The sequence below is a fragment of the Erinaceus europaeus genome, chromosome 2 (assembly GCF_950295315.1).
Source record: "Erinaceus europaeus chromosome 2, mEriEur2.1, whole genome shotgun sequence".
NCBI lineage: Eukaryota > Metazoa > Chordata > Mammalia > Eulipotyphla > Erinaceidae > Erinaceus > Erinaceus europaeus.
Genome location: NC_080163.1, coordinates 136,581,555 through 136,869,912, shown reverse-complemented (window position 1 = coordinate 136,869,912; position 288,358 = coordinate 136,581,555).

Below are 288,358 nucleotides of genomic sequence, written 5' to 3'. Positions count from 1 at the left end.
GCTAAATGAGGCTGGGAAATTGGAAGGACATTCCAAGTGATCATAAATTACTGAACCCTTAAAAGGTCCATCTTATTAGAGCAAGAAAAATCATTAGGAAATAGGTATGTCTCTTGCCTATTAGAAAGAAGAGGAACAGAAGATGAACTGTAATGCTTTCATTGGTTTTCAATTTCTTGTGCCCTGGGCAGTGTAGACTGTATGTGTTGCTTTCAGATCACAAAGACGGAAAGGATAAGTATGAGCCTTGCACAAGGTGGACTCAGATGTCTCAAAATGGGAATTGTGATTCAGAAAAAAGGCAAGGACTAGATGTTGTTTCTGAAAGAACTAATCCAAAAGTAATTCTGGTTTGATTTTCATCATACTGACGTGACAGAGATATTAATTAAATGTTACTGGAGGGTAGGAGTCTGGTATTTTCAATCCATAACATGCAATATTAGGAAACTATGTTATAAGATTTCTAATACAATTTTGTATTTGGCATATTTGTGTTTACAGACTTCTTGAGTATGTCTCACTGGTGTTAATTTTTTAATATATAGATATAAAGAATAGAGAGGGAGGAGAGAGAGAGAGAGAGAAAGAGAGAGAGGGAGGGAGAAAAAGAGAGAATAAAGATCATAGTACCAAAGCTTCCTTCAATGTAGTATGAGTTGAGCTTGAACCTGAGTCACACACATTACAAAGCAGCACACTGTCTAAGTGAGCTATTTTGCCAGTCCTGAATTAGTTACTTTAAAAATTATTTTATTATAATTATTGGCATTATTATTATTGTTATTCTTATTCTTATTATTCATCATTGGGGCTTTACCACTCCAGGCCAACATTTTCAGATAGAAAGACCTAGAGAGAGAGAGAGACAAAGAGAAAGTGACCACAACATCAATGCTTTCTGTGAGGTGGGGGCTAGGCTTGAGCCTGGGTCATGTGTGACAAAGCAAGTATACTATTCAGCTGAGCTATCTTGCCAACTCTGCAGAGGTCAGTTATAGAGAAAGGAATTGCTTAGGATTATACCACTGTAGAATGTTAAGTTTTAAAAGATCTTGAAAATCATCTAGTTCACTAACTCCCTTTTGCATATTAAAGTAATGAAGTTCATATTAGCAAGTAGTTTAGTAAAGATCATGTACCCAGTTAGCAATAGTCTAGATTTGAATCCAGTTCTACATCTTCTTTTATAGCTTGTATTCAAGCTCTTCCATTTATTACTTGAATGACTTTGGCTAAGAGCTTTGAGCTTCCAGGTTTTCTTTTGTGAACAGCACTAATAGTAATAAATACTATAATTCATAGGATTATATGAAGGGTCATATAAGATGATGAATAAGAAAGCATTTTGTAAACACTTTATAAAATTCTATAAATACTTAGGTATCATTATTGTCAGAAGTAATTCAGCCTAATAGTGGTTCTTGACCAATACAATTCAAAGAAAAGAAGTCACTGGACTTCAGAGTTGGTAAGGACCCTTAAAGATTACCTAGGTTAATAACCTAGTAATCAGAGACTTTGCTATATACTTTATTATTAAATCAAAGAATCTTTAAATATGTATTTGTAAATTGACTTTATATACAAATATAAAATTTATGATCCTTTCTGAAAAAAGACTTTTTCATCATGTTCCCAAGTACTCTCAAGACTGATTCATAATCCAATTTATTAAAAATACCATGGGAGGATTTGGTTAAGCTGTCTACCTTCATTTTTGCAAGGTTGTGTATGAGTCATATTTCAATTTCCTTTCAAGGGTAGCAGGCTATCTTCATCGGAGGCTGTGCCTTAGCTTGGAATAACCTGGAAAATTAACACTATGCAACTAAACCTTGAACTAGTATCAAACAGCCATGATATTGTTATACTGCCTCAGTGTTGTATCAGATTTCTCACTCTTTATTTTATTTTATTTTAGTTTAGTTTAGTGTGAGAGAGAGACAGACAGACAAAGACCAGTGCACTGCTCAGCTCTGGCTGATGGTGGTGCTGGAACTGAATCTAGGACCTAGGAGCCTCAGGCCTGAAAGTTTTTTGTATAACCATTATGCTCTCTCCCCCACCTGCTATATCCAATTCGATTTTTCCCAGATTTTTTTGTTTGTTTGTTTTACTTTCTTGCAATAGACAGTATGACAAGCATTGAGATAGATTGTTTGAATTTAGGTCCCTGATCTCTGCCTGCAGAGGGGAAGATTCACAAGAAATGGCACAGTGCTATAGCTGGTTTTCCTCTCTTTGTTTCAGTCTCTCTTGCTTTCCTCTATGTTTCTCCTATCTTTAAGAGAAATAAAAAAAAGAAAACAAATGGCTATCAAAAGCAGTGGATTCACTTAGGCACTGAGCTCTAGCAATAACTCTCGTGGTGGCAAAAAATAATATAGTAGTAAATAGGAAAATAAATTTAATATATACAATGTAAAGTAAATATAATAAATAGGCAATATAATTTCTTTTTTTAACACTTTTACATTACACAGTTACTAAGCAAAGTTACACAAAGTCAAATGAGGTAGAAGGAAGAGCAGGTGGGCAACAAGGAAGTGTGGGTAGAGCTGACATTTTTTCTACACTAAGTAGGATCCTGATGGCCCAGTGATTTTTGAAAACTGTTGGCAAGGTCAGATTGGTAATGAAGATAATTTTTTAATGACCTGTGTCAGAAGAGAGACTGATGTTAAAATCCTCTCTATTGTTCTTGTATATGTTCAGCAACACAGATCTCTGACTGCCAAGGGTGATTGACACAGGAGAGGTAAACCCACATTCACATTCTTCCCATTTTTATTTAAGATCCAATATTCCACCACCTACTGCCCACCCCTCTACCCCCCTGAATGCACTTCCACTGTTAATAATTTAAATGATGTATTAGGCTTGGAGAGAAGCTCAGTGAAACAGCTGTGCAGAGTGAAATTTGTAAATCCTGGACAGTTCCAGGCTGGGTTGGGGAGTATCTGTATGGATGGGGAGCTTGTTCTGGTTCAGGTGACAGAGGGGCTCAGTCTACATGAATGAATCTGCAGGTCAGACTGCCTTTCCTTAACTCCTTGTGCCAGATACATTTTCATTGCAACTTTAGGAAGAGGGCTGTAGTCCTGCATGCTGCATCTTAGCTATAACACAGCTTTGATAACACCTGCCACTGATAAGGTTTCAGTCTCAGAAACAGCCTTAAAGAGGCCTTTAAAGCATCCCACCTCCACCCCCTGGAACTCTACACCTTGGGATTGTGACAGGGTCATCTGAGGACAGCAAGAATTTGCCATTTGGTTCCTCCTTATTTCCTCGCTCCTGCTCTTTAGGAAACATTGTACTCACTGCCTTCCACACATGTATTACAATAACAACCAACTTAGAAAACATATGAGAGAACAAAATCACTCAGAATTTTCTCATCAACCAGCTATTATAAATTCTGTTGCTTTGAGTGGCAGTTTTCTGTGGCCCTTTAACTTGTGAATGTATCTCAATGGACTCAACTCCTTTTTCCAGTAGTTTTTTATGCTTATTTATTTTTATTTAAAAATATTTATTTATTCCCTTTTGTTGCCCTTGTTCTTTTATTGCTATAGTTATTATTGTTGTTGGCATTATTGGATATGACAGAGAGAAATGGAGAGAAGATGGGAAGAACAAGATAGACACCTGCAGACCTGCTTCACCATCTGTGAAGTGACTCCCCTGCAGGTGGGGAGCGGAGGGCTCAAACCGGGATCCTTACACTGGTCCTTGAGCTTTGCGCCACATGCGCTTAACCCACTGTGCTACCGCCCAACTCCCTTTTATGTTTATTTTATACCATCAGACATTTTATTTACTTCTCCCATCCAATCCCTGTTGTGGCAGTCACTAATCTATCCTCATTATCTGTTAACATTTTTTTCTTAGATTTCACATAAGTGAGGTCCTATAATATTTTGTCTTTCTCTGATTTATTTCATCTAGCATAATGCCTGTGAAGTACATCCATGTTGCTACAGCTAGTTTGATTTTTTCTTTTTATGAATGTTTCATTGTATAAATAAGCCACATATTTACTGTCCATTGACTGCTATTTATGTTGTTTCCATGTTTTGTTGTAACTAAAGCTGCATGAGGGTCAGGGTATATTTATTTTTTTAAGTTAATGATTTAATTTCCTTTAGAGGAATACCAGAAGTAGAATTGCTGGATCATGTAGTAGTTCCATAATGATTTAACCAAACTACATTTTTACCAAGAGTGCACAAAGATTGCTTTTTCTCACATCCTTGTCAACACTGGTTTCTTATCTTCTTGAGAATAGCCCTTTTCATAGGTGTGAGTTGATAATATCATTGTGATTAAAATTTTTCTAGCAATTTAATAGTAATTTACAAGATTGTAAATATTATGAGACTATAGTTCTACATTGAAATCACCACCAAAGTTCACTGTGATTTTGATTTTCATTTTCCTGGTGATTAGTGATGCTGTTCACCTGTGCTTTCTTTGGGAGATCTTTTCTAGTGGTAATTCCTAAAATGGCTTAAAATTCTGGGTTATTAAAGGGCTGAGGACTGCTTAATGGTTATTCAAGAAAAGACACTTTCATCCTTGAGGCTCTGAAATCTCAGGTTTAATTCCCAGTGCTACCATAACCAGACCTTCTTTGTATCTCTCAGTAAAATAAAGGAATAAAATATTTATAAAAATAATTCTGGGCTATTGTCCATGTAGTTTATGTACTCTGAGTACTTTATGCTCTTTTTTAGTTTAATTCTTCTTTCTTTTCTAAGATGTTTCTTCACTTTCTGGAGACTCAAAAGTACATACTTTCCCCTCTTAACCAAAATGTTTGTTTATTATGGAGCTTGGGTTCTCATGCATGCATAATCGTACCACTTCCATGCTGACTTTTGTTTAGATATTGCAAAGAGAGATGCCATAGCACCAAAGCTTCTCCCAGTGTGGCTATGACACTATCATGTGACGCTAAGACTTGAACCTGGGCCAAGCACACAGCATGGCACTCACACTAGCTGATGAGATATCTCTCCAGTCCCAAACCAACATGGTTATATGATTATAAGTCATATAATCGAGAACCTCTTTTTCAGGTTCTTCTTATATAACTATACCTCGGCTATTGTCATTAAGGGTGACTACCCTTAGTTTAACTCAAACTCAATCTCATTCAAATGATATTTGCTGAATGTCCACATGTTGTAAAAACCCTAAACTATATCTGGGGTTGTATATCTGTCTCGTCTTCAGTTTCTATCCATTCACTCATCTTCTGTATAGCTAGAACATAAGATATAAGGTGTCCTCCTCACTTAACATAAACTTGAAAACTACTTAACATGACCACACTTTCTTCTGACATTAAAACTACTCAAAACTACAATACTACCACTTTCTCTGTCAAATGGAATGAATGAAATTAAAGATTCCCCTCCAACATTCATTTCTTGATTATTTTCCCAAGGAGAAGTTGTGTCATTTTGATAATGAAAGCTACTTAGAATCTGGAGATAGAGATTTAATCATTTTCCACTTTTTCCAAAGTATTCACATAGATTGTTCTCAGAAAGAATTGGATTGATTTTAGTGTTTATATCCTTTCCTACCTCTTCCTTGCTCCTTATAATAAGGTTAAGACCGAGGGGGAACATGATTGAGTGTGAGTTTACAATCATAGGCATTGAACCTTGACTTTGAGCCTTGGATCTTCTACTACAGGTATGTGATTTAGAGTAAGTTGGTCCTTGAATGTAGCATAGTGGTAATAACAGTATTAGGTTCATGAGTATTGTTGGGATAGTTAAATTCAGTGAAATGATACATGTAATTTAACATAAGGCCTGGCCTAACTCATACTTGAAAAGTGGGTTGGAAAAATGAGATACTAGAATCCTGAGTGGGTAGATGATGTATTTTGCTTTAGAAAATGGATAATTTTAGCATATTACATCAGTACAATTAGCTTGATGGTTACAGATATTTTTGAATCATGTGTCTGTGGTTTTCCTAAATTTAGATAAGTGGAGTTAAATGTTCTTGGGCTGAAAAAAGAAAGAACAGAGGGAAAGAGGGGGAAATCAAAGAATGTCAGTGATCAGATGAATTTAAGTCACACTCAGGCTGGACACAGTTTGCATGTAATAGAAGACTAGGAATGCACATGACTCAGCTTTTGAGACAATGTCTATGATAATGTACCCACATCTTTAGTGTCAGTGGTTCCTGCTACTTCATTTCAAGATGCCCATAACCATATTTCCCTAATTCAGAGATTATTTGAATATTATTTTTATATTTTGGCTATGTTATTTTAAATCACTGTATTGGGGAAACGTTCTTTAAAAGATTATTGTCACAGGAGTACAGTTTTATGTCTTTAATAGTAATTTACAAGATTATAATATTATCGGAATATGATTCTTGAACTGAAAAAAAGAAAGAACAGAGGGAAAGAGGGAGAAATTAAAGGATGTCAGTGATCAGATGAACTTAAGTCACACTCAGGCTGGACACAGGTTTGCATGTAATGATAGATGTCAGCGTAACAACTTGTCATCTTCATCTACCATAGAGCATTGGGCCCCCATCTTCTTTTTTAGCCTCCCCACCACTTCCCTCATTTAGAGTTCTTGTATCTTCTGCAATAAACCATAGTTTCTTTTTTTTTTTTCTTAAGCTCCACCTATAAGTGAGATTATCTGGTATTTATCCTTCTTACTTGACTTACTTTAATTAACATAATTCCTTCAAATTCCATCCAGTGTTTACAGTGTGCACATATGAAGACACAGTAGTCATTTTGTTCTTAGAGGAACAGTCTTAATGGGAAGATAGATGCATGAATAAATATCAAATACATAAATAGTTATTTATGTAACAGTTACATAGGTGTAATGGAGTTGTGGGAAGGATATTATCTCAAGCATAATGTCAGAGAAGCCATGGATAATATGTTGACATTAAATATACTTGCTTGATTAAGAATCAAAGTCACAAATAAACATATATTGATATGTGTATATGTATTTAGAGTTTTCACCATCTAAAATATCGCAGAATATAGAGGGTTCAAAATGATTTTGTAGTGATGTTACAGTGTGTCCAAAAGGTGCAGAATTCCCTCTATCACCCCCCCCACACACACACACACACAATGAAATAGAAACTCTATATTTTTCCATTGTGGGACTAGGTATGGTACAAGGCTCACATATTTTTTAGTAAGGGAATCATATTTGTGGTAATGCTAGAAGCTTCTAATAGGAATTGAAAGTTCTAAATTATATAAAATAACTTTCCAGATACTAACTTTTTTTTTTATTTAAGAAAGGATAAATTAACAAAACCATAGGGTAGGAGGGGTACAATACCACACAATTCCCACCACCCAATATCCATATATTCCACCCCCTCCCCTGATAGCTTTCCTATTCTCCATCCCTCTGGGAGCATGGACTCAGGGTCATTGTGGGTTGCAGAAGGTGGAAGGTCTGGCCAGGGTCATTGTGGGTTGCAGAAGGCAGAAGGTCTGGCTTCTGTAATTGCTTCCCCGCTGAACATGGGCGTTGACTGATCTGTCCATACTCCCAGTCTGCCTCTCTCTTTCCCTAGTAGGGTGGGTCTCTGGGGACGCAGAGCTCCAGGACACACTGGTGGGGTCTTCAGTCCAGGGAAGCCTGGCCAGCATCCTGATGGCATCTGGAATCTGGTGACTGAAAAGAGAGTTAACGTACAAAGCCAAACAAATTGTTGAGCAATCATGGACCCAAAGCTTGGAATAGTGGAGAGAAAGTGTTAGGGAGGTAACACTGCAAACTCTAGTGTACTTCTGCTTTCAGGTATGTATTTTGCAGTAGTTTATGGATACTTGTGAACATATGCTCTCTCTCACTGAAACTAGTGTATAACTAGGTTTTGGGACTTTGTTAGAAAGTGAACCACCTGAGATGGAATTAGAGAATACTATGAAAGGAAAGGTCTCACCTGGGTAATGAAGCTGGAGGGTTGTCATTCCACACGTGAAGTCTCTGGACACAGTCTGAGGTGAAGCATGTTGAGGTGGCAATCGTTGTGTTGATTAGGTTGTGATCGGCAGATGCAATATTATTTGATATGGATTGGGAGAGGCATACAGGAAAGTGGGCCCTATCCAAAGTTTCCAGGACTGGGGGAAGTAGAGGCTCTATAGTGGAGATGTGAGGTTCCTGTTGTCTTAGGGTTCAAACTAACTTTTTTTAAAAAAAATAGAGATAGGAAGGATGAGGTAGAGTTTTTTGAACTGTGAAACCATACTTTTTAACTACATTCACCAAATCTTTTTGACTATTTGATGTTTATTCATTCAACAAACATTTACTGAATATAAGTTAAGTGAGAGGTACCATGCTAGACCATAGAGCCAGCCCTGGTTGGCTTTAAATATTTAGATCCTTAATGAGATTGTTGCTAGAACTTAGTGTTGGTATCTGCTTTAGCTTATCTTTTTTTGTTGTTAATGTTTTGTTACGTACTTCTGGTAGCAAGTCATATAATACAGTTATATATAAATATGACTAAAGAGGGTGTTAGGTGGTAGTGCACCAAGTTAAGCGCACATAATACAAAGGACCTGCACAAGGATCCCGGTTCCAGGCTCCCCACCTGCAGGGCAGTCGCTTAACAAATGATGAAGCAGGTCTGCAGGTGTCTGTTTTTCTCTCCCTCCTCCCTATCTTCCTCTCCTCTCAATTTTCCTCTGTCCTATAAAAAAGAATAAAAAATAGGACAAGAATTGGGTGCCAGGAGCAATGAATTTGTAGTGTAGACACTGAGCCTTCAGTGATAACCCGGGAGGCAAAAAAAAAAAAAAAAGAAAGAAAGAAAGGAAAAGAAAGGAAAGAAAAAATATATATGAGTAAAGGAAGAACTCCATTCCTCCAAATGCCTAAAAATCTTTGTTACTCATTATCTTGATAATTTTTGTGAGGTTTTGTTTTCTTGTGCCATTTCTTTAACATCATCTTGTTATTCACACATACACACTCCCATAAACATAATATTTCCTCTAAAAATGTTTAAGTGTACTTAGAAAACTTGCTAATGTGTAGTGAATATCTTTTTAGGTTTTATTCTTTTTTAAATTCATAATTTTAGTAGAATAAGTGTACCATAACATAGTTCCCCATTCTTCTACTCACATATCTTGAGTGAATCAAGAATCCACACATAAATATGTGTGTACAGTTTCATATTTCCCCATGAAAGGTGTCATCACATCACGTCTTGCAACAACTTGCCATCTTGCTTTAACTAACAAGAAACTGTAGGCAGTAAAATGGAAGCAGAGAGAATTATAAAAGATATGCTTAAATATAAACAGGAATTGAGATACACTAGTATCCTTTTTTGACTTATGACAATCACAGACAGAACAATAACCGTATTTATGTGTGGATTCTGGCAAATAAAAACAGCATCAAATAGGCCTATCAGTGTACATTATCATCATGTCAGTGGGACACTAACCACTTCTAGAACTCTTAAAGATAATTCAAGGCTTCAGCTTAAAGTAAGAAGACCACCTGGACCTCTTTTATCCACTTTGTAGCTGTGGAAGTAGATACAAGAAAAATAAAATGATGTGTCCAAAGTCAATGTAGTATTAACAACAGGGTGAAAACTTGAATCCAGTGGCCTTGATATCCTTTCCTAGCTCTCTCTCTTCATCTCTATATCCTTTCCTGGTTGATGTAGCTTGTTTCAGGAATAATTAATTAATAATAGTAGTAAAAGATTGAAGGATAATTCTTTTGAGAAGTCAGAATCTATTGGGAGGACATTATCTATTGACACATGCACATTTATCTCTATTTCCTTTTTAGTTAAGGAGGATAATGTTATTCTGTTTGTTTATTCAAAAAAACATGTGTTAGTCCTATGTATTCCTTATAGCAGGGGCTTAATAAGTTTTTGTAGAACTGTACTGAATTGATTTGAATAATTATGGTAGCAAAGGTAGGGACATGAGAAAGTAACTACGATTTCATTTACCAATGAGCATAAAAGAAGCAATCACAAAAAATAAATCCCTTTTTAACAATTCCACTAAAAACATATACTATCTAATTGAATATAAGTACAAATAAAAGGCACCTGGTACAGCTTGTTCCAACTTCTCTTTTATTAGAATCTAAGTGGTAACATTCATTTCCAGGCAGTGTCACCGATGTTGGTTTTCTTCATTATTAGGAGATTGTAGTTATAGAACTCTGAAGGGGAAGCACAGGGTTTATAACTGCCAGGGCTGGCAAGTGGCCGGAGAATGAGACACACTAGCTGATTGGCCTTTTATGGAGTCAGTGTGTCAGAAATCATCTTCAGAAAGCAAACTGTCCCTCCCCACTGGCCAACTATCCCAAGGGAGTGAACACTTTGTCCCCCCCTCCTTTAACTGTAGCTGTAGCTTAACTTCATCCAGAAGATACTGCCTGATTCCTGATCAGCTACTTGGGGGCAGCTAGAGGCAGGCAGCGCAAAGGCTGATGTGGTCATGCTCCTGTGAGATGTGAAGCCAGCTGGGAAAGCACCAGGGGCAGCAGTTCTGGAGGAGTCTGATGTTTCATTATTTTGATTTTTCACTGGCATGAATATAATTTGTGGACTGGCTTCAGAATAGGGAGACAGGGGAAGAAGAAGAATAGTGTATCATAAATTACAGTACTAAATTATAAGCCAATGAGGAGCTTGCTTGCACCATGATCACTGCCCCCAATGAATATGTTCATGTGACTTATGAGTCTGAATAAGCCTCCCAGTGATCCTCTCTGGACAAATTATTGTTGTTGTTCCTATTCTTACTGTGCATTTTTGGTAATGAGGAACACAATTCAATATTATATCTTCTGATTTATTTATTTTTGAATAAGGGGGATGAAACTCTGTTCCTTTCCCTCCATCTTTCACACTTTAGCTAAGAAACAGTCTCAGAACCTGAAGATGGGAGATTGCCTTTGAAGTTTATCTTCCATATTTCCTAATCTTCTGGGGGAAATTTCATGACTACTGTAGCCCATATTGAGTGATTTCTGTGTCCCACTTTTCCTGAGAGAGGAATTTTATGGAACTGCTAGAAGTAACAGGTGTATACAGAATATGTGTACAAACTCCATATGCAAAATGATTACCTCTGTTTCCCTTTGCAGATGAGAATGCTTCAACAAAAAGGTTAAATGAATCTGCCACATTCCCAGCCCTGTATCTATGACTATGTCCTAAATATCTAAGATTTGGTTCCAATATATAGGGCTAGATGCAAATTCATGTATGGGCATTTAATATGACATACATAATTTACCTTAATATGGTTGGTATATCATCAGTTTCAAAACTGCTGTTACAGATATTACTCATTTAACCATCATTTCAGTCATTCAAAGTGACTTTAATCACCACTATTTCAATTTTATTTTTATTTGCATAGAAGTTGCAATAGAGACAGAGAGAGAGAGAGAGAGAAGGAGAGGCAGTACAGTACTACTTTATTACTTGTGGAATTTTCCTTGTGCAGGTGCTCTTATATGGTGGCCAAGAGCTTGAACCTGAATCCCCACACAAAGTATATACTGGGTGAGTGATTTCCTGCTCCATTCATCACTATTTTTATCTAGGGAGATTGAAAGTTAGAAGGTATGTTTCTCAAATGATGGATGCAAAATCAAGACTGCTATCAGGAAAGATGAGTGTTTTTCTACCTCACCCTGTTTATTTCTTTTAAGTAGCACAACCATCACCACTTACCTAGTCAGGAGATTTCTTCTGTATTCTATCACAGTTTTAAAAAGAGATTATTCAGATATAGGGGACAGCTTTGAAGGCATTTATTTGGAACATAGGAAGGTTAGAGTAGCTTTCTTTGGAAAGCACAGGGCATTGGAAGAGTTGACTGTTTTCTAGGAGTGTCTTTCTGATAACATAATAGTAGTAGACTGTTTTAACGTCAGAAAGTGAGCAATGTTTTTATGTATTAAGTTCTCTAGATGAGATGGCTAAGGCTTTATCATATTCAAAACTGTTGTCATGAAATTTCCCCCAGAAGATTAGGAAATATGGAAGATAAGCTTCAAAAGCAATCTCCCATCTCCAGGTTCTGATATTTCCAATGGAAATATAATGCTCATTAACAATGCTTCTGCAGGTTTCCAAAGGAAGTAATCATCCTTTTCTTTTAAACCTCTGGTCTCCATGTTCCTGCTCTGCTGGATTAGTTCATCTTGAAAATTATCTTATTCTTAGAAACAGGCTTGGGGTATGGATCAACTTGTCAACACCCATGTTGAGTGGAGAAGCAATTACAGAAGCCAGACTTCCTACCTTTTGCACCCCATAAAGATCTTTGGTCCATATTCCCAGAGGTATAAAGAATAGGGAAGCTTCCAATGAAGGGGAGGGGATACAGAACTCTGATGGTGGGAATTGTATGGAATTGTACCCCTCTTATTCCACAATCTTGTCAGTCATTATTAAATCACTAACAAAAAAAAAGGTTTAACAAGTAATGAAAAAAAAAAAAAGAAAAAAGAAATGTCTTGTGTTGTTGTCACTAGAACTTCGCCATTGATTTTTTTCAGATAGAGGAAAACAGAGGGACAGAAGGAAAGAGGGAAGTACACTACAGCACCAAAGTTTCCTTCAATATTGCTAAGAACTAGGTTCTAGCCTGGATTGTATGCATGACAATGCACACTCTGTCCAAGTGAAAATTATCTTGATGTCTTCTATCATATGTGATGTGTGATACAGGCCAATAATTCAGGCATCTTATTTTATTTCCTTCAGATAAAGCACTCACAAATAAGACTCTCTCTCTCTCTCTCTCTCTCTTCCTCTCTTTGTGTGTGTGTGTGTGTGTGTGTGTGTGATATAGAAGACTAATATCACTTTTATAACATTGGAGCATTTTTATATCACCTGAATCTCCTTGCAACTCTAGTTTTCATTTCCTACCTTTTGTTACATGACTTTCTTCACTCTGTATCTTGTCCCCTTCTCCCAAATTTCTGCCTTTTGAGATTCACTTCTGTTTAGCTACATTTTTTTATTCCCTTCTGATACATGTTCTACAGTTCTCATCTTTCACACAGAACTTCTTAAGGGTATTTTCCTTAGAAAGATAATTCTGAATAATTAAGAGGAATCCTGAATACCAGCTCACAAGAATCCAGTCTTGCATATACGATGGGTCTCAACTATAATAGTAGCAATAGTAATATTAATGCCTTATAATTATTGAAAGTGTTCAAGTTTTCAGAACATATTTCCTATAAAATACTATATTTTATCCAAGTAGTAATCCCATTTTATCTTAATTTTTAGATGAAAAAGCTAAGGGTCATGAAGAGCTACAAATAGAGACATGACGTCCAGATCTTTTTCTCTGTATTACATGACTTCCATGTTTTTTCTTCCTTCTTTCTTTTTTTTCTTTTCTTTTTTGATAGGATATATAGAAATAGGGAGGGGAGAGGAAGACAGAGAGGGAGAAGGAGAGACATCTGCATCTTTGTCTCACTGCTCATGAAGTCTCCCCCCTAGAGGCAGGGACCATGGACTCAAACCCCATCCTTGCCCATGGTGATGTATGCACTTAACTGAGTGAACCATCACTTGGCCCCCCTTCCGTGTTTCTTTGTCATGTAGTCAATTAAACTAAAAAGTATGTTCCATCAATGATTATTCCTTTCCTGCTGCCACCCCCCCCCCTCACCCCACGTCTCTGGGTAGAGTGGATACAGGATGAATATTTCCTACATTACTCTCGACCATGACTCTTGCATTTAGATACCCCTATATGTTCACTCATAAGTCCCAGATGAGCCCCAATATGCCCAGACTTCTATCAGTCTTCTGACATTTCAGACACCCAGTTCAGCAAAGATTGTGGTCTGATAGGAGTAGTAATTTGCTTTGGAAGATGTGTTGACCCTTAAATTTTGGATGGCTCCTTTCCTTCCATGAACTGCTATGACTGGAGTGGGCTGATTTTAGATTTGTTTCTATGTAACAGTCCTTCAGCCTGGAAACCTTTTATCACACAGAATCAAGGGAAAACTACATCCCCAGAAAGTCAGGGGTTAACATAGTTTTACCCCCAGAATTTCATGAATAAGCTGTGAGCTAGTTTTGTTCCCCTTTGCCATCTTTTCGCTCCCAAGTATGCATTATCTGGACCATTATGGAACCCATCAGCAGAGGCACCATGACCTCTGGCTGACCTTGACCTGCTGATGGCCTGCCATACACTCCAATTACTAGGATATGTAGTGGTAACCATAGATTTCAGAGACTCTTGAAAGCTTATAGCTATGCCAGGTCCTTCCCTCCTTTCAATGGTGTTGGGAGACTTCTAGATCCTTGCAATTCTCTTTTCATGTGACATGTGTGGTCATTTTGAAATGAAAACTACAGTCTTGGTTGGTCTCTCTTATTGGAAAAAATGTAATTTTCCACTGCCTGGGCTGGTTTGCTTGGATGATAGGCTGTAAAAAAGAACAGTGAGAATATGGTGGGATTGGTTAATTATTTTGCTACCAGCAACACATTTTTTTTTTCATATTGTGGAGCTCCTAGAGTTGTATCTAAATAATATTTCCAAGTCTCTCTGCTTGCCATTTAGAATACCTCATCTGCATTCTAAATTGATAATTATTGTATAAACGGCTTATGGCTTTGGTAGTATTTTGTAGTCTTTATTAATTTTTTGAGTACAAATAACAAAAAGGTTATTTGAGTTTACATTTTAGAGACAAGAGAAAATTAAACACAGATTATGCAATGTAACCACATTATATAATGGTCTTTATAGCGAAAATAGTGCTCAGAGTTGTCTACTAAACACATTTCTTTACCAAACTCAGAGACACATTAAGTAGAACTTTACAAATTTTCTGACTGTGTAAATTAAAAGCACTCAGATGTGGCTGGCTTTCTTTCATTTTCTCTGTCTGCTATCTTTCTTCCATTGAGCTAGGGTTATTAGTGGGACTCAGAGTCATCACTATGAATCCACAGCTCCCAGGAGCCAGTTCTTTTCCTACTCTCTCTCTCTAATTCATTTTACTTTAATGATAAAGATACAAAGGGAAATATATATATGAAAAGTAGGTTGATAGGTAGGTAGGTGAGGAGGTAGGTAGGTAGGTAGGTAGGTAGGTAGATACCAGAGCATTGCTCAGCACTAGGTTATAGAGTTGCTGGGGATTGAATCTGGGACCTCAGAGCCTCAGGCATGAAAATTTTTTTTTTTAATTTAAGAAAGGAGACATTAACAAAACCATAGAATAAGAGGAGTACAGTTCCATACAATTCCCACCACCCGATCTCCATATCTCATTCTCTCCCCTGGTAGCCTTCCCATTCTCTATCCCTCTGGGAGTATGGATCCAGGGTCGTTGTGGGTTGCAGAGGGTGGAAGGTCTGGCTTCTGTCATTGCTTCCCCGCTGAACATGGGCATTGTCTGGTCAATCCATACTCCCAGTCAGGCATGAAATTCTTGATGTAGTTCCTGCTTAGGGAATTATAAATATCAAAATAAGTAACATTCAGAAGTGCCTGTGATCTCTGCAATTTGTGATTTTACAGGGCACTTTGTATAACATGTAACTTTTTAAACGTATATTTATTTTGGATAGGGACAGAGAGAAATTGAGAGGGAAGGGAGAAGAAAAGAGGGAGGAAGAGAGTGAGACTCCTAGGAGAGAGTGATTCACTGTTTATGAAGCTTTGCCCTGCAGGTAGGGACCACATACCATGTGACTTTTGGTGGGCTTGAATAGGGTGTTTTTGTTTGTTTGTTTGTTTTCATTAGTGATTTAATAGTGGTCAGTAAGATTGTGGCAAATGCTAGAAGAAGAAGAAGAAGTAAGATTGTGGGATAAAAGGAGTACAATTCTCACCATCAGAATGCCATATTCCATTGCCTCCATTGGAAGTTTCCCTATTCTTTATTCCTCTGGGAGAATGGACCCAGGATCATTGTGGGGTGCAGAAGGTGGGAGGTCTGGTTTCTTTAATTGCTTGTCCACCTGACATGGGCATTGACAGGTCGATCCATATTCCCAGCCTGTTTTTGTCTTTTCCTAGTTGGGTAGAGGTCTAGAGAGGTGAGGTTCTAGGACATATTGGTGAGGTCACCTGCCCAGGGAAGTCTGGTTGGTGTCATGGAAGCATCTGTAACTTGGCGGCTGAAAAGCATTAATGACAGAAAGCAGAACAAATTGTTTAATAATAAGGAACCTAAAGGTAAGGATATAGCAGATGAGATTTGGGATCTTCATGCTGGAAGAAGCTAGGAAATCTATTTTAGGTAATATTGAGAAACTTTGTTCCTTTCATCTCTCAACATCCAAATTTGCCTTTCCATGATCATCTAAAACCAGTGGCAACTGGCTCTGATTTGTGACTTTTCTGAGTTTATGTCTTGAATTTTAGCCTTGATCACTATAATATTAGCTATTAAACAGCTTGCTGTGGTTACCCTAGCAGGTGGGTCCTTTAAATAAAGAGAATGGTTTTGTTTTACTCAAGCAATTAGATTTCCAGACAAAGCTGGAGTTATGGGGATAGTCTCTGGCTCTGGGTAGAGTTTTCCCATGTGTATCAAAACCAGATGCACAGAATATATCTGCTCTTCTTCTCAGACTCTGAGCCTATAACCTCTCTCCTTTCTTACTGGCCAGTAACATGTAACTCTCAGAGGAATCAACTTGGGTTATGTGTTCACTTGATCCAGTACCTAGTCCAAATTTTGAGTTTAACCTCTTCAGTATACTAGTTTAGGGACCAGCGAGATAGTTTACCTGGGAGGGCACCTTTTTGTCATGCATGCCACCTTGGTTTGAGTCCCCAATCCCTACCATGTGGAGGGAAACTTCTATCTGTGATCTTCCTTTTTTCTTCTTCTTCTTTCTATCTGAAATCTCCAAAAATGACCAAAAAAAAAAAAAATAGTCTCCATACTGTTGGGATATGTTTATAATACTATGGGAAATTAGGAGCTTTAGATTCTCTCTCTGTGTGTCTCCCTTTCTCTCCCCACCGTGTGTGTGTGTGTGTGTGTGTGTGTGTGTGTGTGTCTGTGTGTGTGTGTGTGTGTGTGTGTGTGTCTGTGTGTGTGCATGTGTGTGTGAGACAAAGATCAAAGAGGCAACCTCTCTTTGTCTAAGGAACTGAATTCAGAACTGTTGTATACGATGACATTGCTTTAGTAGAAAGCCATAAGGCTTGGGCATAGGCAATATGATCACAGAAACTTCTGTGCAGTATTTAAACTCTGTATAAATGATATAAAAGCATCTAATATTGTGCCTGACCCTTCATAGGAATCCACTAAGGTAAAGGGTAATTGGCTAAAGAAGAACTATGAGAGATATTTGGGTCAGAAGGCTAGTTTCAGGCCATATATTGGCCACTTTTACATGTATGATTATAGATACATCACTTTTTGAGAGTTTCATTTCCTTAGTGAGTAGGGTCCCTGCATTTCCCAGAACTATCTTCTGCTTATCAAATGCAGTTTTGACAGCAAAAAGCTTTGAATAGAGGATGATACAGCCTAAAGATACTGGATGTTCTTTACCTTCCAGATCTTATTCTTAGTAGGCGTTAGATGTCTTTGCATGACTGGACAATGGGATGACCTAATGTTTCTTAGAAATAGACATTTCCTAGCGCATGTGGCACAAAACACAAGGACCGGCGTAAGGATCCTGGTTCGAGCCCCCAGCTCCCCACCGGCAGGGGAGTTGCTTCACAGGTGGTGAAGCAGGCCTGCGGGTGTCTATCTTTCTATCCCCCTCTGTCTTCCCCTCCTCTCTCCATTTCTTTCTGTCCTATCCAACAACAATGACATCAATAACTACAACAAGGGCAGCAAAAGAGAAAATAAATAAATATTTAAAAAACAATAAAAAAAGAAATAGACGTTTCTTAAAATTTATGAGCAGTTTGGAGTCCCTTGAAATTTTTTCACCAGCCATTAGGAAGCAGTTGGGACACTGAAGGACTTAAAGGAACACAGGGTAAGTTGGGAGACCTTGTTACAGAGGACACTTCTATCTAACAAATCCTGAGTCCCACTATCTCCTCTTATAGTTTGTTATTACTGAGAGATCTTGGTTCAAGCCTGGTTTTCCAGGGTCTGATGAAATCTGTACCCTACTTAAATCACTTTCCTATGACCTTTAACCTAACTAGATTACATTTCATGCGGGAGGTGGGTTGGTAGCCTGCTGTCAGAGGACAAAATCAAATTTTTTGTGTGATGTTGCTGCTTTAAAAGGGCCAATCTTGTGTCATGTAACATGTGAATAATGACTGTAGCATGTGATGTCAGAAATTTCCACACATCTCATAAATAAATCCAGCCACACCCCTCCCCCAACCACCACCCAAAGGCTATCCAATTTTGAGCCTCAGCTTGCATCCCAAATTAAGAATGCGTTCAGATTCAAGGTTAAAGGTACCATATCCCCTTTCAAAAGGCTTATGCCAGTGTTTCTGCTGAGAATGATAAATAACATTTGAAACAGACTATCAATTGCCACGACTCTTTTTTCTTTTTATTCTTTTCTAACCTAAGTTTGCTGAAGAATAGATACTGTATTGGGCTAAGATTTGATGAGATTAAAGAAAACCACTTGAGTAAGATTCTGGGGTGGGGTGGGGGGGAGGAAGGATCATTCAGTCAAATAGTCCAGTGTCCCTCAAGAGTGGAGAAGTTAGACACAGCATAGCTGCAATTAGTATTAGCAGCATAGCCAAATCAGGTGCTCTTTATTGCATATTTTCACTTGAGACGTGTCTGCTTGTGTGGAGATACCACACACAGATCCTGACATTAATCAGAAAACTCACAATGCTGATGTTTGCTGAGGAGATTCAGCCTTTCAATTATCAATTGTGAGCAACAGAGATTATTTTCAGAAATATGGGTCCAAATGTTTGTGTCCAATGTACTCATAGTCATCCCCTTTCTTTCAGTGTTAAGGCTGGTGAGCAGTAAAGGTACAAGGTGATCTGTCTACAAAATTCAGTCTTGTTGGGAGCTGTTGCTGAAGCAAAGCTGCCTCTTTATTTCTCCTAAAGGACAGAACGCTTTTTTGTTGTTGCTGCTACTGTTTTGTTTTTCCGTTTTATAGAGGAAGAAGGAGACAGCCCAGAATGGCTGAGAACCAGAGCAAAGAACAGGAGAGGGCTTATTTTTCATACATGCTCCAGCCCCTTGTCTGCTTGCTCTGCCCTTCCCTTTTCTTCCCACCTCACAAACAAAGGCAGCATCTTTCTCAGATAATGCCGTGTGTGTCAGAAGCGAACGTTCTGGGAATGTACATGGTGACCTGCTCTGTGTAACAAACGTCAACCCCAAACCGTACAGAAGTCACTACATCTGTTTTGGCTTTGTTCGCAGCACAGTGGGGCGGGGGGTGCACTCCATGGTCAAGGGCCAAACTACATGTCATATTTCATTACCTTCATTAGCTACTACAGAAGACTGCAGTCAAAGAAAAGGTTGGTATTAACTCTTAAGCCACCAGCCTTTTCCAACAGTCGTTTTCACCTTCATGCACTGCTTGTCGTTTTCTGATCATTCATGCTGTGGACTCTGATTTTACTAAACTGTAAATCAGTCCTGAGTTCTGTGATTTCACCTTCTTAACGGAGGCAAGCTACTGTTTTATCCTAGGTAGCTACTTACAGAATGGCTGAACATCTGGAACCTATTAGGGCAAATGCTAGTGTAAACCCAACAGTGAAAGCATATTTAGAATTAATAAAACTTTTCCCTCTTATTTTGTCCACAGTTGTCTTTTCTTTCCCCCCTCACATTATTTCTGTGATTTGAGTGCCAGTGCCTTCCTTGGATGTTATATTGAGATAAGAGAATGCTTACTTATGCCTATGCATTTTGGGGAAACCTGGCTTGTGATAACATTGGACTCACGTGTAGCATTGGGAATAAGAGCTCATCCCTCCATTTTCTTGTTTCCAATTGAATTTCTTTAGGTATACTTTACAATTACTGACACAAAAGTGGGTGGATATACAAAATATATCTGTCTGCCTATAAAAATGATCTGTTTCTATGCAGCATACTGAATGCATCATGAGTCTACTTAACATCGTCTGTAGCTAGCACATGCTGTTACTTAATATCATGAAGAATGGCCAATTGGCCAGCATAGGTCAGAACACACCTGGGCTGTGGAATAGGAGTCTGGAATTTTGATTCTTTCTCCAGGCTCTGCTATTGATTTATCACCTGGCATTAGACAAAGCTCTTGCCCTTAATTCTCCCATCTGTAAACTACAGATCATTATTACCATTACAAGGGTTGCATGAGCTCAAATGACTTCATTTTAAGATAGTTTGAAAAACCCTGGAAAGACAATACTTTAGAGTACCACATCATTTAAGTTACTGTAACAATCATTTATTTTCATTAATCTGTATTTGAAAAATCTAGTGAGTCCCAAGTATGGTCCCCAGATCAGCAGCATAAGAATCACCTTGGAACTTATTAGAAATTCAAATTATTGTCCCTTGGACATACTAAATCTGATACTTTGGTGCTGAAGTGATTCTAATGCATGCTAAATAAAGTTTGAGAGCCACTGATCAATGCATTTGTCTTCAAGTCCAGGAGTGAAACCCACAAAGATGTGTTAGTTCAAACATTGCAGTAAAAGCTCAGTTCAACAAGGATGGAGAGCAGTTACCTAGAAGCCACTCTAGACCTGTAAGAAATGTGGATGCTGAGCCAAGTGGTGGCACAGCTGGTTGAACACACATGTTACTTTGCTCAAGGACCCAGGCTCAAGCCCCCAGTTCCCAACTTCAGGGAGAAAGCTTCACAAGTGGCGAAACAGTGCTGCAGATCTCTCTCTCTCTCTCCCTCTCCCTCTCCCTCTCCCTCTCCCTCTCCCTCTCCCTCTCCCTCTCCCTCTCCCTCTCCCTCTCCCTCTCCCTCTCCCTTTCCCTCTCTCTCTCTCTCTCTCCCTCCCCCTCTATTACCACATTCCTTCTCAATTTCTGGCTGTCTCTATCCAATAAATAAAGATAATAAAAAATTAAGAAATAAAAGAAAAAAAATAAATGTGCATGCTCTCTAGTTTTGATCTGTGGGCAGTGCCAATCTAAAACTGTCTCCTGGTTTTCAGATGAGTGCTATCATTTCTTGTAAGCTCAGAAACCCACTTTTAGGTTAGTGGCTATATAATGATATCTTCTGGTACAGTTTTACCTGATAGACAGATTTTTATAATGAAACCTGATGACTTACCCTGGAATAAGATCGTCAATCTTATATATGGAACTCAAGGGTACACAGAGGCAAACTGACTCTCTAGAAGGCAAATGCCTTCTAGAACTTCTCTGGATGAAGATAGTTAATTTGAAGACTACCTTTGAGAAATGACTAAAAGTGATACATAAGATCAGGAATACTGATTGTCACACAGTTAATCCTTTCACATTTTAAAGGGGTTGTAGAAAAACACAGAATGGACACCCAGATAAATTCAATAGCAGTATATAAATTATGAATGCAAATGTATATGTTTTAAATCGGTTTTTAGTATATATCTATGCCTAATGTAATTTTGTGTGCCTCTAATGACAATCTCCACACAAGAACAAATATTGCGCTCCCTTCCCTATAGCTTTTTGGTGTTTTAACTTTCCATAAAATCTCTGACATATTTTGAATTTGAGAGAAGCATCAACAATTACAGTAATTTTTAACATCAAACCAGCCAACTCAGTTTTTCCCTCCTGTAAATGTGACCCTAAGTTTGGTCCTACAATGAGACCTTTTGCATGGCAAGTTTCAGCCTGGAGCAAATTTTTATGGCTGAATTATAAACCCTTGAAAATAGGGGTTTATAATGGAAACGCTGACACAACCTCAACTCTAGCGGCAAGAGTGCAATGCGATAATAAATGAGGCAGAACAGCAAAGTGCTGCTTTTAATTTATCATTTAGTAGGAGAAAAGGGCCTTGTTTACTCCTTCTTTTTCATCTTCTCTGCTTCCAAGACTTGAAACCATTATTTTGAAATGTATTTTATAATAAAACTTCAGTGGTTATGTTGCCTAGGGCCTGAGTGTCCATTTTAGAAAGAGAAAAAGAGAGAAATTTTTGAGGCTAAAGAAGCATATTCTGTTGACTGATTATGTTTTGACTGCACAGTTGGTGCCTGGCAATGCATTTATTCTGGAATAGATTGACTACTCTGCTGTGACCTCAAAACATCCTGAACATAGGATCCTATTTTGACATGTATATAAGAATAATGATGATGATGATGATGATGATGATTTCAATGTCTTTCAGTCCTTTTATTATAGACATTAGGGTATTTTTGAACACACAGTTCACTGTCTTTGGAGCCTGTGATGTCATGGAGTTTAGGATCTTAACCTATTTCCATTTTGTGGATGGAGAAATTGAGGCTGCTGGTGTGATTCCTAGAGATTCTATTTGCTCCTTACTAGATCTCTATGCTAAGTCTCTAGACTGAGAATGTGAATGACCACACTCCCTGATTTCCAAGAATTTGCAACAAACAAAAATAATGATTTAAAAAATTATCACTGTAGAAGCCTGTTGTGGAATCATTTTATTCCATGGGTATTTGCCTTTCCTTAGCTCTGATTTCATTATTTCTGTTTCTTCAAGGGACCCAAGGATACACAATCTCTTGTGCACACTCATTCTGAATATTTTGCACACTCTTCCTTTCTCTCTCTATGCTATGGAGAGTGGGCTTTCTGATCAGAATATATCTTTTATTTCTCCTGCAACTTCTCCTTTGGTTGTTCAGTAGAGAATGGAAGGTGGGGGTGGGGTGGGGAAGGTGAGATCATGGTATTTATTCTTCTGGTTGCCTCTCTTCTCATCTCAGAATTGTACTTCTCTATTGAAGGCCATTCATTGGTCCTATTTGTAGTCCTGTCCTCTAGTGGTTTATCTTCCAGATTCCGATAACCCCATTCTACCATGTCATCTTCAAGCCTAGGTTGGCAATATTTCCTGAACTGTTACCAACCACAGTGTGCTTCGGTATCCATTCTGGACTTCCCTTGAGTCAGTCCATTTCTCTGTTAGTAGTTCTTCTTAAACTCTTCTCAATTATCCCTTTTGAGTATGTATGAATTACTTCATGCAGGACTCCCTAGCTGATATAAAACTATACAGAGCATATGTACATGTGTGTGTGTGTGACTGTGCATAAATGCACACACACACACATACACACAGACACACTTACTTCAAGAAACCAGTGAGAGCATTTAGGCAGAAGATTTATAGAGTAGGTCTATCCAATGTTGGGATTTGCAGTGAGTACATAATCAAGTCACTTCTCAAGATTCCTAGACCAGATAATGCATCCATCATGCAAGAAGGCAAGCCCCTGAAATTACATCAGATTTACAACATAATAAACTTTCATTAAGATGAAACTACATGAAACATATTCCTCTTCACTCCCAGGTATAAATGAATGCTGCTGGAATACTTAATGAAATCAGCTCTTATCCAAATTGTTAAAAAAAAAAAAAGAAAAATGAAAAAGAAAAAGTACTTCTGGCACGGCAGTGTTAGCAGGGATGCAACCAGGAAACACAGGACATTGCCACTCTGCAGAGCATCCCTCGTAGCTAAGCAGTACCTGTATTGTTGCCATCAATTTTATTCAGTCATCCAAAATGGGACACAGGAGGCCGCTTGCTGAGGTTGATCTGTGCTTGCACCCACCATACGGATTTCTGAGTGCTTTTTAATCATAGCATGTCTTGTGGTTTATTGAAGGTTTTACACTGTTTGGTTGCTTTCCCCTCTGATATTGCGCTGGATAAATCAGTAGTGATCATTTGCTAGCATTTCTGAGAACAAATACCCCAACAATAGAATAGAAATGTTTCACCAGGAGGCATCTCCTGAGATGTAATTCAGAACCATAGCAACTTGAACATATTTTGTTGTTGTTGTTATTGTTTGTTTGTTTGTTAACTTTATTTTATGGGGAAGTTAATGGCTTGCAGTGCAGTTGTTGGTACGTGAATACAATTTCTCATCTCACCATGATAGGTATCTGCAAAACACTGTCACCCTCAGCTTAGGTCCTTTTCCATCATTATGTACCAGGACCTGAAAGCTCCGCCTTCCTCCTACTTGTCCTCCTTCCCCAGAGTCCTTTGCCTTGGTGTAATACACCAAACCAGTCCATGTTTTGTGCTTCCGTTTTCTGTTCTTGTTTCTTAAGTTCTGCCCATGAGTGAGATTATAACCATATTCATCCTTCTATTTCTGGTTTTATCTTACTGAATATGATTCTTTCAAGCTCCATCCAAGATAAAGTGAAGAAGGTGACTTCACCATGTTTAGTGGCTGAGTAATATTTCATTGTGTATATATTCCACAACAGTCTTAGTCACTTATCTGTTATTGGATACATAGGTTGCTTCCAAGTTTGGCCTAATACAAATTGTGTTGCTATGAACATGGCAACATAGATCTCTTCAGATGGGTGTATTTGTGTCCTTAGGATATATTCCCAGAAGAGGAATTGCCAGGTATAGGGTAGGTTCATTTCTAGCCATCTTAACAGCTCTCCAGAGGGATTAGATTGCTAGCAGTATAAAAGGTTTCTTTTACTCCAGAATTTATTGTTACTGTTCTTTCTGATGTATGGCATTCTCACAGAAGTGAAATGGTATCTCATTGTTGTCTTTATTTGCATATCTCTGAGAATCAGAGACTCTGAGCATTTTTTTTATATTTCTGATGGCCCTTGGATCTCTTCTTCCTCTGCTTTTCCAAACCTTATTAAAAGGACAGCTTGTACAAAAGAACATAAAATCATAAGGACAAAAAGTATCTAAGAAGTTATGGCAGATAGATAAAGTCAACAAATTTTTGGAAACTGAAAACCAGTTGAACTGATAGTAACTGATTTGTGGCATATAGAAGAGTGAAAGAATGAAAGTTAGTATCTGGGAAGTTAAAGCTAAGAATTTGAGATGCTAGAAAGTGGAATTCTGGTATTGGCACCACTGATTGTCACCTAGGGTATGGGAGCAGGAAGGGTATGGAAATGATTAGGACTGACAACAAAACTGGTTAAAAGTTGCACAAAATATCATTAATCCTCTAGACCACAAAGTGATGACCTTGTAAGATGAAGACTCCTTTACCCAGCTTTATCAGAAGCCTGGAGATCTCGAGGGGCTCAGTAAGTCAGATTTGTGTATGTGACACAATATAATGAGAATTACTATTACATGCACATGGGGATTATATAAAGTCTATGCTCTGAATAATGAGACCCCTTTTCCCTATGCCACTTGGTTGAGACATTATTAGCAATCAGGCTGAAGACTGGAGGACTCCTTTCTTATAAAATTGACCATGCCAAAAGAAAAGAGATACAAATGCTATTTATTGACTGGGGTTCCAAATAAACTATCCTAAATAGAGGACTCACCAGCCTCACACATAGCATTCAGCAGTTTAAGGGAAAGTGTAATTTTCAATATGAATTAGGAAACAGTTTTCTTCCAGACATTTGAGAACTTTTGCCTTTCTTGGTCATGATTAAGGAAAAAAAATGATGATAACATATTGGTTTTTTTTTTTTTTTGCTTTCTAAGTACTACTTAACAATGCAATTAAATCAAACAGTGATGCACACTTTCTCATTTTATCCTCTCAACAATTGTAAGATGCTTTTATTGTTCTCTCCTTTTACAGATGAAGGGATTGAGTGTCAGAGAAGATAAATAATTTGTTCAAGTCACACAGTCACTATGATTCTAGGGCCTAGGTTCTTATCTATATCCTCCTCTCTAGCTTCCTTCTCTTTAAGACAGTCAAATACCTGCTTCCTATGATCTGCTCTCTGCTCTCCTAATCTCTCTCTCTCTCTCTCTCTCTCTCTCTCTCTTCCTGTATGTGTGTGTGTGTGTGTGTGTGTGATCCATATGTAGAAGATACCCTTTCATGCTTTGCCCATATACCTCTTTACATTGCTTCCTAAACACAGGTCAGCTTTATCAGGAAACTATTTGGGGGAGTAACATTGACTTTGTGGGAATGTTGACAGCTGAATAGGTGGAGTCCAGGATACGTAATGCCTATGACAACCCTTCTATAGTTTTACTTCTTAATAGTTATACAGTCTTAAGCAGGTTATCCATCTTTAGTTTTCTCATCAGGAAAATGTGTCAGTAATAGTAACTGCTTTATCAGGTTTTTGCAAAGATCAAATGAATATTTATATATGCTCCTTATAATTACCAGTGGTATAAATATCAAGTGTAACTTGTTATTTGACATAGATATCGTTAACTTATTTACTGTTGGTTGATAATTGACAGAAAGTTTATGCGTCAGTCAGTCTTCTGGGATAAAATATGAAAGTGCCCCACATGTTGTAGATCACAAACTTTTTCCCTACTGAGTTCCCTCCAAGTGAGTAAAACAATTAATTTTACCGCTGTTCTTTTCCTGTTCTAAGTGTCAGCTCTTGGTTGTATTATGTAGAAACAGAATCTAAGGTATAGATTTATAATATATGAAGGTTAGGATCTACTCTTGGGACAAAACTGCTAAGACTCTTGGTGTGGCCTGCAACTATATATACATTGTAATCTTATGATCTTGTAAGATACTATTAATAACAAATGACTTTTTCAGAATAAAAAACAAGTGTTTTTGGAAGGAAGCAGGACTGGATAGAAGGAGGAATTGAATAGTGATGTGGTTGTAACAAGTCTCCAGTCCTGTGGGACAGTTCTGAGGCCATGTTTGCCACTTAGAGTTGCCCTTTATGGTAAAGTGAAGAGCTCAGACCATATATAATTAACTAGCCATTGGGTGCAAATGGTTTTTGGGGTGGCTCTCCTTGAACAAAGACATAGTTGTGGGTTATTAACAGCTAAGTGCCCTGGCAGCTACAAAAGTGAGTTCTTTGATAAGAGTCAAATTTGCTGTTTGGAAACAGCTGCCAGAACTGCCCCACAGCACTCTGGGCCTCATTCCTGGCTTAAATGAGCCTTTCTTTAGAGATAGAATCCTGCACTGGGTTGGCATACATTTTGTCCAGCATATATTTTGCACTTTTGTAACTTCATAGACAGGTTTCCTCATTAGAGAATCCGTTTAGATCATTCCTTCCAGGGCAATGTTTCTTTGACTTTAGTTATAACATGTACTTGAAACTAGCAAACTCTGATAAAGGACCAAATAGTAAATACTCTTATGTTTGGGGACCACACATACAGTGTCTTTTTTCCCCACTTTATTGGGAGGTTAATTGTTTACAGTACGGTTGTTGACATGTAGGTACAGCCTCTCACATCCCTTCTTTGCCTCCCTCCCTCCTTTCCTTCCTTCCTTCCTTCCTTCCTTCCTTCCTTCCTTCCTTCCTTCCTTCCTTCCTTCCTTTCTTTTACTCTTCCTTTCATTCTTCCTTTACATTCTTCAAATCACCGCATTAGGGGTTTAATGGTTACAGTACAATTGTTGTCATTTGAGTGCAATTTCTCTTCTCCCCATGACAGGTATCTACAAAATACTGCCACCCCCATCTTAGGTCCTTTTTACCACCATTCATCAGTACCTTTCTGATCACATCTCTTATAAGATTTAACCAACTCATCTAGAGTAACAGCCCCTCTTCTTTGAATTGATCACAACTATGATTTTTACCCCTTATTTAAAAATTCTTTTTGTTATCTTTATTTATTTATTGGATAGAGACAGCCAGAAATTGAGAGGGAAGGGGGTGATAGAGAGGGAGAGAGACAGAGAGACACCTACAGCAGTACTTCACCATTAATGAAGCTTTCTCCCTATAGATGGGGAATGAGGGCTTGAACCTGGGGCCTTGTGCACTGTAACATGTGCGCTTAAGGAAGTGCACTACCACCCATCCCCATATTTACCCCTTATTAAGTACTAAATCTTACTTAGGATGAAGTAAATTTTACCTAATCTATACATTGTATTCCTGATTAAACTATAAACTTGAAGGGGAAACCCATTGCTTTCATTTTGCATTCCTGTATGATGAAAAACATACAGTAAGTCCATAATTAATAATTAATATAATGTTTGAAGGATAGGAAAGCAAGAAGAAAGTACAGGAGGAACAAACAATATCTTGTGTAGTTACTCATCATCAAAAGTTTTGTTGGGGAACAAAAGCTTTGTTGGGTAGCTACACTGTACCATATACCATGTTGTGATCTAAGAAGGATAAAAGTGATGGGAAAGTTTTACTTCTAAAACACACAGGATACACACACACACACACACACACACACACACACACACACACACACAGAATACAGGAAAAAATCAACAGTTATAGAGAACAATGTAGTAGAGATCAGTAAGCAAAACAAAAGTCAAACAGACTGAAACAATCCCAACATGGTGCTGATGAGAATAGTATTGTGCAACATAAAATAGAAAAGAATACTTATAAGGATTCCTGTTTAATACCTTTCTTTTTAATAAGATATTTTTGCAACTTGGTTTCTCCCTTTTTCCATATGTGTAACATTAAACATGTACATGTGAATGTGACACAAATATTTTGCAGTGTTCAAAAGCAGAGATCTTCCATATTGTTTGGTAAAGTAATGGCATATTTGAGATGTAGAATAAAATGTAACGTTTTAAATCTTAGTGAATTATTTAATCATAGGTGATCTTTGTTGTAGTACATTAAGACTGTGGCTTTCATTGTGGACATGTGCCTCTTTGCCTTTGATTTTACTGGTGGAACTTTGGTTTAAGGTACTCAGAGACTAGATCTTACTGTTGTTAGAGAACATGAATGTTTTATCTTAATTATGACAGACATGACTGAGTAAATGAGAGAATGAATGAATGAGTGAACATTGTGCAGGATTTTAGGACTCAAGAAAGAAAACCTCATCATTTGAGTTTTCTTCTAAGTCACATTTCAGAATGAAACACCACAGCTGCCTTCTCTTCTCTCTTTTTTTTTCAGATAGATTCAGTGCATTCATAATTTAACAATTAATTTCTGGGAGATGGTTGATGATGCACCTGGCTAAATACACACACATTACCATGTACAAGGACCCAGGTTTGAGTCCCAGCTTCCCACCTGTGGGGGGCTGCTTCACAAGAGGTGAAGCAGGTCTGCAGGTGTTTCTCTTTCTCTCTCCCTATCTTACCTTCCTCTGTTCAGTTTTTCTATGTTCTATCCAATAAAATAAAAAGAAAGAAAAAAAAAGGAAAAATGGTTACTGGGAGCCATGGTAGTACACCTGAACAGAGTCCTAGCAATAAACCTGGTAGCAATTAAAAAATAATTTGAGTTGCCATAATTGAATTTCTTGTGATTATACTATGGCATTTCTGAATTCACTGATTTTATTCTAGTGATCTTTAATTATTGTTTTCATTTATTGGATAGAGACAGACAGTTTTTAAGAAAGAAGAGGGAGATAGGGAGAGAGACAGAGAGACACCTGCAGCACTGCTTTACCACTCGCAAAGCGTTCCCCCAGTAGATTGACACTGGGGGCTTGAACCCGGGTTCTGGTGATCTTTAAATGTTTGAATTTGTACTGAGTCAATAAAGGGGAAAAAAAAAGACATGTCCAGAATTCCCATGATATACTTCTGCAGATGTTGGGGTAGTTATTCAGTCATATGCCAGTATTATCTTCAAAATACAAGACCTATGCTACTATAGTATACTATGTCAAAACATTTCCTGAAAATACCTGGTGAGCCCTCCCTTCCCCCAACACCCAGATACTCAGATTATTCTAGCACATAAGTTTTAGGAGGTCTAGAGAAAAACTTGAGCTCCTGGTTCTTCCCCTAGAGCTTGCTAGGAGCTTTGTTCATTTTTTCACTCCTCTGTGAATTTTCCCTTTAGGGCTATCTTGGTTAATATCTCACAGAATTCTTCCTTTCACAGAATTCCTTACATCTAAATTGTATTTTAATTAACTGATATGAGAATATCCTTCTTTCATTAATCAAGAGTCTATACTTTATTCAAGGTGAAACTCTCTTTCCTATGTGCTCCTCAATATGAAGTGATTTTCATTGCTCAGCACAGGGTCAAATTGTTAATCATTGTTTTGGATTTTATTGGAATGATTTCTTAGTGTTATTCTGAGATATTGATTAAATATTTATTTTTTAAAATTTTGATCAATTATATGAAATGGTAAACTCTTGGAAGGCAAACACAGGTGATTTTTCTGGGGGTGTCTTTCTAATTTCTTTAGAATTTGTAAGGCACAAAGACATACAAGTGGGAAATGGCTATAGATCTCAGTAATGAAAAAATTTATCAGTGATTATTCTCACATATTTTTATTTTGGATGTTTGAAATTATTTAGAGCTCAACTTAAAATAATATGCAGTGTTTCTACCATGTAGGAGATGATCATGGTGTTATTTATTTATTTTTACTAGAGATTTAATATTGATTTATAAAATTATAAAACAACAGGGGTATAATTCCACACTTTTCCCAGCAGCAGAATTGTGCATACCTGTTCCCAGTGGAAACTGCAGTAGTTCTACCAAGATCACAGATCTTGGTTGGCTATTATTTTGGTAAAAATAAATAAATAACTAAATAAATATATGTATGTATGTATATATATATATAAATATATATATATACATTTAAATTTTTAAAAAATATTTATTTTTTATTTATTTATTTATTCCCTTTAGTTGCCCTTGTTTTATTGTTGTAGTTATTATTGATGTTGTTGTTGTTGGGTAGGACAGAGAGAAATGGAGAGAGGAGGGGAAGACAGAGGGGGAGAAAGACACCTGCAGACCTGCTTCACCGCTTGTGAAGCAACTCCCCTGCAGGTGGGGAGCCGGGGCTCGAACCGGGATCCTTAGGCCTTGTGCTTTGTGCCACGTGTGCTTAAACCGCTGCGCTACCGCCCAGCTCCCCACATTTAATTTTTTTTTCTCTTCCTTTCTGAGTCACACTTCTAGTTTCTTTCCTTTTTTCCCTCTTGTTTCTCAGGGTTCTGATGGAATTGGAATTCAGAACCCTCTAATCATCTTCTCAGATTTATCCCCCCTCAGGGAGTATGGACCAAAGTTCTTTTTTGGAGTGCAGAAAGTGTGAGTTATGATACTTCTGTATTTCTCTACTGGAAATGGGCATTGGCAGATTGATTTATACCCCCAGTCTATTTATTTATTTATTTATTTGCCTCCAGGGTTATCGCCCCAGTTGCCCTTGTTGTTGTTATCATTGTCATTGTTTCTGCTGCTGTTGTTGTTGGATAGAGCAGATAGAAATCAAGAGAGGAGGGGAAGACAGAGAGGGAGAAAGAAAGACAGACAGGTACAGACCTGTTTTGCGGCTTGTGAAGCAACTGCCCCCACAGATGGGGAGCTGGGGGCTCAAACAGGGATCCTTATGACATGTGTGCTTAACCTGCTGCCCTATGCCCGGCCCTACTCCCCCCAGCCTATTTCTGTCTTTCCCTGAAGGGGTAGGGTGCTGGAGAGGTGAGGTTTCAGGACACGTTGGTGAGATCATCTACCCAAGGAGTTCAGAATGGAATCATAGTAACATTTGTAAGTTGGTGGCTGTGGCTAGTGAGTTTCTGAAGAAATCCTTGTTGTATTTTGTTGAATTTTCAAGTGATTTTGTTGTTGTTTATTCTAGTTTAACAGGAGAATGATCTGAAATAGCTCCTACTCCATAGCCATGCCTCCGGAAGTCCTGATTAGGATTTTAAACCTGAATTTAAAGAATATTACTTACAAATTATTTTTTTACCATTCACTTAACACACCAACTCTTATAGATAAGAAAGTGAAACTGAAATATCAAACAGTTCTTCCCTTGTCTGTCAAGTTCTGATTCAGTGAATAACTGGACAAGCAGATAAATGATGTCAGAATAGAATTGAGTTAGTGTTGTTTTGTTTGGCACCAACAGGCACTTATTTGTTCATTTACTTATCTATTTGCCCACCATTCCCTTCAACAGGAGGGATAAGCTTGGTAAAGCTGGTAGGAGTATTTAGGGATCTGTTTCTCTTACTATGGGATATGGGTTTTTTATCAAATATTGGTTAATCCAGCTTCTATTTCCTGGTAGTGTATTTCTTAAATCAGTTTTGCGTCTAACCACTGACTGTGCCATTAGTAATATTGTATCTTACTTATCCCCTTTCAGTGTGACTTAGGATGCCTTAAAAAAATTCCAGAGGAGGAGTGGTGGTGGACCCCATAGAGCACACACAGTATCATGTGCAAGAACACAACTTTAAGCCCAGGATTGCACCTGTTAGGGTGAAAATTTCGCAAATGTTGGAACAGTGTTGCAGATGTCTCTCCTCTGTCTCTCTAACCTTCTTTATCTCTGTCTTTAAACCTCTATAAAAAAAGAAAGCAAGAAGAGAAAATAGAAAAGAAAAGAAGAAAGTGGTCCCTGGGAAAATGGTGGTGGAATCCTGCAGGAATTACACCTCAGCAGATACTCTGTTGACAAAACAAATAAATAAACAAATAACTACTAATCAACTAAGTAATTCTATTCTAGTTCTTCTCCTTGTTCTGGTGGCAAGTCAGAAACAACAATCTCTATTTCCTTATCTGCAAAATGGAGCTAAATCTAAATGACACTCAGTCATGTAGGTTTGAGAACTAGATGAGGCGAGATTACATGTTAGTAAGTACTGGTACTTAGTAAGTGCTCACCAAATATTTGCCATTGTTATTGTTATTATTGATAGAATCGAGAGATGCACTAAAAAATAAAGAACTTGTGAACCAAGTGATGGCGCACCAGATTAAGCACACACATTACAGTGTGCAAGGACCCAGGTTCATGCTCGTGGTCCCCACCTATAGGGAGAAAGTTTCATGAGTGGTGAAGGAGAGCTGCAGGTGTCTCTCTGTCTCTTTCTCTCTCTGTCTCCCCCTCCCCTCTCAATTTCTTTCTGGCTCTATCCAAGAATAAAAAATAAAATGAAATTTTAAAAAAGAAAAAAAGAACTTTGTGACAATGCCCTCATGAGGGTGAAAATTAATAAATGTTTTCTTAATAGCATTAAATAAAATTTGACTCAATTTTTTTTTTAAAGAAGCACTTTTATCCAAATTGTAGTGAGGAACTAAGAATCTTTCTCTACACATAGAAAAAGGGGGATCATGGCAGTACTGCAGCAGCTAAGACCAGTGTATGAGGTGGAGTTTTTATCTTCTTAACAAAGGTTGGCAGTGCTGGGTTGTGAAATAAGGAATGCAAGCCTCCCTTTGCATTCATGGGAAAAGATGAAGAGTAATCCTACCTACGGATGCTGTCTTCCTTTTTAGAAGTAGGGGATGGGCTTATTTCAGTTCTCCAATGTGCAAGGATGTAAATCTGATAATGTCATGCCTAAAAAAAAATAAAGAAAGCAAGCCATGCTGATTGCTTATATGGACAGCTGGCACACATTTCACAAGTGAGAACGGTTCAGGTGGGAATGTAATAAGGCCTAGGAAAGTGGCAGCATGAAAGGGATGACCTTTATTTGCAATCATGGCTGAGATTTACAGTTTATTACTGATAGCTTTTATAAAGAGCCATTCAGTTCAGAGGTGAGAGGTTTGTCATCTGGAAATGCAATTAACTTTACCTTATCCCAATCCCCCTGGTCTTAGTGTGAGAGCAGCACTCCAGCACTTCAGCAATATCATGATTTCCCCTCTAATTTCATTTCTGTCTATTGCATCCCCAGGTCCCTGGCATTAACACGGTTGCATATTTTTACTATTATTATTTTTTATTATTGCTACTCCCTGTCATCGGTAGCCAGAAGGTACTCCTGTATTTTTTTTAAATCTAAATTATTTGATTTCTGAATGAGGGAACCTCAAAGAATAAAGCTCCTTTAAGCATTAGCAGTTAGAATAGCTCACAGAACCAAGACCAGCTGTCTTAGGAGCCTGAAATTAATTACGGAAATGGAGCGGTTGTACCAAGGTGGAGTTGTTGTTTTACATAAAGATAGGACCTCATGGCCTCATACACTTCCATGACAGGCACATAGTGCTTAGATAGATGCCTGCTCCCCCATGTCTGCTTACACACACACACACACACACACACACACACACACACACACACACACACACACACACCAAGGAAGCATGACAAGATTGGAAACATGAAAAAAAAAAGTGATTTTTGGCACCCCTGCAGTGTGTGTATGAGAAGTCCCAAAAGGTCTATTTCTGTTTCACAGGTTCAGTTTTATGGCCCTCTCTTGTCTGTTAAGTCAGGTCTGCAGGAATTTAAGAGCCAGACACAAAAGCAAGAATTTAGTACTTTTTGCCAGTTGGTTTGGGTTACTTGAAATATAGCCTAGTATATTTTCCACACTAGGCTGTTGCCAGATAGAAGAGAGGAGGGAAGTGGCTCCAAGAGGCTGCATCCTGGGGATTTTCAACTCTGGATGAATTGAGAGATGGAATGATATGCTACTGTGAGTCCTGTCCTTAATTCTGTGTTGTCTAAGACTGTCTGACAAATGCCCCCACCTCCATATAGCTCCTCTACCTGCTTTATAAACACCCCATGGAGGGGCCTTCTACAAATTCCCAAGGTTCTACCTGAAAACTATTTCCTCTAGGGTAAGGTAGAACAGAATAACTACTACCCCTGCATTTTTCATCCCGATTTTATTGTGGCTATTATTTTCATCAGTGTTAGAGGTTAATATCCCTATTTTTCCCCTCCACTGGCTAAATATAACTGGGGCTCACTACACACCCAAACCAGGTAGTGAAGGAAATAGCACTGCCTCCAAAAGAGGTTTGGATTAGTCTGTCTGAAATGAGGGTTTGGGGCCCTGGGGTAAGAATTACCCTGCTATAGCTGATAGCAGATAGATTTAAACCCATAGAAAGAAATACTTTTCTCAGCTGAGAGAGGTCGGGTTAAAAGATTAAGAAGGTGAATAGAGCATGAAACGATGTGCTTATATAACTATATTGGTGCTACAATAGGATGGCATCACTAAGAATAAAAGCATCCAAGAGCCATTTTTAACAGGAAGAAGGAAAGGCAGACACCTTCATAGAGCATCCTTAAAAACTCTTTGTAGTGAATGCGAGGTTGAAGGTACTTAGCTTAAGGGTCTGTGCTAAACCAGAAAAGGATATATTCAATTGCCCTTTCCCACAGAAGTGCTTTTAAAATTAACTTTTGGAAATCTCATGTTTTAAATCTTGTTTGTCTCCAGGCTGTGTCTATACTCAAAGAATAGAAATGGGGATGGGGGACAAGGATGGAAGTGAAGGATTTAGAAGGTTATTGGAGAGTTCTATTGAGACACTATCTGAGCTTTGACCAAAGAACTGGAAGCATAGATAGAAAGAAATAAATGACTATGAGATAGAATTTGTAGATAGAGACTACAAGATATACTTTTAGGTTGAATGTGATTGGAAGCAATTAATATGAGTTTTAGATCTTGCAGGTAGGCAAGAAAATGATTTCCTGTAGGAAGTACATTCATTCACATGCTGCAGAATCAAAAAGCCATTCCCACTAAGTAAAGTCACTATTGTCCTACACTCATAATATAAGCTTTTATACAATGAACCACAGTCATTGGTGGAGTACTGCTCTTGCAACTAATGTCTTAAGCTATGAAACTCAGTAGGTCACACTCCTTTCACAGATGGTAGTTTTCTTACATGCATGTATAGATCAACATCTTTCTTACTACCAGTTAACATCTGCAATGCATATAATATTTAAAAGAATATCCAGCATAGAGGCAATCTAGGTGTTAACATTTAGAAAAACAAAGCATGTGGGTCTTTCTCTGTAAGCCTACCTCTGGGCCACTAGACTCAGGAATTTTTGTGACACTTGATAATAACTGCTGTACAATCAATGCCTATAGAAGCATCATGGAGATCACCCATAGTTCATAAATGATTTAGTGGGCTTATGGTAGCAAAATTCTGGCCAGAATGAACAAAATATTAGCTACTGTCATTTGTTTTAAAAAATGAATTTGGAAAGTTTTTAGGGTCTTGAAACTTTATGTCCTTTATGTTGTTTAGAGTAGAGAAGTTCTCAGCTATATGTCCTTATGTTTTTGTCCTCTTTCTTCCCCTTCATCTCTTTCTTCCTCTGGTAAACCAATAATGCATATATTAGTTCTTTTGAAGTCATCCCATATGTATTTGTTGTTGTTTTGAGTATCTCTTAATCTCTGTTTTTAGGTCTGTTACTTCTTTCTTAATTTTCTCTAATTTATCTTCGATTGCGCTAATTCTGTTTTCTGCCTCAGTTATTCTGTTCTCACTCCCCTCTACTGTTTTCTGTAGCTTAAATATTTTGTTACCCTGTTCAGATACTATATCAGCTTTTTTAGCTAGTTGTACTCTTAGCTCAGTTATTTCAGCTTTCAGCTATCTAATTACTTCAATTAGTGTTTTCTTTCAGATTTCATTTGTTGTTTCACCATTTCTGATTATATTTCCTTCAAAATTTTTCTTCACTCCTGTAACTATTGCATCAATTAGTGTTTAGATGTTGTCCTCATTCTTATGTGCTTCTACCATATGGGGATTATTTTCTGGCCTTTTGTCCTGGTTCATTTCTCCAATGTTTCTTTTTCAGTTTGACCATTATAGCTGGTGTGTTATGAAATTTACAAATTTCCTGGGTGTTGCTATATATATATATATATATATATATATATATATTTATATTTATATTTTTATATATGGTGTGAGGTGGTTTCTGGCTGGTTGGTTTCTGGGTCCCTGTAGCTGGTTGCTTGTGGCCTTTGGTGTGTTTCAGGAATAGGTGGTGCTATTGGTCTAATGTTGAGACAGCTGCTTTTGATAGGGTCTTGTGTTCAAATTGAAGAGAGAAATGGATGATTGGAACAACAAGATGACATCTTCTTATGATAAGTACAGCTTCTACAGTCTTGAAGAGTCCCTCTGGCAATACTTTTCAATCCATTGTTTGCAGTTGCCTGGATTGACTTGTGCTTAAGTAAGGTACTTAGAGTTCACAGCCGCAAAACTTAACAGTTGTTTCAGTTTTACCTCAACCACTGAGATGAAGCACAGTGGCTGTTAAACCATTCTAATGTTTTTTGTAATTTGTAGATTATTTATATTCCCTGTAGGCTATGGGAGTCTGAGGGCTTTTTAAGTATAGGTAAATTTTTTAGCTTAATCACTCACTCATGACCAAAACATAAAACAGTGTGGAGGATAGATAGCACAGTGGTTATGCAAAGAGACTCCCATGCCCAAAGTCCCAGGCCGAATCTCCCACTCCACCACCAGCCATAGCAGAGCTCTGTGTCCTTGTGAGTTTCTGAATAAATCCTGGCTGTATTTGGTGAGTTCTAAGGGAATTAGTCACTGTTTTCCTAGTATGTCAGGAAAATGATGTGAAAAGCCTCCTACTACATAACCATACCTCCAGACCACTGTACTGGAATGGTAGATTCTTTCCTGAGTCACCTGGCTAGTTCTGTGCCTCCTGATATCAGGATAGGGTTTCCCTGATGCTGTTACAGCCTTTGAGGGGCAGCAGCCATGGAGAATCACAGTTGTAAATTGGTGAGTTTTAGGTGATTTTCTATTTCTTCAACTGTATTTCTGTTGATAAAACTCTGACTGGAGGTGGTATGTCAGCTGGCAAACTATTGGACTGGTACCAGCAACTCCTGAGTACTGCCTTTTAGCTTCAGGAATCTCTCCCTCAGCCCCTCTCTGTCCATGAGCCACATGTGTTTGCATGAACCCATGGCTTTGTGGATTCCTGAATTGATCCTGGTCTTAACTTATTGCATTCTTAGGTGATCCTCTTTGCTTTTTCTAATTGACACAAGGTGTACTCTTTGCACAAGGAGTACAATGTAAATCAGCCTAACTCTTCTCCACCAAAACTCCTTCCTCTGACTTCCCATCCTTACAGTAGACCCCACAGCCCTATAATATCTGGTCCCCATTCATGTCTTTGATATTATATTTCGCCAGAAATGGCTTTAGACTGAAGTGAGTAACATAAGTTTTTTTGGTCTCTTGTTTGCAAACGTCCTCAATATGCCTAGAAGATACCTGAAGTAACTGTATTTGTAATTTCATTTTCATTTTATTTATTTATTTATTTATTCATCATCTCTAGTAATTCACTCTGAACTGACTTTTTCAGACAGGAAGAATGAGTGAGAAAAGGGGAGAGTGGGAAAAAAAGAGAGGGGGAAAGAGGAAGAGATAGAAAGACCACAGCACTGAAGCTTCCTTCAATATGATGGGTGCTGGTCTTGAAGCTGGACTGCACACATGACAGAGCAGCACATTATCCAAGTGAGCTATTTTGCTGACCCTTTATTATTTTCTAAACATTTAAAAGTGTTTATTTTATTATGAGAAAAAGAAAATTAGAGGATGAGAGAGGAAGGGGGAGGAGGAGGTAGAAGGGGGAAGGAAAGGGAGAGGTTGATGGAGAGGGAGAGATCCAGAAAGGGCCTGAGCAATACTCAGTTAGTTCGGAAATAATGTGCCTTTGTACTTTTTCTTTAAGGCATCTCATGATTTATTCTCTCACTCTGTTTGAGTTTTTGCTTAAATGTTTCCTCTGAGATCTTCCCTGATAGTTCTTTCTCTGCATGCCTTGTTCCTTTCCTCAAATTGTATATTTTCACAGACATATTATACATATATCTGTTTATTGTTGTCCCATCCAAGGTACATTTTAGCAGGTGCCTTGCTTTTGGATACAGAACTAGGTCCCAATTCATGCTTATCAATCACTTAGTGTTTGCTATACAGGAAGATAGGGACCAGCTGTTCTTCCATCTTAGGAGTTTGTGAGGCATGAAAATGTAGCACAGGGGAGAGAGAAAAATCAATCCTGAGTGGTAAGAGTCTGAAGAACATAAAGAAGGGGAGGTAGTGAGATCCAGCTACCTCACATTATCTAGAACTTTCTGTGATGATGGACATATCCCATTAATTACACTGCTCAGAATGGTATTTACTCACAATTGTGCCTACTGAGCACTTGAAATACTGATAGTGAACTCCAGGTGCTGAATTTTAAATGTTACTTGATCTAAGGGTGACTATATTTCAACATGTGATTAATTTAATTAACTTTAAATAGCTACATCTAACTAATGACTCTCACATTGATCAGCATACATCCAGGGACTCAAATCCTTTATTTAAGATAGCACGATGTAGTCAAATGCCAGATCTAAGACCCAGGAATATGCTTCTGATTTTAGAAACCAATGCTATGAGATCTCCATAGATAATACTGAATGGAATGTGAGTCAGGTTTTCCAGGATACTTGGAGTTTCTTCAAAAGCAGGAGCTTTCTAAAAGTAGTATCTGGTAGTTGGAAATAATTAGATTTTTTTCTAGGTTCAGTGAAACTAGAGATCGAAGGATCATATATACCTGTCACATTGAGAACCAAAGACAGGTAACCTCCACCCATTAGAAAGTAGAACTTCAGAGGAAAGATGAGATACAGTTGTAAAGTACAACAGAGCTTCAGACTCTGGGGAGCAAATGGCCTAGAACCAAGTAAGAACAACAAGTTAACTATTGGATTGGTGGGTTTGCAAAACACATAAAGCGAATTTTGATAAACATCTAATGTGGATTTGCATGACAATATCAATTCCATTTCAGATGAAAGGTATACATCAAGGGGATCCAAGATGGGGATCACATTGTGTAACCTCACCCAGAATAAGTCTAACCACAACTGGAGAGTTAGCTGTGGTTTACTTCACAGTTTAAGAAGGAAATAAATTGTTGAGGAAACCAAAGGCCACAAAAATGATATGAATTTTGGAAGAGCAGACTTGAAGGGACTGTCTAAAGAAGTAATTTATATCCTTTCCAAAGGAAAGCTTCCATGGGGCAAGTGACCACAGCCTAAAAATATCTTCAAGGTAACCATATAAATGAGAGAAATGGATTAGTCACCTTCTTTTGGGATGCCAGGACCCAGAACTGTGTCCTAAAGCTAAGAAAGAAACAGTATTATAGCCATTAGTGAAAAAAATTCTTTTAGGCAATAAGGACAGGACAGTGGGCAGAGTTCTCAAGGGAAAGAAGCCAAGTCCTGTCACTACACTTAGAAGCTGATCGAATGAGATAGTAATGGAAATAAAAGGAACATCAGGCTAGGGACTTATTATGTCCTGTGAAATAATTGGTCTGATAGGTCCGGAAATTTGCCTTTGGCTGTGGCCCATGCATGAGACCTCAGAGAAAGGTAAAATCTCCACACACTATTTCTCCAGACATGCTGAAGCAAAGCAAATGAGGAAAAAATTCTCTTTTGACAATCACTTTAAATAGATCCCAGTTTGAAGTTTCCTGCAGCCTGACCTCATTTGCCCATACCCTGCTCATCAGGAATCTTAGTTTATTAGACTAGCTTTGCTGTAGATTTGGGCTGAGAAAAGAACATCAGGCCAGTTGCCAGGGCACTGGCCTTGAGGTCTCTTACTTGGGATGGGCACTGGGGCGAGGTAGATCCCTCAGCACTATACGGAGTCTCTAAGGATAAATCCTGGTCTTATTTCATCCACATAGACAAAACAGGGCCATGACTAACTTAGTTCTAATCATCAAAATACTTGAATTTGCCCCTCACCTTTCTTCTGAGGATATCATGAATTGATCCTTTCTTTAGTCTTCCTGTCATGCTGAGTTGTTATTCTCCCTTTCTCTGAGTATCTTAAATATTGGAGTTCCAAAGAGTTTTAAAGGCCATATAATAGTCTTTTTCTTTTCAGTTTGAGAAAACCAAAGCCAGAAATATCATGTGACTTGCTCAAGGTTATATAGCTAGCTTAGGTAACCAGAGTAGACTCCTGATTCCCAGTCCTTTGTCTTCTACTTTAAAGTCTCCAGCTTTGCAAGGGGAGAAAATGGCACATCCACCTACCCGATGATTAGTTGCAATTTCATATGAAAATGTATGGTACATATTATGTTTAGCAAATGTTAATATTATGAGAAGAATTGAAATAGGGGTCATACACACTTTCTAACTTCAAGGATAATCATCTCTAAAACAGAATGTGCCCACCTCAGGTATACATAAAGCAATCCAGTGAGGGTATCAGAGGGAACATTAGAACTTTTGCTTATATTTACTTTATCTTATCATTGAAAAAATGTCTGCTATTTTATCAATAACAACAACAATGACAGAAAAATAGCCTTCAGGAGCAGTGGTGCAGGCACTGAGCCCCAGCAATAACCCTGGAGGCAAAAAAAACAGCCAAACAAACAAAACAAAACCCTGGTGGGAGCAAGGAACAGTCCTCCCACCCCCAAAAAGTGTTGGCTCAGGAGCAGTAAAATACATGCACAAGGTCTTTGATTCTTTAAAAACAAAACAAACAAGAACCAAGTGGAAAGAGAAAGAATAATATAGTAAGGCAAGAGAGGATCAGAGTGTTGCTCAGTTCTGATATAAATTGATACCAAGGAATAAATCCTTCTTTCCATTGTGGCCTTAGAGCACCTGTAAGCTGGTGCTCTAAGAACCTGAGCTATCTCCCTATCCCAGTGGTGGTATTTGTTGACCTATAAGTGTCACAGTGCAAGCCAGTGTCACTACAAGGTAGAAATACTTCTAAGAGGGAGTGCTTTGCTCACTCATTACTCAACACAGTTTCTTTTTCTTTTCTTTCTTTTCTTTTTTTTTTACCAGAGCACTATTCAGCTCTGGCTTATGGTGGTGCGGGGGATTGAACCTGGGACTTTGGAGCCTTAAGCATGAGAGTCTGTTTGCATAACCATTATGCTATCTACTGTCCGACCTCAACACAGTTTCTAATGTTAAATCAAGACCCCATTTGGGACAAGTAATTATGAAGTAGAACTTTTCAGCTTTGATTCTTCTCACCCTTGTTCTCTGAGATGGTGAGTCTCTGATTAGCATGAAAATATACCCAAGTAGTACTCATTGTTTAATTCCACCAAAGTCGACCTCTTAGAGTCTGTGTTCCTGCTTATGTCTTATGTCTAAAGTACAGAAATCATACCAGTTGCCTTTATCAAGGGCCTCCTTACTTGAAGTTACTTTTCAAGTAATTTTTTTTTTTTTGCAAATAAAATGACCTCTAGGATCTGAAGAGCGATTACTGCATCTGTCCTATCCCCATTTTTTTTTCTAATTTAAGTAATATCTGGTTTACAATTCTGTGTAGGAACAGTGGTTAATACCTCTTCAAATCCTATCCAGGGGGGGGTTTCCCAGAAGATGGCGGACTGAGAAGCTGCTAGTGGCTGAGCTCTGACCACATATCCTGGAAACGGTAGGATTTTCTGCCTTTAGCAGGCCAGCCAATTAGGGGTCCTAGCGGTGACACCAAGGAGGTGACTATAACTTAATTTGGGTTAAGAATTAGAGTAGGGAAAAAAGGGGGAAAATTTTTTTTTCTTCCTTTTAATTTTCAAGCATACCTCCTTCCCACCCCCCCCCCCCCACCCATAACCAGTCCCTGGGGACCAGCTCCTAGCAGGGGAGGGGAGCTCCTTTTCTTTACCAAATTCCTGCCCCACCAGGGAGTATCATTAATTCTAAGTCTATACCCTTCTGAAACCTCTGGCCTTTTTTCTTTCTAAGTAGCCAATCCCCCCCACCTCACCCTGCATAGCTAATTAAATAATTAAAAATAAATACAAAAAAAAAACCCTTTCCTTTCACTGCCCTTTTATGACTGTTCTTTTTCTTATCTTTTTCTTTTTTCTCTCTCTCTCTTTCTTTTTTTTTCTTTTTCTCATTCTTATCATCCCTTCTTCCTTAATCCTACAGCTTCCAAAGTCACAGCCCCCAGCCCCCACAAGACAGTGTGCTTTTTTGAACTCACTGATACACATTTGGGAATTACCTTTCACTGCTCTTTAATTACAGCTCTTTTTCTTATCTTTTCCCTTTTCTCTCTCTCGTCTTTCTCTCTCTCTCTCTCTCTCTCTCTTTTTTGTTTTAATCTTGTCATACACTTCTTCCTTCTTCTTTGCCTTTCTGAATTTGTGAATTATTTTGGGGAAGAAATCTGACTCAGAGTGGACTCTCTATGTGTGTATCTCTGCTCTAGTTCCCTTTCCCCTCTTGTTACCCCTAGAATATACAGTGGATAGTAGATTTGCATAACTGTCTATTCTTGCTATCCTTTCTTTTCTCTTTCTTCACTGGGATTTGGTTACTATTTTTTCACGGATTGGAGAAATTGTTTGGCTAACTGGTAATGATTAAACTACTTCAATACTTGCTTCAGTTGCTACTGTAATTCCTGAGGTTGGTGAGTGCAATTGTCATAAAGGTATTTAGTACAGTGTTACTTGTACTCAAGACACAACAACTGAGGAACAACAGAGCATAAAAAAAAAAGAAACACATAAATAAAAAAATGGGTAGATCAAAAACAAATAAAACTGCTATTCCAATGAATGAAGACAAGAGCCCAGAAGAAACTACAAATCAGCCAGAAGTAACCATAGATAAGAAAAGCATGCAAGCAATAATAAACTTATTAATCACAGAAATGGAAACAACATTGGAGGAAAGGAATGGCAGTATTAGGGAAACAACAGTTGAGACCCCCAAGGAAAATACTGATTATCTTGAGGCAATTAGAGAACTGAAAGCTGAAATAGCTGTAATGAAGAAAGAAGCTGAAGCAAGGGAAAGCAAATTATTATGATTTTTGTTGTTAGTAATGATAGCTTTTTAAAAATAATCCAAATAAAGGTGCCATTGAGTGATAATCATATGGTATATTATTAATAGAATGCTAAATACATTAGTAAAATACATAATGTTAAGTACCTTAAATTCCAAAGCATTTAAAAACACAGTTTTCTGTACAGATGTCAAATATGATTCTTTGCTTCAAATAATTTGAAATTGTTATTTTGGGAGTCAGTTAAGTTTCTAAGATGGTAAGTTAATTTTCTTTGATAGTCTTCATTTTTTATACAAAGAATAGTATACCAGATTTATTTTTTATGATTTAGTTTTATTTTATGCTGGCGTTATGTCTAATGATTTTCTTTCTCTTTCTTCCTTCCTTCTTTCTTTATTTCTGTATTTTCTCTTGCCATCAGGATTACTGCAAAATCACAGGGCTCACACAACTTCATTTTTTTTTAAATTTCTTTATTGGCAAATTAATTTTTTACATTCAACAGTAAATACAATAGTTTGTACATGTGTAACATTTCCTAATTTTCCATATAACAGTACAAACCCCACTAAGTCCTCTGTCATCCTTATTGGATCTGTATTCTCCCCACCCATCCACCCTAGAGTCTTTTACTTTGGTGCAATATGCCAATTCCAGTTCAGGTTCTACTTGTGTTTTCTTTTCTGATCTTGTTTTTCAACTTCTGCCTGAGAGTGAGATAATCCCATATTCATCCTTCTGTTTCTGAATTATTTCACTTAACATGAGTTTTTCAAGGTCCATCCAAGATTGGCTAATTAAGTCACCATTTTTTACAGCTGAGTAGTATTCCACTGGATATATATACCACAACATGCTCAGCCACTCATCTGTTGTTGGACACCTGGGTTGCTTCCAGGTTTTGGCTATTACAAATTGTTCTGCCAAGAACATATGTGTACACAGATCTTTTTGGATGGGTGTGTTGGGTTCCTTAGGATATATCCCCAGGAAAGGAATTTCAGGGTCATAGGGTAGGTCCATATCTAGCCTTGTGAGAGTTCTCCAGACTGTTCTCCACAGAGGTTGAACCAATTGACATTCCCACCAGCAGTGTAGGAGGGTTCCTTTGACACCACACCCTCTCCAGCATTTGCTGCTGTTACCTTTTCTGATGTATGACATTCTCACAGGAGTGAAGTGGTATCTCATTGTTTTCTTTATTTGCATTTCTCTGACAATCAGAGACTTGGAGCATTTTTTCATGTGTTTCTCGGCCTTTTGGATCTCTTCTGTGGTGAATATTCTGTCCATGTGCTCCCCTCATTTTCAGATGGGGTTATTTGTTGTCTTGTTGTTGAGATTTGCAAGTTCTTTATATATTCTGGTTATTAGCCTCTTGTCTGATGTATGGTATGTAAAGATCTTCCATTCTGTGAGGGGTCTCTTGGTTTGGGTAGTAGTTTCTTTAGCTGGGCAGAAGCTTTTTAATTTTATGTAGTCCCATAGGTTTATGCTTGTCTTAGTCTTCTTTGTAATTGGATTTGTTTCACTGAAGATGTCTTTAAAATTTATGTGGAAAAGAGTTCTGCCAATATTTTCCTCTAAGTATCTCATAGTTTGTGGTCTAACATCCAAGTCCTTGATCTACTTGGAATTTACTTTTATATTTGGTGAAATTTTCCAACACCATTTGTTGAAGAGACTCTGCTTTCCCCATTTAATAGTCTAGGCACCTTCGTCAAAGATTAGATGTCCATAGGTGTGGGGCTTACTTCTGGGCTCTCAATTCTATTCCACTGGTCAGTATGTCTCTTCATGTTCCAGTACCAAGCAGTTTTGATTACAATGGCCCTATAATACAATTTGAGCACAACTTCATTGTTACCAGTTGCCTTTTTTTTTTTGCTTTTCTCTAGACAGAGGGTGAGAGACAGAGACAGGGAGAGAAGTAGAGAGACAGAGAAAGAAAGCACCAGTCCATTACTCTTGAAACTTCCAAAACCCTGCATGTGCTTGTGAGTGCTATAGCGGATTACCATAAATATGATGACTTAAAGCAATACAAATAAAATATATTACTATAAAGTTATGACAGTCAGAGATAAATGGTCTAAAATCATTCCTTTCTGAGAGTTGTAGTATATAATTCATTTCCGCCACCCCTAGTTTCTACAGTCTACCCTTGTTATTTTACATGGAGAACTCCTATCTTAAAATCAAGCAATGGTTGATTGAGTCCTACTAACATCTCATCACTTTAACACTGATTTTTAGTCTCATTTTTCCACTTTTAAAAGTGATTACAATGAGACCATCGAAATAATCTAAAACATTCATTGCAGCATAAGATAATTTGTTTAGCCACCTTCTGTAACTTTATTTCTCCTTTGTTAGGTAACATGACATATGCATAGGTGATTAAAGAGTGTATATATTTCAGCACAATGACTGTGCTTACCACAGGTAGTAATAAATTATAATATCTAAGGATACTGTTTTCACAAACAATATGATGTAACTATTGATTAATATTCACATATCTAATTGTTTTGCCTTTATAGTTATTATTGTGCACTGGAGAAAGAATTTAGTTAACTGTTGGAGTCAAATGATAAGGATAAATGATTCAGAGAGATCAAGGTCATAGGCATTCTTATATGTTCTGAACCCTGGATTTATTATAAGAAAACTACTATTTTCTAATGTCAGAATTTTTCCAACAAGAGTATCCTTTTATATGAATTTTATCTTTAGAAGAGGTTGCATTAGCCAAAAAGGTAGAAATTGTTATTTCATATTTTTTCCTTTTTATTGCCACTGGGACTGACAGTGCTTGTACTACCAGTCTTCCTCTCTGATAGCCACCCTTTTTTTCTTTGTATTTTATTGGGTAGAATAAAGATAAATTAAGGGAGGAGTGGGAGATAGAAAGATAGACACCTACAGATCTGTTTCAGCACTTGTGAAGTATTCCCCTATTGGTGGGTAGCTGGGGATTGAACCTGGATCCTTGCACATGGCAACTTGTACACTTAACCAGATGCACCACCAACAAGCTTCCTTTATTTAATATTTTAAGTCCTTTTTCTTTTTTTAGCTCTAGTAAGCTTTTGGATTCATTAATGCTCTCTCTTTACAGAAAATCAAATAAATAAAAAAAAAGAAAAACTGACTTATTTGGAATTCTGAAGTAGAATATAGTTGCATGTGCCGATTAAAAATTGAATAAGAATGGAAGTATGGTGCTATTAATTCTGTAAGCATTTGATGAATTTGTACAATATCCTGTACTTTACAAACTAACATAACACTATTATGAAATGTCATTATGACATTTTCTAGGTTATATTTTCAATCAATCTAAAAGAGTTCATTAGGGACCTAGTGGCTTGAGATGGTTTGCTAGGTGACTTACGGATATTCATAATTTCTCATGAAATTTATGATCTAAGACAATAAAGCTCAACATGGAAAGTAGAAAATTTGCTTCTAGTTTTGTTTCTGTTTTTAAAAATATTTATTTATTATTTATTCCCTTTTGTTGTCTTATTGTTGTAGTTATGATTGATGTCATTGTTGTTGGATAGGACAGAGAGAAATGGAGAGAGGAGGGGAAGACAAGGAGGGGGAGAGAAAGATAGACACCCGCAGACCTGCTTCACCACTTATGAAGCGCCTCCCTGCCAGGAGCCAGGGGATTGAACCAGGATCTTTATGCTGGTCCTTGCGCTCTGTGCCACCTGCTCTTAACCCGCTGCGCTATGGCCCGACTCCTGTTTTGTTTCTGTTTTAATCAGCTATGTAATATTGGGATTTTTTTTAATACCTGTGGGTTTCAGACACTTTATCTACCAAGTGACAAGATTAACCAACAATCTCATGCAGGCACAGGGCCAGGATTGCCAGATTTAGCAAAAGATAATACAGAGTATCCAATGTAATTTGAATTTCAAATAAACAATGAATAATATCCTAGCATGTGCCCCAAACATGCACAGGACATTTGTTCTAAAAATTGTGCATTGTTTAAGTTTCACTAGGCAATGTGTGTTCGTATTTGACAAGATAGCGTAGTTCGGGGTATGTATGCTGTCACTTTACTTCTGTCAGCTGCAAGAGACAAGTTTCCTATTGTGTGGGCATCCAGCATTTGATTTCTCTCCATATAATGCTCCAGGCAGCTACTACCAATCAGAATTGGCATGAAAGAAAAAAAAATCAAGCTCAATAAATATTTATGTCATGGAAGAATGGGTGGTTTCCTTAACTTAATCTGTTATCTACATTCTTTTTCTAAAGTTCAATGATTCCAAAAACATTTACATAGTGTAGGTAGGAACAAAGACAAACAACAGGTGTGTATTAATGTAGATAAGCACAAGGCTATGTGCAAACTATAGAGTTGATTTGAATGTGGATTGTGAGGAGGATTAAGAAAGATTCAATTCCTCTGTTTTAATATGGAAAGCTTGAAATGGAAGATATGATTGCAGGTATCATTTCAATTTCAAAGATGATATGTTTATTAGAGCACCATCAGACGGACTGGGATCATTATACTTACAATGTTTTTATGTGATTTTTTTTAAATTTGTCCTTCCATATTTCCCTCCCTCCATTCCTTGTTCTGCTATGTACTCTGAGAGGGTAATATCAATGTGATTTTTTTGTTGTTGTCTTGCTCCCAGGTGGATTTGGCAACTCCAAATAAAAATGTCAGAGAGTAGAAGGAGAGCAACATTGGGGTATCATTCTGCAATTAGCATCCAAAAGTAGGTTATTGTTATCTCCTCCTTATCAAAGATCCTAAATGCTTTCTGGCCTATTCCTCATGCAGCTATGTTTCTTTTTCATGAGAATGACTCCCATGTTGTACCTTTCTGGTTTGCTTAAACACTGCAGTTGCTTTTAGGATTAATATTTTTATTAAACTTTCATCAGTTACTTGTTTGGAGTATGCCATCAGTTTCCTAAGGGGCTTTTACCAGTATGTGTGGGTACAGTTACCAGATGATCATTTGTCAGTGATGTTAAAGTGATGCCACAGATGTTAAAGCCCTTGTCCAAGATCATATAATTCATAAGTAGTAGAAAAGGAATTCAATTCCAGTATCTTCAAGGGAATCTGAAAAAAATAAGAGAGAAGGGATCAGGTGGTGATGCACCTGGTTGAGCACACACGTTCTAATAAATGAAGACCCAGGGTCAAGCCCCCAACCCCACTTGCTGGGAGGAAGCTTCTCGAGTGGTGAAGCAGTGCTGCAGATATCAGTCTCCCTTTCAGTCTCCCTTCCTCTTTCATTTTTTCTCTATATTATCAAATAAATAATAGTTAAATAATTAAAGAAAAATAAATGAGATGGGAGTCGGGCTGTAGCGCAGCGGGTTAAGCGCAGGTGGGGCAAAGCGCAAGGACCGGCATAAGGATCCCGGTTCGAGCCCCCGGCTCCCCACCTGCAGGGGAGTCGCTTCACAGGCGGTGAAGCAGGTCTGCAGGTGTCTATCTTTCTCTCCTCCTCTCTGTCTTCCCCTCCTCTCTTCATTTCTCTCTGTCCTATCCAACAATGATGACAACAACAATAATAACTACAATAATAAAACAACAAGGGCAACAAAAGGGAATAAATAAATAAATATTTTAAAAAATTTAAAAAAAAAGAAAAATAAATGAGAAAAAATATATTCATAAAAATGGGCGTACCTTATGATCCCACAATATCACTCTTAGTCATTTATCCAAAAGACATGAAAACACTAATTTGAAGGCATATACATATGTACTTCCATGTTCACAGCTCCATTATTTACAATAGTCAAAATATGAAAGCAACATAAAAGCCCATCAACAGATAACTAGATAAAGAAGTTTTAGGATGTATACTCAATGGAGAACTGCTCTCCAAGTAAAATAAATGGTGCATATCCATTGGGACAAAATGAGTGGAACTGGAAGTGATTATACTTAATGAAGTAAATGAGGAAATGAAAGATAATTATCAGAGGGGAATATAGAGAATTGTGGATCCACATGGACTTGTTAAAAAAAAAAAAAGTAGGAGGGTAGGGGCAGATAGCATAATGGTTATGCAAAGAGTCTCTCATGCTGGAGGCTCCAAAGTTCCAGGTTTAATCCCCTGCACTACCATAAATCAGAGCTGAGCAGTGCTTTGGGAAAAAAAAAAAAAAAAAGAGTAGCCAACCAGTCTCTAAGACTTTAGGAGAACAATAGTGGTTATCATTGGGCAAGTAGGAGCACAGAACTTAGATGGTAGGTATGACATGTGGAGCTATACCCTGCTATCTTAGAATATTGCAAATCACTATTAAATCAGTAATTTAAAAAGAGGAAGAGAAGACAGATGTTGTAGCCATGTGGGAAAAGGTATATTTGAGAGGTCTGTGGGAAAGCTACTGATAGTGAAATTTTATTTTTATAATGTTTTATTGATTCATTTTCTAATGAGTGAAAGATAAAGAGAAAAAGATGCAGTGATACCAGAGCACTACCCAACTCTGACTTATGTTGGTGCTGGAGATTGAACCTAGGACCTCCGAGCATCAGGCACTAAAGTCCTTTGCAAAACTATTTTACTATCATCCTGCCATGTAGTGCAGTTTTCTAAATTGGTCCAGAAAAGTTGGCATGATAGTTCACCTGGATAGTGCAACTAGTTTGCCATGTGTCAACCTGATCTCAAGCCTAGTACACACCACACTGGGGGATGCTTTAGTGCTGTGGTGTCTTTTACTCTCTCCCTCTGACTTGCTGTCTCTGACTATACCTGCTCAAGTCATCCAGGGATAGTCAAAATATACATAAGCTTTGCTTGTAAAATATTCAAGATAAGGATATTCCACATGGGCTTATCCTTAATCTTAAAAAAAAAAAAAAACACCACATATACACAAAAACAAACAAACAAAAAACTGTGGTCCAGGAGGTATCTCAGTGGATAAAGCATTGGACCCTCAAGCATGAGGTCTTGAGTTCAATCCCTGGCAGCACATGTACCAGAGAGATGTCTGGTTCTCTCTCTCCTCCTATTATTCTCATAAATAAATAAATAAATAAATTTTAAAAATACATAAAACAGGACAGAATGTTTTCTAAAAACTGAGAATCAAATTAATAAAAAGTAGGGCACTATCCAAACTTCATAATCTTTAGACTAGTTGTGTCCACTGTAGAACAAGTTCCTTCTAGCATTTTCTGTCTATCTGTATCACTGGGGAGCTAGAGACGACCCGAACTGCCCCTGCGGCTACAGACAGACTATGACCCACATAGTCAACGACTGCCACCTCTCCAGATTCAAAGGAGGCCTCGAAACTTTACATTAGGCTCAACCTGACGCTGTTGACTGGCTACGGAAGAAGGTTAAATGCTAGAAGAAGAACTGTTCTTGAAACCCACATAACTTCATCTTTTAAGAAGGAGGTCCTGGGGCATGGGAATTGACTCAGTGGATAGAGCTCAGGACTTGCATGCATGAATCTTTAGGTTCATTTTTTTGCTACTAAGTGTACCAGAGTGGTGTTCTGGTGTCTATCTTTCTCTTTCTCTCTCATCAAATAAATGAATGAATCTTTTAAAAGGATATATTTAGAAAGAAGATATAAAAAATGTTGGCCAGGATGCGGTGGGGTTGGGGTGGGGAGGAACTCTTCTACACTGCTAGTTGGAATGCAAATTGATTTGACTCCTATGTAAAACAATCTGGAAATTGAACACTAGAAATGACCTACCTTATGACCTGACAGTTTCTCTCCTCTAAAGATTTGTCAAAGGAAACAAAAGCACCTATCCAAAGAGACACATGTATACCTATGTTGATGGCAGTACAACTAATAAAAGCCCAAACTTGGAAGCAACCTAGATGCTCAGTGATAGATGAGCAGCTAAGAAAGTTGTGGCATATATATATATATACACACACACAATGGAATACTACTCAGCTGTGAAAAAGTCATCTCCTTTGCCTTGTCTTGGATGTCACTTGAAGAAATCATATTAAGAGAGCCAAAAAATGGAGGATAAATAGCTGATGATCCCCCCCCCCATAGTGGGAGAAAAATCTTTATGTTTCATACATTAGACAGAGGACTGGCAAGCAAAATACACAAAGAATTCACCAAACTCAGTAATAAAAAGACAGCCCCAGTAAAAAAAAAATGGGGGAAAGACATAGGGAGAATCATCTCCAAAGAAGAGATTCAAAAGGGCAACAGACATATGAGAAAATTCTCAAAGTCACTGATGATGAGAGAAATGCAAATAAAAACAAACTACTTTACACTTGTGAGAACATTATACAATAGAAAAGACAGGCACAATGGGAGTCCAGCAGTAGTGCATTGGGTTCAAGCCCCTGGCTCCCCACCTGCAGGGGAGTCGCTTCACAGGTGGTGAAGCAGGTCTGCAGGTGTCTATCTTTCTCTTCCCCTTTCTGTCTTCCCTTCCCCTCTCCACTTCTCTCTGTCCTATCCAACAATGATGACATCCATAACAATAACTACAACAACAATAAAAAAACAAGGGCAACCAAAGAGAAAATAAAAAATATACTTAAAGAAAAAGAAAGAAAAGACAGGCACCAACTGTTGAAGAGTCTGTAGGGTAAAGGGAGAGACTTTCCTACATTGCTGTTGGTAATGTAAGTTGGTCCAGCCTCTTTGGAAAACAGTTGGGTTCTTCTTCTTCTAGCGTTTTCCCTTCTTCTGTAGCCAGTCAACAGCGTCAGGTTGAGCCTGATGTAAAGTTTCGAGACCTCCTTTCATCAGAACTCTAGAAATGGCCCTACCTTATGATCCAGCAATCCCTCTCGTTGGGATTTGCCCAGAGAAAACAAAAACACCTATCCAAAAAGACCTATGCACACCAATCTTCATGGTATCACAGTTAGTAATAGCCCAAACTTGGAAGCAATCTAGATGCCCCAAAACAGACTAATGACTAAGGAAGTTGTGGTACATATACACAACGGAGTACTATATAGATGTTAAAAATGATGAGGTGATCTCCTTTGCAGTACTGTGGTCAGAATGTGAAGGCATCATGTTGAGTTAGAAAACCCAGAAAGAGAAAGACAAATACTGAATGATCCCACCTATCTGTGGAATTTAAGAATAAAGAACAGTAAGGGAAAATGTAAGGTGAAACTTATACTGGGTATATCAAACATCTCTTGGGAAGGAGGAAAAGGGATAGGATGAAAGGACACTGAGGTTCTGGTGTGTCTCCTTGACACCAATCAAGTGGAGATGAGAGGTTGTTCCTATGTGTCAAAGACTATACTATAAACCATTAATCTTCCCAAATAAAATAATAAATAGTAAATAAGTAAAGAAAGAAAAGAAAAAGAAAACCTGATTATCTTACCCATAGGTGAAACTTAAGAAGCAATGACAGGGAAAACACAGTAAAACTTGGACTGGGTGTTGGACTCTGAGGGAGGAAGGATACGGAGGGTGGAGAAAGCATTGAAGTCCTTGTGCATGAAGATGGAAAAGGACGTAAGATGAGGTGAGAGCGTTCTGCATATTCCTTTCATGGATAAATGAGATATTCTGTCCATGTATCAACAACTGTATTGTAAACCATTAACCTTTCAATAAAATAAAAGTTGAAAAAAGGAGAGATTTCTTCCAACTGTGAAAGTATTCTTGACAAAGCATCATTATCACCATCATCATTGTGGTCTTTGTCATTAACACAACTATCATGATGCACTTAAAATTATGTGCCTCCTCTGAGATTATTTAAATGACTTTAAATTAAGCCGGCTTTCTCAGATCAAGCCATTTTTTCAGGAGTGTTTTTAATGCTTCCACCTTACTTATTCATAGTGTGGAGAGGCAAGTCCGGTAAACCAATGTCACTCTGACCTGCAGTTTCCTCTTGAGTGGTACATGACTATTCTTTGAGTTTTGTATTCTCTGCACACACTCATCTTGTTCTCTTTTCCCATTAAACACTTATTTCTGTTTTATTTGTCTCATTCTGAAAGGTCTTCTTACATCATGTCAGCTTCTTAGTTCTCACTTTATTCCTGTAGGTATATCCCTGGTTAAGATCCATTGATAATCTCAAGCAGTATGAGTGATACTGACAAAACAGGATGGTAGTAACAGATGCCAGAAGGGGAATGAGACCCTTTTGTAGTTGAAGGACCTTTTGGTATTATCCAAAAGATCCAGCAAATGCAAAATGTTTGCGATAGATGACATATATGTTATCCTTTGATATGTTATGTTGAATCATTTATTTAAGTGGAATTTTTCCACATATTTATTTATTTATTCCCTTTTGTTGCCCTTGTTGTTTTGTTTTTGTTGTTATTGATGTCTTGTTGTTGGATAGGACAGAGAGAAATGGAGAGGGGAGGGGAAGACAGAGGGGGAGAGAAAGATAGACACCTGCAGACCTGCTTCACTACTTGTGAAGCAACTCCCCTGCAGGTGGGGAACTGGAGGCTTGAACTAGGATCCTTATGCCCATCTTTGTGCTTTGTGCCACGTGCGCTTAATCCGCTGCGCTACTGCCCGACTCCCTAAGTGGAAATTTTTGTAAGTTAAAATATCTGAAGATAGTGCACAACAAGCCAAGAGTTTTCTGAGGAGTGTTATGGATTTCATTAATGGAGAAAAAGTTGCCATTGCATGGTTTTAGTTTCATTTATAAAACTGGATTTTATTCATTCTATCCCTGTAAGGAACTAAAGTGACATTGGAAGTGAATGCCTTTTCCAAAGGATTTTCTTTATTATTATTATTATTATTATTATTATTATTATTATTATTATTTATTTATTTATAAAAAGTAAACACTGACAAAACTAGAGGATAAGAGGGGTACAGCTCCTCACAATTCCCACCACTAGATCTCTGTATTCATCCCCATCCCCTGATAGCTTTCCTATTCTTTTTGTTGTTGTTGTTGTTGCCCTTGTTGTTTTATTGTTGTAGTTATTGTTGTTATTGATATCATTATTGTTAGATAGGACAGATTGTTAGATAGGACAGAGAGAAATGGGGAGAGGAGGGGAAGACAGAGAGGGGGAGAGAAAGACAGACACCTGCACACCTGCTTCACTGCCTGTGAAGCGACTCCTCTGCAGGTGGGGAGCTTTCCTATTCTTTATCCCTCTTGGAGTATGGACCCAAGGACCTTGTGGGATGCAGAAGGTGGAAAGTCTGGCTTCTGTAATTGTTTCCCTGCTGAACATGGGCATTGGCAGGTTGATCCATACTCCCAGCATGCCTCTCTCTTTCCCTTGTGAGGCAGGATTTCTTAGGGGATACAGAATAGGAGGAACATTTGCCCAACATTAAATGATGCATCTGCATGGAGAAACAGTGCTCTAGGGATTAGATGGGTTAAGGGTCCTCATTTTTATGGTTCTCTCCATTTTTTGTAAATTCAAATCATGTTGAAATGGAGAATAACCCTAGGGCTTTATTATAGGCATTATCCCCAGGTCTCAACCGTATTTTCCAGTTCTGAGTGAGCCTTTTGGCCAGCATAATGATAGGATGAAGAGATAGACACATGAAGCATTCTGATTATTTGTCCTCACTTGGGAAAACCTGGTACCTTTTGTTGGCATCAAACTTCTTTTACAAGAAGTTATAATAGAGTGGTTAGATGACAGTATGCCTGATAGAGTGCACATATAACCACGTACAGAGACTGGGGTTCAAACCCCAGGTACCCACCTATAGGTGGAGAAGTTTCAGGAACAGTGAAGCAGTGCTCTAGGTGTCTCTCCCTCCCTCTCTGTCTCCCATTTCTCAATTTTCCTGTGGCTCCACCCAGAAAAAGAAAGAAAAAATTTCCTGTGATTGGTAGATTCACTGTGCAGTGACAACCCTGGTGGCCAAAAAAAAAAGTTATAGCATAGGTAAACTTATTATTTCACATGAAGATCAAACCATGCTTGCTGTTTATATTAATCAAATAGATTGAATAGTAACTTTAGACTTGTCATTGGACTTTAACTAAAAATGAATTAAGTGACCATGGTCACAGTTGAAATGATAGCCTTTCTGATATTTGAGTATAAGACTAGATTGAGGCATTTGGCCCACTAACCATCAGTATCTTTCAGCCTTAATCAGTCCCATGACTCTTCCTTTGATTTCTTTTGTGTAAATTAAGTATGTAAAACAGATAAATTTCTCCTTGGGCTGTTACTGTTATAGCAGTGTTATATCACTGTTATAATTGCTAAGTTGTTATTTCTCCATGTAAATAAACTACACACAGAGACACATGAATGCAAACATGTTATGAACAGATTAGTGACTCAATAAAAGTTTCTCATTCAAATCAGACATGTTTGAATTGCAATTGAATTTCCTCTACTCAAAAAGTATAGAGGATCTGTCTTTTTTAACCTTCAGTAATGACTTGGATTGCTTTAGGGACCCCTAAGACAGAGCAAAGAAAGTGGAACAGATATTTTTGTTTGTTTATTAGATAGAGAAAGTGGACAGAAAGGAAGGAGAAGAGGGGGGAAAGTGGGAAAGGCAGAGAGAGAGAAAGAGAGTAAGAATACCAAAGTTTACTTCAATATGGACATTGGACTCCAACCTGGGCCACACACATGGCAAAGCAGCAAACTATCCAAGTGAGATATTTTGCTTGCTCATGGAAGATATTTTTAAAGTGTTTCCTAGAGAACAAGGAAATAATGGAAGTTAGGGGTACCACCATGGAGGATGATAGGAACTGAAAAGTTCTTAGAATCTGTCTCTGTCTCTCTCTCTCTCTCTCTCTCTCTCTCTGTGTGTGTGTGTGTGTGTGTGTGTGTGTGTGTGTGTGTGTGTGTGTGTGTGTGCTATGTGCTTCCTTACCCAAGCATTTAAATTTTCTGAAGAAGCAAGATACTGATTTTCTAGGGGACACAGAACAACATTTCAAAACTAACTACCTAGGAAATCCAGAGATGTAGGTACTAGAGGATTCAAAGCTGAAGATAGAAATTAATTTGGGAAGAAGCAAGGTGATTCAGAGTTCCTGAACATCAGGACATTCAAGCCATGGTAAACATTACTTATTTATTTATTTATGACAGAAATCAACAGGAAAAGGGAGGGAGGGAAGGAGGGAGGGAGAGAGAGAGAGAGAGAGAGAGAGAGAGAGAGAGAGACCTGTAGCACTGCTTCACCTCTCATGAAGCTTTCTCCCTGAAGGTGGAGAGGGGACCTTTAATCCAGGTTCTTGTGCATTATAATATGTTCAGTTTATCAGGTGTGTCACTGCCCAGCCTTGGTGTACACACTTTGATTCTGATTTTAGGTCTGTGCATATGAAAGTTTTCTACCATTTGCATTCAGGTTTTCTTGCTGCTTTTTTTCCCCCAACTATATTTTGGATGCTCTGTTCCTATGCCTTCATATTGGCCAAGCATTCTACATGACCAGACTACTCATGAATGTAGAGGGCTCTCTTTCTTTCTTTTCCTGAGCTGCACATCATTCCCTTTTGTATCAGCTATTTTCCTTGGAAGCGCGAAGCATTAGCTTTAATCAGTTTATAGAGCCCCTGACCTAATTTTACATCTGCAATAAGATCACTATGAATTCTCTGCTTCCCTGTGGAGGCTAGAGCTCTGCCTATCCACCCCTTTCCCCCCAGCCCCCAATCTTTCTTTGTGATGGACTATAGAAAGAAAGCCTGCCAGGTTTTGTTCCACAATGCTTTTCTCCAAGAGGAAATTTATTTATATATTAATTTTATATAGAAAAGATTTCTCATAGGGAGCCAAAAATTGAATCATAAGCATAAACCTTATTTGAGGTTGAAGGCAGGATGGTAGCAAGCAATGTCAAAAAAGCAAAAGGTTTTGGGGGTTGTAGAAAGCAAATAGGGATTTAAAATTTACTTCCAAGGAGCTCTCTATCTTTTTCAGCACTTCCAGCAGGCTGGTACCTGCTAAATACACACTCTACATTTGTGCGTTAATTTTCTGTTGCTGTGTGACAAAGTATTTTACATGTAATAGCTTAAAACAACATCTATTTGTTATCTCGGTGTCTGTGAGCCAATAGTCTGAGCTCTGCTTACCCAGGTTTCCTATTCAAGGTTTCACAAGACTGAGATCAAATTGTTTGGAAGAGTTGTGTGCTCATCTGAGACTCAACTAAGGATGTTTATGCTTTCAAGTTCTCCCAGGCTGCTTGTAGAATTTATTTCCTTATTTCCTTGGAGCTGTGGAATTCATGACAGCTTCCCCCCCCCCCCAATCCAGAAAGAGAGATTCTCTGCTGAAGTCTTTAACCTCTAGACCCTCTTTTAAAGGAATCTTCTAATTAGTTCAGGCCCACCTAGTACAACCTTCCTTTTAATTAACTTAATCAGCTGTGGAGAGATTTTAATTACATCTGTAAAATCCTTTCACTGTTGTCATATTACTTAGAAATAAGCCTTAAATTTCAGAGCCAGTCAAAGAAATGGTTTCATATAAGCATGTGGCTCATTGGGTGTCATCTAAAGATATGTCCTCCTTAGCTAATCAGTCTTCCTAGATGCCCATGATCCCCAAATATCTCATTTTTAAATACTGTTTTATCATTTCATGTAATCAGCTGTGGTCAGAGGAGCAGGAAGAAGAGTCACGGTACTGACTGTGTTTCCTTTTTGTTAAGCAAAATCATTTATGAGTTCATGTGAATAACAAGGAAAGGGGAAGTGATTAATCAGAGTTTACTTATAATTGCACACTTTCTTCAATTTATTCATTTATTTATTTACTTACTTACTTATTTGAGCCAGGGTTATCACTGAGGCTCTGTACCTGCAAGATGAATCTGTGAATTCACTGCTCCTGATAAACTTTTTTTCAGTAAAAAATTATGGTAGAGACAGAGAGAAATAAGATGAGAGATAGAGATTTGCACTCTGTTCTACCACTCATGAAACTTCCCCCTTCTAGCTGGGGACTGGTAGCTTGAACTTAGGTCCTAGTGCACAGTAACTTGTGCACTTTTAACATTCATACTACGATTTGCTCCCAGGCCCATTATTTACACTCCTCACCCTTTAAAATTATTTTTATATTGTGAAAGCCTTGGTATTTTAGGGATTTGATATGGCTTCATATCAGGTTTCTCTGATATGTTAATTTCACATGATACATCTATTTCAAAGATGAGTAAATATTTTTGCAATTAAGAAATTACTATTGACATCATGGTCAATAGTAATTTGCATCTGGAACCTGGTGGCTGAAAAGAGAGTTAACACATAAATCCAAACAGTTCTTGACTAATCATGAACCTATAGACTGGAATAGTGCAGATGAAGAGTTGCGGGGGGGGGGGGGTCTCCGTTTTGTAGATAACTGGTAGGCCTATTTTAGTTATATTCCAAAGGGCCAGTGACTATACTAGTTTTTTTTTTTTCCCCTGAGCCTGAAATCTGATATGCAGGTGGTCTCTCAAGCCCAGGGTAAAGACTTCACTGGATAGATAAGCCCACCAATGTGCCCTGGAGCTCTGCTTCCCCAGAGCCCTGCCCCACTAGGGAAAGAGAGAGGCAGACTGGGGGTATGGCTCGACCTGTCAACGCCCATGTTCAGTGGGAAAGCAATTACAGAAGCCAGACCTTCCACCTTCTGCACCCCATAATGACCCTGGGTCCATATTCCCAGAGGGATAAAGAATATGAAAGCTATCAGGGAAGGGGATGGGATGAGATAAGGAGTTCTGATGGTGGGAATTGTATGGAGTTATACCCCCTTTATCCTATGGTTTTGTCAATGTTTCCTTTTTATAAATAAAAAAAATTAAAAAAAGAAATTACTATTTTTAGGAAAAGGCTTAGTTATCGGTGAGAGCAAAGTCAGAGCATGACTCTGTCACATGTTTGGGATTGAATTTAGGACCTCAAGCTTGCAAGTCCTGTGCACTTCTGCTTTACCACTTCCTATGCTGTAAGAAATTACTTATTAAGATGCTTTACCCTGGGCTTGAGAGACCACATAATGGTTATGTAAAAAGATTTTTCATGCCTAAACCTCCAAAGTCCCAGATTCAATCTCCTTGTGCTACCGTAAGCCAGAGCCGAGCTGTGCTCAGTATCGTTGTGGCAGTATCTTTCTCTCTCTCTCATTAAAATAAAATGTATTAAGAACTGTACATATTGCCCTGTATATTGAAGATTTGCTAAAAATTTGTTTTTAATTTAAAAATATGAATTTTTAGACTTAATGTATGAGTATGTGGCATAAAACTATTGTAAGTGTCATATTTCACTTTTTGATACACTTGGGAGGGGTTATTTAGAGGAATAGAGCCCACCTTGTGAAAACAGTTCAAAGATCATTTATGCTCTTGGTAGTCAAAGATCTCAGATTTATTCCACATGTAGACATTGAATTTCACTCATCTTTCGTAAAATAGGACTAAGAGTAAGTACCTTGTTTTTCATGTTGTGTAAAACTGAGTGATGAACATGCAGTGATCTGCAAATGTAGTATAACCTGTGTTCTCAGAGCACTTGAAGTGCAGAGGTGATATTTAAGTAAGTAAACACATAAGTGATGTCAAACTGTAAGCAGTATTGTGGAGGAGAAAAGGAGGGTAATGTGTGGGGGATACTTTAGACAGTTTGTCGAGAAGTAGACAGCCATGTGGGATGTATCTTAACAACTCTATAGAGCCTGCCCATCTAGCCAACCTAGTAGATCATTTACTTACCTTACTCCCTGGCTCTTAACATAGTGATCATTAAAATATTTGCATTTTGGGTTAGACTGTCCATGCCAACTACACTATATTCCCCGATAGGACAGTGTCCATATTCACCTTGCTTGTTCCGAATATATGATGTGGCCCTGCATTATTAGCTGCGAGAAGCCTAACTAATGGTCAAAATCTGTGTTACACATCTTCTAAAAAGACATTTAGTCATTCTCTAAAACTCTATGTTGAATTGGCTTTATGTAATAACTATTTGCTATGAAATTCTTAGCATTTAGCATAGTGTTTGATTATGAAGAGAGTATTTAATAAATATTTGTTGAATGACTGAATGGATTTTTAGAAACATTTCAGTTCTTATGGCTAGAAATATAAACTTGATGAACATTCTAAAGTGAAATGAACGCTTTTGGGAGATATTGAGCTCCTGTTTTTGGGGGTGCTTGACATTATTTTTCAGGATTTGGGGGAGTATGGTACACTCTGAGCAAAGGACCATGTCTTTTGATTGCCTACTAACCCCTGAGAGAGCATGTTCTTTAAGAACCTGTGTAGTTTGTATATCTGAGGTATTCAAAACTTATTCTCCAGGACATTTAACCATTTTTTATTGGGGAAAAAAAAAAACCCTCTGTGCTCAAAAGCTACTTAAATTTGAACCCTGGTCCTCGAGCATGGTAGCATATGTGCTCAATCTCCTGGCCCCACCCCTTGTTTTTCTGTCTCTAGCACAAGACCTACCAGCACATGTTACCTTCCCTTATCTCCCCTTCCACCATATCCATCTTTTCTTATTATTGGTTTTTCACAAGGCCCTTGTCCCTCCCCATTTTAAATTCCCACAGACATTTTTGGGAAGAGATACTGAAGCATCTGTTAACCAGCATTTGTTCCTGCATTTCCTTATAGTGACTAATGGGCAACACCTGTCTTATGGATTCCCTCTTGCACTCTTATGATTGGATTTATCACAGCAGTAGTTTAACCATAACTAGAAAAATGTAGCTCTCTAAAGTCCCCGTAATGTGGAAGTTCCTAATGTGGTTTAAGTTATTCCTTGCGTCATAAATAATACAGATACCACTATTATGGACCCATATCCTGCAAAGAAAAGGCCCCAAGATCATAAATAATACACACAATAGGGGCTTGAGGAGACTCTGGAAGTGCTGTGCTTCCTGATGAGGGTAGGAGAATGGGTGGTTTTTAGGAAAGTTTGAGATTTGAGGCTCAAATTTGGAGAGCTGTGACTTCATCCTCTCTGTGAAAACCATTCCAATTCAGTCAGTCTAATTAGATAGCCAAGGGGTGCAGCCTGGCTAGACAATGGTTTCCTTCCCAGGGAAGGAGGGGATGAGGATCTGTTTATTCATTTTTTTTTCTGTCATGTGCATTTTTTCCCCATTAATGCCAGGAAAATGGAAGAAAGTAGAAGGTCCATGTTGTATGAATGATCACAGTCACTGCAAGTACTAAAAGATTTATTTTGTAATCACATATCTCTCCGTCTATTTTTTTTTACCATGTCTTTCAAACTGTTAACAGTGGCTGCCATTTTTACCAGATTAGGGCTATCAGATTATACTTTAAAGATGAAGAAAATGCTACCCCTCCAACAAAAAGATTTTCACTTTACCTCAAAGGCCTCTCATTCTCTTTGCTTTGAGGAAAAGAGAGAAAGAGAGGGTGAGAGTGTGTATGTACAGTGCCCTTTATTTGCACTTTTATCTGGGTCTGGGAATACCTGGTCTTCTGTTTTCTTCCTTCTCATGTAACTCTTCATTGATTTTCTTTAAATCAAACAAGCCACCATCACAGACTCTTACAAAAGAAAGTCAGCCATAAAGGAACCCTGGGCTTGGAATAGAAGCCAATCTAATTTTAGTTGCTGGCAAGCCTCTTTAAGCATTGGACAGTCATCAGAAGTTTATCTTGTTGTATGCCATCAGGACCCAACAGCATGAAGTCACTATCACCTAGCCCCCTGGAGGTGGCTCCACTGATAGCTGCCTTCATAGTTTGCTGATGAAGCAATTTGTCAGCTACAAGTAACTCTGTTGTTCTTTACTTTAAAAAAATTAGAAGTCGCTGCTTCCACTTCATGGGTTAATCTCTTGCTGTTACTATGGGTCGGGGTGCTTTGGCTCTTACTCATCACCTAGGTGTCATCTCCTGCTTTGCTTCATGGAAGATTCAATTCTTTGCCTTCAGATTAAATCAAGGGTTTGGACCAACTATGCTACCAGAAGAATCCTGGGACATGGCTGCAAAATCCTCAGTCTTCACAGACCACCTCTCCAAATCTGCTTCTAAGAAGACTTCACTATTAAAAAATTAAATTGTTTGACTTATTCATACTAATAAGTTCCAAAAGTTCTTATACAATTTTAAAGGAAGTAATATAAAGAATTACTTACACATTATGCACATTATGTCTTGAAAATTAGTTCAAGTTCTATCTTATTTTCCCCCCTTTTTTTTTTAAATTTATTTTTTATTTAAGAAAGGATAAATTAACAAAACCATAGGGTAGGAGGGGTACAACTCCACACAATTCCCACCACCCAATATCCATATCCCATCCCCTTCCCTGATAGCTTTCCCATTCTCTATCCCTCTGGGAACATGGACCCAGGGTCATTGTGGGTTGCAGAAGGTGGAAGGTCTGGTTTCTGTAATTGCTTCCCCGCTGAACATGGATGTTGACTGGTCGGTCCATACTCCCAGTCTGCCTCTCTCTTTCCCTAGTAGGGTCGGTCTCTGGGGAAGCAGAGCTCCAGGACACATTGGTGGGGTTTTCAGTCCAGGGAAGCCTGGCTGGCATCCTGATGGCATCTGGAACCTGGTGGCTGAAAAGAGAGTTAACATATAAAGCCAAACAAATTGTTGAGCAATCATGGACCCAAAGCTTGGAATAGTGGAGAGGAAGTGTTAGGGGGGTAACACTGCAAAATCTAGTGTACTTCTGCTTTCAGGTATATATTTTGCACTAGTTTATGGATACGTGTGAACATATGCTTTCTCTCACAGAACCTGGTCTATATCTAGGTTTTGGGACTTTGTTAGAAAGTGAACCACCTGGGATGGAATTAGAGAATACTATGAAAGGAAAGATCTCACCCGAGTAATGAAGCTGAAGGATTGTCATTCCACACGTGAAGTCTCTGGACACAGTCTGAGCTGAAGCATGTTGAGGTGGCAATCGTTGCGTTGATTAGGTGGCGATCGGTTGATGCAGTATTATTTGATATGGATTGGGAGGGGCATGTGGGAAAGTGGGCCCTATCCTGCAGGACTGGGGGAAGTAGGGGCTCTATAGTGGAGATGTGAGGTTTTTCTGTCTTAGGGTTCAAAAAGACAATCGACAGTTAATGTTATCATCACATTTTTGGTAATTGGGTTAACTTTGAAAAGTCCTTTTATTAGAGTTTGCTGTATAGTACCCAGTATCTTGTATGTAGCTGTGCCATTGGTTGCTTCTGATCTGCTTGGTGAGAAAGAAGATCTGAAAGGGAAACTAAAAGCAGGATCTGACTAAATTGAAAGTAGGGCACCAAAGTAAAAACCCTGTGGTGAGGGGTAGACATGTAGCTTCCTGGGACGGTGGGGGGTGGGGCTGGGTGGGTGGGTTGGGACACAGTCTTTTGGTGGTGGGAAGTTCTATCTTCTTATTGATACAATTAAATGTGTTTAGTAGCATGGGTAGCAGAGTTTCTAAGCTCACTGAGAAATTTAAGTTCCAGAATTCTCCTATGCTTTAATCTTTCCTTCAGCTTCTTTTTTATCCTGTTCAACTATATATATAATCATTATATCCAATTTAAATAGGCCAGAGTGTTTTCTTGGAACCCTTGTTGGAAAAAGGGAGACAATTTGAGAAATAACAGAATATATTATAGAGATTATAGAGATCAGGCAGAGATGCATGGTTAAGTGAGTGAAGTAGTTACTTTACTTTTATTCAAACCATGACTTTGTAGCTCTGTTGATGTAGATAAGCTCATCATTCAGCACCCCTGCTGAATGCAGTTTCCTTGCATGTAACCTTGGGTTAATAACAACATTTGTTTTGCAAGGCTAAATTTGAAGTATAAATAAAATTATATATGTAAGGCATACAATAGATACTTAATGTTACCAATTTCATCACTTCTATCATCTCCATTGCTACCCCCACTGTCATCATCGTTATCAGTATCATCATTATCATCATGTTTAAACTTCTGTGTTTTCCTTTTTGTTTGGTCAAGGAGGGAAACTGAGACTCCCAGAAGTCTATGAATTTTTCCCAGGAACTCAGGGCTATAGGTAGAAAGGATCCCAGGTGAACATTACATTATTAGTTTTTTAAAGACTCATTACAGAAATGTGAATTAAAACTACTAAATGTAAATTAAAACTACAAGATTGAGGTTCCACCTCATACTTGGGATAAATGTCTACATAAACAAAACAGGTTTTGGTGAGGTTGTAAAGAAAAAGGGACTCTGTTATACTGCTAGTGGGAATGCAAACTCATCCAGCCCCTTTGAAAAGCTGTGTGGAGAGTCCTTAGACAAATAAAAAATGGAATTATTTTATAGTACAACAGCACGATTTTTAGACATTCATCTAAGGACATCAAAACACTGATTCAAAGAGTCATATGTACCCCTACATTCATAAATGCACTACTCACATTAGCCAACGTGTGCAAGTGGTAACTAGAGATGAGAAGTGGATTGTTTACAACACTGTGGTATGGAAATGGTCTGGGTTTGGATGAGACAGTTTGCCCCAAGTGGTACTATCTGTGCTTAACCAAGTGCATCATTTCCCAGCCCCTGATCTTTGTTCTTTATGCAAATAAGCAATCTTTGAAAAACATAGAAAAATATATTATCATTTCTCTGATAACCCAATATAGTCACTTTTGCTTATTTGAAGACCCTCCATACCGGTTTTCATAGAGACTGTAGCAGTTTGCATTCTTACCAATGCTATACCTAACTTGCTGTTTCTCCACACTTCACCAACATTTGTTTGCAATCATTTTGATGTAGGCCATTCTCACTAGTGTGAAGTATTATTTCATTGTGGCTTTAATTTTAAGTTCTCTAATATTTAGTGATGCAGAGCATTTTTTCATATGTCTGTCATCTATTTGTATATCTTCTATAGAAAACTATCTATTCAGATCTTTTGCCCAATTTCTATTTGTTGTTGTTGAACTATGAATCAATTTATACTTATTCATTATCAATTTCTTATCACTGATATGAATTGCAAACCTCTTGTACCAGTTTCTAGGCTTTTTAAATCTTTGTGGAAGTTTCTTTTGATGTATATTTATTTTTTTATTTGATGTAGCCCCACTCATTTTTTATTGTTTAATTTTTTATTATCAATAGGGTTGAATCTCCAACTATCTCTGATATTTAGGTCCTGAAATGTTGAACATGTATTTTCTTATATGTATTTTATAGTTTCAAGTCTAATATCAAATATTTAATCCATTCTGAATTAGTTTTGGTGTATGGTGCTAAGTCATGGCCTAGTTTCATATATATATGTCAAGTTTTCCCCACATCATTATCTTGAAGAGGTTTTATTTTTTTCACTGAATGATTTTGCATTCTCTTTAATATATTAGATCTCCATATATGTGCAAAATTATTTTTGGACACTTTATTCCATTGTTCTAAGTGACTGACTAAGTACCATATTGTTTTAACTACTATTGCTTTGTACTGTGGTTTAAAGTCAGAGAATCTGATAGCACTTTTTTCATCCTGTTCTCTCAGAATTGAATCAGATATTTGTAGCTATTTTGTAATTTGACACAATTGTTATGCTTGTTTATTCAATTTATTTGAAGTATGCTTTTGTAGTTTTGTTAGAGATTGCATTAAATCTATAAATTGCCTTAGCTGAGATGTCCATTTTAACAATATTAATTCTGCTACTATTCATGCTACTCCTTTGGTTTTTTAGTGCCTTCTAAAAATTTTTTTTTAAAGAATGTCTTAGAGTTGTCATTATGAAATAAATAAAGCTGTTTATTTATAAATAAATAAAGTTGTCATTATGAAATAATAAAGCTACCACAGTAAAAGCAGAGGAAAAGAAAAGGTGAGAGAGAATAGAATGAAACTGGACTTTTTTTTTAAGTTCTAGGTCCAGCTATGCCTGAAGGAAATTTGATCTATAGATTGCATGATCCAATCCATTTTAATTTTTCTCAGAGTTTGAGTTTAAGTTATAGGCAAAAGACAGGTATGATAGGTATCCTATGAAAAGTTTGAGTATTAGACACCTTCTGAAACTAGCTTCAGTCAAAAGGGAAACATCATTTTACAAGGTAGCTTATATTTCTGGCGCAGTTGTAAATGGGATTACTTCCTTCATTTTCTTTTATTCTGACTCATTGTGCTTAAAAATGCTACAGACTTAGATGTATAAAATATTTTGTATCCTGCTACCTTATATAGTTTAGCAACGATTCCTAGAACTTTATGTGGAGTCTTTAAACATATATATGTATATGTGTATGTGTATGTGTATGTATATGTATATATATTATCATGTCTTTTGGAAAATTGATAGCTTAACTTCTTCCCTCCCAGTTTGGATTCCTTTAAAGTCTTTTTCTTGCCTAATTGCTCTGAAAAGGACTTCTTGTTCTACGTTTAACAGTAGTGGTGAGAGTGGATATCCATGTCAAGTTCAAGATCTAAGAGAGTACACTTTTCGTTTTTTCACTATTGTATACCAGGAGCCCAGAACCCCTCCATCCCATAATCTCCCCACCTTCCCCCAAATCCTTTGTTTTGGTATACTACACCATACCCAGTCCAATTTTCACATTGTGCTTTCTGTTACTTCCCTTGCTTCTTAGGTTCAACCTATAAGTGAGATAATTTAATACATGTCATTTTCTTTCTGGGTTATTTCACTCAACATGATAACCTTCAAATTCTATCCTTTGTTTATAAGTTGTGTGCATGGGAAAGGAGAGGTACAGTAAACCATATGGCACATGCAATTACTATAATATGTTTGGGAGATACCTGTTCTAGTAGAAACACTTCACCCTGAACTCAGAGTTTCCCAGACCCCCTGGTACAGTCAGTGAATCACAGTCCTCCTGTACACACTCACTGAGGCAAAGTCTCAATTTCCAAGTCCATTTACTGTTACTTTTTTGTTGTTGTTTGTTTCTGTCTTTTCTATCATTTTATTGGGAGGTTAATGGTTTATAGTCTAATTTTGTTTTTGCTCAAGTGACTCTCCCTTGGGAGAGGGAGAACTGGCCAGACAGCTCAGCTGCAGGTTGCCTGTTGCCTTTCTTTTCTGACTTATAGATGAATCTCTGTTGGAAATTCAAAGCCTTGGCTCCCTCAGGAAATACCAGGAGCCAGAGAGTCATAGCACGCAGTCTTATTCTTGACCCATGTTGCATGGCTTGCAACAATGGCAGCTACCCCACATCTTCCGCCCTGAGATGTCCATCTCACACTCCTCTTCTGTCTACCCATTTACTCAGAGAATGGTGTTTATTCCAGGTAATCCCAGTTGTGCTTTAGTCAAGTCTTCTGTGTTAAGTTTGTTGTATTGTATGTTTGTCTTATGGGAGCATGGTTTGCTGACGACAATTCCACTATGGCCCTACCACTGGGTTCATTTTAAATAGCAAAATTACCAAAACTGGGCAGGTGAAATAGCTCACTTAGTATGCTGCTTTGCCATGTGTGCAACCCAGCTTGGAATCCTGTCTTCACTTGATTGAGCTTGGACTAACACAGTGATTATCAGCATCGCCTAGATCTATTTTAGAAACAGTCTCTTATATTCAATGTATATGGTATGGATGGGAGTGGTAACCTCTAGCCATTTTTAAGGATGCATGTGACCTACAGTAGACTAATTAGGGTGTTTTTCCCCTTGAACATAGTGGTTCAGGGCTTGACATGAGGCTCAGAATCAGCTGATGAGACTATAGCTGGAATTATTTTCCTCCTGGTATTAATAATTGCAGAAAGAAGATCTTACAGTTATTTAGGACACCGAGGGAGAAAATCTCTCTGAAAATAAAGCTACCACAGTAAAAGCAGAGGAAAAGAAAAGGTGAGAGAGAATAGAATGAAACTGGACTTTTTTTTTAAGTTCTAGGTCCAGCTATGCCTGAAGGAAATTTGATCTATAGATTGCATGATCCAATCCATTTTAATTTTTCTCAGAGTTTGAGTTTAAGTTATAGGCAAAAGACAGGTATGATAGGTATCCTATGAAAAGTTTGAGTATTAGACACCTTCTGAAACTAGCTTCAGTCAAAAGGGAAACATCAGTCCCAGGAACATACAGGGAATCCAAGCTCAAGAAATCTATCTGATTAAAAAAAAAAAGATGTTATCTTTATTCTAAACCAATTTGTAGATATCAGGTAGCACTGAATCTTCTGGCAATTCCAAAAAGACATATCTTTTTAAGACCATAGTTTCAGAGCAAACAAATTGAAGTTTGAAGCTAAAAATCATGCCATTAATCTGCACATGAGAATTCATTTTGATCATTAAAATTGAGTCACAAACACAGCCAGTCAAAGGAAGTATTGTAAGGCATAAGAAAAACAAAAACAAAATATTCTCTTTTTTTCTGATTGCAATGATCTTTATTACTTCTATTTATTTATTTATTTATTTAAAAAGGGAGACATTAACAGAACCGTAGGATAGGAGGGGTACAACTCCACACAATTCCCACCACCAGATCTCCACGTCCCATCCCCTCCCCTGATAGCTTTCATATTCGTAATCTGTCCATTCCGAGATCTAATCCAACAGGGAGATGTACCTACAATGTTATGAAAAGAAATAGGATAGCGTATTCAGGAGTTCCTGTCAGCAGGGAGGACAACTTCAGGTTGTAGGAAGTCAAATACCAAGATGCTCACTGGAATGACATTGATCATAAGTATTCAAAACATCTTTGAAACTTGCTTTTGAACTGCCTTACCAGTTTTGAGTCTAAAGTCAATACCCCTTGAGAAAAAGTCATACATTAACAGGTAATTTAAATAGTTTAAGTAAAAATAAAAACTTTTGTGGGTTTTTGTTTAGGGTTTATCAAAACACAGCAGTTTTACTAGGTGCATAAAAACCACAATGGAAAATAGGAGAAAGGGAATACATAGACATATGGCAGGAGCCATTAGTCATTAAACTTAGTTCACTAGTGTTCAGCTACAACATGCTTGAGTTCTGGGATAAACAGCATTGTATGGGTCAATGGAGAAGATCAGACAAGAAGAGCTACAGTTAAAGAAGATGCAAGGGAAATTGGAGAAGTTCTAATAGTGCCTTGCTAAGTAATCTCTTATAGCCACAATCCTTTGTAAATTTACATCCTTTGTTATAGGTCATGATGTCAGTTGTATTCTAATTACATATATAGCCCATAATTCCTTTTGATTAAGATTGGTAAACAATATTTTCCCCAAGATTTTTCAAGCAAAATTTCTCTTTAGTTATTCATTTCATTTAGTTTTTTATTAATTTATTTATTTATAAAATGGAAACACTGACAAGACCATAAGATAAGAGGGGTACAACTCCACACAATTTCCACCCCCAGAACTTAGTATCCCATCACCTCCCCTGATAGCTTTCCTATTCTTTATCCCTCTGGGAGTATGGGCCCAGGGTCATTATGGGGTGCAGAAGGTGGAAGGTCTGGCTTTGGCTTCTGTAATTGCTTTCCCGCTGAACATGGGCATTGACAGGTTGATTCATACTCCCATTTAATTTAGTTTTTATAAAATTGAGTTGGGTTTAATTCAGTGTTCACAGTTGCATCTGTTTGCTACATCTGCCATTATAAAAATATCACAAACTGAGTCACTTAAACAACAGAATTATTTTATAATTTATTTATTCCTTTTTGTTGTCCTTGTTGTTTATTGTTGTAGTTGTTATTGATGCCGTTGTTGCTGGATAGGACAGAGAGAAATAGAGAGAGGAGGGGAAGACAGAGAGGGGGAGAGAAAGACACCTACAGACCTGCTTCACCACCTGTAAAGCTACTCTTCCTGCAGGTAGAGAGCCGGGGCTCGAACCGGGATCCTTCCTCTGGCCCTTGTGCTTTGTGCCACCTGTGCTTAACCCGCTGTGCTACAGCCCGACTCCCAAACAATAGAATTTTTTTCTCTCATAATTCTGGCGGCTAAAAAAATCTAAGAATATGATGTAAACAGGGTTGATTTCTTCTAGGGTTTCCTTTCTTGACTTGTTTCTTATTGTATCTTCAGATTATTTTTGCTCTAGACACATACATACCTGGTCACCACTTTTTTTTTTTTTTTTTTTGATCACCACTTCTATTTGTTCTAGGCCCCTCTTCATAGCAAGACAGTAGTTAAACTGGATTAAGACCAATCCTAAAAGTTTAGTTTTACCTAAATTACCTGTTTAAGGGTCCTATCTCCAAGTAAAGTCATATTCCAATATACTGAATATAAGGGCTTCAATAAATCAATTTTGAAAGACTCAATCCAAATTGTTTACCAAATAATGGGATTTTTTTTTCTGGTTTAGTTCTACACTGACTTATTGTATCCAACAAGTCATTAGTAACACAGAGCCTTAAATATTAAAGATGTACATTGATACATACATGCATGTAATATAAAAGAAATAAAAGTAAAAGTCAGGAGTCGGGGCTGTAGCGCAGCGGGTTAAGCGCAGGTGGCACAAAGCACCAGGACCGGCAAAAGGATCCCGGTTCGAACCCCAGCTCCCCACCTGCAGGGGAGTCGCTTCACAGGCGGTGAAGCAGGTCTGCAGGTGTCTATCTTTCTCTCCTCCTCTCTGTCTTCCCCTCCTCTCTCCATTTCTCTCTGTCCTATCCAACAATGACAACAACAATAATAACTACAACAATAAAACAACAAGGGCAACAAAAGGGAATAAATAAATAAAATTAAATTAAAAAAATGTAAAAGTGATTTTAATTAAAAAAAAACAGCCAAAACAATAGCAGCAACAACAAAAACTCTAAAATTAGAAATTGAGAACTGTGGTCTGGGAGGTGATGCAGTGGATAAGACCTTGGATTTTCAAACATGACGTCCTGAGTTTAATCTCTGGCAGTACATGTGCCAGAGTGGTGTCTGGTTCTTTCTCTATCCTTCTGTCTTCATGAATAAATAAATAAAATCTTAAAAAAAAAAGAAGAGAAATTAACAACTAAGGGATTGGATTATTTTCCTGTCTATTAGAGCCATAATGGGTTTGTTTATCTCTGTTTATTTCTGGATTCCAACTCCATTGTCCTTTTCCTCTTTATCTGCTTATAGAATTTGCACATGGCTTCACATGGTGGTATCGACTTTTAACAGCGCAGTGGGTTAAGCGCAGGTGGCACAAAGCACAAGGACTGGCATAAGGATCCTGGTTCGAGCCCCCAGTTCCCCACTTGCCAGGGAGTTGCTTCACAGGTGGTGAAGCAGGTGTCTATCCTTCTCTCCCCCTCTCTGTCTTCCTCTTCTCTCTCCATTTCTCTCTGTCCTATCTAACAATGAAGACGTCAATAACAGTAACTACAACAACAGTAAAAACCAACAAGGGTAACAAAAGGGAAAATAAATAAATATTAAAAAAAAAAGAAAACTAAAGCACCTCATTTCCAAAAAGAGAAAATTTATGTGAACATTAAAAATGGATTATGACACTGTTACTTCAGTAGTTTTCCACTATACCCAGGACTTTTTTTTATTTATAGATCTCTAATGTAGTGTATAATTATATATTTATGCATTATTTTTCAAAACACCACACTCAGTGCCAAATATGGTGTATATACATGGCACTTTTCAATAAACAAGTGTTAAAGGCACAACTGAGTGATTTTATACCTATGGATTCAGCGACCTTCTTGTAATAGCTCTTGAGTTTCTCCCAAAGGTCCTCTGTCCATAACCTTTGAAAAATGATCATGGGGTATATGTAACTTCTGCCCCAACCTCCCAGTTCTGTTTATTATCTACAGGAGAGTCCCCATGTTTCAGTTAGATGGATGCAAAACCGATGTTTTCTATTGAGTTTTCTAACTGATGGTAATGCAGCTATTTCTCAGAAAAGTGCCCAGACCAGTAGACCTCTAGGCCCCATTTTGGATTCTTATTCTCTGTAGATGTTTATCATAGTCCCCTAGGTTGTTATTTAGTCAAATTATGTTCATTTTATCACCTATGCCTTTCCTCATATTTCACTCCCTTTGATTTGTTTTTCTCTTCTTTTCTAAATTCCCATTGAGGCATCACATTACCCCTAATTGCCTGCAATGTTCCAAGTCTAGTCTCATTGCTGACACACAGAGACAGGCTCTCAGCCCTGGTTTGGGATGCCCCTGTGTGCATGGCTGAGAATTTTACTAGCTCAGAGAATTGCTGAACTGCAGTGCTTATCTAACCTCCTGATGGCTCTTTACCACCAGCTGCTCACTATTTTGTTGTTTTCTCTGTTACTGCTATCCAGGAATCCCCTTCAAGTTAAATTCCATCTTTAAGTTTATTCATCCCCAGATAGATCATCTGCATTTTTTCAACCAGTGCTTCATTGTGTTACGTTTGACATCTATTACTAAGATCCATGTAAAACTTGGCATTGTATGCCAGTCTTCCTCGCTATTAGGAGCACCTCCCAATTTAGTGTCATCTGCAAATGTGATTATCATGATAATAGTAATAAGATCTTTCTCCCTCTTTCTTGATTCTTAATAAAGTTGGTAGAGTAAAGCTCTATATCTTTAGATAATATACTGCAGACTCCTCACAGCTCTGTCAGTTTCCAACCAGTGCTGCCTTGCATTTACTTTTTGTGACAGTCCTAAAGGATCTACCGTATTTCTCTCTAAAAGGGCTCTTCAAATGTAACTTGTCAAACCTTAGAGACCTGCTCAGTCTTGGTTTTTTCCTGTCAAGTTCATTTCTCTCTAGTTCCTTCTTAAAGGTAAGATATACCTCCAACACTCTCCCAAAAGGAGATTATCAATTATTGAATGAGTAAATAGACTCTTAGACACTAGGCTGTTTACTTTCCTTAGCTTAAAAAATGTGGCTTGAAGTCAAAGAGTTGATAGCTTTCCTTTGGCTTGATGAAAACCATAGAACTGGCAGGGGATAGTCTATTTCTGGCATCTTTAAGACTAGATCTTGAATTTCTACTTTTAACTCAGCCCTTTCTTTTACCAGCTGCATGAAAAGTTGAACAGTGTATTTTTTATTAATTAATTTATAAAATGAATATTGACAAGACCACAGGATGAAGTATAATTTTCCACCACCAGAGTTCCACATCTCATCCCCTCCATTGGAAGCTTTCCTATTCTTTATCCCTCTGGGAGCATGGACCCAGGGTCATTATGTGGTGCAGAGGGTGGAAGTTCTGGCTTCTGTAATTGCTTCCCTGCTGAACATGGGTATTGGCAGATTGATCCATACTACCAGCCAATCCCTATCTTTCCGTAGTGGGCAGGGCTCTGGAGAGGTGGGGGTCCAGGGTAAATTGATAAGGTCCTCTGTCTGGGGAAATTAGGATGGCATCATAGTACCATCTGCATCTTGGTAGCTGAAAAAAATCGAGATATAAAGCAGAACAAATTGTTAAATTGTCAGGAACCTAAAGGCAAGAATATAGCAGATGAGTTTAGGGATCTCAATTTTGGAAAAAGCTAGTAGGTCTATTTTCAGTATATTCCAGAGGGTCCGTGACTTTACTAATTTTTGCCTGCCCATGACAGCTAGCATGCAGGTGGACCAGAGGTATTGTCTGGGAATATGGTGTCAGAATTGGAAATAGGACTAGAAAGCTGTATCAGGGCAGAGAGTAGCTCCCAAATATGGGAAAGGTATATAAGTTACATTTTATGGTATCTTTTGTGTGTGTGTGTAGGGGGGGGTTGTCATTCTATTTGCTTGCTGTTTTGGGTCACTGCAAACCATTGTGCACTTTTGCTTTAAGGTGTATATTTTCCCCTAACTTATGGGTACATGTGCACATGTGTTCTGTCTCATAGGCCCTAGTCTATATCTAGGTTCTGTGGCTTTGTTAGGAGGCGCCCCACCTGATATGGAATTGAGGATTCCTATGAGCTAGGAATGTTCACCAGAGTACTTGAGCTGAAGGGTTGACATTCCATGCCTGGTGTCTCTGGACATAATCCAAAGTGAAGTGTGCCAAAGTGGTACTGGTTGCATTGATTTTGTTGAGCTCAGAAGATGCAGTATCAAATGGTATGACTCGAGTGAAGCATGCAGGAAGACAAGCCATCCTTAGAGTTTCTAGCACTGGGGGAAATATAGGTTTTATAGAGAATGAGGAGGGGGTTCCTGCTGTCTTAGAGTTTAAGAAGGCAATATATATTTATTATTGTAATCAAGTTGTTAGGGAATTTGGTTTACTTTGAAAATCCCAATGGTTAGGATTTGCTGTATCATATGCTATTTACATACAGCTATATCTTATGTAGTGACACAAGCAGTTGCTTCTGGTCTCCCTGGTCCAAGACTATAGGTGATTTAACATTTCAATTAAACAGTCATTATTAGGGATGTATTAAAAATTTGAGCCCACTGTTAAAATTCAGTCTGCTTATCAATTTGAAACCTTAAGTGTTTACATTGAAGGAATATATACTCAGAACATGGATCTGTGCATAAAAAGATTGAGAATTTCTATCTTTTTTCCCACATATTGATTAAATAATGATGTATGTGATTATAGGTTATAGGAGTGTATATTAACACCATGCCCATCACCAAAGGTCTATGTCCCCACCCTTAACCCCTATAGTGAAGCTAAAAATCTACCCTCTCAGCCCACCCAGAGTTTTACTTTAGTGAACTACTCCAAACTAAGTCAAATTCTACTTTGTTTTTCCTTATCTGTTCTTTCTCAATTTCTGTTTATGAATGGGATCATCCCATACTCATCTTTCTCTTTCTGACTTAACTTACTTAATATGATTCCTTCTAACTCCATCCAAGATGGGGCAGAAAGGGTGGGTTCATTATTCTTTTTTTTATTCTTTATTTTTTATTTATAAAACTGAAACATTGACAAAACCATAGGATAAGAGGAGTACAACTACAAACCCCAGAACTCCGTATCCCATCTCCTTCCCTGATAGCTTTCACATTCTTTATTCTTCTGGGAGTATGGACTCAGGCCCATTATGGGGTGCAGAAGGTGGAACGTCTGGCTTCTGTAATTGCTTTCCTGCTGAACATGGGTATTGACAGGTCAATCCATACTCCCAGCCTGTCTCTCTATCTTTTGCTAGTGGGGCAGGGCTCTGGGGAAGTGGGATTCCAGGATAAATTGGTGGGGTTGTCTGTCCAGGGAAGTCTGGTTGGCATGATGATAGCATCTGAAACCTGATGGCTGAAAAGAGAGTTAACACATAAAGCCAAACAAATTGTTAACTAATCATGAGCATGAGCCTAAAGGCTGGAATAGTGCAGATGAAGAGTTGGGGGGGAGGTCCTCCATTTTGTAGATAGCTAGTAGGACTATTATAGTTATATTCCAAAGGGGCACTGACTATACTAGTTTTTTTTAATTTTTTTCCCTCTGAGCCTGAAATCTGATATGCAGGTGGATCCTAGTTACTGTCTGTGGAGATGATGCCATGGCTTCAAAAAGGACCAGGAAGCTGGACCAGGGAAGAGAGTAGCTCCCAAATATGGGAAAGATGTATAAATATTGTTGACTATGAAACCCCATCGATTTGATGTGATCTGGGGCCCATATTCAGCTTAGGAGCCTGTGTGACCTCTGCATCCCTGTAAATCTGAGCTCATATTCTGTGGTCATGAGTAGGAACGTTCCAAACTGCCCCAATTTCAGGACCCATCTTCTTCAGGTGTAGCATAGAATATGTTGTCCAGCCTCGCTTTTGGAGAATGTAACATTCTTTACTGTTATTGATCCAAGTTGAGGGCAAGGTCCTATGGGGCCCACAAAGGGATCTATTGTGTTGTTCCTGATAGATGACTGGTAACATTGGGGAGAAGGATTTATTCAAGGTCTAAGCCCATAATGTCTGTTTTGGAATCTCAGGACTCCCCGACTAGAGCCCCAGCTGATGGGGTGGCCTGATAGTGACTAATGAGTCAAAATTAAAGTATGCCAGTCTCTTGCCCTTATTCAGCTTTTGCAGTCCTTACTTTGCTAAGGTTAGCTTTGGAGTGAGTGAGGGAAGTGTAATAGGAAGTACGTGAGGAGGGTATCTAAGTCTAATTAGATGCTAATTTGGTATCCAAGTCTAACTAGGAACTTCATACTGACTCACTGCAGACTATTGTGCACTTTTGCTTTCAGGTATATATTTTGCCCTAATTTATGGATACATATGATCATATGCTCTATCTCATGGGACTTGATATATATCTAGGTTTTGGGACTTTTTTAGGAATTGAATCACCTGAAATGGAATTAGAGAATCCTATGAAAGGAAAGGTCCCACCTGAGTAATGAGGCTGAAGGGTTGACATTCTCCACCTGATGTCTCTGGATGCAGTCTGAAGTGAAGCATGCTGAGGTGGTACTTATTGTCTTCATTATGTTGGGATCATCAGATACAATATCATATGGTATGAATTGAGAGAAATATGCAAGAAAGTGAGCCCCACCATAGAGGTTCCAGGACTGGGATAAATACAGGCTCTATAGAGGAAGCAGGAGGTTCCTGCTGTCTTGGGGTTTATGAAGGCAATAGATAGTTATTGCTATAATCATATTATTTGGAAATTGCGTTAACTTTGAAAAAATCCCTTAGTTAGGATTTGTTGTATCATACACAACATCACCATAATTTATGTCCTTTGACATTATTTGTATATAGCTGTGCCACCTGTTGCTTCTGTTCTCTTTAGTCTAAGTTTTAAGAGAGTCAACATATCAGAGATACAGCCTATGGTCTGTGCATTAAAAAGTTTGAGACATACAATCAATTTTTCCTCTCTAATATTAATTAAATAATGATTCATATTACTACAAGTTAATAGGAATTAATAGGATTGTACATAAACACCATTCCCACCACCAAAAGACTGTGTCCCATCCCAGCCTCCCCCCTCCCCCCCACCTCCGTGTGAAGCCGAATTTTGGCCCTTGCCCTCAACCTGTAGATTTTTACTTTGGTGCCCTACTCCAAATTTAGTCAAATTCTACTTTGAGTTTACCTTTCTGTGTTCTTCTTTCTCAACATCTGTTTATGAGTGGGATCATCCCACACTCGTCTTTGTCTTTCTGCTTTAGCTCACTTAACAAAATTCCTTCAAGCTCAATCCAAGATGGGTCAGAGAAGGTGGGTTTATTGTTCTTCATAGCTGCATAGTATTCATATATATATATACACAACTTTCTCAGCCATTCCTCTGTTATTGGGCACCTAGTATTCCTCCATGCTTTAGATATTATGAACAGTGCTGCTATGAACATAGGTGTATACATACTTTTTGGTTGGGTGTTATGGAGTCCTTGTGGTATATCCCTAGGAAAGCAATTACTGGATCATATGGAATGTCCATGTCTAGCCTTGTGAGAGTTCTCCAGACTGCTCTCCACAGAGGTTGGACCAATTTAGATTTCCACCAGCAGTGCAGAAGGGTTCCTTTGTCCCCACAACCTCTCCAGCATTTGTTGCTGCTGTCCTTTTTGATGTATGCCATTTTCACAGGGGTGAGGTGGTATCTCAATGTTCTTTATTTGCATTTCTCTGACAATCAGTGACCTGAAGCAATTTTTCATGTGTTTGTTAGCCTTTTGGATCTCTTCTGTACTGAATTTTCTGTTCATATCTTCGGCCCATTTTTGTATGGGGTCATTTGCTACTTTGTTGTTATGTTTGCAGAGCTCTTTGTATATTTTGGTGATTAATCTCTTGTCTGATGTATGGCATGTGAAGATCTCCCATTCTGTGAGGAGTTTCTTGGCTTGTGTGATAGTTTCTTTAGCTGTGCAGAAGCTTTTCAAATTGATGTAGTCCCATTGGTTTGTTTCTGCTTTAGTCTTCCTTGCAATTGGGTTTGTATCATCAAAGATGGACTTGAGGTTTAGGTGGGAAAGTGTTTCACCAATGTTTTCCTCTAAGTATTTGATAGTTTCTGATCTACCATCCATGTCCTTGATCCATTTGGAGTTGATTTTTGTTTTTGGTGAGATAAATTGATTCAGTTTCATTCTTCTGCATGTTTCAACCCAGTTTTCCCAGCACCATTTATTGAAAAGAGCATCCTTCCTCCATTTAATACTTTGGACCCATTATCAAAGATTAGATGTTCATAGGTGTGTGGGTTTAGTTCTGGGCTTTCAGTTCTGTTCCACTGGTCTGTGTGCATATTTTTGTCCCAGTATCAGGCTGTTTTGATGATGATGGCCTTATAATATATAGTTTGAGATTTGGGAGTGTGATGCCTCCGTTTCTATTTCTTTTCCTCAAGATGGTTTTGGCAATTCTAGGTGTTCTCTGGTTCCAGATAAATGATTGTAGTTTTGTTCTATTCTCTTAAAGAAGCTTGGTGGAACTTTGATGGGTATCACATTAAATTTGTATATGTCTCTGGGGAGAATATTCATTTTGATGATATTAATTATTCCAATCCATGAGCATGGGATGTCTTTCCATTTCTTGGTATCAGTTTCTATTTCCTTGAACAGTGACTCATAGTTTTCAGTATACAAGTCTTTCATTTCTTTGATCAGCTTTATTTCTAGGTATTTTATTGATTTTTCTGCAACAGTGAATGGGAGTGATTTCTGGATATCCTCTTCTTCAGATTTAGTGTTTGCATAAAGAAATGCCACTGATTTTTGTACATTGATTTTGTAGCCTGACACTTTGCTATATTATATTGCCTAATAACTTTCAGTAGTTTTCTGCTGGATTCTTTAGGTTTTTTTTATGTATACTATCATATCATCTGCAAATAGTGAGAGCTTGACTTCTTCCCTTCCAATCTGTATTCCTTTGATTTCTTTTTCTTGCCTGACTGTTATGGCAAGAACTTCCAATACTATGTTGAAGCCAGATATTCGTCGGGATGCGGCATCATCTAAGTTCATTTCCCACGTCTACGCTCGACCGGACCTGCCAATATACGCGGATATCTTCACCCACCCTGTTCAACGCTTGACGTCTCTTCACCCAATATGGTCCCCTACGCCTACACTGAACTTCTCTGTTCCAGTCTCTTGGAAACAGAGTTGGCAGTCAGCTGAGGTAAAAAACAAACACCTCATCACAGACCCCTGCAAGCGTCAACCCGGCTTTGACCTAGCACGTTATGAATGGGCCCTCCTCAATCGCTATCGAACAGGCCATGGCCGGTGCGCCGCTATGTTCCATCGCTGGGGAGCCAGAGACGACCCGAACTGCCCCTGCGCCTCCAGACAGACTATGACCCACATAGTCAACGACTGCCACCTCTCCAGATTCAAAGGAGGTCTCGAAACTTTACATCAGGCTCAACCTGATGCTGTTGACTGGCTGCGGAAGAAGGGCAAACGCTAGAAGAAGAAGAAGAAGAAGAAGAGTAATGGTGATAGTGGACATTCTGAAGGGTAATGCTTTCAGCTTCTGTCTGTTGAGTATGATGTTGGCTGTAGGTTTGCTATATATGGACTCCACTATCTTGAGGAATTTCCCATTTATTCCCATTTTTTGCAGTGTTTTGAGCATGAATGGGTGTTGGATTTTGTCAAAGGCTTTTTCTGCATCTATTGAGATAATCATGTGGTTTTTCGTTTTGCTTTTGTTGATGTGGTGAATGACATTGATTGACTTACATATGTTGAACCAGCCTTGCATTCCTGGGAAACATCCCACTTGGTCATGATGAACAATCTTTTTGATATATGGCTGTATCCAATTGGCCAGGATCTTTTTCGATATTTAGGTATCTATGTTCATCAGAGATATTGGTCTTTAGTTTTCCTTTTTTGTTGTGTCCCTATCTGCTTTTGGTATCAGGGTGATGATGGCTTCATAGAAAGTAGAAGGGAGTGTTCCGGTTTCTTCATTCTTGTGGAAGAGCTTTAGAAGTATAGGTATTGTTTCCTGAAGGTTTTATAAAATTCATTTGTGTAGCCATCTGGTCCAGGACTTTTGTTTTGGGAAGATTCTTAATAACTGTTTTGATTTCTTTTTCTGTGATTGGTCCATTTAGGTTTTGTAGTTCTTCTTGGTTCAGTTTGGGAAGGGCATATGTTTCTAGGAATTCTTCCATTTCTTCCAGATTCTCTAGCTTGATGGCGTATACTTCTTCATAGACGTTTCACATGATTTTCTGGAATTCTGTAGTGTCAGTTGTGATATCTCCTCTATCATTTATAATTCTATTTATTTGAATCTTCTCCCCCTCTTTTTTTTTAGTGAGTCCGGCTAATGGTTTGTCGATCTTGTTTAATTTTTCAAGGAACCAACATTTGGCTTCATTGATCTTTTGTATGGTTTTGTTATTTTTGATGTTTATTTCTGCTCTAATTTTAGTGATTTCTGTCCTTCTGGTTGCTTTAGGACTCCTTTGTTCCTCTTCCTCTACGTCCTTAAAGTGTGCAGTAAAGTCATGCATTTGAGCTTTTTCTTGTTCTCTAATATGTGATTGTATGGCTATGAGTTTCCCTCTCAGTACTGCTTTAACTGTGTCTCAAATATTTTGATAGCTTTTGTCTTCATTCTCATTTGTTTGAAAGAATATTTGAATTTCTTGCTTGAATGCCTCTCTGACCCAGTGGTTATTAAGCAGCATGTTGTTGAGTTTCCAAATTTTGTGACTTTTAGTTGCTAAGGTTATTTTCTCTAGAATGTTTACTTCCCCTTCCTTTCTTTCTTCCTCTGTTAGGCCAATTATAGGAATGCTACTTCTTTTGTTGTTTTCAGTGTCTCACAGTCTCTTTTAGCTCTTTTTCCTCTTTCTTAATTTTCTCTAGATCATCCTCTGTCTGGCTAATTCTTTTTTTCTGCTTCTTTTAATCTGCTTTCCTTTCCCTCACATTCTTTCTTCAGTTCTGTGATAGTATTAGCTTTTTATGCTAATTGGCCTTTTAGCTCAGCTATTTCAGCTTTCAGTTCTCTAATTACCTTGAGATAGCTAGTATTTTCCTTGCAGGTCTCATCTGTTGTTTCCTTAATTCTGATAGCCCTTTCCTGCAAAGTTGTCTTCATTTCTGTGATTATTAGGTTTACTATTGTCTGCATAATTTTCTTATCTATGGTTACTTCTGACTGATTTGGAGTTTCTTCTGGGCTTCTGTCCTGATTCATTATGGTAGCAGTTTTCTTTGCTCTTGATTTAACCTTTTTTTTTTTAATTGATGTGTTTTGTATTCTTTTGTTCTGTCGTTCTTTAGTTGTGTTTTGAGTACTAGCTATGCTATACTAAAGAATTTTCACAAATGCAGTCACAAACCTCAAATTACAACAATAGCAACTGAAGCAAGGATTGATGCAGTTCAACCAGTTAGCCATACAACATGTCCAATTCAAGAAAAAATAACAAACAAAACGAAAAGAGAAAGGAAAAAAGGGAAAGCATGAGTAGACAATTATGCAGATCTACTATCCACTATAAATTCTAGGGATAGCAAGAGGAGAAAGGAAAGTAGAAAAGAGATAGACTAACACACAGAGCGTTTACTGTGAGTCAGATCTTCCACAAAATAATTCACAAACAAGTGTCAGTGTATTCAGAAAGCAAAAGAAGGAAAAAAAAAAGAAGAAAGAAAGAAAGAAAGAAAACAGTGAAAGGAAAGAGTTTTTTTTTTAATTAGCTTGGAGGAGGGAAAAAAGAGGGTGGAGGCAAGAGGGAGAGCAAAGCCAGTAGGACACCCACTCACCTATATATGTAAAAAGCAATGGCAGTTAATTTTGGTCAACCTGAAGAGGAGGGAAAAGGGATACACATATATAATAATAGCAATAATAAAATAAAATAGAGTAAAAAACCCTAACAGTTAGTCTGCAGCTTGGACCACTCCAGATTGGCTGCACACAGCCTGAGCAAAGACAACCAATTATAAGGAATATCAAAAAAGAAAAACAAGCAAACAAAAAAGACCTCTAGGTAGTGTTTCCCTGGCAGGACTGAGGCTCTGATTGGTCAGGTATTCTGTCACTCAAATAGAACTCCAGCCACCTAAAAGAAAAAGAGAGAGAGAAGAAAAAGAAAAAGAAAAAGGCTTAGAATGAAGTCCCTGCTGAGCCAGGAATCTTAATAAAGAAAATAGCTCTGCAGGAAGTCTGCTAGGAGCAACTGGCAGCCTGTGGTGCTGGTTTGGGGTGGAGGGGAAGAGTGAGTGCAAAAATAGTGAAGCCAAAGATTTTCCTTTCTTTGTTTGGCCTCTGGCAGCCCAAGAGTGGCTTATAGGACTCTTTTTTGGTGTCACCCTTTCCATCCATTATTCACCCTTTCATGGATGCACTACCCTCTCCAGAGAATCCCAGGTTGTAAACTGCTTCTTTTTGGAGCTCAAGCCTGGTGTGGTTTCCAAGTCGCCATCTTGGCTCTGCCCTTGGGTTCATTATTCTTAGTGCCTGAGTAGTATTCCTATCTATCTATCTATCTATCTATCTATCTATCTATCTATCTATCACAACTTTCTCAGCCATTCATCTGTTGTTAGGCACCATGGTTGCTTCCAGGTTTGGGCTATTATAAATTGTGCTACTATGAACATTGGTGTTCATATATTTTTTTGGATGAGTCCTTGGGATATATCCGTAAGAGAAGAATTTGGGGTCATAAGGAAGGTCCTTTTTTTTTTCTTCTCTCTTTTTTTTTGCCTCCGGGGTTATTGCTGGGGCTTGGTGACATCACTACGAATCCAATACTCCTGGAGCCTGTTTTTCCCATTTTGTTGCCCTTGTTGTGGCCGTTATTGTTATTTTGGTTATAGCTTTTGTTGTTGTTGGATAGGACTGAAAGAAATCGAGAGAGGAAGGGAAGACATAGAGGAGGAGAGAAAGATAGACAGCTACAGACCTGCTTCACCACTTGTGAAGCAACCCCCACTGGGGAGCTGGGGGCTTGAGGAAGGTCAATTTCTAACCTTGTGAGGGTTCTCCAGAGTGCTCACCACAGGGACTGGACCAATTTACATTCCCACCAGCAGTACAGGAGGGATCCTTTGTTCCCACAACCTCCCCAACATTTATTGCTACTGTCATTTTTGCTGTATGACATTCTCATAGGGGTGAGGTGGTATCTCATTGTTGTCTTTATTTTCATTTCTCTGACAATCAGTGACCTGGGGTAATTCTTCATATGTCTGTTGGCCTTTTGTAACTCTTCTGTAGTTAATATTCTGTTCATATCCTTTCCCCACTTTTGGATTGGGTCATTTGCTTTTTTGATACCAAATTTGGTGAGCTCAAACAGTGTATTTTGTTATGCATTCTGGTACACACATGGCACTGGTACCCTGTCTTATGATCTTCTCTTTCCAGGGATACTCATACATAGCAGTGTTAGGAAGAATTGCCTTACACACTTCAATTACATTTGATAGTACTTCATTTCATACCATTTGGACTTTTTTTGCATTGTTTTATATGTCATTTGGAGTATTTTAAATACTTTTCCAATAACTTAAACATTTTATTTACTTTTCAGAAACATCATTTATCAAAGAAGGCCTATACAGGAAATTATAACACATTCTGAGCACTAAAAATGAGATTTATCTACAGGACCATGCCTCCAGTCATGCTTGAACAACTTTAACCTAGCTAAAAGTTGTGGTGCTTTTATTAGGGGTTATGGGAAGGAAGTGATATAAACAGAAGAAAGCTCAAAAATTATCCTTAGAATGAGCCTTTAGGGATAAGTAGAATTCTCTAGGCAAAAAAGCAGCAGGGAGGCCAGCTGTTGGTGCATCTATTAAAATGCACATATCCCAATGAATAAGGACCCTGATTCAAAATCCTGGTCCCTGCCTTTAGGGGGAAAGCTTCATGAGTGGTGAAGCAGTGCTGCAGGTTTCTCTCTCTCTTTCCCCTTTACTTCTCAATTTCTTTCTGTTTTTATTCAAAATAAATAAAATTAAAAGAAATAAAAGAAGTAAGACATTTTACTCAAAAGATATGGACATTTTGATTATTAAAATACTATATTTGCATTATATCATGTAATTCCAAGGGTTTTTTCAACAGGAGATGGTGTAATCAGCTTTGCATTTTAGAAGAACTACACATCAACTTGAATGTAGATGGAGATGTTGGGGATAGTATATTAGAGGCAGCAACATGAATATTAGTTTAAAGGAAGAAAATAGTATGAGTTCATAGGAAATAAGTAGAGTATAAGCATTTTCCCACAAAGTTCATATGAATGATCAAAACTGAAGCCTATGAACATAACCTATAAATTCATAGCATCTTTACAATAAAACTTCTATATTTTTCACTACATATTTTAAAAATTTTTACATAAAGCCAGAGAGAGAGAGAGAGAGAGAGGAAGCCCACAGCGCTGAAATTAACTGAAGCTTACTTCAATGTGATGGGATGGGTGCCAAAGTTGACTCTATTTTGATCCCATGGCAAAAAAGCATATGATCCAAGAGAACTATTTTGCCTGCCCTAGAAGAATTTTTTAAGAAATTGTTCCTTTGTGTCATTTTTATGACTTTGTAGTATATATCCTTAGTATAAAGCCTTAGACTTTGATTTTCATCATTAAGATAGTTAACATAGTTATCTACACTAATACGAGTTCAAAATACCCAAAAGTATTGTTGAATACAATGGATGAAAGAGAGTAGTAACAATCTTTTATGCCAAGCCAGGAATTCTAAATTATTTTATGGTACTGAAGATGAATTTAATGTTTTTGAAAGAAGGTATACATAAAATATAACTTAGGAAAGCTTAAATTTATGGTTAATTGAAACAGTCAGAGAACAGAAGCAAAGCTGGATTTGTGCTGGTGTGGTATGTTGTTTGTTTCTGTATTTGGAACATATATATAACAAAATTATCAGTATCTCCATTTTATAAATGTTATTAGTTTTTCCTGTTGTTAGACCAATCTTTATCTCTATTTCATACAATAGAAATTACCTGTGAAATTTCTAAATGTTATTGTGAATTTTTAAGAGATCCCAAAATGAATGAAAATGGTTCATACAACCAAGTTGATAGAATTTTATACCCCTTCTCTTTTACTCGTATGCATGTATTTGTATACAAAGAACAGAAGTCTTTTCAGAAGAGATTTACTAATTTTCCTTTTATTTTTTTAAATTATCTTTATTTAGTTATTGGATAGAGACAGACAGAAACCTAGAGGAAGGATAGGATAGATAGGAGGAGAAACAGAGAGACACCTGTGGCCCTACTTGACCACTTGCAAAGTGTTCCCCCTATGGATGGGGCCTGGGGTCTCGAACCTGGGTCCTTATGCACTGTAACATGTGCACTCAATCAGGTGCATGACCACCTGACCCCAAGATTTACTAATATTTATTTAAGTGTACATTAACAAAATTGATGAGTTCATAAGATATAGATCTTAATTTCTCTTAACTATTAGTAGAGTGATATTTTCATTTAATTAGAAAGAAAAACTAATAGAAAAATGTGTGTGTGTGTGTGTGTGTGTGTGTGTGTGTGTGTGTGTGTGTGTGTGTGTATGCATGTGTGCTTGGTGTATAAATTAGAACTGTGCCATGTTGCAGTGTTCAAGCCCCAGGTCCCCACTTGTGGGGAATAAGCTTCATGAAAGGAGGAATAATGCTTCAGGTATTTATATTTTCTCCCATGAATTTCTTCCCCTTTCAATTTCTCTGTCTATATCCAAAAATAAATAAAATATTTTTAATGGAGAAGACTTTCTTTAAAAAATAGAATTGAAAAAAATAGAATTGAGTCTCTTCGGAAATATAAAATCTTAAAGGAAAAACTCAAATTTGAAATGTGTACTGTAGGGGTTAAGAGACAGCTCACCTAGTAGAGTGCATCCTCTACTATCTGCAAGTACTTAGGTTCAAGCCCTCAGAACTAAATAAGAGGACCTGCAACAGAGAAAGCTTCTTGCATGGTGGAATATTTCTGTGGTGTCTCTCCTCCTCTCTTTCTTTTCTTTCTCACCTCTTGCACTCTTATCTCTCTCATCTTTTCTGTTTCTCCCTTTCTATCTAAAATTTAGAAAGGAAAAAATTAAGAGAGTTTTCCAACAGTGGTGAAATGATGTAAGTGCAAAATGTATGTGTGTGTGTGTGTGTGTGTGTGTGTGTGTGTGTGTGTGTGTGTGTATGTGCATACATTTATCTTAACTATATTTGCATCTATGTACTAGGGATTAGTGTCGTATGCTTTACATTGGTTTGTTCTAGCCCTCCCCCGCCAAGAGAATTGGATCAGTCCTGTTAATTTTGTGGGCCTGCTTGGCCCCGCCCCAAGGAACCCCGAGAGAGGGTTCCTGAGTCGGAGAGTTCCTGAGTTCCTGAGTTCGAGAGTTTGAGGGTTACAGAGTAAGAGAGAGTTCCACAGTGGAAGAGTTTCAGAGGGTTCCCGAGTACGAGAGTTCCAGAGGGCAGAGTTCCTGGGTTCCTGAGTTCCAGAGTAAGAGAGAGAGTGCTTGTGCCGCCGCAAAGAGACAGCAGAGTTCTGTTTGGTGATTAGTTTGTCTTAGTTTATGAATCGTTGTTCCTGAATAAAGAAATACAGTTTCCCTGCCCAGCCATTGTCTCCGCGTCTCTGTTACCCGCCCGTGAAGCAAGCCAGCCCGGCCAGAGCCTCCGAATTTTAACAACAGATTAGGGCATGGATGATATATTTGAGAGTAGTGGACACAGAAATTTCTTTGTTGTTACCCAACTTATTGAACTGACTAGATCACCAAGTTTGTTAGTCAGGCTATGTTGGGCTCTGCTGCAGAACAAATAGAAACTCGACTGAGTCAACACAGTTAGGCTTATTTTTGCCTAGTCCGAGTCATATGCAAGTGTCAGGGACAGGTGGATTTCCTTTTATCAAGATCTCAGGTATCTATGACCCTGCTAGCAGAAAACTTAAACTTTCTTTTAAAAAATTCTTTGAAAGTTAATTACCTAAAGTGCAAGTAAAAAAAGATCATTTTGGCAATTAAAAAAAAAAAAACCCTACTGAATACTAGCTAAGTTTATAGATTCTAGTTAATTAGGTATATGAGATATTTTGTTTAGTATTTAAATAAATGATCAGTTTTGATCATTTGTTGTTTTTCATAAGGAATGACTATTAAAACTTGATGTTGGGGGCATCAAAACAGAGTAATGTCATTATTTAGATATTTGCGATTCCATTTCCTTGATATTGTTGGAAATTTGACTCTCAGAACAGGAAATAGTCTTAGCATTGAAACTCCTTTCAGCATGGGTTTCAGTATGAGATATACATGTCAAGGGACAGGAAATAAATCACATTCTCCTTTATTCTTTTTTCTTTTTAAACTTGCCAAGCCTACTGCCCTTAAAAAAGAACCCTGAGTATTTAGTATTCTGTCAAGAGGTAGTGTATTTATATATCATATAAAAGAATGGTTTAAAACCAAGTACCAGTACACCTGCTTTCTTCTTTATATGCAAACCAAGATTTATAACAAAAATCAGAAACAGGAGAAAAAGGAACTTTGAAGTTTCTTTTTCTTTTGCCTGCCTTTCTCTGTTCAGTGACTGAACAATTTATGAATCTGACAAATCCTCCCCTAGATAATGGTAAGAGTAACATAGTGTTCAGCTGAGCAACTCTGGACCACTAAAGTTTATTAGACTGTGGAGCAACAGCAGCAAGATTGATGCAATAATCAAATGGCATGCTTGATTTGGGTTCTCCTTGTCTCTCTGTTCCCACCCAAACCCCCATTGCCCCTCCCTAGTTCCCTTCCTTATGCCTATACCTAAGAAAACTAAATAGAGGGAATTTGAAATTGAATAGGTTGGCAGGGGCAAACCCCCAATTTCCACAAGCATCACTCACTTAGAAAGTATGAGAAATCTGTGCCAAAAGGTTAAATGGAAATAAGGAACATGGTCATAAACACGTTCTGACTACATTTTTTTGGTTTGAATCACAGTAATCTAAGAGGCAGGAAGAGAAGCCTGTTCTGATTGCCCCACTCTTCAGCCAACCCTGAATTGTTGGGACACCAGACACATCATCAAAGAACATTCATAGCTTGAGGTAAACCAATATTGATGGGTCAGAATTGGCAAAAAAACAGAAATTCAGATACTGGAAACAAACTCTTCTATGTTTTGAAAACTGTGTACTCCATAGGTATATATATTCATTGCAAAAACAAAACTTTTTATTTTTATTTTTATTTTTAATAAATCTTTTTTTCCAGCATTTTTTAAATATTTATTTATTCATTTTCCCTTTGTTTTTACCCTTGTTGTTTTATTGTTGTAGTTATTATTGTTGTTGTTATTGATGTCTTCATTGTAGGATAGGACAGAGAGAAATGGAGAGAGGAGGGGGAGATAGAGAGGGAAGAGAAAGATAGACACCTGCAGACCTGCTTCACCGCTTGTGAAACGACTCCCCTACAGGTGGGGAGCCGGGGGCTTGAACCGGGATCCTCTCACCAGTCATTGTGCTTTGTGCCACCTGCGCTTAACCGCTGTGCCACCGCCCGACTCCCAAAAACAAAACTTTTAAATTATCAATCCAGTGTTTGAAAATGTCAACCAGAGGCTGAAACTGGCTATATGTTTATAATTTGGGCAGTGCTATTCATAAAGTTGAATTTAAAGACCTTCTAGAGAAATGTTCATAGTCTAGTCAGGGAACTTCACCTCTTTCTAATCTCTTCTGCTTATTCTCTAGACGTGTATCTTCATTCTTTGCCATTGGGAACTTTTGTGTTTGACCCATAAATCCACTCTCTACTTCCAGTAGGACTATGAAGTAACTGCTAATCGAAAAGAGGTAGATGTCTTAAATTCAGCCATTTTGTTCTCTACTCTCAAGAAGTTGGAATACAATGGAAAGTCATGATAAATGTCATGATTATTCAGGAGACATTGAAGAAGTTAAGATACTATGAGAAAACCACCAAGACTGATATCCAGCCCAGGAGACCTGCTTTCTCATGACAGTGAAAGAAAAAGGTCTCTCAAATATCAAGAAACATACTTTATAACAAGAATAGTCTGTGATGAATGGACTAATACTATTCTATCCTGCCTATAAAGAGAAGTGGTATGGACATTATTGCTCTTTTGGACACTGGAGCAACTGTATCACTCATTTCTGAGAGGTTGTCAAAAAAATTGAGAGGGTTAACTATATGACCTTTTACAGGAATTACTTCAACCATAGCCTATTCTGCCAAATCCACTAAAGTTGCAGTTGCAACAATGAATTTCCTGTTGTGAGATGCAAATTTTGGGCTAATTGCACGATTTAATCTGATGTTTAGGGCAGCCCTTGAAAAATTGAGTTTTTGACACATTTGTATAGGCCAATACCAAACATTCTGTCACAAATAATAAATTACAGAATGATTTTTTTTCAGAGAAATAGTGATTTTTGGAGTGTAAAAATGCTAGAAATATAGAATAATTTTCAGCAAATGATTTTTGCTTTGTAAATCAAGGTGATGATGAGACAAGGAAACCATCCCTATTGACACAGAAAACCATCAAGAGTACCATAAAACAGGAATTGTATTAGGGCCAAATATATATATATATATATAATAAAAACATAAAAGTGAGTGTGTGTTTGTTTTTTAGCTAGTCACTATGATATACAACACCATATGATTATATCTATTCAGACCATATACAAGATCTAGCCTGAATGCCAGCATTTTAGAAATACCAGGGTGTGAGATAGGAGAGAATGTTTACTGAAATAGATAATTGAAAGCTCCACTTCTAGTCTGTCAATTTTTCAGCTGAATAATTGTGTCTGAAGCCCTGAGTAAACTCTATCTACAGATGAGTTGTTTCAGATTAGATGGTGTCACCTGTAGTCATTTACAGCTCCCTGGATCTTCTCTGTCAAGCACCATATGCTCATACAGAGATGTATCCAAAGGCTACTGGCAAATATCTTTAGATAATGAGTGCAAATTAATAACTACTTTTATATGTCACAGGAGATCATGCCATTTTAATGTTATGCCCTTTGGGTGAACACATGGGACAAAGATCTTTTAGATAGTAATGAACAGTGTCTTGTAAGGATTAATTTGCCCAACTTTTCAAGAGTTGACATAACATGCACCATGGCTTCATTTGTTGGATTTGTGGTTGGGATGGCTATTTGGAATTAAGAAAAAAAAAAAGGGGGGAGTTTAACTACAGGCTTTAAGACTGCTACTTAAAAGAGTTGTCATTCTGAATTTTTAGTGAAGCAGATTCCCAGAATGACACCAGGAATGGTTATGCAGTCTGTGCCCTCATTCATAGGTGGCATAGTCTACATGAACATGAATGATGCACCCTGAAGTTGTGTGTGCACTGGTAATGCCACTGTATGCAATCATCCTGGTGGCTTTTTGTGACTTCCCTTTATTTCTTTCTGGATAATAAGAGTTAATTTAATACTCTATTGGATTAATAAGAATTTGATTACTAAGTATGTGTAGTCATTCTGACTAGAAACGGTATAAATTTTAAAGTCATGTGGTAGTTTTGTTATATACATATATATTTCTAATAAAAATTAATATAATTTTAAGCTATTAAAATTAAATATTTAAAAATATAGGTAATTACCAATACTGGATAGGCAGAAGGGAAGAAGTCATTCTTTTTCACTCTTATTTGGCATCATAATGAATAGAGTATTTTAATTTTAAGGAAAATTGGAAATAGCTATTTTGTGAGATTGGTTATATCCTATGACTTACAGAGCTCTTTTCCTTAATAGAAAATACTTTCATCAGGGACTGAGCAGTGATTCGCCTAGTTGAGTACACACATTACCAAGCACAAAGACACAAGGACCCACTTTTCACTTGCAGGGAGGAAATTTCACAAGCAGTGAAGTAGATCTGTAGGTGTCTATTTTTCCTCTCTACTTCTCTATCTTCCAATCCCCTCTCAATTCCTCTCCGTGCAAGCAAATAGAAAGGAAAATTTGGCAGCCAAGAGTGGTGTCATCATAGTGCAGAACCCCAGCAATATCCCTTGTGGAAATTAAAAAAAAAGAAAAAGAAAAAATATATTCATGAAAGTGCAACACACGTACACACAGAGTCTATTTTAATGTATATTGATATATTGATGAGGATAAAATGATAACATCCTCAAGCAGGAATTTGATTGACTTTGCTGTGGACTACTTTTAAAGGGTAAAAAGTGAAGTAGATTGACTGGCTGTGGTCATACAACATTTGAAAGTTTATGTGGTACCAAGCTACCCTGGATATTTATGTGTCAGAGTGATGCTCTGGTTCTCTCATGTTAATAAGTAAATAAATTTTCTAAGAATAGATGTTTGACAATGACCAAAGAATACTTTAAAATATCTCAAGTAGAAGAAACACAAGCCTGCCAACTTTCTGATTGAGAGAGAATATGAGGTGTTAAATTGGTTGTGTTTACCATCATAGATTCTCATGACAATTTCATATCCTAGGCAAGAAGAGTCTGAGTGCTAAGACCAGTTCAGAGCTAATTTCTGCCTCTATAGTAAGAATAAAACCTGATTCGTCTCTGTAATAATGACAACAATCTCTTAGAGTTGCTACTTGTTCTGTATGTTTGAACCCAAATATGGACAAAGTATGATATATATTCTAATACTGACATATCAAATAACTAGTCATATACCATATTGGTCACATCCATGTCAAAGAAGTTTTTGTGTAACACTGAAGGGTCAAGATAGCATAATATGGGATGTATTTCCTTGGCCTAATATATAACCCTAGTTCATCTAATTGATCAGTGTTTTTGATAGGAAGGTTCTTAATTATTTGAACTTGTTGATGCTTATAAGAATGTTATGGAAGTTTTGGAAACAACCAGTCTACACACATGCCCTCTTCAGATATGATTTTGTAGATTTTGTAGGTAATTCACAATTTATCTCGTAGAAACATCCTACTAAACATACTCTTTATCAGTGTTTAAAATTAGTAAGCTGGATAAAAGGTATATTGGCAAGTGATAGGTGTTTGTATTCAAAGTGCACACTTAAAATTGCTATAAATTAAGCTTAATAAGTCTAGGGAAGATAGTTTTTCTTCTTCAAAGATTTGAATAAGACATCATCATTCTAGGTTGGTGCTTTGGACATTTCAAGTAGGTTTTTTTTTTTTTTTTTTAAGAGGCAGGGCCTCCACATGTGCAATTTACCACTGCCAGGCTCCCTTATTACACTATTAGTATTCAGCTGGCAAGACAGGAGTAGACAAAAGAGGGGAGAGAGACATCACAGTGTAAGAGTTACCCCTGGTGGTGTGGTACTCCCACATGACATCAGGACTCAAACTTGGGCTTTGTACATGGCAAGACCACTATCCTACCTGGTGTACTATTCCTCAAACCTCAGATGCTTATGGGTTGGTGATGAGTATTGGTTATACATATTGGTAAATGTGAGCCCTCTGAATCTCAGTATCAGGAATTGAGTAACTCCTGATTTTCTTTCATTTTGTGAATACTGGGGCCTTTGCTCTTATTTTTTTTTTAATTTATTATTGAGTAGAGATAGAAATTGAGAGGGGTGGGAGAGATCGAGAGGAAAGGAGACCATGAGACACCTGTAGCCTTGCTTCACCACTCATAAAGTTTGCCCCTATAGGTGGGGACTAAGGGCTTGAACCCAGGTTCCTGCACATTGTAATATGCATGCTTAACCAGTTGCACCACCACCTGGCCCCAGTACTGGGAGCTTTGTACTTGATTAGGGTTATCCCTGATCTGGGCTTTCTGTCTTTTTATTTTATTTATTTATTTTTTTATTTAACCAAAGCACTGTTCAATCCTGGTTTATGGAATGCAGGGGACTGAGCCTGGGACTTTGGAGCCTCAGGCATGAGAGTCTCTTTGCATAACCATTATGCTGTCTACCCCCACCCCTTCTGTTTTTGGACTTTTTAAGAAAGCCTTAGAAACAAACCAGTGGCCAACTTAGAATAAACACATATGACTCTGTTAGTTTTCTTTTATCCATTTCTGGGTCTATTTTACACTCCTTGTATTTTCCTTCCTTCTCCCTCCCACTGTCTCAGTTGGGTCACTAGATTTTATTTTGTATAATTGTGAAGTACATGTTAATCTCTCTCATTCAAAGGAAGGCAGCCTTCCCCAGTGCAGGACTGGCAAGTGAGGAGGGAGGCACTAAACTCCCTGGGTACTACATATATCAAATAATGCTCTGGTTCTTTTACTCTTTCATTAATAAGGAAATAAAATTTAAAAAAACAATTAAAGTTATATACATTATGGAAATAAGAAACCTAATGTAATCATCTTAGAAACAGTGGTATTTCAACTTCTATTTCTTAAGGAAAAAAATGCTTGTTTATTTGCTAATGAGTGAGTGAGTGAGTGAGAAATAGAGTGATGGTGCTCAGAGGTTTAGCTTTTCCAGTGCTCACTGGAGAGTCCACGGTTGTTATAACAGACATAGCTGCCTGCTGCCCAAAGCTGCTTGAAGTTGGCTGTGAAACACTTGGTATCATCTAATTGTAAACATGTACCCAGCATGAAAAGGAGGAAGCTAAGGAGACTGTATCTATCTAACTGTGAGGAGAGTTATAGACCTGCTTTGGGAACATGAAAGTAGAAAGCTTTCCAGGATTCAGAACTCAGAAGAGCTCAATTCCTAGTGTTTTTCTACTTGTGAAGTGGATGCTTCTGTAAAAGTGGAATATCTACTTGTAGTCACCTTCAATTTTTTTTTTTCTTCAAATTTTGTGTTCTTTCCTTACTGTGGGGAGGGGCCAGTGGATCGCAGGATAGTTGTTGACACATGGGTATACTTTCTCATCTCCCTGATAGGTGCCTGAAAAATACTCTCATCCCATAAAGAGCCTGATTATATTGTGACTCATTTTTACCCTTTCACAACTTGACTTCAAGAAAAATCTCATAGACTTGTAAAGCAGGCATCCCTTTTAATTCTTATTTTAAAAAGTTGATGTAAAACCCAAGTCACATGGAGACTATGGCTATCTCAAATTCAGCCATGTACATGAGGAGGTAATCTTGGCCATCCTGTGATGGAAAGCGGCTTGAGGAACATGACTAATGCCAGGGAGTTGCTGTCATTAGTAATTCCCTGTGGACTGTGAATCTGAAAACCCACATTCATTCCTTCCTCCTTCTCTTCCTCCCTCCCTTCCTTTCTTCCTTCCTCCCAGCCAACCAGCCAGCCAGCCTGCCTGCCTGCCTAACTTACTTTTTGTCACCAGGGTTATTGCTATGACTTGCTGCCAGTACTATGAATCCACCGCTCCTGGCGGTCATATTTTCTGTTCTTTTCCCCTTTCTTTCTTGTTTTTTATTTGACAGGACAGAGAAATTGAGAGGGAAGGGGAGGTAGAGAGGAAGAGAGAAAGATAGACATTGGCACAGATGCTTCAGGGCTTGTCAAGGACACCCTACAGGCGAGGACTGGGCCTGAACCTGGGTCCTTTCAGTTGGTGTTGTGAGAGACCAACAAACCAACCCCCTGCGGTCCACATTTTTCTCTGTCTCTGTCTCCGTCTCCTTTTAATGATTTCTTTACATATTTTATTGGGGGGATTAATAGTTTACAGTCATCACTAAAATATAGTAGTTTGTACATGTGTAACATTTCCCAGTTTTCCACATAACATTTCAACCCTCTCTAGGTCCTCCTTTGTCATCATGTTCCAGGACCTGAACTCCCCCTACCCAGTCACCCCAGGGTCTTTTACTTTGGTGCAATACACCAAAGCCAGTCCAAGTTCTGCTTTGCATTTTCTTATTTTTCAGCTTCTCTTTATTTTTGTTTTTTAAAGTTTCTATTTTTAAATTATCTTTATTTATTGTATAGAAACATCCAGAAATTTAGAGGGAAGGAGGTGGTAGAGAGATAGAGAGACACTGGCAACACTGCTTGACCACTTGCAGAACTTTCCCCCTGTAGTTGGGAACTGGGGATTTGAACCTGGGTCCTTGCTCATTGTAACATGTGCACTCGACCAGGTATGCCACCACCTGACCTGTGGATCCACATTCTTTATCCATTGACTACTATTTCACTGGGCATGAACCCCAAGAGAAGACCCAACAGAAATATATTATTTAGTCTCTAAGATATAGTAACCTGTAAGAAAATATAGTAAGTAACCTGTAAGGTATTTTACATGTATAGTTAACATTTTTTGGAAAGCACTTAAAATATAGTTAAAATGATTGTCATACTATTATGAATAGCATCTTGTGTAAGGATATGATTGACAATTTGTTTAATGGTTTGGGAAGGGCCAACAGAAGATATAAAAATAATTAGCCAGCAATGGAACTGAATTAGAATATTCAATAATACTCACCCATTGTGAGAAATAACCTCTATATCAGAAGTTCAGTTTAAGGAATATTTATTTTAACAGAGAGATGGTCAACCTTTAGAAACTAGACCTGCCCAGCCTGCCCAGATCACTTTGGTGTATATTTGATGGTAGTTAGCAACACAAAGCCAGTCCAGTACCCTAGGAATGTGTAGAGGAATGTTAATTCTAGGAGAGACCATAACTAGATTTTCTTGATTTCCTTGAGTTTAAAGTCTCAGCCACAATATTACATTACCAAGGTATTTGCATTTGAAATACAATACCTAGGGGGTTGACATTTAATTAAATTACAATACTACCTCCAGGCAGCAAGAAACTGGGCTGGCATGCCTTGTGGATGGTGTCTACAGTACCTTTGTGCCCTTCCTGACTGGCAAAGAACCAGAGAAGGTGATCACCAAAAGCACTGGGGCCAGGAGTACACAGGGGGCTGGTTCATTCTTGAAAATGCAGAGTAGGAAGTGAGGGCTCCTGGACCATGAAGAAAAAGCATTGCTATTTATTTATTTATTTATTTGTCTTTACACCTGGGTGCTCTAGGATATATGTTCTTTCAGTGTTCTTAAAGATGAGACATGATGAGTGAACTAGCCTAAACTGGTATGTGCAACCTTACAGAGACCCATGAGCTTTTCTGAGCACCAGAACCCACAGAATAGTGGTGTCCTCAAACAATTATTTCAGGTGTTTTGCCTGCCAGCTGATAGGTGTTGTTCCACTGTGATATATTAGCTTTCCTTATACCTTGGGACTCTAAGTTTTATTTATTTATTTATTTATTTATTTTATTTATAAAAATGAAACACTGACAAAACCATAGGATAAGAGGGGTACAATTCCCACCACCAGAACTCCATATCCCATCCCCAAGCCTGATAGCTTTCTTATTCTTTATCCCTCTGGAGTATGGACCCAGGGCCATTATGGGGTGCAGAAGGTGGAAGGTCTGGCTTCTATAATTGCTTTCCCAGTGAACTGATCGATCCATACTCCCAGCCTGCTTCTCTCTTTCCCTAGTGGGTGGGGTTCTGGGGAATCAGAGCTCCAGGACACATTGGTGGGATTGTCTGTCCAGGGAAGTCTGGTTGGCATCATGCTAGCATCTGGAACCTGGTGACTGAAAAGAGAGTTAACATATAAAGCCAAACAAGTTGTTGACTAATCATGAACCTAAAGGCTGGAGTAGTGCAGATGAAGAGTTGGGGGGGGGGTGTGAGTCAACATTTTGTAGATAGCTAGTAGGCATATTTTAGTTATTTCCAAAGGGTCTGTGGCTATACTAGTTTTTTGTTTGTCTCTGAACCAGAAATCTGATATGCAGGTGGACCTAAGTTATTGTCTGGGGAGATGATGTCATGCCTGGAAAAACGACCAGAAAGCTGAATAAGGGAAGAGAGTAGCTCCCTAATATTGGAAAGATGTATAAATATTGTTTACTGTAAATCCCATCGATTTGATATGATCTGGGGCCCATATTCAGCTTGGGAGCCTATGTGACCTCTGCATCCCTCTAGATCTGAGCTCACATTCTGTGGTCATGAGTAGTAATGCTCCAAGCTGCCCCAATATTAACCCATCTTCTTCAGGTGTAGCATAGAGTATGTTGTCCATCCTCCCTTCGGAGGATGGTACATTCTCTACTGGTCATTGATCCAAGTTGAGGGGAACATCCTATGGGGCCTACAAAGGGGTCTGTTTTGTTGTTCCTGATAAAGATGATCAGTAACAATTTAGATTAGTAACTAATTAGTAGTACTAATTTAGATTAGTAACAATTTAGAGAGAGGGATTTATTGGAGATCTAGGCCTAGGAACTCTAGGTTTTAAAATGATAATAAATCCCTATAAGAAGGAAAGGAGGGACTGTTTCTCTTTCATTTAGTCTTAGATGTAGCAGACTTTACATGTTGCAAGGCCTCACGGCATGATGGAGAGTTTCATGTATCTGCACCCACAGCAGTGACTTTCGAAGCCATGCTAGTGTGCAGAGCACATACTATGTTCACTGTCTGTGGCCAACTTGGTCTTTCATTGTTGGGCTTCAGCTTATTTTTCTGGCAGTGATCTTCCTTCTTGCTTCACTCAGATGTATCCTTAAATGCTCTCCATGGATCTTGCCCTTCTCTTAGCTGAAATCAAGCTGAAAGGAGGTTGTTGTTGGGGAGAACCTGCTGTGATCGGTTCCAATTTTCTTTACTGTGCAATTTTAAGAATATAGACAAAATAATGGAAATTAATTAATCTGTTTTCTATTTAAACAGCCCAATAGGCCCTAAAACTCACAGTGAGAAAACAGGTAGAATTTTAAGTGTCTTCTTTAAGAAACTTCTATTCATGCTTAGTTTTGCTCCACTTTTGATTATCTTCATTAATGGAGATATAGAGGGCACAAATCAATAAAATCCCTTGATAATTATATATATATATCACTGTTGCCATTAGTTTTGACTTCCTCCCCCACCAACCTTTTATCAGTGCTACTAAAAAGTGCCTCTGCACCCCCTGGCTCTTAATATATTCAACTTGTTGACAGCCTGACTGTTAAAATTGTCTGATTTGAGTTTTATCTCTTTTTCCCTTCTCTTGCCCACTCTCTGGGGAAGGTGCTAATGAGCAGCACAAGAACAAAACCACAGAAAAAAGAGACTGCAGAAAAGCTAGGGTAACACAAAAAAATTATTAAATAGCTTCTGTATCCTGGAAACTTTACAATATAGTGCCAGCTTTGTTGGACTTATTTTTCTCCTAAAGTAAATCAAAATAACTAAAATGGATCATATATATATGAGGTCTTCACAGATCCCTTGTTTTAAAGCTTTGAAGGGTTTTCTGTGATATTCCTTTTCTGGGGAAAGACTTTTTAATTATTGTTAAATATGGAATGGATGTTACTCCTCATGCTGATAATTTTTTTAAACAATTTTAGGGAAACTGAAAAAATTAATGTCTATAGATGACTAAAAGGAATAACTTAGTAGCCAGATTAAATTAGATGCTTTGTTTTGCACTCACATAAACATACTAATCCAAAGTAGAGACACAGATACCATAGATAGTAACCAGAAGGGAGTTGGGTGGTAGTACAGTGGGTTAAGTGCACATGGCGCGAAGAACAAGGGCCGGCATAGATAGGGATCACGGTTCGAGCCCCCGGCTCTCTACCTGCGGGGTGGGGGGGGTCACTTCACAGGTGGTGAAGTAGATCTGCAGGTGTCTATATTTTTCTCCCCCTCTCTGTTTTCCCCTCCTCTCTCCATTTCTCTCTGCCCTACCAACAACAACGACGACATCAAAAACAATGATAATAACTACAATAAAAAACAAGGGCAACAAAAGGGAATAAATAAATATTTAAAATAACAAAAAATAAAATGTTAAAAAAAAGAAAGTCAGTAACCAGAAAAGTACATCCTGCAGAAATCTTAATGTGTCTGCTCACTATTCCCTGTATCCTCATTGTTCGAGGGAACTGGCTGAATTGACAGTGAATAAAAGACATTTTCATACAAATATGAGGTATCTTAGACATTCCAACTTTTATTGCTGTTAAAGATGTATAGAAATATCCTTGTTTGAATATAGTGCCTGATTGGGACAGTCTTCTCACTGTGCTATAATGCACCTCTAAGTGAATGGTGTGGCTGCTGAAGTATGTAAAGGTGAAATGAGGTAAAAGGGTGTCATGAAATGGAATATGAATTGGAATCTGATCTCATTCCTCTGAAGGAGCCAGAGCTTCCTCCCTTTGGTCTTACTCTCTGTGGAGGAATGAAGTTTCCTCTTTCTGAAAGAGAAAAGCAGGACAGTTTCTGGTTTTCCTCTCTGCATTTCTTTCATTCATTTTTTATTTCGGTTTCCCAGATAGCATTTGAAAGCAACTTCATAAACATCAAAGTGGCTACAAAATTTAGTGCTTGTAACTAACTGGCAGGTGGCTTAAAAAATCAAACTCAGAAACCACCTGGATTTAAAGAATTGGGGTGATATGTCAAGGCTCAATCTGAAAATAACTGTCATGAGTGATTAGAATAAGGAATTTGTTGTAGAGTTTTGAGCTCATGCAAGTATGAGAGCTGGTACATTGGTTCATGAAGACTATTGCTTCTGCATCCAATTTGGGAATTAAACTTGCCATTGATCAGTCAGACTAAGAAAAGCTGGGCATGGAGAAAAGTGAAGATAACTAGAAACTCATAAAGATGATTGAATCCATGGACACAAACTGGGATCCCCATCTAACTCTGAACACTTCCAGTCACAAGGCCTTGGGTGACTTGAAAGGGAAGGTGGTGTCTTTTACCAAGGAATGGCATATGCACCTGGTCAAGGACTAAGAAATCTGAGGAACTGGAGGAGCTGTCTGTCCAAGTTCTAATACATATCTCCTGGGTTAACCAGCAATGTAGGTGAACTGTCACAGTGACTCATCCTCAAACAGGAGCTCATAGTATTAAAAAAAAAAAAAAAAGGATCCTGTTGCATTTCTGCCTTCCAAAGCTTCCTCAAATATTACTTATGGACAATGCTAACTTGAAACCATACCCCCGTAGGGTTATGGGGAAGGGGTTGCTAAGAAGAGACTGACAGGAAGTCAGGCGGTAGTGCAGCGGGTTAAGCGCACTTGGCGCAAAGCACAAGGACCGTTAACAATCCTGGTTCAGCCCCAGGCTCCCCAACTGCAGGCGGTGAAGCAGGTCTGCAGGTGTCTATCTTTCTCTCACCTTCCCTGTCTTCCCCATCTCTCTCCATTTCTCTATGTCCTATCCAACAACAACAACAATAACTACAACAATAAAACAACAAGGACAACAAAAGGGAATAAATAAATAAAATAAATAGAACATACAGATATATAATCGAGACTACATATTTTAGAGAAAGGAGCCATTTAAGAATAGTAAGGTCACACTGGTGATAGCACATTGGATATATATAGTTTAAAATTGGATTTTTTGGAGTAAAAAAAGAGCTATATTTGATGTTTATTGATTGACTAAAGTTTTTAAAAAATATTTTATTTATTTATTAATGAGAGGTATAGGAAGAGAGAGAGAAAGAACCAGACATCACTCTGGTACATGTGCTACTGGGGATTAAACTTGGGACCTCAGAGCTTGAGAGTTCAACACTTTACCCACTGCACCATCTCCCAGACCACTGACTAAAAGTTATTATTATTATTTTTTTGTATTGGAACATTCCAATTATATGAGGCACTGGGGCCAGGTGGTGGCATGCCTGATCGAGTGCACATGTTACAATATTCAAGTATCTGGGTTCAAGCTCTTGGCTCCCAAGTCATGAAGCAGTACTGTAGGTGTCATACTTTCTCTCTCCCTCTCCCCCCTTCCTCTGAATTTTGCTGTCTCTATCCAATAAATAAAATATTAAAAAATAAAACACTTAGATGAGGTATATAGAGGATTCATATTCATGGAGAATCTGTAGAGTCATTTTCTACAGAAAGTAAATAGGTGGGTACCAGGAATTTGGCAGTGGAAGATGTAGATAGTGTTTAATAGGTAAAGAATTTCAATTTTGCAGAGTTCTGTGGATGGATAGTGTATCTACACAATAAAACAAGTATGACTAGTGATACTGAACAGTACACTAATGGTAAACTTTATATTGTGTGTATTTTTTTATAATCTAAAAACATAATTTATGAATACGTATTAAAATATATTTTACTGTTTTAGTGGACCTATAAGTGATTCTATTCAAAATAGCTTCAAATATAATTATTTTAAAAATTAATGCTAATCATTTTACACAATAGCAAACTACACTTGTATTAGTGTATGAACCTTATAAAATTGTAAGTGAATGTTGCTAGCACATATTCACATACAAATTTGTTTCTTAGCTATGTTTTTAAAGCTTGAGATTGAACTTTTTGTATTGTTATAATTTTAAATTATTTATAAATTCACTTGATTTTTTTTAAGTTAAAATCACTTTTGGGGGAAAAATGATGATTTACAAGGATGTTGTTATGTATGTATCATTTCTTGCTTCCCTGTGATAGGCATCAGCACACCACACCCTCCACCAACTTTTTGTCTTCCTCTAACATAGAACACTGGGTTTTCCCGTTGGTCCATGCTCCCAGAGGGATAAAGAATAGGAAAGCTATCAGAGGAGGGGATGGGATACAGAGTTCTGGTGGTGGGAATTGTGTAGATTTTTTGTCAGTGTTTCCTTTTGATAAATAAAAATTATTAAAGAAAGAACACTGGGTCTTCAATTACTATCTGGATCCCTCTTGTCATCCACTTTTAGAGTTCTTGGATCTGCTGTAAAAGACCATAGTTAAAGTTCACCCTGTGTTTTCCTTTTCTTTGCTTCTTAAATCACAATTATGAGTAAACTTATGAGGTATCAATCCTTTTTCTTCTGGCATCTTTCAGTCAACATGACTCCTTCCAGTTCAACTATCCAAGTTGTATCAAAAGAAAAGATTTCATTATGGGGGGCAGGCAGTGGTGCACCTGGTTAAGTGTACACATTACAGTGCACAAGGATGTGCCTGCAGGGGGAAGGCTTACTGAGAAGTGAAGCAGGACTGCAGGTGTCTGTCTCTTTCCCTCTCTACCTCCTCTTCCCCTCTCAATTTCTATCTCTATCCAATAATAAATTAATTAATTAATTAAAAAAGAGAGAAAAGATTTTATTAGCTTTTTTTTTTAGAATTTTATTATTTATTCACGAGAAAGATAGGAGAGAGAAAGAACCAGGCATCACTCTGGTACCTGTGCTGCCAGGGACCTAACTCAGGACCTCATGCTTGAGAAGTCCAGTGCTTTACCCACTGTGCCACCTCCCGGACCACTTTATTCATTCTTATAACTGAATAGTATTTCATTGTATGTATATACTACATCTTTCTTTTTTATTACTATACTGGGGGGGTTGGTGATTATAGTAGAGTTATTGATACATGAGTAAAATTTCTCATCTTACCATGATAGATGTCTGTATACTCTCAAATGCAATTTAGGTCCTTTTTCATCATCATCCATTAGGACCCTAATCCCTTCTCCAACCCTTCATCTCCTTCTGCTAGCTCTCTCCCTGCCCTCCTATCCTAGAATCATTTGCCTTGGTGCAGTATGCCAAACCAGCCCATTTTGTTCTGTGTTTTCTCTTTCTGTTCTTAAGTTCCGCCTATGAAAGAAATATCATATTCATCCTTTTCTTTTGCTTATCTCACTTAACAACATTACTTCAAACTATATCAAAATGAGGTAAAGAAGATGATTTCATCATTCTTAGTCATGTATCTGTCTCTTGATATTTGGGTTGTTTCCAGCTTTTAATTCTATGTGATATTGTGCTCTCTAAATAGATACCTGGGAGAAGAATAACTTGCAATTTAAAAATTTTTTTGGTAAAATATGTTAACATACAACTTATTAATTTTTGCAAGCTATCATATTTCTTAGTAAAAAAGTATAGTTTCCACAAATGTATTTTGTAAATTTAGAATAAAATTCTACAAAATGGAGAAAATCCTCACTTTTCCTGTATTGAAGTGTGTAAATGTCTTAGCCAAAACATTTTTATTGGTACTTTATTGTTTTTAATTTTGTATATGTAACTAATAGTTGGTTACAATTTTGTAAAATCACTGTGTAAATTTCTACAATACACCCATTACCAGAGTTCTGTATTCCCACTCTCCTAGTTCCCAAAGATAACCACATAGTTCTTGCAAGCCTTAGAAACAGTTTGCTTGCTTCTGTTTTCTTTTTTTTTTAAAGCTCATGCATATCAGTTCTCTACATCTGAGTGAAACCACCCAATAGCTGTCTTTCTTCTCTTTATTTATTTCACTAAGCATCATCAATGGACATTTTATTATCACTTTAATTCAGAGAAACTTTGTGCAATAAAAATTATTAGACACAAATTCAAATTACCTGTCTCTTTTAACTATTTTGAATATTTTTGTCCAATTAAAATTCTTCCAAACATGGGTAATATTAGTATCACTCTATCCCAGTAAAAATATGGATTTAAGTAATTTTTAAAGAAGAGTGCTGTCAAAATAGTCTTTGTGCAATTCTCGAATTATAAATAATCTTAAAATATTGATAGAATTTCAAAATAAAATCATGTGCATTATTTTTTGACACTACTGTTAAGTCACAGTGTGACTGACAAATAGTGGTCAAATGTTTTATGAGATTTATTTTTCTTTTCTTAAATTTTTACTGAGGACAGTGATTTTCAGTAAATACAGTTGTTGGCACATGTGTACAGTTTCTCGTTTTCTGGAAAACATTCTCACCCTCAGCCTAGATGCTCTTCCACCATCATGCAGCAGGACCTGAGATCCCCCACCCTCCCACCCACCCTAAGGCCTTTATTTTGTGCAATACACCAAACCCAATCCAAGTTCTGCTTTGTGTTTCCCCTTCTTATTTCTCAATTTCTCTCTGTGAGTGGGGTCATCTCATACTCCTCCTTCTCTTTCTGGCTTATCTCACTTCACGTGATTCTTTCAAGCTCCATCCAAGATGAAGTTAAAAAAAAAGTGAATTTATCATTCTTAATAGCTGAGTAGTATTTCATTGTGTATATATACCACAACTTATTCAGCCTTATCTGTTGTTGGACACCTATTAAACTTAATAATCACCTGCAAAGTGTTATTGTGATGAGAACAAAAACCAGAAAGTCATCTTTTTAAAGTAACTATAATGTTTTTAAGCAATCACTGCACATTATAGCAGCTTATACACATACACCAGTTATATTCAGAATATAAAAAAGCCACTCCACACTCCTCAAGGAAAGTTTCTGAAACAAGGAGTGATAGGCTACAATAAGGGCTTATTGAACCAATACCCATCCTGCAAGATACTCTTGCAGTAGGAGAAATAAATTGCCCTAGGAAAAACTTTCAGGGAGAGGTATGGGCTAAGAGAGGTATCTGAAAATTTAACCATGTGCTAATATGAGAATTCTCTTATTATACATGCATCTAATCTGTAAGTAGATAGCACTATAGCAGAATCTACAAGTTCAGAGTGCAGGTCAACTATATCTATCCTGGATTATTTGTTATGTAATTATGACTAATAATGCTTTATTAAAAAAAGAAAAATCCAAAACAATTGCACACAAATGCAACATCAAAACAATTAGAAGTGCTTGGGGTTCTCCTGGGAAACTCCTACTACACAAAGCTAGACTTTGTTAATTATTTCTTTTCTTGTACATTTATTTTGATACTGATTTAAAGACCTTAAAGTCTATTTTATCAACTCTACATTTTCCTTTCTCAGTTCCTTTGTTGGCAAACAGATCAATGCAAGAAATCATAGGGCCTTGCTAAAAACCATCAGGAGGTAGCAAGTCATAATCTTTTCTCAATAGTAAAACCTGGGTGTTACTATGAGTAAGTGTTAAAATTCCAGTCTGTCTTCCTTGTCATTCTTAGAACAGTTGATCCTGTTTGGTTTGATATTGTCAAACTTCAGATTATTCTAATTATTGCTTAATTTAGCAAGCTGTTAAACTGACCTAATTGGCAGAAATTATTATTAAACAGAAAGAGTTCCATTCACAGATAGAATGATTTCTAAAATTACAGCATTTGCTACAAATAAAAACATATCAGATCTTAAAGACTCCAAATAGAGTTCACATTATAAATAAATTGTGGATACTTGAAATAGAAAATACTTTATTCTGATAATCTATTTTGAGTTATTATTCAAACAGAATATTTTCAGTCCTCTCTAGTCCATCATTCCAAAGAACATGTGTGTGTGCGCACACACACACACACACACACAGACACACACACACACACTTAACCCTTAGTTCTCCTGTGAAGAATAGCTTTCCTCTTGCAACTTGAGCCTAAATAAGTCTTGCTTTCTGGCATATGTTTTGGGTGTTGTTTTTTTTTTAATCCTGTTTGGCTTTATTTTGAACATAATGCTTCATTTGCATTTTCTTATTGTAGCCTGTCACTCCTTATTTCAGAAACTTTCCTTGAGGATTTTGGAGTGCCTTTTTTATACTCTGAACATCATTGGTTTATGTGTATAAGCTGCTGTAAAATACAGTGATTGCTTAAAAACACTATAGTTACTTTAAAAAGATGACTTTGATTGTGTGTTTTTTGTTCCCATCACAATAACACTTTGCAGGTGATTATTAAATTAGAGATTTTCTTTGTTTTTCTAACAAAAAAAACCTTTTTATGTCAGCGCCAATTATGAGTGGTAATTTTTCACATTTTACAAAAGATTTTTCTGTCCTACCTCCACGCCCCTCCCCCAGATAAAGAAGGGCTTTGACATTCTATGACAGGGAGGGTTTTTTGCATACACAGTGCTTTTGACTTTTCTTTTAAAAAAATCTGTTGACTCTATTGAAATGTGACAGGACAATATTTAACCTGAATAGAGGCATGTTGACTCCTCTTATTAAAACTGACAGTTAAGGACGTTTCTCTCTTTATTCTTTCTGATACACGCAGACAAGTCTTCACTGCTAACTAGTATACAAAATCAAAAACAAAAAAAAAAATACAGAGCGAAGAGATGACTACCTTATAAACAATATATGAATGACAATCGCAAGTTTAATCTAGCAAAGAAACCTTTTTTTATCCTTTAAGAAAATTAAAGCCCTTTCAAATTAGCTTGATATATGAAGACAGACTGACATCATTAATTTTCAAGTATTCACTCTTCTTTCCTGGCTGCCTTTACTCTGAAAGATATAGAATGTTCCACTAAACCCTGGACAGGACCACAGCGACATCTATGGAAAGAGCCCTGGGTCTCATTTGAGTCTTTGTAGAGCTTAAGCTCTGAATCATTCCTTGTCATTTCTCTCCCTATTCTGCAATCCTGGGATAAAAATGGTGGCCATGGCAGTTGTCTCTGAGCTGCATATTAACTGATGCTTGGTCTCTGTTTGAAAAAAAAAAATGGCTGGAAATATCAAGCTGTTGAGTTCTTTCTGTCTTGTTTGACCAATAAAGAACCTCATTAGCATGAATGAGGCTTAACTTCCTTTAAGTTGTCCATGGAGTGGGCTTCTTGGGAAGAGTACAATGGGAACCTGATGTCAGTGTTCAACGATAGGCAGAAACCAGATGGAAAATGGATGTCTTTAGGTACTTGACCAATGTTTCCAGCTTCTAGGAGTCAGCTCTATTAAAAAGAGCTCTTTTGTTTCTTATGTGTAATATGTGAGCTGTTTATTTGACATAAGAGAATGTCTATTGATACAATTTCTTTTTTGTAAGGGGAGGGTACTATACAAAGATTAATTATGTATTATTTTGTCATCATTGTTGTTGGGAAGGAATTTAAGATACAGTAAAATCATGAATGGAACTATTTGCTACCAGAAGTTACCTTTCATTCTTATTTCTATACTGGTATTTGTCTTCTCTGTATTTATCACCTAATAAGCGTCCTATAAATAGCTATCAAATTTTTCAATATGTTTATTGCAGAGAGGTAGTAAAGTAACAATTTGTCCTGCAGAAGCCGTTCATATTAACTATACAGAAGAGTCAGTTTTCTGTGCTTAACACTTGCTTGTCTGTTTTATCTCTAGAAATTACCCTTTTTTATTTCTCTGGTTACTGTGAAAGGGGTTGGCGTAGTCACTTGGTCAAGACATGAAGTAGATTCACCATCAAAGCAACCTCGTCTCTCTTGGGAACAGGGACCTGAAACCAGTCTGTGGAACCCAAAGTGCCTGTGGTAAAGGAGACAGACCACCCTAGAGTCGTTAGGTCTTAATGTGTCAGAAAATATGGTGTATAGATTCTAGCTAATAGCCTTTGTTTGAGTAATGGTGTCTTAACCTGAGTTTCATCAAAACCAGACATCAGAACAAGTATTTTGTTTTATTTATTTGTTTTGTCTTGTTTTTGCAGCGGGGCCTTCTACATGTGTGATTTCACCACTCCCTGAGCTGATTTTCTTCTTTTTTTTTTTTTTTTTTGAGGGGGGGGACTAAAGCATTGGGGCTTCCCTGGATACCCTAGCACTCTCACATGGTACTGTCCACATGACAAGGCACTTGTTCTACCTGGGAGCTATCTTACTGCCCTCTGGAGAAAATGTGATATAATTAGCTTCTCTGGGAGATAGTCCTAGATATACTGTAAAGGAGCAGGAGCAGAAGACAGTCTGTGAGCCATATGTTAGCATTGGTAGAAAATGCAGTTTTCTCCTGATGTGAATCCTACCAGAAACTATGGAGATTAGCATTCACAATGAGGCTATTAAGGAAAAAGAAAACTATCCACAACAGCTGTCCTTGTTGGTGAAGGCCCTTCTTGAACATCAGTTTCTTAACAGTTTAGGCCTTTCTTCTGCCATGACTAGAGAGAGTCATGACTAGGAAAAGGCTATGTGTACGGGAACATTCTTCTCACTACCTACATAGGATGGCCTGAGGAAATTGGGGGGAGGTACCAATAGTTTCTAGTACACATAATTGACATGTAGTTAGAGAACTAGGTACAATTAAAAGTGAGTGGCTGTCTGAGTGTCCCTCTGTATATGTGAGAAAACCCTCTGATTTTCAAACAGATGTATGGGGCTCTTATTAGATATGGAGGGGAAAATCATCATAAAGATCATTTAAAAACACTGCTATGGATTAAAAGGAACTAGAGATCCTCAAGTCCTCTGCTTGGTTATTTGAGCTCTAACAAGTTGCAAAAATTAAAAAGAAGCAACTAATTCATTGGCCAATATGCCTGCTAATAAATCACAAGAGTTATCATGTATAAGATCAAGTTATGGCTGCAAAAGTTATGTTTTCTCTTTATTTAAGCTACCCTTAGCTTTAGAACAGTGCTGTTCCTTTAGAACTTGTCACTAGTTATGTGTAGGTATTAATATATGTCCATCATGTGTGTATTATTAGTGGTGTTGCCATAAAAAATATTACAGGATGGGAGTGGTGGTGAACCGAAATTTACTCTTTCAGTTACGAGTTTAGAAATTTGAGATAAAGGTGTTGGTGGGGTTGATTTTGTTTCAAAGCTTCTCTCTTTGCTTGCAAATAGTTACCCTTTTCCCATGTGTTTCACACACACTTTCCTGTGTGTGCATGTTGCTGGTGTCTCTCTGTGTCCAACATTCCTTTCATAAGGAAACACCCTTCTTCTAGCGTTTGCCCTTCTTCCGTAGCCAGTCAACAGCGTCAGGTTGAGCCTGATGTAAAGTTTCGAGACCTCCTTTGAATCTGGAGAGGTGGCAGTCGTTGACTATGTGGGTACCTTATAACACAATATACCTATACATCTGGTATACTGATTTAAATTCTATCCTAAAGATATTGCCTTAATTCAGTTACTTCTGTGAAGACTTTGTTTTCAAATGCAGGCACATTCTGACAAAAGAATTTTGCAGGGACATAATTGAGTTCATAACATTAACTAATAAATGGAATTTTTAATTTCCACTTTGTCTAGTTTTAATTAATTTAAATTATCAGTTGGTCATAGTGGTTGGTGACAACTATATTGGACAGTGCAACTCTAGATTTACTCATTAGTTTTGCATCCAGAAAAGCCTTATGGTAATGGAATTCCTCCTTGACTACAAAGGCAATATGGTTCAACACTAGGCAAAGAGCTAGGTCCCGGGGGTTTTCTTTTTCTTTTCTTTTCTTTTTCTTGCCTCCAGGGTTATTGCTAGGGCTCTGTGCCTACACTATGAATCCACTGCTCCTGGAGGTCCCTTTTCTCCATTTTGTTGCCCTTGTTGTTGTCATTATTGTTGCCATTGATATTGTTATTGTTGGAAAGGACAGAGAGAAATGGAGAGAGGAGAGGAGAGAAGGGGAAAGGCATACCTACTTGCATACCTACTTGCATACCTACTTCGCCACTTGTGAAGTGACCCCCTTGCAGGAGGGGAGCTGGAGTTTGAACCAGGATCCTTACACTGGTCCTTGCTATCACCTGACCCCCAGGGGATTTCTACATTGAAGAGTCATAACTCTTTGGGAAACCTTGAAATCCAAGACTGAAAAGCATATCCAGAGGTTGAAGGTCTACAGTAAAGTCACTGGCTTAGGTCAGGAGCAGAAGTTTAGATGATTGGGAGGAGAAAATACCAAATACAGCCAACAAATATTTCACCTGGGAGGGTGCTTGATTTGCCCTGCAGATAACCCAGGAGTTCATTCAAGTTCATTGAAGTCTTTCCCTCTATCTCTCTGTTTCTCTCTATCTGAAGAATTTGGTGAGGGTCCCAAACATTTGCTTTTACTCTAATTATATCTGGCCTCATTCTCAAGGCGTCATCTGACTATATAACAGTCTCTATCTTAGTTCCATATTGTTTAGGATTAGTATTGGACTAATATATGAGTAAAGTATGATTTCAGAGTTTTTTTTTTATTATTTCAATTGTCAGATCCTATCATTTTTTATTTTAGTAGCTCCTTGGTACAAGAAGGAATGTATCTTTCTCAGTGGTGACTGATTAAAAATTGTCTTAGTATGTGGGCTATCTTCATGTCTGTTTTGTGATGTGGGACCCTTGGGAGGTCCCTGGCCCTCAATACTGGTTCTTTCTAATGTGTGGTTGAATCTAGATGATCCTTCTGGACTATGTGTTGACCTGTTTATCTGGGTCCCTTAATGTTTGGTGTCATCTGGTCTACCAGTTACCTCACAAATTCCATTCCTATGCCTCCAATTTATGTGGTCCTCCAGTGATTGCTTAAATTCTGAGACTGAAAATGCTGTCCCTCCCTAGTCACTAGGTTTTCAATGCAGAATGATTTCCCTCCCTCCTTATGGGGTATTTGTGATATTTATAGACATTTTTGGTGACTTCAGATTTTGTAGGGAGGGGAGGAGCTGATGTCTGTTATCATATAGTGGGTAGAGGCCAACAATGCTATTAAATATCCCATACTACATAGGATGTATCCACAACAAAAATGTGACCCAACTGTCACATAGCTGGAATTGAAAACCTCCCTTTAGTTCATCCTTTTAAATACCTCGTTCAGTTATTCACAAACAATGCTTCAACAGTAATATATCCTTTCAGTACAAATCTTGAAGTAGATTTTGAATTAAGAGATTTTCAATATGACAGTGTGAGCATTAAATAATGAGTCCTGCAGTATTATTGGGAGCATTGTACCGTAGGGGGGATTTTGTCCCCTTTGTTCCTCTCTTTCTCTGGAGTTTTGACTCCAAACGGGAATTCAAGAAACTTATATCTGATATGTTTCTCACTTTCTATTCATCATAACCTACCTAGATTTACCTACATTCCATTCCATGACTAATTGTTTAGGATAAATAGCTTAGCTCCATCAAGAGAAGCTTTTACCTACCTATTCTTCCCTCGAAACAGTGAAACTCATTTATTTAATGGATGGGGAGAGGAATCTACTTAAGGGAAAAAATGGTTTGATATTTTCAAACTATTACCCCCATTACACTATGAATAAGGGGGTTACTAGAGAGTTGGTGATAAGCATTAGATATAAGGGTGTGGATATCTGACAAAAAAAATGGAGTCTGAGTGGGTGCCCTATTCTGTTATTTGAGTCACTTGTTTGAAGGGGGAAGCTCCATCTCTACTGCCAGGTGGTCTAAACTATGCTCATAGCCTTACTTCATAACTGCTGATTTGAGAGAATTAGTTTAAGAGGAGTAAAAGAGGAGGCTTATTATCTCCTCAGTGTTTCTCCATCACCATGCCTCATTTTTTTTAACACCTAGGCATATTCTCCCATTGATTAGTGTCTAGAAGACACTCAAGGACCTCAATATTCCTTCATTCTGGCCCTTTCCCTCCTTACCCAGAGTCCTTTGCTTTGGTGTAATATACCACACCCAGTCCAAGTTTCACCTTATGTTTTCCCTTACTATTCTTTATTCTTAAGTTCCACCTAGAAGTGAGATAATACAGTATTGGTCTTTCTTATTCAGGCTTGTCTCACTCACCAAGATAGCATCAAGTTCTAACCATGACATTGCAAGATGACCTTATCATTTTTAACAGTGGCATAGTACTCCATTGTGTACTACAGCTTTTCTTTTTCCTTCCTTCCTTCCTTCCTTCCTTCCTTCCTTCCTTCCTTCCTTCCTTCCTTCCTTTTTTTTTTCTTTTTTGCCTCCAGGGTTATCACTAGGGCTCAGTGCCTACACTATAAATCCATGGCTCCTGGTGGCCATTTTTCATTTCTATTGGATAGGGCAGAGAGAAATTGAGAGAGGGGTGGGAGATATAGAGGGAGAGAAACACCTGCAGACCTGTTTCACCTCTTGTGAAGCGAGGCCCCTGCAGGTGGGGAGCCAGGGGCTCGAACCTTGATCCTTGCGTGAGACCTTGCACTTCGTACTGTGAACACTTAACCACGTGCGCCACTGCCTGACCCCCCACAACTTTCTTATTCATCCATCTGTTGCTGAGCATCTGAATTGCTTCCAAATTTGGGCTGTTACAAACTGCTGCCATGAACACTGGTGTGCTTAGGTGTTTTTATTTTCTCTGGGTAAATCACCTTTTCATCCCTGACTCTAAGTGATCTGTATTAAATCCTATTCCTGGTCTCTTCCTTTCCACCACAACACACACCCCTGACACAGCATCGGAGAATAACAGTAATGATAAAGCTCCCTAGGTCTTTGCACCTGTCTATTATTTGTTGTCTCTTAGGCCTCTGTCCCATTTAGTTTCACAGTCATCTCCAAACGTAATGCCTTGTGAGGCATCCTGAGTACTTTTCTTTTTGGCTGTGTGACACAGAACGGCGGTGGACTTGCATGCCTAAGCAGACATCTCTATTCCTGCTGCATGTAGAAAACAGAACCCTTTACATTCAAGGTGTGGCAAAACCTTGAGTACTATCAGGCCTGGTCAAGAAATGCAGGTCTACTTTTCTTTTTATATATATATGAGCTTTAAAAAAAATCCTTAAATTTGTTCTTCAAGAAGAAATAAATCGTTATTAGACCCTCTGTATTGCTGTAAATTTGATTGACCAGATGTTTGTCAGATTTAATACACACTGTTGAAAAAGTTGCTTTCTGTATTTTGACTGAGGCCCTTCTTGATTAGGAAGGAGCCAGTTTATAGGAAACAATAAAATCAGTTTTTACACCTTACAGATGCTCTAATCCCATTACATACTGGGGTGTTTAAAATTCTTGATGTTTTCTTGCTGTATTTATATGTTATGAGTGATTCTGAAGGAGAAAGCCAAGGCAGGAACTTGCTTCAGTGAGGTATCCCCAGGGAACTGTGGGGGTTGGGGGAGGAGTGAGGGGATTCAAAAATGGCTGAAGGCTGTTCTTTGTATTTGGTTTACTTTTCAGCTCTGGCTACAGCTGAAAGACCACTGCCAGAGCTCTAATCAGGGGTGCCAAGCTCTTAAACCAAAAATCTTTCTGTGAAGTTTCTATGCATAGGAATCAGGGATAGCTTGAAATTCCACTAGACAAAACATAGCTTTCAAAATCCCCTACATTCTATTTCTGAAAACAGGCTTGACTATATTTTCTAAAAACATTGTAGAAATGAAATTTTTGTATTTTTTCTTTTCTTTGTTGTTGTTGTTGTTATTATTATTATTATTGTTATTTACCAGAGCATTGTTCAGCTCTGGCTGATAGTGGTGTGGGGGGATTGAACCTGGGACTTTGGAGCTTCAAGTATGAATGTCACTTTGCATAACCATTATGCTATCTACTTCCCTCCTCAAAACATGATAGACTTAAATGTTTACAAGTATCAAGCAGATAACAGAAAGGACCAATAGCCCACCATGGCAAACTGAGGAACTCCTAACCCTACCAAAGGAATAGTAGGATCTTATCTATTGTATATATTACTCCTGGGGGAATTGAGCCAAGTAAACAGATATTTATGAGAACCCAGTTGGTAGCAAACAAAATCCATCTACAGGATTTATTTTGCCTGATTAGCATAGGTTTATACATCATGTTTAATTATATAAATACAAACACATCATTTATAGATAAATAGGCCCTGCATATGAATTAGAGACTAATGTAAAGATTTTAAGCTTTGGAAGTTAACACTGGAGGTGTCAACCTTTTGTTTTATTATTGGAAGACTGTTAAGAGGCACAATGACTATTTCCTATCACCAATTCATTGTGTTTCACGATAGCAAGATATTTAAAAGATATTTAAATAGTCTTTACCTTCAGTATACAGAAGAGTAGGAAGAAAATCATCTCAGATTTAAGAAGAGACTTTAAGATGAACAACATTAATTTTATAGAAAAATCATCAAAGCATCCATTTTCCTTATTTATTTATTTATTTATTTAATTTTATCAGAGCACTGCTCAGCTCTAGTTTATGGTACTGCTGAAGACTGAACCTGGGGGGGTCCAGGCTGTGGCATACCTGGTTAAGTACACAAGGAACCAGGTCCAAGCCCCTGGGCCCAGGGCTGCAGGTGTCTCTCTCCCTCTCTATTTTCCTCTTCCTTCAATTTCTCTCCGTCTCTATCCAATAATAAATAAATAAATAAATAAATAATTTTTTAAAAGACATTGAACCTGGGAACTCAGAGCCTCAGACATGAAGTCATTAGCATAAATATTATGCTATCTCCCTAACCCCATTTTTCTAATTTCTGGTGAGCATTTTATCACAGGATATTGGTGAACTACAGGCTGCTGCCAAACCTAACCTACTTACTATTAATACTACAATATATTTCTTTTTTTCCGATTACTTAAACTATGAGGATTTTTCTTGTTTCACCATCTTTTTTTTTTTTGTAGTCTATGGCTAAAAGTCATAGTTCATTAAACTTGAAAGAATACCTAATATTATGTAACCCAACTTTTTATCCTAATTTTGAAAAAAAAAGTATTTCTTGAGTTATACAGCTCATTCATTAGCTCAGTTACTGGATAATACAATTAGATAATTAGATAATATATGAGAGAAGTATATTTTCTTTTTAATAGTGGAAATAATGGAAACAGAAAGAAGGAAATAAAGATTTTTGACGTTGTGTCATGTTACTGTAAACATTTTAGTGAATATTCTTGGGAGTCAGGTGGTAGTGCAGTGGGTTATGCACAGGTGGCTTGAAGCTCAGGTGGTGTGAAGCACAAGGACCGGCATAAGGATCCTGATTCGAGCCCCTGGCTCCCCACCTGCAGGGGAGTCGCTTCACAAGCAGTGAAGCAGGTCTACAGTTATCTTTCTCTCCCCTTCTCTGTCTTCCACTCCTTTCTCCATTTCTCTCTGTCCTATTCAACAATGACAACAACAATAAAACAATAAGGGCAACAAAAGGGAATAAATACATAAAAATTAAAAACATTTTAGTGCATATTCTTTTCATACATTTTCTAATTATATGTTTGTCTGGGATGCTACTTTCTGTTGTTTCAATGCTTTCTATTCAACGAATGCTGTAGGACCCTTTGTTAATGTTTATTTATTTCTGAAAGAGAGGGAGCAAGGAAGGACAGAACATTGCTTCCTGTCACATAGTGTTGGGAATCAAACCCAGGGCCTCAGGCAAGCAATAAATGTATTCAACCCACTGAATTAATCCCTAGTTGTGGAACATTTTTCTTTAGTCAGCACTTAAAGAATACTCTTTGATGACTAAGTAGCTTTTCATTTTATGTTACGATTTGATGTTATGGTTACAGATATTTCTCTTTTTATTTTTATTTTTTTATTTATAAAGAGGAAGCATTGACAAAACCATAGGATAAGAGGGGTACAACTCCACACAATTCCCACCACAAGATCTCTGTATCCTATCCCCTCCCTTGATAGCTTTCCTATTTTTTTTTAATTTTTTTAAAATTTATTTAGTTTATTTATTCCCTTTTGTTGCCCTTGTTGTTTTATTGTTGTAGTTATTATTGTTGTTGTCGTTGTTGGATAGGACAGAGAGAAATGGAGAGAGGAGGGGAAGACAGAGAGGAGGAGAGAAAGATAGACACCTGCAGACCTGCTTCACCACTTGTGAAGCGACTCCCCTGCAGGTGGGGAGCCGGGGTTCGAACCGGGATCCTTATGCCCGTCCTTGTGCTTTGCGCCACCTGCGCTTAACCCGCTGCACGACAGCCCGACTCCCGCTTTCCTATTCTTTAACCCTCTGGGAGTATGGACCCAGGGTCATTGTGGGTTGCAGAAGGTTGCAGAAGGTCTGGCTTCTGTAATTGCTTCCCCGCTGAACATGGGCATTGACTGGTTGATCCATACTCCCAGTCTGCCTCTCTCTTTCCCTAGTAGGGCAGGGCTCTGGAGAAGCTGAGCTCCAGGACACATTGGTGGGGTTGTCTGTCCAGTTTAGTCTGGTCGGCATCCTGCTAGCATCTGGAACCTGGTGGCTGAAAAGAGAGTTAACACACAAAGCCAAAAAAATTGTTGAACAATCATGAGCCTAAAGGCTGGAATAGTGCAGATGAAGAGTTGGGGGGCCCCTCTATTTTGTAAATAGCTAGTAGGCATATTTTAGTTATATTCAAAAGGGCCTGTGGCTATACTAGTTTTTTGTTTTTTTTTTTTTTTTTTTTTATCCCTGAGCCTGAAATCTGATATGCAGGCGGATCCTAGTTACTGTCTGGGGAGATGATGTCATGGCTGGAAATGAATTTTCTAAATGGCACTTGCATGGCTGTCACTGTTGTTTTAGAGCCTGCTTTCTAGGTTACCTTAATTTTCTTATTCTGGGCGTCTGGGTGGTGATGCACTCAGTTAAACGCATATAGTCCTAAGCACAGGAGCTGTGCAAGGATTCAGATTCAAGTGCCAGCAAGAGGGACACTTCACAAGCTACAAAGCTGATCTGCAGGTATCAGGCTTTCTCTCTGTTTTTCCCTCTCTTAATCTCTCTCTGTCCTATCTAATAAAATGGAAAAAATGAACACGAGGAGCACTGGACTTGTAGTGCCAGCACCAAGCCCCAGCAATAACCCTGGTGCCATCTTTTTTCTCTTTTTCTTACATTTCCTTTTTTTTTTTTTAACACTCCTTATAAATAGATGTGAGTTTTGTTTATGTGTATATCTAGTCTAAGCCATTTGCAAACTGTCTAAGGAATCAACAGTAAACGATAATTCTGCTACCAGTTGGAACTGTTTCTTCTAGTGAGTTATTAGATAATTAATACAAACCAATATTGAGTTAGTTTGATAAGATGGGTATCAAGTGCTGGTCCCATCAGTAGAAGGGAGAATATTTGCACCATATCACCTGACCTGAGCATTTAGCTTTAAAACCACACATGTTAGGAAGTCGTGTGAATATTGACCAGTTCAATACTGAGACAACTGAAATGCAAGGGTCATAAGAGCCTACCATTCTGCTTGGGAAGAGATGGGAAATATGCAGGTCATTTGTCTCAGTCTTCCCATATTATTGTATAGATTCCAAAAATTATGAAATGTTCCTTTCCAGGGTTCCATTTGCATAGAAACATTGTAAATCTTTTTTTTTTTTTGAGTCCTTTTTATTCAGGTTATTGAAGGCAATGTCACTGAGTGTGTATTATATTTCCTTTCAGAATCTTTAGCCTCATGACTCACTTTTACAGTTTAGGTCTTTATTTGAAAAAATTAAAAAATAAAAAAGCTTTCTGGAGATGTGGGCCCACCTTATTTTCCCCACTTTGTATTTCATGGAGTTCTCATTGTACTGTATTTTGAACTATTTTCTCTATAGTAGAGTAGAGAAAAGAACTTATACATTTGAAATGGGTTTAATTTTGCTGCCTGAAAATCAAGGCAATGTAAGAAGATTGCTTAGTCTATAAAACTCAGGTTAGCTTTAGGAAGAGTGTTGAAGTTCCAGATAGTTTAAAAGGTAGTTCTGTTGTTGTTGGAGTGTGTTTAAATCATTCTACATTTTTCATAAGTTCAAAGCAATCAGTGTTCCAAAGTATTATGAACCACCTGCACAAGACATCATCTTTCTTGGTTTCTTTGAATCATTATCTCTAAACTGAAAGTAAATATAGTTTATTTCTTGTTGCTAAATTAGCGTGTAAATTTCCTCAGGAACAGAACCCTGTTCATTTTTTTTTTCAATTTCACTTAAAAAAAATTTATTTATAAAAAAGGAAACACTGACAAAGCCATAGCATAAGAAGGGTACAACTCCACATAATTCCCACCACCAGAACTCTGTATACCATCCCCTCCCCTGATAGCTTTCCTATTCTTTAACCCTCTGGGAGTATGGACCCAAGGTCATTGTGGGATGCAGAAGGTGGAAGGTCTGGCTTCTGTAATTGCTTCCCCGCTGAACATGGGCTTTGACAGGTCAATCCATACTCCCAGTCCGCCTCTCTCTTTCCCTAGTAGGGTGGGGCTCTGGGGAAGCGGAGCTCCAGGACACATTGGTGGGGTTGTCTGTCCAGGTTAGTCTGGTTGGCATCCTGCTAGCATCTGGAACCTGGTGGCTGAAAAGAGAGTTAACATATAAAGCCAAACAAGTTGGTGACTAATCATGAACCTAAAGGCTGGAGTAGTGCAGATGAAGACTGTGTGTGTGTGTGTGTGTGTGTGTGTGTGTGTGTGTGTGTGTGTGTGTGGTGGTGGGGAATGTCTTGGTTTTGTAAATAGCTAGTAGGCATATTTTAGTTACATTCCAAAGGGCCTGTGGCTATACTAGTGATTTTTTTCTTTTCCCTGAGCCTGAAATCTGATATGCAGGTGGATCCTAGTTATTGTCTGAGGAGATGATGTCATGGCTGAAAAAAGGACCAGAAATCTGGATCAGGGAAGAGAGTAGCTCCCAAATATGGGAAAGGTGTATAAATATTGTTGACTGTCCTTTTCATTTTTTAAGAACTAAAGTATCTAAGTATGTATGAAGTGCTTCATGGTTATTTTATGAGTAAATGAACCATTAAAACTCAATAATATACTCATCACAATTTATATAATAAACACTAATAATTTTTCTTGGTCTTGCACAGTTTCCAAAATCAAGATATAATTCTCATAGTTACTGGGCATATGGTAGGTAAAGCACACAAGATATCTCCCTGTATCTTCAGAACTACTCAAGAAAGAAAACCCTTGAAAGAACAGTAGGGACATCATGTCCAAGTGTGAATTAAAAGGGAACAACATCCCCAGAAGAAAACACTTGTTCTAGGGGGCCAGGAAGTATGGCTTACCTGGTTAAGCACACACTTTACAGTGTGCAAGGTCCCAGGTTCAAGCCCCTGGTTCCCACTTGCAGATGGGAAGCTTCAGGAGTGGTGAAGTAGGTCTGCAGTTCTCCCTCTTGCTCTCTTTCCTTCCCTCTCAATATCTGACTGTCTCTATCAAATAAATAAATAAATATAATTTTAAAAAAGAAAGAAAACACTTGTTCTATTTGTCTGTCTTGGGGATGCTTGTTCTCTGACAGAGTACCCAGAAACACTTATTCAGGCAGCCTTAATACTGGATTAATCTTATTGTCTTTATAATTTCTAGGGTGTCTTTTATCATTAAATATTTCTGTGTTATGTTAGTGGTAAATATTCCTCTTTAATAATTGAGTTTTCTTTTTCACTTTCCTCATATAGTCAGTAGCTGCAAAGGCAAACAGGACAATATATAGAGTCATAGCTTTGTGTTTTTCCCCCTTTGTTTTTATTGCTGTTATTATTGATGTCGTCATTGTTGGATAGGACAAAGAGAAATGGAGAGACGAGGGGAAGACAGAGAGGAGAAGAGAACGATAGATACCTGCAGACCTGCTTCCTTGCCTGTGAAGTGACTCCCCTGCAGGTGGGGAGCTGGGGACTCATACTGGGATCAGTACACTTGTTCTTGTGCTTCATGCCACGTGCGCTTAACCTGCTGCACAACCGCCTGACCGACCCCTAGAGTCATATCTTTGTTTTGACCCTGTTGTACAGACAGGACAGTACATTCTACTTACATCCCTAACCCAATTTCTCTGTCTTCTTAGTACTAGGTTGAACTTCAGAATATTAATTAATTGGGAGTTGGGCGGCTTGCTCAGTTGGTTAAGCGCAGGTGGCACAAAGCGGAAGGACTGGCCTAAGGATCCTGGTTTGAGCCCCCGACTCCCCACCTGCAGGGGAGTTGCTTCACAGGTGGTGAAGCGGGTCTGCAGGTGTCTGTCTTTCTCTCCCCCTCTGTCTTCCCCTCCTCTCTCCATTTCTCTCTGTCCTATCCAACAATGACATCAACAACAACAACAATAACAATAACTACAACAACAAGAGCAACAAAAGGTAAATAAATAATTTTTTAAAAAAGAATATTAACTAATTAAAATAAATTAAAAGTATATTAAGCTATCTCTCGAAGAGGGATATTCTTGTTGGAGAGAAAAGTGACATAAAACAGAGAACCATTTGTGGCAGAAAGCAATGTGGTACAGAGGAAAGAAAAGCAACCTTGATGGACAGTTTACATTGTGACCTAGGCCTGGCAAATATTACTGCTTAGGGTATAATTGTTAATTGCAATTGTTTGATTCTTTTGTGCTTGTTTGGTTATTCATTCAATGGGAACAATCATAACTTTCTAATATTATAACTGTTTATAAATACTTAGATTATTTCCTGGCACATTCTAGGCATTGAGTAGATAACAACAACCATAAGCTGTGTATTCTGAACTACTGAAGCCCAGCCACCCTTCCCACAAAAGTGATGGCTTTAGGAGGTGGGGCTTTCAAAAAGTAATTAAAGTTAGTTGATGTCATGAGAGCAAAACACTCATAAATGGGATTAGTGCCCTAATCATAAGAGAGCTTTTCCCCCTCCTCTATCCTCTGCTATAAAAGGGTATAATACCACCAGGAAGAGGCCCTTCCCTAAATTAAAACATGCTGCAACCTTGATCTTGAACTTTCAGCCTTCAGAGCTATGAGAAATAAATTTCTGTTCTGTATAGTTTACCCAGTCTATCATACTTCACTATTATAGTACAAAATGACTAAGACACTACCTTTACCAGTAGTCTTAATAAATAAAGCATAATAGAGCCTTTCTAATTTTTCTGTAAGGCCATGATTTCAAAGAAACTAATGATAAGGATTATTATAGGTGCTAGGAAATGCCTCAGTTAGTGAGAGGTTCTTGTATCAGTTAGGATTTCCATTTATCACAGCTGGCAATCCTAGTTCATGAAAAAAGATGTGTTTAAGGTCAACAAAACTTGAGAATTAAGGATTCTCACCTGGATCTTTGGGCTGGGTAATGGTGCACTCAGTAGAACACGCAGGTGCAATGATTCAAATCCCTGGTTCTCATCTTTCCATCTGCAGATGGAAAACTTCACAAGTGGTGAAGCAACACTGCATGTATTTCTCTTAATCTCCTGTCTCACCATCCCTCTTAGTTATTCTGTCCCTAGTACCAAACAAAAAAATGCCATCATGCAGTCACTGAGCTTCAGCTATAACTCTGGTGGCCATAAATCTTCATTTACAATATTCCAGCCTTTAGGTTCATGATTACTCAACAATTTGTTCTGCTTTATACCTTAATTCTTTTTCAGCCACCAGGTTCCAGATGCTAGCATGATGCCAATGAGACTTCCTTGGGCAGAAGACCCCACTATATGTCTTAGAGTCCCACCTACCCAGAACCCTGCCCCACTAGGGAAAGAGAGACAGGTTGAGAGTATGGGTTGATCAATCAACACACATGTTCTGTGAAGAAGCAATTACAGAAGCCAGACCTTCCACCTCTGCACCCCATAATGACCCTGAGTCCATGCTCCCAGAGGAATAGGAATAGGAAAACTATCAGGGGAGGGGATGGGATAAGAAGCTCTGGTGCTGGGAGTTCTGTGGAGTTATACCCCTCTTATCCTATGTTTTTTTTGTCAATGTTTCCTTTTTAAAAATTTTTATTTATATAAAGGAAACATTGAAAAAAACCATAGGATAAGAGGGGTACAGCTTCCCATAATTCCCACCACCAGAACTCTGTATCCCATTACCTCCCTTGATAGCTTTCCTATTGTTTAACCCTCTGGGAGTATGGACCCAGGTCATTGTGGGGTGCAAGTTGAAGGTCTGGTTTCTGTAATTGCTTCCCCGCTGAACAGGGGCATTGACAGGTTGATCTATACTCCCAGCCTGTCTCTCTTTTTCCCTAGTGGGGCAGGGATCTGGGTAGGTGGGGCTCTAAGACATATAGTGGGGTCTTCTATCCAGGGAAATCTGGTCAGCATCATGCTAGCATCTGGAACCTGGTGGTTGACAAGAGAGTAAGAATACAAAGCCAAACAAATTGTTGACCAATCATGGACCTAAGGTCTGGAATAGTGCAGATGAAGAGTTGGAGGGTCCTCCATTTTATAGATAGCTAGTAGGTATGTTTTAGTTAAATTCTGAAGGTCCTGTGGCTATAGGTTTTTTTTTTTTTTCTCCTTTTTCTTTTTGTCCCTGAGCCTGAAATCTGATAACCAGTGGATCCAAGTTATTGTCTGGGGAGATGATGTCATGGCTAGGAAAAGGACCAGAAACCTGGATCAGGGAAGAGAGTAGCTCCCTAATATGGGAAAGGGGTATAAAGATTGTTGATTGTAAAACCCATCAATTTGATGTGATCTGGGGTCCATAATTAGCTTAGGAGCCTATGTGACCTCTGCATCCCTCTAGATCTGAGCTCACATTCTGTGGTCATGAGTAGGAACATTGCAAGCTGCCCCAGTATCAGGACCCATCTTCCTCAGGTGTAGCATAGAGTATGTTGTCCATCCTCCCTTTAGAGGATGGAACATTCCTTACTGTTGTTGATCTAAGTTGAGGGCAAGGTTCTATGGGAGCCCACAAAGGGGTCTATTTTTTTTGTTCCTGATAGAAATGACCAGTAACAATGGAGAGAGGGATTTATTCGAGGACTAGGCCCATAATGTCTGTTTGGGAATCTCAGGACTCCCCAATTAGGGCCCCAACTGATGGAATGGCCTGATAGTGACTAAAAAGTCATCATTAAAGTATTCCAGTCTCTTGCCTTTATTCAGCTTTGGAGTGAGTGAGAGAACTGTAATAGGAAGTAGATGAGGAGGGTATCTAAGTCTAAGTAGACACTATTTCATTATGAACTTGATACTGACTCACTACAGACTATTGTGTATTTTTGCTTTCAGGTATCTATTTTGCCTTAGTTTATGGATTACATGTAAGCATATGCTCTATCTTATGGGACCTGGTCTACATCTAGGTTTTGGAACTTTGTTAGGAATTGAACCTCCTGGAATGGAATTAGAGAATACTATGAAAGGAAAGGTCTCACCCCAGTAATGAGGATGAAGAGTTGGCATTCCATGCCTGATGTCTCTGGACATAGTCTGAAGTGAAACATGGTGAGGTGGTACTCATTGAATTGATTGGGTTGGGATCAGCAGATGCAATATCATTTGGTTTGAATTGAGAGAAGCATGCAGGAAAGTGAGCCCCACCCCAGAGGTTCCAGGACTGGGGGAAATATAGGCTCTATAGTGGAAGTGGGAGGTTCCTGCTGTCTTAGGGTTTAAGAAGACAATAGATAGTTATTGCTGCAATCACATTGTTTGGCAATTGGGTTAACTTTGAAAAATCCCTTTGTTAGGATTTGCTCTATCATACACAACATCACTATAATTTGTGTCCTTTGACATTATTTGTATATAGCTATACCACCGGTTGCTCCTGTTCTCCTTGGACTAAGCTTTTAAGAGAGTCAACATATCAAAGACTCAGTCTATGTATTAAAAAACTTAGTCTGTGCTTTAAAAAGTTTGACATCTTAAATCAGTTTTTCCCCTCTCATATTACTTAAATAGTGATTTATATGATTACAGATTAATAGGAGTATACATAAACACCATTCTCACCACCAAAAGACTGTGTCCCATCCCATCCTCACTTTACCTCCCCCTCCCTTCCTCCCTACCCCATGAAGCTGAACATCTACCCTCACCTTCAACCTAGGGTTTTTACTTTGGTACCCTACTACCAGTGTTTCCTTTTTATAAAAATTTAAAAAAAAAAAAACATATTTGGGAGCCACTGTCCTCCCTGATCCAGCTTTCTGATCATCCTTTTTCCAGCCTTCACATCATCTCCATAAACAATAGCTTGGATCCACCAGCATATCAGATGTCGTGCATAAGAAAAGAAAAAAAAAACTAGTATAGTAATGGGCTCTTTGGAATATAAATAAAATAGGCCTACTCACTATCTACAAAATGAAGACACCCCCAACTCTTCATCTGAACCATTCCAGCCTTTAGGTTCATGATTAGTCAACAACTTGTTTGGCTCTATATGTTAACTCTTTTGCAACCACCAGGTTCCAAATGATACCATGATGCCAACTGGACTTCCCTGGGCAGACAATCCCATCAATTTGTCCTGGAACCCCTCTTCCCTAGACCCCTGCCCCACTAGGGAAAGAGAGAGGCAAGCTGGGAGTATGGATCGAACTGTCAATGCCCATGTTCAGCAGGGAAGCAATTACAGAAGCCAGACCTTCCACCTTCTGCATCCCATAATGACACTGGGGATAATGACCCAGAGGGATAAAGAATAGGAAAGCTATCAGGGGAAGGTATGGAATACGGTGTTCTGGTGGTAGGAATTGTGTGGAGTTGTACCCCTCTTATCCTATGGTTTTTGTCAGTGTTTCCTTTTATAAATAAAAATTTAAAAAGATAATAAAATAATTATAAAATGAAAAAAATCTCACTTGTATAGTTTGTTGCTTGAGGGTCGGGCAGTAGTGCAGTGGGTTAAGTGCACATGATGTGAAGCACAAGGACAGGCACAAAGATTCGAGCTCCCTGGCTCCACACCTGCAGGGGGGCTGCTTCACAAGTGGTGAAGCAGGTCTGCAGGTGTCTTTCTCTCCTACTCTCTGTCTTCCCCTCCTCTATTTCTCTCTGTCATATCCAACAACAATGACATCAATAACAACAACAATAATAATAACTACAACAATGATAAAACCACAAGGGTGACAAAAAGGGGAAAAAATAGTCTCCAGGAGCAGTGGGTTTGTGGTGCAGGCCCAGATCCCTAGCAATAACTCTGGAGGCATATATATATATATATATATATATATATATATATATATATATATATATATATATTAAAAGAAAGAATAGTTTGTTGCTTTGCCATGTGCACAACCCAAATTCAAGCCCTGCCCCCACCAAATTGAAGTTTTGCCCCCACTACCTCTCCAGCATTTGGTGTGACTATTGTTTCTGTTGTATGACATTCTTACAGGAGTGAAGTGTTGTTGTCTTTATTTGCATTTGTCAGTGACTTGGAGCATTTTTTCGTGTCTGTTGGCCTATTGTATCTCTTCTTTGGTGAATATTCTGTTCATATCTTCTCTCCATTTTTGGATGGGGTCATTTGTTTTTTTGTTGTTAAGTGTGGTGAGCTCTGTTTATTAACCTTTTCTCTGATGTACGGCATATAAAGGTCTACTCCCACTCCTTTTGTCTGATGTATGGCATGTAAAGATCATCTCCCATTCTGTAAGGAATCTCTTTGGGTGGAGGTCTCTTTTGCTATGCAGAAACTTTTCAATTTGATACAGTCCTGTGGGCTTATACTTGATTTTGTCTTCTTTGCAATTGGGTTTGTATTATTGAAGATATCTATAAGATGTAGCTGGAACAGAGTGCTTCCAATATTTTCCTCCAAGTATTTGCTAGTTTCTGTTCTAAAATTTAATTTTCCTAACACCATTTGTTTAGGGGACTCTTCTTTAATTTGATGTAGTCCCATTGGTGGGACCTTGATGGGAATTTTTAAATTCACATGTGGCCCTGGGTAGAATATTCATCTTGGGGGGCCGGGCGGTAGTGCAGCTGGTTAAGCGCAGTGGTGCAAAACACAAGAACCAGCATAGAGACCCTGTTCGAGCCCCTGGCTCCCCATCTGCAGGGGAGTCCTTCACAGTAGGTGAAGCAGGTCTGCAGGTGTCTCTCTTTCTCTCCCCTCTCTGTCTTCCTCTCCACTCTCTATTTTCTCTGTTCTATCCAGTAATGACGACATCAACAACAACTACTACAACAATAAAAAAAACAAGTGCAACGAAAGGGAAAATAAATAATAAAGAAAAGAATATTCATTTTGATGATGTTAATTCTTCCAATTCGTGAACATAAAACATTTCCACTTCTTTGTATCTATTTTTATTAAAAAGAGAGAATTCAAGAGCTGATAAAGGAAGACATAAATAATATGGGAAAATGAATACTGTGACAAACTGGGAAAAGTAGACTATGGTAAGCATTTATACTCACAGCTTTAAAATCTCATGTAGACAAGCACAACATGTCTGTGGGTTACTTGTAATACTTAGCTGTCACAGTATTATCAAGAACTCGATCCAGTGGTTTATTTTTCTTATGAGAAAATTGAAGTTACTAAGCTGGAAAGCAACCAGCCATTTTACCTATTGTCTGAACAACCAGAATAAAAATTACAGTGAATCCTATTAAAATGAATCACATTTTAAGCAATAAAATTATTAATAAATTACATCAAAAAACTTAATAACTTTTTTAAAGTTGAAAAATGGGAAAGCATGAGGGAAAGTATATATATATATTCATATGTATATATATTCCAATTTTTATGATCAATTTTTAAACAGTGAAATTTGTGGTCAAACAATATTACTTTTTAAAAGAATATTAGGAAATATGGAAGATTATCATTCATAAAGTATGTGTCATTTTTGTGACCATTTCTGCTGCTTATTCCCACAGTAGAAGTTGTCATTAAAGAAAGAAACAAAAGTTTGCCCATATGTTCCATCCCACTGATTAATAGTATCTATTGTCCTATTACATTTTGTCTTTGTGGATCTTGTTTTAATATCATAGCCTATTATTCTATGGGTTATTCATCTGTTTCACAAGATTTATCACACTGTTACTATGTACCAGACAGTATTCTAGGCATTGGGGGAACAGTACACTGAAGGAAATAGTAAACATCTGTTGTTGTAAGAATTAAATGTTAATCATCTTAATATGGTAATGTCTGGTTCATACAAGACTGCATCAAGTTATTATCCACTCATTTTTGGTACAGTTTTAAGAGGCCCTGTGCTAGGAGCATTAACTACAATTTTGAAAGCATGATGTTCTTGGAATTTTTCCTATATTGAGTTGGCTAACAATGACTTAGTTGTTCATGAATGTAGGGGAGGAAAAACTTTTTCTTTCTTTCTTTCTTTCTTTCTTTCTTTCTTTCTTTCTTTCTCTCTTTCTTTTTCTCCTTCTTTCTTTCTAGGTTCACTGACTAGTCTAATAATTAAATTTTAATTATTAACATATTAATAGGAGAATAACAAATTTAATTTTGTGTGTATGAGAGCCTCTAAGATGAAAGACCCAAAGATTATATGCCAATGAAGCTTGTATGGGAATAAGATAGAGTCTTGGGGCTTCAAAGGATTTGAGAAAATTCATAGGGAGATAAATTTAAAAAGGAAAATAAACCAAATGTTTGACAATAAATCATACACCCTTCTATGCATGTATTCGTTACAGGTTAAAAATATTATCTCTAGTAATAACTCTCTTTCTGGTACAAGTTCCTCATTAAAATTATCTTAAGCAGTTAAGGGAGAAATAAAAGTTTTCTTGAGTGTATTAGTTCTTGAATGCCTTCCACTCAAAATAATCTTCATGCCAGAGAGGTACATTTTTGGGGTGGGCATATTCTGTTCTCCTTCATAGACATGGCTGTTAACCTCATATAAATATATTTCTCTAAAGTCAAGTTATTAAATGCAGCCAGATTCCCAAAATACTGATGATTATATATAATCTGATGTGAGGGACAGTGACAAAGATAAAAAGAGTTATTGTTCTTAACTATATTGCCTAGCATATCTACCTTTTGCAAATTTCACAAAAACATAGTTCTCTTAAAAACAAACGAAACATAGCCTCTTCTAAGGGTTCTAATTAATCATTCTCTCTGTGGGATAGGTGCTGGGAGTTTCAAAGCATTTCTCAGACATTATATTCAGTTGGTATTAAAATACAATTAAGGGTGGAGGGTAGATAGCATAATGGTTATGCAAAGAGGCTCTCATGTCTGAGGCTTCAAAGTCCCAGGTTAATCCCCTACACCACCATCAACTGTAGCTGAGCAGTGCTCTGGTAAAATGCATAAATAAATAGATAAATAATAAGTAAATAAATGAAAAAATACAATTAAAAAGGAAGAGTTGACAGGCTGGCAAAATCGCTCACTTGCACACTGTATTTGCCTTATAATGTGCACAATACAAGTTTGAGTCTAGCCCTACTATACTGGAGGAAACTTTGTGCTTTGTGGTATCTTTGTCTGTCTCTTTCTTTCGAAAAACTTAGCTCAGAGCAGTCAAACCCTTATGATGGAAGAGGCAGGAGGAAGAGGAAGAAGGGGAATTAGGTTCAGAATCACTGAGATTTTACCTACATCGGGGATTTTGAATCTACTGCATAATTGCATGTAGTTGAGCATGTGGCATCAGAGGGAACAAAGAATCAGGCAGGCCCAATTACCATTAAGAACTTATAGGAATAGTCGTAGTCTTTACTCTGCTTCCCATGTGTTTTCCATATGGTCTCATATTGGAAGATACTGGTTTTTGTTTTTAGGCAAAAGTCAATTTCTGTTCTATCCAAAGAACTGGTATCCAAGTGCATTCCAGGTCTGACTATTTCACATGGACTTCAGTTTCTCTAAACTTGTCTGTTTGCACATGCTCTTTCCAAACAGAAATAGTGAGGGAGACAAGCAGGGGTCTGTATGCTTTAAAGCGTCAGCTCTTTTGGAAGAGAATGGAGAAGTTGGATACTGGGAGAAATGGAGAAAACATAACATGTTTATATCTCAAATTTATATCAGAAAGAGTGTATCCTTTCAGATAGCATCACTTGGAATAAGATTCACTATATTCATGCCTTTTTACATAAGCAAACCAGCCTCTTTTCATTCTGTAGCTTACTAGCTGCTGAGCTTCTTAGTTCATTGCTAGAGGCTGAGGGCTGTATGCAGAGTTCTGTGTAATTGTGCACTTTTCTGTGGTCCATCTTTGGAATGATGTCTCATAAAAATCTTAAGCAGCTATCACTTTTCATACCTAATGAACTGAAGGACAGGGAATGAGATCCAGAAACAATTCTTGGATTAAATTTCTTGAGTCTCCAATCAGGCTATATTTAGGAACTGGGGGTGGGTAAGACTAGAACCTTCAGAGGAAAAGCAGTATCTCACCTTCCTCACTGAGCAGGAAACCAGCACCAATAACCAATCAAGACCATGGCTAGAATGTCAAAGGGTATATCCACTCCCCCCCACTCCTTCATTTTGCCCCATCCCAATGCCTGCTTATTTTTCTTGTGATTTCTAAGAAGCTCTTTCTTTCTACAAGAAATATTTGAGGTAAGAAGTGTTTACATGTTGGTCAGTGACCTACCTAGAAGTGGTGAGTTCTGGTGAACAGTGGTAGGGGGAAGGGGAGGAAAGGAGCTACTCCAGAAATCTCTGACACAAAAGAATGATCTAGAATGGGAACTGAAGGTCTCTATTAAAGATCTATTGAGGAAGGTGTTTCAAGGTAGCTTCCATCCAGTGATGCACACAGAAAATAAACACAACAAACATAAGTCCACTTTCACTTTATTCCACACTATAGACAGTGTCTGCAGATGCCTTTGCTCCCTGAGGAGGAATGACAGAGAGCTGCAACCTAGTTATAATTGCATTAAAATAGTTTCAAGTAGATGCCCATCAGATCTCCCTGTCTTTCATCTGGTTTTCTTTCTTGGATATTAAAACCCTCCTTTCTTTCCTTTTTTATTTTTCTGCTCATCTAGGGTGCTTACTTACATTCATTTCCAGAGAAGAACATGAGCATTCTTTCATATAGCAAGGTGAAAAAATAATTTTATTTTCATCACTTCCCTCACCTTCCCCCCAACCTTGTGATGGATTTACTTGAAAAAAAAATAATAATGACGGGGCTTCACAAACTGTCTTGACAGTTGTGATGTGGAGAGAGAGCCAGCTGAGTAGGGATGGTGAGGCATCTCTGTACCTATTATGGCAAAAATCGATAATGCTTTCTGTAAATTGCTCCTCCCAAAGGAGCTGAACAAATGCAAGAGACAGGGAAAGCCATCATTCTGTGTGAAGGCTCCACACACTTGGACCAGTGCAATTATGAACAGAAGGGTGGTTTGGTCTGCCTGTGTGTGTTCAGCGTATGAATTCTGGGGGAGGGGAAACTAATTCATCATAAAATTTTAATTGTTCACTTCTCTCCAAAAGGTGCATCCTTTCATCTGTCCTCCATGGTGGGGGAGCCTGGAGTGGAGTTACTTCAGTAAAGCCTTTTGGAAGTTGCAGTGAGTGGATTAAGGAGAATAGCTAGCCCATTTAATTGTTGATTTTCTACCTAGGGACTTACTATGCAGGTGCTTTTCTGGAAGCTCTCTTGCAATGGGCTTTGGAATTCCATACTGGATCTGAGACTATATGCAATCTTTGATGTTGGATCTATTTCAAATTTTTCTTTATGTTCCAAATCTCATATCTTGTTGATCTTTGAAAAAAGATTATTTATCACAAGTTCCATTAGGAACTATGTTTCTCTCTCTGCACCCCCCCCCCAAGATTATGACTCTATGCCATTTCACTGTACCTTGATTCCAAATTGGGAATCCTTTTGATAATGATTGGGAGTTTTAGAACCTTATATTAATAAGTTGTAGAATTTTTAAAAATATTTATCTATTTATTCCCTTTTTGGTGCCCTTATTGTTTTTTATTGTTGTAGTTATTGTTATTGATGTCACTGTTGTTTGATAGGACAGAGAGAAATGGAGAGAGGAGGGAAGACAGAGACGAGGAGAGAAAGATAGATACCTGCAGACCTGCTTCACTGTCTGTGAAGCAACTCCCCTGCAGGTGGGGAGCCAGAGGCTCAAACCTGGATCCTTATGCCGGTCTTTGCGCTTCGCACCACGTGCTCTAAGCCCGCTGCACTACTGCCCAACTCCCAAGTTGTAGAATCTTAGTAAAGATTCTGTGGGTCAAGGCTTTATTTTTTATCTTAGTAGGGGGTACCTAAAAATTAGTTACTTTCATAAAACACAACTTGATGGAAATATGCAGAAGAGGTTAATAGAATAATTTTGCAGCAAATATAATGAATTAAGGAAAATATTTTATGGAGAGTGTTGTTTAAATAACCAAGATCAAGATGAAATTTATCCTAGTAGAAAGACTACTTGACTTAGAACATAGAATGCCTAAGTTTAAGGAGCAGCTATGCTATTTACTTGGTCTTGATGCAATCATCTCTAAAATCAAAGTTATCGATCCCCCTTCAGTTCTTAAAATTTGTTTGAAAATTCATTGTTAATGTTAGGGCAAAATTTGTTATTACCTTTAAAGATATAAATTGTTATTACCTTTAAAGAATTAGATTAATGCATGTTGTACTTGAATGGTAAGGCCAGGTAGATCTGTTTGTCTATATACCTGATTTCAGTTGGACTAGATTCATTTATTAAAGCCAGTTTTCTATGGAACATGAGACTTATAAGGAACCTAAGCTTCAACCCAATCAAGTAGGTATGTGAGAAATTAATGAAACTAGGTTTAAGTAGTTAGCATTTTAACTGACTATGTCAATGACAAAACCACATTTTCCATGGTATCTAGTTTGAGTCAGTCAGGTAGACTAGAGGTTGACTCTATATACCCTCAAAGAAGAGGCTGCAATTTTAGGGGTTTGGAAAGAAAGGGAGGCAGAAGACTCACAAGAGGCATTAGAAGGGAAGAAAAAAAAAGATTACACACAAAATAAAGGTTTAGAAATAAGAATAAGCATAGCCAGGAGAAAGTACACCCAGTATAATGTCAGGTTGCGTCACAGGGGAGAGAACTTGACCGGAGCCAACCTGGGCTGCTTGCTGCTTACTCAGCGACATGGGAGAGGAACCAAGAACTCGAGGCTGAGCGGGAACACAGTGCAATTTTATTTATTGATCAGAGAAAATGCATTTATATCTTTTGAAATAGAAGTGGCAGGTCGGAAAAGGAAATGGCTAGGAGAGGGGGTAGAGAGAGAAAGAGCGTGAAGATAGCAAGCTTCCATCTAACCAGTGGGGATTAAACCATTACCCTGCAGGCAGGGCGGGTCTCAGGCAAAGCAATGATTATGTAAATAGACCACAGCATCAAGCAATGCAGGAGACCTGGTGTAATGACCAACAGTATAGATCATTTCTTGCCATGTGCAAAGTTCCCAGTTCAAATCCTGGCACCAGATAATAGCACCATGGACAGTACTAGAAGTGCTTTTTAAACAGTGAAACGGTGTTGTGGTATCTTTCTCCCTTTTCTCTCTGTTTGCTTTTGCTCTCCAGTTAAAGAAGTGCTTTTTTTTTTTTTCTTTTAATCAACTCTGCAAGACCACTCAGTAGTGGCATTGTATATGCACAAGGCTCTGGGTGGTTCTTTCCCAGGAACCAAAAGCAAAACTATAATAAATAAAATCAAGGGAGTTGGGTGGTACACCTGGTTAAGTGCATACATTACCAAGTGCAAGGACCCAGGTTGGAGCTCCCCCCACTTCCCACCTGCAGGGAGGGGCGCTTCACAATTGGTGAAGCAGGTGAAGGTCTCTCTCTCTCTCTCTCTCTCTCTCTGTTTTTTTACCTTTCTCTACTCTTTCAATTTCTCTCTGCCCAGTGAAATAGAAAAAAAGAAAAGAAAAGAAAAGAAAAAAATGTCTGCAGGGAGCAGTGGATTTGTAGTGCTGGCTCCAAGTCCCAGTGAAAATAACACTGGTGGTAATAAAAAATAATCATAATATAAAAATTAAAAACAAAACAAAAAAGTCACCACAGCCTAAAGAAATAACAGTAACAGTTGGAGACACACTCCAGTTCATAGGGAAGTTAGGAATAGAAGGTAACACACATATTGAAGTGAATTGCGTAGACATTTACATACACTAAAGAATTTTGAACATACCAGAAGAAGGTAAAACTGAATATGGAATGACTTTGATGGCATTTGAATCGATGGGTAGTTGGGGACGTAATTTGAGAAATGGAGTCATAAGTACTCTAGAATGGTGCAAAGTTAATAGAATCCTACTAGAATGAAAGAATTCCAAAACCTAGTCCTTATCTGACAGAAATGAACCCAGAGTGGAGGCACATAGAGACAGCTGATTCATAACAAGCCCAAAGGGAAGTTACACCCTTTTAAAGAAATTGTTGTCTGATGTCTGCCCCCTGCTGGCAGCAGTTGCCTTGCCTTCTAAAGGTGCGGGAGAGGGAACAATTTAAAGAGGAAAATGACCTACTAAAGTCAATAATCACAGGATCCTAATGGATCCAACAGTATCTGAATAGTGTATTAAAATGACCAAAATTATCTTTTAAGCCCTACTGATGTGGGTTACCCAAGCAGCATGCTCCCAGTGGTTAATAATTAATACCAAACATCCTGGGGAGGAATCACTGTGGGTAATTGTAGCCAGTAAGTACAAGTCTGGCAGCCCAGAGCATGAGGGTGGGGAAAGGGCAGTAAAGAAGGTCTCCTACATCAAACTGGTGCCAGCCGCCAGGTATCTGTGGCCTGCTTCCTTTGGCTGTACTTATTCTTCTGATGGGAAAGCCTTCTAAACAAGGCTGTGAATTGGCTTTCATGCTTGCATTGACAGATTGGGAAAGCAGTTTGTTCTACCAAATTTAACAATGATATATCATTATCACAACTTTGGGGGAAATCTATAAAATCAATAAGTTTGTAGCCTGAACAGGATTTGTATCGCTTGCTTGCTGTGCTGGTGTCAAAGCGTGAGCATATGGATTGAGTCACAGCCTGAGATCAATGGAATTTGTGGACAGTGAGCTCAATAACAAGCCCTTCTGAAAAGAAATAGATGTAAAAAGCAAATTTACTAGAGTATAAAAAAAAAAGCTAATATCTTTTCCGCGCCTGGCTGTAAAGTGCTGTTTGGCTGCCTTTGGCTGCGGGTACTTTGAAAGCTGTCTAGGGTATGTGCTTGCAATGCTGAATACTCTTGCACTAGCTTCATGCATTGCATGTACAGTTGGGTGCTTCTATTTGCAGGATTTGTACTAGGAAATTCGCCAAGAATAGGAGGAGGGGGAAAAATAGCCCTTTATATTGTAAACTGAATAAAGAATAAAAACAGTCAGTATGTCTGCTGGGGTAAGACCATGGTGGCTTTATTTACTTTGTGCTGGTAGGACTTGCTAATGGAGAAAAATAAAAAGGCATAATTAAATAGTTTAATGAATTCGCAGCTCTTTTGTTTGAGTGGGACGGGAATGCATGTTCCAGAGAGGCCTCACAAAGAGCTTGGCTGGCAGTGAGTTAAAAGTAGGAAATCAGTTCTTTGAAGGCATTTTTATACTTCATTATCCCAGCATGTGAAATGACTTGTACTAAACGATTGAGGATTTTATTTTTCACTCTCTCTCTTTCTCTCCTTTCTCCTAAACAAAAGAAAGCATGGGGCGGCTGGTGTCTAATTCCCCTCAGGGTCCTGGAGCTGGGAGATCAGCCAGGCTGTCACCAGGCTGGTGGCCGACTGCTGCATAGAAGCAGAGTCTAGGGGTCTGAAGCCTAGGCTGCAACCCAACTATTCACTTCCACAGAGCAAAAGCTCAGTAAAAGGGCACTGGTTGCCCTGATCATCTCTACCATGTGGGAAAACTGTAGCCTAGTGCTGGGCTGCCATTGGGGTGTTCTTATGTCATGTTTTTTTTGAGTCAAGATTACTTCCTTCCCTCTTAGGTGAAAAACAAAGGGGAAGAAATCACTTGGAGAAGATGAAACAAAGTTTGGAGAGCCCCCTTGGGGTACAGAGGATAATTCTCCCACCCCCACTTGGGTTTTTCTGAGGGTAAATATATAAACAGAACAACATCATACAGGTTACTAGTGAAAAGACCAACATTTAATAGTTATGGAGAATTTACATAACTGTAAATTCTAAAGTTAAATGGAACAGAACAGGTAGGTAGGTGTGTGTGTGGGTGTGTGTACACGTACGTGCACATGCACACAAAAATATACATTGCAAAGAGACTCTCATGCCTGAGGCTTCAAAGTCTCAGGTTCAATCCCCTGAACAACCGTAAGCCAGAGCTGAGCAGTGCTCTGGTTAAAATAAATATATATATAGGCTTATGGCATCAAGGAAAGAGAAGACTTCATATGACAAGGAGGGGTGACTTCATATTTTTTTCACTCTGAAAATGAAAAGAGTTTTTTGGTTAGGGAAAAGCATATTCATTGATAAACATACATCTGAATGATATTGCTCCAAACTCAACTCTTAATAGTTCCTAAGAAGGGGAGCAGATTTTGCTTCTTCCATTAGGAAAATGGCAAAGGACTAAGATAATGTTGGTATGCTTCTAAGACCCCTTCTGTTTCATTGGTTTAATCCCCCCTGCTTAACACTGTATTCTATTTACATAAACCACTATTAACTAAGCACCTCCCTGCCTCTAGGGCATTGGTTTAATCCCCACTGGTTCATGATGTCTTTTTGCTCCTCCCCCTCTCATAGTCACCCTGATTTCCACCACTGTCTTTTCACTCCACCCTCTCTAAGTCACATCCTGTTTCCACCCTACTTGGAGAGTATATATATATATATATATATATATATATATATATACTCTCCAAGTATATATATATATATATATATATATATATATATATATATATATATGGACAGGATTGTGAATATAGCTTGGCTTAGATTGTGCTGCGTTCCACATGAATAAAGAGATACTGCATACAGCTCAGCCATGAGTCCCTGGTCGTCTGTCTCCCGCCCATTAAGCTAGCCCTGCAAGATAAAGTCAAGAGCTTTTCTCAGCATCTAAGGTTTTACTGCTCTTAAAATAATCTGTGTTCCTAAGTAACAGTAGCAGAATTCTGAGGCCCATAGAGTCTCATTTGTCATTAATTGCCCCATACGAAGGTGACACTTATTGGAGAAATCCTACTATGGAAATATTGAGAAACTCTTAGCTAACCTTTTTGAGGAATTTGATTTCACAGCAGTCTATATCCAGTCCTGAGTTGCTTTTCCTGGAGAGGAGAGGAGGTACTCCCCTGCCCCCTACCCCTGGGATCTCCTTGGGTTGTCTGAGAAATCCAGTTCACATCACATAGTAGGAGAAAAGAACAAATTTAATCACATACATATGGAGAATCTACTTGAGTCTAAATCCTAGATTAAATAGGACAAACCAAGGTTGTCTTTTTTTCCCCCGAAATTAAAGAAGAGAGTGTAGGCCTAGGACCCCACGAAGAAAAGAAGATAAACTCCTATAATGAGAGTGACTCATGACAAAAAAATCATATTTTCTGTAACTAAATGTTTGTCCTGAAATGTGGAAGGTTTCTCTGGCACAAAGGTTATTTCTGGAGATAACCCTAAATATGGATAATATCCCTATTGTTGTTGTTGTTATTATTATTTTAGTTAAGTTGTAACAATGTCTCCTGAAGTCATATAGGCATTGATAGAACTTAATTTGGAATACTGTGAAGACAGATATTTCTTGGTGGGAAGATATGAACATTTTGGGGAAGCCTACCCTTCACTTTTTTACCATGAGGGAATGTGATTGGGATGGCAGGTCTCGCAGGGGAGCCAGCTGTCTGCCAGTAGTGCCTCACTGGCCAGCAGTAACCCTGGTTGAGTATTGGACTTTGAGAAGCTGGTGAGTGGGGAGGTGTGACCCCAAAAGTTAGGAGTTAAACAGGGCTGTGCTTAAAGGTAGAAAGTGAATCCAATGAAAGATAGCTTCAGATTATAACTTGAGCATGGAGGATAGAGAAGACCCCTCTAGGGCTCTTGGTTTGAGTTGAAACTCTTTCTGACAATCTACTAAGGAGAAAAGTAAAAGAAGGGGCATTAACTGCTGAGGGTGTGTGCAGCTCAGACTTCCCACCTCAAGGCGCAGCTCAGCGGCTAAGAGCAGCCTCCCTCAGCTGCAAGGACTTTGTTTTTAAAAGAATAACTGGCCACTTGAACTCAGGCATAGTCTCATAAACAGGGTGGTAACAACTTTCATGTAAATTGAGGCTCCAGGACTAACCACTCATCAATCTTCAGTGAGCCCTGTGTATAAAGGGTGCACAGAATGATTGTTGTTGTTTTCAATGATTTTGGTTGTTTTAAATGCTTAATAGCTTCTCCTTTTCTTTCTTCACCCCCTTCCCACTCATTTTGAGGAGTTTCCTAGAGGGTGTGGCTCAGGACAGGGCCACAAGGGATGCCCAGGGGACCTGTCACTGCTGGAGAGGCTTTCCATAGATTTGTTACTTCTTCCTTGTAGCAAAGAGCTCTCTCTTGAGCCTTCTGTGGCCATACTTCAAAGGCAATGGAAAACAGCCTGGCTGAGGTGGTTCTAGGTGACACACCTAATCCATCTTCGGAGGAGAAGGGCCCTCTTGGGTCTGAAAATAATTATTGTTTCTTTCCATCAGCTGCTTATTTCCTCTTTCCTCTCTGCTGCTACTCACACTTTAGCCATGCTTCCAAATCCATGTGGTTTTCTGGGCTATGTCTTTCCTCAGTCCCCTTATGTGCCTCAACTATGTATCTTTTTACAAACTCCACTTGAGAATTCCTGATGACCTTTTTGTCCTGTCATCTTCAAAAGGAGGGAGTCAGTGCCTGCAGCAGGGAATTTCCATTCAGCTCTTTTCCAAATTCAGAGATTTGCATTTACAAAGCTTCTAAATGATTCACATTAGCTTGTAAAGGATGCTGACTGTTTTGTTTTGTTCTTGTTAACTTTTACCTCTTAAACTAATATTACTATGTAAATTTCAACCAAAAATTACTTAATCCCAGTTTTTTTTTCATACATAAGATGCATCAACTATAAACCCAAGATTTATGCAGATTTGTTTTTCTGTTTTTTTTTTTTTTTTTTTTTTTACCAGATTACTGCTCAGCTCTCCTTTATAGTGGTACTGGGGACTGAACCTGAGAGTTCAGAGCCTCAGGCATGTGAGACATTTGCATAACCATTATACTATCTCCCCAACTTTACACCCAAGATTTAAACTTTAATAGGATGTTATTACACACACACACACACACACACACACACACACACACACACTTCTCTGAAGGGTGACATTCCAGTTATGTGTAGGTATTTGAAATAACCGGATCTATATACATAAATACCAGATAGAGAATATATCTCGAGAGTGACAGTATTTAAATATCTAATCAGGCCAGCAAATTCAAAATAGGCCAACTCCCATTCTCTCATTACCTTTCGTTCAGGCAAGAAAAAGCATACACAAAATTATTTTCACAATTAGCCTTAACATTTTGAATTACAGCATTTCTTTTGGAATAATGACCAGGCTCTGTGGTAATTTACAGCCAGTCCCTGGCCTTGCTGAGTAGCAGGGAAATGCCGTGAAAGTGACTGTTAATATTGATCAATGAGGGCTAGAGAGAGTTGCAGACCCTCAGCACTGCCACTTAAAGTGGGCAGGAAACCCAAATTGACCAGTAATAAAGTGTTTGAGGTTGTAAGAGGCAGCTCCTGGGGAAACTGCCTGCTCAGAGAGGGGAAGGCTGTGGGAGAGAAGCTGTCAATTACACTTGTTTGATGCCCGGTTACTAAACAGCACTGGAGCTGGCTGGGTTGGTGGTGGCAGAGCACTGGAGACAGCCCAGCCTGCCTGCATCTCTCTGCAAATCCACCTTTGTTTCTCTGGAAGAAGCCAGACATGGACTCTTTTGACACTTTTCTGGGTCTAGAGACCTGACATTCACCCAGTGTTCTTTTATTTTAGAGGGTATAGTAAAACCAAAACTTAGACAACCCTCTCCTACTTCTGTGCTAGGTGCACATGGATGATTGGGCCTTGATTTTTGGCAATTATGGGAGTTATGTGAGTGAAAGATAAAACTAAAAAGGTAGATTTGGTATGGAAATCAGCTTGTGAGTTGAGATAGCAGCCTCACTTAAAGTGATCTTTTAAAATTGCATATGTATTTATTATCTTATTTTATGTATTTATTTGATAGAGAAGAGAGAAATTGAGAGGAAAGGGAGAGACAGAGAAGGAGAGAAATGGAATTAATGTTTTACATTCAAGAGTAAATTATTGTTGTCGTTGTTATTGATGTCGCCGTTGGACAGGACAGAGAGAAATGGAGGGAGGGGGAGAGAAAGACAGACACCTTGGGGGTCGGGCGGTGGCGCAGCGGGTTAAGCGCACGTGGCACAAAGCGCAAGGACGGCATAAGGATCCTGGTTCGAGCCCCTGGCTCCCCACCTGCAGGGGAGTCACTTCACAGGCGGTGAAGCAGGTCTGCAGGTGTCTATCTTTCTCTCCTCCTCTCTGTCTTCCCCTCCTCTCTCCATTTCTCTCTGTCCTATCCAACAATGACAACAACAATAATAACTACAACAATAAAACAACAAGGGCAACAAAGGGAATAAATAAATAAAATAAATATTAAAATAAATAAATTAATTAAATTAAAAAAATTCAGAGTCCATTTGAAGTCTTCTACTTGTTTCTCTTCTTGGTCTCCATTATTTCTTTCCCACAAGTTAAGCATCCTTCTGAATTTGGTATTTATTATTTCTTGCAAGGTTTGGCCTTCTTATTCACATATATTCTACCATAAATGGCAGGTAGTTTTGGTTTTTTTTTTTTTTTTGGCTTGTTTCTAAACATTATACAAATGTTAGCATATTACAGCTTGTTCTTGTATTTATTTACTTATTTTCAGGCTTCATTACATTAAAAAGCATTTCCACATTGGTATATTTAGGGCCTTATCTACACTATGGGGCTTCCCTAGGCCTGTCGTCGAAGTTTACCATCATTCTCTCCATTTTATAGATTGGATGTTTCCATTGGTTCTAAATAAAGGGATCACTCTAGGGGAAGTGACTATCTTAAACAAAAAAGGAAGAGTAAGTGCTGAGCAAGATGGGCAGAAAAAAGTATTATTACTGTTTTTTATTTTCTTTATTATTATACTTACCCTTGTACTGCTCAGCTTTGGCTGAGAAATCTCAGGTATATTTTGATGAGGTGGGTACATGTGCTTGTGGCCAGTGAGTGGAAAAGGGGAGCAGGAAGGAATTCCAGTTCTGAAGAAAGAAAACTGCTGTCTGGTGACAATATCATAATGACTATGCATAGGAGCACAGAGCCACAGTAGTGTTAAGAATTTCTGGACTCTTAGCCCTTGACCTCAGGGGATTCAGGTACCGGGTTACTCAAAAAGATTTAGCAATGTTGAGGCGGTGGTTTATCTGATAGAGCACACATGCTACTGTGGACAAGGGCCCTGGTTTAAGTTCCTGTTCCTCACTTGCATGGGGGTAGGGAGGAGCTTCACAAGTTATCTCTCTTTTTTGTTTTCTATTTTCTTCTTCTTTCTAAATTTCTCTTTGTCTCTATTCAAAAACAAGGAGACCCACCAATGTGGCAAATAATTATTAAGTCCATTGAGTACTAACAGTAAAGTCCTATAGTCTGTCCTTGTGCAAGTAGATTGGTAGAAAATTGTGCCTAGACAATGAAGGTGAAAGGGAACTGTGCTTCTTCAAGTATTTAGGGGGGAAAAAAAAGTTAGCTTCTACATGGCTATTCCACAGATGTCTGGCTGTGTGCTCCCTATATCTCAGGCATCAATACATTCAAATTCCCATACTGGTAATATTTTTGCCTCATAAACTTCAACAACAACAAAACTAACTAAAAGTGGGCAAAAGATTTAAATGAACAGTTATCTAACAAAGATATGCAGATGGTTCACAGAGATATGAAAAATGTTTCACTTTATTTATCATTAGAGAAGTACAAGCAGAAACTACAATGAGAAACCACCTCATGTCTGTGAGAATGGTCCACACCAACAAAGTTAATGACTAGTGTCAGTAAGGACACAAAGAAATAGGAATCTATTACACTGTTAGTAGGGATACAAACTAGGACAACCTCAAGGGAAAATAGTATGGAGAGTCCTTAAGCAACTATAACTGGAATACTTTATGATCCTGTAATACCATTTCTAGGCATATATCCAAAGGACATAAAAACACTAACTCAAAGGAGCATACATTCCTCTATGTTCATAGCTGCTTTGTTTACAATTGCCAAGGAATAAAAGCAGCATAAATGCCCATTGACAGATGACTGGATAAGAAATTATGGGGCATATATTCAATGAAATACTACTCTGCAATTAAAACAATTTTATTATGTCTTTTGGGACAATATGAATGCACCTGTGATTCCACTTGGGAATAGGCCACTGGGGCATAAGCATGTGCTGAAGGTGATTTATTATGCTTAGTGAAGTAAGGAAGTGAAAGATAATTAATGGATGGTTTTGTTCATATGTGGCATATAGAGAATTGAAGCTCGTAACCTAGCAAAAAAAAAAAAAAAAAAAAAAAAGAGTGACCAAACTTTCTCTCATACTTTGTGAGAATTATAGTGAGGTAGGGTGAGGGTATCCCAGAACTTTGCTGGTGGGTGTCATGTGAATCCATACCCCTATAATCTTATAATCTCACAAACTATTATTAAATCACTAATAAAAAAACATTTTTTAAAGTAAAGAAACATATCATCACATTTTATGATTCCCTGTGCTCTTGTTTTATCTAGAAGTGAGCAATGCTAGGTAGAGATGGCTGTTATACTTCTATTCCTAACTGTGTTCAATAAAATCATCTTGAAATCTGCAGTGGTAGAAAATTGTCTGTACCATGGAAACTGGCTACAACTCAAAGGTCCCTCAATCCCCTTCTCAACTCAGCTGGAGAAATGGTTGTTGAAAACTTACCTTCCCATTGTTACACTGGAAAATGATCAAATGTTTACACCTTGGGGTACATTGGTTGGCCCTGGGATACATACCCACATTGGCTAAGGTCACCAACAAGGCTAAGGCCCCGTTCCCTAAAGTGATAACTTACTGACTTGATAAAAAGTCATTTTCTTATTAGTTGTCTCACTGTCCCACTCCCTTCCTCTTAATTCCTAAACCACTTCTAAAATATACTGCTTTAAATAAAATCTTTGTTTCTAGGACAACTAAGACTAAATCAAAGAACAAGAATGGTTCTTCTTTCTAGTAAGAACAAAATAGGACAGCATACACTCTGGCATGTGGACTACTAGCTCTCTGGACCAAAAGGTTTCTTCTGTCTATGTAGTCATAGTAACTTTTAACTGAATGAATTCTAACCTCTTTATTTTTTAAACTTACATTTCCTTTGTTTTGTGTTTGGCAAATGTAATTTCCTGATAATTCCTTGACAAATAATAGTATGATGAACAGATAATTGTTCTTTCTTCAGGAAGTATAAATGCTAATCCTTCTGATATACACTGCTATGGGGAGAAAGACACTGAGTAATTGTATATCCCACCCTGCCTTTTTTTCTTTTAACATTGGGATTCATGTGGTCTAAGTGACCTGAGAATAAAAGTAGTCACTTTTTTTCAGTCTGGATTTACAACATTTGAAATTATATAATTAGCATTTTTTGCAGCTGCTGTTTGGAGACAGATTTGTGCTCAGATCACAGATATTTCCTACTTTGTAGAATGGTGTTAATTCCACTGAGTACTTTCAAATAGAGGTGGGAGTGATGAGAGTTAGTAATGAATGTAGAATTGACTTGTTTGGCATGACCACCCCAATGCTCAATTTCACCATGCTTTTTATTTTCTCTCTTTTAACTCACTCTCTCTGCCTTTTTATGACTGGAGTCCCTTGAAAACTTATTGCAGTGAAGCAGAAAATTTTTAGTGCATCTTAAACCTAAAGATTGCCTGTCTATGCTTTCCTATCCATCTACCTGCGTGTCCACCTTAATGTACTTTTGTTTAGTTATTGGAACATCCAGGCCAGTGTCTGCCTTGAACCTCTCAGGACTCTTAAATCTCTCTTATTTGTGAAATGACTCAAGTAGGCACAGTCTACCAATCTCTGCACACCTCTTTATTACTAGTTCGTTATGGATACTATTTCATGGCTCTCTCTGCTATTGCTATTGGAAATTATAGACTTTCCTACTATAAACTTCCTTCTTCCCCTCTCACATCAATTCTTATGCTTTCTCTTGCATTCTGGATTTTAATTCTTATCTGAACTCATAGAATTGGTTTTATATTATTGACTAATTAATATGTATCCTTTAAAGAATGACTCTTTTTCTCCCCTAAATAGATTGTTATTTCCAATGATTGCATTAATGGTAGTCAAGGATGTCCCCACTTAGGGAGGCTCTTACTTTCTGTCCATAATGAGATATAACTCATTTGCACTGTCCTGAGATTTATGGGGGCATTGTGTGTGTGTGTGTGTGTGTGTGTGTGTGTGTGTGTGTGTGTGTGTGTGTGTGTTTGTGTATGTGTGTGTGTATGGGGGGGAGTATCTTTTCTATTTATTTTATCTTAAATGAACTACTCTCAAAGCGAAAAAGAAGGCAAAACAAAACAAACAAAAGGGTAGTTAAGCCCTGTCTGCTTAGTGTTTAGTTTGATGTTTATTGAACTATATAGAGGTTTGTTAACTAGTTTAAGATTGGTAGTAAAGTTACCATTTCATTGAAATCAGATTTTTTGTTTTTGTTATCTTTAATTCTTTCTCCTTTTCCACTGTCACCACTATCACCAATCCTAACTTCTCTACTGATTAATCTACTTGTTATCTCAGATAATTACATGTATATTGGTAGAAAGTTATGATGGCTAATTTTACCATTACCTGAATTTGAGGGATGGGGAAACCACTTTACTTCATACAGCTTGACAGAGGCATTGAGCTGGGAGTCGGGTGGTAGCACAGAGGGTTAAGTGCAGGTGGTGCAAAGCGCAAGGACCAGAGTAAGAATCTTGGTTCAAGCCCTGACTCCCTACCTGCAGGGGATTGTTTCACAAGTGGTAAAGCAGATCTGCAGGTGTCTTTCTCTCCCTCTCTCTGTCTTGCCCTCCTCTTTCCATTTCTCTGTCCTATCTAACAACAATGACATCAGTAACAATAACGACAACGACAATGAAAACCAACAAGGGCAGCAAAAGGGAAAATAAATAAATATAAAAAAATTAAAGAAGGCATTGAGCTATTAGACATATAATCTCAAGAACTTTTTAATCATTTATTTTTACATATTTTATTTATTGATTAGACACAGACAGAGAAATCCAGAGGGAAGGGGGATAGCAAAGGAGAGGAACAGAGAGAGAGAGAGAGAGAGAGAGATACCTGTAGCACTGCATCACTTCTCATGAAGCTCCTCCTTCCATAGGTGGGGACCAGAGGCCTGAACCTGGGTCCTTGCACATTATAACATGTTCATTCTACCAGGTATGAACATGTGTAATTTAACCTTGTGTCTTTTCCTTTATTGGAACCATAGTAGAAAATCCAGTTTTCCATTAAAATGTCACTTAATTTCGTCTGTGGGATCTACTCCAGCCCGTCTTCTTCGGCCATGTAATGACAAGGAATCTCCACCAACACAACTGACTTTTTCACCTGTGCTGTTGAAGCTCATTGCGAAGAAGCTTGTACCTACACAGGTGGGAGAGTTGACATTTCTGGGCTCCAGCTGAATACATTCTTTATCTTTCTGTCATTAGTGCTGAGAGGGTAGGTTGTTTTTGAGAAAATTTTTATCAAGCACACTGTTATCCATTGCACTTCTTTTACCTATTTGTGAGGTCTGAAGAGAAAAAAGAAAACCACACCAGTTTTGAAACCTGCTGGGAAGGGCAAATTTTTTTGATACACATGCCATCAGGCTTTGCAGATACTGCCAATGACATGTTCCCAAGAAACCCTTTGTCTTTGCTACATCCTAACGTTTCACTTCAGGACTCTTCTGCTTGGCCGCTTTGGTTCATTCTTTTCTGGTTTTAGCGGCCTGTTTGTACCCAAATCCTCCTAGTGCAGCTATGTGCAGAGGGTATGGCTTTTACTCCTCTGGCACTAAAGCAGACTAGAAACGTAAGAGATCAGCTCTCACTGCAACATTGCTTTCTCTGCCTCCTTGATTTTGGAAATAAGGCATTCATTTCTAACCGTGATTTGAAGACTATATAAATGCATTCCATACAATACAAAATACTGGCTGTATGTAGACTTGAATGTTTTTTTATTAAAAGTCTTTTTGCTTCTTTTCTCTTGTATCTCTTGATAGGTGCAGAGATAGAAAGCTCCCACATACCCATGACTCCTCTCTCTCTCTCTCTCTCACTCTTTTTATGTAGATTCAAACTTTAGAATATTTTCAATATCTACAACATTATCTTTTGAATAATAATTACCTCTTATATTAAATTATAAGACAGCAGGATTCAGGATTAGATCTCCCCATATTATGCTAGTGAAGGAAATTATGACAGGGGTCATTTTTTAGAATTATGGAGCAGGGTAAAAGGTCCCAGGCAGCATTAGAAGGCAAAGGCGTTTATAATTAAATTGTAATTTAGGCCAGTGATTTATCGTTTTCCCAATGAAAAATTTGGTGCTGCTGAGAGATCCTAAGAGGAACTTTAGTGAGATACAACTTAATGAAATAATAAAAAGAAAAATTATTCTGGAATAGATTGTATTACAGTGGCAGAACAATTGCAGCCTGCCTTCTGTGGGTATTTTCATTATCAATCCTATTTTTCAAGGATTTCTAATTTAACTATCTTTTTTTTTTTTCAGGATAAAAGATGGCATGGAAATTTTGGATTTTTTTATCTAGGACATTTTCAGAGACTTTCAAAATATAATGAAAGTCGTTTGTGTTTTTTCCAAATGCATTTGGAAACATTTGACAATATGTTCAAACTATTGAAATAATTTTTTAAAAAATTTCTGGTGCTCTAACCTAACAACAAATAAAACATCTGATTTATTTGTTTTCGCATAGTAGATGGTTTCCCTTTGTTTGTTTTTTATGGAGGATCAGCTCCACAAAGGTGGGTATCTAATGTTTATTTATTATTTTCCTTTCTGTCCACAATTCTTTATCTCTTGTGGATTAGAACTGAGGTCTGAGCTATCCTATGGACATGCACATACCATAAGGAGGGCTTTAGAATTTAAATCATTCTTCTGTTGTAAAATAAGAAAGTGGGGAAAGTATACACACACACACACACACACACACACACACACACCAGGAATATCACTAGGATTCCAACCCTGTTCAATTCCACTGTTCCTAGAAGTTATTTTTTTTTATTACAAATGGAAAGAGACAGAGAAATGGAGATGGAGAGAGAGATGGGGAGAGAGAGAGATGGAGAGAGAGAGAGAGAGAGGAGAGAGAGACACCTGCAATATCTCTTGACTCAACCAGGGACTTCAACCTGCTCTGTATTGGCTAAGTCACCAGTTACCATCCATTTCTTGAGCGTGAGTTTAAGAGAGCAGTGTTCTTTGCTTAAAAAGGATGCAAGGAAGGAATGAAGGAAGGAAGGAAAGAAGGGAGGAAGGGCAGGAGGGAGGGAAGAAGGGAGAGAAAGAAGGAAAGAAAGAATAACAGACCTTTCACAACTTTCAATATGAAGTCAGCAATTTTACAGAACTAATTGTGACAAAAGATTTGACTCATTATCATAAAAAAATTCACTTGGTGTTTTGAATCAAGACATTACACAGTTGAGTTAATGCTTTCAAATGCATTTTGCACTTGTGGTATGACACTTGTGTTTATTAAAATTCAAATTGTTTACTAATTGTTATATTAATTGTCTTCAGGAACCTTGATTTTATTAGTGATGTTGATGATTGTTAGTTTGAAAAAAAAATCAAACTAACAAATGTTAAATGAAGTGTTTTAAATAATTGATTAACTGGTCTAAATATCTGTTTATTCAGTAGTCTGTAATATCTTCTTCACTGAACACCTTATCTATTAGTTAAATAATCTGTGCTTCAAGACTTACACTGTGCATTTACATAAAAAACTTGAGGTGCACTGAGAAAACAGCATATATTTTCTAAGTTCTTTAAGTATTTTCTTCAAATCACAAATATTCATTGAGAAAGAATATGCACTTGAATTATCTTAAAGATCACAATTTCTTGCAAGGATCGATTACAATTTACCAACCTATGACCATATAGTAACTTTCATCTTATTTTTCCCTTAAAACCTACCTTGAGTCAACAAGATAATTCACCTGGGAGGGTTCCTGCTTTGTCACACACACAACTCAGGTTCAAACCTGGCTTCCTCTGTACAGGGGGAAGCTTAGTTGCTGTAGTGTCTTCCCTTCTCTGCCTCTCCCTATCTATCTGAAAAAGCTGGCCAGGAGAATCAGTGATGACAAACAAACAAAATAACACCTGATGGACTTTGGGATGAAAATTTGAGGAAGAGCAGAAATCTTGACATAATTTTTCAGAGGGAATGAATATTTTTTTAATTTCATACAAAATGTTTTTCTTTATTTTTGAACAGAGAGAAATCAAAAAGGAAGGAGGGAGGGAGGAGAGAGAGATAGAGAGAAAGGGAGAGACCTGTAACACTGCTTCCTTATTTATGAAGTTTCCTCCCTGTAAGTAGGGACCGGGGCTTAAACCAGGGTCCTTGCACGCTGTAATCTTTGTGCTCAATCAGGTGCGTCACTACCAGGCCCTACTTTTTAAATTTTCAACACAAGTAGTGACACTATTCTGAACACTGCTATTCACTTGGTCTCTTGTGCTTTGATCTTTGTCCTCCAAAGTCAAAGCAAGTTTGAGCTGTTTTGGTGACTCTTACTGCTCTATAGATAAAGCCCACTAGTAATTATTAGCCATGTTGCCTTAGGAAAGTGAATCATTTGTTTCCCCTTTGTAAAAATCGGAATAATCCAGCTGGAGAAATAGCTCAGCCAGTTAGAGCACCAGCTTGCATGCCTAAAACCAGGAAGCCTCAGGTATTATCTCCAGCACTACATTCTGCTAGAGCTGAGTGGTGCTCTGGTCCTGTCTATCCCTTTCTCTCTCATTTCTCTTATAACAGAGTAAAAGAATACTTTTAAAAAATAGAAATAATCATAGATTATGTCTGAAAGGGTTGTTAAGCACATTAAGTGAATATTAACATGAAAAGTACCAACTGTGTTTGGCATGTGGTAAGTATTTAATAAATACTAGCTAGTATGTCTGTTTACTTATAATTATAGAGTCTGACCATCTTTGCTAGACAGATGTTGACATAAATAATCTATTAAAGGGCTGTAATGACAACTTGACAATCTGCATTTTGACCTACATATGAAAAGTTTTTGAAAGTAAAGCCAGTAAAGAACCATTAGCCAATAAGGAAAGAAGTAGCAGACTCAGAAGGCAATCCACAAAACAGAACACTTTTATTCATGTGAAAAACATTACTCTGCCATTTTAGACTCAATTCCCATGTCTTTCATTCTTTGCTTTAATTTTTTCCTTTTGTCTTTTTAATGTGTTTGTTATTTTCCCGATCCTTTCCTGTGCTTCAAGCTGACATTCATCAAACATTTCCCTGAGAAGTTCCTTTACTCTTTTTTTCTGTCTCTCTCTCTCTCCTTTCCTGCCTTCCTATCCCCTTCCTTCATTTATTCCTTCCTTCCTCCTTCCCTTCCTTTTCCCCTCTCTCCTTCTCTCTCTTTCTCTCTCTCTCTCTCTTTCTCCTTCTTCCTTCCTTCCTTCCTCCCTTTCTTTCTTTCTCTCTCTCTTCCTTTCTTTCTTTCTTCTTTCTCTTTTTCTGTTGCTGGAATTTCACTGCTCTAGGCTGAATTTTTAGTTAGAGAGAAGGAGACAGAGAGATACAGAGAGATTTAACACAGCACTTAGGTTTCCTCCAGTGCTTTAGGGGACAGGTTAGAAGCTGGATTGCAAGTGAGACAAACAAATATTGCCTGACCTTTCTAATTTTTTATTTTTTGAGAGAGAAAAGCCAAAGCACCATTTAGTTTTTTTATTTGGTGGGGTTTGAACCTGGAAAAAAATATACACAGTATGGAATATAATTAGTTTATACTGCCTTTAGTTTAGTTTTTTAAAATATTTATTTATTTCCTTTTTGTTGCCCTTGTTATTTTTATTGTTGTTCTAGTTATTAATTGTTGTCGTTATTGATGCCATCCTTGTTAGATAGGACAGAGAGAAATGGGTAGAGGAGGGAGAGAGAGAAAGGGGGAGAGAAAGATAGACACCTGCAGATCTGCTTCACCACCTGTGAATTGACTCCCCTGCAGGTGGGAGCTAGGGGCTCAAACCAGGATCCTCACGCCAGTCACATGTGCTTAACCCGCTGCATTGCCCACCAGACTCCCACTTTTGTTTTGTTTTTCTTTTTCTTTCTTCATCAACTTGTTTCAGTCTTAGTCATTGGGAGATCTTTTAGGTGGGTGTGTGTCTATGTTTTTAATATCCTATATTCAATTTTAGGACTCTCTGGCATGATACATTCAGGGTTATCTTGGGTTAAGGAGTTTTTTGTTTTATTGGATAATGGTATTTAGCATGGTCTGGACTCTAAGGTTATTACTACTATAGTAACTATTTCTTTTTTTTAACATGTAGTTTTTTGGTGTTTTTTTTTTTTGACATTTTTAGATTTTTAAAATTTATTTTAAAAAGGAGACATTAACAAAACCGTAGGATAAGAGGGGTAGAACTCCACATAATTCCCACCACACCACCAGATCTCCATATCCCATCCCCTCCCCTGATAGCTTTCCCATTCTTTATCCCTGTGGGAGTGTGGACCCAAGGTCATTGTGAGTTGCAGAAGGTATAGGGTCTGGCTTCTGTAATTGCTTCCCTGATGAACAGATGAACATGGGCATTGACTGGTTGATCCACACTCCCAGTCTGCCTCTCCCTTTCCCTAGTAGGGTGGGTCTCTGGGGAAGCAGAGCTCCAGGATACATTGGTGGGGTCTCTGTCCAAGGAAGTCTGGTCAGCATCATGCTGGCATCTGGAACCTGGTGGCTGAAAAGAGTTAACATACAAAGCCAAACAAATTATTGAACAATCCCTAATGGCTGGAATAGTGGAGATGAAGTGTTGGGGGGTATTCACTGCAGACTATTGTGTACTTTTGCTTTCAGGTATATATTTTTCCCTAGTTTGTGTATACGTGTGAATATATGCTCTATCTCAGGGAACCTGGTCTATATCTAGGTTTTGGGACTTTGTCAGGAAGTGAACCAACTGGAATGGAATTAGGGAATACTGTGAAAGGAAAGGTCTCACCCGAGTAATGAAGCTGAAGGGTTGTCATTCCACATCTGAAGTCTCTGGACACAGTCTAAAGTGAAGTATGCTGAGGTGGCACTCATTGCGTTGATTAGGTTGTCATCGGGGGATGCAATCTTATTTGATATGAATTGAGAGAATCATGCAGGAAAGTGTGCCCCACCCTAAGGTTCCAGGACTGGGGGAAATATAGGTTCTATAGTGGAAATGTGAGATTCCTCCTGTATTAGGGTTCAAGAAGACAATAGATAGTTATTGTTATAATCACATTATTTGGTAATTGGGTCAACTTTGAAAAGTCCCTTTGTTAGGATTTGTTGTATGATACCCAACATCTTGTATATAGCTGTGTCACTGGTTGCTTCTGTTCTCCCTGGTCTAAGCTTTTGAGAAAGTCAACATATCAAAGACTCAGCCTATGTATTAAAAAGACTCAGTCTGTGCTTTAAAAAGTTTGAGACATACAGTCAGTTTTTCCCATCTCATATTAAATAGTGATTTATATGGCTACAATTTAATAGGAGTGTACAGAAACACTATTCCCACCACCAAAGACTGTTTCATCCCACCCACCCACCTGCCGCACTGGGAGGCCGAATGTTCACCCTCCCCCTCACCACAGGGTTTTTACTTTGGTGCCCTACTTTTTTTTTTTTTTTACATTTTTTAAAAATTTGATAGGACAGAGAGAATTGAGAAGAAAGAGGGAGATAAGAAAGGAGAGAAAGAGAGAGAGAGAGAGATACCTGCAGCACTAATTCATAGCTCGTGAAACTTCACCCCTGTAGGTCAGAAGTGAAGACTTGAACCCGGGCTCCTGTGCAGTATAATGTGTAGCTCAACCAGGTGCACCACTACGTGTGCTACCACCTGCTCCTTATCTTTGTTTCTAAGCAGTCTCAGCTAACAGAGCTTGGTAATACATTTATATATACAAGATATGGACATAGGCATATCTGTATTTATTTGTGAGTTTTTAAGCAACAGAATTCTTGAATTCTGTTGTCATGTGTTTGGTAACTTAAGGGGAAAAATGGATGGAACTGGATGTGATTATGCTTAGTAAAATAAGTAAAGTGATGAAAGACAATTACCAGATAGTTTCACTCATATGTAAGATCTAGAGAAATGATACACGTAAACTGCAAACAAACAAAGCAAGCAAACTATTTCTGAGACTTGTGAAAACTATGATAGTTACCTTTGGAAGGTGGGAGGGTGGGCATACAGAACTTTGGTGATGGGTGTGGTATAAATTATACGCTATAATCTTGTACCCCACTATTGAAAAAATTAAAATAAAAATTAAATCATTTATTCAATGTGAGTATAATAAGTGATAAAATATGACTAATATTTAATAAGACCTTTAATAATTGGGTAATGTTTACTGTTTTTTTGTGCTAATCAAAATATTTTGCCTATGTAGTTTTGAAACTACATTTCTATTCAAATATGCACGATTTTGTGAAAATATCCACATTTTTGAAGTTCACTTATATTTTTAACACCAGTGTGACTCATGGATCTACTTTCCTGATTGTGCCTACGTGTTTAAATAAAGTAAAAATAGGGGGCTGGGCCGAGCTGTAATGTGTTGAGTAGTATGCCAGCTCCCCCCAGCTTAAAGCCTCTGTCTCTAATCCTGCTTAACTAAGCACCGCCCAGCCTCCAGGGCATTGGTCTAATCCCCACTGGTTAATGATGTCTTTTTGCTCCGCCCCCTCTCGTAGTCATCCTAATTTCCACCAGTCTCTTTTCGCTCCACCCTCTCTATGTCACATCCTGTTTCCATCCTACTTGTTGAGTATATATAAAGACAGGATTGTGATTAGAGATAGTTTGGATTGTGCTGTGTTCCACATGAATGAAGACTAAACTGCATACCACTCAGCCTGCAAAGCTAGCCCGGCAGTAATGCAGAGAGTTAAGTGCACATGGTGTGAAGCACACTGATTGGCATTAAGGATCCTGGTTTGAGCCCCCAGCTCCTCACCTGCAGGGGGTCACTTCACAAGCAGTGAAGCAGGTTTACAGGTATCTTTCTCTCCCCTTTTCCACCTTCTCCTCTCTCTATTTCTCTCTGTCCTATCCAACAACAGCAATGGCAGTGATACTAATAATAACAATAAGAGCAACAACAGAGGCAACAAAATGGGAAAAAATGGCCTCCAGGAGCAGTGGATTTGTAGCTCATGCACCTAACCCTAGAGATAACCCTAGAGGCAAAAAAGAAAAAAACACAATAAAGTAAAAATAATCAGAAATAGACACTTCCCTAAATGCATACTATTTTCTGTCTTGAAATGCAAGAAATAAGTGATCTCAGAATTGTACATTTTGTTCAGTTTTTTTTTTTTTTTCATTTTATTGAGGAGTTTAGTGGCCAACAGTATGGGTACATCAATACATCAAGGAACTTTTCACACACTCTCCACCCTTCCCTCCCCAGCCTTTCTCCTTTAATGCAGTACACCTCACCTGGTCCAAGTTTCACTTTGTGTTTTCCTTTTTTGGTCTTGTTTCTGAAGTTCTACTTATAAGTGAGATCACCTGGTATTTGCCCTTCTCTTGTTGACATAGCTAACTTAACATAATGCCTTTAAGTTCCATCCAAGTTGATGAGATAACTTAATCACTTTTAACAGCTGAGTAGTATTCCATTATGTATATATACCACAATTTTTTAGCCACTCATCTGCCATTAGGCATCTGAGTTGCTTCCATTGGACTATTACACATTGTTCTGCTATGAACATAGGTGTACATAGGTCTCTTTGGAAGGGTGTTTTTGTTTTGTTTTATGCCCCCAGGAGAAGAATTACAGGGTCAAAGGGTATGTCCATTTATAGTGTTTTGAGAAGTCTCCAAACTGTTTTCCACAGAGCTTGTATCAATGTGCATTCCCACTAGCTGTATAAAAGGATCCTTTTTTCTCTACATACTTGCCAGTATTTGTTGTTATTGTACTTTCTAATTTATGACACAGAATTGACTTTTTAAAGATTAAAATACTTTTTTTCAGACCTTATTTCCCCAACAAAAGATGGTAATTAGGTTCTCCATCTTCCTTCCTTTTTCTTCTTTCTTTCTTTTTTCTTCCCCACCCTCTCTTTCTTTTTTCTTTCTCTCTCTTTTTTTTAATTTTTATATTTATTTATTTATTCCCTTTTGTTGCCCATGTTGTTTTATTGTTGTTGTTATTGATGTCGTCATTGTTGGATGGAACAGAGAGAAATGGAGAGAGGAGGGGAAGACAGAGAGGGGGAGGGAAATATAGACACCTGCAGACCTGCTTCACTATTTGTGAAGCAACGCCCCTGCAGGTGAGGAACGGGAGGCTTGAACTGGGATCCTTGAGCCAGTCCTTGCGCTTTGCGCCACCTGTGCTTAACCTGCTGTGCTACCACCCTACTCTTTCTTTCTTTCTTTCTTTCTTTCTTTCTTTCTTTCTTCCTTTCTTTCTTTCTTTCTTTCTTTCTTTCTTTCTTTCTTCTTTCCTTTCTTCCTTTCTTTCTTTCTCTTTTGCCTGTATATACTTTAGAAAATTATAAGGGGTATAATTCCACATTGTTCACACTACCAGAGTTCTGTATCTCCATTCCCTTCATAGGAAGCTACAGTAGTTCTCTCAAGATTGTAGATATGGGTTGACTATTATTTATATAATTATCTGTCTATATTTATTATTTTCTATGGTCCTACCTTTTCTTCCTTTCTTTTTCTTTTTTAAATATTTATTTATTTATTCCCTTTTGTTGCCCTCGTTTTATTGTTGTAGTTATTCTTGTTGTCATCATTGTTGGATAGGACAGAGAGAAATGGAGAAAGGAGGGGAAGACAGAGAGGGGAGAGAGAAAGACACCTGCAGACCTGCTTCACCGCCTGTGAAGCGACTCCCCTGCAGGTGGGGAGCCGAGGGCTGGAACCAGCCCTTTTGCTTTGCACTATGTGCGCTTACCCTACTGTGCTACTGCCCGACTCCCACCTTTTCTTCCTTTCTAAGTCACACCTACACTTATTACTAATTTTAAATGTTTTACCTTTTTCCTCTTCTCTCTCTGGGTTCTGATGGCATTGGAGTTCAGAGCCTTCTGGTCATCTTCCTCTGTCATTTCTACCCTTTTGGAAGCATGAACCAAAACTCATTTTGGGGTGCAGAAAATGGGAGTTCTGGCTTCTATAATTGTTTCTCCAATGGACATAGGCATAGGTAGATAATTCCATACCCCTAGTCTGTTTCTTTCTTTCCCAGGTCAGGTAGAGCTTTAGAGAGGTGAGATTCTAGGATACATTGGGAATGTCATCTGCCCAAGGAAGTCAGGATGGAATCATGATAGCATCACCACATGTTGGCTGAAAGGCAGCAAGATATAAACAGGACAAAATGATTAGTTAACAGGAACTAAAACGTAGGAATACAGCAGATAAAAATTGGGATTTTAGTGTGGAAAGAAGCTGGGAAGTCTATTTTACCTATGTTTCTTGGGGCCCATGACTTTTGTAGTTCTTGCTTGAGTTTGATAGCTAACATGGAGGTAGACAAAAATATTGTCTGGAAAGATGGTGTCAGAGTTGAGAACAGAACTATATAGCTGGACTAGGGAAGAGAGTGGATCACAAATTTGAAGAAAATCTATGAATAAAATTAACCCATCAACCTAACACAGGGCCTATATATATTCACATTTAGCACAGGAGCCTCTGTAACCTGAGTCCCTTTTGGTCTGAGCTCTCAGTTTATGGTCACAGTTGGGAACATTCTAGGCTGCACTCATTTCAGGACCAGTTTTTCCTTAAGTGGTAGGGTAGGATGATCCAGTCTTCCTTTGGAGAGTGGGACAGCCTCTACCAGTGCTTCTTTATAGGGAGAGCAAGTTCCTGGAGAAGCCCACAAGAGGGCTTATGCTCACATTCCTGATGGAAGATACCAGTGATAGTAGAGAGAGGGATCTATTAGAGGTCTATGCCTATCATTATTTGTGTGGAAATCCAAGGATTCCCTAACTGAGGCCCCAGATGATAGGATATTCTGATAATGACCAAAAAGGCCATCATTAAGTAATCCAGTCTTTGCCTTTATCCAGGTTTTGTAATCTTTTATCTGATTATCTTAGACTTTCTCCAAGTTGTTAAAACATTGAATGTCATTTGTTGTATCCAAATTGATATTAGGTTTATGTGGTCTGATTTCTTTGGGCCTTTCTACTAGAATGCCAAGCTTAGTTGGTGAAAGTCTAATTGGTTAGAGAATTTATGATGCCTTCATTAGGCCCTTTTACTTGGATCTCCAGTTTATTAGGTCTAAGTATAATCACAGAGGGCTATTAGGAACTTTATTTGATTTGTGTAATTGCCTCTTGCTTATGGATACATGTACACTTGTACTTAGTATCCTAAGGCCTAACCTGTATCTAGTATCTGTAATTTTTTTTTAGCTAAGGTGCCATCTGAAATGAAACTCAGTAGTCCCATGTGTTAGGAAAGATCTCACCAGATTAGAGGAGTTGGAAGGTTGACATCCCGGGCTTGGTGTATCTGGCTTGTTGTATCTTGGTGCAATCTGCAGTAACAAGTCAGTAACAGCATAACATGGCATGGCAGCACTGGTAGTGCTGCTTTAGTTGAGGTCAACAGAAGCAGTATGACAGGGGTCAGAGAGAAGAAACATCAAGAGATATAGGAATAGTCCTAAAGGTCCCTAGACTCAAAGAAATAAGGATCTTAAAGAGAATGGGAAGGGCCTCTTGTAGTCTTAGAGTTTAAGATAGCAATAGTTAATCATTATTAGAAACAAGTTAATTGGGGAGGGGGTGTTTTCCTATGAAAATCTAATGATTAGGATCTACTGCAATATACTTGATCTCACTAAGCTTTGTGCCCTTTGGGGATATCCACTAGTCACTGTATTTTAGGTACTGACAGGATCAAATGGTTTTGATCTATCTGCCCTAAGGCTGTAATTAACATAGGTATTTAAAAGAAATACACACACACACACACACACACACACACACACACACACACACACATTTAGAGCTCTTTGAACAATTTAAGCCCATTGTCAGAATTTATCATTTTACAAATTTGAAACATTAGATACTTAGGCTAAAGAAAATATTTATTCTCTGAGCTATGGTCTAGGCAGTTAGAATACTTGAAGTATTGAATCTATTTCTCCCCCACCCCCCACATGTTAAATTCATAGTAATTTATGAGATTATAAATTAATAGGGTTATAATTTCCCACCTTTCCCAGCACTAAAGGTCTCTGTCCCCTCTTCTACCCTCCAACTGTTACAGGGGAAAGGAAAGGCAATATTTGCCCAACCCCAAATAATAAACATTCATCACACATTTTCTCAACAAAGAATTGAGGAGAGGGCATGAATATTCAGGCACTTTAAACTTTTGTTCAGGAAAAATTGAGAACATTCACTTGTTGGAACGAGAGAGAGGGAGGGAGAGAGAGAGAGAGAAAGAGGGAGGGAGAGGGAGAGAGGAAACATTTACAGGGTGATCACATGGTGGTCTAGTTTCATTTTTCTACATGTGGTTGTCCATTTCTCCCAGAACTATTTGTTAAAGTGAACTTCTTTTCTCCATTGGGAAGTTTTGGTCCATTTTTCACATATATAAGGTATTTATATGTGTGTGAGTTGAATTCTGGGCTCTCTCTATTCCACTGATCAGTATGACCATTTTTGTTCCAATACCACACTGTTTTAACTGCAATTGCTTTGTATATAACCTGAATTCGGACATTGTGATGCCTCCATTTTTCTTCTTTTTCTTCAGGAGTGCTTTTGCTATTCATGTTTTTATATTTCCACTCAAAGTTTTGAATTAGTTGTTCAATTTCCTTGAAAGATGTCATTGGAATTTTAATAGAGATTGCACTGCATCTATAGATTGCTTTTGGCAGAATTGCCTTTTTAATGTTATATATTCTTCTAATACATGAACAAGGGATGCACTTCCATTTCTTTGTGTCATCCCTTATTTCTTTTAACAGTGTCTTATAGTTTTCCTTGAAAAGATTATTTACTTCCTTTGTTAGATTTATTCCCAGGTAATTAATTAATTAATTAATTATAGTTCAATTGTAAATAGGATTCCTTCCTTCAGTTCCCTTTATTCTGGCCCATCTTTCATGTAGTGAAATGTCACAGATTTGTGGATATTGATTTTGTCGCCTGCTACCCTGCTGAATTTATTGGTGATTTCTAGCAGTTTTCTGGCAGAATTTTTGGGGCCCTCTAGGTATATCAGCATATCATCTGCAAGAAATGATAATTTAACTTCATTCTTTCCTATTTGGATTCCTTTGATATCTCTTACTTGTCTGATTGCAATGGCAAGGACTTCTAGAACTGTGTTGAACAGAAGTGGTGAGAGTGAACATTCTTTTCTAGTTCCTTTTTAAGGGTGAAAACTTTCAACTTTTCCCCACTGAGAGTGGTGTGTTAAGATCTCCTACTATTATTGTGTTGATGTCAAAATCTCCCTTACGTTAAAAAAATATTTGTCTTATATATTTGGGTGCACATGAGAGGTTTTATTATATATATGTGTATATTTATAATGGGGTGTCTTCTTGTTGCATTAATCCTTTGACCGTTATGTAGTCCCCCCACCCCTGCTTACTTTATGTACCTGAAAATCTATTTTAACTGAGTACAGAATAGCTGTCCTTGCCCTTTTTTCCCTGAATTATTAGCTTGGAACATCTTGCTACAGCCTCTTACATTACATTATGTTCATTCTTATTTTTGCTTTGAAGTTGTTTTAAATTGTTGATTCTTTGCCCATTTATTTCTATTTGTCATTTTGTGTGGATGAGCTTCTATGATGATTTCCTTACTTTTCTTGTATTTTCTGTAAATCTCTGTACCTAGTTTTGTACTGTGTTTCTGTAAGTATAGTAATTAACATAGTATTTCTAAAAATGTCTTTTTTTTTTGAGTTGGTCTTTACTAACATTGATTAGAACATTTTTCCCAATGATTCCTTCCTTTTTTCTATTTTATTGTTCTTCCCTCTTTTAATTATTATGTTCTCATTTTTAGTCTACTGATGTTCACCTCATTTAGAATATGTATTCCTTTTCTTCCTCTTTTTTTAGAAATATTATTATTTAAAAAATAGATTTTATTTATTTATTAATGAGAAAGATAGGAGGTGAGAGAAAGAACCAGATATTACTCTGGCACATGTGCTACTGGGGATCTAACTCAGGACCTCTTGCTTAAGAGTCCAAAGCCTTATCACTGTGCCACCTCTGGGACCACTGCTTCCTCTTTTTTTGTGGGACTCCTTTCACTAAGGTGGGGTTGATGATGGAAAATTTCATTAGCTTTGAACATTTGAGAAATACTTTATTTTTCTTCTTATTTTTGAGAACATTTTGCAGGATGCAACATCTGTGGCTGGAATTCCTTCTCTTCGAGTACTTTGAATATGTCATTCCTTGCCTCTAGGGTTTGTCCAGAAAAGTCTGATGAAATCCTGATAATTCTACATTTGTATGTTATTTCTTTACTTTCTCTAGTAGCCTGCAGAATTTTTTTCCTTTTCACTTTGTTTTGATAGTTATATAATGATGTACCTTGGTGTTGGTCATTTTTACATTCATGTACCAGGATGTATACTCTGCCTTTTGAATGATATGCCATATGTGTGGAAAATTCTCAGCTAAAATTTTCCTGAATATGGTCTCTGGTCCTTTCACCCTTTCCTCTTCCTCGGGAATTTCCATCACTCTTGCATATGACCCTTTGATGCAGTCTTCAGTTTCACAGAGAGTACATAATTCTTTATAAATCTTTCCATCTTCTTCAAATTGAAAGAGTGGGCAAATTGTATCTTCTAGATTAGTCATTCTTTCTTCTGCATGAATAAGTCTACTTCCTAAGCCTTTGCCGGAGCTTGTACTGCACTCAAAGTATTTTTCACTCACTGCAGTTCTCTTTGAAGTTTTTTCTTTCACGTTTCCTAACTGCTTAGTGAACTCTGATTGGAGTTCTTCTTTCAAGTTTTCTGGTTTCTTTAAGAAGTCAAATTGAAGTTCTTTTTCATGTTTCCTAGTTCCTTAGACAACTTTGAGCTCTTCTTTTGTGTTCCTCAACTCCTTAGTGAAATATTCTTTGAATTCTTGAATATGTTTCTCCGTACTATGCTTAGATTCTTGGAGAGTACTTATAACAAGCTCTCTGTAGTCTTTCTCTGATAGTTTCTCTACATTTTTAATTTCTTGGATTTCTTCTGTTCCATTTCTATCTGTCAGATTTGGCATGTTTGAAAGTTTGTTTCTGCAGAATTTTGTTTACACTTTTACTGTGCTGGTTATAGCTGGCTAGAAGTTGGTGCTATAGTCATCTCTGGCCTTTGCTTTGTTTATATGTTGGATGGTGGAGGGGTGAGCAAATGAGGTTAGATTTCTTGAGGTTCCCTTCAGAATTTTATACTCCTGTGGTGTGTGTATATGAATTCTCTGTATGATTTGCTGCTAGGTGGCAACTGTGTTCAGAAAATCAGAGCTCATTTTATGATTTAGCCACCATCTGCAAATTATCTTTATGTTTTGGCAACAGACAGGTATTCTTTTGGCTACAAATGCTCCCTGCTTTATTGGTGTGTTCATGTCTGTAATTCAGCAAGATAATGCTCCTGAGGTCATGTATTAAAAGTAGAAAGGTTCTTTTTTCTCACCAGCCAGCACTGCTTGTTATTTTGGCTATTACTCTGTGTAGGGGTGAATGCCACAGTCTTTTTCATGAGCTTTTGATACTTTGTTTTTGGTTTCTTTCTCCACACCCCTTCTCACTCCAACCACTGAGTTGAGACTGAGTTGCTTCTGTGGATGTCTTAGTTATAGTTGGTGAGTTTTTTTTTTTAATTCAATAGTTGTAGATAATTTTTGTTTAGGGTGAGATTGGTTCTATTCTGTTACTCTATGACCATCTCTCTTTTTCAACTTCCATCCCTCCTTCCCTCCTTTTTTTTTTTTTCCACGTGGGTTATTTCTAGGTCTTGATACCTCTATGTCAGTACCACTTCTCTGGTGACTTCCCTCCTTTTCTTTCTTTCTTTCTTTCTTTCTTTCTTTCTTTCTTTCTTTTTTTTTTCTGGATAGAGATATGAATAAGGACAAAGCAGCTGGGTGGTGGCATACCTTGTAGAGTTCACACATTACAGTGTGGAAGGACACAGGTTCAAGCTCCCCCCCTCCCACCTGTAGAGGGAACATCACAAGTAATAAATTAGTGATGCAGGTTTCTCTATCTCACTCTCCCCTCTAAATTTTTCTGTCTCTCTCCAATACATAAGTAAATAAATAGGAATAGGGAGAAAGGAAAGGAGAAAGAGAAACACTTGTAGCACTGCTCCACTGTTCCTTAAATGCAGGGATAGGGGCTTGAACCTTGTTCTTTATGCATGATAATATTTATTCTCTACTGGGTGCACAAACACCCAGCCCCATGTCCTCCATTTTTCTCTTTCTTGTTTTCTTTTCTCTTTTTCACACTATTTTGTCCTTTTTTGATGGTCTGTAGGTAGATATAAAGATAATTACTCATTAATGTATAGTTCAAGGTTGTAATTTGCCAGTACCTAAACCCCAACTTATAACAAATTCTTAGGCTTTTCATTATTTCTATAAGTCTCTGGAAAGATTGAAAATATGAAAGTAGTAAGTCAGTGGATAAGTGTAAATCAAGGAAAAAGGACTTTTATGAAGGGTTGACTGGGAGTAGGGAAGTGATTACAGAATAAATTGAAGTTCCACTTATATTCACAAATGATGGCTTTGGTGGAGCTGCAATACACACAAAAGGATACAATGAATTTCGAACAAACTGATGAGCTACCTTCAGTTTCTGTAGGTGTATATTAAAAACTAAATTAGAAGGGGGCTGCTAAGATAGCTCACCTGGATAGTGTGCCTGCTTTGTTATGCACATGACCCAAGTTTAATCCTGACTCCCATTTATTGGAAGAAGGTTGTACTTATGGTATCTTTCCATCTACCCCTATATTGTTCTGTCTCTGTTTCTTTACCCTTATATGACACTGTTTGTTTGAAGCAGTGAATCCCCAGTGACAGAAAAATAAAAATATAGTAGGAGTTTTTCATAGTGAATAGATGATTAAAATTAGAGGGTGTTCAAGGCATCTTTTTTCAGTGACTGTTTTAAATCATTTCATTTTATTTATTTGTTATTAAAAATGGTTTGCAAGATTGTGAGGTTACAGAGTTATAGTTCCACACCACACATATCACCAAACCAAAGATCTATGTCCCTACCCTTCTTTTATTTTTTTCCCTACCCTTCTAAGGATAACCACCATAGCACCATAGTTCTCACAATGTCTTAGGAACAGTTTGTTTACTTTTTTTTCTTGCAAGCTCATGTATTTCAGTTCTCTAGTATTCAGTACATCTGGTATTTGTGTTTTATTCCTTTACTTACTTTTTAAAGCACAATCACCTTCAGTTCCATTTATTTTGTCCCAACAGTCATAATAATCATCTTTTTTAATGCAGCATAATATTTCATGGAGTATATATCCCATAATTTCTTCAGCTAGTCATTTTTAATTGGGAATTTAGGCTGCTTCCACTCTTTGGATATTGTGGATAATGCTTCTATAAACAAAGTGGTGTATATATATCCCTTCAAACTATTGTTTTCAATTCTTTTGGAGAAGTGCCTTAGAGTGGTATTGCTGGATCATAAGGTAATTCAATTTTATTTGTTTAAGAACTATTTATACAGTCTTCCAAAGGAGCTGCACCAGTTTGCATTCCCATCAGCAGTATAGTAGAGTACTTGCCCCTCCACAACCCTGTGAAAACTTCTAATTTACTGTTTTATTGTTTTATGTCATTCTCACAGGTCTGAGGTGGAATCTCCACATAGTTTTAAGTTGCATTTCTCTAATCATAAGTCAACTGTATCATTTCTTCACATGTCTGTGGGTCATGTGCAGTTCTTCTTAAGAAAACTGCCTATTCAGTTCTTTGGCCCATTTTTTTATTGGGCCATTTTTTTCCTTTTTTGGGGCTATATGAGTTTTTTTTTTTTAAATATATGATTGCTATCAATCTCTTGTTGGATGTTGGATGTGTAAATGTGTCAATGAATCTTTGATTTAGTTTTTTTTTTTCTTTTTCAGATAGAGTAATACAGAAGCAGTGGTAGTGGCAGTGTGTGTGCACTAGTGCATACAAGCCCTTGAGAGAACACAGCACTGAAACTTCCTTCAGTGTGCTGGGAGCCAGACTCAAACTTGTGTCACATGCATGAAAAGAAAACATGCTATCCAAGTGGACTACTTTTCTGTTTCCCTAGTCTTTTCTTCCTCTTTTTTTTTTTTTTTAAGATTAACTAGCTCCACTCTGGCATGTGTAGTGCCCAAGATTGAACACAGGTCTCTCATAAGACTTAGCAGGTCTTGTGTTTTTCCTGTTAAGTCACCTCCCTGACCAGAATGTGTTATTTTTTATATCATCCACTTTCTAAGTTGAAAGTCAGATTAGTACTAAAGATATACTTTATCCATATCCTATGGGTATTTTCCTCTGAGTACTGAAGGCTGCTTTTGGAAAACCGTTGGCTGCTTTTTCTGATGCTTGTTTTGCTTGGTCAGCATGTAGAACAAAACAGAATTGCCACATTGATTCTACCAGAAACACTTAGCACTCAATGATAATTGAGGAGTTGGTAGCTATACCTGGTTTCTTCCCTTGATCTGAATAAGTCTGGGGCTTGGGCAGGATAAATAGCATAATGCTTATGCAAAAAGACTCTCATGCCTGAGGTTCCAAATTACCAGGTTCAATCCCCCGCACCACCATAAACCAGAGCTGAGCAGTGCTCTAGTGTTTCTGTCTGTGTCTCTCAAAAATAAAATAAATACAATATTTTTAAAAATTAAGTCTGGAGTGCATAAAAGATGCTAGGGATCACTAGTGGGTTTAAGCTATGGTTGTCTATTTATATGACAATGCATATTTTTTAACCACCTCGCTTTCTATGTCTAATACTGTAGGATCAATAGGCTTTTCCTGGCCAAGTAAACCACTTGCATTTTATTTTATTTATTTATTTATTTATTTTTATTTTTTATTTTTTTAGTTCTTTTTTTAAATTTATTTAAGAAAGGAGACATTAACAAAACCATAGAATAAGAGCGATACAATTCCGCACAATTCCCATAACCCGATCACCACATCCCACCCCCTCCCCTGATAGCCTTCCCATTCTATATCTCTCTGGGAGTATATGGATCCAGGGTCATTGTGGGTTGCAGAAGGTGGAAGGTCTGGCTTCTGTAATTGCTTCCCCGCTGAACATGGGCATTGACTGGTCGATCCATACTCCCAGTCTGCCTCTCTCTTTCCCTAGTAGGGTGGGGCTCTGGGGAAGTGGCGCTCCAGTACACATTGATGGGGTTGTCTGTCCAGGGAAGTCTGGTCAGCATCCGGAACCTGGTGGCTGAAAAGAGAGTTAACATACAAGGCCAAACAAATTGTTGAACAATCATGGACCTAAAGACTGTGATAGTGCAGATGAAGTGTTGGGGGTATTCCCTGCATGCTCTTGTGTACTTCTGCTTTCAGGTATATATTTTTCCCCTAGTTTATGGGCACGGGTGAACTTATGCTCTATCTCAGGGGACCTGGACTATATCTAGGTTTGGGGACTTTATTGGGGAGTGGAACACCTGGAATGGAATTAGAGAATACTATGAAAGGAAAGGTCTCACCTGAGTGATGAAGCTGAAGGGTTGTCATTCCACACCTGAAGTCTCTGGTCACAGTCTGAAGTGAAGCATGCTGGGGTGGCACTTGTTGTGTTGATTAGGTTGCGATCCGCGGATGCAATATTATTTGATTTGAATTGAGAGCAGCATGCAGAAAAGTGGGCCCCACCCTAAGGTTCTAGGACTGGGGGAAATATAGGCTCTATAGTGGAAATCTGAGGTTCCTGTTGTCTTAGGGTTCAAGAAGACAATAGATAGTTATTGTTATCATCACATTATTTGGTGATTGGGTTAACTTTGGAAAGTCCCTTTGATAGGGTTTGGGGTATGTACCCAGCATCTTGTATACAGCTGTGCTGTCGGTTGCTTCTGTTCTCCCTGGTCTAGGATTTTGGGAGAGAACATATCAAAGACAGCCTATGTATTAAAAAGACTCAGTCTGTGTTTTAAGAAGTTCTAGACATATGATCAGTTTTTCGCCTTTCATATTAATTAAATAGTGGTTTATATAATGTTTACACTTTAATAGGATTGTACATAAACACCATTCCCACTACCAAAAGACTGTGTCCCATCCCCACCACCCACCCCCGTCCCCACACCCTCCACCGTGCCGGGAAGCCCAATGGCCACCCTCCTCTTCACCACAGTGTTTTTATATTGGTGCCCTGCTCTCGATTTAATCAGATCCTGCTTTTAATTTCTCTTTCTGTTCTTCTTTCTCAACTTCTGTTGATGAGTGCGGACATCCCATACTCATCTTTATCTTTCTGATTTAGCTGACTTAACATAATTCCTTCTAGCTCTGTCCAAGATGGATCAGATAAGGTGGGCTCATTGTTCTTAATAGCTGCATAGTATTCCATTGTGTATATGTACCACAGCTTTCTCAGCCACTCATCTGCTGTTGGGCACCTGGGTTGCTTCCAGGTTTTAGCTATTATGAATTGTGCTGCTATGAACATAGATGTACACACATCTTTTTGGTTGGGCATTATGGAATCCTTGGGGTATATCCCCAGGAGAGGAATTACTGGGTCATATGGAAGGTCTATGTCTAGCCTTGTAAGAGTTCTCCAGACTGCTGTCCAGAGAGGCTGGACCAATTTACATTCCCACCAGCAGTGCAGAAGGGTTCCTCTGTCCCCATAGCCTCTCCAACATTTGTTGCTGCTGTCCTTTTTGATGTATGCCATTCTCACAGGAGTGAGGTGGTATCGCAGTGAGTGTTGTCTTTATTTGCATCTCTCTGACAATCAGCGACCTGGAACAGTTTTTCATATGTTTGTTAGCCTTTTGGATCTTCTCCGAAGTGAATGTCTTGTTTGTATCCTCTGTCCATTTTTGGATGGGGTCATTTGCTTTTTTGTTGCTAAGTTTGCTGAGTTCTCTGTATATTTTGGTGATTAGTCTCTTGTCTGATGTTTGGCATGTGAAGATCTTCTCCCATTCTGTGAGGGGTCTCTTTGTTTGTGTGATACTTTCTTTGGATGTGCAGAAGCTTTTCAATTTGATGTAGTTCCATTGGTTTGTTTCTGCTTTAGTCTTCCTTGAAACTGGGTTTGTATCATCAAAGATGTCCTTGAGGTTTAGGTGAGAAAGTGTTTCACCAATGTTTTCCTCTAAGTATTTGATAGTTTCCAGTCTGACATCCAGGTCTTTGATCCATTTGGAGTGGATTTTTGTTTCTGGTGAGATAAGGTGGTTCAACTTTATTCTTCTGCATGTTATAACCAAGTTTTCCCAGCACCATTTATTGAAGAGAGCCTCCTTCTTCCATTTAATACTTTGGGCCCCCCTAGCAAAGATTAGATGTCTACCACTTGCATTTTAATCCTCATCTCAAAGGTCTGTTTGGGGGAGAACTTAGACCAAGATGGAGTCTAAGTTGTCTTTTGGCATAAGATAGCTTTCCTGTTCTTTACCTCTTCTCCTTAGTTGTTCCAATCTTTAAAAATTTTGTTTCTCTAACCATTTGTCTAACAGATTCTTTTCCCAAAGACTCTTAATAATAAGGACATGAGCGGGATAGAAGAAAGGGGTTGTCCTGAAACAAATAGATAACATAGAGTTAGGGCAGGAGACAGGAATTGTTGAGTATATTTTGTGAAATAGATACCCAACTATTGCATGTGCTTTCAAGCCCATTTGCTTTCAAGAGTTATCTCAAGACCATATGGTGGCTCATCGAGTAGAGAGCACATTACCATGTGCAAATACCCAGGTTCAGGCCCCCAGTTACCACCAGAAGGAAAGCTTCACTAGTGGTGAAACAGTGCTGCAGGAATCACTATTTCTCCCTCTCATTTTCTCTCTGTCTCTATCTCCCCCCCCTCCAGCCAAAAAAGAAAGAAAGAAAAAAATACTTTTTTTTTGGAGCAGTGGATATCTTGTGCAGGCACTGAGCCTCAGCAATGTCCCTCATGAGACTTTAAAAATATTTCTCTTGATGCTAGGGGAAAGAATGTTAAGTAGACTGCCTGGTTTAGAGATGAAGCAATGTGGTATGTAAGTTTCAGAGATTCAAAAACTACTGACAAGTAGAGTGAAGCTTAGATCATTTTGTACCTTCTGTGTTGATCTTCTAGACAAACACCAGGACCAGCATGTAGGAAGTCTTGATTTATATTCCAAATCTATTCTCTCTCTCTTTCTCTCACCATAATAGTTATTACTGGAGCTTGATTGCTGGTGCCACTTTTTCCATTCTGTTCTTTGACAGGACAGAGAAAAAACTGAGAAGGGAGGGGAAATAGAAAGGATGAGAAAGATAGATACCTACAGACTTGCTACATTGCTTGTGAAACATCCTCACTGTAGTTGGGGAACAGGGGCTTGAACCTGCATCCTTGTGCATGGTGATATGTGTGCTTAACCAGGTGCACCACTGCCTAGTCTCCAACCAAATCTGCTCTCTATAGTTGTGTGGGCTCAGACATGTAGTTTTCTTTCTCTAGACTTGTTTTCTAATCAAATGGGGAATGATTCATAGTGGATAGTTGTTATAATTTATTTCATTTTTATGTAGCTTGTTATGTACATTGAACTCATTTTCAAACTGGGGAAAAACTACTATTGATACATTTGACTGAAAGATTTCAAAGAAACTGTTTATTAGCTAGGATTAATGTATGGGTGGGAGAGGGAGGCTGGGTAGAGAAATGTAGTTGAATCTGAAATGTATGGCTCTTCTGTAATCATTGATGTAAACATCTCTGTAGTAATGAGGTTAAAATTGTGTATCCTCACCCCCAGCTCCGCACCTACAGGGGAGTCGCTTCACAAGCAGTGAAGCAGGCCTACAGGTGTCTATCTTTCTCTCCCCTTCTCTGTCTTCCCCTCCTCTCTCCATTTCTCTCTGTCCTATCCAACAACAACGGCATCAAGAACCACAACAATGTTAAACAACAAGGGCAACAAAATGGAAAATAAATATCTTAAAAAATCTTTTAAAAAATTGTGTATCCTCTTTTAGTGGATACACAAATATGTGGCCCTCTTTAGTGGTCATACCAGGATCTCAACTACCTCAGCTGAGACAAGTACTTGGATTTTGTAGCCATGTCTGTCTGTGTGTGTGTTTCCCCCATTGGTCAGTAAATGGTTCAACAATCATATGACCTGTCACTACATATTTGTCACTGTCAACTTTGTGTTTTGGGAAACTTCCAGTATTCATTAGCATACTGAAAATGGATAGATAAAATTGTAATTGAGGTAATTCTGTTTGAACAAAATTCGTGTTTCCAACACAAAATTTTGGGAAGGGGCCATCCCCACTCAATCCTTCAAGCAAGAGAACTTGCAAGCATATGCCTTAAACCAATATTCATAGTTATTTGAATCTGCCAATCTAGAACTGTAACCTTTCTGTTTGTTTAAGTAGACAATTTGTTTCCTATAGTAGCTGTATATTCAAGAAAGATTTTCTAAGAAAATCTGATAAATATTTGTGAGAACATTTTGCACTGACTTGTGGATCTTTCCTTTATGTGACTCAAAGCACCTGAGTTTGTGCTTAATAGATAGAGAACAGTGAGGTCTTTATGAAGAAGAGTTTGACTTTTATCTCACCCTTCATAATGCCACATGTAGGTTGGTCTGTATTCTCACTTGTCATTTTTTTTGCCTAGTGTGGAGTTGGGAGTTGTCCAGGAACACTTCGTGATACAGCTCAAATGCAACAGTCTTGGAAAGCTCTAATTCAAAGTGAGTTGTCCATAAATAATAAACAGCAAATAGGATCCATTTAGTTATATTAACCCCCAAATAGGTCAAGCATATTGTTTAAAAATGCAACCATCACAATAAAACAGATTCCCTAGATGCTGAATTTGATGTGTATGCGCAGATTTTCTGGACATGGTACAGGAAAAAATAGCCCACACCTATGATTTACTACTTAAAATATTTATATATTATCTCAAAAGTGCTACTTTTGAAATGCTATTTATTATAAGCTGATAGAGCTCAAGGGCTCTCTGTCCTCACAGAATTCCTTCTTATTTTTCTTGATTGCTGAGTGGTTACTGCTAACTTTACTTTCTGAAACCTGTGGAGTCCTCAAGAGAACTGTAGCTCTTGCCAATTTTTTTTTTTTTTTTTTTTTTATGATTCTTCCTGAACAACTTGGCATTCATCTGCAATCCTCTTTAGTTTCTTCAATGGGTATAATTTCACATGTTAAGAATCTTATTGTTTGCCAGCCAAAATAAAATGGCATGGTTCAAAACTATTTATACAATTCAAAGCATTTTTTTTTTCACTTGGAGCTCAGTTGGTTTGCCTTTCTGCCTAGATCATATGTTCACTTCATTTCTTTCATGCCAGGAATAATTAGACAATTAAGTGCTGATGCTCTGGAAATGAAATGGTATTTTTTTTATTGAAATTCTCACCTACAAAAATACCTAGTCTAATTCGCACTCCCCTGAAAATCAGATGGATAAAGTGTTTCACTGAGAACTCTAACATAAAGATTCCAGAGTATTTACACATAGACAACGACATGGTACTGTAACTTAATTGAAAAATGGTGGCAATTTCTTATTCCCAGGGAAGAGTAATTCTTACAGTTAAAAATATAGAGAGGTTGGCTAAGGCATTTCTGTGTTTCAGATTTTCTTATGACTCAGCTATTACCCATTTTAATATGTGATACATTAATTTTAAAATTAAATAAAACTGTGATGTTCTACCTCTCTCTATTGTGTGTATATATGATATATATATATATATATATATATGAACTTTCTTAATATGTTGCTGTCTTCTTATCCTTTGAAACTAGTTGCTTCTTTTACATATTACCTCTGTTTTTTTTTTTTTGCTTCTCCTCTCTACATTTTAGAATTATCATGGAATAGAAGCCCAATTTAGTTGGAATAAATGTATACATCTGGCTGTATTCATCATGTAAAAGGATACAATGCAACTCCTAGGCTAATCCATAGAGTTTCCTCTGTAGCTTTGCATTTATACTAATCTCTTGTAATTTCTTTTGAAAATGAAACTTTTAAGTTTTAGAGAAATTTTCTGTCTAGTCTTCCTCACATCTTCTTCCTTATACACTTTCATTCCCTGCTCATTCTTTTCATCAGAAATAAGTCAGTAAGTCCAAGTCATATACAAAAAGAGATAGTTAAGTCTCATTTTATTTATTTGTTTGTTTATTATATCATTTAAGGTAGAGGGAGAGGGAGAATGAAGAATGGAGAGGGAGAGGAAGAGAGAAGAGAGAGAGAGAGAGACCCACCACAGCACCAAAGTTTTCTTTAATTCAGTGAGGCCTAGGTTCTCAAAATTGAGTCACGTGCATGGCAAAGTAGTACACTAGACATGTGAGCTATTTGCCACCACTGACTTTATTTTTTTTTTACCAAGGCACTCCTTACTCAACTTGGATTTATGTGTTGAGGATTGAATCTAGAACCACTAAGACTCCAGCATGAAAGCCTGCTGCTTAAACTATTGTGCTATCTCTTAGGTGGTGGTGGTGTTTCCATGTTTAATTTTTCTGAAGGAAGAGTAGAGCAATACTTTGTAAAAATACTGTAAAGCCATCAGAATCCTAGAGAAAAGTTTCTGGCGAAGTAGTGTCATGGATCAATAGAAAATCACAGTCCAAAAACGGTGCAGAGTGTAGGAAAATCACACAGTGGATGAAGTACTGAATTGTCAAGTGTGAAGTCACAAATTTGATCACTTGTATGGCATGTGTCTGAGTGGTGCTCTGGTTCTTTTACTTCCTCTCCCCCATAAGTAAGTAAGCAGTTTTTTAAAATACAAAGATAAGTTCAAGTGTGTGCAAGGTGAGATCAAGTTATTTGGTCATAATCTCCTTAACCCACTACACTCTTTTAGGACAGGAGCCACATTGCTCATGACTCAGTCATATAATTTACAAGGTCAGTATGTTAAAATGATAATGAAGAAACATTCTGTAGTATCTGGACAACTGCCTGAGTTCAAAAGGAGCGTCTTGGGAACTTAGTTCCTCTGTTTCAGTATAAAAATGAATATTACGAGGGAGTTGGGCAGTAGTGCAGCAGATTAAGCCCAGGTGGCGCAAAGTGCAAGGGCCAGCATAAGGATACCAGTTCAAGCCCCCATCTCCCCACCTGCAGGGTTGTCGCTTCACAGGAGGTGAAGTTGGTCTGCAGGTATCTATCTCTCTCTCCCCCTCTCTGTCTTCCCCTTCTCTCTCCATTTCTCTCTGTTCTATCCAACAACGACATTGATAATAACTACAACAATAAAACAACAAGAGCAACAAAAGGGAATAAATAAATATTAAAAAAATGAATATTAAGAGACTTATCCCATGAATTACTGTATGAATAACATAACATTGACTATTATATATACTATTTGTCTTAATAAGTGTTATCTATTCTGACATATGAAATATATTCTACATTGTAAATATTTTGATCTTTAGTTTTGCAACTATTAAATGGTAGAGTCAGCATTTGAACCCACACCTGTCTTATTCAGAATCCCACTGTCCAAGATTGTAGATAATACTAATTTTTGTTAAAAGTACAATAATACTTCTTAAAAGCAGTTCTTGGACCTTTATAGTTAATGTGAAAGCACACCTCAAGGCCTCTTAAAACTTATAGATTTAGAAAATGTAGATCTGAGCCCCAGCACCACATGGTACTGGAGGAATCTCTGGTGTTGCAGTGTGTCTTCTTCTCTCACTCTGTCTCTCTATCTAGAAGAGAGTGAAATCAAATGTGTGCAAGTCTCAGTTCCACACACACACACAAAAAAAAAGAGAGAGAGAGAGAAAGAAAATAAGAGGGAGTCCGGTGGTAGCGCAGCAGGTTAAGCACACGTGGTGCAAAGTGCAGGGACAGGCAGAAGGATCCTGGCTCAAACCCCCGGCTCCCCACCTGGAAGGGAGTCGCTTCACATGTGGTGAAGCAGGTCTGCAGGTGTCTATCTTTCTCTCCCCCTCTCTGTATTCCCCTCCTCTCTCCATTTCTCTCTGTCCTATCCAACAAGGATGACATCAAGAACAACAATAATGACTACAACAATAAAACAACAAGAACAAAAAAGGGAAAAAAATAAATAATTTCTTTTTTTAAAAAAAAGAAAGAAAATAAGAGAGAGACTGACTCTAGATTAGTTCCTAGTAAATGGTTTTTTAGTAAACCCACTGATGGTTTTTAGTAAACATTTGTTTTGATTGACTAAGCTACACAATCAGAACAGTAGCAGCAGCAAGCACTCTCCAATTTATATTAGATAACACAGAGACCCCCATGTGATCTGTGTTAATTAATAAGTAAGAAACCTTTAAATGTTTATAAACAACTTTTTTTTCATTGCTTTTCTTTTTACAGTGTTAAATCTTATAGGGTGGGTGGGTTTAATGTGTTGAAAAATAAATCACTTTAGAGTTTTAAAACAACAGCATTCAATTTGTTCACAAATTGTTAAGTCAGCAGTTTGGGCTGGGTCTGCTGAGTTGTGCTGCTAGTGTCACCTGGCACTGGCTGGTCTAAAATGGCCTCACACATGCTTGTTGCAGATGCTGACTGTTGGCTGGATTACAGGGAGTTATTTACAAACTGAATGTCAAAGAGGAACAACAGTCTCAAGTGCTTTTCAAGATTATGTTTATATGACATTTACAAATGTCCCCTCTTTTAAGGCAGTCACAATGTCAAGGAATTCAAGGAATGGGGAAATAAGTACCCCTTCTTGATGGGGGAGTTGCAGAGTCACCTTGGGAAAAGGATGTGTGCCCTAAAAGGAGGGGAAGAATCCTGGTGATTTCACTGCAAATAGTTTTCACCATGTGGAAGATTTGGAAGTTCATATTTGCAAGGTGTGAAGCAAGTTCTTAAAAATATTTTGAAAGGTTTTCAGCTCTCTTAAATTATACCTGGCACAGAATTGATGTGAATGCGACTCTTACATAACTGCTTCAAGCAGTTTACTAGGAGTCCTTAGTGTGTTAGTTGGTGAACGTTAAAACCTTAATGCACATGCCCTGTGTAGGACGCTAAGAGGTAAGCAGCTCAAAAAGTATGCATTTCTAGGTTGCTACTAGTAGCCTTGTTTATGCTTCTTAAATACCATATGTCTCTAGAACTGGGTAAGCTTTCCTAATGAAACTTCATAGTCCTGTTTTCCATGGTTTCTTAAGAAAATTAAAAACCCCAGGAAACTCTCAGAAATTTCATTTATTCCATCTGACTTATAACATAGAACTCCCAACACAGCTTTCTCAGGGAGCTGCCATGCTGGGCCTAACTGGTGTCTGTCAGATTTCCCATCCCCTTAGCTCCACATCTGGTGAGGCAGCTGTTAGAAGTGAGCAAGTGGCAGGAGTCTTGAGGGAGAAGATGGTAACATTTCCTTAATCTCTATCATAGTCAACACAGCATTCACATCATGCCTCACTTGGTTTCTTACTTGCTAGATCAGAAAATATGCTTGATCCTCTCTCTCATCTCCATTTTCTTGACCTGGTAATTCAGTTGTGCTGCAGAATTAGTAACCTTAGGATATCAACTTGAGGAGACTATGAGACTCCTATCCAGGAATGTTTTGAGCAAATTTAGAAATTTGTGCTCTCTTAAAATCTGGTTCTCAAAGCATATTTTACAAAATCTGAATAGTATGCACGGTAGTTGCATAGAACCTTAAAAGTTTTCAGGTAACTAATTCTTTTGATATTTTTAAGAGGAAAATATATAGCATCACCAAGCATCTCCTAAAATCATTTAGGCTTAATTTTTATGTTTTGTAGCAACCAGCAACAATTATTTGGCAAATATTTTTCAGATAATTTTAAATAGGTTGATGTGCACTGAACTCACTAAACTTTGCTATAGGTTTATGTCCTCAGCAAAGTACATGTTCTCTTATTAATTTTGGGCTTTAAATAAAAAAAAAAAAAGAAAACCGGGAGTCGGGCTGTAGCACAGCAGGTTAAGCGCAGGTGGCGCAAAGCACAAAGACCGGCATGAGGATCCCGGTTCGAGCCCTGACTCTCCACCGGCAGGGGAGTCGCTTCACAAGTGAAGTAGGTCTGCAGGTGTCTATCTTTCTCTCCCCCTCTCTGTCTTCCCCACCTCTCTCCATTTCTCTCTGTCCTATCCAACAACTACGACAACAATAATAACTACAACAATAAAAACAACAAGGGCAACAAAAGGGAATAAATAAATAAAATTTTTAAAAAAGCAAAAAAAAAAAGAAAACCTCACTGTCTCAGGTATAAAACTAGTCATTGGGAGCTGGGCAGTAGTACAGAGGGTTAAGCGCACGTGGCATGAAGCACAAGGACGGATATAAGGATCCCAGTTTGACCCCCCCCTCCCGTCCCCCACCTGCAGGGGAGTCGATTCACAGGCAGTGAAGCAGATCTGCAGGTGTTCTCCCTCTCTGTCTTCTCCTCCTCTATTTCTCTCTGTCCTATCCAACAACATCAGCAACAACAATAATAATAACCACAACAATGATAAAACAGTAAGGGCAACAAAAGGGGAAAAAATGGTCTCCAGGAGCAGTGGATTCGTGGTGCAGGCACCAAGCTCCAGCAATAACCTTAGAGGCAAAAAAAAATAATAGTCATATTTTGACATTTATAATCAACACACTGATAATGTTGAATATTAATAGCTATTAAATTGCTAGCGGGTGCTGATAATGCTACATTCCTTTTTGTAACAATTTAATAGGAAACCATGGGACCATTATGTAGTTGAGTTTTCATTTCTCAATATCTAACAAGATAGTACAGGTTTATATTGTAATAAAAAGCTCAGACATTTGGATACCCATTAAAATTAAAAACAATAAACAAAGAAAAAAATTAAAAAGAAATACCATGTCTATTTTAATATCCCTCCCCCCTTTTATTTCTCTAAATGGATATGATAACAGCTAGACTCTCCACTCCTGAGCACTATACAGAGAACGTTGTCCTGGCAAAGGTGTTGAACAGAAGATAAAGCAAAGCCCAGGCTTTGCGAGTGGTGAAGCAATGCTGAAGGTGTCCCTGTATTTGACTCTCTATCTCCCCCTAACTTCTTGATTTCTGGCTATCTCTAGCCAATAAATAAAGATAATTAAAAAAAATTAAAGGATGTGAGGTTTACCCATTGCTATGGGTCAAACTTTTCCAAAATGATTATGCAGGATAATAAGCTCACAACACTCCAGGTAGAAAAAAAGAATTCATAAATAGAAGAGTATAAGGATTTGAATATATTATTATCTTCTTGGAGCTTCACATAAGCATATTAAAGGTTTAGGAAAGTTTGACATGAAGACACGTTTAATCTTGTTTAAGCTATCTTTTCCTATATGTGAACACAGATTTCCTTTTGTCCTGACATGTGATAACATTTCATACTTCAAATATTCTAGCTCTAAATATTCAAAGTTTTATCCTCATGTTAAGGCAGACTTAGAGAAGAACATTCCTGGATCTCTTGGTGCTGGCTTCTTGTAGGATGATATTTTCTATGCTATGATTTGCTTTTGTGCCATCAGCCTATTTAAATGCTATTTTAGGAAAGCAAGACAGGAGGAAAAGAGACTTGTCATGATATTCATTGTGGGAATCTCATTTATTCCATAACCAGATTACTATATCATACACTCATTATAAAGACCCACAAAAATCTTATACTGGATAGTGTTCTGCTCAGCTGTGTGTGTGACCCAAACTAGAGCCTGGCCCCCATCACATTGCAGGAGGCTTCAGGGCTATGGTCTCTTCCACTCACCGACTTCTCTCTCTCTCTCTCTCTCTCCATATATATATATTCTACTTTGTACCATGGATTCATACATTATGTTAATATGGCTGATATGACAAACTACCATAAATTAGCGAATTAAAGCAATATGCAATTGCTGTTTTATAGTTCTGGAGGTCATAATTCTGAGAATGTTGGCAGAGCTGTGTTCCTTTTAGAAACTCTGAGTGAAATTTCATTTCCTTGTTGTTCTCAGTTCTAGAGGCTGCCTTCTTTCTTTGGCTTATAGTTCCCTCCTCCTTCTTCAAAGTCAACATCAGTGTTGAAATTTCAGTTCTCTGATTCTCCCATTTTCCCTTTGTACATTTAAAGAAACATTATTACATGAGACTGGCCCTGATAATATGAAATAATTTCTTAATTTAAGGGTCATCTGCTGCCTTATACTCCCTTCCATGAAACCTAGCACACACATAAATTCTAAGGAGCACAGACTTTGGAGAATTCTTGCCCTGTATCCCATTACTCAGTATCCACAAGATTATTTTTATTTGGTTTTTAGGATACCTAGAGGCATTTAATAACATAGAGACTTTTGTTGTGCTTCTCTGTCTTTAATTTCTTTTGGTTCCTGCATCCTCATTGTCTTCCAAAATTCATGTCTTTATATGTGAACACAAAAGAACTATATCAAAATGTGACAGAAGTAATCACTACTATTAACCGTTAATATAGTAATCAGCAAGTTATAGGCTATGGGTGGAATCAGGTTCATTTTTTTTTAAGAATTTATTTATTTATTCATGAGAAAGATAGGAGGAGAGAAATAACCAGCCATCACTCTGGTACATGTGCTGCCAGGGATTGAACTCAGGACCTCATGCTTGAGAGTCTATGTCTTAGCCACTGCGCCACCTCCCGGAGTACTAGGTTCATTTTATGTTTACTATTATTATCATTCTGTAGTTAATAGGAGTATATGTTAAGACCATTCCAGCCATCAAAGTACTGTGTCCCTACCCCCACTCCATTAGAGTAAAGCTAAAAATCTGCGCTCACTCTCCACCCAGAGTTTTTTTTTTTTTTTTTTTTACTTTGGTGCAACACCCAAACTCAGTCAACTTCTACATTGCATTACCCTTTCTGTTTTTTAAAGTGTTAATTTATTTATTTTAATTAACTAATGAGTTTATGAAAGAGAGATCCATAGGATGATAGAACACACACACACACACACACACACACACACACACACACACACACACGGGGCAGGGGAGAGTTACTAGAGCACTACTCAACTCTAGCTTACAGTGGTGCTGGGAATTGAACTAGGAACCTCAGAGCCTCAAGCATGAAAGTATTTTGCATAACCATTACACTATCTCCTCAGCCCTCACTTTTTATTTTTGTAAAAAGTTTTTTTTTAATTAATTAATTTATTTTCCTTTTTGTTGCCCTTGTTGTGGTTATTAATGTCGTTGTTGTTGGATAGGACAGGGAGAAATGGAGAGAGGAGGGGAAGACAGAGAGGGGGAGAGAAAGACAGACACCTGCAGACCTGCTTCACCGCTTGTGAAGCAATTCCCCTGCAGGTGGGGAGCCGGGGCTTGAACTGGGATCCTTTTGCAGGTCCTTGTGATTTGCGCCACATGCACTTAACCCACTGTGACACCGCCTCCCTTGTAAAAAGTTTTATTAGCACAGGACTGCTGTTTTCCTGAGAGGACAGTGTTGAATAATCTGTTGCACAGACCATGTGATCACAGTGAAGAAAACATTTGCAATGTCATCTTTTCCAGGAACTTTCCTTCCTAGTGTAGCCCTCCTTCCCTCCCCCACCCTTTTCACTCTCTCCCTCCCCCTCCCTTCCTTCCTTCCTCCCTTCCTCCCTCCCTTCTTCTCTTCCTCCCTGCTCTTCTCTCTCTCCTTTTTTCTTTCCCTTCCTCCCTCTCTCCCCCTTTCTTTCCTCCCTCTTTCCTATCTTTCCTTCCCTCCCTTGTTCCTCCTTCCTTCCTTCCTTCCTTCCTTCCTTCCTTCCTTCCTTCCTTCCTTCCTTTCTTCCTTCCTTCTTCCCTCTGCCAAGGAAGATTTTGAGTTATTTTAAATTCTTGAAACATGTTGCATACTTATCTCAATTGTCATTTTTGGCTTTGGACTTCAGGGCTGTAAAAAGACTCAAAGAATTTAGGACAGGGCAAATGTATTATAAGTCAATTAAGCAAATAAAACACTTAATCTGATTTTGTTTATCTGCAATTATATCTTGAACACACACACAAAACACATGCACCACTAGTGTCCCCCATGTTTCTAGTAGTTCTAATTTAAATAAAACAACCCCTCTAAGTTCTTGTTTTACTTTGAAAGTCTACTCTAATTCAGTTACATTTATCTGGGGAGACACTTCCACCTTGGTTTTAAACAATAATTCTTAACTCTTGTTTGTAGATAAGCAGTAACCAGATCAATAATAATTGTTTTCTAAAACAGTACTTACCCTCAACTGAGCTATCTTTCTTCATGCTCTTCTTACTTACATTTTCATATTGGTCTGGAAATAATGGTAAGACGTGATGATATGGAGTCATTTCTCTCATCTTTGACAACTTACACCTTTATTTCTCTGCTTAAATATAAACATACTTTTGGTTACTTTCTTCTGTCTGAAAAACACTGTGAGACAGTCTAATTCTGGTCTAATAGCTAAATAACTAAAACTCTCTGTTTTGTCTATTAACAGTTCATCTTGATATTTTATTTCTACCTTGGCACTCATTCTTTGCATATCTTTTTTTTACCAATACTTTACAACACCCTCTTAACACACTCCAATTTTTATTAGTGATTTAATATTGATATACAAACTTATGAGATAGCAGGGGTATAACTCCACACCATTCTCACCATCAGAGTTCTGTGTCCTTGTTCCTTTCATTGGAAACTGTAGTAGTTTTCCCAAGATCACTGTTATAGGTTGACTACCATTTCTATCATTATCTATATAGATATATATTTGCCCATTTTTCTACGGTCCTGCTTTCTTTTCCTTTTTAACTCACACCTCTACTTACTACGACTTCCAAATGTCCTTCTTTTTTCCCCCTCTTCTCTCTCCAGGTCCTGATGGAATTCAGAACCCTCTGGTTACCTTCCCCTAACACTTCTCCTAGTCTGGGAGTTTGGACCAAAATTTTTATGGGGCACAGAATGTGGGAGTTCTGCCTTCTGTAATTGCTTCTATGTTGGACATGGATGTTGGCAGGTCAATCCATACCCCTAGACTTTTTAAAAAATATATATTTATTTCCCCTTTAGTTGCCCTTGTTGTTTTACCCCTAGACCTTTATCTTTCTCTAGTGTGGTAGGGCTCAGGTGAGGTGAGTTTCCAGGGCACATTGGTGAGGTCGTCTGCCTAGGAAATTCAGGATGAAATCATTATACTGATGACAGTATATGAGCCATGCTAGTATCTGCACATTATCCAAGGCATTCAACCCCACACAGAAACACAAATGAGGTAGAGGGGCATTTAAATTCAGATTCTTTTTTCTCCTTCTCTCTCTCCCTCCTTCTGTCTCCTTTACCCCTTTCTTCCTTTCTTCTTTTTAAAAATTTACTTTGTTGAGTGAGAGATACAGAGAAATGAGAGAGAGAGAGAGAGAGAGAGAGAAAAGGGGAGAGAGACCAGAGTTCTGTTCAGCAATGGTTTATGATGGTGCTGGGGATTGAACATGGGACCTTAGAGCCTCAGGCATGAATTCTTTTGCATAAGCATAATGCTGTCTCCCCAGCCTACCCTTCCTTTCCTTCTCACTCTTTCTCTCTTTCTCTCTCTTGTAAAAGAATATGTAGTTTTAGATCAAACATTTTTTTATATTAAAGTTTTCTGTGATGGCTAAGCAAAAGTATCCAAAGTTGTGCCATTCAGTTTCTCCCTTAACTTAAAACTCTATTTTTGGAACAGAAATTTGCTATTATTTATACTTCACTTTTTCCCGATGGAGACCTGTGAGAAAATTTCAAGATTCTTTTAATCATTTCCTAAATAATGCTTAGCTAGTAATATCTTAAAATGTATTCATCATTAGTAATATGTTATTTAATGTGAAATAAATTTCTATTGCTATCACCTACCTTTTTTCAGAGGAGTGAAGGACAATGAAAAATACACTGCAGATTTTCTTTTCATCTGGAAAGAATATTTTCATTTTGAGAAACTGTGAAACAGTTTTCATCCTGGCTAGCTAAGAACTCCATGGCATACAGATTTTTATCTACTTCCCACTCTGAATGCCTTATTTTTAGCTGAGCGCACACATGACCACCTAATTCTCCTTGTTCTCTCTTTCTCTTCCTCTATTTTCTTGATATTTTCTTAAATAACAGCCTCTTTTTTCAATTTATAGGCTTCTGGCTCTTTTGAAGTTTGAAACCAAAAGAAGAAGTCAAAGAAGAATTCTTGCCTTGGTATGTAGAAACATTCCTATTAGGATGAGCTGAAGTTCCTCTTGGAATCTCCTGTGTATTCTTTTGTTCAAAGTATTTAAACGTCAATTTTAGCAAGGAGGATATTCAGCTGTTGAATTTCATAGACACAATGATTTGGAGTATACATGACATTAAAAAAATCAAGGGACATCTTAATGATTTTTCTTCCCAAACATGTACATTTATTTTCTTTTTCTGATATTCCAGTATGAATTTGACTTTCAGCAGTAGAACTTTGATGTCCTCTGATGTACTCACTAACTCCTTAAATTTTGATCTTGAAAAGGCAAATGCCATGGCAATATGTTCTATTGGAATGTAGACAGGAACAATCAGCAGTTTCTAAGGAAGGTATTCCCATTTTAAGCCATGAGATTTGGTAATTTCTGTGGTTAGTTGTGACTGTTGTCATGAATACCATGTGACTGGCTTACATCTACACTGCTGTTGAGACTGAGCATAAATATATCTCCTCACTGTTCCAGAACTGAAGTGTAGTGATAGGAAAAGTTATAGAGTAGTTAAGTAGGATGTTGTTTGAAGTTCTTTGGATGTTACTTAGGATTCTTTTTTCCATGTCAGTAGCTAGGCCTGAGGATTTGACAAATGTACCACCAGAAGATTGTGGTTTTGAGTTTTCCTAGGGGAAAAAAAATAAAAGGAAGAGAAGAATTAAAGCTTCAAAATAAATTAGCAGTGGAACCAAGTTGACATTTGCTATTCCTAAGCCTCTTTGTTATCTCAGAATGATTCTGATGCTGGAATATGTTTAGCAAGATTTTTCTAAAGTATACAAGACAATATTTTATATTGATTTAGAAGTATACTTTATTTATACTATTATTTGAAATTAGTGATACCACTAAGAGAGAGTGGAGATTTAAGTAAATTAATCATGCGTTCATTTAAGGAAGTTCCAAGTCGACCAGAGGCTTGTATCAAATGCATTGATAAACTATTTTAGAACTCAGAATTGATTTCCATGAAAAAAAATAAGCCTCTTTGGAGGTATTCGCTTATAATGCTCACTGTAATGTGTTTGTTTATTTCAAAGAGTCTTTAGAAATCAAGTTTATCTATGGGCACAAACCAAACTTCAGTTATCGATTTTAAAAGGTGATGAGCTTCAGTCTGAGTGTTTGGCCCTTGTGAGTAATAACTGGCCACTTGGTGCCCTCCTCCTGGTTATGAGAGCAACACTGGCTTAGGCGGAGTGCTGACATTTGTGCACATCGGATCCCAGAACACTTGAGGTTTCCAACACTGAGAACACTGGACGTTCCTCTTTGTGTGTGTGCTGATGGTATGGACTGATTTTGCAGAATCATTGCAGCAACTTGTAAATGATGTATGAAATGAAAAATTCCTGTCCAGTGCACAGAGTGAATATATACAGTTCTATGCAATCACTACAGTGCTGGGCTATTTGTTTTAATATTTCCTTCAGACAAATAGTAATTTTTTTGGGTGAGTCATATTCAGATGCTTGTCATTGGCAGAGAGCACCGATTTCCTTTATATATAGAATTTCAATTATATATGAGTATACTTTAATAGAATTCTGGATCTTAGAGGACTTGACCTTTAAAAATTAATATTTTTATAAAAGCAGTAGAATATATATGTTTTGAGTTTTGGGGAAATCACAAAGAACCTAACTAGAAAAAAAAATAGAAATCACTTAATCTCATTTTGGAAAAAAGAGCCTTTCTTTTTATTTCATATGATTAGATGGTATCTTTAAAATTACTGTCTTACTTGTAAATTTATATCCTGAGCTGTTATTGAGTCTTGAACATCTTTATGCTCTTCTCCTCTCGAAAACCATTGTGTAAGCATCATTTCGCTACTCTAGGATGCTTTTTTCATTCATATAGGGAGACAGAGAGAAAGAGGGGCACAGAAGACCTGTGGGGGAGAGAGGGTGAGAGTGGGAGAGAGAGGCAGAGGGTGAGGGAGAGGAGAGAATGAGGGAGAGAATGAGGGAGAGGGAGAGGGAGACGGAGAAGGAGAGAACGAGGGAGAGGGGGAGGGAGAGGGAGAGAATGAGGGAGAGAATGAGGGAGAGAATGAGGGAGAGGCAGAGGGAGACGGAGACGGAGAGAACGAGGGAGAGGGGGAGGGAGAGGCAGAGGGAGAGAGATAGATCTCAGTACTGAAGCTTTCTGTGGTGCCATAGCACCTTGCATGTGGTATACTAAGACTGGAACCTGAATCACATGTATGGTAAGAAATGTGTCCTAACTAGTGAGCTATCTCTCTTGCCCTTGTGTGCCTTTCACAATGTAACTTTTACCACAGTACCTATTCAACCGCATGAATATAGTACAAAAGAAGGTCTTTTGTTTGTTTGTTTTTTGGGTTTTTGCCTCCAGGATTATTGCTGGGGCCCAGTGCCTGTACCACAAATCCACTGATACTGGAGGCTATTTTTTCCCCTTTTGCTGCCCTTGTTTTTGTCGTTCTTGTGGTGATTATTATTGTTGTTTTTGATGATGTTGTTGTTGGATAGGACAGAGAGAAATGGAGAGAGGAGGGGAAGACAGAGAGGAGGAGAGAAAGATAGACACCTGCAGACCCGCTTCACCACCTGTGAAGTGACTCCCGTGCAGGTGGGGAGCCAGGGGCTTGAACCAGGATCCTTATGCCAGTCCTTCCGCTTTGTGCCACTTGTGCTAAACCCGATGCACTACTGCCTGATCCCCACAATGAAGTTTTTATTCATTCCTACTGGGCAATAGTGATTTCAGTTATTCTAACTTAGATTGTTTCTAATACAGATAATTCAGTATATTGATAATACATTGTTGCTGTGTTTTAGTAATTTGGGTATGTATTAGGTAATTCCAAACTTGCCTCTTTTCTTTCTTTGTTTTTTTTTTTTCTTCTTTTTTGCTTACTTTATTTGTCTATGTTAAGTTCTGATAATGGGATTGTGTTTAGGAATTGGTTAATCTATCATACTCTATCTTCATTTCATTAAAGAATATTGTATGTCTTGCTTTCCTGGTATATTTTATAATGTGAATACATCTTGAAGTGTATCGTTAGTTTCATAGAATTTTATTTAAAGTTTGGGATTATAAGGTGCAACCTTTTTATCTGTGATTCTCTTTTTGTACTACTTTTGTGAATTTTCAAATTGGACTAATTGCAGTCTCTTGGTATGAATTAACACCATCTTTCCAACTCTTTTCTCTATCTGCACTCCACCAACTTGTTCTGGAGAGATTCAGATAGCCAGGAATGACCTCATAGCTCTTCATCCAGTTCTCTGGATGTGATAAAATTCAGGTCTGCTTCTGGCTCATGTGTGAGAGTAAATTCATTGAAACTTTTAATTTCCTTTAAAGGTTATCAACATGTTTAGATTTTACTGAATTGGGCTTTGTAATTTATATCTCTCAATTCTGTAAGTTATACTTGTTATATGAATGCATAAAATATTTTGTTAAGTTTTTTGAAAATAATTCTATTAACTGATAAATCACTTTCAATTTCTTTTCTTTTTTTTAAAATTTATTTGGAGAATAAAAAATATTGACAAGACCATAGGTTAAGAGGGGTACATTTTCACACAGTTCCCACCGCCAGAGTTCCATATCCCATCCTCTCTCTTGAAAACTTTCCTATTCTTTATCTCTCTGGGAGCATGGACCCAAGATCATTATGGGGTGTAGCAGATGGGAAGGTTTGGTTGCTGTTAATTCCTTCTCTGCTGAACATGGGCATTGTCCGGTTGGTCCATACTACCCATCTGTTTCTGTCTTTCCCTATCTTTCTATGTTTCTAGGACAGGGCTTCCAAGAGGTGGGGTTCTAGGGTACATTGGTGAGGTCGTCTGTCCCAGGAAGTCAGATTGGCATCATGGCAGCATCTGCAACTTAGTGTCTAAAAATAGCATTAAGATATAAAGACCAAATTGTTAAATAATCAGGAACCTAACGGCAAGAATATAACAGATGGGGCCTCCGTGTTGGAAAAGGCTAGTAGATCTACTATAGGTATGTTCCAAGGGGCCTGTTACTTTACATTCATTTTCTTATGGAATATTTCCTTTTCTTGATTAGTTTTGTAAGAGATGTAATTTTGGAGAACCCAATATTGGATTTATATACTACTTTCATGTGTGTGTGTGTGTGTGTTTTTTTTTTTTTTTTTTTTGGTGTTTGAAGCCATTTTATTTTCTCATTATACCTATATTTTTATTCTTAACTTTTTTCTTTTTTTGCCTCCAGGGTTATTGCTGATTATTATTTGGTGCCTGCACTACAAATCCACTGTTCCTGTGGCCATTATTTGTATTTTTTTTTATTTTTTGGATAGAACAGAAAGAACTTGAGAGGGGAGGGTAAGATAGAAAGGGAGATAGAAAGATAGATACCTGTAGACCTGCTTCACCACTTGTGAAGCGACCCTTCTACAAGTAGGGAGCTAGGATTGAACCAGGATCCTTGTGCAGGTACTTGAGCTTTGTACTATGTGTGCTTAACCTGGTGTGCCACCGCCCAGCCCCTATTTTTAATTTTTATTTGCTAGGATATAGAGAAATTGAGTGGGGCGAGTAGAGAGGGATAAAGAAAGAGAGACACCTGCAACACTGCTTCACCATTCAAGAAGCTTCCCACTTGCAGGTGGGGACCTGGTACTTGAACTTGGGTCTTTGTGCTTGGTAATGTGTGCTGTCATCCAGGTGCACCATTGCCTGACCCTAAAACCAGCTCCTTTAATTGCGTGTTTGGTTCATTACAAGAGTATTTAAAACTATGAATTATTTTTAAAATGTTTATTAGTGATTAAATATTGATTCATAAGATTGTAAAAAAATAGGAGTTTAATTTCATACAGTTCCCACCACCAGAGTTCTGTCTCCCATCCCCCCATTGGAAACTTCCCTTTTGTTTACCCCTCTGGGAGTATAGACCAAAATTATTATTTTTTAGTTTTTTTTATTAACTTTATTTATTTATAGGACAGAGACAGCCAGGAATTGAGAGGAATTGGAAGATAGAGAGGGAGAGAGACAGAGAAACACTTGCAGCCCTGCTTCATCACTCAAGAAGCTTTTCACCTGCAGGTAGAGACTTGGGGCTTGAACCCTGGTCCTTGCACATTGTAACATATACTTTCAACCAGGACTGCCACCGCCCAGACCCTGGACCAAAATTCTTTTTTGGGTTGCAGAAGGTGGGAGTTCCGACCTCTGTAATTGCTTCTCTGCTGGACATAGACATGGATATTGGAAAGTCAGTCCACACCCCCAGCCTGTTTCTATCTATCCCTAGTTGGGTAGGGCACTGGAGAGGTCAGGAAACATTGGCGAGGTCATCTGCCTCTGGAAGTCAGAATGGAATCATAGTAGCATCCTCAACTTGGTGGCTGAAAGATAGTAAGATGGAAAGCAGAACAAAATATTTAACAAATAGGAACCATAAAGCAGGAATAAAGCAAATGAAAGTAGGGACCTTAGCGTAGAAGGAAGCTCTAAGAACAATTCTTTAATTATTTCTGTTTTAACTATATCAGGTAACTCTGATGTGTTTTATTTTATTCATTGTTTAATAATATGAAATGGTATTCTTTATATTTCTTGTTCACAACCCTTTAAATAAATAAATAAACGAAATTCCCTTCATGCCTTTTTATAAACTAAGACTGTAGGAATAGCAGGGGTGCTGTTGTTATTGCTAGTAGGGTAATCTCTGGGGTATGGTGCTGACACAACTAAACCTTTCCTGGAAGTCATTTTTTTTTTCTTTTAGTGTAGTGTAAGAGTCAGAGAGAGAGAGAAAGATAGGGAAAAAGAAAGAGTAAAGGAGAGATACTGCAGTATCACTCCACTGCTTGTGAAGCTTCCCCACTACAGGTACCCTTATGTGGTGGTCAGGTTTGAAGCCAGGTCCTTGTGTATGAGTTCTACCAGGTGATACATCTATTGACCCCCAAACAGTATTATTTTTTAAAATCCTTATTATTATAATTGCCTTCCTTTTATGAATAGTGTTTATGATTTTTGCTTAGTATTTAGATTTACTGGAGTTATTATATTATTAACTTAGTTCACTATTCCCTGATAGATCATTATACCTTATTTTCAGTTCCTATTTTTTATGTTTATTTGTTTTTTTAAATATTTATTTATTTATTCCCTTTTGTTGCCCTTGTTTTATTGTTGTATTCATTATTGTTGTTGTTACTGATGTTGTTGTTGTTGGATAGGACAGAGAGAAATGGAGAGAGGAGGGGAAGACAGAGAGGGGGAGAGAAAGAAATACCTACAAACCTGCTTCACCGCCTGTGAAGCGACTCCCCTGCAGGTGGGGAGCCGGGGGCTTGAACCGGGATCCTTATGCAGGTCCTGGCACTTGGCATCACGTGCGCTTAACCTGCTGCGCTACCGCAGGACTCCCATGTTTATTTCTTTTAATGAGAGATATACAGAGAGAAAGACAGAGAGAAACCAGAGCACAGCTCAGCTCTAGTTTTTGGTGATTCTGGAGATTTAAACTGGGACCTGAGAGTTTCAGGAATGAAAGCCTTTTATGTAGTCATTGTGCTATCTCCCCAACCCCCCAGTTTCTATCTAATTTCTTCTCCCCTATTCTTTTCCATTTCTCCTTTTCTTCTCCTTCTTTTTCCTTTCTTCTTTTCTTTCTTTCTTTCTTTCTTTCTTTCTTTCTTTCTTTCTTTCTCCCTTCCTTCCTCCCTCTCTTTCTTTCTTTCTTTCTTTCTTTCTTTCTTTCTTTCTCTTTCCTTCTTTCTTTCTCTCTCCCTTTCTTTCTTTCTCTCTCCATTTCTTTCTTTCTTTTACCAGAGCACTGCTCAGCTCACACTTATGGTGATTCAGATTGAACTTGGAATTTTGGAGTCCCAGGCATAAGAGTCTCTTTGCATAACCATTATACCGTCTTTCTTTTTTGCCCCTTGATTTTTTTTTTTTCAGTCTCTCTTTTACTCTTAAGTATTACTTTAGATAATTTTTCAAGGGAAATGCATCATTGCTATATTTTCTGAATTCATATTTTTGTAAAGATACTTTTCTGTACTTTGCTTAGATATACAGTTCTCAAGTTTGCCATGTACCCTCAAAAGTGTATAATTTTGATGTAGTGATTTCTGCATCAAAAGAAAAATCTGTAGTAAGACAGCATTATTGTGTTTCTTTCTGTGTTGTGTTCCATGTCTCAGTGTCTTAAAGACTACTCTTGTAACTCAACAATTTTGATGGATGCATCTAGTTCTGGGTTTGCCTTGAAAATAATCATCCTTTTCATCTGTATTCACTGGTATTTTCTCAGCTGGTGAGTTCTTTAATCTATTATAATTTTGTCCTATTTATTCTGGTCTTTTTAGGAACCCCGTTGATCAATATGTTGAAATAGTACTTTCTTTTGTGCTTTTATTCTCATTTATTTTACTTTTATTTTATTTTATTTGGAAATTGCACTTTCTGTGAAGGCAGGATTCATGCTTGTTCTGTGTATGACTGTATGCTTGAATATATAGGTCTGAAGCCTGACACATTCTAAGTTCTCACTAAGTAATTTTTTAGTGGATAGATGAGTGATACACCTCTTCTAGGACCTCATATTCATTTTTTCCTCTACAGTTTAGGAAAGAGACTTTCTAGAAACCCATAAAACTGAAGGTTATATTTAATTTTATCTGATCAGGTTTACTTCATTATTGAGTTTACTTTTCCTTTCCACCTCTTCTGCTTTCTTATGAGGCTATGGCTTAATAGAGCTGGTTACCGGGGACTGATCCGTCAGTTAGCTTTTGCTGTGTAACAAATTCCCCCCAAATTTACTGGACTGAAATAATTTATTACCTCTTGATTCTGTAGCCAGTTTTTGAGACTGGGATAAACTGAGCAGTTTGTATGTCATGACTATAGTCAAAGGGGATTGGTCCTGATGTGCCTGAAATTGGAAAGATAGGCCTGTGAGTTCCTACAGCAAGTGAGGGCAGTCATTCATTTTCTTTTTCTTTATGCTATTAGTTTTTCATATTATTATTTCCACCAGAGTTTTCACTAGGATTCAGTACTTTCATAATGAATATACCACTACTGGTGGCCGCCCTTTCTTTTCCTTCCTTCCTTCCTTCCTTCCTTCCTTCCTTCCTTCCTTCCTTCCTTCCTTCTTTCTACTTGATAAGACAGAGAGAAATTGAGAGGAGAGATTCCTGTAAGGCTCACCACTCCTGAAGCTTTCTGCTCCTGCCGCCTCCCCCCCTCCCCCCAGCCTCTCTGCAGGTAGGTAGTAGGGGCATTGCACTTGGTAATGTGTGCAGTTTTACAAGGTAGGCCATCACCCAGCCTCTACTTTAATTTATTTTAAGACATTTTATATCTACTTTGTGTCAAGCACCATTTCAATGCTAAAAAAAAAATATTAGTAAACAAAAAATTCAATTAGTTAAGAATTGTGTTTTCTTCAATTATAACATTTTGAGAGACAATGATCTTCCACTGAATTTGTGGTCATTTCCTCCAGTGTTATATTAGAGATGCTTTGTTTTATTGTTTACCAACAGACAAAGGTATTTTGCTGTTAGGACTGTCTTGTGTGATAATTAGATAGCCTTCTTGGGTCTTTATATAGAGGAAATATTAGGAAATATTACTCTGTTCAATTCCCAGTTTAAGGGACCATAATTTACTGAGGTCTAAACTCCAAAATCTAATTCACATGGAGTGCATTAAAAACTCAAATCACTACTATGCACTTGAGTTATCCCTTGTTTGCACTTCTAATTTCAGAATGTTTTCAAGGAAAATGTCATACTGCACCACTCCCTTTCTACCCTTTCTGTATTTAGTGTCTGTGAATGGATAGCAAATAGAGCAGTAGAGAGATTTTTGTGGAAAATATTCCATCCCTCTCCTCAAATAGCTCAGACCTAGTATAGATACAACTACTAACAATCTTTTCTAGGTTTGCAAATACACTCTTACGAAGCCCCAAGGAATGTCTTACTTCTTGGTGACAGTGGCAGAAGAGTCATTTGACAGAAGAAGAAATAAAATTTTTATCTTCTGTTTGCGTTCATGACTTTATGTATGTAACTATTTTGTCATCAATATCTTACACTTATGCAATATAAAATGTAATATAAGGTAAGTTATAAAGCATAATAATGAAATAATTAGCATTAAGACCCATCTTAAGAAAGAGACATTAGCAGCCAGGTGATGGCGCACCTGGTTAAGTATACATGTTGCCATGTACAAGGACTTAGGTTCTAGCCCCCTGTCCCTACCTGCATGGGGAGAGTCTCACACTTGGTAAAGAAATGTTATAGGTCTCTCTCTTTCTCTCTCTCCTTCTCTGTCCCCCTCCTCAATTTCTCTCTGTCCTATCAAATTAAAGTTTTAAAAATAAAATATCTTTTTTAAAAATGAAAGGAGCATGAAAAAGAACATGGGACCTGCATATCTGCACCTGTATCCCTTACTCCTTTTCCTACATCCTACCCACTAAAGATCATTATTTTAAAGATTGACTTTGAAAACAACCCATTTTTTTACATATATATATATATATATATATATATATACACATATATATATATATATTTGGACATATTGATTAAATTTTAAAAAATGAGTGTAACCAAATTCATATCACACTGAAGGGACACTGATCCTAGTGACATTTTTTTAAAAAATTTTTATTTATAAAATGGAAACACTGACAAGACCATAGGATAAGAGGGGTACAGTTCCACACAATTCCCACCACCAGAACTCCATATTCCATCCCCTCCCCTGAGCTTTCACATTCTTTAACCCTCTGGGAGTATGGACTGAGGGTCATTATGGGGTGCAGAAGACAAATGGTCTGACTTTTGTAATTGCTTCCCCTCTGATCATAGGCATTGGTAGGTTGATCCATACTCCCAGCCTGTCTCTCTCATTCCATAGTGGAGCAGAGCTCTGGGGAAGTGGGGCTCTAGGACACATTGGTGGGGTCGTCTGCCCAGGGAAGTCCTGTTGGCATCATGGTAGCATCTGGAATCTGGTGGCTGAGAAAAAGAGTTAAGATATAAAGCCGACCAAATTGTTGACTAATTGTGAACCTAAAGGCTGGAATATTGCAGATGAAGATTTGGGGTCTCTGTTTTGGAATAGCTAGTAGGTCTGTTTTAGATATATTCCAAAGGGCCCATAACTTTGCCAGTTTTTGCCTGAGCCTAATATCTGATATGCAGGTGGATCCTAGTTATTGTCTGGGGAGATGGTGTCATGGCTGGAAAAAGGGCTAGAAAGCTGGTTCAGGGATGATAGTAGCTCCCATAGATGGGAAAAGTGTATAAATATTGTTGACTGTAACCCCCATTGATTTGATGTGACCTGGGGCCCATATTCAGCTTAGGAGCTTATGTAACCTCTGTGTCCCTGAAGGCCCAAACTTGCAATCTGTGGTCATGAGTATGAACGTTCCAAGTTGCACCAATTTCAGGACCCATCTTCCTCATATGGTAGATAGAATATGTTATCCAACCTCCTTTGGAGGATGGAACATTCTCTACCATTGTTGATCCACACTAAGGGCAAGGTCCTATGGGTACCCATAAAGGGGTCCAATATGTTGTTCCTGATGGAGATGACTAGTGACAGTGAAGAGAGGGATCTATTTGAGGTCTAGGCATATCATGTCTGTTGGGTTTGTGTCATGGGAGAGAGAGACGAGGAACTCATGGCTGTGTGGTAATACAATTCTTTATTGATGCTGGGGCCCCAGAGTCAGGTGTGACATAGCTGTTTAGGCTATGTGGACCTAGCAAAATGGCTGCCTCCTGCTATACACACCAGCCCTTCTCCAGGTCTTCTCCAGGTTGGGATGCGGAAGAGAAAGAGATCAAAACCATGAACAGCAACGGGCTTTATATTGGTATGCTTCTAAATTCTGCTTCTAAGACCCCTTCTGTTTCATTAGTTTAGCCCCCCCCCCCCCCCCCCCCCCCGCTTAACACTGTATTCTGTTTACATAAACCACTGTTAACTAAGCACCGCCCTGCCTCCAGGGCATTGGTTTAATCCCAATGGTTCATACTCTCTTTTTGCTCCACCCCCTCTCCTTGTCACACCCTGATTTCCACCAATATCTTTTTGCTCCACCCTCTCTACATCACATCCTGTTTCCACCCTACTTGGCGAGTATATATATATATAGCTGCTCTGTCACCAGAATCATCAGAAGCACTTCACCAGGACTTCCGTCTTTAATAGGCTCTGGAGAGAGCCTATAATCTGATCTGCACTGGCAGCCCCAGGATATATAAGGACAAGATTGTGATTAGAGATAGCTAAGATTGCACTGCGTTCCACATGAATAAAGAGATACTGTTTCCCAGCTCAGCCATGAGTCCCTGGTCGTCTGTCTCCTGCCCTCAAAGCTAGACCGGCAAACGACACCCTGAACAGGGACTGGCAGCTTTATAGGGTAAAAACAGAAGTGGCAAGTGGGAACGGGATTGGTTAAGAAAGGGAGTGGAAAAAATAAGACACTCTGGGAAGGTAGAAAGCTGGCTGGATTAATGTACCCTGCAGGCATGGGTGGGGATGTTTCAGGCAAAACAACGATTATGTAAATAGGCCATAGTATGAAGCAATGCAGGGTAGCAGGCGTAATGCCCAGCACATGTCCTGACAGATTTTTTTTTTATAGATAGACACAGCCAGAATGGAGAGGGAAGTGGGTGACAGAGGGGAGAGAGACAGAGAGACACCTGCAGCCCTGCTTCACCACTCATGAAGTGTTCCCCCTGCAGGTGGGGACTGGGGGCTCAAACTTGGGTCTTTATGCACTGTAGCATGTGCGCTTAACCAGGTGTGCCACCACCTGGCCCCTGTCATGACAGATTTTTTTACTCTTATAATCTCTTTTATAAGATTCATTTATGGTATTGCATATAAATGTGTTTTATTCATTTCTACTTCTTGTTAGATGTGTACAAGTTTAAAGGGTTCTGCAGAATATTAGTATTGATCATATGTAACTTTCTTTTGTATTATTCTTTCTCATGTTTTACTGATATTTTTCTTTTTAGTAATAGCTTTTGATTTTGTTGACCACTTTGTTTTTACTACTCTGAAGTTTATTGCTTGATATTGGTGGCAGGTTTTGAAGGGTAGGTAAAATTTGGCCCAAAGAGTATAAAATGCTAAAATATTTCTCATATGTAAAGTGCTCTTGACAGTATCCATGATACTCTTGTGAATACTATTTTAATGTGTGTTTTTAATGTAATTAGTTCTGTTGGATAACCTCATATTGAGAAATGTTTAAATGTAAGTCTTCAACACTTATGATCATTAGATTTCATTTAAGGATAAATAATTATTTCTGAGACGTTTGTGATTTTATTTCTATTTATCACCTAGGTTTATGATACTAGTTTTGTTCCGGGAATGTTATTCTTTTTTTGTATTTTTGAAACTTTTTTTGTCATCAACATGGCTTCACTTTTCCAGGCTAACTTTTTGAGAGAAAGAGAGAGAGAGAGAGAGATGACTCAGACCTGGCCTGTGTGCATCATCCAGTTAAGCTATTTTGTCATCTCCAAAATTCTTTAAAAGGCCATATTCTTAGATAAAAAGAAATAGGATGCCCAGTGTGTCATATTATAAATTATATAGATTTTTCCCAATTGATTTTATCTGCTACCCAGACCTGTCATGTATCTATGACTTTACCATATATATATGTCATCATTGGGGCTTCACCCTCCAAGCTGCCTTGTTCAGATAGATTAAAAAAATAAGACAGAGAAAGACACTTCAGCACTGAAGCTTTCCTCAATGGGGATTGACAAAGCAAGGGCACTATCCAAGTGCCAACCCATGATCTTCATTTTTATTTACTCTTGTTACCCACTTGACCTATCCTCACTCTCCCTAGCCTATCCACTATTCTTCACGTTGATTTTCTTCATCTAGTATTTCTGACTTTGAAAAAAAAAAAAGGATAGCATTGTTAAATGAGCCATTTAACCGAAGGATGGCATGTCAGATATCCCTTCTCTTGTTGATATAATGATATGATACACATTTATATAAATATATGTTAATGTAGGTATATATAAAGATGAACATTACATTTTATTTACAGGTATTTTATTATATTTAAGACTAAATGCCACAGTTGTATATAGTTTTTTTAGCAAGTCTAAACTCCCCTTAAAGGAAAGCTGAGAAAAGTAGTAATTTGGAACTAGTTGGCTTAACTTAAAAAGCTCCCCTGTGACACCGGAGTGTGTTTCATGCAATTGCTTTCTTAGACTTCCTCATTAAAATATTGACTACTCTTTTTCTTCAGTAAATGCTAATCCTGGCTCCCACGTACATGTATTTACATTTCACTGCAGGCAGCCTGCCAGGTTAGAAATAAAACCAATTTGTTAATATCGCTGTTTCCTTTTCAGCAAAGAAAATATGCATTAAATTAAAGGCTTTCTAAAAATAATAAGAAACAGCTCCTGTTGATACCAACCATTTATTTGTCTCTCTGACTTAGGCTGTGATGGCTCATCTTTATCAACATGTATTTCTCTGCTCCTCTCAAACTCTGGTCATCACTGTAAAAAGTCTGAATTCTAAAAGACCCTGGCACAAACCCTGCCCCCCCTTCTTTCCACCTTTCTCTCTGTTAGACTTGTACAAGTCCATGCCAGCACCTACCTAAGAGTGTAAAATACTATTTTCAAAAGAATGGGAACATACATGGTTAATTCTGGCTGATAGCATGCTGCTTTGCTGGAGCATTCTCCCCAGACATCTTGGAAATCTTTGAACTGCAAGAGGGTTCCCATTTGATTTATGATTCGTAAGTGGATCAGTGTTATTAAAATCCACAGGAGTCCTTTGTTCATTTAGCCATTCTGAGGGCCACCCATCATGCACTTCCACATACTTTTTTGCACAAGAACATCTTCCTGGAGCCCATGGCTGTTTCTTAAATAATCCTGTAGAAAGCAACTAATTATGTCGCTGAGTATCAGATTGTATGAATAACTGCAGAGTGTTTGTGTACATTGGGTTATCAAAACTTGCAAAGTAGAATGAGTTTTTAATAAAATTAGTATACTAACCGTAAATTCCACTCTTTATTTATTAAATACTTTATTTATAAAATATTTGATTGATATTTACTATTATACCTGAGGACTATAAGGAGAGGAAATCATTTAAAATTTGAAATCTACAATAAGGATATATAAGGAGTGTGTATGACTGTGTATATATATTGTTAGTTTCTCTTTATTTCATCATTATTTCTGTTTTTCTTTGACTAGTCAAACACTGACCTTTGCTTTGTCAAAGCCAGAAGGACAAAGTGTTATTGATAATCATCATGTTCCATTCTATTTTGGAAACATAATAAAGATAAGAGTTAGCCCAAACAGTTGATTGGTTATATCCTTTCTCATTTTTAACTGTCTTTAAGACTTGAAGGCTTCATTTCTTTACTACAAAGATTCAATAATTCCCATCAAATTAGGAACTGCATCACCTCTTGAGCTCTTTCATGGTCTGTACTTTATTCCATCTTACTCTGACTCAGTTCAAATGGAGCTGCTGGCCTCCCTCTTGCATCATTGTTTTTGTATTTTAGATTGGTATGGTATTATATTTATTTCCTAAGCCCTGTGTGACCTTGAGCTGGGTGCCTACCAACAGCTTGATGATCTTTCTGCTTAAGTGTTTGGTCCTGAAAGTGGTCAGCATTGAGATATTTCTTGGGAAAGACATATTTAGTTCTGCAGTGTTGTTCCGTGAAGAAAATTTACCTCATCCACCTGTTAAGCCATTTATGCCCCGAAGCATGAAGATTTCATACCTCTCATCATTTTATACTTCCTGGTGTCGCTGCAGGTGCTATTTTTATTCATATAAATATTTAATCTTCTATAAAACTTATTAAACTGTTGGCCTCAATAATATTTTTTTTGGCAGCAGGTTCCATAGGTTAAAGGGACACAGTCAAGTACAACAGCTTAACTCCAGATCACCATTTTAAATAAAGGTATGAGAGGTGATTTTCTCAGATTTAAAGAAAGACTCTAGCAAAGCTATTAGAGTTCGGCTGTGACATTTCCAAGTAATGCTGCCATTGTCTCAATGGCACTGACTTGTCATCTGAGAGACCAGGAAGCAAACTCAGTTGAAATTAATGTCCAAGTACTTAATATGTATGTTTCTTTAGATCAAGTGAAGAATAAAAGTACTGACAGATAAAATCTACAGACAGTACCTTTTGCTTTTTTAGTATTCATACCCTCTTGTTAAGATGATTGAGTAACTTTTAATCCATAGAATTATTTCTTAGTTTTCACTAACCCTTTTAAGTTTTTGGCTGTTTTTAAGGAATATCTATTTTCTTAAAACAAATGAGCTTTCCTGGGTCTCTTGGTTGGTTGGAGTCCAACCAACAATATGTGGGAGGGTCTCCTAATTTCTCTTAGGTGATTATTTGGAGATGAAATGGAGGATTCTCCAACTGGATTCGATTAAGCTAAGTCCATAGTGAAACACCAAGACACTTGCGGCTTGATTTATAAGCGCTGAGTGGCCAGGTGAATATGCATTAACTCTGGAATCACACATTTCTTTGTCTTTTTGGAAATTTATAGTGATGGTACATTTGACCTTGAACATGATGGACAACTGGGCCACAAAATAGTTTTGTACTGTCTTAGAAGCTCGTACAGATGATTCAACTTCTAGCAGTCTCACATAGGAAGATTATGACTTTCAGAGTGTAGAAGTATAATACAATCATTGGGGTATATAATGGAGTTGTATATTATAAGAGTTATTAGACTTCAGAGAAGGAGTTGATTATTGTTAACTGTATTGCTTTAAGAAAAGGTATTATTGAAACATGTTGTTCAGGACATTTAAGATTTGAACTTTTATAGTAGAAATCAGGTGGAGAAGTAACAGTACAAGTAAGGGCAGAGCTACTGTTCAATAATGGCAAGGCTTCAGGGCATGGATTTTGAGATTCCTAAAATATATTCCTACCTAAAAATTATTAGTGAGATTATATGTTGACTTTATTATGTGGAACAAAATTTAGTGCTGATCTTTCTTTTACTGATTCTCATCCTCTATCTTGACATAATTCTTTAGCATATTTTCATAGGTTGGCAAACGCTAGAAGAAGAATAGGTTCAAATTATGGGACCCAATATTTTCATTTATTTATTTATTTATTTATTTATTTATCACCTGGGTTATTGCTGGGGCTCAGTACCTGCACTACGAATCCACCAGTACAGGTGGCTAGTCCCCCCTTCTAATTTTTATTAGATAGGACAGAGAGAAATTGAGAGAAGCGGGAGATATAGAGATGGGGGGATGGAAGATAGATACCTGCAGACCTGCTTTACCACTCATGAAGCATCCCTCCTGCAGTTCTCAAACCTGGGTTCCTGTGCTTAGTAATATGTGTGCTTAACCAGGTGCACCACCACCTCCTCCCCCCAGTATTTATTTAAACATGTTGAACTCATCTTTGTTTAGCTACTATGGAAATTTATCAGCTTATTGCAAAGTTAAATGTTCATTTATCATGTGATTCAGTCACTCCTAGAGGTTTGCCCAAGAGAAATAAAAATGTATGTTCACACAAACACTGCCTGTGAAAGTTTATAGTCAATTTATTCATAAATACTCCAATTTAATAGCTGTCCAATGCCCTTTACCTGGTGAATAAGTAAACCTTGGTATATCCATGCAGTGGAATGTTTTTCAGCAACAAGAAGAAATGAATACTGATCCATACACCAATGTGGATCAATCGCTCTTTCCCTTTCTTCCTTCCTTCCTTCCTTCCTTCCTTCCTTCCTTCCTTCCTTCCTTTCTCCCTCCCTTCCTTTTTCCTCTCCCACCCTTTTGTCTCCGGGGTTATCGCTGGGACTTGGTGCCTGCACTTCGAATCCACTCTTCCTGGAGGCCATTTTTTTCATTTTATTGCCATTTTTGTTATTGTTATTGCTGTTGTTGTTGTTGTTTTTGGATAGGACAGAGAGAAATAGAGAGAGGAGGGGAAGACAGAGGGGGAGAGAAAGATATACATCTGCAGACTTACTTTACCACCTGTAAAGCAACCCCCCCCCTGCATGTGGGTAGCTGAGGGCTCAAACCTGGATACGTGTGTGGATCCTTGTGCTTCACCCTATGTGTACTTAACCCATTGCACTATGGTCTGGCCCCCTTTCTTCATTTTTACCAGAGAACTGCTGACTTATGATGGTGCCAGGGACTGAACCTGCGACCTCAGAGCTACAGGCATGAAAGTTTTTTGCATAATCATTATGCTGTCTCCACTCACTACATATTGATCAATCTCATGAGCTTTTTGTTAAATCGGAAGATCCAGACTAAAAAATCTCTAGGTTGTTGATTCCAATTACTTTGTAGTCTCAAAATTGGCAGAACTATAGGAGCAGATTCATGGCTTTCAAGGACTAAAATTATAGAGTAAAGATGGATTGAATGAAAATACAAGGGAATTTGGGGGTGGGTTGATGAAATTTTTCAGTATTCTGCAGTACTACTCAGCAACTAAAAAAGACGATATGGTATTATTGAAGACAAACAAAGAAGTGAAAGAGAACTGTCAGATGGTTTCATTCATAGGTAGATAACAGAGAATTAAAACACATGAACTTCCCAAACAAACAGAAAAACACTAAAAAAATATAATGTAGCCACCCATCTCTAAAACCTTGGGAAGATTATAGTGGTTATCCTTGTGTGTGTGTGTGTGTGTGTGTGTGTGTGTGTGTGTGTGTGGAGGTAGGGTGGAATCTGCAGGTGGCAGGAGAGAGCACAGAATTTTAGTGGTGACATTAGTGAAGAACTATACTCAGATGTAATCTTGTAAATTTATAGTTTAGGAAAAAAGTGAAGAACTATATTTCTTCAGTAGTTCCCAAATTTCCTGTCCCCTTTCACTGCATTTGCCACACTCTATATTTTAGTTAGTGACTTACTTATTCATCTCCTGTATTAGACTGTAAGCTTTGTGGAACTATTCTCTTAGTCACTGTGATATCTCAGCAGACAAGTTGCATTAGTGAAATACTTGTTGAATAGATGAAGGGCACCAGCTGTCTGAAATGAACTATTTTTCTATTGCCTATATGCTTATATATCAATAATTCATATTAAGTAAAATACATGTAGAAATAGCTATCATCTGCCTGCTAAACAAAATTATTAGTAAGGGAATATAATATTGCCATTACAGTTTTTTTGGGGGGATATCTGAATGCATTGTTAAAATTTTCTCTTTGGTATGTGGTTTATATATTTGTCTATTTCTTTCAACTGGGAAATAACCAGGTGGTAGCTCCAGCAAATGTTTTTTTTTTTTTTTTTTTTTACAGCTTCTGTTTTGTCTAATCTTAGTTATTGCATCAGTATCACAGAGTATGTGGTTGGTGGATAGTCTCTTGATATGTGAATGAATGTGACTGCTGATTAAAACTGAATGTCCAAAAAGGTAAAGATTATGGAATTTCCAACTTCAGTGTAGATCATTAATTATTTGTGGACTGATCAGTTTTAACCACTTGTGATTACTGAATCAGAAAGTATTGTTTTTAAAAGCAGGCTTCTTAAAGAATATAAATACATGACCATTTTATGGACTCTGTATGTGACACAATGCCTTCAACTTTAAAATTAAACCACCATGGATTTCTGTGTTGATGCAATAGTCAGAACCCAGTTCCTCCACTGACTGTGGTTATTTGTTTTTACTGGGAATGTAGGTTAGCACTTAACCATGCTAGGGTATCCCAAGAATTTCCTGCAGAAAACCAGGGTGCCAGAGCTGCAAAAGATGGTCAGTGACACTATTGTCAAAGTTATGTTCCTTTTAAGGTTCTGGTTCAGTTTGGAAAGTAATGATGAACAAAATCACTTTCTTTTTTCTCCTATGTTATTTTCTTTTCCTTTTTCAAAAAAAAAAAAACCACTTTCCCTCTCCACAGTAATAGTATCCTTTTTTTTTATATCCAGTTTTCTGTAAGATAATGTATCTATTTAGAGGAAAATCACTATGCCTTATTATTTACCATCTCACTAGATTCCACAGTTTTTGGGGTCTTTTTAAAGTACAAATGTTAATTATGTAAGGATGTGAAGTTGGGGTGGAAGGTGGTATAGCAAGCAAGGAGAGGTTTCCTCTTATTTTTCCAATAAGAAAGTCAATCCAGTGCTCTCCAACAGATGGCAAATTTGGAGCATTGTACATAATTTATTTCACTTTAGTATCCACTCTCATAGTTTTTTTTTTTTTGTATTTTCTTTTTTTTTTTTTTAATTTTTTATTTAAGAAAGGATTAGTGAACAAAAGCATAAGGTAGGAGGGGTACAACTCCACACAATTCCCAACACCCAATCCCCATAACCCACCCCCTCCCCTGATAGCTTTCCCATTCTCTATCCCTCTGGGAGCATGGACCCAGGGTCGTTGAGGGATGCAGAAGGTAGAAGGTCTGGCTTCTGTAATTGCTTCCCCGCTGAACATGGGCGTTGACTGGTCGGTCCATAACCCCAGTCTGCCTCTCTCTTTCCCTAGTAGGGTGTGACTCTGGGGAAGCTGAGCTCCAGGACACATTGGTGGGGTCTTCAATCCAGGGAAGCCTAGCCAGCATCCTGGTGGCATCTGGAACCTGGTGATTGAAAACAGAGTTAACATATGAAGCCAAACAATTTGTTGAGCAATCATGTATCCCAAGCTTGGAATAGTGGAGAGGAAGTGTTAGGGAGGTACTCACTGCAAACTCTAGTGTAGTCCTGCTTTCAGGTATATATTTTGCAGTAGTTTATGGATACGTGTGCACATAAGCTCTCTCTCACAGAAACTGGTGTATATCTAGGTTATGGGACCACTCTCATAGTTTTATCCTGATTTTCATGGCCTATGTCTTTCCAAACTGTGTTTATTCTTTTGTTGACAAATCCATATTCAGCACCTCCTCTGTCCCAGAGGCTTCCTGGGACATCAGGACACATCAGTATTCAAGATGAGCAAAGTGCTTTCCTCTGTTGCTATCTCTGATCCTTACAACCCCAGGAAAACAGTAGGACTTTTATTTGTTATTCCCACTAAGAAATGAGAGTTTGTGGTTTTGCTCTCTGAAATCACATGTGAAGCTATTGGCAGGATTGGAACTGGAAGCCAGATCTTCCTGTTCCCAGCAAACCAGGCTGTTCCTCATGTCAGATAAGCCCTTCAGGGTGTGACCTGGACATATTCAAGTTTACCCTGGAATCTATTGCATTCGCCCTTTGATTATGACCTTCAAAGGATTGTCAAACAGTTCATCTTTGAGAAATGGTCTGGCATTTGGGGAGAGCATGAATGAGAGTCAGTCAGAGGCCAAGATGGGGAAGCAAAGAATTAAGTTTAAATTTTTCTTTTTGTTTGTTTGGGAAAAGGGGAAATTGCATGATTCAAGCAGTAAGCATAGAGCAAAAACCAGTTTTCTCAAAGTGTTATGTCTGTGGAGACACTACTAATCAGAGTGTTTTTTTTCTCTTCACCCCTTCTTTTATTATTATTATTTTTATTTTTGGAAGGGGAGGGATGGCCCCGCTGAGTTTTGGAGTATGCCTATAGCAGCTTTTAGTAAATCACAATCCCAGCAGTAGGTTCAGCTTTGAAGAAAGATTTACAAATCTCTCACTGCTTTATAAATATCTGCATTTATATCTTAAAGAAGAAGAAGAAAAAGCCCCTCACAGTTGGTCTCAGCCTCCTCACCCTTTCTCCCACCCCCACTTCCCCTTTTCTTGCTTTCCTCTTTCAGAAATTAAAGATTGTGATGTGTGCAGGAAATGAGGGTCTATAAAATTGTGATAAAATGTTCCTGCAAAATTGCCTTTGAATTTTCGCCTTGAATTGCAAGCAAAATGAAATTGTTCGCTTTCAGCACTGCTTTGTTTTTGACCCCTTTTTGTGAATTCTCAAAGGAAAGAAACATATTCCCATCTTTTATAGTAATCAAATTTATCTGGCATCTCTCAGCCTCTTGAATTACTTATGCTAGAGCTGGCTAGCTTCAGCAAGACTGTGGTTGGCTTATTTATTTATTGTTCTAAAGTGAGAGTTTTTGACATGAGGTTTCCTACATCATCCTATGGGAGTATAAGAGAAAAATTGAAAGTGCTTTCTGACATTGCATGTGCATTATAGACACACACACATATGTGTGTATGCATAATTATTGGGGAGGTGAACAATATTAATTTACTGAGAATAGCAGTAATTGTGAACTCTATAATAACAATAGTAATAAAATTGAACTTTGTGATTATAAGTTATAGCTGTTTAATATTGTTATAAATAGGACAAACAATATCACTGACATAAAACTATGAGTAATAAGCAAGACAAAACAAAACAACCTTCTCATTTCCCCCAACCCCAAAAAAGCCAGGGAATGAGGAAAGACTTGTATTTTAACTAAGTGTTAATATATTGGCTGTCAATGTTTAATAATTAGTTGACTTTAACAAATTTTATTTATGTAGCAGGTGGCTATATCAGCTTGTATTATTGAGGGCTTAATATAATTATTTCACAAAGTATGGGATCAAAGAGTGCATCTTGGTCATCACCTGCAACAGCCTCTGTCAAACCCAGCTTTACCTGATAACCCAGAGTTCCCCAGTAATGTGATTCATTCTTTTTATTTCTAGTCTCTCATGTCTTTACTAAAAAAGGGGGAAAATGCAAGGCTACAGGTGCAAACCTGCAGAAATCAGATTTGAGGTTCTAAACCGAATCTCTCTTATGTTGAGAAAGCAAAGTAATATACCACTATCAGGATGAGTACAGACACAGTGTTTTTGTGTGTGTGGCCTTAACTTCCATTGGGTTCAGGGTAAGAAAATTATGCTAAGAAAATTATTATTTTTTTGAAAATAGCTAATAATGCCTGTCCTATTCTTTACTGAGACCTATATTTTAAAATTGTATGTTTCAGACACCCATTGCACTTGTTCTGCTTACATATTTCTGAATTATATTAACATCGAAATTTATATTATGTTAATTCTAAAGAGTCACTTCATTTTTTTCTACAATAGAGGCAATATTTACTTAATGTCAACATATTCTCTATCAGTTCTAACTTTTCAAAGGTTTCCTTCTGTGTTTCTGGTCTATTGCTTAGAACATTCTTGAATATAAACTTATGTAAAAACTAAGGCCCTTCCTTTAAAGTTACACTTATTTAGATTAGGAAAAGATCTGTATACATTTAAGCCAATAAAAATGAAGATCGCTGGGGAAAGGCATGATGTCTACTGTCTGTTACTTATGTATTTATTTATTTATTTTATATCATATTTATATTTATTTATTTATTTATTTATATCATGTATATCATTTATTTATTTTCTTATATCATGTCAGAATCTTTTTTTTTTTTTTTGTCAGAATCTTTTGAATGGAAGTTGGATGTATAGCATTTACTAAGCTTCTATACACATATCAGCTACCAATAGAACTAGTCTGAGGATTAAGCAAAAGTCAGCAAGTGTAGTATAAGAAGAAATGTTTATGAATCAGTATCACTAGGTTTACTTTAGAAGTATTTGTATTAGCAATAACATTATCTATGACCGATCTTCTGACTAATTTATACAATCAAAGGAATCAACTTACTCACCGGCACATTTAGTTTTTTTCTGAAGAAAGAATGAAAAAGACTGTTCAAGAAAATTTTAATTGCAAAGGGGTAAGTTTTCACATAATTTCTCATGGGACTACAGATTTCAAGAGGACAACATCCTTTATTAATCACATATAATAGATAAGCAACTTGCATTTCGGTTTCTCCTTCTCCTTTATAGAAATCCTTAGCATCTATACAAACGTTTCAGTCCATGGAAGAGTGGATTAATATGACTTTTAATTGTGGCAGTCAAGGAAATGGAAGGGTCAGTATCTGTTTGAAATAATTTCAAAAAACATTATCTTTTTCTGCCTGTTCTGAGAAGCAGCGGATACCTGTCTGGTTTGGACACAGTAATTTAAATGTGTCCAGTTTTGCACTTGTGCTTGTGAATCAATTTAGTGTGGGTTTGTTCACATCTAAAGGAAAGTTAAATGCTGACTTTGAAAGTAGAGGAATGTTCTATTCCATAGATATCCCTTTATTTCAAAAGTCACATGTTTGACTGTGATCCTTAAAAACTTTTATTGAAGTATTTTCTTTTTCTGTTTGCAAAATTCACAAAGGGCTGTTCTGTAAGCCCTCTTCATAATTTCCCCAGTTTGTCCTAAATTTTGCCTCAAGGGAATAAACAGAAAGTGTTCAGTTTCCCATCTTGAATGTATACGCCAACAGATAGAGCTTTTATTGCAAAGGAAGAAATCAAATCATTGTCACCTAAAGTGCTAATTATGTCTGATAAATGTATGGCATACACTTAATGCAAAAGGAGCTTAGGAAATGATACACCTTCCATAATTATAGTGACCAGCCCAACTCCATCAATCTAATTTTTTTTTCAATCCATGTTCATTTGGTGGCTTTATTTTTATTAAATGGTTTTCTTAAGCTTCAACAGACCCAGTTGCCTCTAATAAGAAAGCTGGCATTAAGTTCTGTGGAATTGCCTGCAACCAGAAAGCCTGTTAGATGATATGATACACACCCAGATGAGTGGGTACAGATAAACAGGAGCCAAAGACGAATACAGTTACATTCTTCTCACATCAGGCCAGGCACAGTAAAGTATGGGTAAGCTTGCCATTCTTTGTTTGCCTAATGCATCTGTGTATCCAGTTAACCAAGGATACTGTATTTTTGTTTCAGTGAAGTTTGAAATCCTTTCTTGTAGCTGACAACAGGCCCTTTAGCTCCTTCCCCAGGGACATTAATGGCCTTGTGAGTAGGCATGCTGCCCTCAGAACCTCTGGTGATAACATTTAGGAATTACTTCTCTTCCCCTGTTTGTCTTCATGAAAGAAAGGCACCATTCTTCTCAAAGCCAAATTGTATGTGGCTTCTAATCGAACCTGACACCCTTAGACAAATGAAATAAAAGTAGGTTTTAATTAGAATCAAGGATGCTAACTTTCTTTGAAGCTGCAGCGGAATCCCTCCCTTTCCTGAGTTCACCAGTAGATGCGCTCGGCTGTTTCGTACATACATCCATATTTGGTTATAGAAATGCTGCTGAGGAATGTGTGTGAATTCATACTTGTCATGAAGACCAACTGGCTGTGTGATGTCTAGGTTTTTATTTTATTTTATTATTTTTTTAAATCACCATTCTGAATTTTTTGGTGATTAATTGCAGGTGCAGCCAAAATATATACTGTGAAAATCATGCATATTTGGACAGACTTTCTTATTACCAGTGAAATATAATCAGGCCTTCCTTTTGTTATTTTACTTTTTTCCTTTTCCTATACCTTTCTTAACTCTTAATCTCCTTGAGTTTTCTTAACCTCTCTCATTTTTTTTTCATTTTCTAGTTACTATTGTCTTTTCAACTTTGAATTTTTAATAGGTAGCTACTAATTAAAAAAATTATTTGAAGACAGCAGAGACTCAGAGATTTTTCCCATTTCCTTTCTTTTTCTTGTTTATAAAAAGGAAACATTGACAAAACCATAGGATAAGAGGGGTACAGCTTTGCACAATTCCTACCACCATCATATACCAACCTCTCCCCTAATAGCTTTCCTTCTCTTTAAAGATCTGGGAGTATGGGCCCAAGATCATTGAGGGATGCAGAAAGTTGAAGATCTGGCTTCTGTAATTGCTTCCCAGCTGAACATGGACATTGACAGGTTGATCCTGTCTGTCTCTTTCCCTAGTGGGGAAGGGCTCTGGGAAAGCTGAGCTCCAAGGCATATTGGTGGGGTTGTGTGTCCAGGGAAGTCTGGTCCATCCATTTTCTGAAAATCATATACATACTGCATATCTGAATGTCTTTGTACTGAGTTGTCAGAAAATGCATGACATATTTTTTAATGCAAAATGCATCATGGATTTTCTGACAACACAACAGATTTGGAGGAAGATTTAGTACTACTTTATTGAATACATTTATTTACTAACACTAAATTAACCTTGTACTCTGTGTAAAAGCAAATTATTTATTTATTTGCCTGTTGCTAGAGTTGATTAGATACATTTTTAGAACTTTAAAAATCTATGCTTATGAGTGAAACTGAACTATAATTTTCTTCTATTGTATTAATAATTAGTATGAGTTCTTCCAAGGAAAAGTTGGACTCATAAAATTAAGGGAGGATTTTCATGGATTTATTTGTATAAGACTGTTCGATTTCTCAGTTTTAAATATGCGATAAAACTTACTGGTAAGGGGCAAAGCATGCATGGCAAAGCAAGTTGGGTGGTGGCACACCTGGTAGGATGTACATGTTACTATGCACAGGCTTTGGCTTCAAAGTATTGGTTCCCATGTGAGTGGGGCTTCATAAGTGGTAGAATAGTGCTGCAGGTGTCTCATTTTCTCCCCCTCTCCCTCCTTCCTTCCTTCTTTCCCTCTCAAACTCTGTTTGCCTCTGGTCATCTGCCAAAGAAGAACAGGAAAAAAAAAAGGAAAAACAAAAACAAAACAGAAAATGAAAAGCCAGAGGGTACAGTGGAGTCCTCATGCGGATACTGAGCCTTAAGGAAAACCTTGGTGGTAAAAACAAGACACAATAAAACAAGATTCACAGGTGAAGCTACCTGGATCTGAAATTTTCTGTCTGAAAGTTTTTTTAGATAGTATGTTCATCTTCTCAGTATCTATAAATTATCTGAATAACCTTTACAAAATTTTGCATTGTATATTTTTAAGTTTTGCCTACTTATAATTAGAATTTTTAATAACATTATTATTTTAATTACAGCATTGTAGTAGTGAAGTTTTATTTTATTCTTTTCTTCTTCTTCTAGCGTTTGCCCTTCTTCCGTAGCCAGTCAACAGCGTCAGGTTGAGCCTGATGTAAAGTTTCGAGACCTGCTTTGAATCTGGAGAGGTGGCAGTCGTTGACTATGTGGGTCATAGTCTGTCTGTAGCCGCAGGGGCAGTTCGGGTCGTCTCTGGCTCCCCAGCGATGGAACATAGCGGAGCACCGGCCATGGCCTGTTTGATAGCGATTGAGGAGGGCCCAATCATAACGTGCTAGGTCAAAGCCGGGTTGACGCTTGCAGGGGTCTGCGATGAGGTGTTTGTTCTTTACCTCAGCTGACTGCCAACTGTGTTTCCAAGAGTCTGGAACAGAGAAGTTCAGTGTAGGCGTAGGGGACCAGATTGGGTGACGAGACGTCAAGCGTTGGACAGGGTGGGCGAAGATATCCGTGTATATTGGCAGGTCCGGTCGAGCGTAGACGTGGGAAATGAACTTAGATGATGCCGCATCCCGACGAATAGCTGGCGGGGCGATGTTGCTAAGAACTGGCAGCCATGGAACCGGGGTAGAACGGATGGTTCCAGAAATGATCCTCATGGAGGAATATAATTTGGAATCAACCAAGTGGACATGGGGGCTACGGAACCATACTGGGGCACAGTATTCTGCAGTGGAATAGCATAATGCCAGAGATGATGATCGTAGTGTGGAAGCGCTCGCGCCCCATGAGGAGCTGGCCAGTCTTGCAATGATGTTATTCCTCGCGCCCACCTTTGCTGCAGTTTTTATGAGATGTTCGTGCAATGACAGAGTGCGATTGAGAGTAACGCCAAGATAGACTGGCTGGGCTTCATGCCGGATTCTCGTATCGCCAAGCTGCACATTAAGCTCATGCAAGGCCGAGGCATGGTGTAGATGGAAAACAGATGATACCGTTTTTGCAGTGCTAGGGATTAGTCGCCATTTTTCACAGTAATCAGATATCAGAGACATATCTTTTGTGAGTGTTTCCTCAAGGATGTCAAACTGGGATGCCTGAGTTGCACAGCAGATGTCATCGGCGTAGATGAACTTCCTTGAAGAAGTTTCTGGAAGGTCATTGATGTAAATATTAAATAGCGTAGGAGCCAGAACAGACCCCTGGGGGAGACCACTTGAGACAAGTCTCCATCTGCTAGACTTGTCACCCAGATGCACCCGGAATCTTCTGTTTTGGAGAAGAAACGATATAGTGTTGGCCACCCATGGAGGCAGGCATCTTGAGATCTTGACTAGGAGACCATGGTGCCAGACCGTGTCATAGGCTGCTGTGAGATCAACAAAGATAGCACCCATCTTTAAATTCTTCTGGAATCCATTTTCAATGTAAGTTGAGAGGGCCTGGGCTTGCTCACAGGTAGATCTTCCTGGGCGGAAGGCAGCTTGGGCGGGTGATAGGAATTTCTCTGTAAGATGAGAAATACGTGACAGAAGCAGCCTCTCAAGGAGTTTGTAACACACGGAGAGGAGAGAAATTGGTCGATAGCTGGCGGCCGGTGTTGGGTCTTTCTTTGGTTTCAAAACTGCTATTATCTTCGTACGAGCCAAATTTTGGGCATAGATTCGGATTCCAAGATGTGGGACAGGAATGTAGTGAGCCACTTCTTTGCCGTGGGGCCCAAGTTAAGGATGAGTTCTGGGGTGATGTTATCATAGCCAGCAGCCGTTCCCGGTTTAACCCTCTTCAAAGGGTCTTCCAGTTCAGACAGTGTAAAGGGAGAGAGTTTTGGAGATGGACAAGATAAACGGAAGTGGGATGACCACTCATGGGAAATTTCTCTTTTCCAGACTGGGTCTATCTTAGCACGTCCAACTTGAGTTAGGTGACTGGCCACTGAGTTTGGAGATACGGGAGCATGGGAGACGGGAGAGGGTTGGCTACCGGCACCCAGACTATGAAGAAGCTTCCAGACCTTCCTACTTGAGTGGGTGAAGTTCAGACTTTCCATGAGTTGTTGCCAGCGGGCTTGGCGTGCTGCATCCAGGGAGGCAATGAGATGGTCGGCCACATCTGGGTCGCCCGACTCAACATACTGCTTTAGTAGTTGATCGCATTCAGCATCAAGACCAGGCGTATAGTTAGCATGTCTCCCATGAGGAATGGCTTGGGAAGCTGCTTTGAAGATGGCTTGGCGGAAGCGCCTGTAGGAATCTTCAGAGGGGATAGAGTTAATTGGAATTGCAGGAAGAGATTTGTTGGTAACATCACTGAACAGACGCCAGTTTGCTTTCCGAAAGTCCCATCTTAGTTTCTCCGAGCACAAAATCAGTGGGAGCTAGAGACCAATGTGGATGATAGCTGGGCGGTGATGACTGTGCGGGAAGATTTTGAGAACTTGTCTCGTAGCGGGAAAGGCTTGGCTGTTGACTGTGCTAATCCAGCACAGGTCGGGTGACGAGTCTTTATTCCATCTAGCACTGTGAAAAGAGCCTGGCCGTTTGGGATCGTATAATAGGGAGAGGTCATTTGCTGAAGCCCAGTCGGCTAAGATAGAGCCATCAGCACGAGTGGAGGAATATCCCCAGTCTTGGTGATGACTATTATTCTTTTCAAGAAGAATTTATTTATTTATAAGAGACAAAGAGGACAGGGAGTGAGAACCAGAGCTTCACTCTGACACATACAATGCAAGAGATTGAACTTATGACTTGCCAACCCTGCATGCTAGTCACTCTGCCACCCCTTGGTCACTGTTATTATTAATATTACTTTTTAAAAAACATTTTAGAGCTTTCTCAATTTTCTAAACTGTTTTTGTAGCCCTGGAGCTTTTCACATGTACAGTTTCACCACTGCTGGGCTGACTTTTTTTTTTTTCTTTCAATATTCTTTTTATTACAGATAGAGTTATAGAGAAAGAGGGATGGAAACTGCAGTTAGTTATCAGGGGTTCCTCTGCAGTTGTACTCCCACATGGTGCCAGGGCTCCAACTCTGCATGCATGGCAAGGCAAGCACTATACCGGGTGAGCAATCTTCTGGTCCCCTGCCTTTTTCATTTTTATTTAATGTATTAGTAGGTGTTTTGCAATTTTAGTTAAACTTCTTAAAGAGCTAAAGTTTGGTTTTGTGAGCCACATTAAAAAAAAATCTTTATTTACTTAGTGGATAGAGAGAGCCAGATAATGGGAGGAAAGGGGAGATAGAAAGGGAGAGAGGAGAGATACCTGTAGCACTGCTTCACCACTTGCAAAGTTTTCCCTCTGCAGATGGAGTCTGGGAGCTTGTACCGGGATCCTTGCACATTGTAATGTGTGCTCAACCAGCAGTGCAACCACTGGCACCTTGCTTTGTTTTCTTAAATCTAATGTATATATTCACAGTTTTGTCTATTTTTGTTTCTTTGATTTTTTTCTACTTTTGCTTTCTTGCTGTCTCTCTCTATATATGTATATCTACTCATTTTATTTCATAGCTTTCCTGAGTTTTCACATCTGAACTTATACTAACCCATTTATTACAACTTATGGTGTATCTTTTCTTCTTAAGATGTATTGTTAAATTATCTATTTTCACTAAATTTTATACTTGTGCCTGAGATTACTTTGAACTACTTTAAAAAATTAGCTTATAGAAGATTTCTTGGCTTTATTTCTGTTTAATGAGATCTAGTTTAAGTAAAGTCTAATTCAAACATCTTTATAATTTAGCTTATAGAAATGCTTAAGGACTTCTTTAGATGTTGGCATGTGGTGAATCTTTGTAAATGTTTCAAGTGTGCTTGAAAAAAAACATATTATACAGTTGATGGCTATTTAGTTCCATATATGTCAATGGGTTTTATTTCTTAATCATATTCAAGTCATCTATATTCTTTTTTTTTAAATTTTTTTAAATATTTATTTTATTTATTTATTCCCTATTGTTGCCCTTGTTGTTTTATTGTTGTAGTTATTATTGTTGTTGTCGTTGTTGGATAGGACAGAGAGAAATGGAGAGAGGGAGGGGAAGACAGAGAGGAGGAGAGAAAGATAGACACCTGCAGACCTGCTTCACCGCCTGTGAAGCGACTCCCCTGCAGGTGGGGAGCCGGGGTTCGAACCGGGATCCTTATGCCGGTCCTTCTGCTTTGCACCACCTGCGCTTAGCCCGCTGTAGTCATCTATATTCTTATAGATTTTTTCCTGACACTAAATAATTAGCAAGGAAAGTATGTTTTGAAACTTTATCATTATAAAGTAGCATTCTTTATCTTTGTCAATGCCTTTTGCTTTAAAATCAGTAATTTTGTAAATATAGTTGCATCATTTTTCTTTCAGTTGATATGGCTGTATTTTGTCTTTTTCTATATTCCTTGCATCTATCTTTTGTGTCATTAATTTTTAGATATATCTCTTATAAGAATCACATAAATTGATTTTGTTTTTATCTAGTCTGACAGCCTTTGTCTTCAACTGGAACTTTTAGTCCATTTTATATTTACATTTAATATAATCAGCTTTAAATTTGGGTTTAATTTGCCAGTATGTTTTATGTTCTCTGCAATTCAAGTTACATGTTTATTTTTCTCTTTCCTGACAACTTTTGGATTGCTTCTTATCATTACAATTATTTCTTGTACTAACATAGAATATATACATTGTTTTCATTCTTTTATTGATTTTCCTAGAAGTGACAGTATGTTTACTTATCAAAGTTTAAATTTGGACAATAGCTTTGCTCTTTCTCTTGACAAAAGAAAGAAATTCGAACACATTATTTACATTTACTCTTTCAGAAACATAGATATTGGTATTCATGTGTTTTTTTATTCTTTACAAATTTTACTATGTCATGTTAGCATTTGCTTAAATAAAGTCATAAGTTTCTTTGTGAGATTTTTGTATTTAAGATCTTCTTGCTAGTCCCTCTGTCTTCTCTTCAATAATTGTTTCCTTTAGTGAAGGTATTCTGATTAAAAACCTTAATTTTTATTTGGAAAAACATATATTTTTCCTCACTGTAAAAAGAAGACTTGGTGGTTGGGTTGTGGTGCACCTGGTAGAGTACATACATATCTGACAATTCACACTGTAACATGTGTTCTCAACAGGATGTGCCACCACCCTACCCCTATATATTTTCTTTCTCATTTTCTCTAGCCTCTTTTTGAACTCCCTTCATACATCTCAAGCTTACTCACTGATACCATACCTCTATATTCTCTTCTTTGTTTTCCTCTCAGTGCTACACCTAGAATCTTATCTGGGCATTTCCCCATTTACTTATTGTCTCTTCAGCTCATTTACTACTTTTAATTTTCAGTTATTTTATTTTTTTTTTTTGAAGTTTCTAGGTTATATTTTGCCAAACTTGTTGATACATTTTTTTTGTTTCCTAACTCTTGTTTTGAGCTTCACTAATTTTTCTCTAAGCTTAATAATTATGTGTGTTTTATAATAAGTGCCTTACAATTCTATTTTGTAAGTTTTGTTTTGACTTGGTTATTTATGTTTTTCTTGCTGATAATGCCATTTTTATCTCATATATTTTAGTCTTTTTTAAAAATTCTGAAATGCTTTTGTCCTTGAAAATAACCCTTTGTTGGCATTATTTGAAACCTAAGATTAAACAGGTTTCCTCCATGGATAATTTTGATATTATTTAAATCAGGCAACTAGGAGAACTACAGGGTGGACTACCCTAAATTAAATTCTTAGCATTTTTATGTTTGGAACTACTCAGATGATGTGAAATTATTCTGCAGATTCATATGAGGGGAGGGGCTGAGCAGTGATGTACCCAGTTGAGCATACACATTACCCTGCTCAGGGACCTATTTTAAAGTGCCGTGTCCCCGCAGGGGGGAAGCTTCACAAGTGGTAAAGCAGTGCTACAGGTCTCTGTGTTTCTCTATCCCTCTCTGTTTCCTCGCCCCTTCTCAATTTCTCTCTGTCCTATTAAATAAAAGAAAGATAATGAAAAAAAAAAGGAAAAAGGAAAAATTGACCAGCAGGAGCAGTGGATTCATCATGCAGGCATCCAGCTCTTGTGTTAACCCTGATGGCAATTTAAAAATAAAAAAATAAAATAAAATAATTCAAGTAAGGATAACTTTTGGCTTTTTCTCAAACTGTTTTTTTCTTTTACTTCTATTTAGTTCCCACACAGCTTTTGTTTAGTGTCCTGAGAGTAGAAGAGTATTGAGCAGGTATACTTATGATTTACTTTTATTTTGAGGGTTTGAACCTTTGGGAATCCAGTTCAATTTGGAGAAGTTTGCGTGTTTGATAAATGCCTTTAGGACTAATGAAATGTTAGTTCTCTGCTTCCCTCACTGGGCTTCTGCTTTCCTCTGCTATTTAAACTACATTTTTAACAATTATCAGATCTTTGATAATCTTATGAATTTATTTTTTAAGTCTAACATTTTATTATTTTCACTGAGAGAGTTGATCCTATCTGGTCATATTTTCAGAAAGCCAGATTTTTTAAAAAATAAACTTACTTTAACTCCAAAGTCAGTTTATGAATAATAAAGCTTCTCTTTTAATTTTGGGGAAATCTTTCTGAGCCAAAGACAGACTACTATGTATAATCACCAAAACCTGTCATTTTTAACTTCCTGATACCTGCTTGGTAAGTCCTCCCAAAGTATGGATGTCATAATTGTCCTAATTTTAAGACTGAACATACTAAAATGTAGCCTATCATTATGCCATGCTTTTTTTTTTTACCCCGACTTCACCCTTACTTTGTTGAGGAAATATTGATTTACAGATTTGTTATCCATATTTCCCAAAACTAGGTGTCAGTACATCCCTCTCTCTTCCAAACTGAAGTAATGTCCCTTTTCACCATAAGGACTGAGATCCTTAACCTCCTCTTAGGGATCATCCCTTATTCCTCTTATGCCCCTATATCTATTGCCTCAATAAACTATAGCTCACTGGTGTTTCACCTTGTGTTGTCTTCAGGCACTAGAACTGAAATTCAAACTCAGATCTAAACCACAATGTGTATATGTGTATACACACACACACACACACACACACACACACACACACACACACACACACACACTTTTGCTGGATTCAAAATTACTCTAACTTCCCTTGAGACTTCCCACTCAGCTTTCGACCTTTGATCTCCTGTGAATGATTTCTGTGCTTGGTCTCTATGGGCATAGACTAGTATTCCTGGGGTTTTTGCATCTTTTTCCCTATCCCCAGAATAGGGAACAGTATTCATTAGGAAAAGCCATTTGTGTTCTAAAGGTGCTATCAAGAGTCTAACTTCTTCAGCATTAAAACTGATTTATTGAATGAAACTTTCTGTGATAAGTAAAGCCTGTAAGTAGAATAAAAACTAACATTCTTTATTAAAATAAAACTTGTACATAGTCATTATAGAAAATGAGAATATATAGATAAGTAAAACAAACAAGAAAAAGAGATTCTCATATGCAGTTGAAGACAATCACTAGCAAAGTCTTCAAAACTTTCTATGCATATATTCACACTCTATATTTACATTTGTATTCTAGAAAGGAGTTATGCCATGCATACTGTTTTGTAGCTGGATTTTGACTGCATGGTGTCACTTGCCTTAATGATGATTACATGTTGAGCAGGGAACTCTAGATTGAGACCAAAAAAAAACAGTAGGAAATCAGGTCAGAAGCCTTTTCTGATATTGCAAGCATCATTTTGCAGGGGAGAGTATAATATGACTTATTTTCCTAAATATTTTCTAATATTAAGCAACTGATCATTACTTACCTATGAAACAGTGTAAAGAAAGAACACTTTTTCTCTCTGCAGCAGAGATAGTTATGATGGTTAACACAGAAAGTATTGTCCCATGTGGTTTAAGACTGTGTAACATTTTGTTCCTGCTGGTATTTTTCTTCTGAGTATAGTAGTTATTTCAATGCATATAACCTTGAAAAATGATAAGCATAATGTCCATATATAAAGATATTTGCAACTAGGAGACTTTTTAACATATTACTTAAAAGCCCTTGAAAAGTAGTCTTTATTTCCATTAAACATTTGAAAGTCAAACATTGAAGGGCAGTTAGTTACCCATGACAAGTACAGGAGTGATTTTGGAAGGTGAGAGCTTGGTACTAATCAAGAAACTGTAAACAACTCTGTAAACCTAGAATGTAAATCATCCAACAGTGGACAAGTCAAACTAACATTTTCATTTTCTATTAGTGAATTCTCTGTGTTTTTTTTTTTTTTTTTTTTTTTTGCCTTCAGGGTTATTGCTGGGGCTCAGTGCCTGCACTATGAATCCACTGCTCCTGGAGGCCATTTTCCCCATTTTGTTGCCATGGTTGTTACCCTTGTTGTTGTCATTATTATTATTGTTGTCATTGCTGTTGTTGTCGGATAGGACAGAGAGGAGGGGAGGCAGAAAGAGGGAGAGGAAGACAGATACCTACAGACCTGCTTCAGCACTTGCAAAGTGACCCCCTTGCAAGTGGGGAGCCAGGGGCTCGAAGTGGGTCCTTGCACTTCGCACTGTGTGCTTAAGCCAGTGCGCTACTGCTCGACCCCCAATAATTGTTTTATATAAACTAATTTTGTGTCCTTTGACCATTTTTCCATTGTTTCTTATTGACTTATAGGTGCTCTATGGGGGTTTATAAAATATGCCCATTTTGTTTACTTGTAACATGTGTAAGTAGGCCTGTAACAGATTTTCTTCCCTTCTTTTCTTGTTTTCCTCTTCATTTCATGACTGAAACCTTTAATTTTTTTTTTCAAGTATGATGCCGTTTTATAACACTAGAATTGTTTACCTTTGAAGTAGTAATAAAATAGTCCTACTCAACAAGATAGTTGAAAAGGTAGTACAGTATAGCCATTTATTCTGATTTAACTGAAGTAGTTCCTGCTTCTCATATTATTCCAGGTAAATTACTAATAACACTTTAACACTGTCTTTCACTCTCAAGTATGTCCTGGTTTAAATAATAAATTACATGGTACTGCTATGTTGAACTCACTAGTAAAACCTGTGGAACCTTGAAGAAGTTAGGGTCATATCTCTTTCATAACCTTTTCTATTCTTCATCTGCTAATTGTCTATTGAGAGTTTTTGGTTTGATTTATTTTTAAACCTATTTGGAAATTTGTATATTTTCCAACAACTCATCTACCCCACCTTGTTTTTAAAATTTATCAGTATGTACTTACATACATATCTGATTTTAAGTACCTTAAAAATATGTTACCTCATTTTGACTCCTGCATGTGTGTCAATCCCTGTTTGGGTGCCATTTGCTGGGCTGGGCTAGCTTCATGAGCAGTAGAGAGACGACTAGGGACTCATGGCTGAGCTGGGAAGCAGTATCTCATTTATTAATCAGATACGTCGCCTTTTATACATCTCTTTACTGGAAGTGACAAGGGAAACGAAATGACTAGGAGAGGGGGTGGAGCAAAAAAGAGCGGGAACAGAACATAGAAAGCTTCCATCTAACCAGTGGGGATTAAACCAATACCCTACAGGCAGGGCGGGACCCAGGTAAAACAGTGATTATGTAAATGGACCACATCGTAAGTAATACAAGCGAACCTAATGTGATGATCAAAACAGAAGGTCTTATAAGCAGAATTTAGAAACATACCAACACATGTGCATATATATTTCTTTCTATTTCCTAATATTGCCTTTTATTTTTTAGTCAGACATTTGCCTTTAAAATTTTTATGTACTTATTTATTATTGATTGGAGACAGAGAGAAATTGAGAGGGGAAGGAGCAATAGATAAAGAGACAGAGAAAAACCTACAATCCTGCTTCACTACTTGTGAAACTTTCTTCCTGCAACTGGGTACTGGGGGCTTGAACCTAGGTCCTTGTGCACTGTCATGTGTACACATAACCTGGTGCACCACCACCTGCCCTCCCACCTCCACCACAGGATAGCTTTTGAGTCTGAGGACTGAGACAGTCTTTAGCAGGGAAAGAAAGGTAACTTTACCTTAATGAAATATAAGGTGAATTATAGTTGTCTGTGTCACTGATGACAAATGAATGACATTTTTTTAAAAGTTATTATGCGTTGCATCATAGCAAAAGCAGTAGGTAAGATAATTTTATGTGTCAGTCTCATTCATTTGTTAAGTTGGTCTTTGGGTTCTACTTATATAAAGTCTCTCAGCATAAATTTTGATGCAATTGAGCAGAAGGAAATCATTATCCTTAAAAATATCTCCATTAAAAGACTCATTTGTATTTGTAATCTTGAAAGACTGATCTCATTTACAATTTTAAGTAATCACCATTTTCAAAAAATTCTGTGTAAAAGTAAATATCTTCATGATTTCTTCACTTACTGATAAGGACTTTTAATCTGTCTTAGAGTGCAAATGACTTGAAACTGTTTTACCTAGGATGGTATTTTTTGGTTCTTTCACAGTAGGGTCTGGCAGAGCTTCCCAATATCAGCATCTCTATCTTTAGCACTCCTTTTGTGTGACCCTAAGAGTTAAACTGCTACACTAGGGGATTTTTCTTTAAAATTAATTTAACTGAAAATCTCTTCAAATTGTATTGTTGGCTTTGGTGCAGGGCATGAAATAATTTTCCATCGTACCCCACCATTCCTCGAAGGTCAGACTTTGAATTGGGCTGTTACTGTCTTGCTGCAGAGTTTCCAAGCTACGTTAATTTTGGGTCTGCTGTTGATGGATGGAGCAGTTTGAATTCTGACATGTAGCAGCCTGACTTGAATGACCTGCAGAGGCAGATGTCAGCCTGTTATTTCATGCCCGTTTGTCAGGAAGGAAAAACAGCGTCTGTGCAGACTGTTCTATTCTGAGGTGCCTATGTGGGAGTGTACAGTATGTGCTATAGCTCCTATAGGTTATGAGCGACTGATGCATGTGATGTTTGTATAATGTGTTGACACATGTAGAAACATACAAACAGTGTGTATGTTGTGTTTTATATGCCATTTGATGTTCTTGTATATATAAATATTTTATGAGGCATTAAACAGAAGTAGGTATCTTTGAACACAGCCACTACAAAATTGCTTTGTGTCTAGGTGAGTGGATCCATTGTGTTATACTCACACATCTTTCTGTGGACCAAATTTTTCCATTGAGACCACTGAGTATTGCCATGCTATTAAAAAGTAAAGGTAGAAAGAGGCCATGTGGAAATCCCAAATGCCAGAGAAAGCAACATGATAGAGTTAGGAGGGTGAAGCTGAGACAGGGGCAGTGGGAAACCAGAACAGGTACAGAGGGTTGGCGTGGGAAGAAGATTCTATTTATAGGCTTTCAAAGATTAGAGGCAAAACTGAAGCAAAGCATAGTGCAGGAGTAGTCTGATGAACCACTGGATTAAAGAAAAATGGAATTTTCATCAGGGAATAGAGCTGATTTCATAAATGACTTGATTGTCTTTGTTTTATTTTGGATAGAGATAGAGAGAGAATGAAAGAGCACAGCATCAAAGCTTCCTTCAATGCAGTGGGGCCTAGCCTAGAACCTGATTTGCGCACATGGCAAAGTAGCACTCTACTGAGGTGAACTATTTTGCCAGCCCTCATGAGTGACTTGAAATTATCCCGAGTTCACAACTCAGCGTTACTGATAACCATCTAAACCCAAGGGTCACCTTTTCTTCTTAAAACAGCTGCATCACCAAGAAACTCTCAGGTTAAAGCATTTCTAGAAAAATGCCCAAATAAATATTCTCTGAAAAAGGAGCTTCTTCTTCTAGCGTTTGCCCTTCTTCCGTAGCCAGTCAATAGCGTCAGGTTGAGCCTGATGTAAAGTTTCGAGACCTCCTTTGAATCTGGAGAGGTGGCAGTCGTTGACTATGTGGGTCATAGTCTGTCTGTAGCCGCAGGGGCAGTTCGGGTCGTCTCTGGCTCCCCAGCGATGGAACATAGCGGTGCACCGGCCATGGCCTGTTCGATAGCGATTGAGGAGGGCCCAATCATAACGTGCTAGGTCAAAGCCAGGTTGACGCTTGCAGGGGTCTGTGATGAGGTGTTTGTTCTTTACCTCAGCTGACTGCCAACTGTGTTTCTAAGCGTCTGGAACAGAGAAGTTCAGTGTAGGCGTAGGGGACCAGATTGGGTGACGAGACGTCAAGCGTTGGACAGGGTGGGCAAGATATCCACGTATATTGGCAGATCCAGTCGAGCGTAGATGTGGGAAATGAACTTAGATGATGCCGCATCCCGACAAATATCTGGCGGGGCGATGTTGCTAAGAACTGGCAGCCATGGAACCAGGGTGGAACGGATGGTTCCAGAAATGATCCTCATGGAGGAATATAATTTGGAATCAACCAAGTGGACATGGGGGCTACGGAACCATACTGGGGCACAGTATTCTGCAGTGGAATAGCATAATGCCAGAGATGATGATCGTAGTGTGGAAGCGCTCGCGCCCCATGAGGAGCTGGCCAGTCTTGCAATGATGTTATTCCTCGCACCCACCTTTGCTGCAGTTTTTATGAGATGTTCGTGAAATGACAGAGTGCGATCGAGAGTAACGCCAAGATAGACTGGCTGGGCTTCATGCCGGATTCTCGTATCGCCAAGCTGCACATTAAGCTCACACGAGGCCGAGGCATGGTGTAGATGGAAAACAGATGATAATGTTTTTGCAGTGCTAGGGATTAGTCGCCATTTTTTACAGTAATCAGGTATCAGAGGATACATGATATCAGAGGAGCTGATGAACGGTAACAACCAGCTGTCCCACTCCAACCCAGAGCTAGTGTTGTTCTTCACATACATCTGGAGATTTTTCAAGAAATCAGTTTGCAGGTTGGATTATTGGCAAGTTTATATCTTTAGGACAAGTGAAATGTCGTCTAAACTTGTATATATAAAACTTTTCTTACACAACATTTTTTATATGCTTAATCTGTTTTCTCAGAGATTCTTTTTATATATGATTTAACACCTCTAAAACCTTCCGTACAATCACTGTATCAGTTGTCCGTTTTCAGCTTACAGATCTTTTTCTTTTTCTTTGTTCGTCTTTTTTATTAGGTTTGGACAGAGAGAAATTGAGAGAGGACAGGGAGATAAAGAGAGGGAGAGTGGAAGATGAACACTTGTAGACCTGCTCCACCTTGTAAAGTGGACACCCTGCAGGTAGGGAGCAAGTTTCAAACCCAGGTCCTTGCCCTTGGTAATATGGGTACTTAACCTGGTGCAACATTGCTGGGCCCCCAGATTCCTTTCCTTCCTTGCTGTGCAACCACTCTCTAGAATTGCTCCAAGGCCATTTTCTTTTTGCCACCATTCTTCTGTTGTCAATTTGAGTATATAATTTCTTCCTTTTATCTTCTTGAATTTTATGTCTTCTTTTTAGTTTACACCATGATTTTGTTATGGCAGTTCATGTCCCTTCTTCAGAATATGTGTTATAGAAAGGTAGATGTTTTGAACATTTAAATGTCTTTATTCCACTCTCAAGCTCGATTGATGCTTTGGTACAGAAAATTGGTCTTAATATCATTTTCCTTTCAGGTTGTTTGAGACATTGTTTGGAGATTCCAGTCTTATCTTCTATTTTGTTGCTTCTGAGTTGCTTTCTGTGCTGTTGTTTTCTCTGACCTGTTTTTTCTCCCTTTGCAAGCATCTAGGATCTTTTCTTTGTTTCCAGGAATTTGTGATTTTGCAAAGATATGCCTTTGTTCACATTTACTTAGTAGGGCAGCAGCTTGAAAGCCTTTAACCTAGAGGTTTGTGTCTTTTAGATATGAGAAACTTTTGTGAAATATTTTTCTAAAATTCGTTTCCTTTCTTTTCTCTCTCTCTTTTAGAGACTTCTGTTAGAGTTTAAACACTCCTAAATGTATTCCCCAATTTTCCTGTCTTTTCTATTCCAAAGCTTTTTCATTTCTCTCACTAGAAATTTATCTTACTACCATCCATTGGATTAAACAAAGTCTGATAACATGGTATTCTAGGTTTTTCATTGTTCATATTTATGTAGCATTCTGATTTTGTTTCATAATTACCTTTTCTTATCTTTGTGAAGATAATTATTTTTAAAGGTTCTCTTTTGTTCTCTAAATTGCTTGTTTCTTCAAAGTTAGATTTCTACAGTTTATTCACTTTCCTCAAATGTGTTGTATTTTTCTGAATTTTGGACTTAAGAAGGAGGCAGGCAGTGGAAATTTAACTGGCTGTGTTTGTCTACTGAGGGTAGCATAGGAAAGCAGAATTTTAATGGTGGATTCTCAAGTGATAGTTGTCTTTCTGGGTATTATTCTGGTTCTCTAGAGGAACCTCCTCACATTTCTTTCCTGAAGAAAGGATATAGGCCTAGCTGGAAGAAATCTGGAAACCCCACTAAGATTCAGACTAGTGGCAGCATAGTTCAACTTTTTCTTAAATGTTTGTTTCATTCCAAGGCCTAGGGGACTTCTGGGTCTAGAGACACTTCACTTGAATATTCCCTGAAACAATTCTTCCTTCTTTCATAGAAATGACAGAGGAATTGCTTCTTAGCTCTTCCGGGTAGTGAGGAAACAGAGAACTTTAAATACTCCTTTCACAAACTTTCAACCAGTCCTCCTGTTTTCAGCCAATTTAGGATTCTGTAAGGAGAATCACCTTTATTCTCTTTCCTCCACAGAAACTTATTTCAGCTCCATCTGTTCTCCTAAGGCAGTTATTACTCTTCCTGTGGCATGCTTTCTTCCAATGATTTGTTGACATTTCTCACCCACTGTCATCTTCTTTCCCATTTTCCTTTTCCTTGTGAGTTTATGATTTTTTATTCTTTTTTTTTTTTTTGGATTCTCACTATTTTGGTAGGATTGTAGGAGAAAGCATATATAAACACATGCTCAGTCTACCATGTTTAACTGGATGTCTGTGAAGCTTTATGTTTGGACCTGTCTTTAATGATATTGGATTTGCTCCGGAATGAATACTCGGAGATGCTTTAAGAGAAGAGAAAAGTCCTCATTTCTCATTCTGATCTTGCCACTGACTCTGAACACAACCTTGCAGCGTACATGTTTCTGTTTTAATATTAACTTCTGTGAGAGGATATGATTAAAACCACTGTAGTCTCAAAAGCATGCAAACAAAGAACTCTTCAGTGACTCTTGGGTCTCATGAGACTACTGTAAACCTATGGTTTAGAGAGTCTTTGCTTGGAATTCTCTATTTGTAGACTAATAGGCTTATCTTCTTCAATATATATTAGTAATTTTATTGCATAAACAACAGTGAAAAAATCAACAAGAAAAAAATACACCAGTATAATATGTCCAAACAAAGGCAGTAATATTTGTAGACTCAGGTACTGTTGCAGGATAAACTGCTATAAACATGAATAGGCTGTTAGAGAGATAGGTCCTAAGATATTTGATTATAGGTTCTTTGGTATGAATAATGAGAAGTAGGAGGGATAACAGAAGTAAATTAATGTTATCCTTTCATCTTTCTTGCATGGGACTAAGGCACAGCATGCTTTTCTGTCTGGTTCTGTCAGTGGACCACAAGTTTATTAGTTGTCTGCCTAGAACTCTACTAAATTACTAACATACAACTATTCTTTCTTTCTTTTCTTCTTCTTCTTCTTCTTTTTTTTTTTGCTCTTTCCAATAGCATCCAGATAAGCCTTGACAGTACTCATCAACATTAAAACCCATATTCTAAGATCTACTTTCTGTTGACTTCATTTTTTGACCAATATTTTAAAATATTAGTATAAAAGTTCAAATTAGAGTGAATAAATCAGGCTCCTACTTCATTCATTTGGTCAACAAACATTTGTTGAATATCCCCCACATAGGTATCACTGCACTTTATGTGGGGGTAAAATATAATATATCTGATGCTGTGACAGAGGTTTATTGATTTATTTAACAAACACTTATTAGAGGTATATTTTGTTAAAGTATACTAGATGCAGACATGCAAAACTGTATAGTAGTTAGCCTCTAGCAGAACATAGGGGGAAGAATCAAGTTAAAAAAAACACTTTATTTCATATGTCTAGATATTGAAACCACAGATAAAAACAAACCTGCTAAATAGGATATCTATAATACCTAACTGGGCTTGATTCTGTTTTTCTTAAGGATCTATTCTGTATAAATCAATCAGCCCTTTTAATAAATACATATTACTCAACCTGACTCTAATTAAATCATTCCCCTATTTATTTCCATTGTTGTGAAAAATTAAAAATCAAACTGTTATTAAATATCCATATAAAATATATTTACTTCATATTCATGGTTAGTTCAATAGGTTAAAAATTTATAAGGATATGTTTATTTTATATCTCTTGAGGGATATTCTATACTGTCCTGAGGAAGCTGTTGATAAGTGTACACTCACATTAGCAGTATATGAGAGGTTCAGTTTTCCTGCACCTTGACTGAAACTGGTGTTCTTAGTTATTTAAAAGCATTTGCCAACTTGACAAATAACAATAGCATATCATTTATCTTCAAGCCTTTGCTTACACAAAAAGTTGAAAGCAATTTCATATGTGTCCTGAGTCTTGTTGTTACTTTGGAACCATGGCCTACCTCATTTGCCATTTCAGTGCTCCAAGAGCCATTTTTTCATTCAGAGAGAAGGATATACAAAGGAGAGAAAGAGAGGGTGAAAGAAAGAGAGGGAGAGGAAGATAGCCCATAGAACTGGAGTTTGCTTCAATCCCATCATGGCTCTCACATTTTGCTATAGTTCACATGTGGAATACCTGCTTGACAAGGCAGGTACTCTACCGGGTGAATTGTATCTAGTACTTTTGAGTCATTTATTAATGTTCTTTAACAAATTAATCAAGCCACCTCTTGCCACATTTTCTTTTGGAATATTAACCATTTTGTGTTATGTTTAAGCATGACAGATTTCGGGTTTAAGAAGTATGCTTGATTTGTTTTTCAGTTTGCTCCTGTAGTTCTTCTAGTGTATGTTTTACATCTTTTATTAATACATAAATATAGTGTTTGGTGAAACTCTTTGATTTTCGTTTTAAATCATGATATATTTTATACATTCAGCACATTTTATACATTCAGAATATTTTATACATTCAAAATAACGTGGGAACCGAGTGGTGGTGCCTCTGGTAGAATGCACATGTCCAAGTGTACAATGACCTGGGTTAAAGCCCATGTCCCCATCCCTGAGGGGTGGGGGGTTTATGAACAGTGAAGCAGTAGTGCAAGTATCTCTTCTCTCTTCCTCTCTATGTATCTCTTATGCTCTATCAAAAAAACAAAACAAACAAAAAAGATGAAGAAGGAATAGGAAAAATGTAATAGATACCCACACATCTATATCCAGCTTAAACACAGACACACTTTTTCAATTTTATCTTTTTAAGAATGAAACATAATTTTATTTATTTAAAATGTATCTTCCCATTGTGTCATATACTATGAACTTTTTTCTACTGATTTGAAATGTTGCATTTCATTATACTAATTATTTTATATATGTAAATATCTATATTTATAGGTATATTTCTTTCTTTGATATGCATATTTCAAAACAAATTTTAATTGTCTTATTTTATGTAGCTCTATGGATTTTAATATTTGGTAGCCTAGCCCCTCCTATTACTTCATTTCTCCCTAAACCTTCTAGATAATCTCCTTTTTAATTTTACTCTGATGGATGTTAGAATCATTCTATTAAATTCTACCCTACTCTGATAATCCATAGAGATTTTTATTGTAATTATGTCAGATTTAAAGATGCAGATCAAACCAATAGCTTTACAGTTGTATATCATTCCATAAAGCTATAAACATGGGTTTGTCTATATGTTTAAATGTTCCTTTATGTTTCACTGCAAACTACTGCAGTTTTCACCATGTAGATACCAAAATTTTTTTACTAAAATGTGTTTTAGTAAATGTACCTTCTTACTTCTGTTGTTAATGGACTGTTAACTATTTTTTCCTGTCCTTTGCTAAAATGTAATATATGTATATAATTTTGGTTAATTGAAGTTTATAATTTGTTACCTTGTTAAAAAAGTTTAGTTTCCATTTAATGTTCACACTAATCATGTAGACAGTTATCATTGTCAAACAATGTTGCTGTTGATATTACTTCTTATTCTCTAAGACATTCTTCATAGTTGCTTTTCTTATCTAATTGCTTTGTAAATCTAAAACAGCTTTTTGTTATTTGTTTCTGTGGGGCTAGGGCCTTGTGCATGTACTATTTCAAAATTTTCAAACCAAAATTTGTATTCAAATAAAGAGAAACAGGCAGAGGGGAAGAGAGATACAAATGCATCATCCTTCCCCTGGTACCACTGTAACACCAAGACCTGTGCACACATCTAGCAAGGCACACAACCTACATACCCAATGAGCTATCTCTTGGCTTAGTAAAACTAAATTATTAGTAATATAGCGATACGGTTAAGCAACCTTGTCTCTAGTGTCTCGCCATTTTGACAGTGGTTGTTAGTATACAAAATATATTATTTTACTGGGAGTTGGGTGGTGGTGCGAAGTGTAAGGACCAGCGTAAGGGTCCCGGTTCAAGCCCCTGGTTCCCCACCTGCAGGGGAGTCGCTTCACAGGCTGTGAAGCAAGTCTGCAGGTGTCTATCTTTCTCTCCCCCTCTCTGTCTTCCCCTCCTCTCTATCCTTTTCTCTCTGTCCTAACAATGACAACAATAATAACTACAACTATAAAAACAACAAGGGCAACAAAAGGGAAATTAAATAAATAAAATTTAAAGGGAGTCGGGCTGTAGCGCAGCGGGTTAAGCGCAGGTGGCGCAAAGCACAAGGACCGGCATAAGGATTCCGGTTCGAACCCTGGCTCCCCACCTGCAGGGGAGTCGCTTCACAGGCGGTGAAGCAGGTCTGCAGGTGTCTATCTTTCTCTCCCCCTCTCTGTCTTCCCCTCCTCTCTCCATTTCTCTCTGTCCTATCCAACAACGACAACAAAAACAATAATAACTACAACAATAAAACAACAAGGGCAACAAAAGGGAATAAATAAATAAAATAAAATAAAAAATAAATTAAAAAATAAAATAAAATTTAAAAAGGTGTTTTTTTACTATGTTGAATATGTGTTATTGTATAGGTTATTGCAGTTAAGTTTATTTATTTATTTTTTCACTTTTAAAGACTTTTCAAAAGGTTGAAGAAATAGGAACATTTCCTTCCACCTTCTTTTTTTTTTTTATTTAAGAAAGGATTAATTAACAAAACCATAGGGTAGGAGGGGTACAACTCCACACAATTCCCACCACTCAATCTCCATATCCCACCCCCTCCCCTGATAGCTTTCCCATTCTCCATCCCTCTGGGAGCATGGACCCAGGGTCATTGTGGGTTGCAGAAGGTAGAAGGTCTGGCTTTTGTAATTGCTTTCCTGCTGAACATGGGCGTTGACTGGTTGGTCCATACTCCCAGTCTGCCTCTCTCTTTCCCTAGTAGGGTATGTCTCTGGGGAAGCTGAGCTCCAGGACACATTGGTGGGGTCTTCAATCCAGGGAAGCCTGGCCAGCATCCTGATGGCATCTGGAACCTGGTGATTGAAAAGAGAGTTAACATACGAAGCCAAACAAATTGTTGAGCAATCATGGACCCAAAGCTTGGAATAGTGGAGAGGAAGTGTTAGGGAGGTACTCACTGCAAACTCTAGTGTACTTCTGCTTTCAGGTATATATTTTGCAGTAGTTTATGGATACGTGTGCACATAAGCTCTCTCTCACAGAAACTGGTGTATATCTAGGTTTTGGGACTTTGTTAGAAAGTGAACCACCTGAGATGAAATTAGAGTATACTATGAAAGGAAAGGTCTCACCCGAGTAATGAAGCTGAAGAGTTGTCATTCCACACATGAAGTCTCTGAACACAGACTGAAGTGAAGCATGTTGAGGTGGCAATCGTCGCGTTGGTTAGGTTGTGATCGGCAGATGCAATATTATTTGATATGGATTGGGAGATGCATACGGGAAAGTGGGCCCTATCCAAGGGTTCCAGGACTGGGGGAAGTAGGGGCTCTATAGTGGAGATGCGAGCTAAGTCAGAAAGATAAAGATGAGTATGGGATGATCCCACTCATCAACAGAAGTTGACTAAGAAGATCTGAAAGGGAAACTAAAAGCAGGACCTGACCAAATTGTAAGTAAGGCACCAAAGTAAAAACCCTGTGGTGAGGGGTAGACATGCAGCTTCCTGGGACAGTGGGGGGTGGGAGGGATGGGTCACAGTCATTTGGTGGTGGGAATGGTGTTTATGTACACTCCTAGCAAAATGTAGACATATAAATCACGAGTTAATTAATATTAGAGGGGGAAAATCAATTATATGTCTCAAATTTTTTCAAAACACAAACTGAATCTTTTTAATATATAGGCTGTGTATTTGATATGCAGACTCTCTCAAAAGACTAGACCAAGTAGATCAGAAGCATCCAATAGCACAGCTATATACAAGATACTGGGTACTGTAGAGCAAACCATAACAAAAGGACTTTTCAAAGTTAACCCAATTACCAAATAATGTGATGATAACATTAACTATCGATTGTCTTTTTGAACCCTAAGTTAAGTTTATTTTTAACGATAAGTTTGAGCAGTCTGGAAATACCTGTTTGGAGACATTAAGAAAGTTATCTGATTAAAAGTTTAATTATAATACATGAAGACTGAAATTACAGAAGGAGATGTGATGTATGGGAACAGAAATGTTCACTCTTCTAGGGGGAAAGAGTAGAATTAATCCCCTTTTAGGAGAGAATAAAATAATGTTTTATTAGCTTATGAAGTATGATAATTTTCCTATTTTATGAAACATACACACTTTCTTTTTACACTCTTGACATCATGCAATATGCATGTGGATGGAGAACAGATAGAGAATAGTATGCTTCATAGATTGTATAATTTTTTACTTTGTTCCTTTCTGTATATCACAAAAATATCAACAATGCCTTTTTGGTTGTCTGATAATACTCATAGAAATGCTTTATAATTATTTTCTCTTCGACTAAGTCTATAGGGCATTTAAATATTTTACTATGGAGAATAATGATAAATATCACTGCTCTTTTTAATTTATTTTTTATTATATTGATTTATTTTCCCTTTTGTTGCCCTTGTTTTTTTTTATTGTTGCTGTTGTTATTGATGTTGTCGTTGTTGGATAGGACAGAGAAAAATGCAGATAGGAGGGGAAGACAGAGAAAGGGAGAGAAAGACAGACACCTGCAGACCTTCTTCACCGCCTGTGAAGTGACTCTCCTACATGTGGGGAGCTGGGTTTTGAACTGGGATCCTTACGCAGGTCCTTATGCTTTGCACCACGTGTGCTTAACCTGCTGCACTACCACCCTACTCTCAGTATCACTGCTTTTAAGCCATTGTTTTAATCTGGACTTTTTTCTTAAAAATAGATCCCTAGGCATAAGAGATAGTCAAAAGCCATTTTCAAGGTCTATGATGCATATTGCCAGGACCTTGAAGAAAAGCCATGTCACTAGCACAGCCACCAGTATTATGCATATTATGTTTCTCTTTTTCTTTTTAAAAATAAACTCCAGTTACAGTAAAAAAAAAAAGTTATACAGAATAATGTCATCAGATATACAGACCTACCTTCCCCCTAAAGATATCAAGCATTACAAAGAGTCCTGAAGATCTTCATCGTGTTCTCCTCACTTTCCTCTAAAGATGACCCCTTTCCTGAGAGTGGTTTTTATCATTCTCATGTGCGTTTGTGTACTCTTACTACACTAGCATTTCTTAAATGCTTACTAATGTGACAGATGACAAAACAAGAGTGCATTGTTTATTTAATTAGTGCTTCTGTGGTTACTTATGAGTTGAATTACATTTTGTGCTTTTGGCCACTCATGTTTCATCTTATGTGTATTTCCTACCCCCTTTAAAAATTGCCTTAGCTTTTTCCTTGTCAATTTCTATATCTTTTATATCTTAAGAAGATTAACCTTTAGATATACTTGTGGAAATCAATTAATTTGTCTTTTAATTTTAAGGCATTTTGAAACAAATTAAAGTTCAACAAAGGCATCTATCCTTCCATGTTAACTTCATCCTTTACTTTGATGCTTTTAAAATCTTTCTGTGTTCATTTTTCACATAGTCATATAATTTTCCATAAGCGTCTTTTGTGGGGTTTTTTTTGCCTCCAGGGTTATCGCTGGGGCTCAGTGCCTGCACCACAAATCCACTGCTCTTGGAGGCCATTTTTCCCCTTTTGTTGCCCTTGTTGTGGCCATTAGTGTTGTTGTTATTATTGTTGTTGTTGATGATGTAGTTGTTATTGGATAGGACAGTGAGAAATGGAGAAAGGAGGGGAAGACAGAGAGGGGGATAGAAAGACACCCGCAGACATGCTTCACCACTTGCGAAGTGGCCCCCCTGCAGGTGGGGAGCCAGGGACTCCTTACTCCAGTCCATGCGCTTCGCACCATGTGCACTTAACCCGCTGTGCTACTGTCTGACCCCCTTGTGTAATATTTTTTAAGGCCAGGCACCTATCTGTGTGGTTAATTTTTAGGTGCTGATAGGATGAGAGTAAACTTTTATTTGCTTGAGCATATTCTCTTCTTCCAGTCATATGTAAACACTTTAAGAGTAAGAAGAATTTTAAATTCATTCCTTGTAAATCTATGTCCAGTACTGACCATCCATGGACACAAGAACTACTTAGTAAATGTTTGTTAAACAAGGAAATGCTCGTCATATTCAGATTTTGCATGCAACTACCTTAGTGAAAGCATTTTATGGCCCTTTTGAAATCTGTTCTGGAATATCTTCCCCCCCTACTCCCACAACTTCCTTTTAGGTTTCATTACATTAGTACCTTTAAGTGAAATTGGTTGCCCACTTTATTTAAAAATAAAACGCATTTCTAATTAGACGTGCAAAACATTTTCCTACAGAAAAATACATAATGTAAGGACAAAAAATTAATAACTTCCTCTTTCAGTTCGAAGGCAAAATCATATTGAATTGCCCAGCCCCAGTTCTGTGTATGTATTAATAGAGTAAAATGATATCTACCTAGATAACACATTGATAAAATGAATAAGCTGTCATACACAGACATTAAGTATTTCCAGCTTTTCAACCAATTGTTTTGAAGTTAAAATTTCCAGGGCTTTTATAACATTTATTACTTTTTCACACTGAATGCTGCGTCCTGGGTTGTGGAAAAAATATACAAAGTTTTAATTTATCCAAATGAGGAATTAAGAATCCCAGATAATATGAAGTTTTGTTGTTGCTGCTGCTGCTGCTATTGCTGTTAGCATATCAGTCTTAGAAAAATTCTGCCTATAATTATTCAGGAAGTTGAATAAAATTCACACCTGAAATTCATATCTGACTCAAGACTTAATTCTACATTTTGATGTCCTCACCAACTGAATGGTGATACATCATTGCATCTACCTCACATATCTTTCTTTGTGGCTTCTTACCACTATTCCATGTTGAAAAATATTATCAGGGAAAGTGCTGAACCGGGTTGTACAGCATGAGTTTTAAGTTCATAAAGTCTAGTGCATTGGGGATAAGGTTTTTATTACAGGGTTAAAACAAGCAAAGGAAAACAGAAGCAGAAACTCGTGTCACTTCTTCCTCTGGGGGAAAGTTTCTTATTACATTGCCACCCCCTTCTCCCAAAGAGATTAGATTTTTAAAAATATATTTAAATAGCAACAGGATTGTGATTCCTCCTGATAACAACCAGGAAATTAAAAGTTAAGCCTGATGCTCTGTCCTTAACTTAGAATGCTCTGCCTTATTATGCCTCTGTGAATTTGAGTGAACAAAGAGACACCAGCTGAACTTTCTATTTCTTGACTGTTCACTTTTGTCAAGAGTTTGCATCATTAATGAGTTGTGTTCCTTGGCCATAATGTGGTGGTAGGCCCATTCCTTAGATCTGTTCTTTTTTAATATGCTCTCTATCTTCCTCTTATTTCTGAAGGTCTGGGGAAACTTAGTGCTGCATAAAATACTGAGCAGTACCTAAAATAATGTGAAATTATTTTAGGCACTTTATGACAAGATAAAGTTGACATTTGAAACATTAGGTGTTTAAATTGGCTTGATACAACAACAGTATAGATGAAGTAAGGAATATCCCCAAATAAAAATTATCTTTTCTGAGAACCAGGTCTCTCCCCCTCCAAATAATCAAATTAATGTCTAGGTTCCTTTTTGACCATGAAAAGGCCTTTTGAGGGGAGGAGGGAAAGTGAAATTAAATCTGGAGACTTACATTTGTCTTGATTTTCTTGCTAAATGTAAACTGTATCCAAGAAGGCTGAGATTAGACTAACATTTTCCAAAGTGTCTACCTTTCACTCTCACTGAGGAAAAACTCTGGATTTTTTTTTCACTATGCTGAAATATCATGACACCTGTCTAGACAATTAGAGAGAGAAAGAGTGGTGGAGTCTATGCAGTAGAAATGATGGATGTCCTGGGGATGGTTTTAGTGACTCATTAGCCAAATGCTTTAAAGATATAAAAGTTTTTGTGGTTTTGATTTTCATTTACTTCAAGAGCCTGCTTAAACCTGTACCATTCTCTCCATTACCTCTTTCTTCTGCGGTTGAAAGAAACTATCTGCTCAAACCACCCCGTGAATCTCGCATTTAGTATGCAACCTGTCTTGTTGCCAGCACCTTTTTAGTTACTCCAATCGTATTTCTAACTACTAGGATTTCCAAGCTTGGGAAAGAAAGTGGCAGGAATTTAAGTGTGCCTTAAATTTACCTCTTTATGTCCACCTCCTCAGCACAAGTGATGGACATGGCATGGCTTATTTTTCTCTTCTTTCTTTCTTACTTCATATCAATTTATGGTGTTTGGACTTGCTTTTGTCTTTTATTGCACTCACCCAGCCTCCATCTCCTCATTTCTTTTTGTGATTAGTCCTGTGGCAGGTGCATCTGTCTTTGATGCCTTGGAAAAAATACTAGGCCTTTATTTATATTAAGTTCTCAATATAAATGAAATTTTGATTTGGGCATAGAGGTTACCCTGCTTGTAATATGAATCATAAACACCAGTGATGCAATTTTAAGGGACCGATATTTTTTCCCCCAAGAAGAAAGGAAAATAAAATCTCTGAATCTGCTAGACTCAGACCACCCCCACTCCCCTGCTTACTTACTCTGAACAAAAGGCTGAGCAATCTCAATTCTTCTGAATACTGTATGAAGTCCCAGGCAACATACAGAGCATGTATGGAAGCAGAATGTGTAGCAGGAGATGGATTACACCTCTCATGGTATTTACGTATCGGCAGCCTTGTTTGTGCACACACACATATGTGGCACATGGGAGGTGGGAGGAATGGCTGACTATTGGTGCAGATTTATATTTCCCATCACTGCTCTCTATCCTTTGGGATCAACTTTGTCACGGGAACACCAGCGGGGCTTTATTACCGTGTGTGACAGCAGGTGTGGGGCTGTATGTGCATTGTAGATTCATTGTGCTCCTGGATCAGGATTTATATGGTCACACACCCCTTCTTTCCAAGAGCTCACTTGGTGCATGGACTTTCATATATCTACAGGGCTGGGTGCTGCTTAATGTCCCCTTGAGTCAGACACAGGATCCTATATGTCTCAACTAGGGTTCGGGATGCATTTAAAAAGCTCTTTTGCTTTAAATGCTTACTGTCTTTCGTTTTAAATTTTAAATATTTTAAGAGACTTAAATGCAGTTAGAAGAAATAGGGGAACTTATCATGCAACTCAAAATGCAGAGGCTTATCCATCTGATTCAGAACAATCACAGCAGAGTGAAATATTCTCTAAGGCTATTAATGTAGTCATATTGAAAGGTAACTTATTGAATATCTGCTATGAGCAAGGCAGGCCAAGTTCATGGTACTGTAAAGAGAACAAGAGGGTCTAGAATTGTGAAAATTTCACTTTTAGGATTCACATAGTGCAATTCCCTTCTGCTTGGATCCTCGTGTTATTCAGTGGGGAATATTGCTTCGAATCAAGTATAAACTCATTTGAATGAGAGCCCTTTTCAGCGGATTGTTTCTCCAAGATTGAAAGACATAGGTGGTTTCTAGAAAGCTGCTTTTTCTCTAAACATTTAGATCCATAAAATTACTCCCCAGTATGGATAAATCTGCCAAAACCACGTAAAGCGGAGAAACAATTAGAAAAGCCAAAACCCCCACCTTCTGTACCCCAGAAAGAACTTTGGTCCATATTCCCAGAGGGGGAGAACTTTTAGGGGAAGATGTCTAGAGGGCTCTGAAACCCAATTCCACTAGGACCCAGAAAAAGAAGAGAGAAAAAAAGAAATTCAGAATTAGTAATAGGTATAGGTTTGACTTAGAAAGGAAGAGAAGGTAGGAACACAGAAAAAAATGGGCAAAAATTAGATAGATAGATAGATAGATAGATAGATAGATAGATAGACAGACAGACAGTTACAGAAATAGTAGTTAATCCATATCTGTGACCTTGGAAGCACCATTTCAGCTTCCAGTGGAGGGAATGGGGATACAAAATTCTAGTGGTAAGAATGGTATGGAATTGCAACCCTGTTAACTTGTCATTTTGTAAACCAATATCAAATCACTAATAAAAAATTGCACCTCAGAAATCATCTTATAGCTGTTGTAATTTCTGTTTGAGAGAATTAAAAAGGTATCTTTGAGGGGCCATAGAGGTGACTCACTGGTAAAACTGAGCATATGCCTTGCATATGTGAGGTCCCAGGTTTTACTGCTGGCATTTTATAAAAACTGAGAATGCATTAGAAAAATGCATTAGAATTGCATTAGAAAAATTAAAAAACCCTGAGAATGGAGGCTGACGGTGGCACAGTCAATAGAGTGTTACAATAAACAAGGTCCTGAGTTCAAGCCCCGGGTCCCCACCTGGAGAGGGAAAGCTTCACAAGTGGTAAAACAGTGCTGCAGGTGTCTCTCTCTCCCTCTCAATTTCTTTCTGTCTTTATAAAAAATAAATGAAATGAAATAAATCTAGACTAATAAGCTGGTCGATGTAGCTAGTTCACCTGAGAGGACATCTGCTTTACCATGCACACATCCCAGTCGTTCATATGGGGGCATTGTAACACTGGAGGAAACGTCTGTGCTCTGGTATCTCTGTCTTTGTTTTTCTACCTTTCTATTTGAAAATTTAGCCTGGAATAGTAAAACTAGGTGCTTGTCATTTCATGTCACACATATTTTTAATAAAGTCCACTAATCAAATGCAATATCTAAATGCAATTCAACTTTCTTATCTTTGAAAGCATTTTCATTCAAACAGATTTATAGATCATAATATGTCTTAAATTTAGATTGGAAAATTTGGTTGCAAACTTCTAATGTAAATTTGTGCCTGAAACTGGAAATCTGGAGCACGTAGTGCTCAAGGAAACCCAAGGCATAGTTTTTCTGACTTCATTTTGGTCCTTTGCATTTATTTTCATCCTGAATATGAGAGATATATAGGTACTTTTGCCCGACATGAAATGAAAACCAACAAATTTCTTGCATAGCATATATTAACTATGGGTTTTAGTATTATGCTAATGACATGCAAGAGTTGTATTCTTTGAGAACAGAGAGTTTTGAGAGGCTTGCTAGTCAGTGGTTCCAGGACCACAAGCATTATGTAGTTTTAGAGCCTCAGTCTCAGCCTTCTGAATCTGAATCAACATTTGAACAAGCTGTTCTCATACTGAAAATACTACTGGTCTGAAGACTGTGCTATGAATATTGACATTTGCAGTCTTTTAACCAGGGTTCCTCATCTAAGTCACAGATACAGACCATGACTTGAGAGTCTTTTTTTCTCATTCTGTCCAGTAGACCAGAGCAGTACATTTTAGATGTAGAAGTTAGATGTTTCTTCATTACATACAACTGAGGTCTTGGGAGATTAGCACCTAAGTAATTTTCTTATGAATTTCCAATCTGAAGACATATTCAGAATCCTCAACTTGAAGGAGAGTTTAGGTTGATTCTGTTACATTTAAACTTCATTAAGTGTGAACACATTGGAGTAAGCAGGTGTGAGCTGTAATCTTACTGTGAAGTACGTGCCTTCTCATTGCTAAAGTGTTTGTTTTTATTCTGAATTATCAGAAAATATGGCCAGTTTTGTACAAACTGCAGTATCCTACAAATTTGTCAGACTTTGCATGCTTGATTTACAAACCAAAGTGATTGCAGATCTAACTGTGGCTGAGTTAAGTAAATAAAAAGCATGGCAGGTGTTTTTCATAGCTCTCCATATATATAATATTTAAATGACTTTAGAATCCAAAGACACTTTCCTCAGTCACCTAAAGTTGAAAGAAATAAAAATTTAAAAAAATCACTTCCCTCGCTCCCTGGGTGTATAGAACAGCCACTAGAAATGTGATAATAAGAAAGGTGAAAATTTTCCATGCTCTAGGCCCATGAAAATGGGCCATAATTGACATTTTTGGCAACTTTCTCCATTAGCATTCATTACAACAGTCACATCTGTCCTGGGCATGTAAGTGTGTGTGAGACTGGATCTGGAAAAGAAAAAAAAAGTTAAGTATGAGGTAGAATTGGTCTTACTACCTAGAGGAAGAAATTGAGGAACACAGAGGCACATTAACAGCCGGGGACTTCTGATGGTGACCTCCTACAAAATTGGATCAGGCTTTTCCCTGGCAGTTGTATTAAGCTCACACATTTGATGAAATGTGCTTATGAAGCTGGTATATTTGACTGCTGTCCCCCACCCCCTTTTTTTCTGGGGGATAGTTTATTATCTGCTAAATTCATTTCACTCTGTCAATATTCTACAGAAAAATGATGGACATGCTATAATTTTGACTTTTATATTAATTCATAATTTTGATGGCTCTACCTTAGGGCTGCTTTCTCTCTTTACAGCCTTTCATTCTCCCCTCCTGCCCCTCCCTGACTTGAGTCTCAAGTTGTTCCATCCAGCAGCTGAGCGTGTGGTAGCTCTGTCTGTCCTTATTGCTTGAGCATACTGCACGTCTTTTTTCATATTAAATCCACAATAACAGCAGTGAAATTCAGATTGATAGCTAGAAATCAGCCTATTTGTAATAGAAAACATAAACATTGGTGTATTTGAAAAAAATGTAAGATTTTTTTTCTGGCTTTGTATTTTTTCTTTCTTGGAACTTCATAACTTGAGTCCCAAACAAGTGCTATTTAAAAATGTTCTGGCACCATGTAATATAATTGGTAATAGTGTTTAAGCAGCATCTAATATCATCTAGAATAGTGCAGAGTGAGCCATCCTAGGATATGAGCTTAAAAATTACATTAACACTTAGACAAAATGAAATTTTTATACTTGATTTGCTCATGGTTGGACGGATGCAACTAAACACAATTTAAGCTGTCACTTTGCAAAGGGGAAAAATATGCAACTTTGGAATGTTTCAAATGAGCCCAATATTAGATTCTATAACTCAGAGTGACACAGGAAATACTCTTTGCAACATGATTGGTTCATTAATATTTGGTAATTGTAGTGCATCATTTTAAGGGAGAAATAAAATGCAAACAAATGTTTGCAGCATCTAGTCAATCACTGTTTCTCAAGTGCCATCACTAAGGTTTGGAAGCTAAAGGCTACATTCATCAGGGTGGAGGTGGGGGTTATATTTCTCCTCCCCATTTTCATTTTGGAAGAATGATTTTCATCATAAAACATGTCAGACAAAGCATCTACATTTAAAAAATATTATTTTACAATTTTTCACATGCACATTTGATGTAAACCCTGGAGGTGTATTCCCTGAGCACCTATTACCTCCATTTTAGGGAAATTACATTAAATTATTAGTGACAAATTTACTTGTCTGCCAATGTATTTTTCTGGAATTTTACTACAACATCAATACTTGGCTGTTTTATATGGGCCCTCATTTACCTGTCTTTGAAGGCAGCCACCCCTTGGGGAGCCCTGTCTGTCACTAACAGAAGCTCGGAAGAGTCTTTTAGTTTTAATATTCACAGTTTTGAATTAGATGGAAAAAATATGTTGCACTTTAGAAAACATAATGTGCCCTTCTAAATTTTATAATTATGCAATGTGTTCTGTAGTCTCACATTTTTTTGGACAGGGATAAAACCACACAGATTATCATCAAGTACTAGAGTATGAATAGTAAAAGTTATCTTTAAGTATAAAATGTGCCCGCCAGTGACCCACAACAAGACAAGGATAGAAGGCTACATTACTGGAGTCTACTTTAGGGAAGTTAATGCAGAGAAGATTTACTATGATACAGCTAAGATGTAAGCTTTGCATCTTTCATTATTACACTGTGGCTCTTAGTATCCTGGGAGCTGCTGGAGGCTGGGAAGCTAGGTGTCCTCTAGAAGTTGGCTAAAATCTCAGCTACAAAGAATCTGAATAATCAAGACTTTCCCTCCACCCACCTCACTCCCCATTGTGAATTATTTTCTCATTTCAAGCAAGTATCAACAGTGGAACCCAATCCCATATTCCTTTCTACCAGGGAAGTCTCCAAATTCTATAAATTTCAAACCCCACAAAACCTGAATCTGTCCCTAAATTAGGATGTTCCCTTTCTTTGCATCCCAGATTATGAACAGAGTAGAGTGAGTAGAGGCTGCCTGTCAGAGGCACAGAACAAGTTGCATTTCAAAATGTAGAATTCTGTTGAGGGAAGTTATAACACAAGTGAGCATGGAGTATACATAAAGGTAATTTTGAAAAAGAAGCAAAAGGAAAATAAAGTACAAGACCCTAGAGTGGGACGTATTCATCTTTCCTGTCAACATCCACTTTCTCCTTTAGTAGAAGCAATGGTTGGCTCTCATGAATTTACATTTCTCCTATCCTGTGCTTTATCTGGGTATCTAGTTTTTATGTTAATCTTTTTATTTGTAATTCCCAAATTGTTAGGTGGAATATTTCTGTTCATTTTTTTTTATTTGGAAAACTGGGGTCTTAAGTCTTCAAGCCCTTTCTGTGTCTTGACTTTACCAAAAATATGTTGATAATTTGGTATTGTAAATTCTTTGAGTTGAAATTAAGCAGACATATTTTTCCCCTAAATTCTCAGTAATAGATATGAAGAAGTGTGCTACCCCACAGGATTCAGGCTTTCACAGTAGCCCATTCTTCCCCCATTTTAGACTAGCCAGGAGCCTCTATCTCTTAGAAATCTTTTCCTGCCCTCCCCAAATAAACAGGACCATTTAGATCAAATTAACTAGAATATCTGTTTCAACTGACCTAAATTCATCCTCTGCTATGGCTTGGGAGGTTTGACCTTAATTAAACCTCTATTTTACCAGAGAATGAGACTGCTGCAGGGTAAGACCATATGAATTTCTACTTTCATTTCAGGTGGAACATTTGTAGCACCTGGGAACAGATTGTTAATGAAATATTTGTTCTACCCAGAAGTGTTTTGTCAAGACCTGGAAATCTGTGAGTTTTAACTGGGGAGGAATAGTAACTAATGGTGCAGATGGGAAGCAAAGAGTCAGGATCTCTGAAGGAGGCAAAAAGAATAAATTCAAGATAAAAAGGAGGAAACCATATGAACTAGAGATTTCTTTTCAACATTTCTTCCCAGTTTACCTTCATCACTTAATTGTGTTCCTAGGTTCTAAAAACAAAATTACTTATTATATTTAGTAATATCAGACACTCTATAGAGAATATGTTGTTTCTTTTCCCCAATAGGCCAGGACAGTATAACAGTCTACTAAAAGTTGTATAAAAAAACTGTTTGGAATTAACCTGTGCTTCACTCAAAGATAGCCCATTTCTTCCTTACTGAATCACCTTCTTCCTATTCACTTACTTATTTGAAGGCATTTTTTAAAAAATATTTACTGTTAATTTTTTTTTCACCAACTTTAGAATCTCTTTAATAATACTCAGTGTGGTCTTTTAATATTGTCAAAAGTTTAGTAAGTAACTGTGAATATAGAAAGGGGAAAAATGTCCACTAGGAGTGGTGGATTCTTAGTGTCAGCAATGAGCCCCAGCAATAACCTTGGTGGCAATAAAATTAAATATATATAATATGAAGAGCTTCAAGGCTTATACTTCTATTTTTCCCATGTTGTTCATTTCTATAACCTTTGTATATAGATTTGGGTAGGATTTTGGAGGTGTCCTTGTCTTGATTCTTTTCATTAGAAAGCCTTTAATTTTTTTCAGCTTTTCCTCTTAAGCATCCATTGGTATACTTCTGGTTACTACCTCCCTAGACTAAGATACTCTTGATTTCACTTTCAGGCTGAAGTTGAAAAACAAGATCAGAAAAGAAAACACAAGTAGAACCTGAAATGGAATTGGCGTATCGCACCAGAGTGAAAGACTCTGGGGTGGGTGGGTGGGGAGAATACAGGTCCAAGAAGGATTCAGAGGACCTAGTAGGGGTTGTATTTTTATATGGGAAACTGGGGAATGTTATGCATGTACAAACTACTGTACTTACTGTTGAATGTAAAACATTAATTCCCCAATTAAGAAAAATCAGAAAAGAAAAAAATAAATAAAAATAAAATATGCTCTTCTCTCCTACCCCAAAGCACCCTTTAACTTGTCAAAGTAGTCAGCTGTGACAATTCCTATCTTCATTGTTCTCATGTAACCTAGGCCAGAATTCTGTTTCAGAAAATGGAAACTTCTAAACTGTTGAGGGAAAGCAGGAGAAAATGAATGGGGACACAGAATTGAAGTAATTGGTTCATTAAAGAAGATTCTGTTATTTTCTTCATCATGTTTGCTTCAAAAGAGAATTTCCTAGTGCTAAATGTGTGGAATTTTAATTTGGTGGAGAGTTACCTCCAGAATTTTAAGAGCACCTGTGGACAGTGACCACCATCTTGACTCTTAACAGCCAGAATTCTCAGATTGCTGAACTCTAAGATACTGACCTAATGTGGAATACTGTAATGGTGATCATTGTTGTCTAAAGTATAGACTCCAGGCAGCATTTACTAGTGTCCATTTGTAACAAATTGTCTTACCAGGCAAAAGGAGACCCTGTGGATTGCATGGATTTTCTGCTATGAGTGATCTGGTAGTACCTGAACATTAGTTAATGACTTAGAAAGCAGTGATTTAATCCCCTTGTAGACCAATGTGTAGAGTCAAGAGAAGTTCACTGGCAGCAGTACCTTGGGAGTCAGAGAGAAATGACAAGGATAGCTTTTAAGACACTCAACAGAGATTGTATCAACAGAAGTAGCATCACCTGGGTAGCTGAAGGAAGGTGCTGTCATTCTCCGACTTCAAAAATATGTCAGTTATGATGATCTTAATGAGATTTTTTTTAAGCAGAGTAACATATTTAGACTCCTACCTATGGTAAATTATTTTATAAGAATTTCCTGTGAGTGAAGTTTCTTTATGTTCTCTTGAAGAAAAATGTTTTAACAGCATATATGACAAGTAGTAGCTAAAATGTTTATACCTAGTTTTCCAGAAGTTTTAATAAAGAAACAATACTCCAGGAAGCTGCACATATTTATCTTCCTAGTAAAATGTATTGGCACATATAGTCAGTTTCCTTGCTATTCTTTATTATATGCTTTTACTAGGTTCTATCTTCTCTAATGCTGAAAAATTTGAGGACAATTTATTTAAAATACAAACAATTGCAGTGTATGCATGCTTATACCACAGTTACATGAACAACCTATACTGTATATTTCAACAACATCTTGTGCTTGTCTTAGCTTGTATTTGTCTAAAATACTTAGTGTCTTTTATTTGCTCTTTGTTGGCTCCCTTACTTTACTGTCAGTGCTTGAAGAAAAATCAGTTGCTCGAATGGTCATAGCTAAATTCCCACATTATAAGCAGTCCATCATACAAATGACAGCGAATATTAAAATCCCTTTCTACCAGTTTCAAGGGTTATTTCTATTTCAAACAGGAGGAAGCAGTGGGAGTTTGATTTTGAGTGAAGAACTTAGTATGTTTGCTATTTACAAGCACATCTGCACCTTCTCTTTCATTTCAGCTCAAGATGGAGGGTTTATGATTAATACAGTTGACGCAGAAAATGGCCAAGTGCTTGGCTTCTTTTAAATATATCATGCTCAGTGCACACAGACTGTGAGCATCAGTTAGAAAGAAGTGACAGCCGACTTGACCTTTCTCTCTGAATCACATGTGGAAAAAAAGGAATTATCTTGCTACAATAGTACTTGAACTTGCTTTAACTTATCATTTTCCTTTTTAGAAGGCGGCATATACATTAGCTATCCAAAATCACCTCCAGGCCTCATGTTGTTTAAAATCTAACTAAAATTTTTATGATATTAAATCAGACATGTCTTTTCAAAATAATCTACTAAGAAGATCATAATAAATAATGTCCAAGTTTTCTTTTTCTTTATTTTTTAAAACCAAACCATTATTTACACTTAGTGCTGAGATGCAGTGCATGAATGCACACACATGGAGATGCACACTCACCTGCACGTACACATGTGTGCGTGCAGGTGAGTGTGTGTCTGTGTGTGTGTATTGAATTTTGTAAAGACTATTGAGCTTCTCTGGGAAAACATATGAACAATAGGTCCACCAGTGAGGTGTGAGTTATAAAAGCTTTTAAATTGGTTCCTATGTAACTGGAAATCAAATAGATGACTATGGAAAATGCAAAAGGAGACCTAGCAGGGTTTTTTTTTTTTCCTATACTTGCCAGTTACTGCTATCAGAATATCTAGTATGCTTTGCTTATACCTGAAAGAACTGTAATTGACACATACTTTGGCCAATCAGTGTTTCCATGTCATCTGTCATTAGCCTCTGATCAATTACCATGATTTTAGGTGAGTTTAAATACAAAGTGAAAACATAGTATTTCCCAAAAGTACATCAGGTAAATATTCCACAAAATAAATGTATCTTCTCTGACCTCCCTGACATTTCCAAACTTCAAAAGCTGAAGTTGATTCTTTCTTATGAACTTTCATTTTTAGTTGACAACAGAAAACCCCAGAGTGGTGACAGTTCTGGTCATGTGGGCCTGTCTTATCAAAAACAATACCCTCTAGAACTTCCACTCCAAATATTCTTATCTAAAATAATTGCATTTAAAATTTCACGTAGCTTTATGTCTCCCTTGAACCATTCTGTATGAAATCACATAAATCCCTTTATGCAACTCACTGTAAGCTTCAAAATTTCAATATTGCTAGTTTAAATATGCATTATAGAGGTAACACATAGGTTTAAGATTATAAAACTACACCTGCAGTGAAGGGCTAAAATTTGTTCTGTAATTTTTTTTATTATCTACATGCCTGAAAGTCATTTCTAGAAGTTCCAGTCTCAGCTCTGTTTCTGTATCATTCTGCATTTTTAGTGCTTAACCCAAACAGCATATAATCTTATCTCTACAAAGGTAATAGAGTGCCAAACTTGACTGTGATGATATGAATTATTCTTTGAATCTTTAGATTTTATATTATGTCTTAGTTACATCTGCCACACCCATTTTAGTTTGTGATTTGGAGTAGCCCTTTAATTGACATGCAATTGTGAGTAGCTAGTGTTATTTATTTATGTATTTATATTAATTATTTAACACTGATTTACAGAAGTATGATACAATAGCGATATAATTCCACACCATTCCCACCAGAGTTCTGTGTCCACATTCCCTCTATTAGAAATTGCATTCTCCCAAGATCACAGATATGGGTTGATTATTATTTCTATAACTACATATATATATATATATATATATATATATATATCTATGTCTGAATCTGTATCTGTATCTATATCTATATATGTGTGTGTGTCCCTCTTTTTCTATGGCCCTTCCTTTCATTTCTATGTCAGACCTAGACCTATTACTATTTTTGAAGTATTTCCTTCTTCCCTCTTATTTCTCTGGGTCTTGGTGGAATTGGAGTTCATAGCCCTCTAGTCATCTTCCACTAACATTGTTTGTTCCCCCTCTGGGAGTTATGGACCAGCATTCTTTTGGGAGTACAAAAGGTTCAAGTTCTGGCTTCTGTAATTGCTTCTCTGTTGGACATGGGCATTGGCAGGTTGATCCGTAACCCCCAGCATGTTTATATTTCTCTAGTAGGTTAGGGCTCTGGAGAGGTAAGGTTTCGGGACACATTGGTGAGGTTCCAGGACACACTGATGAGGGTGTCTGCCCAGGGAAATCAGTATGGAATCATAGTAACTTCTGTGACTTGGTGGCTGAAAGGCCGCAAGATATAAATTAAGAAAAAAACAATACAACTGAATAAACATGAACCCAAAAAGTAGGAATAGAGCAGATGAAGATAGGAATTTTAGGGTAGATAGAAGCTAGGAAGTCTGTTTTAGGTATGTTCCTGGGAGCCCATGTTTTTAGTAATTTTTCCTTGAGCCTGATAACTAACATGCAGCTGGACTAAAAACATTGAGAAGATATAGGGCTAGAAAGCTGGATTAGAGTAAAGAGTACCTCCCAAACTTGAAGAAGTGTATAAGTACAGTTAATTGTTTACCCTATTGATCTGACCCAGACCCATATATATCAAAATTTTAGCTAGTGTTTTTATTCCACATCTGTATTGACTACCAAGTCATTTGTAGGACTTTGCAGTTTTCTCATTTGAAGACAAACTGTCCATCGCCTTTAACTAACTTTGTTGAGACTGGTATTGAGTGATGTTTAAGGGAAGAGTTTATATTTAGTATTCAGAAATGTTTCTTTAATGACCTGATCTTGTTACAGATTAGAACTTTTCTTAAGCCCATGAGTTTTGGATTCTTTTCTCATGGGCCCTGACTAAGCCCTATCACAAGTTTCATATTTGATCATCCTTAATCAAGTATCTCTTCATAGTCATCATCTTGGGACATACACATTCCATTCACTAATCCCTATACCCTTCCTCTGAATATAATTCTCCCAGATGTGTCCTGAGTTGTGACAAAAATTTGTGTTTGTGTATGTGTGTGTGTGTTTAACAGCTTTCTTGCCTCAAGTAATTTGTTTAGCTTAATTTCTTTCAAGAGAGAAAAACATTTGAAGGAGGAGTTACCCACCTACTCAAATCAATTTTCATTGTTAAAACACAACATACTTATCCTCCCTTAGTCACACAGGTGAGCAGTGCTGCCCAGATTTCCCCTGTAGATTCAATATTCCAGATTCAAGCAAAAAGATCTGAGAAATAAGATCCTTTATGTTCTTCCCTGATTTAAGCCCTGAGAATAAGCAGTAAAAGTGAAAACATTGCTTCATTTTTCAGTGCTAGCTTTCCTGTTAGATATATGGTACCTATAGAATCCTTTTATTTTTCATGTTAACCTTTTACTCAAGAAAAACAAAGAGGAAAGCAGGGGCTATGTGGCATATCTTTTAAAAAAATAAAAAAAGGAATGGTATGTTCAAAATGAGAGAATCATTTTCTGAACTGGCTGCCAGTCTGTCCACTTCTAGGAAAATTTGTGTTCAATAACTTAGCTGAGTTTTTATGTTGCATATATAACCTCTGACTCATATATTTTTAAATGCTGTGTTTCCAACTAGACATAGGGCCCATCCTCAGCTCCATTTTAATGACTCCATTCACACGAGATCCATGCAGATCTTTAATGTTATTGTGTGTCTCCCACCTATTCTTTTTCATTTCTTTTGTTTGATAGTGTGCTCACTCTTTTTTCCTCAGATATACATTACTAGTGATTTTACAAAAACCATAAAGTTTAGTTAGTCATTTCAGGTGGTGTAAAAAGCAAAAAACTTAGATTCACAGTATTTCTTGACCTTTGGTTCTAAAGAAAAGTTCTACTAGGAAATAGAAGTATACCTAGAGTATCCATGAGTTTAGAGTTCAGATCCCAGGGGCTGATTTTATTAGGACTTCTGTAAGATTGTGGCAATACCTTCCTTCCACTGACAGGATTTGGCCTTATTCAATTTCAATCAAACTAGTGAGCCTGGGATTATTTACACAATCTTTTTAAAAAATTTTTAAATTATATTTGTTTATTGGATAGAGATAGCCAGAAATCAAAAGGGAGGTAGAGAGGGTGATAGAAAGGGAAGGAGATAGACACCTGAAACACTGCTTTACCACTTGCAAAGCTTTTCCCCTGCATGTGGGGACCAGGGGCTTGAACCATGGACCTTGCCTATTGTAACATATGCACTCAACTAGGTGCACCACCACGAAGACCCTTATTTACACAATCTGCTCATGAGATGCACAAACAATGGATTCCAATTCTAGTACCATACAGAGTTAAACTGAGTACAAAATCTCCATAGAAGGACTATACAAAAACATTTCAAAGTAACTTCCACCCACCCTAGCCTACCCTATTCAGGAGCTCCCTGGGCATCATGTGCCCTGAGAGGTTATTTTGAGTCAGGACCAAAGTGCCATCCTACCTGTACCAGACACATTTCTGACATCTTTACTTAACCATAAACAAAAAAATCACCTTTGTATTCGAAAGAACAAAACTATAACCATGCTACTTCTAGGTTTATCCACCTATCACCCCAAAAGTTGCACCACTTTGTCTTGTTTCTGTATCAGGATCGTTATGAATCTAAGACTGTTTCTCTTCTGAAAAAAAAGAAGAAGAAGAAGAAGAAGCAAAAATTGAGAACATGTTAGATTTTCTTAATGTAAACAAACAAACAAAACCAAATAGGAAATCAGTCGTTATTATTGTTATTGTACCCAGATATATAACTCTTTAAGCATTAAGTAAAATCCTGAGTGGAAGGATTTCATAAAACATTCTATGTAGAAAATAATTCCTATGTCTCACTAAACTCCAGCTTCCCCAAATGGAAATGCTATGATAGAAGATAGAAACGGGGTACAATTGTTTTGATTCATAAGTAACCTGTGGGATAATTTGATATTCTGTACCCTATTCCACACACACAAAGACTGATCTGAAAGTTGTATTTGGTTTTCTATGTAACAGTATACTGTTATTAATTTTCTAAATCAAAACTTAATTTTCATTAACAATTAAAATGAAAACCCACTTTCTTTTTTTTTTTAAATATTTATTTATTTTCCTTTTTGTTGCCCTTGTGGCGAGCCTTAAGCCAGCCCCCCCACCCTCTGCTCCATCTTCCATTGCTGACACTATGGTCTATTTACATAATCATTGTTTTGCCTGAAAGATCCCCACCTTTGATCTATCTTCTTTCTACCTGGACACCCACCCTGCCTACAGGGTACATTAATCCCATCAGTTCAAACCCTAGCAACCATTGCTACAGAAGCTTTCTATCTTTCCTTTCCTTCAGCCCCTTTCCTAGCCATTTCCTTTCCCAATTAGCCACTTCCGGTTATAAATATATAAAAGCGTTGTCTTTGATCAATAAAGACATATTGAGTTCCTGCTCTGCCAGAGTTCCTGGTCTCTCTCCTGTGTCACTGAGTAAGCATCAGCCCAGGTTGGCTCTAGTCTAGTTCTCTCCAACCCAGAAAGCATGTGCCTGGGAAGAAACACCCTCAAGCTATCCTGGTACCCTTGTTTTTTTATTCTTGTAGTTAATATTGTTGTTATTGATGTCATCATTGTTGGATAGGACAGAGAGAAATGGAGAGAGTAGAGGAAAACAGAAAAGGGGGAGAAAGATAGGCACCTGTAGACCTGCTTGACTGCTTGTGAAGTGACTCCCTTGCAGGTGGGGAGCTGGGGGCTCGAACCGGGATCCTCACACCAGTCCTTGAGCTTTGCACCACATGTGCTTAAACTGCTGTACTACCGCCCGACTACCGAAAACCCACTTTCTATAGCCATTAAATTTCCAAATTCTGGTGGAATTATGCCCTCTACTTTTAGTTTTCAATTTAGAGTATTTTTAGTCTCAGTTTCTTTTTTCTCTTAGCACCATAAGATGTTAACTGTTTTAGTAAAATTATCCCCTCATTTTCTCCTTGTTAAAATTATCTTATATCCTTACTTCTGTTGCCAATTTGTAGAATTTTGCTTCTTCTTGTTCTTCTTGTTCTTCTCATCCTCCTTCTTCTTTTGCCAGTAACATCTTTTGCATTTTTCTCTTTTTTATCTTTCCCTACCATCTTGACCTCTCTTTCATCCCTCTTTGGTTTCACCTTTTTTTTTTTTTTTTAATGATTCAGCTGTAGTGTCTGTATATTTCCTTTAAGAGATTTAGAAAGTTGTCCCAAAATTAATCATCATTTTAGTTACATAAAAAAAATTATTATACCATGCTTAAAGTGTCTTTGCTTTCTGAATGCAGCTAATTTCATTTAAAATCTGCAAGCATTAGAACTATTTTGTGTATTATCCTATACTTGGGAAATTTCTCATCTCTAAGTTATACTTATTTACTAGTTATTAGTGACAAGATGCCCCTCATGCTCTAATTCTTTTTGTCCCAATAGAAATACATTGTTCTGTTTAGTTTTTTAAACAGCTTTATTGAGATATAATAAACATACCATACAATTCACCTATTTTAAGTGTTTTGAGGAAACAGAAGCTTCCTTCTCATTCAACTGCATATGTGTATTTGTTATTTGAAACTGAAAAAGCTACCAAACATGATCAAATAGAAATCTTAAAACATTCTCTGAACCCTATTCTGTTTTAATGCATAATTTTCCTATTACAGCAGCCTGTTTGCACCTCTGGAGTTAAGGTCACAGCAGCGTTTGCATTATAAACCCTTTCTTCAAGGGTTTATAAATGCAGCTGCTTTTGTTTGCTCAGGACTGAAGCTTGCCTCATGAGGTTTCTGTGCAATAGAGCAGCTTTTGGGGGTTGAGTTTTCTTTAAGTAAATTAAAATTTTAAAACACCACATTGCCCTTTAAAAAAATCATTGCAAGTGTCAAAAAGCCTAGGTAGGAATTTCCCCAAATAACTTTTTTACATCTATTCAGTTTTTAATTGCTTTTAGTTTCCAAAATTTCTCCACTGTGTTCAGTTTATCATTATGGTATTTGCCTCAAATATTTACAAATCTAAATCCAACTTGGTTTATAAACTAAAAAACATGTTATATACAATTGCTGTATTTTAGCATTGTTAACAGAATTACTTTATTGCATATGATAAAGCCACAGATAGCTTGAAAAGATAGAAGATCTGTCACACAGTTAAACACATACATGTATGCATTAGAGAGTGCCTGTTCTCAAGGAGAATTTAAAATATTTAAAAAGGAAACCACGTACATTTTTAAGATCATATTTTTCATTTCCTCAAAACAATATAGTGCCTGGTAAATGCAGAAACAACTATGAATTATTAAATTGGTTTTGAACTACAAAGAATGAAAATTTATTTGGTCATTAAACAAAACATAATACAAGACTGTGTCAGTTTAAATGAAATGTAATGTATGACAACCTTGGTTTTTTTTTTTTGCATACAATTGCCAGAAACTTCTAATCAGGCTTTCTCTTAGTAATTTTAAGCAGTACACTTTTTAATCATGGTAATAAGTATTGTATCAACATATGTGACAGAAGTTGAGTTTACCTGATTTCCTTTTATTTAAAAAAATTACAGTATTATTTAATTTTTGTACACTTTTATCTTTTATATGGAAAGGGTGAATAAAATCAAAGAAAAAATATTATCAAATGCTGTGTTCTGACATGTGCAATTGATAGGAAATGGCTTTTTCATCCCCTAAACATTACAATGCTTAACACAAGAGTCTTTTTCTCTCAGATTCATGTCAGAGTAGATTACGAGCCACTAGAATCAGGGGATCCTTATTGTAGCACACCTATGTTTTGCTTATTCCAATATAATCTTGTTTTCTGAAAGGTTTTCTGAAAGCAGACATGGTTGTTCTGCCCATCCCCAAATAGGTAGCAGTCAAAACCAGGAAAACCAAAACTGTTTTTCTAACCTTCTCCCCACCTCCTGACTTCTCAAAATGAAACAAAACCAGCAAACAGAAAGGTTTAATCTGGATTTCTGAGACCTAGCACAGGGCTGATAGCTGGAGTTGTGTTTCAACTGGGGTGGAGGTTCTGGTGGCCACTGACAAAGGCGACATCAGGTACCAGAGAAAGGTCTTCTCAGAAGCTCTCTGCTGTCAGAGGCTGTGGTAGCCTTCCTAAGCCCCCAAATGATAGTGCTTGGATTTCTATCCTTGTGAGTTTCAATAGTCTTTTGAATTCAGAATATATTTATCTAAGTTTGGATATTTCTAACCAAATAAATGTAATTCTAAAGCAGTGTTAGGAAAATAAGTGTATTTTTTTCCCTGATAAGGTACTGAATAATCCCCTTTGCCTCTTCTGGTCTGGTATTTTTACGGGGAGATTTTATTTATCATCTTGTTTCTTTAATCAAGTATTGTTTAATTTGATTGTACTACAAATTTAGGAACATTTGAGGGATGGGAAAAATAATTTTGTAAATCCAGAACTAACAGGTTTAATTCCTCAATGTGGCATATCAGTTAACAGATTATTTTTCCTGTGGACAAACAACAAAGAGGTGCTTTTGAGTTCTTTTCTTCCCAGCAAAGTAAAGCTTTTTCAAAGTAAGAAATATACTAAATAGCTGGGTGAAATGCACAGTATTCCAATATAAGGATATATCCCAAACAAACATGTCTTTCTCTATTCTATATTCACAAGTGAGAAAAAGAAAAAAGGACCCACAGCTCCCAAGGAAAAAAAAAATACAGTGATGGAGGTGTGAAATCATCTTCTTTTGTGAGTAAATGCGTCAGATTTTCATTCTGGAGTGAAAATGAATCCTTCATTTTCAGCCCCCCCACCATTTCCCATTAATCCTTGAATAGCCCCCCCCCCCCCTTCTCTTAAGTTAATGCCTTTAAATGTAAGCGTTTGGGCCCTGGCAAATCCAGAGGGCAGGGCTCCCTAAGAAAAATAAAAATCCTGCTTTCATTTTCTCTCATGCAGTGGTGTGAGACTTTTGCAGGCCTGGTTGAAATAGTGTGGAGAGAGGATCTCTTCTCATTTGAAACCTGTGCTCTACTCCCAAGTGTCAGAGACAGCAAGAAGCCAACTGTCAGACCATTCCCCCACTTAACTGATTTAAATGCAGATATGCAAAATTTAAATACATCTGTGCACATTTTAGCAGGACAGATTCAAGTAAAGGCTCTGGGGTAGGGGAGTCATGGCCTAAGTAGTTCAAGAATAGTATTTCTTTCTGTACACAGACTAGAATGAAATTAGGATTGGATTTGGCTGGGTTTTGATTTTTGGCTGTGGCCATTCTCATCTAGTATTTCAGAGCATTATTCTTCAATAACTGCATGTCTCCTATCTTTAGCATTTTTCTAACACAAGCAGTAATGACTTTGAATAATACCCCCTTCTCTTTCTCCCTATTTCCTTCCCTCCCCTCTCTTCTTTTCTTTTTCTAACATCCCCTCTGCCTCCTGTCTGCTTCCTCTCTTGTCTTCTTCCTCCTTTTCCCATAATCCTTTTCATTTTTTCCTTTCCTTCCATCCTTTCTTTCTTACCAAGTTACCTGTAATTTTCCTATAGAACAGTCATTTGACAGTAAAATCCACAGTCTCAATTCTTTTGGGTCTTTAAGTTTTTATTTATATTAAAAATGTAGGTATTTCCAACTACATCTTCTGATACTCTCTAAGTCAGGGAATTGTAAAGAAAAACTCTTTCTCTTTATTGGTAGCACGTTAAATTTCTCTTCTGTTTTTTTCAAGGCAGTAATGAAGGGCTTAAAACTGATCCTTTTACTTTTTGAGTGGAGGAAGTTTCAAATATTCCAGTTTGTTTTGATCATTTATTTCCATGAGCAGGAAGTAAACACCATTTGAGCAATGCATGCAGACTATGTAGGTGGTTATGATGAATAAATTGGCTGTATGGTGCCGAAATCAAATGGGGGGGAGTGAAGACAATGAGCAAATCAGATGTCTTTGCATGCTTTCTCATTCTGAAAGAGTTTTAAGTCAGGAATTTTATAGGAGTGCTTCCTAATGCCTGCCTTGCTATCAGAATGAAAGCTGTAAGTTGTACATATCAAGACTAGAAAAGCAGAAGCATTTGTGCCAATTTAGAGAGAAGGGAAACATCAGATGGGTATGAACTCTATGGGTAATTTAAAGTAAAAGTGAATGCTCCTGGAATGTGTGATATTTGGACATTCACAAATACTCAGGAGAAAATAAACTGAACACAGGATGTAAGGAGTAAGGAAGAGTAATTAAAGATGCTAACAGTAAGTTCAGTTATTTGTATTGTTAGATGCAGTTATCAGTTTTCATGGCTATACTTTGTTTCATTTATTTAAAGTTTTCTTTTGTGTTAAGATACCTTTTAAGACTTATTAAAACTGGAACCAGAAGTTATAAAACAAGTCTGCTTATAGGCTGAAACTGACAAACACTCCAAGTATTATATACTTCCAAGATAGAACATGAATCTGTAGGAGAGTAATTACTATGTATTTAGTCATTAGGTGATATTGTGTCACTTAAAAATAGAAGGAAAGTCACAAGAAAACATTGCATCTGAAAGGTTTATGTAGCTGACTACTTTGGAATATTAACATGGGCAAATATTTAGTTCTGGAGAATTTTATTTTTTCATTTTCATCAAAATGAAAAACAGTGTTGTTGTTTATTTCCCACTTTCAATAATCTCTGAAACTGAACAAATAAGTGATCTCACCTGGTCTGTATTTGTAATATTTTTTAAAGCAGAGAAAGTCAGCTGAATTAAACACAACACATGCACATTTGTTGCCTACCGATATCTGTATTTTTAGGCAAAGCACAATTTAGAATTTCCTGCATATACTGTACCTCCATGTTGAGAATCTTTGTTTAAATGTGTGTTTTGGATTCAAGGCCAGAACATGGGATAAGACTCAAACAGACAAACAATCAAACAAAAAAAAGCACACAGGAAATTAGAGAGAGTATGGGGGGTTCAAAGACAAAAGTCTTCTGGTATTCGGGGTGGGTTTCCTTCCATTTTGCTGTTTCCTGTTCATCACTTTTCGTCTGTGTGAGCCATTTCCCCAGTGTCATCTTTATGGGACTTACCCATCTCTCATTTTATGTCTTTTTTTTTTTCCCATATATTTTCACATACTTCAAATAATGCTAGGTTATTTAAGTGACTTTATCTTCTACTGTAAGATGTTTCTTATGATAAAACTTTCAGACCAAATCAGCCTAAACAGCTCTTAGATTGTGATCATGTTGACTGTCACTTAATTTGCTTATGTCTTTACTTGTCTACTTATTTAATGCAGCACCAAAAATTAAATGAGAACTGGGATTTTTAAAAATATGTTTTACTTGTTATTAATAGTATGTTACAAGATTGTAAGATTACAATGTATAGTTCCATACCTTACCCACCACGAAAGGAAACTGGCCTTTTATGATATGACCAAGGGTCTTCCTTAGCTCATTTTTTTCCCTTTCGTGTACTTAAAGAGAGGGAAAGACACTAAACTACCACTCTACCATCCGTTCTGGTTCCATTTGGTGCTGTTCATTGTGTGCTCATGTGGTGCTTGAGACTGAACTCTGCTTCAAGCTGTGACAAACTATGCACTCTACCAGAACTATCTTCCAGCCTCTCAGTTTATACTTTAATCTGGGGTCATCCCCAGTGGAGAGGATCAACATCAGATGGTTTTTTAAAAATTATTTTTTAACTTTTAATTTTCGGCTACCAGGGTTATGGCTTGTGCTCCTTACCTTCAGGGTAATTCTACCTCTCCTGGTGGCCTCCCCACACTCCCCCTTTTCCCTTTCCTTTCTTTTTCCTTATAGAAATAGAGGGGAGGGAGAGACAAAGAGACATTCACCTCAGCAATGCTTCAGTTCTCCTGAAGTTTCCCCACTGAAAGTGGGTTTGAACTTAGGTCCTATTTTATATTCCCTAAAAGTCCTATTTATAATGATTATATTGTATATTAATGTAGAAATATTAAATTGATCATAGTTCTTTCACACTTGTTTCTCTACTGAATATCCATTCAGGAATAATTGTGATGGATCATTAGGGATAGCTAGAGTGTTTGTTTTTCCTATTTCACAGAAGAATCAGAATTTGAATTAAAAGCACATGGAAAGAAGCAGCACTGAGGCTTCTTCTTAACTCAGGGGATTTAGCTACTGTCCTAGTCAGAGGTTCTCACACAAAAACCATCTACCAGTTGTCTTTTTGCTTTTCTTTTATTTCATTTTTTCATGTCCCTTGAGAGAAGAATGTTTTATTTTTACATTTTTAATAATTATATTAAGTTGCTTTTTAAGTAGCTGTGAATTTACTTCTTGGCAACAAAGCCTCAAATACTTACTATCTAGCCCTGTAAGAGTGTTTGCTAATCCCTACATCATCCTCCCTATACCTAACCCATTTTGCTACCTACACCATTCTACATGCCTCATACTACCTCACATCCTACTATCACTTCATATTAGAATACTGAATGTAAGCAGATACCAACTCTTTTTTTCCTTATGCATTTAGGACAACAGGTCTGCAGCTCTACAAATACAGGAATTTGGCTAATACTATTTGACCATTTAACTCATCCAGACAAACCCAAGTATGCCAGTTATGCCTGGAATCCTGCCTTAATTTGGGACTAAGGTTAGAAATCCGGATGTAGTAGTGTGTAAAAAAAAAAATCTAGTGGTTTTAACTTTAGTGTCTGCTTCCCAGCTTAAAATTGATTTCAGTCAATCATAAAACCCTAGCAATAGAGTTTTTCTCTCATATCTTCTTGTCCTAAAATAAAAGGGAAATCTGTATCATATTTAATTCCCTATCCCCTCTGGAATGAAATAATTCTGCTAAAAAAAAAAAAAGCTTCTTTTTCAACTGTGACTTTTTTTTTTTTTTTTAGTGAAGACAACATAAGAAAGAGTGTTTGCTCTATTTGGGTTTCATTTTGAGAGTCTTTTACATTAAGTTATTTGAATGACTATATCTTCTACTGTAAGATGTTTCTCATGATAAAATTTTCAGACCAAAGCAGCCCAAACAGCTCTTAGATGTGATAATGTTGACTATCATAAATGGAAAGAGTGGAAGAGCAATTACTTCAGGCTCAGTAGTCTATAGGAGAGGCAGGTCCAAATTGCCATATTAAGGGAATCGATTTAAAGAGGAATATACACAGGTGGGGAAAGTATAGTTTTCTCTGCCTCAGAGTACCCCAGGAGAATTATTTAGAAGTTGTTACAGGGGCTGGGTGGTGGCGCACCTTGGTTGAGTGCACATGTTACAGTGTGCAAAGCCCTGGGTTCAAGCCCCCAGACCCCACTTGTAGGGGGGAAAGCTTTGTGAGTGGTGAAACAGTACTGCAGGTGTCTCTCTGTCTCTCCTCCTCTCTATCACCCCTTCCCACTAGACTTCTGGCTGTCTCTATCCCATAAATAAGTAAAGATAATGTTTAAAAAGTTGTCTCTATATAAAGGCCTAGCAGTCTTCCTGTACCTCTTCTGCAATAGGCAGAGAGAATCTACTGACTCCTGATCATATGATTTAACAAAGGAACATGTGACTGACACTAAGGTATATCTGACTAGCTGAGCTATGTTTCCAGTGAATTAGATTTCTATAATGAATCCCTTTCTCCCTCCCTTCTTCCCTCCCTCCTATCCTATCCTTCTTTTTTGCCTTCTTTCCTTCCTTCCTTCCTTCCTTCCTTCCTTCCTTCCTTCCTTCCTTCCTTCTCCTCCTTACTCTTCTACATCTTTTTACATTCTTCCTTTTCCTACTCCTTCTGTTGTTTGTTGTCATCACTGGAATTTCACTGCTTCAGACTCATTTTTTTCAGATAAGGAGAGAGACAGAGATAGAGGGAAAGTGGAAAGTAAACCACAGCACCAAAACTTCCGCCAAAATGGTGTGGGCAAGGTTCAAACATGGCTAGAACTCATGATAAAGCAGGTAGGTACCCTTTCAGGTAAGCTCTCTTTCAAAGATGGTATTTTAGCATAATTCCCTTAAGATGAATTTATGTTGTCCCAAATACAAATTTTGTCTCTTTATGTTGACTAGTTGAAATAAGTCAGAAAATAAAGACAAATAATGACTTTGTTTATATGTGGAATATTGAGAATCAGAACAGATGAACAAAGCAAAACAAAGCTCTAGACTCTAACAACAAAATGATGATGACCAGAGGGGAAGAGGGTGAGGGATATGGGCAGAAGGAGATTCAGTGTGATTGTAGTGGGTGCTAATTAGGCTTTTTATGGTAGGAGCAGGGTGTTTATACATTTATCACAGTATGAATTCATACTTTTGGAACTTAGTGTAGAAAACCAATGGTACTTTAGTAAAAAAATGAACTTATGAGTATTTTTTTCTTAAAAATATTTATGTATTTAGTTTCATAAGACAGAGATAAGTTGATAGGGAGGAGAGAGAGAGATCGATAAAGAGAGATACCTGCAGCACTGCTTCACTACTTGTGAAACTTTCCCACTTTAGGTGGGGGCTGGTGGTTTCAATCAGGGTTTTGGTGCATAGTAGCATGAGTGCTCCATAGGACCTGCCACCACTTAGGCTCAGGAATGAACATTAGTAATAGTTACATGAAAAATATTTAGTGTTCACTTGGTGTTCCCATTTCTGAGTTATAAATGTAACCCAATGTAGAAAGCATTAAACAATTAAATCCAAAAATATTTTTAATTATTATATTCAGAACCACCCTGATGTACTTACTATCCCAGTACATTTAGTTTTGGTTTATATTTTTTATTAATATGAATAATTTTAGTCAGTGTGCTAGGTTCTAGGTCATTAGTATCTACAATTTAAAATGATGTCATACTCGTACTATATTAGGTTGGTCTTCTACTTATTTTAGAATTGTTAAGTATGCTATAAATATGATAGTATATTTGTCTGAACATTTTTGTAAGCATGCTAATGGCATCATATTCTATCCCATGATTATATAATTATGTATTCATTCAGCCAGTATTGCCCATGTATTTTTTTTTCATTTTATTTATTTTCATAATAAATGATATGGGATATTCTTCTTCTTCTGCTTCTTCCCCTTCTTCTCCTTCTCCTTCTCCTTCTTCTTCGTCTTCTTTTATTGTTGTTGTTGAGGCCTCATGCATGTGCAATTGAATTTCTCCCAGGCCAACTCTGTAATTCTTCTTATTTCAGATAGAAATACAGATGTACAGATGGTACTGTGGCACTTCTATATGATTCTGGGGTTAGATACTGGGCAATCAGCATAACAAATAGTTATTGCTATCTTATGGTCCTGTGATGATTTTTTTAGAGTGGCTTCTGAAAATGGGATTATTAGTTCAAACAAAATCCTCTTCAAGATATTGGAAAGTTTATATCAACTTAGATTCTTTTTAGCTCTCAGTGAGAACACTTTCTCACCAACTTTCAACTGTTCATTTATTTTTAATCTTTGCCAATCTAATTGTTTAAAGAACATTTTGATGTTTTGATTAAATTTAATTTCCCATGCATTTATTAGCAAGTTGTATTACCTTACAGAGTATGGATTCATATTTTTGCTCATTTTTATCAAGGTGCTCAACTCTTTTATTGATGTGCATAATATCTTAAGGCCATCAGATAGAATATTTAATTATTTCACCAAAGAGAATGAAAGGATCCAAGTAGGAGTCAGAATTAGAAATTAATGGCGATTGTGGTTTTATATGAAATATTTAAATAAAACTAAGTCTTGTAAATTATTATTATTTTGGGGGGTGGGGGGTGGCACAAGCTTCATATGGCACTGAGAGGAAACTCGAATGCTATAGTGTTTCTCTCTGTCTCTGTCTGTCTCTCTGTCACACACACACACACACACACACACACACACACACACACACACACACACACACTTTGTCTATCTGAAGAACTCCCCAAACAGGAATAGGCTTGGTTCTCTTCCTTGCTCTGCAGTCATATTGTCTTCATAGTGTGTGTGTGGGAGTATTTTCTTTTTTCTTTATTGAATCATATCTCATTTAAAATTAGAAGCTCCCAGTTTTGTTATCTTTGGATAGATAGTCAAAATAGAGCCTGGCATCACAAGAGATGGATTCCTGTTGTTGATCAACCGTTTTGTGGTTTCCCAAACTAAAGCATTTAAAACATTGTCTTAGAAGAAAAAAAATCTTACATGATAAGAAGCAGTCATCCAGATTTTTGTATGTTAACATTCACCATAATTTCTCCAGACAATTTTTGGCTTATTTCCTTTTTTTTTTTTTAAGAACTAAGATATCACAGACACTTATTCCCATACCCTACCTACTTGAAATTGATGTGTTCTATTTCTGACCATGCTGTTTTTAACCATTTATCAATGAATGTTACAATATTCTTCATTCTGTGTTTTAACATGTTATACTAACATCTATTTCAGTAGTTTGCTTTTCATTCACATCATATTTTCAAGATAGGACCATCTTTTAAAATATTAAAGGATACATTTTCAAAGCTATAAATGTCAAAGAATGTGGGGTGAATGTGATGGAAGTGACAAAACTGAACAAAGAACAGTAGGGAGCCGAAGAATCAGAAATCAAAACAAGTGTCTATATTAAATATCTATTCTGTGGGAGGAGTATGAAACCATGAATCCATTTAGTGCCATCAACAAGTTTTATTTTAATAGAGAAAATAAAAGTTGATACATAACAAGTTGAAACAGAGTGCCAAAGAACTGTTAAATAACTGAGTAAGAGTTTTTGTGTTTTTAATGTCGCAAGGCAATAGATGCTTAAGTGTCAAGAGATGAATTGAGTTTTCTAACACATTAAAATGGACTCACAATGGAAATATATTTGCTAGTGAAACACTAGGCAGTTTCTGGAAAATAAAAGGCTATCACTCATGGCACTGAGGTTTTACTCAAATATTTGTTGACTACCAGACCTGGGCAGGGCATTATGTCAGGTATTAAATAGTTCAGTATACTTTATATGTCTGGAGCTAGACTGAAGCCCAGGTTAGTGGTGCTGTCTGATGAACTAGATTTTGTTCTATGTTTTAACACGATTTGCTATAAAAAGCATCTAGTTTTAAGATTCTTCATTCATCTGGAAGTAGAGTAGGGGTGGTAATCTAAATCTTTGTGGAAGAGATAAACAAATTGGTGAAGGTTTCTAAAATTCATAAAACTCTGGAATAAAGATCATTGTCCATACAAGCCAAAACAAATGGTGAAATATGGAAATAAGTGACAGGGAAGAAAAAGACAGCTGCCTTTATATTTATGAATCATATTCCAACTGTCATCTCTTGTGAGGGTTTTAATGATTTCTTCCCAAACATGATGCTACTGTTCCTTTAAAAATGGCCCAGTTTGAAACTTCCTTTATACTCTTTCATCTAATGTAGTTAATACAGTCTTATCCAGATTTAGAGACTGATCCAATTCCTGTACATGGACATTGTAGCTTACATTTATGCAAAGAGGATTTCCTTCTCTGGAGACCAAGCCAGGTATAAGGCAGAATCTTAAAGAAACTTGGATTAAACATCACTTATGTCTTGGACCACTAAAGAAGTGAAGAAATCATTATCCACAGAGAGGAGAAAACAGAAAAACAACAGTAGTGAGATACCAAAGGGAAACAGTAGCTCCTATTGGGAGATTTGTCCTATTGGGAGGAGGGAGTAAGTTTCTAATCTCACAGTTATGAAAGCTAGTTATCTAAGAATTGTCTTTTAAAATGTTTGAAATTTACATGTACAAGTAAGGCAATTGATATGGACTTATTGACTCCTTTATTCAACAGCTCTAATCTTTCCAATATTACCTCGGTTGTGTGGCAGCAAGTGTATTGTTATAGTAATGAAAAAGTAAAAGACTTTACCAGGTTTTGAGTTTAGGGTTTAACAAATGGGAGGTTTATTACATTGTTGTTATTTAGGTACTGCAAAATAGTCAAAGGGGCAGAGATCAGCTAGTCATGATGGTAGGAGATATGAGTCTCTAATCTTGTTACCAGAACTCAGCTATGTGTGTTTGGGTACCCTGGGAAGTGGCATGGCAGGTCCTGGGAAGAAAGAGAGAGCACAAGAATAGCTAGCTGGAACTCAGGTCAGGAACTGAGAGGGCATATACCAGCAGATTTAAATAACGTACGTGTATCAAGCTGAAGTTTATTTAGCAAAATATGAACATGAAACTTCTTCAAATAGAAGAATACACCAATCCAGTTTTTAGGCTCAAGAATGAATGAAATAAAAATTCTCTTCTTATGACTCAGGAAATGACTTCACTAGTATTGGACTTGAATGCATGGGGTTCACCATTTGACCTCCAGTACTTTATATAGGAGAGTGGTGCTCTGGCTTCTCCATGTGTCTCATGTGAATCTCTCTTAGATGAAATAAATAAAATATTTTAAAAAACTGTTAAAACTATGCTCAAGGACCCAGGTTCAAGCTCTAGATCTCACCTACATGAGGTAAGCTTCATAATCAGTGAGAGCAGTGCTGCAGATAGATAGCTTTTTCTCTCTCCTATTTTTCTATGTCTGTCAGAAAGGAAAGGAAAAGGAAATAAAATGATCACCAGGAATGGTGGGGTTGTGCAGGCCCCAGACCCCAGACATAATCCTAGTGGCAAATAAATAAATAAAATACTTGAAAATAATTTTTAAAAATTAACAGTACTAAAAGTAAAGTGAATAAAAATATGTTTTCTAAAGAGAGGCCTTGTCTTTCTCTGTCCTGGAAGTGAGCCTCTTTGAACTAGTGGAAATGTATTCACCAGTAGATTGTTAAGAGTTGGTTTTTGTTTTTAATGACATTTTAATCTTGAATTTGTTATTCATCATGTAAACCACTTATATAGTTCTCAATCTGCTGCAATCATTTTTGATGACCTATACTAATGGAGGGAAGCAGTCGTGGAGAAAAATCCAAAGCCATTTACAATCCAAATGCTGTTAGTGCTTGCTTATGAAATGTAATGTGTGGTTTTCAACTGCAGATGGGGTCAAATTCATGGGTGTGCACCCTGTGTCTTTTCACATGGGCCCTTTGCTCATGAGGGTCATGTTCCAGGTTTAATGCTCTTCTGTCACTGCCTTGAAAAATTAATTATTTTCTAACAAAGGGATTCCACATTTTCATTTTGCACTGAGCTTCAAAAATTATATAGCTTGTCCTGGCTTCAAGTAGGCTTTTCTTAGCTATAGTGTAGCATGCTTCTATATTCCAGAGGATATCCATACTGACAAAAGAAGTGACTTCCCAAGGGCAATTTAGATGGCTCACATCCAACCTGTGGCTTTCATTTGTCTGATGCTCATACGACTAACATAGAGATAACTGACATGCAGTGAAAAATCTGTCAAGTGCACACAGCAGAAAGGTAGCATCAAACTTAACAGGTTTCAGAGAACAAGCTCATTCTGCTTTACAACAGCTAAGAAGGTAAGGTACAACCCTTTCAGACAAGAAATGTGTGAATAAGAAAGGTGATTTTTTAAAAAAATAGAACCCATCCTTGTATACATTTTAAGTTTTGCTTTAGACCAGTGAAAGAATGGAGATAAACTGAGATTTATGGATGAAAGGTAATGTGATTTGACCTAGTTTCACAGGAAGAATTAGTCCAGAGAAAAACATTTGATGGAAAGGAAATCATAGAGTAAAAGTAGATGTAAGTCCTAAAAATATCAAATTTGTATCTTCGCTAGGAACAAGCTGTCTTTCACTGTCCTTCCCTCCTCACACCTCCCATCCCTACTTATGAGCCGTTCTAGATGCCAACATTCTTGAGATAACTTACAGCCCTTGATTGCCTTTCATATATCAATCAGACTTAAGTACTTAATCTTTTATGCATGCCTTAATGAAGATATGTTTGGGGACATCAGTGACCATCCCCAAAGCTTACAGTAACAGGGTCATTGTATGTCCCAGAGCAATGCAATACAAGCCTCACTGTTCACTCATTTATCCTTGAAACAGTTGCTGAATTTAGCATTAAAGGGGTATGCTGAACACTGATATACAGCATTCGTTTCCTAGAGTCACTGTATCAAATTACCTCAAATTGGGTGACTGTTTCATGCAACTTATTCTTTAACACTTCCAAAAGGTAGAAGTCTGAACTCAAGAGATGATCGGGCCATATACAGTCTGTCTGACCCCAAGGGAGAATCTGTTCCATGAAAGTCTTCTAGATCCTGGTGGTTGTCAGCTGTCATTGGATAATAGACACATCAGTTCAATCTCTGCTTCCATCTTCACATATCACTTTTTTCTATATGTCTGAACATGGCCTTCTTATAAGGACACCAACCTTTGGATCTAGGGTCTTGTGTAATCTGACAGACCCTCCTATTAACTTAGAAAATCATACCGTTAAAGACTCAATTTACAAATTAAGTCATAAGTAAGGTTCTGGTAGACATAAATTTGAGGTGGATACTTTTCAACCCACTACACACAGATTCTCGTGAAGATTTTTTTACTTACCTTAACTGTTTTCCATTATTGGGGAAAGACAAATGCAAATATATATGCTAGAGATGCAAAGTGATAAGTCCTGGGCCAGGTGGTGGCACACCTGGTTAAGCACACACATTACAATACTCAAGGTCTTAGGTTCAACTCCTTGGACCCGCCTGCAGGGGGGAAAGCTTCATGAATGGTGAAGCAGGGCTGCAGATATTTCTGTCTCTTTCCATGCATATACCCCATCCTCTCTCAATTTTTCTGTCTCTATCCAATTACAAATAAATAAAAGTATTTATATAAGTAAAAAAAAAAAAGATAAATCCTGTAACAAACGTGGGAATGCAGATGAAGAGGGGAGATAACTTCCTGAAATCAAGACCAGGGAAGATCTTATCAAGAAGTGATTGTTGAGGGAGTTGGGCGGTAGCTCAGCGGGTAAGTGCATGTGGGGCGCAAAGCGCAAGGACCTGCTTAATTATCCCTGTCAACTCCCTGGCTCCCCACCTGCAGGGGAGTCGCTTCACAGGCTGTGAAGCAGGTCTGCAGGTGTCTTTCTTTCTCTCCCCCTCTTTGTCTTCCCCTCCTCTCTCCATTTTTTTCTGTCCTATCCAACAACAACAACAACAACAATAATAACTACAACAATAAAACAACAAGGACAACAAAAGGGAATAAATAAATATAAAAATTTTTTTTTTTAAAAAGAAGTGATTGTTGGGGTGTCGTTTGGTAGCACAACAAGGTCAAGCACACATGGCACAAAATGCAAGAACCGGCTTAATGATCTTCATTGGAGCCCCCAGCTCCCACCTGCATGGGGGTCGCTTCATAAGTGGTGAAGCAGGTCTGTAGGTGTCTATCTTTCTCTGTCTCCCCTCCTCTCTCGCTTTCTCTCTGTCCTATTCAACCACGATATCAATGGAAACAATAACTATAATGACAACCACAAGGGAAAGGAAATGGGGAAAAAAATGGCCTCCAAGAACCTTGAATTTGTAGTGCAGAGTGCTTGCCCTACCAATAACCTTGGAGGCAAAAAAAAAAAAAAGTGATTATTGGATTTTGAATGATAAGATTGAGACATATGGATATAATATCTGAAGAGAGTTTGGGAAACAACACGAATTGGAACACAGAGTGAGAATCAAAGGGGCATACACTTTTATGAGTTACTTAGATGGGCTGAAAAATAGCTTGATGAAGAGCAACATCTACGCAAGTAGACTATAGTATATAGTGGAGTCTTGCATGCCTACCTAAAGCACTTGAACTTTGTTCATCATGCAATGAAAAATCACAGATATATTTTTTTAAGAGAGGTGATAGTTTGCACTCCATGCTTTAGGTAAGAATAACATGGCAGAATAATGTAGGATGCGTTTTCTTATTTCTCCATTTATGTAAACATCTAATGCCTACTAAGCAATATATATTTATTATCTACTAGAATCAGCCACTAGAAATATTCTGTCTAGTAGAGAAGATAGAGAACTATATAATAGTGACTGAGGGTTGATGATCAAACTTCTTATGATAGGTACAGAAGAGATTGTATAGGAGAAGCTCTCATCTTAGTCATAAGATGTTCTTAAAAGAGAATGGATGTTAAAGCTAAGATAAGAAGTCAGGTTTTCCCAAAGAAACTATTTACAAGGATCACAGGCTAGGGTACTTTGAGAAAATCTAAAATATTTACTTAATGAGTAAGGGAGGGTAGTAGGGAGAGATAGCACATTGTTGGTGATGAGATAGGCTAAAGTAAACCCATGGAAAGAAACAGGAGTGGGAGTGAAACCTATTCTGAAGGAAATGACATAGATTGAACTACATTTTAAAGAGGTTCCCAATGGTTATTTTGTAGAGAAAAGATAAAAAGTGATTGCTAGAGAGAGAAAAGAAAAAGTAGCCTGGTTCAATACAGTCTCAGAAAAAAAATGGAGAACTATTAAAAAGGCATAATCTGTAGACTGGTAAAATGTAGACTTGAGGAAAGAACTGTAAGTCACCCACAGGAATAAGTAACAGAATGAATGACTTAAGGAGTTAGAGTTAGAATAGGTGGATGTGTGAAGTTTGGTGGTGAGGGAGAATATGTTGAATTCTATTTAAGTGAATTAAATCCTTTTGAGAGTTATTCAATAAAAAATATAAGTCAATATATATGGATTTATATAGAGTTACCTAGGTCATCAGTGTATAAATAGTAATTTAGTGTAAATTGAGTCAAACTTGAGAGGGGCCTAATCATATAACAATCATATAAAGATGAAAGGCTTGGGAATGTGCAGGCAAGGAAAACCTAGAGATATGATCCATGAACTAAGACAAAGACAATGGAGCTACAGAACCCCAGGGAAGATAGTTTTTTCAAAAGGGAATTGGTGATTCTTTTATGCAGCCAAGATGTCAAATGATATAAGGACTGAACATCATCTATTGGATTTAGAAACCAAGTAGTCTTTGATGCCCTTTGCAAGAAGACACTGGAGGTCATCATCTGGTCTATGTAATTTGCTGACCTAGAAGAGAAGGGTAGAAGCAGGAATAAATGAGATGATTAATAGTCAGGCAAGCAATCTCAATCTTAGGTAATAGGGATGATGGTGATGTTATTGACAGAAAGAGGGACACAGATGTAGAAGTTATTTATGTGTAGGAAAGGGGAGATAATGAGCTCCATTACGGGCAGTGAAAGCATCCTGAAGAAATCTGCTCATACCGTAATCTAAGACAAACATCCTCATACATGTTCCCTTGGAGACCTATGCAAGAACCACTCTAGGGAACTGATGAGAAATGAAACTACTGAGTCATACTTAAGGTATAAAGATATAGTATTTAGTGTCAATAAGGATTTCTGGATTGTTCTTCAGAAGGATTTCACCATTTTATGCTACCACCTTCTGTGTTTGTTTCTATCTTTGTGAATGCTTGATATTATTCTACTTCCTAATATTTTCTCATCTGATCTGGGTAAAGTAGTATCTCATTTTGAAAGACATTACATCAAGAATAAGATTATGTTCGTATGGCTTCATATTCTTTTCCTGATCATTGAATTGCCAGGTCTATCTTTTATTAATTTTTTCCTTTTTATTTCCTTTAATTTCTCATTCATCTGTTCATTGTTGTTGATATAAACTTTCAATGGTTTAAAACACTCCAGAAACCTTTAATTTACTGAACATCCTTAATTTTGACGTTGTCATACCTGTTTAGAATTTGCCTTATAATATTCCTCTCCTGCCTTCTTCTGGCATCACAAAGGTTCTATTATTCTTTTGCACCTTTTAGCTTATAACTTAATTTTTGAAATAATCATTGTAAACTTCAACAACAAAGTTGTTGAATAAAGTTCTTAAAATTATTAACTTGAATGCAGATAAAGACAACAGTGAGATACCACTTTACTCCTGTGAGAATGTCATACATCAGAAAAGGTAGCAGCAAGAAATGCTAGAGAGATTGTGGGATAAAGGAACCCTCCTGCACTGCTGGTGAGAATAAGTTCATTTCCCACGTCTACGCTCGACCGACCTGCCAATATACGTGGATATCTTCGCCCACCCTGTTCAACGCTTGACGTCTCGTCACCCAATCTGGTCCCCTACGCCTACACTGAACTTCTCTGTTCCAGACTCTTGGAAACAGAGTTGGCAGTCAGCTGAGGTAAAGAACAAACACCTCATCACAGACCCCTGCAAGCGTCAACCCGGCTTTGACCTAGCACGTTATGACTGGGCCCTCCTCAATCACTATCGAACAGGCCATGGCCGGTGCGCCGCTATGTTCCATCGCTGGGGAGCCAGAGACAACCCGAACTGCCCCTGCGGCTACAGACAGACTATGATCCACATAGTCAACGACTGCCACCTCTCCAGATTCAAAGGAGGTCTCGAAACTTTACATCAGGCTCAACCTGACGCTGTTGACTGGCTACGGAAGAAGGGCAAATACTAGAAGAAGAAGAAGGTGCAACCCCTGTGGAGAGCAGTCTGGGTAACTCTCAGAAGGCTATAAATGGACCTACCCTATGACCCTGCAATTCCTTTCCTGGGGAGATATCCTAAAGAACCAAACACACTCATCCAAAATAATTTGTGTATACCTATGTTCATAGCAGCACAATTTGCAATAGCCAAAACCTGGAAACAACCCAGGTGTGTAATAACGGATGATTGGCTGAACAAGTTGTGGTATATATACACAATGGAATACTACTCAGCTATTGAAAACGGTGAATTCACCTTCTTCACCTCATCTTGGGTGGAGCTTAAAGGAATCGTGTTAAGTGAGTTAAGTCAGAAAGAGAAGGATGAATATGAGATGATCTCACTTATAGGCAGAAGTTGCAAAATAAGAACAGAAGGGAAAACACAAAGCAGAACTTGGATTGTATTTGGTATGCTGCATCGAAGTAGAAGACTCTGGGGTGGAGGATGGGTTTAAGTCCTGGAAAATGATGGGAGGACTTAGACAGGTTTGAACTTTTTTTTTTTTTTTTCATCTTCTTCCTTACTAGAGCTTGTTCTGGCTTATGGTAGTGTGTGGAGGGGTTGAACCTTGGACTTTAGAGCCTCAGGCATAAAGAGTCTGTTTGCATAACCTTTATGCTATCTAGCCCCCAACAGGTTTGAATTGTTAAGAGGAAACTGAGAAATGTTGCACATATTCAAACTACTGTCAATTGTAAAGCATGAATCCCCCAATTAAAAAAAAAAGTGGAATTTCCAACCATATATGAGATACTTCTACACACCCACCAGAATGTCTACAGTACCAATCTTTTCCCCTACACATCTTAATTCACCTGGAAGTTCCATTGGAATATAGTATGGCATAGAGATGCACCTGATTTTTTTCCTTGTTAATCAGTCTCCCCAAACAATTCGATTAACAATAACAAGTTCCACTAATGAATTGTCTGTTGGGGCAACATACTACTTCTGGTTCAATTCTATATTGTGTCTTTGCTATACATAGAATGAGTTTCACATTTTTGGTTCTACTTGCTCTTTTTTCCTTCAATAAAAATACATATATAATTTTACTCATTTCTTTTTAAAGAATCCTAGTTTAAAACTGAGATTAAGGGAGCTGGGCGGTAACGTAGTGGCTTAAGCGCACATGGCGCAAAGCGTAAGGATCCCACTTCAAGCCCCTGGCTCCCCACCTGCAGGGGAGTCGCTTCACAGGTGGTAAAGGAGGTCTGCAGGTGTCTATCTTTCTCTCCCCCTCTGTCTTCCCCTCCTCTCTCCATTTCTCTTTGTCCTATCCAACAATGACATCAATAACTACAACAATAAAAAAACAAGGGCAATAAAAGGGGATAAATAAAGAAATAAAGAAAATTAAAAAAAACCCCTGAAATTAGAAGGAATTTTTAGACTAATTCTGAGACATCCCTACATTTATGAGATTAAAGTATTACATTATGATAAACATACCTCATTTTCACTTAGATCTTCTCTGTATTCTTAAATAAATTTAAGAATGGTTTTGTTAAGACCTTGTGTTAGGTTTATTACGTAATACTTTTTACTTTGGGCTGTTATTGTGAGTGGCATCTTGTTTTCTGTTACAGTTTCTAGTTTGTTATTATTGGTAGAGAAATAATATTGATTTTTTAGTTGATATTATAGCTGGTAAAAGAGCTGAACATGCTTACTAGTTCTGATAGTACCTGTCATTCTGTTTTCTCTTATAGATCACCATATCATCTGCAACAAGAGCCAACTTGTTTTTTCATTTCTAATATTTGTAATTCATATAACTGGTTTCTTTTATGAGCTGGTCTCAGTGAGGTAAAACAGAAAGTAGATTTTCACATACTAATTATCCCTTTATACTTTACTGTAGGTGACTGAATTGTGTGTGCTCCCTTCCTTCTCCTTCTCCAAGATATAGTCATGTCTTAACCTTGGTACTTTATTATGGAAATAGGGTCTTTGCAGATATAATTAAATTAAGAATATTGAAAAAATATCATCTTAAGTTTGCATGGATCTTAAATCTATAGACTGATGTTCTTATAAAAGAAAATGGAGGCAGATTTGAGACACATAATAGAAAAAAACCGTGAAAATAGAGGTAAAGGTTGGAATGATACATCTGTATCCTAAGGAGCCAAGAACTGCCTTATCCAGTAGAAGCTATGACAGAGTTATGAAATTCACCCTTCCTAAAAGTTTCTAGAAGAAACCAACACCATTGATACTTTTTAGTTCAGACTTCTTGTCTCTTTAGTGGGGCTTTGGGCCTATACAATTCTACTGTTCCTGATACTTTTTTTTCCCTTCAGAAATAAAGTGAGAGACAGAGAGTGAGAGAAAAATATCACAGTGCTACTCTACCATTCATGAGCTTCTCCTGTGGCTAATGCTTCCATAGGTGGTCTTGGGCTAGAAGCCCCAGGGACTGGATCCCAGATCTTCACACTTAGTTAAGTGTGTGCTTTACCAACTATCTCCTGACCCCCCTTTTTGTTGTTTTAAATCTGCCAGATGGTAGTTATCTTTGATAATTTTTTTGGTATGGGGGCTTGACCCTAGGAAATTAACACATTCATTTGTTGGTCTAACCTTCCATAATTCTGAATGAATGTTTTTTTTTTTTTTTTGAAAATTCTATAGCTTTTCCATCTATTGTCTATTTTTATCAACTTGTTATTTTAACTTTTTCTTTTCCTCCAGGGTTATTGCTGGGCTTGGTGCCTGCACCATGAATCCACCACTCCTGGAGGCCATTCCTCCCCCCCCTTTTTTTTGTTGCCCTTGTTGTTGTAGCCTTGTTGTGGTTATTATTATTACCATTGTTGATGTTGTTCGTTGTTGGATAGGACAGAGAGAAATGGAGAGAGGAGAGGAAGACAGAGAGGGGGAGAGAAAGATAGACACCTACAGACCCACTTCACTGCCTGTGAAGTGACTCCCTTGCAGGTGGGGAGCCGGGGTTCGAACCGGGGTCCTTACACCATTCCTTGCGCTTTGCGCCATGTGAACTTAACCCACTGTGCCACCGCCCGATCCCCATTATTTTAACTTCTTAAGTTAAATGTTTAGGTCTTCAAACTTTAGAGTTGGCCTTATTGGTAATATCATACATTTAAAAGTTGTAGCTTTTCCCTCTCAGGAGTTCCTCCTATATTCTTCAAAATATTATATATATATATATATATATATATATATATATATATATGATCATATATTTTTAAATATTTTCTATTCTATTAGATTTTACTTTTCTCTTCCTCCTCCTTTTCCTCCCCCTTCCCCCAGGGTTGTCACTGGGGCTCAGTGCCTGCTCTACAAATCCATTGCTCCTAGTGGCTATTTTTCCAATATATATATAGGATAGGACAGAAATTGAGAGAGGAGGGGAAGATAGGGAGAGAAAAAGATTGTGAAGCGAGCCCCCTGTAGGTGGGAAGCTGGGTGTTCCAACTGGGATCCTTGTGCTTCATACTATATGTTCTTAACTCGGTATGCTACTGTCCAGTCCCCTAGATTTTACTTTTGTAGCATGAGATATTTAGAAATGTCCTTTTGCTTCCAAAAGTAAAGTTCTTTTTATTTGTTTTGTTATTATAGTATCATTTTGTTGTCAATATTTGATATTATTTGTGGTTTAAAGAATACAGAGTTCTGTCTTTTTCTCTAGTCACATGATCACAGCATAATTCACTGGAAAATCAGATTCTGCAACATCTCTTTCACATACATATCAACTATATATTCTCTGAGCTACTTGTAGACTAGTCTGCTCCATTAGTCAAATGTTCTTCTACCCACTAATAACACACTGTTCTAATTAATATGGGTTTATAAAATTTCTGGTAAGGGAGCAGGTGGTGGGATACCTAGTTGGGTGCACATGTTACAATGGGCAAGGACCTGGGTTCGAGCCCCTGGTCCTCACACGCAAGGGGAAAGATTTTTGAGTGGTGAAGCAGTGTTACAGGTGTCTCATTGTCTCTCTCCTTTGTCTATCACCCCTTCCCTCTCGATTTTTGGCTGTCTTTATCCAATAAATTAAGATAATAGAAAATAAATAAAATTTCTGGTAGGACAAGTTCTGTTTCTTAAAAATCTGAGTTTGTCTTAATTATTCTTAAATGTGCACTAATAAAACTGTGCTGGGTGAGATTTACTGATGTAGTTTTTCTCTATGAAGCCTTACCGTCTATGATTGTAGCATGATTTAGATTCTTTAAAATTAACTCAAGAACTGTTTAGATTTATTACTAGACACTTTTTATTTTATATTATTGTAAATATTACATTTAAAATTTTAATTTTAGGACTTTTATTGTAATTATATAGAGACGTTTGTTTATTATTAATTGAGTCAGGGTAATATTGCTAAATTTCAAATAACTTCTCTTTTCGATGTCTTTTTAATATTTTTAAACTAATAGTCTTATCTTAATTGAATAATTTTATTTTAGTTTCTCTAATCATATATTTTATTTATCTTTGTGCTACCTGTGACCTGCAGTATAATGCTGAATAGGAGTGGTGAGAGTAGGCATCCTTTCTTATTCTGAGTTTTAAATAGAAGGCTTTCAATATTTCATCATTAATAGATGTTTGCCAGAGGTAAATACCCTTTATCAGAAAAAGAGTATTTTAATTCTATTCCCATTTTGCTAAAAGTTTTTATATTGAATAGATGTTGGATTTCATAAAATTCTTTTTTGCATCTATCGAGTAAATCATACCATTTTTCTCTTTAATCTGTTAATGTAGTGACTTACAGTAATTAATTTTCTAATGTTAAACAAACTTTTCATTTCTAGAATGAATCCTACTTGGGCATGACATATTATCATTTTTTTATATTACTGGATTTGCTTTGCTAATCTTTAGTTAGAATTTCACATCCATTTTTCTAAGTGATGTTTTATGTAATTTTCCTTTTTCATGATGTCCTGTCAGATATTGGCATCTAGCTTTACCAGCCTCATAAAATTAATTGGTGACTGATCCCTTTCTCCCCTCTGTTTTATAATAATTTGTATAAGAGTAAAAATATTTGTTTCCTGGATTGTGAAACTCACTGGTAAAAATATAAAACACATATACATATATTTTTGTGGGAGGATTTTTTATTGCTGAGTCAGGTTTTTTAACAGATTTTTTTGGGGGGTAAACACTTTTTGTAACAAAATTTTCAACATATCTGCCAAGCCTATCTAAGTTTTTAAATTTATTGCTACCTTCTTCTTATTTTTTTCATATCTTCAGCATCTATAATTAATTTCCATATTCATTACAAGTACTTCTTTTTCTTCTTCCTCTTTTTAATCTTTTCTATTTTTTTTTTTTTCAATCTATTTGACCAGTGGTCAATTTTATCTGTCCTTTCAAAAACTGAAAAAGTTTGGTGAATTATTCCACAGTATATTTATTTTCAAGTTCCATTTGTTTCTACAGTTATTTCTACTGTTACCTATTTTTTATTTTTATCTTTTAAAAGTTTTTTTGGGGGGGCAGTTTCAAGTATATGCAAAAGAAGAGAGAACAGAAACTGAATCATCAGATATCATTTAAGTCAGGGGTGGGAACCTTTTTCTTTTTCTTTTTTTTTTTTTTGCCAAGGGCCATTTGGATATTTGTAGCACTGTTCATGGGTCATACAAAATTAGCTCTTATTATTCCTATTAAAAACTTTCAAATATTGAAAAAGTTCCTTGATTTATATATATATATATATTTTTATTTTATTTTATTTTATTTTTCTCTACCAGAATTATATCTAGGGCTTGGTTCTGTGTTAGGAATCCACCACTCTGGGAGGCTTTTTATTGTTTTTACTTGTTTGTTTATATTTATTTATTTATTCCCTTTTATTGTCCTGTTGTTTTATTGTAGTTATTGATGTAGTCGTTGTTGGATAGGACAGAGAGAAATGGAGAGAGGAGGGGGAGACAGAGAGGGGGAGAGAAAGATAGACACCTGCAGACCTGCTTCACCGCTTGTGAAGCCACTCCCCTGCAGGTGGGGAGCCAGGGAGCTGGACCAGGATCCTTATTGTGGTCCTTGTGCTTTGTGCCACCTGCACTTAATCCCCTGAGCTACAGCCAGACTCCCTGTTTGTTTGTTTTATATATAAACAAATACTGAGAGGGCAGGGGATGATAAAGTATGAGGGAGAGAGAAAGGTAGACACTTGCAGCACTACTTCACCACCCATGAGGATACTCCATGCAGATGGGGACCAGAAAATGAACTTGGTTTTTTCTGCACTGTAATGTATGTGCTCTGCCAGGTGCACCACCCTCTGGACCCTCCTAGATATTTTGAGTCCTACTTGTGGTTGCCTTCATAGGGCCAGGCCAAATGATTTCATAAGCTATAAGCCATCCAAATGCCTATGTTCCCACTCTTAATTTTAAAGAACAGGTATTGACATATGATCAATCTTGTCTAACCTGCACTTTTAAAAATATTTATTTATTTATTTATTTATTTATTCCCTTTTGTTGCCCTTGTAGTTATTATTGCTGTTATTGGTGTTCTCATTGTTCGACAGGACAAAAAGAAATGGAGAGAGGAGGGGAAGACAGAGGGGGAGAGAAAGAAAGACACCTGCAGACCTGCTTCACTGCTCCTGAAGCTACTCCCCTGCAGGTGGGGAGTTGGGGTCTCAAACGGGGATCCTTAATGCTGGTCTTTGTGCCACATGTGGTTAACCCACTGTGCTACCACTGGACTCCCAGCCTGCACTCTTTAATTACTTTCCAGTTGTCCTTTCTTCATTTTTAGGACTTAATATAGACCACCTTAGCATTTTTCCATTGAAATATTTTAGTTTAGGGGGTCGGGTGGTAACAAAGTGGGTTAAGAGCACATGGTGGAAAGCAGAAGGACAGGTTTTCTTTTTTTCTCTTTTCTTTTTTTTTCCAGGATCAAAATTCTTTATGGGGTACAGGAGCTGGGGTTTCTGCAGGATATGGGCATTTGTAAGTCAGTCCACACCCCTCCCCCCACCACATCTTGTTTCTGTTTTTCCCTAGTGGGGCAGGGCTCTGGAGAGGTAAAGTCCTAGGACAAACTGGTGAGGTCATCTGCCCAGGGAAGTCAGGATGGAATCATAGTAGCATCTGTAACTTGGTGGTTGGAAGGCTGAAAAATATAAAGCAGGACAAAATGATTAATGAACAGGAAACAGAGTTGGAATAGAGATGATGAGAATACGGATCTTGGAAAGAAGTGAGGAAATCTATTTTAGGTTTGTTCCTAGGGGCCTATGACTTTGCTTGAGTTTGGTAGCTAACAAGGATTTGGACAGAAATATTGGATAGAACAACTCTTGAAAAGCAAATTAAGTTGTATTTATTTATTAATTTCTAAAAGTTTTTAAAAAATATATTTATTTATTTTACCTTTTGTTGCCCTTGTTTTATTGTTGTAGTTATTATTTTTGTTGTTACTGAGTTGTTGTTGTTGGATAGGACAGAGAGAATTGGAGAGAGGAGGGGAAGACAGAGAAGGGGAGAGAAAGACAGACACCTGCAGACCTGCATCATGGCTTGTGAAGCCACTCCCCTATGGGTGGGGAGCCCGGGGCTGGAACCACTGGTCCTTGAGCTTTGTGCCACTGAGCTACTGACCAACTCCTGTTGTATTTATTTGTTTGTTTGTTTATATTTATTTTAAAAGGGAGATATTAATAAAACCATAGGATAAAAGGGACTCCACACAATTCCCACCGCCAGATCTTCATATCCCATCCCCTCCCCTGATAGCTTTCCCATTCTTTATCCCTCTGGGAGTATGGACCCAAGGTCATTGTGGGATGCAGAAGGTGGAAGGTCTGACTTCTGTAATTGCTTTTCTGCTGAATATGGGCATTGACTGGTCCATCCATACTCCCATCCTGCCTCTCTTTTTCCCTACTGGGGAAGGGCTCTGGGGAAACAGAGCTCCAGGACAACTCCAGGTGGGGTTGTCTGTCCAGGGAAGACTGGTTGGCATCATGCTGGCATCTGGAACCTGGAGGCTGAAAAGAGAGTTAACATAGAAAGCCAAACAAACTGTTTAACAATCATGGACCTAAAGGCTGGAATAGCACAGATGAAGTGTTGGGGGGTACTCACTGCAGACTATTGTGTACTTTTGCTTTCAGGTATATATTTTGCCCTGGTTTGTGGATACCTGTGAACATATGCTCTATCTCATGGGACCTAGTCTATATCTAGGTTTTGGGACTTTGTTAGGAAGTGAATTTCCTAGAATGGAATTAGAGAATACTATGAAAGGAAAGGTCTCACCGGAGTAATGAAGCTGAAGGGTTGTCATTCCACACCTGAAGTCTCTGAATACAGTCTGAAGTGAAGCATACTGAAGTGGTACTCCTTGCATTGATTAGGTTGGGATCAGCAGATGCAATATTATTTGGTATGAATTGAGAGAAGCATGCAGGAAAATGTACCCCACCCTAGAGGTTCCATGACTGGGGGGAAATAAAGATTCTATAGTGGAAATGTGAGGTTCCTGCTGTCTAGGGTTCAAGAAGACAATAGATAGTTATTGTTATAATCACATTATTTGGTAATTGGGTTATCCTTGAAAAATCCTTTTGTTAGGATTTGTTGTATAATACCCAACATCACCATAATTTATGCCCTTTGACAGTATTTGTATATGTCTGTGCCACCGGTTGCTTCTGTTCTCCCTGGTCTAGGCTTTTGAGAGAGTCAAGTATCAAAGACTCTGCCTATGTATTAAAATGACTCTGTCTGTGCTTTAAAAAGTTCAAGACATACAATCAATTTTTCCCCTCTCATATTAATTAAATAGTGATATATATGACTACAAATTAATAGGAGTGTACATAAACACCATTCCCACCACCAAAAGACTGTGTCCCATCCCATCTCCCCACCCCACCCCACCCCTTAGCAGCAGCCCTGGGAAGCAGAATATTCACTGTCACCCTCATTCCAGGGTTTTTACTTTGGTGTTCTACTCCAGATTTAGTCAGGACAGGTTTTATTAAGATTTATTTTTTAGTCATTAGATTTGAGAAAGTGAGTTTCATAGGAGGCAGAGAGGAAAGAGAGAGAGGAAGAGGGAGAGGGAAGGAGGGAAGTGAGAAAGGAGAGTGAGGGGGAGGGGAAGAGGAAAGAGAGAGAGGAACCAGGACACCACTGGGTCCATTCTAACTGGGGAAATGGCTCAACTGGTAAAGATATTTCCCAGTCATGAATAGGTTGATCTTTATCTTCTGTGCTGAGGTTACTACTAGTCTTAATGCTCATGCGTTCCCATTGGCCATCCATTGGAACCACTTTGTTGTCTCCTGAGGGCTGGCAAGATGACTCTTTAGGAGAGTGCCTGCTTGGTCATGTACTCACCCAGGTTCACTGCCTCACTATCACCACTATGTGGGAAACTCAGTGCTGCCATGTCTTTCCCTCTCTCCTTTAGTCTCTCTGTATCTATATTTATCTAGAAATTAATTAATAACCCAGAGCAGTAAAGCCCTTGAAACAACAATAAAAAGATGTTAATAATACTGACTTCTTGTTTCTTTTGATAAACACTTGTCATCACTAGCACTTTCCTTAGTTTCTGTGTAACAAGATACTCCATGCTCATCTTGTACCCTTCTGTCTCAGGCTAGGAATTAATTATTTTTGCAGAGTCCTGAATCTTCTTAATTGAAGTAGAGACAATCTCAGAGTTATGTCTGCCCATTGGCAGTCAGTTTGCAATTGATGTTGAGAAGTTTTGTTAGACAGGACATAGTGTTCTAAATTACCATGAGTTTATAAAATTACTCCCACTTTAATTTCAGAACTGTTTGTATTTAGTTACCTTTATCACCCTTACATCTGCATTTCCTTTCTCTTCCATGCATAAAATTTGTCTGTCAGTATGAATTTTTACTTAGTCTTTTCCATAATTTACATAGTAAAGTCTTAGCATAGTAAGATCAACACTGCTACTACCAGTAAAAGTAGACCAGTACTACAGAGAATATATTACTTAATTGCATATGCTGTATAACTACTGGAAACAGTTTGAATTTTTAGAGCACATATCAATATTTACTGTCAACTTACTGTGTTTTAAACATTCTTTGAATATTTCTTCTCTCAGGGATAATGGCTTTCAAATAGTTATACAGTTAGGTGGCATCATGTTATTTTAATTTCAACATTCAAGGATCGCATTTAAAATTTCCCAGATTCCAAATTTAAAATGACAAGATGGGATATATTCATTCTTCTTCTCTCTTTGTGTATTTAGAATTTACAAAATAGATGCTAGAAATATTTTCATATCTATATGTTATTAACACTAGTATATGATAAATACAGCTATATTATAATAGAAAATCTCATTTTTAATATTTATTTATTTACTCCCTTTTGTCACTCTTGTTTTCTTGTAGTTATTATTGTTGTTATTGATGTCATTGTTGCCGTATAGGATAGAGAGAAATGGAGAGAGGAGGGAAAGACGGAGAGGGGGAGAGATGGACACCTACAGACCTACTTCACTGCCTGTGAAGCGACTCCCTTGCAGGTGGGGAATCAGGGGCTTGAACCGGGATCCTTACCCAGGTTCTTGTACTTTGTGCCACCTGTGCTTAACCCTTTGCAATACCGCCTGACTCCTAGAAAATCTCATTTTTTAAATCAAGTGTAATGTACATATAATCTTCATGTACCGTGAATTTTAAATTAAAAAATACAAGGACATTTGTATTAATAATAGATCAATAATTAGAAATAACAAAAATAAGAATTTTAATAAATCAATTTTAAGAAAATGACACATGCTGTTATGAATAATGCATAATAAACAATAAATTTTATATTAATTTGTTTAGTAATGTGAATCAATTTTTTCAGTTTAGAAATTTATTTATTTATTTATTTATTTATTAGTGATTTGATAATGATTGACAGGATTGTGGGATAAGAGGAGGCTAATTCCATACAATTCCCACTACCAGAGTTCCATATTATATCCCATTGGAAACTTTCATATTCTTTATCCCTCTGGAAGTATGAAGTATGAAGTATGAAGCAAAGATCTTTATAGGGAGCATAAGGTAGGAGATCTGGCTTCTGTAATTGCTTCTTTGCTGGATTTGAACTTTGAACAGTTTGGTCTATATCCCCAGCCTGTCTCTATCTTTCCCTAGTGGAGCAGGATTCTGGGGAGGTGGGGTTCCAAGGCACATTGATGAGGTCGTCTGCCCAAGGAAGTCAGGTTGGCATCATTGTAGCATATGCCACTTGGTGGCTTAAAATATTAAGATATAAAGCAAGGAAAATTGTTTAATAATCAGTGACAATAATAATAAGCAGACGAGATTAGGATCTTCATGTTCAAAGAAGCCAGGAAGTCTATTTTAGGTATATTTCAAGGGGTCCATGACTAATTTTTCACTGGGCCTAATAGCTAACATGCAGGTGAACTGAAAGTATTGTCTGGGAATATGGTGTCAGAGTTGGGAATAGGACTAGATATCTGCATCAGGGAAGAGAATAGCTTCCAAATATGGGAAAAAAAATATATATATACCATTAAAAGTAAACCCCACTGATGTGACCTTGGTCCCTTGTCTAGTCATATTTAGCACAGGGTTCTAAACTCTAATAATTCCATCAGGACTTGGAGCGAGAAGAAGAAGAAAAAAAAAAGGAATGAAGCTCAGAGTTAGTGTGTGTGATTTAGAAAGGAAGAGATGGTAGGACCATAGGGGGGAAAAATGGCAAGTATATATAAATATAGATAGATAGTTATAGAAATAATTGTCAACATATATCTGTGATCTTTGGTAGAACTAGTGCAGTTTTCAATGGAGGGAATGGGATCACAGAATTCTGGTGGTGGGAAAGGTGTGGAATTATACCCCTGCTATCTTATAATTTTAGAAATAAATATCAAATAACTAATAAAATTTAAAAATTAATCATAGCAATTATAGCCTAATTATCAAAGAAACTAAAAAACAGAATTCCTTGGAAATTCTGAAGAAACAAATGGAGGTTTTAGTTAATAATTTTAACTAATCTCTGACTAATTTCATTTTATATTTTCTTTAATGATAATATTTTTTGGGGAATTAATGTTTTACATTCAACAGTAAATACAATAGTTTGTACATGCATAACATTTCCCAGTTTTCCATATATCAATACAACCCCCACAAGGTCCTCTGTCATCCTTTTTGGACCTGTATTCTCCCCCCCCACCAACCCCAGAGTCTTTTACTTTGGTGCAATATACCAAGTCCAGTTCAGGTTCTACTTGTGTTTTCTCTTCTGATACTGTTTTTCAACTTCTGCCTGAGAGTGAGATCATCCCATATTCACCCTTCTGTTTCTGACTTATTTCACCTAACATGAATTTTCAAGTTCCATCCAAGATTGGCTGAAAACAGTGAAGTCACCATTTCTAATAGCTGAGTAATATATATATATATCACAACTTGCTCAGCCACTGATCTGTTGTTGGACACCTGATTTGCTTCCAGATCTTGGCTATTAGAAATTGTGCTGCTAAGAACATATGTGCACACAGATCTTTTTGGATGGGTGTGTTGGGGTCCTTAGGATATATCCCCAGGAGAGGAATTGCAGGATCATAGGGTGAGTCCATTTCTAGCCTTCTGAGAGTTCTCCAGACTATTCTCCACATGGGTTGGACCAATTGACATTCCCACCAGCAGTGCAGGAGGGTTCCTTTGACCCCACAACCTCTCCAGCATTTGTTGCTGTTACCTTTTCTGATGTATGACATTCTCACAGGAGTGAAGTGGTATCTCCTTTTTGTCTTTATTTGCATTTCTCCCACAATCAAAGACTTGGGGCATTTTTTCATGTGTTTCTCGGCCTTTTGGATCTTTTCTTTGGTGAATATTCTGTCCATGTCCTCCCCCCATTTTTGGATGGGCTGGTTTTCTTTCTTTCTTTCTTTCTTTCTTTCTTTCTTTCTTTCTTTCTTTCTTTCTTTCTTTCTTTCTTCCTCTCTCTCTTTCTTTCTTTCTTTCTTTCTTCCTCTCTCTCTCTCTTTCTTTCTTTCTTTCTTTCTTTCTTTCTTTCTTTCTTTCTTTCTTTCTTTCTTCTTTCCTTTCTCTCTTGCTTTTTTTCTTTCTTTTTTTCCTCCAGGGTTATTGCTGGGGCTGAGTGCCTGCACTATGAATCCACTGCTCCTGGAGGCCATTTTCCCCCATTTTGTTGCCCTTATTCTTATAGCCTTGTTGTGGTTATTATTGTTGTTGTTGATGGATGTCGTTTGTTGTTAGATAGGACAGAGAGAAATGGAGAGAGATGGGGAAGAAAGAGGGGGGAGAGAAAGACAGACACCTACAGACATGCTTCACTGCCTATGAAGCTATTCCCCTGCAGGTGGGGAGCCAGGGGCTTGAACCAGGATCCTTAGGCTGGTCCTTGCACTTTGGGCCACATGCGCTTAGCCCTCTGCGCTAACGCCTGACCCCCGGAGTTATTTATTTGTGGTTGAGTTTGGCAAGCTCTTTATATATTTTGTTATTAGCCTCTTGTCTGATGTATAGTATGTAAATTTCTTCTCCCATTCTGTGAGGGGTCTTTTGGTTTGGGTAGTGATTTCTTTTGCTGTACAGAAGCTTTTTAATTTGATGTAGTCCCATAGGTTTATGCTTGCCTTAGTCTTCTTTGTAACTGGATTCGTTTCATTAAAGATGTCTTTAAAATTTATGCAGAAAAGAGTTCGGCCAATATTTTCCTCTAAGTATCTGATAGTTTCTGGTATAACATCCAAGTCCTTGATCCACTTGGAATTTACTTTTGTGTTTGGTGAAATATAGTGGTTCAGTTTCATTCTTCTGCATGTTTCAACTCATTATTTTCAACACCATTTGTCGAAGAGATTCTGCTTTCCCCATTTAATAGTCTGGGCACCTTTGTCAAAGATTAGATGTCCATAGGTGTGGGAGCTTACTTCTGGGCTCTCAATTCTATTTCACTGGCCTGTGTGTCTGTTCATGTTCTAGTACCAAGCAGTTTTGATGACAGTGGCCCTATAATACAATTTGGGATCTGGGAGTGTGATGCCTCCAGTTCTGTTCTTTCTTCTCAAGATTATTTTGGCAATTCTAGGTCTTTTCTGGTTCCTGATAAACATTTTTAGCATTTGTTCTATTCTCCTAAAAATGTGGTTGGGATTTTGATGGGGATAGCATTAAATTTTTATTTAGCTCTGGGTAGTATATTTATTTTGATGACGTTAATTCTTACAACCCATGAACATGGAATATCTTTCTACTTCTTTGTGTCTTTTTCAATTTCCTTGAGTAGTGACTCATAATTTTCAGTATACAAGTCTTTCACTTCTTTGGTTAGATTTATTCCTAGATATTGTATTGTTTTTGTTGCTATAGTAAAAGGAATTGATTTCTGGATTTCAACTTCTTCTAACTTAATGTTTGCATAGAGGTATGCCGCTGACTTTTGAATGTTAATTTTGTAGCCTGACACCTTACTGTATTGCCTAATGATTTCCAAAAGTTTCTTGCTGGATTCCTTAGGTTTTTCTATGTATACTATCATGTCATCTGCAAATAGGGAGAGGTTGACTTCTCTTCCAATCTGTATCCCGTTATTTCCCTGCACCTGCCTGATTACTCTGGCAAGAATTTCCAACGCTATGTTGAATAATAATGGTGATAGTGGGCAGCCCTGTCTAGTACCTGATCTGAGGGGAAATGCTTCCAGTTTTTCACCATTGAGTATGATGTTGGCTGTAGGTTTGCTATATATATAGACTCCACTATTTTGAGGAATTTTCCATCTATTCCCACTTTTTGTAGTGTTTTGATCATAAATGGATGTTGTTTTTTGTCAAAGGCTTTCTCTGCATCTATTGATATGACCATGTAGTTTTTGGTCTTGCTTTTATTGATGTCGTGTATCACATTGATTGATTTATATATTTAACCAACCTTACATCCCTGGGATAAACCCCACTTGGTCATGATGAACAATCTTTTTAATATACTGATGTATCTGGTTAGCTAGAATTTTGTTCAATATTTTCGCATCTATGTTCATCAGAGATATTGGTCTGTAGTTTTCTTTTTGGTTGTGTCCCTGTCTGCTTTTAGTATTAGAGTGATGTTGGATTCATAGAAGCTGGAAGGGAGGATTCTACTGTCTTCAGTCTTCTGGAAGACTTTTAAAAGTAGAGGTATTAGTTCTTCTTTGAAGATTTTGTATAGTCTATTTGTAAAACCATCTGGTGTAGCACTTTATTCTTGGGAAGGTTTTTGATAACCATTTCAATTTCATTAGCTGTGATGGGTCTGTTCATATTATCTAGTTCCTCTTTACTTAATTTTGGAATTTCGTAGGTGTCTAGGAAATCATTCATTTCTTCCAGGTTCTCTAGTTTGGTGGAATGTAGTTGTTCATAGAAGTCTCGCATGATATGCTGTATTTCTGTGGTGTCTGTTGTAATATCTCCTCTTTCATTTATGATCCAATTTATTTGGGTCTTCTCCCTTTTTTGTTTTGTGAGTCTTGCTAAAGTTTGCTGATTTTGTTCACTCTTTCAAAGAACAAACATTTACTTTCATTGATCTTTTGTATGGTTTTCTTATTTTCAATGTTATTTATTTTTGCCCTAACTTTAGTTTTTCCTGTCCTTCTGGTTGCTTTAGGCTTCCTTTTTTTGTTCTTCTTCTAGGTCTTTAAGATGTCCAATCAGGTTGTTTATTTGTGTTTCTTCTTGTTTCCTAATGTGTGCTTGTATGGCTATGTACTTCCCTCTTAGTACTGCCTTAGCTGTGTTCCAAATATTTTGATAGCTTGTGTCTTCATTTTCATTGAACTCTCGAAATATTTTGATTTCTTCCTTTATGTCCTCTTTGACTCAGTAGTTGTTAAGTAGTGTACTGTTGAGATTCCACATTTTGGGACTATTACTAGTCTTTTGTTTATTATTAGGTGTTAGTTTAATTCCACTGTGGTCTGAGAAGATGCTTGGGATGATTTTAGTGCTCTTGATTTGCTGATGCTGCCTTTGTGGCCTAACATATGGTCTATCCTTGAGAATGACCCATGTGGACTTGAGTAAAATGTGTATTCCAGTTTCTTGGAATGAATGACTGCTAATATATTGCTATAGCTCTTTCAGTAGATGTTTGATGTATTTAGATGGCTTCTCATGGGGTGCATAGATGTTAATAATCATTAAGTCCTCTTGACTGACTTATCCTCTGAGCATTAAGTAGTGTCCATCCCTGTCTTTTTTAATTTTATTGATTTTAAAGTCTATCATGTCAGATATGAGAATAGCTGTTCCTGCCCCTTTTTGTGGTCCATTGGCTTGTATGATAGTTTTCCATCCTTTCACTTTGAGTCTGTGGTTTTCTCGTTGAGTTAGGTGGGTTTTCTGTAGACAGCATATTGTTGGGTTGTGTTTGATCCATCTTCCTACTCTGTCCCTTATAATAGATGAATTCAGGCCATTGACATTTATTGGTATTAAAGATTGAAGATATTTTAACGTCATTCTTGTAGATTTTTAGAGTGTTCTTATATATGGCCTATTTATGGTGGTCTGACTGTTTATAGGAGACTTTTCATAACTTCTTTCAGTGCAGGCTTGGTGATAGTTGATTCTTTCAACTGTTGCTTGTCTGAGAAGGTTTTTATGCCTCCATCTAGTCTGAATGACAGTCTAGCAGGATACAGTAGTCTTGGCTGAAAGCCTTTCTCTTTGAGCACTCGATAGATATCTTGCCATTCTCTTCTGGCCTGTAGTGTTTGTGTGGAGAAGTCTGCTGCTAATCTTATGGGTTTTCCTCTGTAGGTGACTCTTTGTTTTTCTCTTGCAGCCTTCAGGATCCTTTCTTTATCCTTATTCCTTTCCATTCTAAATATGATGTGTCTTGGTTTCTTTAAGTCTGGGTTTATTCTGTTGGGGACCCTGTGGGCTTCTTGAACTTTTATGTCTTTGATGTTGTGTAGACTAGGGAAGTTCTCAGCTATTATGTCCTGAAGAATGCTTTCTTCCCCTCCCTCTCTTTCTTCTTCTGGTAAGCCAATAATGTGTATATTATTTCTTTTGAAGTCATCACATAGGTCTCTATTGTTGTTGTCAGTATCTCTTAATCTCTTTTTGAGACCTCATACTTTTTTTTTTTGGTTGTCTCTAATTCATCCTTGATCTTGCTAATTCTGTCTTTAGCCTCATTTATTCTATTCTCTCTCCCCTCTACTGTTTTCTGGAGTTCATCTATTTTGTTACCCTGTTCTGATAGTGTTTTAGCTTGTTCAGCTAGTTGTGTTCTTAGCTCATCTATTTTAGCTTTGAGCTCTATAATAACCTTGAAATAATTAGTGTTTTCTTCCAGAGTCTAATTTGTTGTTTCTGCATTTCTGATGACAATTCTTTCAAACTCTTTACTCACATCTGTTGTTATTTCCTTAACTTGTGTTTGGATGTTGACCTCATTAGTTTGTGCTTCAACCTTTGGGGGTACTTTTTAGCTGGACTCTTGTCCTCTTTCATTTCTCTAGTATTTATTTTTGTTGTTTTAACCATTTTATATAATATGTTATGAGGTCCCTCTCTCAGTAATTTTCAAATTACTGATCACTCTTGCCTGGATTGACTTGTGTCTAAGTAAGGTAATTAAAGAGTTCACTGTTATGGAAATTGACAGTTGTTTCAATATTATTTTAATTCCTGAGTTGGAGGTCAGTGGCTTAAAAGCCTCTTTTGTTCTTTTTCTTCCCTGTAGGCTATGGGAGCCTGAGGGCTTTTAAACTATAAATAGGCTTCATAGCTTAATCACTGACTCCTGACCAAGAGATTAAAGCAGAATGGGGCAGAGATAATCCAGTAGTTATGCAAAGAGACTCTCACAGCCCCACTGTTAAGCCATGGAGGTATAGATCTTCTCCTGAGTTTCCTGGTTAGTTCTCTGTCTCCTGGTGTTAGCACAGGATGTCCCCCCCACCCCCTCGCTGCTCCAATCTGAGGGCAGTAGCAGTGGAGACTCACAGTTGCATTTGGTGAGTCTTAGGGGAGTCCTTTCCTCCCTTCTGCTGTCTTTTTTGTTGGTGAAACAGACTGGAGGTGGTGTCTCAACTGGTAAACTGCCAGACTGTTACCAGCCACTTAATCTCTCCCTAGGCTCCTTTATGTCCAGGAGCCACACATGTTTACACTCACAGGTGATTTGATGGGTTCCTGAAGTCATTCTATTCCTGTCTTTTTGTGGTCCCAGGTGGTCTCCTTTGGTATCTTTTTTTTTTTTAATTACCACCAAGATTTTCACTGGGGCCCTATGCTTATGTGATTAATTCCACTGCTCCTGGTAGTTCTTCTTTTCCTTACTTCTTTTCTTTCTTTTCTTCCATCCTTCCATTTTTTTTCCTCTCACCCTTTCCTTAACTTTGGTTGCATAAGATTTTTACCATTAAAGATTACTTTAATAATATATATTTTTTGGTTTTTTAAAATATTTCATGGTACTAATGGTCAGTGTGCTTCATCTATCAATAAAGAGAGAAATGAGTCAAACTCCTCCCCAATCACCAAGTTTTTCAAATGAATTTCTTTTTAAATCCAAGTCTTTATTTTTAATGTCAATGTTTTTTTAGATTCACCTTTTCCATGCATTTTCTTACATTATAAAATTTTTGTCTTCAACCAATAATAGTTTTTGTAATGATAAAAATTTATCTTTTAATTTTTCCTTTCATAATGGCCTGCTGTTGTCAAACTCTTTTTCTACCTTTGTTCTAAATACAATATTTTCTTCCATAATTGTATAATTCTTTATTTAGTCATAGTGTCCCAGTACATTCAGTATTTCTTCCCATGCTTGTCTTACTTCTATTGCTACTGAATAAGTCAGCTGTAAATCCGTTGCTCCCTTGAAGGTAAACTATATGTTTTCAAGATCTCTTTGTCATTACTATTTTTTTTGTTATGATATAGCTTCATAAATGTTTATTTTAATTGTGCCTTTTTAGTTTTATTAATATTTATTAGTTAAATACAATTACAAATAAAAATTCTGTTATTGGGAGTTGGGCAGTAGTGCTGCGGATTGAGCACACATGGCGCAAAGCACAAGGACCTGCATAAGGATCCTGGTTCGAGCCCCTGGCTCCCCACCTGCAGGGGAACCTCTTCTCATGTGGTGAAGCAGGTCTGAACATGTCTATCTTTCTCTCCCCCTCTCTGTATTCCTCTCCTCTCTTCATTTCTCTCTGTCCTATCCAATAATGGCAACATCAATAACAGTACAACAGTAAAACACGGGCAACAAAAGTAATAAATAAATATATAAAAAAGTAATTTCCATAAAGTATCTACAGCCACATTTTCTCTTTTTTATAGAACGCCAATTAATGTGTATAAGATTTTTCCTCCAAATGTCTTTTATCTTTACCTATATTTTCATTTTCCATATTTTTATCTTTGTGAACTTCAATGTATACTTATCTGTACTCTTGATAAGTCCTTCAAATATACTTTCTTTCTACAATTTTGATTTTGTCCATTTTCAATCTTTCATTTGCCTTGTTCTTTAAGTTTTTAGATTTTACTGATTTAAGTATATTTTTAAATTAAAAACTCTATTTGTTTTTATTTTTTAATTAATTTTCATAGTGAGTTATTCTTTTTGTATCCTTTTTTAAATTAAGTTAATATACTGTCACCAGATAAATCACTGGTACTCAGTGTCTGGACAATGAATCTGCTGTTCCCAGTGGCCTTTTTTTTTTCCTTCCTTCCTTCCTTCCTTCTTTCTTTCTTTCTTTCCTTCCTTCCTTCCTTCCTTCCTTCCTTCCTTCCTTCCTTCCTTCCTTCTTTCCTTCTCTCTTGGTAGAGACAGAGAAATTGAGAGGAAAGGAGGATATAAGAGAGGAGGAGATATATAGACACATATAGCAATGCTTCACTGTTCATTAAGCATCCCCTCTGTAGGTTCGTACAAGGGATTTGAACTCCTGCCTAACACATGGTAAAGTGTGTACTCTCTCCAGTCCACCACTACTAGCCACTTTATTCCTATGCTTTTAAAAGCCATATATGGCTTAGATAATTGTATACGCATTCATATCACAGTCTGTCAAATATGATATGAATGTAAGACTTTGTTAATATGTAAGATTTTATTAGAAGTTGTAGATAATCTTAATAATCTGCCAGTTGAATTTTGCGGATTTCCTTTGAAGAAAAAAATTTTAAATATAAAAAAGTTTTTGTTGTTGTTGTTGTTTTTAATGAGAAAGAGAGAGAGACAGAGAGAGAGAATACTGTTCAGCTCTGGTTTATGGTGCTGCTGAGGATTGACCTGGGACCTCAGAGTCCCAGGAATGAAAGCTTTTTGCATAACCATTATGCTGTCTCCCCAGGTCAAGGTAATTTCTTTAATATTGTATATTCTTTGATTGTAGATCATTAGGTTATTTTCATTGGGGGCATTTGTTGCCTGGATTTGGATATCTGCCTTGATGAATTTTATACTACATTAATTTTGGGGATTTGAGCCTTTTCAGCAACTATAATTTTTTTCCTTATATAAATCCAATGCAGAAAATAATTTCATTGTTTTCTCTCTCAGTAGGATGGCAAAATGTTTTTCTAACCGAACATTTTTCCAAGAACAACTCCTCTGAGTATTCCAAATTATATGAAAGTCATTTTAGCTTCTCAGCAGACAGAACCCACACTCTATTTTTCTGTCTCTCTGGTCATTAATCCTCAAATCACTGGGGTCCTACATTTGAAATGCATACCCCTCACTGCACTATCTGTACTGACAACTCACATGTTTATCTCTCTCATTGTAAGCCCACACTTCCTTCTTGGAGCTTAAGACTTTCCTTCTTTTTTGCAACGTTAGTTGTGAATTAAAAAAATTTTGTTTTCATTATAGCTAAGTTTTCTGTTTTTGCTTCATATTGTAGGACTTTCAGCTTTGGGGGTAAAAAGGATAGATGGTTGAGGCAGTTGACAAGGAGAAAGTGAGCTTGACTAGTCCATATATAGTCAGTATGTGTTAAAATTTTCAAGAATAGATCAGGTTCCTCAAGTTTTATCATGTACATTTAGCAATTAAAAATAATTACAAAGGAAGTCTAAATATTAGAGTGTCAAAAAAGGCATGCATAGGAAAGCAGAAAAATACATCATGACTTTTCCAATAATCAAATATTAATGTACTCCTTATTGAAGAACATATAGATTATACATACGTATATAACCTTTTTGGTGCTCATAAGTTCAGTGCATCTTTGATTTTTCCCATGTGCAATTAAAAGTATGTACCCTTTTACTATTTACTACCTTAATGGTTCTAGTATTTTGAAAAAATAAAATTAAAATAAGCAATAGATCTTTAAAAAAAGATATACATTGGATAGAGATAGAGCAATTGAGCAGGTAGAGGGAGATAGAGAGGGAGTGAGAAAGAAAGACACCTACAGTTGGACCATTCATGAAGCTTTCCTGTAACTAGGGACTGGAGACTAGAATCAGGGTCCTACCACATTGTAACATATATGTTTTACCAGATGCACCACCACTCACGCACAGTTTATTTTTATTATTATCATTTATTTTCCCTTTTATTGCCCTTGTTTTTTTTATTGTTGTTGTAGTTATTATTGTTGTTGTTGATGTCATTGTTGTTGGATAGGACAGAGAGAAATGGAGAGAGGAGGGGAAGATAGAGAAGGGGAGAGAAAGATAGACACCTGTAGACCTGTTTCACCGCTTGTGAAGAGACTCCCTTGCAGGTGGGGAGCCGGGGTCTTGAACTGGGATTGTTACACTGGTCCTTGCGCTTTGTGTCATCTGCGCTTAACCCACTGCGCTACCACCTGACTCCCAAAGTCTTTTTTTTTTTTTCACCAATCAGTGATTCACCACCAGCTTCTCAGGAGGACAGGCTTTAAACCTGTCTGCCTACTTCAGAGTCCACAGGCAGAACCACTACACCAACTTGGCAGTCTCACTCGCACACAGTTTTATGGCCACTGTCTTGTATCCTTTGAAATCACTTCAAGGCAATATCTGGACCTAGACAAAAAGTTTAGGTAGCAAATAGCTATCGTTATATATAGGTGTCATTTCTTATCTTTCTATATTAACACCAAGGAATGTTGAAAATTTATAGCAATAAGATATGTGGATTTATAAAAATGATAATCGAGGCCTTTGGATTCATGAAGATTAAATGTAGTCTCATAGAAAGTTAGTGAAAATTAATATGAAAAACATATTCACAAGAGTTATTTTTTCAGTATGGGTCCAGCCTAGTACTGATAATGTCTTGGAGCTTCTCCAGAACTCCTCCAGAGTGAAACTCTTCCTTCAGGTATTTCATGCTATGGTTTCTTACTCTGATTTTTAATAACCTGGTGAATCCATTTGCTTTCAATATTCCAGGATTTTCTAGTTCTCTCTAGATATTTATTTGTTTGTGCATACAGTGAGTTGAAGGTCTTTTCCATGTGTAATTTCACACACCCAAACACACTTTTCTTCAGAATGACAGACAAGTAGAGACAAAGAGAGGAAGAGACATGACAGCATTGGAGTTTCCTTTGGTACTGTAGATAGTAGGACTTGAAGCTTGGTTGTGCACTTGGCAAGAAACATATCCTATTATGCTAGACCCTTATTGTTGTCTCACAATTGTCATTCATTTGAAAAGCACTGTTTGAGCTATTTATGAGGAAAGGTGAAAATTTATATATGTCTGCCTTTTTTACATGCAAACATTATTGATGTTTTATGATGATTTGTAACTTTGAATAGTAATACAAAAATTACTCCCTTTTCATTCTTATGATAAATTAATAACTATTTAAATAATGTATATATAACTACTGTTTGCACTAAAATACTTCTAGTTTGATTTCTATGACCTATTTGTAGTCCATTTATATATATATTTTCTAGTTTCTGAAAATGACAAGACTTCATAGGTGACTAAAGGAGTCAGAACAATATTATTAGTAGAGACAACCAATCAAATTAGAAATTATTAAGGTTATTTTCCAATTGCTATATTTGAAATATTGATTTAGGTAGGGATTTAGAAGGGACTAACATATTTCATATGAAATCATGAATATAAGTAAAAGTGAACTCCTTGTTGATGACTTTAATTTATTCTCTATGTTGGTAGGCTTGTGGCTAAATTATAATATAAATTTTTCTTTTCATGAATATATCTACAAGAGCTCAGTAAGCTGGCTATTGCTCGATGCCTTCTACTGATTATTTTTTAAAGGTAAGATGGCTATATTTACAGCCATTGAGTAAACCTAAATGTAATGGTAATCCAAAGCAGTGGACACATCTAGTATCCAAACTCTGGCCTCTAAATAAAATTTACACTAACAGGATCCAGGGCTCGTTAAAGGGTTGTCTATTACTAATCTGTGGTAGGCAATATATAAGATCACAATAAGATGTGTGTGTGTGTGTGTGTGTGTGTGTGTGTGTGCCAAAAGTAAAGAAACTTTCAATAAATAAAGAACCTCTCCAAAGAGTCAACATGAATGAACTGTCTTTGGCAATAAATGAAGCAGTATGAATATTAAGGGCCTAAATTGGGGGTAAAAGTAGGAAATGAGACATTATACCCACATGTCAGCAATGGTATTGTAACCCATTAAACCCACAATAAAATAAAGTATTTAATAAAAAAATAATAAGGAAGCCCCCACACTGATGGTCATCTAATTTTAGACAAGGAGGCCCAAACTAATTTATGGATAAAGGAAAGTTTCGTCAACAAATGTTGTTGGGAATATTGGATGTTAGACCAGAAACTGTCAAATATTTAGGGAAAAAAATGGTAGCACTCTGTTCCATCTACATTTTACAGGCATCTTCAGTAATCCAAACCTAATTGCAAGAAAGACAAAATAAAAAATAAACTTATGGAACTGTATTAAATTGAAAAGTTTCTGCACAATGTACTCACCATAGTATCCTTAAGTCTCAACTTTCTAGAGCCCTATCCCACTATGGAATGATAGAAATGGACTGAGGGGTATGGATTGACTTGCCAGTGGAGAAGCAATTATAGGAGCCAGAACTTCCACATTCTGCACCCCATAAAATTTTTAGTCCATGCTTCCAGAGGGATAAAGAATAGGGAAGCTTCAATGGAGTGGATGGGATATAGAACTCTGGTGTTGGGAACTATATGTAATTGCACTCCTATTTCTTACAGTCTTATTAATCATTATTAAATAACTAATAAAGAACTTTAAAAAAGAAATTTCTGCACAGCAAAAGAGACCTCCACCCCC